General features: G+C 49.7%; 4 protein-coding genes across 16 annotated transcripts; 2 read left to right on the top strand and 2 right to left on the bottom strand.

Annotated features, from left to right (window-relative positions):
- Positions 1–280: 280 nt before the first annotated feature.
- AMBRA1 (autophagy and beclin 1 regulator 1) lies at positions 281–141,778 on the top strand. 10 transcript variants are annotated; one of them, XM_082316821.1, is made up of 20 exons: positions 281–388; positions 2,939–3,097; positions 11,093–11,348; positions 11,604–11,662; positions 12,398–12,581; positions 13,254–13,426; positions 14,257–14,323; positions 14,911–15,057; positions 16,216–16,370; positions 33,680–33,766; positions 41,483–41,665; positions 54,936–55,019; positions 55,875–55,975; positions 84,481–84,591; positions 93,161–93,349; positions 96,734–96,888; positions 113,709–113,848; positions 129,818–129,910; positions 131,529–131,722; positions 140,210–141,778. In XM_082316821.1, exons 3-20 carry the CDS (start codon positions 11,214–11,216, stop codon positions 140,698–140,700), a joined length of 2,748 nt encoding a protein of 915 aa, XP_082172947.1. In that variant the 5' UTR covers positions 281–388; positions 2,939–3,097; positions 11,093–11,213; the 3' UTR covers positions 140,701–141,778. The 10 variants fall into 10 exon arrangements, with proteins under 10 accessions (XP_082172947.1, XP_082172951.1, XP_082172946.1 ...); XM_082316825.1 differs by having other exon boundaries at positions 14,911–16,370; positions 54,939–55,019; positions 140,210–141,777; XM_082316820.1 differs by having other exon boundaries at positions 14,911–16,370; positions 140,210–141,777.
- An 18,115-nt stretch (positions 141,779–159,893) lies between these two features.
- Positions 159,894–174,821, top strand: CHRM4 (cholinergic receptor muscarinic 4; the record flags this gene model as incomplete). The annotated part of the gene is made up of 3 exons (XM_082318320.1): positions 159,894–159,951; positions 172,734–172,775; positions 173,344–174,821. 3 exons carry the CDS (start codon positions 159,894–159,896, stop codon positions 174,819–174,821), a joined length of 1,578 nt encoding a protein of 525 aa, XP_082174446.1.
- A 2,575-nt stretch (positions 174,822–177,396) lies between these two features.
- On the bottom strand, positions 177,397–178,467 carry MDK (midkine; the record flags this gene model as incomplete). The annotated part of the gene is made up of 4 exons (XM_082318884.1): positions 177,397–177,422; positions 177,859–178,020; positions 178,129–178,290; positions 178,389–178,467. 4 exons carry the CDS (start codon positions 178,465–178,467, stop codon positions 177,397–177,399), a joined length of 429 nt encoding a protein of 142 aa, XP_082175010.1.
- A 7,098-nt stretch (positions 178,468–185,565) lies between these two features.
- On the bottom strand, positions 185,566–231,729 carry DGKZ (diacylglycerol kinase zeta; the record flags this gene model as incomplete). 4 transcript variants are annotated; one of them, XM_082318797.1, is made up of 33 exons in its annotated part: positions 185,566–188,000; positions 190,411–190,510; positions 190,802–190,838; positions 191,377–191,497; positions 191,881–191,924; positions 192,697–192,728; positions 193,299–193,489; positions 194,082–194,122; positions 196,041–196,110; positions 196,400–196,444; positions 197,572–197,651; positions 197,787–197,887; positions 198,179–198,378; positions 198,656–198,767; positions 198,867–198,940; positions 199,184–199,246; positions 200,310–200,365; positions 200,664–200,742; positions 201,250–201,390; positions 201,796–201,909; positions 202,299–202,359; positions 202,890–202,972; positions 203,239–203,334; positions 203,626–203,697; positions 203,790–203,906; positions 204,223–204,294; positions 204,734–204,802; positions 207,028–207,084; positions 207,428–207,505; positions 208,324–208,419; positions 209,130–209,238; positions 210,062–210,868; positions 218,329–218,404. In XM_082318797.1, the coding sequence occupies 32 exons, from the start codon at positions 210,850–210,852 to the stop codon at positions 187,884–187,886; spliced, it is 3,519 nt and encodes a 1,172-aa protein (XP_082174923.1). In that variant the 3' UTR covers positions 185,566–187,883. The 4 variants fall into 4 exon arrangements, with proteins under 4 accessions (XP_082174923.1, XP_082174926.1, XP_082174924.1 ...); XM_082318800.1 differs by lacking the exons at positions 196,400–196,444; positions 210,062–210,868; positions 218,329–218,404 and adding exons at positions 222,730–222,828; positions 231,549–231,729; XM_082318798.1 differs by lacking the exon at positions 196,400–196,444.
- Between the last annotated feature and the right edge of the window lie 12,064 nt (positions 231,730–243,793).

Below are 243,793 nucleotides of genomic sequence, written 5' to 3'. Positions count from 1 at the left end.
CGCCCCGTCCGGCGGGGAGCCCCGGCCGCAGGGAGGCGGCCGGGCCGGGCCGGGCCGGCGGCAGCACCCGCCCCGCTCCGCCCTCCGGGCTCGACTCGTCTCGCCTGCCCTCCGTCGCCCCCGGGCGGCCGCGCGCAGCGCCGCACGGCGGTGGAACAGCTCTTCGCTCGGCTGGCGCGGCCTGGCGGCGTTCTAGCTTCGGCTGCTCGCGCCTTGGTACCGCTCTCGGCGCCGCTCTTCGGGTCCGGCTCGGCGCTCGGCTGGCTCGCCTGGCCGGAGCTCGGAGCGGCGGCGACGACCGAGCAGCGGGGGCCGCTCCTTCCGGGCCCGGCCCTGGCCCCGGCCCCGGCCCCGCTCCGCCTGCCCGGCCCCGGCCCTTCCACACCAGGTAGGTTCCGGGCCTACGCGCTCGGCCCGGCTCGAGGCCAGGGCCGCGCCGCCGCCGCCGCCGCTTCCCGGGCGGGCGCGGCCGTCCCCGCGGCGGCGCCCCGGAAGGTGGCGGGCACCTGCCCGCGCGGGGCCGCCGGGCCGCGGCGGGCGGAGCGGAGCGGGGCCGGGGAGGGGGCCGGGGCTCGCTGCCGGGGCCTTTGTTCGGGAGCTGCGGGACCGCGGCCTGCGGGAGCGGGGAGGCTGCCGCGGCGACGGCGGGCCGCGCTGCCCCGGGCCGGCCGCGGCCGGCGGAGGGGGAGCCCGCGGCGCTCGCCTCCCGCCGGCCGGCCGAGGGAGCCGGGAGGGCGGGGAGGCCTCTGAGGAGAGCGGCTCCCGCCTCCTAAACACCGGATTTTTAAGTCCCATCTCGGGCGCCCGGGGCTTCCCGCTCCGCCGCCCCCTTCCCGCCCGCTGCTCCCGCAGACCAGGCCCGGGCCTCCACGCACCCGCCGTCTGGGTAAGGTCGGGCTGCGTTTTGGGGCTGCTGTTTTGAAGGAATAAATGTTTTTGTTGTGGTTGTTTTCCGGCCTTAGCCAAATAAAACGTGAAGTAAGTGTTGTCTTCTCTATCTCTCCTTCTGCTTTTCATCGCGTGTTGCAGAACACTTGCTTGCGTAAGTAGTATTTTGCATAAAATGCATTCATGTGTGCTTCTGGTAGGATGACACTTGATTACCTCTTTCCTTGTGAGGGAGCCTACCCAGTTAATTCACTCGCTATAGAAGCGGTTTTGTTTTCACCTACAATATTCCTCCAGACAACACGTAAATCTCTCTGGTGTTCATGGAGTTTTTTGAGATTATTTTTGATCATGTCAGTACCATGCTTTCCACAGACAGAATTTGCAACACAATTCCTGCACTAAAACAGCATTTCATTTTCAAGAGATGTTTTAGTTGGTTATGCATAATTTTTCCCAATACACACTTTTACAGTGTCGTTCTGTTGTGAGAGACTGATTCAAACATAGCTGTTCTCTAGGTGCAAGCTAGTCCTCGGGAAGATTAGCTGTATGAATGTACAGTCCATATAAATATGTTCAGGACGAGTGCTCAGTGCTGCTCCATTTTCTTCTCTGTATGAAATGTTCTTAGATCTTTACATAAAAACCCAATCTGTTTTTCTATGTTTGTCCTTGTTTACGGCTCCACCCAGTTTGGTGTCCTCTGCAATTGTCATCTGGCTTCTTTGCCTTTGCCACTCCCATCCTCCTTCAAATTGCTAATGGGAATGTTAAAATGGGACCTAAGAATGACCTGCTGGTAATGTGCGCTTACTGCCAATCCATTACCGGACTGTTTCATTTCGTTGTTGGGTCAGTTTTCAGAATGTGGTATGGGGTTAAATCCAGGCAGATTTGAATGCCTTAGGGGTGACTAGGCAACAGTACCTGAAATTTTCTGCTAAATTTAAAATCCTTGTTTGTATTGTGGAAGGCTGCTGTAATGCAATTTCTAACATTCATAACTCTTCAGTATAGCTTGCTTACTAGTTCTGTAGTCTGCAATTGGTGTTGCTGTAGATAAGTATTTTTTGTAAAATTGCTCCATTTGTGTTGCTACAGTAACAAGTAAGCGTCTTGTACTCATCTGTTGATTTGTGGCAGCGTGGATGTTAATCAGTATGGCAGTCCATTAACATTTACATTTTTTCTAATACTTGGAGTGAAGAATATATTTGGATCCAAATAACTGGACTTGCCTTTTTGGATGTAGTTGCTGGGGAGTTTATGCAGAATGTTTTCTTTGCTGACAGCTTCTTCTTAGTTTTCTTTCTTTTGCCCTTCTCTGAGTCATAACTGACCCTCTGGATTCTTGTTTGGTTGTTTCCTACTTTTCCATTTTCTGTGCAGCACTTTTAACTTCTACGCAGCTGTAACAACTAGTTATAAAGAAGGCAAGCAACGATACCATCTGCCAGTATCCCTTTGCCATAAGTTAGGGATTTGAATGCTTACTCCTTTTTTTTTTTTTTGTGTCATAATTCTTTATGAAACTTCTGGAAAGTAACTTTAGTATCTTTTATGCCTTGGTTAGCAAGCTAACTAGATTCAAGGCTCGTACAAAGTTATTGTTGATGTTAATACTTATTAGTATTATTAATAGAAATAGCATTAAGGTACTCTCCTCGCCTCCCCCAATTGAGTTTGTATTATTGGAGACCTGATAAAGGGCATCGTGCGTGTTAATAGCTACCTTGTGTGTTTTGTGTTAGCAGCCTGGCACTATCCTAGCAAGAAGGGTGATAGAAGCAAAATATTAATGAGGTGCGGACAAAAGAATTGTGGTTTTCAAAAGCGAGTAACAAGGTGATGTGCAGTGGAAGAGGGTTAATATTAGAAATATTTTAATGGAAAGTTGTCAAATGATACAGTAGTCGCTTAATGAAAGACGCGTTGATCGGGTTGCTTAAAACAAGAGGAGACCTACTTGTCTGCCTCTCGGGATTTAAGGTTGGTTGTTAAGAACTCTGAATAGGATTGTTGTCTAGTAACTGTTTGTTGTCTCCAGTTTTTGTAAACTGTTGAAGGCGCGCAGGATGATGAGGTGCCAGGCCTGAGCATGGAGAGAGTCATCTTAATCTGTGTGCTCGCACAGCTCCACTTCGAATGTTCTCAGTGAGGTCTTTTGGGCTGCCCCGGCAGAGCGATTCCTGCTGCCCTCTTCCTGGTATGTAACGCTAATTCTCCACCTCGAGCAGTGCAGAATTGCCGAGAGGAGTCTCTGACCCATGTTTCGGACACTTTTCCCTCCTGCCTTTATATTTCTCCCACAGTCTCAGTCCGAGGCCAGGAAGGGAAAGGGCGTCAAGAATTGGCTGTGGTCTTGTTCAGAGTCTAAAATATTCTTTGTCTCCCACCTCTTCTTTAGTTCTGATACATCTGTGCGTGAAGACTTCAGCTTCTGTGTAGATCTTTTTTGCTTTTTGGCATGTTACCTTATTTGATTATTTCCATGTGAGCAGGAAATTATATGAACTGTGTTTTTCAAAATATGTTCTCGCTTCCAGTTGCTTTTTCTTTATTACTTGGAGAAGGTGCACCTGCCTTAAGTGCAGCCTTGAATGCATAAAATACTTTGTCTTCATCTTGTGGATACCCGATGTTGCTTCTGCTACTCTGTAATGTTGGTGCTCCCAAATTTCTCTTGCGTGTATGGTGTCACTAGAGGGCACTTGGCTGTGGCTCTTGAGCTTGAGGAACCTTCATGTGACTTTTAATGTAAATACTGGGATTTTGAATTGAAAATTCCTTTGCTTTCCTACCTAGGTGAGAATAATTCTCTCAAGGGGTTAATCTGAATTCTATGTCGCTCTATTTGTCTCTCTATATGTTGCTCTAGTTTGCTCTTTTCTCTCTGTCCCTCATTTCCTGCTGTGTACAGTACTTAGCAAAAGATGCTATGGTCTGAGTATGGAATTGAGGAAACCAACTCTTAATCTTCTGGATCTCAGTTATGCTGTTTGACTTATCTTACAGCTTTGTGAAATTGTATTTATTCTCTTCCTGTCTTCCGGATTGGAACTAATATCTCTCTTCTCAAGAATTCATTACGTTTATGTGGAAATAGTAATAATCGTCATGAAAGTACTCCATACTCTCATTGGTAAATGAAACTGTCAGACTCCAGACACGGCTGATGACTTACTTTTATTTTTATTACTTCCCTTCCTATATTTACCATTAGTTTTCTGACCTTTAGAAGTTGATATCTGGAAGTTTCTCTTCCACTTCCTCATTATTTTGCTGTAAATAACTAGCAATTTAATGTACTTCTTTTGACTGAAAAGTTCTCTTAAGAGTATTATAGCTCATTTAATCCAGACCGGGAAGACAAATTAAGATTCTAATGGCAATCGGCTCGTTGTTGCAGTCATATAGGATCTTGAAATGACAATGTACTATTGACATCTTTGTAATGTAATTGAATTTCCTGAGCTGTTTGTAGTTTCAATTTAAAACATGGCATTGAATTTTTTAATCATGAAGCACTAATACAAGTTATTTTTCTTTAGGAATCCTGTTCTGATTTATGTGGAAGCACTTAGAGCTGTGGATACAACTTAGAGCAGTGTATCTAGTGCATCTGCAGAAGATGTGCTTTGGAATTACTTTCCAAATCTCTCTGGCCTTAATCAAGGGAAAACTTCAGCTTACAGAATAAATAGTTTGAGGAATATCTTAAAAACTTTGAAGACTAATACCAGGGCCATATAATGAAAGTGCCTTCATGGTATTAGTTTTGGACTCCGTTGCATAGTTGCATCATAATCTTACTTTCTCTCCTAAGGCTTCTTTTAGTGTTTTTTGTTTGGTTGGTTTTGGGGTTTTGTTTTGGTTTTTTTGGTTGGTTGTGGGTTGGTTCCCCCCCCCCCTTCTTATTTAGGGGCACTTAGTTGAAGACTGACTCTGTGCTGTAATGTCAGGAATCTACATGATTCTAGTGTCTTAAATTAAGCTGCTTTTTTTTTTTTAAAAGCATAACCAAGGACACAGAAGTAGAAACAGAGTGACAGAATGGATTCTAGTTTTGCTTTTTTCATTGTTTTGATTAATCATGCTTAAGATAATTGTTTGTTATACCTCTGTGGACTGTTTTTGTTTGTGGGTTAGCCTTGTTTAAAGATGCCAGTGCAATGTAACTTTATTTCCAACTTAGCTTTATTTCCAATTTTCTGTTCATTTAGATATTGCTGCAAGATAACCTGAAGTTGTCTCTCTGCAAAACGTTTTCTGGGCTTTTTTTGTTTGTTTGTTTTTAACCCAAGAAGAGCTAGAACCTCTGAGAACGGTTGTACAGCTCATATGAAAGTACCACAAATAGAGTTAAGGGAAGACAAATCATGTTGTTTGAGGAAAACTTAAATATGTAGCTGATCAGGTACATTGTCAGAAATTCATGTGGCTTAATACTGAACATAGTCCTGTTCCTCCAACGCTTGTCTTAAGCTTTGATCCGTGGAACTATTCTGGATATGAGTCACGTCACCCTTTTTTTACTGATTTTGTTGTTGTTATAGCATTGTTCAAATTCCAGTGCTACATAGTTCGATTACTTACCAAACTAGGACTCTCTGAGTTGTCTCGTTTGTTTAGCTCAGTTGATGCAGTGCAAAGAGGGCAAATCAGCTTTTATTTGTTTTGGTTTTGCATAAACTTTTTTTTTTTATTTTGCTCAGTCTTTGAAGTGGAGACATGAAAAGGATTAGTGGGAATGGCACGACACTTGGTATGAACTGAATCGATATTTTTAATAAAACTGCTAGTAGAATTCAGATCTTCTATCCGGGATACCATTTCTGGGGCTTCTTACATGGTATTGTTTCTTGCAATTGAGGAGGATGTTGGCATCATAATCTCCGTATTGCAGAGAGGGGGGAAAAACTTGGAGTGTAAACAAGGAAGGGAACTAGAAAGTCCCTGGAGCTGCGTGATTGCTCACATATATTCCAAATGATGTTTTAGCCATCTGGTTCATTCTTCAATCTGTCTGTGGGTCTCAGAACCAGGTTTTATTGCTTTATCAATGAAGCTCCAGTAGAAGAAGGAGGGGCTGTGTAGTCTGCAGTCATGGCAAGATGGTCTCTGACTGTCTTCAGTATGCACAGTGTTGTTGTCTTTGTTCTTTTGAGCTTCTGAAAGACATAGGGGTCTTGATAAAGCAATTTGCCTCAAAATTAAACTGTGTAAAATACAAGGGAAACTGATTTGTTTTTAGAAAATACTTTGAGGAAATAGCATGTCTTGTGACTACAGCCTCCGTGAGGATCACCGGCAGTGGAGGTAAAGCGTTTGGGCTGTACTGCTGCATGCACTGTTTTCATGCCTGTCTGATGATCTTCTGATCGTTCTTGGAGAACCCACCCCCATGTACAATGGTGGGAATGCTAAATTATTACTAATGTTTATTAAATTGCTAAAATTTATTAAATACAGTAAAAAGTAACTCTTTAACTGTTTAATATCTTGCTGATATTCAAAGCCCGAGATGCTGCAGTTTAATTTGGAATGAATGAAATAACATGCTTTGTTGTTAGTGCTGGACACTTTGCTTAAGAACAGACATTTTGAAAACAGAAGTTACTGGCTTACAGGATAGGTAGGCCCATGGCCAGAGCTGGGATAGTTCAGAGTACTAACAGTCTGTTTCTCTTCTTTTGTAGAGACAAATTTCCTTGTGTTTTTGCAGGTCAGTGATATGCCTCATTGTTCACAACAGTTTTGTTTGTGTTTTGTTGTTTGGTTTGTGTTTTTGTTTTTTTTTTTCCCCATCTGTGTTCTTTTAATACAAAGTACACAGCTTGCACTGGCCCGTAACCTATGTGGATCATATCCACTTTACAGTCAATGCATTCTGGAAGTCTTAAAACTTGACAAAGAGACTTTGAGACAGAAACTACCAGTACATGCTTTTCTCCTCTCTGGTCTTTTCTAGGGAAGCTTATACGTGCATTCTCTTTGTGGATCCCAGATTGCAAAGCCAGAGACAGCTTTTATATTTCACTTGATGTTGTCTCTTTCTTCTTCAGTCACTTGAGACCTCTTTGGGCAGTAAAATAGTCTGAAATTATTTGGACGTTTGTATCTTTTGGATAGAACTCCTGTTATAAATAGCATTTACTGATTGCAGCTTTTTTCTTTTCTTTTTAAACACTGGTAGAGCTGTTTACAGTTTCTGTATGCACGCATCAGGAAAGGCTTTTAGTGTTGGGCTCAGCATGCAACCAAGAAGTCCTGTGGAGGGGTAATAGATTTGTAGTCTGAGAGCTGAAGGCCACATGAAATAACTTTTTTTTCCCCCAATGGAGAATTGAATAACATGAGGTAGTACTCTGATATTCTTCTGTTTATCAAAGCCAGCTGTGCTCCCAGAATGGTGGTACTGGAATCTCCACAGAATTAATAGTGCCGGGGCATGTTAAGAGATGGGACCATCATCTCTGTAAAGTACTGAAATTTCTAATCGGGATGATAAACCACTGCATAAAGCATAAAATATCTCGACATCCTTTCTTATATGGTGATTTGAATGTGCTTCTTTTTATTCCTCTTCTCTCCCTACCTTTTTGTCAGTGTTTTCATGGCATCCTGTACCACTATGAAGTATTACCAATGTGCTGCTTCACTTTGGTTTTCTAGAGGTTCGGTATCTGTAAAAGTGACAATTACAAGTGAGCTTGTATCGCTCTGAGGCTGGGAATTCTTAAGGCTCTTCGAAGACAGCTGGTACAGAGCAAGTAAAAGGCTCAGGGCTGGGCTGTATAATGCTCTTTCCAAAACCATAAGCAGCCCAGCATGCTGTCCTGAAATGCCCTGAAGGGAGAAAACTGTTAAGGAAACAAAGCTGCCAATCACAGAAAAAATTTTGACTCTTTACTTTCAGAATTTCTGTGGTGCCCTGGACCACATCCAGGGCATCAGCTCATCTTCCACTTGTTGGACTCCACTTTTGGTCATCCTGATTAAAAAACAAAACAAAACAAAACACCACCACCCCCCAAAACCAAAACAACAAGAAGAAGAAAACAGAAAAATACCAATCCCTGAGCAGTTCCTTGATTTGGTGGTCAGCTGTTTATCAGTTGTGATAGCATGGATGTTTGTAATAGGAGCTGTTACTGAATCAGTCCACCACTTGTCTGGACAGGTTTGATCCAGTGAGCTGCAAGTTTTCTTTATGCTGAGGCCCGAGAAGTATTTTCAAGCCCACTGCATTTCATTTAAACTTAGCTACTCAGTAGCCATCTGACTAGCAATAAACATTCTTGGTACTTCATGGTTTATCTGCTAATGGTATTTAATAACATGCTGTCGTTATTCAGCTTCTTATATTTGAGCAAAATGTTTGGCGTTGGTGGGTATCTTTGCTATGATCCATGTGATCATATCTTTACATATGATCCAGTAATAAGTTTAAAGGCTTCCTGCTAAAGTGAGCGAAGGTAATGCCCATGTCTACACTGCGTCTATATCTCCATTTGAAGCTCTGATTTTCTTTGCCAGTCTGAAGTGTTGCTGAATGTGTCACCAGGTACTGGAGAGCAGTTACTATATTCAGGCTAATTCCCAGCTTTTAAAAATGTTGAGCAGGTTAGCAGGGTACTGTGTAGGCATTCAAACCTGAGTTTCTTTTGTTTTCAGATGGGACAAAGAGGTGAGTCAGAAGCAGCTGAAAAAATGAGGGACAGTCCCTGAGGGAAAAACATCAAGTTTGGACAGGCTCAGGAGGCTCACCTATGAAGTGTTTGTTATAGCCAAATTAGTTCAAGAAATTAATACACATCTGCAAAGATGTAGATAAGCTGTCTTAAGGTAGGTACTTGATTTTATATAGTGAAGATGAATTGGCCTTTCTATAAGGTGAATACAAGAGGTTCACTAACTGCAGTTGTAGGTGTTATCTGTTTCTATATTTTACACTATGTAAACTTTCCCGTGGCATAAATAAACACAAAGCTGTTTGTTAAACCTCTTGATTTCCTTGTTGCTATTGTACTTCAGGGAACATTAATCCTCTGACAGGACTGAAATGTTCCCAAGTTCAGAGCTCATTCTTTCTCATGAGTAATTGGGTTATCCTGCTTGTAAATTATCAGGATCTCTTAAGTTAATTAGGTTGTTTGTCCTTTACAGCTATTGAAAGGCTATTCCAAAGCTTAATGTTTGAGATCTCTTCAAACTTCCAGCTTATTCCAGCTGCAAGTCTGGTCTTCCATTTGTGTCTGGTTTATATGTTTATTCTTGGGTTGCTGTAGTCCTTACTCCTTCAGTGCACCCATATGGAATATTCAGCTACTGTTTTCTGAACTTTACTAGATGAAACTAGACTTACAGTTTCCTCCTGTAAAATAGGCTTTCTATTGCCTGTATCATTCTTAGCTGTCCTTCCCCTCCATGCTGCTTACCATCTGAATCCAGTCATTTCTGAACATGGGTGACTGGTGCTATTTGCAGAATCCAGATGAGAATTTATTAGCATTTAGTGAAAAAAGATTTTTGGTTTAGTGATTCCTGTATTATACTGTGCTTTTGGCTGTATCTACTGCAGTTATCCTTGTTCTAGCTTTTTTGGGCCTGGGCTTTTTGAATCTGTACAGTTGCTTTTAAGTATCCGCTTGCAGCATGATATCTTTAGTTTTTGTGTTGCTTTCCAGTAAGGCTTTTATTTTGTAGAATAATTCCTACCTAATGTTTGGCTGACTTTCACAGGTTCTCGAAAGAAGGCTTATGTTACACTGCAGAGTTCAGCTTCTCTAAAATAGATGATCCCCATGCTGTTCACATTAAGCATCAGGGAATTTCCAGCTAGCTTGAATTTCTTTGTGGTGAATTTCTTTTCTAGGAAGATGGATGCCTTTACTTGTTCATCACTTCACTACCCTTTATTGTACTTTTACAAATGAAAACTGGTCTGCTTTATTAAAACTTATTTTCCTGGCTTATCTCTTCAGACAGCTCCTCCCTGTAAGCAGCAGCTGTCTTAAATCATCTGCTCAGGAATTTTTTTTTTTTTTAGGGAGAGTGGGAGGAAAGAAAGGTTTGCTAATGACCGTTCTGAGTTCTGTCATTTAACAATTCATCTTTTCTTGTGTGCATGGACCTTTTTTTCCTGTATGTGTGTGTTTTGCTTTTTTAAGTTGCCACTTCCTTCTCTGTTGAATATTGATGACTTTGTTCAGTGTAACATGAACTGAGGAGGATTTATCTTTAGATCTTTATGTTCTAAAGAGATGACAGAGTACTATGCGTGCTCTGCTGGGATCAAAATGTAGTAGCATTGCAGCAGTGCTTCTTGGTTTATGTATTCTGAGAAACTTCTTGTCTCTGGAGAGCTTTTGGTGGCAAACTCCAATGTATGAGACCATTCAAAAGCTGTGTGACTTGGTTACTATTCACTATATTTAGTTCTTTCAAAGAATTAACTTTTCTCTAGAAAACATGTATTAATGCTTTCCTTAGCAGCTCAAAGTGTACTAAAAGCATTAATCTTTGCCATTGTGTGAGTGAACTGTTGTTCTAAGAGCAATGTAGATGGAAGGATGATGTGCAGACAGGTGAAATGAATCATCTTGATGGAGTTGGCCAAGATGCCACTGCAGTGTAAGGTTTTGGTCCGATATATGGTTGTTTTCATACATTGTAAGCTATTGTAGTGGAGTTGGAAGTAATTTGGACTTGAGGTCTATCAATTGTCTGACCTTTGCAGTGATAATAATTACTGTTACTGAAATTTGAATAATTCTCTGGAGACTCTTCTGTTGTATTGTCAATTTTTTAATACTGTTCCTCTAGCTATCAGTCACCCTTCCCAGATAGGACCTAAATCTTCAAGGTGTAAAGACTGTCTCTTCATAAATCTTTTTTTCTTTATTATATACAGCAAGAGACGGAGGGAAGGGAGTTTCAAGGCCAATTTTTTATTCTCTTTAGGTGTGGTATGCCTAGGGCATGTGTACAAGGAAAGGGTTGGATACTTTCAAAAACCTTTCAAAGTAATCTTTGGCTGCAGAAATGTCAAAATTGGGCCTCGATAATGGAAGAAGGTAGCAAAGGCTGCAGGAGAGGATAGATTTTTCTCTTAAATCTAATCTTTTGGGATTTAAAGCTCTTCATCTAGGTGATCAAGGTAAAAGCTGCCTTCCTTATCATTCTCTTCTTTTTCTAGGTTTCCATGAAGATAAACAATTGAAATGTGGATAGCCTATTTGTAGCTTGGTGGTGGTTGTCATCTGGAACCTGCTGGTGTCTCCTCCCAGTAGTTGGTGTAACATTGGCTGCTGAGAGCCATGAAGGTTGTACCGGAGAAGAATGCTGTCCGCATCCTGTGGGGTAGGGAACGGGGTACCCAAGCCTTGGGTGCTCAGCGGCTCCTGCAGGAGTTGGTGGAGGATAAAACTCGATGGATGAAATGGGAGGGCAAGGTAAGGTTGTGGGATAGAGGTGCATAGCTTGATCTTGGAGTGGGGGAAGGGATGCAGGGATTTGAAATAAATTGTCTTGTGATTGTACACTTGATGTGTTACACTTGATATGCTCTCTGGCTCTGTTCAGTTCCTGCAGTGATGTGATACTAGATACGTTCCTGCAGCGGGTTCCCCTTGTTGTTTGTGTGGCTTACAGTTAAAAGTATGATCATATGACACTTGCAACACTTCCTGCTTTGTTGGCTTTTTCAGAAAGTTGAGTTACCAGACAGTCCACGCTCCACCTTCTTGCTGGCGTTTAGTCCAGACAGGTAATTAACTACTAGTTCATTCCCTGTTTCAGCAGTCTCCTTACACTTACCAAAGTGATGGAGGCTTGTGCTCGTTGAGTTGTCCAGTCCTGAACAGCCGAGTGAAACTTCTAGTTCCCGACATGCATGGATGGAACGTGCGCACCTTCCTAATCTCACAGCTTCGAGCATAGTTGGTGTTTAATTTCTGAGGTACCCAAGCAATGCATAGTTCTAAGGAAAAAGGATCTGTGCGGCCACCATGGGATTTCATAAGAAACTTGAGGGAGTAAAGGGTGTTTTAGTGCAATACGCCAAGTGATGTGGCACACCCACTGGGATATCTAGGACTAAAGAACAGAGCAGAATGATGCGTGTATTGGAAGCAGAAGCGGAGGTGGGATCTCTCTTAGTGTCACTTGATTTGACAGTGATTGAGATGGTGTGGAAAACTGGGAATATTTATTTGCCCCAAACTGTCACTCAGGAGTTCCTTCTGAGCTGCATGTTCACTCTGACTTCAAGGTCAAGTTTGTGCTTGCAGACCAGATAAGCTTGTGTTTGCATGGACCCTGAAATCTGGCTACAGGAAGCTTTGTGGCCATTGGTGAAACAGTAGCCTCTTACCCTTTGAGCTCTGTGTGGGAGAGCTGCTGGGTTAGGTGTGAACAGACCCTGTTGAGATGAAGCTAACCATGGTCTGGTTTTGCTGTACTCTTGTCACGCTAATGTTTATCCTGCCTTCTGCATTCCCAGGACCCTAATGGCTTCCACACATGTGAACCACAACATCTACATCACAGAGGTGAAAACGGGCAAGTGTGTTCATTCCTTGGTCGGACATCGCCGCACTCCCTGGTGCGTCACTTTCCATCCCACCATCCCAGGCCTCATTGCTTCAGGATGCCTAGATGGGGAGGTTAGAATTTGGGATTTACACGTAAGTCTTTCCTGAAACATATGTGCCTTTGGTATTTGGTGGGTGGTGACTTTTTTTGTCTGACTTTTTCCCAAATGTTGCCTGGTAAGAGAGCTGTTTGGAAGCTTTGCTGGGCCTGGTCTCTAACAGCACAGAACAGATCATAGCTATCCTCTTCTGTCTAGAGAGGAGGTGACAGATTCTTTGTTCAGTCCCGCCAGGTAGGTCGTGCTCCTTAGCCATGCCTGTTTATTTGATTAGAGTGGTACAGATAATGCTGGAGAACTTTGTGCAAGATACCTGTTTAGCTTATGTGAAAGACGTGACATTTTTCATTCCACTGAGCGTATCTGAACTCTTCATTAGGGAAGCTGCTGCTCTGCCAGTTCTACCTAGTCTGGTGATGGGCACAGAGACAAAACACGTATACTTACCTGGTCGCTTTGAAATGCAGCATTTTTACAGGCTGCTTGAGACACACTTACCTACAAAAATACATCTGTGGTCATTGTTGCAAATAGCATTATGTTCTAGACATGACACATGACCTCGTATGAGAGCAGCTGCTGTTGTTGCCAAGAAAGCATGTCACTTCCATGCTCTAGGCAGTCTTGGAGAGATGGCACATACATGGGAACCTAATGATCTCAATCTTTGTGATAAACTGCTTGTGATTCTTGACTCCTCACTCAGGGTGGAAGTGAGAGCTGGTTCACAGATAGCAACAATGCCATTGCATCGCTGGCTTTTCATCCTACGGCTCAGCTCTTGCTGATTGCAACTGCCAATGAGATACATTTCTGGGACTGGAGTCGTCGGGAGCCTTTTGCAGTGGTGAAAACAGCCAGTGAAATGGAGCGGGTCAGGTGAGTTCTTGCTTCTGGGGGAAGAGAACACTTGTATATGAAAAATGGTTAGATTTGGGGAATGTGGGGCATTCCTCTGGGGTGCTGCACCCTCTGCACCGAGGCAGCGGAGAGAAACATTGCTTGCAGCTCCTTGACCCAGCTGATAGAAAAACAGTTCTGTGCGGAGGAAGGAAAGCAATTGGAAATAATAAATCAGCTTGGTTGTTCATATTTGTAATCCCATGTGTGCCCAATAAATGCCCAGGATCTACTTCATGTTCATTTGTAAGCTTAGTAATTAAACTTGTCAGCAGCCATAAGGATGAGAGAACCCAGAAGTTGCTGGAAGAGAGTGCTGAGCTATTACTTTGGTACAGTTATAGAGGAAACTGCATTGCTGGAAACTTGATACCTTCTTTCGACCAATTTAAGGGAAGTTAATGTACCTTTGTACCAAACTCCAATTTATAATATATATGTACATATTATAACATTCAAGGGAAGTTAATGTACCTTTGTACCAAACTCCAATTTATAATATATATGTACATATTCCTTAAAATTTCCTGGCTATTTCAATTGATACAGAGTACTTGCTTCCAGCTTTTAACTTCTATATAGTGTTGCTGTGGACTATAAAATAGCTGCAGTCTTCAGCTAGGTAAGTGTGTTTTCCTTTTCTTAATGTGTAAACTTTTTGACGTCCTTCAGAAGAAGATGATGGTAATGTAGCAATATTCTCACTGCAAATATTTCACGTGGGGTTTTCTTCCCTGCTGTGTCCAGCTTCCTGTGTCAATGTGGAATGTGAACTGACGATTGATACTCTGGCTCTGCTTTTGTTTTAGGCTGGTACGGTTTGATCCCTTGGGACATTACTTGCTCACAGCAATTGTTAACCCTTCTAACCAGCAGGTAAGGGGAATGTCAGTACCTGTACTGACTGACTAATTACAAGATGCTCTACATACATTAACCCTAGTCTGTTCCTAAGCAGCCTCGTGCTTTTCTGAAAACCTGAAGTCCTTCTAAGCTGAGTTCTGTCTTGCCTTAACTGGTCACATGAATGTTCTTGTGTTATGTGCAGGGCTATTAAAGAGCTCTCCAAAGTCCGTTTGTTTTACCCTCACTGTCTCATTGGTGGTGGGACAGATGTCCCAATGGCCCTGCTCTTTCAGTTCTGTTGTGACGTTCTGCTGAATTTGAAGCTATGTGAGGTATTAACAATGCTCCCCACGGCTGCTGACCCTCAGATGCTGATGCTTCTGTTGGTATGAACAGTGTATTGTCAAAGCTCACTGGGCCGTAGGAAGAGGTTGTCTCGATCCATAAAATGAACTTTGAAATAAAGAGTCAGCTGGATTCCTGCAAGTCAAGGCCTCCAGGAAGGGACCTGTCACATCCTTTCATCTGTCTGGGATGGTAGCTGGCTTTCTGCTGTTTATTTGGAGGTATAGGATTTTGCTGTGAGGTGACTGAACTTTGATTGTTTCCTTCTGCAGAGTGATGAGGAAGTGGAAATCTCCGTGGACAGCACAGAGCTGCCGCATTATCGCCAGCGCGCTATCCTTCCTTCCCAGCCTGTGAGACGCACACCCCTCCTCCACAACTTCCTGCATATGTTGTCCTCCCGCTCCTCTGGCATACAGGTGGGAGAGCAAAACAGTGTTCAAGACTCTGCTACCCCGTCCCCTCCACCGCCTCCACCACCACCACCTCCGCCTCCAGCCAGTGAGAACACAAGGGCATCTGTCTATAACAGGCTCCGGGAGCGTGTCAGCTATCCCACAGCAGAGTGCTGCCAGCACCTGGGGATGTTGTGCCTTTGCAGCCGATGCTCTAGTGCAAGACTTCCTTCTTCTCTCTTCCCACACCAGGAAAACGCACCCTCCACGTCTTCTGGGGCCACTGGCACTTCCTTCTCCTCTGTGCAGACAGAGCCTTACCAACCCCCAGAGCAGGCATCCGTCGTGCAGGAGGAGCAGGGGATACTTAACAGGCCCTCTGCTTTCAGCACAGTTCAGAGCAGCACTGCTGGCAACACCCTGCGCAACCTTAGCCTGGGCCCCACACGGCGGTCCCTCAGCGGGCCCTTGGCAGGCCACCAGTCCCGGTACCAACAGTCTGCGAGAGAGATGGCTTCCGGCTTAGGCGGGTCTGACTGGTCCAGGACAGTGCTGAACATGAGCTCTCGGTCAGAGCTGGAAGCCATGCCTCCCCCTAGGACCAGTGCCTCCTCCGTGAGCTTGCTGTCGGTGCTGAGGCAGCAGGAGGGAGGTTCCCAGGCATCAGTCTATACCTCTGCAACAGAAGGGAGGGGCTTTCTGGCCCCAGGGGCTGAGGCGGACAGTGGTAGTAGCGCTGGCCCGAGCAATCCGGCCAGCATCCGTAATGAGCTCCAGTGTGATTTGAGGCGATTCTTCTTGGAATATGACCGGCTTCAGGAGTTAGATCAGGGGATTGGTGGGGAGCCCAGCCAGTCGCAACAGGCTCAAGAAATGCTCAACAATAACATTGAGCCTGATCGGCCGGGTCCCTCCCATCAGCAGACTCCACACAGCAGTGAAAACAATTCCAATTTGTCCCGGGGTCACCTGAACCGCTGTCGCGCTTGTCATAACCTGCTGACCTTTAACAATGACACGCTGCGCTGGGAAAGAAGCACACCTAGCTACACACCAGGGCAGGTCCAAAGCACGTTTGAGGGTGTGCCTCCAAATACCAGCCAGGTGCAGCCTGCAGAGAGAACCGAGGGCAGAGCTCCTGCCTCTAGCAGGCTGCAGCTGGGCAGCTCTTCCACCCCGCAGGAGGAGAGGACCGTGGGAGTGGTCTTTAACCAGGAGACGGGGCACTGGGAAAGAGTTTACAGCCAGTCGGCTTCAAGCAGACCTGGGAATGTATCACAGGAGGCCTTAAACCAGGAAATGCCTGAGGAAAGCTCAGAGGAGGATTCACTCAGGAGGTAAGATATATGCTTGGCCTTCCTCCTTATTTTTTCTTAAACCTTTCCCATCTAGTCTGAGTTTTTCAGTATCTTCAGTGTTAAAAACCTTTTCTCATGTGGTCATACGCTATTTATGTCGATGAAAATAGAGATGTTGCATTGATATCTTTTATAGCTACTATTGTCATGCTGCAGATAGGTTCTGAGCGTGTCTGTAAGAACAAACACCAAATCTCTCGATGGGAAAGGAGAATGGTAGCACAGACAGGTGAAAGTACGGGCTCTGGCAGCTGATCTTTGGGGTGAACTCTGTTCCTGGTGTTTCCCAGACACTGCAGAAGGGTAGGAACACAGGATGTGCTACGCTGTCCTTTGTGCCCCATACTACACACGTGCTACACATGGAGAATCTGCACAGGGTAGGCATGGAAAATTGGGCATGAGTAGTAAGAATTGCTTTCTTGAGTGCTGTGTCTTGTTGAGGTAGTAGTTACTAAGTTGGAAGGGTTAACAATCATTTCCTTGGTGTTGCCATATAGGGCAAAAAAATGTCAAAGCTCTGTGTCAGTGGTTTGGGCATCTACCTTAGTTGCAAGTGTTCGGTCAAACCTATGCAGTTTGCTTGCCTTTGATAAGGAGGTAAGTTTTGAAAGTGGTTCCCATTGACCCGAATCTAGGGTGAGCTGGTTGGGGGCATGCTGATCACTGAAAATTTTAGGCTCTACTGTATTCTTTTTCTACAAAGGTGATTCTTTTTTGGAAGGATTTTTTTTTTTTTTTTTTTAATATTTCAGATGTGTTACAGGAAACAGAACGAGCAAAGTCAGACTTGACCAGGAAGGACCTGTGCTTTGTGTGAAAGTGTCTCTACTGGCTTGTATGGACGATTCAGCTACATTGGTACTTTGGATAGGGCTTCCCTAGTGGGTTTTGAGTTTGACATCCTCTCTGTCAAGTGGTTTGTGCGCTTGTCAGAGGAAAGGTCCAGTCCTGCTGTTTCTCAGAAACGGATGCTTTGTGCTGTAGGAAAGCTAAGTTTCCAGGTTGGATGCACATGTAACCGACTGAGGAGGCTTTGTACACAGGAGTGCCTGAGGAAAGGGAATTCTTTCCTTCTTCCTGCAGATAAGCTGATTATACTCAGTCTGAAACAGTGGCTGCCTTTCTTGTTGCTGTAGTTGCATAGCAAATAAGTGGTGATGGTCATGAAAATATTCATCTGCTTCTAAATCCTTGCCCCAGTTTTTTTTTATAGCCTGCCATAATGAGAGTCTCAAGCTGATTACATGGTAGCTACTTCTTTCTTGGGCCTGGACTTACCTGCCATTAATTTAAATCAGATATCGTCTAGTCCCCTGTTAGAGGGCAGAAAGGTGAGAAGGAGCTGACAAATTTAGCTTTAAAATGGCACTTGAGTAAGTCTTGCATTATCTTTCTTTTGAAATAGCTGTACCTGCTCATAGTGTCTCTCCACTGTGTTGCTTGTTCTCTGGGCCGAGTCACTGTAGCATCAGAAATAATGGGGGCAAATAACCTTTTTCCTGATCAGGCAGTTGGCACATATTTGGACAGTGAGGTGTGGTGGGATCTGTAGATGTGATCTTTTCTGTGGGAGCTGTATAATTTAAAAATGCCCTGAGGCATATAACTCAGTCCACCGCAGCGTGCAGGAGCTGGATGGGTTGCTGCCTAACAGCTGGAGTCCTGTGACTGAATCTCTGGGTCGCTTTGCCTCTCGCCCATGGTGGTTGCTGCTGCCTGCTCAGTGGCTGTAGCATCTGTGCAGGGTTAGTTGCCTACCTGGTTGCCTGTGCAAAAAGGTGCTTTTTGCTGAGACATTAATTTGAAGTTTGTAGTTCGATGTGTGAGCTTCATTCCAGAGGAATTCCTGTAAGATGAAACCTTTAGTGAAACTCTTTTGGCAGAGGTTGCTGAGAAGCTCATAGGGACTCTTGTTTTCCCAGTCTCCTGCTTCTGTTATCAGGCTTTTCTCAAGAACAGGCATGGCAGGGGCTTCTGCTTCCCTTCTAACTGAAGTTAAGGTAACTGTAGAGTAGTGAGGTAAGGGAGCTGAGAGCAGTGAGCAGTCTGGTATTAAATGCTCATGGCAATTTCCTTGAAGTAAAACTTCATTTCCTTTCCTGTTGCACTCCATTGGGTGGTCTTGTGGGGAGCTTTATGAAATCTTTTGCCTTTAAAGGAACGCTGCATGTGGGATAGCTATATCCTGCAGGTGTCGTTTTTTTCCCTTCTCAAACTAGCTGTTATATTTTTCCTTATAGAGCAATGACAAATCAGCAAGCACCCACTTACATGATTTTTGTGTAGAATGAACATCCTCAGGTCCAGCATTCTCGTCTCCCAGACCTAGGGTGCGCTCCCACAATTGGAAGTGCTGGAACCACTCCTGCACAGCAGAGTCCAAAGCATCTATTAACCTTTGCAGCTGCAGAAGCGTGCAAAGATGGTGACTAAGGTTCATGAGATGTACGCTGTGTCATGCTGAAAGTGCTGGGGAAATAGAGGAGGGAAGGTAAGCCTTCAAGCCTGAGGGTGCGAGTGATAACTGCATACACACTTTAAATCGATGTAAGTTTGTGCCTATGGACCTCAGGTTAGTTGTTAGCATTGGGGGACATGCATGTATTTACCTGTAACCTGTTTTATATTCTGTTTTACTTTGTTTCTCCATTAGATGTCCTCATTGGGCAATTGAGCACTGTATTCAGAGGCCAGCTGAAAAACTTAAGATAAAAATTGTGTCTGGAAACTGTGTGTGTATGTTCTCATTCCCTCTCTGTGGGCAGGATCCATTCCTTGACCTGGCTTGCCCGGCTGAGAAGTAGCTTGCTGGGAAGATATTGCCATAGAGGGTCAATTAAGTTAATAGGTAGTTTAATGAAGGCTGTTCCTCTTTGAATTCTGTTGATGTAGCTATTGCAGCTGGGTAGGGAGAGAATTCTGCTCTTTCTGATGGTGCTGGACTAATTATCTTGGGCTAATCATGAAGGGATTAATAAGCATGTAATGAAGCTATTCCTGACTAACAGCTCTGGCACCTCTATTAGGAGGAACATGTCACTGAGAGCCTTGGCAGTACAGCAGCCATTCAGCTTGGCCTGAAAGCAGCACGGGCATTGAGCTGTGTGCTTCTTGAAGCTGTGTCAGTGAGGTATGAAATTGGGGAAGGTTTATGCTGAACCTTAAGCAGAAGATGGTGAAACTGAGCTTCAGCTTTTCTGAGGTTCTCCAAGCTGATCACATTAATTGAAATGTAGGGTTTTTTCCCCTGTGGATCTATCTTTGCCTCACTTCTAACATCAACGTGAGAAGAGCCTCAGAAATCCCCGAAGTTGTAACATGAAATGTGCTGCATAAAATTGGCGATAGAAACTTTTGGCGAGATGTAAATGAAGGAAAGATAATTGAGCAACAGATGATAGCTAGTTTAATTTTTCTATAACTTCCTGTTAATTAAAAAAATGTGTTGAGGAAGCATTGTGTTAATACTGTAATCTCAGCGAGGGAAAAGATCTTGTAAGGAAGCTATTGTAGCTGTGTGGGCCAATTCAGGTTGGTAATGAAAAGTTGAACAGGGAATGAAAGAGGATTCTTCTAGTCAGCTGCTTGTTTGAGAGGAGCTAGTGCCGCCTTCTTAAGAAAATGATATATAAAATCCTAGCAGTGGTCTCCACTGAAATATATTTCAGCTCATCAATTAATGACAGGTACTAATCCAGATCTTCAAATGCCACCTCTTTGGCTATTTTAATATGACACATTGATATCTATGGAACTAGTGTATTATTTCACAAAAAAAAAAAAAATCCTCTGGATATAAATCTAGTGGTGTTTCTTGGTTCTGGCCTGACACCCAAGGCCACAGTCTGAATGGATGCAAGGAGCAAGTAGTGCCATGTGTGTCCCTGTTGACATATTTCAAACCTTATTCTGTGAAACAATCCCTAGAAAGGGGGAAACGAAATACACAAAGGGAAACTTGTCCTCTACGCATTCAAGATTTAGCTGCTTGTAATATGCTGAGGGGGTAATTCTAATGTTGTTTACCTGTCTATTTTGACTAGAGATTCGAATGAATTACTGCAAATGAAAGATGAGGCCTGTCCTATTGCCAGGCAGGCTTGCATGAAACCTGTTGTTCATGAGGAAGCACTCATTATCCTTACTCTTCCATTAAGAAGCTTTGTCTGGCAATTATGTTGAATTTCTCTAACCACTCCATTGCACTCATTCCAGAGGTCAAATTCTCTAGGCTGTGGTACGAGTAACTCTGTGCCTGTGTCTTATGAATGCATAATGTTTTTGCCTTGCCTCGCCTCACATATTTAGTTTGGCAGACAAGATAGACTATTGAAGTTATCTGAAAATCTGAGAAGTCTTTTGAACTGTCCTGGGTGATGGTTTTGCCATGCACACAGGTAGGAAGGAGTGCAGGTGAGGTGAGAGGTTTGTATTGTCTGGGGACACTTGTATAAACTCCTTTATTTTGTTTGTGAGTGCATAAAAGTGCAGACTCCACAGTGCTGTGCAAATAATTGACCTGCTGAAGTCGCACAGCTGACCAAAGGCATTGCTTTTTGATGTGTTTTGGTCTGTTGGATGCAGTGTGCCCAAGTGACACGTGCAGACTGGCTTCTCTGGAACCATGTAACAGGGTCCAGGGTGAAATTCCTCTCTTTGATTTTGCCAGCTCTTGTCTGAGGATTGAGGTCCCTCCTACCTGCATTCTTACTACGCAGTGTGAACCCAGTCTTCTTTTCTGAGATAGGATTGCATGGTAATTAGCAATCTAGCATTTCTATCTAGGTGAGATGAGAAAGCTATAGGATTATGAATGTGATCCAGTCATCAGTGCTATACATTGCGAATGAGTTCGGCTGTGTTCCATTTCCCTTAGAAAGGTATAAATGCTCTACCTGTGGTTTCACCTGTTAGCCAAATGCAGACCTCTGTGCCTTGCTCTTGCCAGATATGTAAAGGCCTGGAGTAACACCAGGTGCAGCAGGGTGGGAGCGGTGGTACCGTTCTCGCCTCCCTGGGCAGTACATTGACTCCAGCACATATCATGTCTTTATTCAGTCTTGACGGCCTTTCTGGCAGCACGTAGCTCTCTATACATACAACGGGTATGAAAAGAAACGCGTAGTCTGTTCCCCTTTGAATTTCTCAGAATTTATTTCATTTCCATATTGCTTTGCTGCCACAAGGGGGTAATGTTGCTTCTGCTCCTTGCTTTCCCCGTCTCCTTGCGGAAAGAGAAAGTTTCTGAGTTCTTGTATAAAGAAAACTAGGTAGCTTGAGGACCCCCCCCAGTCCTAAATCGCAGCTTATCTCCTTAGTTACCATACATTTGCAATTCTTTAATGTTTGGGGAAAGGCATGAATGGGGATCCTGAGAGGAAATGGCTCTGATACAGAATGCAAGCAAGGGAGAAACTTATCCTCTTGTCTTTTGTAAGGGTTTGAAAGGGACAGATGTGGATCTCGGGGGGAAGCAGGTATTTTGTCTTTCTGACATGCAAATGCCCATGAGTTAGAGCTGTAAAAGACCAACTTTGCAGAATTCCTCTCGACTTCTTGCAGAATTCCTCTCGAATTCTTGCTCATTGCCTACCAAGCCTGGAGCAGACCTTTCTTTGCAGTCTGCCTTGTCAAAGGTTTTGTTTGCATTTAAATGGTTGCTCATCCATCCTCAGAAGACTTCCGTAATACGGGGTTTATTTTCTGGAGGAACACTTGGCAGATGTTGACTGGAGTCTGGGCTGTGTTTGTTTTCTTGTTCAAGTATGCTGTGAGCTGTTACCTAAATTTTTGGGCTTTTCCATAAGAAGGCCGTGAATACGTTTGGGGTTTTTTTTCTGATGCAAATAGGCTTGGCTTACTCCTGGCCTTGAGGGGATGCCCCTTCTGGTTCTAAATTGTAGGTATGGTGTTGACTTGCAGTCAAGCTGGGACCAGTCTGTGGTTAAAGTAGATTGACAGGGTTGGAACACTCCCATTCCTGCCCCGCAATGGTGAGTGCTGTATGTAAAATGGAAAAGAGTATAGTCACTTTTACAGTTTATTCTTGAGCTGCTGCTGGAGCCTGAGCTTCTGATGTGCTGCTCTGGTTTTTGATCTAAATGACCAGGCTGTTCAGATCTCTGCATATATTGGCTCGTGGTAGCTCTCTCACTGTGTAAAGCACTGAATGAAAAGGTGCATGTCACTCATATCCTAGCCTTAAAAACGAAATGACCAGAACATTTCCTTGCCTCGTGCTGTGGGTACCAAAGTTGTCTACTAGGAGACACTTCTGTGACTGAAATTAACCATCAAAATAAGAGAAGAGGGTATTGCTACTCCCTTTACATTTTTGGGGAGAGGGAACTAAAGCAGGAGGGAATTGCATTACCTAAAGCTACAAAATGCGTCCTGTGGTGAAAAGATAACACATACCTGGTGTGTTTAATCCTGTTTTGTTCCTTATTTCACAAACCCCTCATTGTTACTATTTTTTTCCTGATTGCTTACAGCAGTTGTGGCTTGCTTATTCAAGTATTTAATATCTGTCATGGCAGTGATGTGTTTCGTTCACTGAAAAAGGGAGACTTGAGCAGGAGGAGGGACACACCTCCGAGCTGTGGAGAGGAGAGGCAGCAGTACGATGCTGGCTGCTCAGACTGCACATCAGTGTGAATGTGGCCTGTGCCAAATCTAAATGGACCTACCCAATGTAATTTCTCCCAAGCCCTTATGTTCAGGCCCATTACTTGTGGAAACCTTGCTAGCCTGGTGTCTTGGCATTTGTAGCTTGGGCTCAGCATTTTGTTTAAACTTATGGTGTTATAGAGCTTACCTGTGCTGTGGAAAGAAGGATTTTCTGGCCATCTTGTAGCCTCCATTTGTAATGTGATAGTTTTGGAAGAGTTTATGCTGTACTGTTTTCAGGCTTGGTAAGAAATAATTCCGAAGATGCTTGTTACAATTCTTGAAAATTATGGTAATAGAGATAAGTAATATCTCAGTAGTTCGTGAGGAACAGTGGGGTAAATAAAAGTTGTGAAGGGGCTTGCAAGCAGAGACAAGAGGCTTGTTGTTGGGAAGAGGGGCTTGAGGGGAGAAGGCCAAAACTGTGGCGTGGGGGAATGATTTCTGGAAATGCTAGCCTGTACACACAGCAATGAATGAAGACCTAATTTGTCAGTGCCAAACATAAGGAGAAGTGATAATCTGAAGGTGATGTGAACATTTAGACGTGATAATTAGCTGTGGTGATGGGTGGGATGTGCAGGTAGTGGACAAACTTGGCAAGTATTGTTTGTTTGGCCTTTTCTAAAAATGTAAAATACTAATTAGTTTTATCATGAGAATGTAACCACAGCTTGAACTGTAGGAGAGGCTGCCATGTTATCTAAATGGCCAGTTGATGTCTGTGTGAGCTCTGAGGTTATTGCTGCCACCCTTCCAGCTTTGTGTTTTTTTCCGGAGCCTGCTGTCTCCATGTGGGCAGGAAAGACTTCATTTTACTGATGTGGTAGAAGTTTGAGCTCTTGAATGCGCTGGTAGGTGTTATGTAGAAGAGCAAGTGAAAGAGGTGCCTTTTTTCTTGCACAAAGGTTCCTCCCCCTGCCTTTGCTGGTTTCCTGATTTAAGAAGAGTGTAAGGTTGCTAGAGCCCTTTTACTTCATTACTGAGAGTTGGTGGGGGGAAAAAAATGATGCCTTGTGCTTTCTGTCTTGTAGTGACTAATAGAGGTCACTCCCTTCTGCCGAGCTTCCATGAGTGCTTTGGAAAGCTGAGTATGTGCAGTCTTCACCAAACTTGCAGAAAGGCTTAAGCTTTCTGTTCTTTTTCTTGGCCTGAATTTAAATATACAGCAGTGACTGTAGCACACACAGAGATTCTTTTCCCCATATTATTCTTGCAGCCGCTTGGCTTGCAAATTAAGCAGGTATAGAAATAACTCTGCTTTCTCAAATACCTTCATGGTGTTTCCCCAGTCAAACCACTCCCCTTCTCCCACCTCTCTTTTTGGTAGTCCAGGCCTAGCAATGAGGAGTTGACCTATAAAAGAAGTAGGTGAACTTTGTTTCTCTGCAGTCTCCAGGAAATGGAGACCTGTTTCCCTACAGGTGTCTGTCTGTGGGGTCGTTCTGGGACTTTGCTTTGTGTTTGACTGCTCCAGCATGGCAGCAAGGAAACCTGTTGAAATTGCATTCCAGTGATGTTTCTTAATCAGGATGGAAGAGGTACGTGCTTCTAAACGGGCTTACTTTTTTGCTTTTACTGAGGAGTAATGAGATCTAGAATTGGGTGTGTTGTTTTGGGGTGGGTTGTTTGGGTTTGTTTTGTTTTGTTTTTTTTGTTTTGTTTTGTTTGTTTGTTTGTTTTCTTTTGAGGAAGGCCTGTATGAGATGGCCATGCAACAAAGATATTAGATACAGACAGATTGCTTGGAAGTTGAAAGACAACTGACTTCAAACAGATAGCTATTTGAGGATACCATAAAACATATCAGTTCTCAGCTTTCCTACAGACAGGGAAGAAGTGCGAATAGCTTCCCTCTCTTGAAAGCCGTCCTTTGTTAGGTTGTCTGTCTCCTGTGCTGTCTGCACAGGGCTTCCCTGTGGCCTCCTGCAGGGTGGACAGCATGTCTGGACAAGCTGACTTGACCTGGAATAGTTGCTTCTGTTCCCATTTTTTACTTACGTGCATTCAGATCATATACTTGTAGTATTCTGTCTAGGGGATGATGCTCAACTTATGATTAATGGTGGTCTCTGACATGTTTAAACCATCTTGCTGTGATTCCTGGAGTTTGTTGTCTGGCTTCAGATAAGTAATGTTAAAACAACCTCTAAGTTTTGTTTTGGTTTTGTTTTCCTTTTGTCAAGAAACATTGTGGGCAGGCCCTCAGACCTTCTATTTCAGGCCTGCTTGCTCAGCTAACCTCTGCGTAGCTTGCTTGAGCGTGGGGAGGAGCTGGAGATGCTGGCAGTACAACGTGCCTCTTTTTTATGCTAATACAAGCCCTTATTCATTAGATGTGCACTTGCATATATTGCGTGCGTGCACTCATTCTTCACGCTCTTCATAAATGCACACAGCATGGTGTGCCTGGGGACAAAGTGCCCTCATCCAATTATTTGCTCCTTATTACAGAATCTGGGCTAGAGAACTTGCAGTAGAGCAGCACGCATCTACTCTCTGGGCCTGGAGCAAGAGGAGAGAAAGGGACCTGTGATCTGACTCAGTAATACAACTGTAACCAAAATAGTGATGACTCTAGATTTCTCCAGTTGAGCTGTTCTGGTCTGTTGAATAGCTAACATGCATTTTAAACATTTTCCATGTACATATTTAACTGATTGTACCAAATGGCTGTTCATGTGATGATGTAACTGACCCCCTCCCTTGCTCTTCTTGAGAAAGCACCTGCTGGAACTGAAGGCTGTGAATAAACAGGGTTCATTATCTGCCAGGAAACTGACTCATTTTTCTGCTTGAAATGCATTCGTATCAAATCCTTCCCCTGTCTTCATGAAGTGGAAGGGCTGGGGAAAGTGGCTGAACTGCCCTGACAGTCATCTGTTGACCTGACTCTCTTTCATTACTCCAGCCTGAACAAGAGCATTTTAAAGGAAATGATTGATGTGTGATAGGACCTCTGTTTTCATAGACTTAGAAGCCTATGGAGATAACGGTACGGCTTCTGCCCCCTCAGGAAAGACACCTCCTCTTCAGTTCCCTATGGAGAAGCAGGAGCCCTATGTAATTATCCCAGAAGCTGACGCAGATCTGTGTGCGTGGGTAAGCAGAGATTTCTGCTGTCCACACAATCTGTGGTGTCGGGAACTCCCAGAATAAGGAGAATTTGAAGCAGACATTGTACATACGAAGGTAGGTAGAAGAGCTCTCAGAAGAGTGAAGCTGTCTGCAGGCTGAGGGAGTTCGCTGTGTTGGCTATGTTCTGGCCATGCTTTCAAGCCTGTTATAACCATGATGACTAGGAACAGATTCCCTCTAGCTGAATTTCTGATATAATCACATGTTGTTAAGGGTCTAGGTGGAGGACTGCAATGTCTGTCTTCAGCTTGGCTGAGGTGCCTGCCCCATTCTGAGCAGTGGTATAAAACTGCCACTGTAGAGCAAAATAACACATGCAGTAGCTTGAGCTGATTTAAATTTCTTCTGCCCTCCCTGTCCCTCAAGTTTTGCCCCTGCAAAATGAAAGTGCGAGGTCTTGCATTGTTCTTTTCATATTGGAGTTACTGCCAAACTAATCAATGCTGCCATAGCTGTTCTTGACCCTTTTAATGTCTATCATGGATGTGTGCTTCCTCTCGCCTGTTGAAATAACGCATTAATCATTCCCCGGGTGCTGTGTGATGAGGACCTCTGCATAATGCTCGCTCATCTTTTGTTCTGATGCATGGCCTTTGTCAGCAGGAGAAGTAATAGATTAACAGTGCAAACTTGAGTCCGCTTAAAAAAAATGTGTCCTCTTCCTCAGAGCCACTGACTTTCCCTATGATGAGGTCCAAAGGTGCTGTGTAGCTCCTGCAACATCAGGTGGTAAATGGAAGTTGAAGTTCCCAGTCCAAGAGCAGGGGTGCAGTAATAGCGTAATTCATCACGTGGTATTACTTTCTAGTTAAACTGAAGCAGGGAAACTTTGAAGGGTTAACCATGTTCTTCTTGAAACTCTGCTCCCCGCCTTGTGATTAGGAGAACTCAAATCCCAGTGCTTGTTTCTGCTGTTCAAACTCTTTACCTACAGTTCTTTGTTTTGTGTAATTGTGCTCCTTTTCCCTGCACTCCTTCCCAAATGTATGCCTTCCCATCCTGGCTGAAGACCTGACGTGCTGTCTGTTTTCTGACTGAGAAATCCTTACAGCTTGTTTTCTACAGGATTCTTGCGCAGAATCAGTGAAGGGGGAAAAAAGTTTTTAGTGATAACTTCTGTCCTGTATCACACCTGCTTCTCTGACAACTCCACACCTCCAGCTGGGAAGGATGTCTTCTCTGTCCCTGGTTGCCCTTCAGAGTTAGCACAAGTTCTTTCTCACAAACAGGCCGAAGTGTTCTGCGAAGGCCATGTTTGGAACGTATCTGTGATCATATATAGCATCTTTGCTGTCACTGCTTTCCCTGAAGAAAGGGAATTTTCTTGCAAAGGGTGTTCATTATGTGGAATAACTTTAAAAAAAATGATGAAAAGAATGCCTATGAGGGCTTGGATACTCACAAAGAAAGGCAGCCACCAATTCTCGTTCCTCACTGAGGATGAGTTGTATGGCAAAGATGTGAACAAGGGGATGGAGGAGCTAACAGAGAACTGCAAAAGTGAGTGTTGAGGTTTTTGTCAGTAGTGAAATTCTCAGGGTATTTATCTCTTGAGGATGCTTACAACTGTCTTAAGAAAAGTTTGACTGTTCTGTTTGACGGTTTCTTCTCTTCTAGTCATCTGCTTCTGACCTGTCTTAGTTCAAATCTTGATGCCAGGCTAAATATCTGTAGCCATAACCATGTGAAAGCTGAAACAGTCTAGAAATGTTAGCTTAGAGGTATCGGAGTAGATTATGTTAAGGACTTAATTTTAGAAATCATCTTTTCAGGCAATCTTTAGAACTGCATTCTGATTGCTTTTTTATTTTAAGCTTGAATATGAAACTGGTGATAGCAAGTGTTTTTTTGTTTGACAAGAACTACAAAACTTTTATGGAAAATGAAGCTATGGAACAAAACACTTGTGATTTCAATTTGCTCTTTTAAAGTAGGCAACACAATACAGAGATGTCTGAAATAATTTTTCCCTATTTTTCTGAGAAAAGGGAAGCAAAAAAAAAAAAAAACCAAAGCCAGTGGATTGGGTTGGTTGAGATTTTTGTTTAGAATAGTTTTCTAGTGTTCTATTGAGGCTGTAATTGATCTCCAAGAATTAATTGCACTTGTTAAGAGTTAATAATTGGGCTTAGGATTTGAGGGAGGGTAGCAGTGCTATTGGGCAGCTGGAGAACATTCAGCTATCTTAATGCTTCAGCTTTCTTGTTATCTTTAGGTTAAACATTGCCTGGCCATAAGAGGAAGATGGCTGAAGGGAATCTAGTTTTAAACTGTTGCTATTCTTTACATTCCTTTGAGGAGCCACAGGAGCACGTCCACAGGGACGAGGGCTCAGGAGAACTGACTGCTGGCTGTAATTCGAAGGGCTGAAAAAGAGATGTAATATGAAGTAGTGCAGTAATTTCACCTCCAAATGGACAGTAGGGGATATAAAAGCCTTTCCAGGGAAGATATAAAACCAGAGGAGGAAACACAAAAGCTGCCAGAGTTGTCAATATACTTCTGCTTCAAAGGATAACGATGAATTGCTGTCTTAGGCCCTCTTCATAGCTGAAGGCTGGGACTGTGGGAGAGGCAGGAGTGCTTGCTTCATTTGACTGGTTTGCTCCGGTTGTCGATATGCAGCAGCAGCTTAGGAGGATGGCAGCTGACTGAACACCCCTTTGATTTTAAGGAAACTAAGCCTCAGTGCTGTTTGTTAGCGCCTCCCTTTTGGATGGGGAGGAAAGCCCTTCCCTGGGTGTCATGTGGAGTAGCGCTACCCAGTAATGCGCTGCTGTGACAGCAAATCTAAGATGTGGTGTAGGAATTGCATACCCTTAGAAACTGTTACTGAGAAGTTAAATTTGCTGCATTTAAGTATCTTCTCAAAGCCTGCTGAGATGAATCATTCTGTCCCAAGAGGCTTTTGGTGGTGATCCTCACCCCCGTGGGGAGAGTGTGGGTATAGTCCAATGGCTGATGTGCTGTGAGGAGGTTGTTTCATGACTTTTTTCCCCTCAAGCTGCAGCTTCTGGCATTGAGCTGCTTCATTCCTGAGAAATTTCCATTTTCTGCTTGTAGCATCGTGTGTGCGTGCACTCCCTTTCTGTCTCCGTTGTCTAAAGGTGTCCTGTAACTTGGACCTTGCTTCTTTTTTCCCCCCTCACTAGCTGTTGCTGCTGTTTGCAGACCTGAGGTAGCAGAGCAAGTGTAGAGTGGCGGTTCCATAGCTACTGATGTCTGACAGAAAAGGAGTCTGCTGAGATCTCAGTGCTGCTGAACAGAGGCAATTTATATCTTGTAGTAGTTTTAATAAAAAAAATAAACCAACAAAAAACTACAATCCCCCTCCTCCTATTTTAGCAAGCTGGGCCAGAAGCATCTCTCAGGGTGAGCAGAGTTAATCTTCATTATTGTGGCATTGACTGACAACCTGGAGGATGATAATGTGTGATTTTTTTTTTTTTTTTTTTTTTTCCTGGTGAGCGGGGGAGGAGAGTGGAAATTGCAGTTTCTCTGCTAATTGTACTTTAGATGTCACTTGTGACAATTTCATATTGTCTAGACAGAGATAGTGGAGCAATTGCTTCCACAGAGCCTAGTGTTAGCCTGTTATGTATCTGGGTAGCAAAAATGGGGGGTGTGGGAGAGTAAGAGGGTGCTGTAAGCTCCAGAAAGGATTCAGGAGTCAAGCATGATCTACTGACATGTTTCAAAAGGAGATGCAAGCAATATGCATTTCTGTTCTCTCTTTGCATGCTTCTCTGTTGGAAACTTAGATGTTTAGTAGCTAGCAGTTCCCTGTAACAGAGCTGCTTCTATTCATCTATGGATTATGTTTATCCTTCTTAACAGAATTGCTCCCAACCTCAGCATTTACCGTGGTAGGATATTGAGCTACCTTACACTTTGGGCTTACTGAAAACAAATAGCCTGTGTCTCTTTTGGGACTTTGGGTGGCAAAAGCTATGAATGTGGCGCCTAAGACTTGATAGAGTGCAGCATGACTTACTTTAAAAACATTTATCTGCGCCTTCCTGCAAGACAGTAGGTTACACTACCAGTGTCACAGATGGGACGCTCTATTGATGATTATAGCAGTGTATCTATTATTGAACCCATTTGTCAGTACCAAATGTACTTGGATCTGTAACTTGGGTGTGAAGGGCTCAGTCTAGAATGAGTTAGTTAAATAATAGATTTTATTTGTGTTTAGTACTCTGGTTTCAATACAGATATTGTTATTCTCTGGAGCCTTAAGCACAGAGATGGTCCATCTGGATCTCATGCAATTGCATGTTGCCTTGTTTTGTTTTTTTGCCTACTATGTGTATTTATATCCACCTGTTCATTGCTCTGTGATCTGAGAGGGCACAGTTGTAGGAAAATTAAGAACTACCAATCACGCTTAAAATCAGCTATAGCTTTTAGCACTTGCTGTTAAGTGAATTATCTTTGTCCACCTGATCTGAATGTGGCCTTAGTATGTGGCTTGTGTGCCTCAGTGTGAGATAGCCCAGGAGCTGAGTTTGGCCGTGGCAGGCTTGGAAGGCTCTGCTGGAGAGGCCATCTTAGCCGAGACTGTTCAACTCGGACAGTGCAGCCTCAGAGAGGGTCCTGGGGAGTGCATTTAACGGAGTGCGCTTGTCATCCCGCTCCCCACAACCCCATAACCACTGGTCTTCCTAGGGAGCCCTTCTGCTGAAGGAGGTGCTCCTCAAGCAGCAGCAGCTCCTGTTGCATCATGGTGTGGAGCTGCAGGCTGTTCAGGTAAAATCACAGGGCAGCGAGGCCTGTAGGAAGTCCGTTTACCCAGATACCTGGCCATCCTGTGGCTCAGGCAACTGCTGGTTTGTGTTTTGCTAACGTAACACATACCGGTTCTCATCTGAGGTGCCAGGTACCTGGTAGAGCAAGGCTCTTGAAGTATTTATTTCAAAGATCAGATGGGGTGTAGAGGTGAGGACTGTAGATTCCCCGAAGTGCTGTTCCGAAGCCAAGCAGAGGGACTCCTGGCAGACCTATAACAAATTACTGCAATGTGTGCCCTGCTCCTGCTTCCATACTGTTCTGGTGCTCTCTGGTTGGTATACATTTTAATTTCCTTCAGCGCAGCTGCTGGCTCCTTTCTGAAAGTGATCCCTCTAAGCCATTGCTCTTCTCAGGCAATTGCCAGCCTTTCCAAAGGTGAGAAGAGAAATATGGCTGGGGAATACCTGGAGACTCCTTTCTAACAGAGCCTGCTGGGCCATGCAGCATGTATTGGTCACCTTCCCTTGTGGCTCTGATTTTGCTGTGTCATTTACTGGATAGACTCTGAAAGGCTGGGAAAGAGGGAGGCATGTGTAGTGTATAGGCGCCAAGGCTTTTGACAGGGATGACGAGTTTGATGATTATTTGTGTGTGCACATTATCAGGACACGGTAGGCGTTGCAGCGAAATGGCACCAAACAGTCCACTTGCCTTGTGTGTAGGTTGCTCACACCTGTAAGGAGGCAGCTGCTGTTTCTAGGGTTGTGGCCCTGCCAGGCTCTGCGTGCTGTGGGACCTCTTTCTCCCCAGTTAAGTCCAGTGATAAGGCAGGACGGTCCAGTAGGGTGGCAGCCTCGGCACATCCAGGCTGCTTGCAATCTGCTGGTTTTGGAGTGCTCTGCAGAAGCAGCTCTGAAGAGCAGACTTCTAAAAAGCATGTTGGCGTTGCAGTCGCAGTAACCCAGTCTCTGAACTCCGAGCCAGTGGTTTATTAGAAAGGGGACAGATGACTGAATAGGTAGAATATCCCTTCTGCTAATTTTCATCTGTCTACCTTTCCTCACAGAAGGAATAAAAGCAGTTTATATATGATGCAGGTGATAGGTACACCTCATAAAGCTGTTGCACCATTTGTTCTGGAGTAGCTGCTTCTGCATATATTGACTTATATATTTGGAGCAGGAGAGAGGGTTTGGTAAGGCAGGAATGAAGTACGGTAACTTTCTGGGGAGCCAAGGGATTCCTAATATCTAGCAGAGTTGAAGGTTAGAGCTTTTGACTCAATAACCTGGGGAATTAATTAATCTCAAAGCTTAAGAGATTTAATAACTGTTCTTGAATAAGACAAATGGTTGCCAAGCAACTTCGTGGCAGAGAGGACAGGATTTCTTGCTTTCTGTAGAGTCCCAGTGCTTTGCAGCAAGTACTGAGTCTCTCAAGCTGACACATGCCTTTCCAAGTAACTAGAGCAATCTCTTGCTGTTTTCTCTATTCTAGATTTACAATGTAAGATTGAAGTAATTTTTTTTTAATTGCTGGAAGGCAGTGAAAAGTTGTCGTGAGATCCTGATGGGGGGGGGCTGCTGCTGGAAAAAACATGTCTCATTTGCATTTCTACTGTCTTTTATCTGTCTAGAAATGGGAAGTTGGGCATGGATTATATCTGGTCCTTCTTCCTGTGTTGACGCTTGCTGTCCTGCATTGCAAATGCTAACTGTGAATTAGGAGTGTGGGGCTAAGACTGATAGTTTCAAATCTCTCTCATCAATTATGTGCGTGGGTGAATAGAACAGATGTGGTGTTGGATCTCTTTGACTTTCAAACCACAACAGTTTTCATTTAAGTTACAAATACTGGAAAACAAAATTAGCAGGAGTTCCGAGGTAAAAAGACTTGAAAGGGAACTCAGCAGCCTTACAAACTTTGGCAGTTGATTTTTCCACTCTCCACACCCGCCCCAAATCATGTCTCTTGTTAATCTAATGGCTGCAACAGGCTTGAATGAGTCAGTCTTGAAACAATGCCATCCTCTGCTTTATGACAAGAAACTAGATAGAGGTGCATGTAGAAGCCAGGGTGGAGGACATGTTCCTGCTATATACTTTTGATTCTGCTGCCTTCATGACTCAGACTCGCTTCTTGCATATTCAGGCTGTCTGGCTGCATTTGCATGCCTTTACTTCTTGAGTGAATATTTGGTATCTCTCCCTGTGGCTGATTAAGATACAGAGGAAACGAACATTTTGCAGCTGAAAACCTCTCTTTCTGAGCCTTGAAACTAAGATTGAATATCTTGCTCTGAATAAACACCAGCAGTGCCCTTAGAGTCCACATGCTGAGCTGTGTTCTTTGTCCCGTGCTCCTTGGCCCGTTCCCTGTGTAGCCACCTTTGAGTAGGTAAGAATTTGACGGATGGCCAATGCAGCGTTAGTGTTTATGGACCTGACAAAGTGGGATGGCTTGTCTCCAAAGGAGAAGTAGCATCTGTATCTTTCTCTTGAAACTTGGAAGCGGGTTTGGGGCCACTCTTCTTTCTTACTGGAGGTGTTCTTTCTTCTGTGCAGTGAGAATATTACACTTTGAATAGCTACGTGGTGAAAACATGCCATCAGTGAGTGTTTCAGTATGTTACAGAATTCTCTGCACTGATAGAAATGGTCTTAAGAGGTTTCAGAAAGTAGGGCATAAATAGGGGTGATGTTCCTGAAGGGTCTTTGACTTCATAATTTGTTTTTCCTTTCTAGGAGGTTACTGGAGTCTTCCCTCATTTCATTATCTCGCTACGATGGAGCAGGGTCCCGGGAACATCCGATCTACCCGGATCCAGCCAGGTAAGAGCTAAATGCAGTCTAAGGCATTTAATGCAATCTAAAGGCATTTAAGTTTCATAGACAAAAGCATAACTTTGGTATAACTCACTGAATCCTTTGGGAATGGTTCTAATATTGGGCCCATCTCCTCCTCAATGACTTGCGATGGGGGCAGGGTGCAAACCAAATGAGAAGGTGCTGTTAAATCTGGGAGCAAATGAGGAGAAGAGGAAGAAATTGCTGTTGAAGTAAGCACGTAAGGATTCCTGAAATCATTTGGGATGGAGAACAGTGGGTGGCAAGCAGGCCCAACAGTAAATGAGATGATACCAATAAATTTCAAATCTCTATTGAAGAAAAATGAAGAAAAAACAAATAGTCTATTCAGGAGTAAGGGAGAACGCAGTAAAGGCAGTTAGGAGCTGGTGTGAGCAGACAGTGTGCTTGGAAGAATGGAATGTCTCCATAAATGTATCCGTATGAGAGAGCATAACCAGAATGTTAAGTATACTTGACTAAGAACAAAATACTGACAATTATTTCTGAAGAGTCATGAATCATTGACATTAGATATAAAAACATCTGTAGTGGTGCTTAATTTCCAGAAGAGGTGGGAGTGTTTCAGAGGACTAGAAAAAGCAAACATGGCAGAGTTATCAAAAATGGAAAGGAGTGATCTTTGCAGTTTCTCCTTAGTGTAATAAGAAAGCAACAGATGGGATAATGTGACCCGCAGACTCTGTCAGAAGAAATGATAGAATCGTGAACAGCAAGCAGCTTTGGAAGCTTTCAAAGAATGAATCGTGACAAATAAGCTTTCTTTAGATGGGTTTAACAAAGCTATGAATGAGGAAAATTCAGTAAGTGTAAAATATATCTGATTTAGCCTCTTAGGAAACCTCTGGCATAGCTGCAAGAACTGAAGGCGACTAGGATTTATCATAAAGGAGAGTACAGGAATACCAGTGTATCAAAATTAAATATCTAAGTTGCTGAAGGAGGTTTGGTTGTTTTATTTTTTGTTGGTTTTTTTGTTGTTGTTGTTTGTTTTTTTTAAATCTCATTCTTTTTTACATCATTAACAACAAAACTTGCATTTTTATACAGATGATGCCCTAAGTACAAGTTCTGAAACAAAAGGCTATGTTGCAAACTGGCCACATGGTATAATTATGCTGGTAAATAGCTCCTTGCTGACTATCTCTGTAGATAAAGCCTTGTAGAGGTAAAATCTCATATTAGGCTTTTTTTCCATTTATTGCAAGAAAGTTGCTTTGTAAAGATAATCCAAAGGCTCAGGAACGATGTAAATAAAACTGTTTGTAGTGAGGTAAAAGTAAGGTGGAGTGTGCTACCTATATGTAAGGTCATTGGGAAACCAACCTAGGTAGCTGCAGAAGGTCTTGGCAATTGCATGTCAGAGTGATGCTGATAAATATAAAAGCTTTATAAATGGCAGTTGATTAAAAGACAGATTTACCTGGAAAGATGAAAATTATATTTTACAGATGTTAATTAAAAGGTATTGCTACTTTCAGGTTAACTTATGAATGCCAAGAGCTGCTAAATGGCTGGAAGTACACCATTCCTTATTTCTGGAATGCATAATCCAAAGCAGGCAGATTTATTGAGCAGAGATTGTAAGAACTGATTCTGGCTCTCTGGGAGCTGCCTTTTGAAAAAGAAAACGAGGAGGGCCTGCCTAGGTTACTGAATTCTCCCCCCCCCCCCCTTCTGTGATGAAGCTCAATAAAATGTATGAAAAGGGATCACTGCCTGAGACATTTCCTAGCATAAGGAGCATAGTCAAAAATATTTTTGTACTTGAAGCCATTTTTGAACCGATATGATGCTCTTCATGTGACAGTTCAAGTGTTTTTAGGTTGTGGTAGAAGCTATAGTAGCTTGAGTTTATAAGGAGGTTTGGAAGAAAAGTCCAGTGTTGAAACTTCTTCTAAGCGGGTTAACTTGTTCCAGTAAGCGTCACTGTCCTTTTCAGAGGGTGAGATTCATAGATGCATAATCAGCATGAGCTGGAAGTTTGAGTGGGGTAAGATCAGAGTCTTCCTCCATAAACCTAACTGGTGTGCTAGGCTAGTAGGATCTTTTTAACTGTCCCTTTAACTTGTTAGAAATCAGGGATGTGATTCAATGGAGTGTTATTGCATTTTGATTTTTTTTTTTGTAGCATCGTAAGTTTGTAACAAAGTTATGACTTTGAGATGTTCTTAAATAGCAAAGTGGAAAAGTGAAACAAAGGTGAAATAAACATCTGTATATGTCTGTGTGTGTATGCGTGTTTAAATATATATATTAAAAATCATAGAATCATAGAATAGTTTGGGTTGGAAAGGACCTTAGAGATCATCTGGTTCCACCCCTGCTGCCATGGGCAGAGACACCTTCCACTAGACCAGGTTGCCCAAAGCCCCATCCAGCCTGGCCTTGAACACTTCCAGGGATGGGGCATCCACAGCTTCTCTGGGCCACCTATTCCAGTGCCTCACCACCCTCATAGTGAAGAATTTCTTCCTTATATCTAATAAAAATCTGCCCTCTTCCAGCCATTACCCTTTGTCCTATCACTTCATGCCCTTGTAAAAAGTCCCTCTCCAGCTTTCCTGTAGGCCCCCTTCAGGTACTGGAAGGCTGCTATAAGGTCTGCTTGGAGCCTTCTCTTCTCTAGGCTGAACAACCTCAACTCTCTCAGCCTGTCCTCATAGGAGAGGTGCTCCAGGCCACTGATCATCTTCATGGCCCTCCTCTGGACTCGCTCGAGCAGGTCCATGTCTTTCTTATGCTGGAGGCCCCAGAGCTGAACACAGTACTCCAGGTGGGGTCCCATGAGAGCGGAGCAGAGTGGGAGAATGACCTCCCTCGACCTGTTAGCCCTTGTTTTGACGCAGCCCAGGATACGACTGGCTTTCTGGGCTGCAAGTGCACATTGCTGGCTTATATTCAGTTTTTCATGCACCAACACCTCCAAGTCCTTCTCCACAGAGCTGCTCTGAATCCACTCATTGCGCAGCCTGCATTTGTGCTTGGGATTGCCCTGACCCAGGTGCAGGACCTTGCACTTGGCCTTGTTGAACTTCATGAGGTTTGCATGGGCCCACCTGTCCAGCCTGTCAGGGTCCCTCTGGATTGCATCCCTTCCCTCCAGCGTGTTGACTGCAGCACACAGCTTGGTGTTGTCAGCATACTTGCTGAGGGTGCACTCAATCCTACTGTCCCTGTTGCCGACAAAGATGTTAAACAGTACTGGTCCCAATACTGACCCTTGAGGAAAATAGATATACATCCTTAAGACCAAGCTGTCTCCAATGGAATCTTTTTTTAAACTGCATGATCTGAAGAATTTATTTTTAAGAGTATGTGTGTGTGTTTGTTTTGTTTCTCATCTACTGTCTGTAATGGTGCTATATTTGAATAACCTAGGTCAGGAGTGAGGCAGGAAGAACACTGTTTGAAGTTCCCTCACATTTAGAATGAATATTCTGATGTAGGCAGCAGCAGTCTTTCTCCGCGGCCTTGCTGAACTTCTCTAAGGTCAGCTTGGCTTTTCTGTCATTCTCCACAGTTTCCATATATACTGAGCTCAGAAAACAATCTGCAGAGGAATCAAATAAAGCTGTCATCAAAGAACACCTATATTATTATTTTTTTTTTAAATAGAAATAATCAAAAAGATGCTCTCAGGCTGTATACATAAAGCATCAGAAGGGTGTTTCGTAGATATCATCTCTAGAAAAATATTTAAGCTGCTAGAAAGTTACCAGGAAAGGGACTCTCAGGCTGAATGTTGCCTGTGAGTTGAAGGCTTAAGTGGAATGGAAGCAACCAAAAGTTGGTGTCCACTACCAGCATTGCCTTCAGCTCAAGGACTGGTGGTATGTATGCTACTGTAGATATCACCAAGGAAATTAATGACACCCGTCAGGTAACCCCTTTAAAACATGTCCGCTGGCTGAGAGGCATTTAGAGCTGTGAGCTGTAATAATGTCAGTGAACATCCTGGCCATCAGCATCAAGGCAGGGTTGGATGAGTGGTGTCAGTACTTCTGAAATGCTAGAAAGCGTGGAGATCTGCACAGCAGTATAGTGCTCTTGGATGCAGATAAACCAATTCTTGTGGCTGTCTTGGGGAACTGGGTCTAGACATTCTCCAGTTGATGTTCTTGTGATTTTTTTTTAAAAATTTACTTCCTTAGAAGATACTAAAATGGGGCAGAGTGAAGAGAAGCAGCCTTTGTGTAAAAAATTTTCATGCTGTCCATAAATACAGCCAGCTGGATTGGATATCTGGCTGTAGCTCAGGATACTGTGCTATGTAGTAGCTCGCTCTTTAGTACTCATAATGCCATTTAGAGCAAGATACTTGAACTTTAATGCTAGCAAAACATTTCCTTCCATCAGTTCCACTTCTCACTGGCCGGCCAGCAGCACTGGGTGCCTAGAGAATGCACTGCCTCTCGATGACATGGTTGTTGGATGAGACAGAAGCTGTTTGGTTCTGGTTTTTGCACTGCAGCATTTCTCCCACTCAGTGCCTTGTTCTATGGCAGTCATGTGTGGCAGCATAGCCTCTCCTCCTCTGAACCATCTGCTCCAGTAAATGGGGTCCAGTCACCTCAGAGACTAGGTTAATTTAGCTCATGGTATTGTCAAATACAGCGTACTGTCCTGTGGACACAAACTTGGTTTAAGAGTTACTGGATAACCTCTATCTGTGTTTTGCCACTGCTTTGTTAGAAGCACAGGTAAGAAATGAAGGGACTAGGTAGCCTGCTGTGACTGGCATGTGTTTAGCCAGCTGGTAGACTAACTTTGGTCAGGGGCTGATTTACAGTTGTGTTCAATAACTGAATGAACTACAGAGATATGTTTATTGTTAAGCGGAGTTTCTTATCCTGCTTTGCAGCCTTCTCCTCCCTCCAGGACAGCTAAATCTCCTATGCTGGCTCTCAGCTCTGGTTCTGATTTGTGTCATAACTGTATTCCAAAGACAGATACAGCCTGACAAATACAATTTTTCCCCCCCTGCATGCACTCATCTGCAAAGATTAGTTCCTTAGCCTATTGCTTTGAGTATGTTTCCTCCCTGCCCTTTTGTATTTAATCCCTTACACCTTTCTCTCTGTGTATCAGATGTAAGCTTTTTGTCTTCTCTTTGGAAATCTTTTTCACAGTCTATCCCGTCTACATACCATGTGCTGTCAGGAAGCTGAATCTGGCATCTCGTCAGCCATTATGGCCAGTCTTTATTGGGTACTCTTTCTTGTTCTTCTAACAAGCATCATTGTATTTTTTCTTGTGATGTGCTGCATAATTTAAGAAGACTAAATGTCTGCAAAACTCATTCTTCACATCCTTCTGTAAAACTCTCCCTTGGTGTGATATTAGCAAAGAAAAAATTTTCAGTGATTACAGTGCTGGACTGCTGAGACCACAGTTCTTGTTTTCCAGTGTTTCCTTGTTTCCATGTTCCGTTCTTTCTCTATGTGTACATATTATGCCATAGACTTATTTTTAGGCATACACAGAGGCTTTGGCTTATGGAGAAGGCCAAAGAGAACAGCTCCTCATTTATGAATGCCTTGCTTTTTTATACTTGGCCTATTATGTCTTCAGGGGAGTAGAGAGAAGTGCTGTGTTTGTACAGCGAAGCCTTTGACGTTATATAAGCATAAACAGCTTTAACTCATCAAACAGTGCATGAAAGATCCAGGAGGAATCCAAACCAAACTGAGTGTGTGGTTCCCCTTACCCTTTTGCTGCTCATTGACTAAGTTTTTAGACCCCTGAGCCTGTAGTCTGTCTGCTAAACTTGCCTCTTTACCAAGACGGCAGCCTAGTAGAGTACAGGGAGCTTACCTTGGGGAAGACGCTCTCTCTTTGTGTCTATGTGACTTCTAATTTGTTCTTTCTTACCACCTTCTCTTTTGCTTATGTGCCTTGAATGTATGGCAGAATGGGAGACTGAATGTCCTTGATGTGCGTCTGCAGCCAAAATACGTTAATACAGTCTATCCCTTGAAGAATTAGTACATTTCTTTCATGCTGCTCTAGGGAGCAGTGTCTAGAAATACTATTATATGTAGTTTTCCATTGAAATATGACTTAGGGATAGTAGCAAAGCATTTTATCAGACCTGGTCTGGTTGTTTGCTGCTCGTGCTATTGTGGATGTGAAACTTATCCATATATAAGCAAAATCTTATTCCCAGTACATTCCCATAAAATCAGCACAGCTCTGGAAGGGAGAAAAAATAATAAGTCTTCTAACAATAATATTATCAGAGATGATTATGGAGTTGCATTTTTGCCGCTGGTTGTAATGTAACACAGTGAAACTGTATGGTATTGGTCACTATAAAGTTAAATGTATACTTAAGAGTCTTCATGGCTGATGGTGAGGTCCACTGTAAAATGAATTTAGCTTGAAACTCTGTTCTAAGGTAAGTAGCATTCCTATAAGGCAGATCGGCCACCTCTCTTTGTGATTGCAAATGAGTATATTTTCGTCTCTAGACTATCCCCTGGAATTCACTGTTCATTTGAGGTTTCTTGTTTTATTTTTCTTTGTTTAAAGCTGTTCACACTTTCATTTGTAGACTAAAAATTAGGGCTGCTCTCTCCATTATCAGTCTCTTGCCCGTGGTGCCTTTGCAGGAAATGAGGTTGTATTTTCATGACCCTGGGAAGTTCCAGTCTGGTAACTTCAATTGAATAAGAAAGAACAAAATCAAACTCGTGTATGGAAAGGGGAGGGGATGAAGCTAGAAATGAGAGGAATAGACATCTTAATGTCTAATTACTTGGGGGGTGTTTGTGTCATCTCCCCTCCTCCCCCTAAATTACAGTTCAAGGCTACTCAAATAAGGCTAAGTAAATGATTATTCAATCATCTGAGGTGTCTGGACTTTAATACTGAGTAACTGTGTCACAGAAAGCATGTGTTAGGAGTTGTGGATATATGCAGGGTAGGAAAAGAGACTGTGTTTTTACCTGTCTAGCATCAAGGAAGGGGATAATACTGGCATGTGATAGCTGATGCAAACAAAGGCCAAGTTATGCATGAGAGAGAATTAAGAGCTAATTGCAGAGGAAGGTTTTCCTTCCAGGTGGGAAGCAAGGCTTTTAACACTCCTGTTAACATACATCTAGTGGATCTGATGAAATTGCCACTATATGAAATCCCTACCATTTGGATTACAAAGTAGTTGAAACAAAGCTGTTAAACCTTTTTTTCTCCTGCTTGATAACTTTATGGTGCTCCTGTTAAGTACCCTCGAAACAACAGCACCTTCCTTCAGTGTTTATTGGACCACTGCTGCTGTTTGGCATTGCAAGCAGAGTTCACATTGGGAGTGGGCTTGATTCTTACCAGGGATGCTTGCTGGGACTAGTTGTGTGAAATGGTAATAAATGAAACAATGGGCTCCAAAGAGTCCTGAGAAGCAAACTTCTCTGCTGCAGATGAGGTTTTTGTCTATAGGTAATGTGTAGTGCTTCTGTTTGCACAACAAGGGAACCACGTGGGAGTGCAGCGTATAAAGGGAAAATGACTTCTACTTACTTTCTTTATTTACTCTGTCTTACTCATGAATAAAATGCAAACAGCCAATTTGGTGATATGCTGTTACTGTCCTGGCACTTGGAGCTCAAAAGGAAAAATAGAACTGGCTGTCATTCTACACTTGTGTAACGAGTGTCTGTATGTCTCTCTCCTGCTCAGGTTGTCTCCTGCTGCATATTATGCTCAGAGGATGATCCAGTATCTTTCCCGGAGGGACAGTATTCGACAACGCTCTATGCGTTACCAACAAAACCGTCTCCGCTCTTCCTCCTCCTCCTCTTCCACTTCAGAGAACTCAAGCCCATCTGTAGAAGGAAACGATCTGGAATTTGAAGATTTTGAGTAAGTATGCATGCTGCCTTGCCCTCTTGCTTGAGTCTATTGTCAGCACAAGACTGCTTTGTGGCTTCCTGCTGTTTACCAATCAAAGACATCTTGGGCTTCCTGTAGGAGCAGGTTAAGTTGAGTCATTCAGTCAATAATTAGAGCAGTGATTGCTACAAATGGGCCTTGTAATTTCTGTTATGAAAATTAAGGATGCTTTAGGCTACCTTCAACACATCAGGCTATCTCAACCAGATTTAAAAGACTGGTTAAATAAAGAAAAGGAGAATCTTTTTCTCTCATGGAACAGGTGGGGAGCCAAAACTTTATTAGGGCCTTCAAATCTTGAGACAGAACAAGAACCACCAAGAGGCTTTGCAGGACTTAGTTCTTTGGGCTAAGGCTGTAGGAGACAGCCAGACATGTTCTATTACTTCTACTTGCTCTATCTGTACAACTTTGTCAAATTAGCTGAAGTTCCTGGGATGGTTTTTTTGGAAGACTTGGTGATTGTGAATCTGTGTTAAGTTAAAGCTTAGTTTCCTGTAAGGAGTGCAAATGGCCTCTTGTGTCAAAGTGAGGAATGACTCTGCATCCAAACCCTAGAAGAGCACTCCTGTAAGCCACTGTATTTTCTTCTGAGTGGTTCTCCTGACAAACTTTTAAAGTCTGCTCTCCAGCATCTGCTTTTGGACTTCTAGTGATACCCAGTGTAATCCCAGAAAACAAATTTATTGCAAACCCTTTCCAATAAATGGAAGTATAGTAATGGATTGTTTAGATGGCATGGAGACCAAAAGCTCAGGAATTTAGATTAAAATCCATTTAGCAGAAAAGAGAATATGACCTTTCTAGTCTGTCATCAGTCGTTTTCTTTTAAATATGTGATTTTCCCTGAGTACTTTAAGTATTTCACTGAATTTTTATCCCCTTTGTGTATATTGTGATTAAAACGTAGGATGACTCTGAGCATGGTCACAGAATTAGTCTACAGTGGTAGCGTAGTAGGGAGGTGTGTTTGATGGGAGCTGTGAACTCCTCAAAAACGTGGGCTTTTATGTTGCTGCTGCCAGCAGAGGATGCTGTCAACTTTGCTACTATCATAACTTTCACGTTCACTAGCTGCAGTGGTACATACTTGAGATCCATGTTGTTAAAGCTCCATGTCCTTTGTGTCAGGGTGAAGTCCCTTTATGAAGGACACTGGTAACACTAGCTATTCCCAGAAAAGCAAGATATTAATCCCTTTCTGACTTTTTAAGTGGTGGTAGACCTTTTTTTCCTTAGAATGTTGTTCTGTGAAGCTGTCATTTCATGCTCCGGCACTTAAATATTCAGAAGTACAGGGTGAGTGAATGTCTTCCCCTGTCGTTGTGGCCTTATTTTTGTAAGATGTAAATGAGGGGACATAATGCAGAAGAGTCACTGCCTAGTAGCTTTTCCCAAGCAGCTTTGTGGTCTGGAAGAGCAGAAATGTGGTGGCTGCTGGGCCCATTTGTGAGATGGGTGCATCGCAAGCATAGACCTTAATATTTCCATTATTCCATTTCATTTGTCTGAGGTGGCTTGTTCTGCTGGTAAAAGCAAAAATGGTAAGTTCTTCCATTCACAGAGCCAGGCAAATGCCTGCAGAGAAGTGTGTTACCCTGCAGATAATATTCACACAGTAAGAGCACCCAGTCAGGGAAGCAGTTCAATCAGCCATGCTAAGGTTGTCTTTCATTTCATACTGAGCAAAAAGAAGTGTTTATTCCTTACAGTGCAGTCGCTGAATTTGTTGGTTGAATATTTCATATTGAATTCTGGTCTGTGCATTCAAGACATGCTGTCTTTTTCCTTCTCTGCTTCATTATTTCTCCTGGCTGGTTAGAGGGAGCTGCTGTGCGGGGGTCCTTAGAGCTGGAACTTGTCTCGTGACTAATTTGATTTCTTCTGCTGACACTTCACAATGAAATCCCTTATACAGAGTTCTTGCTTCTCCTTTTAGCTCCGCTGTTCCTCCTTCTTTGCTTGCTCACCTGAGCCGTCATGTATTTCTTCGTGTATTTCTTTCTTGCCCTGATCTAGATGCTCTGGCTTCCCTGCTTCTCCAGATCGGATACAGGACAGGGAGTTGCTACTGTGTCTAGCTGTCTGCAGCTCATGCTTTTCTCCTGGAATCCAGTGAATTTTTTTTAATGTAAAAGCCATAGCAGGTTGCCTTGATGCTTTATCTTTCTGAACTGGTTAACGTAATTGGTAAATACTATCTCTTCTTTCGTTTTCCTAGAGATGAGGAGAAAGGTATAAGGGCGTTAAAACCAATTGATTTTACTATACATAGAGCTCTGGGCAAGAGTGACCCCTGTGCTTGTGCGGGGTGCCTGGGAGACAAGCCTTCCTCAGCTCTCATCTTCTGTGGGGTTCTGAGGTTTTTTTCTCCTCTAAGATTCATTATTGTAGCTTTTCAGCGTTGCTTAGCTAATGACTTGATAAGGGCCATGAAAAACTTGGCCTCTGCACTGTTTGTGTGCGTATGGCCTCTAAATTTGAGCTAAAGGTTCTCCTCCTGTGTGTCAGTCTAATGGTGTCATTTTCTCCATGCAGTTTCTCCAGAATCTCATTTGAATTCATTCATAAATACATTTAGTTTGTGATAGCAATAGCAGTAGTGTTGGTCTAAGAATGTGAATTTTAGAGTGTTTTTAATAGATACTAGTAATATCCTTCTATTACAGCAGCTTTTATGGACAGGGCAGGAGGAGGGAGACACAAGCTATAACTGTGTTACTTGGTCTAATAAGATGTTATCTCTCTACGTGCCTTGCCTGTGTTTAACCTGTCACTGTTGTCATCTTACTGCTTGTTGAATAAAACTGACAACTGTAAACTTAGTCACGTCTGCATGAAAGCATTTAATACAGTTTGTAATATATATACAGGTTGTAATATTAGGTTATTAACAGATAAATTGATATGAGTGGGTTTTAAGGTTAGCTTTAGCAGAATTCTAAACTAAAATGAAAAGGCTTCTTGTATTCTGAGATAAGAATCTCTGAATGGAGAATGACGTCACCTTAGCATTCCAGCATAACTGGTAAAAATAGATTCTTTATAGACAAGTCATAGATGTTGAACTTACTAATTTCAAGGACTTTTTTGAGTGACTTCTGTTTGGATCACATAGTAGATTTAGATTTTTAGAGCTAAACTATCTTTTCTTTTGACTTCTTCAACAAGTTTGACTGGGTCTCTTCTAGAGACTTCCTTTAGTCTAGAACAGCTCTGATGCTGGAGACTGTGGGTGATGCTTCTAGGACTCCTTGGATAGCGCAAGCTAATTTTTTCCGTGTGTAATTCTAAATCTGTCACCATAATCAGAATGTGAAGGTGTTTCTGCAGATGAATTCTGGCCATCTATGTCCCTTGTCTGCAGTAAGCGTGGGAACAAATACAGGTTCGTTTTATCTGTCAGACTGAAAAGCAGATATATAGGACAGTGCACCACCTCACTGTCTGAAAGCCTTGCTCAAATCCTTCGCTACAGTTCTATAAAGGCTTTCAAGCCAAGGCTAAAGGTGTGACTGTGGTTGACTCTTATGTCTGGTTTTGAGAGTGGGCTGCCTGGTAGAATATAGATATTAAGGAGCTTGGAGATTATACTCTTAATGTCTGCAGCTTTTCCCCTTTCTAGCCTCTCCTTTTTCCTTCCTTCCAGGAGGATCTGTGCTGGGGTGGATCCATTCAGTTGTGCCATTGTCACAGACTGGGAAGGTCTTTATTGTGTCTCTACAAGAAGGGCTTTACCTCATTGGCCTGAAATCTTGTTTTGATGCTTTATCTTTTTAATTTCTTTTGAGACACCACTGAGCACCCAGACAGAGAATATGAGCACCGTAGGCACTGTTTTACTGAGACCATAATGGGCATTCTGGTTTTGTTGAAGCAGGCTCTTGCCTTGCAGAGATGATGAATTGCTTATGGAAAGCTTACAAGATTAAATCTAAGTTCCTCCCATAGCCTCTTGCCTTAAAAGGTTCTAAGATCACAACCTACCAGCTGACTGCCACTGCATTAAAGCTGTAAGTCTCACTTCTGTTTTCTTGAATATGATTTTCATTTATTTCAGAGAATAGTATGGTAGATTCTTTTTGGCCTCTTCCATTGGTGAAGTGTTTGGTTTTGGGAGTCTGTTTTGTGTCATAGTCAGTTGTCCACTTCAAGCTGGCATTTTGGTTTAACTTTTTTATGTATTAAGAAGAAAACTGCACAGCTGATTAAACATTCATGCGAGATATCCAGGCAATCACCCTTCTTTTGGAATGTCTTCATTTAAAGCATCTTTTCTTGTTAGCTTCTTTAAGAACCTTGACTTGTGCATTGGTACCTGAAAATATTAATTAGGAGCTGCTTGGAAGCAATTGTGTCTAAACTAACATTATTATGAGAGAGAGAAGGGGAGACAGTGGCTGTGGCAGTGTGGTTACTCCATAGTGTGCACTCGGGTAGTACGTTTGGTTTGGGATTCTGTTCTCCCTACTACTTCTCAAGTGGAATGGTGGAAGTGGGTTTTGGGGAGGGAGTTGCATGTCATGGTGAGAATAAGCATGTGGTTTGCTTAATGGCTGAGGCAGAAAGGAAAGTTTGAGTGAGGGGAGAAAGAGGTTGGAGATTACCACTTACTGAAATAACTTATTCCCTACCCTTGTGAAGGAACTCCGTGCTCGTGTTTAAATCCAGCTTCTACCTTTTCAGTCTGACTCTATATCATTGTTTGCTAGAGACACAGCAATGGGACTGCTAATCTGCAGAAATGCAATCAATTCACAATGCACCTGCTGTTTTCCCTTAGCACACCAACTACTAAAAGCACATGGGTAGAACTCGAACTCTGTACAGCCAGTCTTGGTCTTTACGGCTCTCCTTCCCAGCTGTTCACTGTGCATTCGTGTATTTCAGAGTGTTTTTCCTTCCTGTGACAACCTTCAACTTCTGCAAAAGAAACTCCTTCAAATAGGAGCCAGGTTTTCTTGGCAGGAGAAAGGAGAGATTGGAATGGCTAAAGTTTTTTGTGAGACTTGAAATAGGTATGGAGCTTTTGATCTAGAGCTCCACAACAGCAAGACAAGTTCTGTCATTGTGGAGAGAGAAGCGTAGGGAATCCCACAGGTAAGGAAAGAGGTTTACTCTGTAGGATGACTGTAGCTTAAGCTGACACCTCAGGATGGATGGGATGCCAAGTGCTAAGCTCTGATAGGGCATAGTGGAGGTGGGTAAGAGAGATGATTGGATCAATGGTAGCCTTTTGGCGTAGTGGTAGAAGGGCAGCATATCTGAACCGCAAGGTTTCTAAAAGCAGTTAGGCTGGGTGTTGGTTTTTGGTTTGGTTTTTGTTTGTTTTTTTCATTTTTCTCCTTATCATCCTGATGTTTATGTTTGAGGTTAACAAAAGACAATGGTAGGAGGTGTGAGAATCTATACGGGCTCTTCTTGTCACTTTAATGCCAATGGAAGTGGATTTTTAGAATCTATGACACACCAGTATACTGCAGAAAAAGCAGCCATTTCTTTCTGGAAGTCTTAGGTGGGACAGTTTGTTGTCTATCTCTCTTACTTGAGCAACTACAAATAATATTCTTGTTAGTAATTTGTTATTTGAGTTCAGATAAAGGTATTAAAAGCAGGATTGCTATTTGTTGTGCATACCTGCCTTTGTTGTTTTCTTCCCAGAGCCCTTTTATCTGTGGTTTTGATGCTGTTTCCTCTGCCTCTGTTTCTTGGCACAGATGGCTCTGCCTCATTGTTTTTGATGAAGATGGACATTCTCAAAACTGGCTTTCAAGGCAGACGTGACTGTTGTGGAGCTTGGTGGTCGCTTTCTGTGTTGGTTTTTTCCTCTTTGTTATAGGTTTCTGGAACAGTTAGCACTGGGATGTTGCTTCCAGATACATAGAAATTTATGTTAATTATATTCATCATCTTAAACACAGTTGCAGGCTAAGAATGCTATCAAGTCCTGGATGAATGGGAATGATATTCAATCTACTCTTTGAACTTCATTTTTCAAGGATTAGTGAGAGTCTTAGCTTGGCTTGTGATCTACTCATAGTAGCCTGCAGCTTCATTTTCCCTGTTCTTTTTATCTTTATCTTTTGTGACAGTCTTTTATATTCCCCTTATCTTGGTCTTAATGTCTAATAATACTGCCTGGATGCAGTGACAGGCAATGACTATGTCCTTGCAGCAGTACTGCAGGATATTGCTAACCTCTCCAGCATAATGTTGGTTTACCATTAAGTCACATTCCAGCGAGGCAAGTGTCTTCATAGCAGGGCAGTGAAAGAATGAGTGCCTTTTGAAAGATGACAGTTGCCAGAAAAGCTCACATCATATTCCATACTGTTGGTTGCCTGGGCTTGTAGAAACAGTTTTGATGTCAGGATGGTACCCTTCATCCATCTGAGTTTTTCTGCTACTTATGAGCTGTGTTCATTGTTTTCCTCTTGCTTTTAATTTGTGTCTGTGAAACTCTTCAAGTCAAACTAGGTCACCTAGTAGGTGACGTCTGGTGTTAATGAGAGTGATTAGGAAGCAAGCTGTTGTTAGTTTGTTGCTGGCCACACAGAACAGGCAGTGGTTAGTGTTCTTCAAGCCTGTAGGTCTAGCAGATTCGGGTTGTTTGTGGAGTTATGTTTTCATTTCTGTTTCCCTTGGAAAAGCAGTAGCATAATAGAGCAATATATTAAAAAAAAAAAAAAAAAAAAGAAGAAAGAAAAAAGAAAAAGTTGGTCCTTACTTTTGACACTTTATTCCAGTATTGAAGCCTGACGGGGCAGCAGCTTGTATGTTTGCTCTATGAGCGGTGTTCAATGAGCACGAGTTGTGAAGTTTCCAAGTGATTAGAATTAGCCACAGTGATGTTTTCCCTAGTCATGCTTGTGTTTGGATGAATGTTTGAAAATGGCTAATGAAGGGGTCTCAGTGGAAGGGTGGTTGTAGTGCTGGATGCCCTGTTTTTTTATAAAACCCTGAATACAGTGGTTTCCTTAATACTCGTATACCAGGTCTAGACTGGGGAGTAGAGATTCTCTACCTTTGTCTGGCCTCTGGTGTTTCTGTTTTCTAATGACTCGCTGTAGCTATAGAGTGTATCAGTCTTATTCTAAAAGGTGTCATCAATTTGTGAGCCCACCACACGGTGAGGTGACTAAAATAGAGACAACTGGATTCTGCGCCTAGGTAAGAGTGCGTGCTTCATTCTGAGTCCAAATCAGTCTTTCTCTGAAGCAATTAATCCTTGGCATTTAACGGTCAAGTGCTGCTGTTTCTCTTGACCAGGTGATAAATCCTCTCTTATGTGGTGCTTCTCTGAAACTCTTCATCTTCTGAAGTGCCATTTTTAATCTTGTAAATACATTTTCCCCTGAACAGCCCTCTGAGAGGTAATCAAGGCTGGGGGGTTTGTTTCCCTCTGGTCAGGAAAGCCATTAATAACTCAGCAGTCTGCTGTTTTACAAGAAGTTTTAGCTGATAAATAGATATAAGTTTTCCCTGGTGTTCCCTTGAAAAAGCTGCTAGTGAAAGATTGGCATTTTAGCCTTCAAATGAACATAGGAAGATGGAAAGGCACCACGTCTTGGGTGACTTACCCAATTTCTTTATCAATTATTGTATTAAATAGCTATGTTAAAAGTCTCTTCTTCTAGTTCCTGTCTCTCCAGCTGGGCAGCGTTGCTCTTTGCAGTTTCTCTAATACTTTTATTCTTAAATTTTGTTTGCCTTCCATTGTTATACTTGGGAGTTTGCTCCACGGTCCTAATACATTTAGTGCCAGGAAAGGCTTTTCGTGTAGCAGGTGCTTTTTTTGCTTAAATTTTCTTGTTTCTTGTTGTCTCCTTCTGTTCTGCCGTAAGTACTTCTCCTTCAGTAATGGTCGTATCCTTCAAAGATGGGTAGATAAATTTACACCTTTCATTTTTACCAAGTTATGTGTATTCTTTTAAATCAGCATTTTTGTTATTTTAATGTCTGTGGATTTCAATACTTGTACCCTTTTTGATAGGACCAGTGCTCCTGACTTGCTTATTTGTATCTACTTGTGGAAAAAAAGTTGCTGCTCAGAGATAAGTCAGTTGTCTTGAATCTTTTCCCTTAAACATAATCCTGTTTTTAGGTGAGATATCGTTGTCCTCAGAATTGTAAGTAGGGTGGTCCCCTTGTCCTGGGTTGAGTTTACAACTTCTCCAAGACTTAAGGACTGTAAGTAAAGTAGCATATACTAGATGGAGCCTGTATTTTTGATTGAGACTGGTCCTACTGATCCAGGAGATGTTATTCCAGCTACTATGTCTCTCTGCAGAGTTACAACCAACTTGTAGTATGGCTTTTCCTTTTGTCTTCTGGGGTACCTGTATCTCACTGAAATAGTCAGAATGTCAAGGTTTTATTTATTTTGTGTTTACCCCTCTATTTTGAGAGGCTTATTTCCTAGAAGCGCTCCCAGCTTTCCCTGGCTTCATTTGTAGGAGATGCTCAGGATCTTGTAGGATCAGACAGAAGGAAAACTAAAGTTTTAACATCATCTTCTGGTGTTTGCTGCTCCTCTCAGTTGTAAAGCGATTAGTTATCTTTCTATCATAGTGTTCCCAACAGGAACAGGATGGTGCTGGAAAGTGATCAACACATTCTTAGAATCACCAGCAAACGTAATGTTCCCCTCACCACCTTTTTTCCTACTTCTATAACCTTTGTGAAACATAGTACACACTTTATCTTGTAGTCCTATGCAGCTCTTGTGAGTACGCCCTTCCCAGGATATGTCATCTGTTTCCATCTAAATCGACAGTGAATCCTGTGAAGTGAATTGCAAGATTTCAGGATCTGTTTCTTCTTTATTATGGTCAGTTTAATATCACATCCTCCAGGTACTCTTTAGAAGCAGACTTGACCAACCTCTAAAGCCATGTAAGTTTGCATTTTCTGGTAACCTCCTCTGAGCTCCTGATATGATCTTTGTGCTACTCCTGCCCTCTGTACTATCTCCTCTGAAGTAACCTCCTGCAGTCTTAAAAAATTGATAGCAGGTAAGTGGAGATACTTAATGTTTGAAGTACCAAGAAAATGTTACTGTTTTTCTTCTGTTACGTCAAGATGGTGCAACTGAATACAGTGCCAACCCTTATGGATATTAGTAGATGTCACTTAACCAATTATTTAGCATTTCTATTGTATTGTAAGTGTCTAACCTCTGCAATAGAAATTGATTTAGCATTTTAAATTGGATCACATGAAACATGATAAAATGCTGAAAATATGGAACAATTGGCTTGGTCTGATATAATTTGATTCTTATGAACTTGCATGGCTTACTGGTGCTGGCTCTGGTAATTAAATGGCTTTTCAAAGTGGTCATTGTTGACCTAATTCTGTTGGCAATGTAGTCAGTGGGAGTTTTAATTTTGACTACAATGGGAACGGTTAGACGAACAGATTGCATTAGAAATCTCATGCTGTGTGTTTAATTTCACTTCCTGATACAACAATCTCTAAATATTAAAGAGAATTCTTGCCAAGATAGAAAGGCAGAACATAGCTTTTTTCCTTTCTGACGGTCTTGATTATCTTCTGTATCCACTCAGTTATTAATGCAGTGGCCAAGTTACCAGATGAAAAAGAATGCCTTTTTCTCTGAACTTTAGGATGCAAAGTTTTGCATCTCCATCTCTGTTTTCAGACCCAGCGTTGCTGCTCCATTGTATTTACATTTGTCAACTTTTCTCTCAGCAAGCAAACAAAAAAATAAACGGAAAAACCCAAGGAGATTTGACTGTCTTATCCAGTTTAGGATAAACTTTCATCCTTCTTATGCCCTATTAAAGGTCCATAAATCTCCCGTATGTTTGGGAATTGCTTTCTTTTCCTGCTGCGTTCTGTGTTACTGTTAATGCTATTTTTCCCCTACCAACTCTTATTCTCCATATCGCTGTTTTGATTTGTCCCACACTGGTATGTGAACGAATTATGAATAACCTGAATTTTGAGCTAGACCCTTAAAGTTGTTTTGACCATTTGTTGGTTTTTGCGGTTTTCCTCCTGAGACAAATTACTCTGTTAATAATTTCAGTATTAAGTCTCCCTTGTCACCTTACATGCTGATTACTTCTGATTCTTTCCCTGCATCTTTCTCAATGGATTGCTTAGTTCCTTCAGTATTATTTTTTCACTGCAGAATTTTCCCTGTGCTGTTCGTATTTGTGGGTGCATTTAAAACAAAGGGCATTGCAGGACACCTTTTTAGCCCTGTTACAGCACTTGCTGTGGCACATTTTTGCTTCATTTACTTTTGCAAGGTTATTGGGTTGCTTTACAGAAGAGGCTTTTTTCATGTAGGCGCACACTCTGAGGGACCTGCTTTTGCAGGTTATGTTTATTAAACTATCCACTGCAAATCATTAGCTAATGAGCCTGTAGGTAGTTGACACTAAATAGAAAGTAGAGCATTAGATCTTCACCAGTACTTGAGAGAACTTTGGAAACTTTTCATTTCTTGCCGGAGTGCTTCACGCTGGCACTGCAGTCGTGCTAACATCTGCTCTCCTCCCTCTGTCAGCAGGCTGTATGTGGTACAGAAATAACACAAAGTGCCACCCATCTTCACTGATCTGTAGGGTTTTTTTTTATTTTCCTTTTTAGAAGGTGCAGAAATAATCTTCAGCTGGCACCAGGGTAATATCAGCTGTTCTAGCTTTTCAGCACTAGACGCTTAAAAACACTCTTGCATGGAGTTGAGCATAGGAGTTTAGATATAAATGACTCTGTAAATTAGTGATTCAGAGTAATGTTTAGTAATATTCCTCTTTAGCAGAGGGGAGTGTATCTTACACTTCCATTACAGTAAATAGGAATTCTGGCATTCTCAAAGGGTAGTCACTGTTTCTCATTCCCAGTTCTGCTGTTCAAGTTATAGGGCAGTGGCAGTTTGGGTGTGGTGGGTTTTATTTTTATTTTTTTTAAGGGTATGTTAAAACTACATTGCTGTCTCTTGAATCAGCAGAGGCTGAGTCTGTCATGGTGAAAACTGAAGAAAAGTCTAGTCTATAGCTTTTCCCTTTTAGGCTCTTTGTGTTGGGGGAGGATTGTATGCACAGTGAATGGGACAGTACAGGATGGAGTTCTGGCATCAGAAAGTCTCATTGATTAGAAAATTTGTGTCCTAAAATGTTTTCGTGGATGCTAAGAGCATTGGCTAGTGGCATTTTAAAAAACTTGAACAATGAGTTGCTTTAGGTCTCTTGATTCTGTAGGAGACTTTGCACCTTTATTTTCTTTTGTGTGCTGGAGCTAATTCCTCATTATTTTTGAAACCTGCTGGAGAGATTTTCTTCAGCTGGAGAGTTCTCCAGGGAGTAGTCCTGTTGTTGTTCCTCTTGCTGATATTTGTCCCTTTCAAAAGCATCTTCTAATTCTAGTAAATGTCCAAAGTAAATGCAAACCCTGAAAACTGTTTTGCTGCTTTTCTCCCAGGGATGCATATCAATGTCTGCTACATGGACTTTTAAAAAGTGTATTTCTTGTCTGACTTCCACTAGCTCTTACTGTGTGTGGCAAGATCTGGAACATGACACTTCTTTTTCCCTTCGGCCTTTTCTCTTTAGCAGGAAAAGTTGATATGTCAGCACTCGAGTTCCCAGGATTCCTTCTGTTATTGATCCACATCTTAATAGGCTGGAGGCCTCTGGTAAAAGAACAGCAGCAGCTTTTACATTGCTGATTTCAGGAACCTTGCTGGTTATACAGAAACCTCAGGGCGAGGTGCAGCTTTGGCTGTGAACTGCAAATGCTGCGTCTGCAGTGGGAGGAGAAATGGAAGCTTTGAGCTTGGACTTAGATTTGGTTTTGGTGAAATAGCTTGAAATGCTAACGAGCTTTGCAGAACAACCTCTGCTCTTGTGTTCCTGGTTCCTCAAGTGTGTGGGAAACAGCCACGTAATGGACTTTCTTCTCAGCCCACGTTTCTTGCTCACTGACTTTAAAAAAGCAAAACAAAAAAAAAAAATTATAAAATGCACAGCTTGCTGGAGTGGGTTAGGAATGTGCTGCTAGTGTGTTGCATAAGGAATATTTAGTTTCCTAGTGATTCCAAGGCTCTGCAAATAATATTCTCCCCACAACTGCCTGGGAAGGAGACAAGTAGGGCTGCAATTACAGATGGGGATCTGCAATCCAGGGAGAACAGACCTGCTACTTGCACAAGGTCATGCAGAGAATAAATTTCTGAACGGAGGAGAAAGCACTGCAGAGGTCTGTTTCAGAACTCCAGAGTCACTGATGGGAGTCTCATTATTTTCCTTGCAGTTTTAGTGCTGTATAATTACAGGGCCTCTTGTGACCTGTGAATGCAATATCAGGAAATTTGTTTGCTGGGGACTCTGCAGGTCCTCCAGTTTGGCCTCCTGCTTGTTGTAGGGTTGTTATTGCCAAAATCAGACTGGGTCAGCCATGGCTTTGTCTTGCTCCTTGAGACTTCCAAGAATGGCAGCCATGGCTTTTGTCTTGCTCCTTCAGACTTCCAAGGATGGCAGCTCCACAGCCTCTCTGGGTAACCCGTTCAGTGTTGCACTGCCCTCCTGGGGAAGATGACTTTCCTGTGTCTGCTGTAGGACACTAGATGCTAGACCCTTTCCCCTCATTCCCCAAGGCCCAGACATGTATTGTGAAACAGAATGAGAGGTTTTTGAGGAGGTACAGTTTTGTCTGATACCACCTAGCATTTCTGACTTCACTGGAAAAGCTTGTGAAAGGTGAGATTATCTTAAACTTTGACGGTACTTAAACTGGACCTTGAGGGAAGGAGTGCAAAAGAATAGTCTGCAGATTATGCTCTTTTGCCTGCACTTCTGGGAATGAAAAAGTGAAACTTAACAGATATCTTTGACTAACAGAAAGTTCTCATCAGGACTGTGGTATACTTGCTTTTGCTCTCCCAGTCCAAATTCTAAAGTTTCTCATTCATTTGCTCAAGTGCTGACATTGATTCATTAACTCTCTGTGGTTTTGTTGATACTTTTGAGACATTGTCAAACAATGAAGAAAGTGGGTATTAGGCTACCCATATGTAAAACTGTCAGGAGTCTTTAGTACAGTAAGTTGTATGAATTTGGAACATTAGAAGCATGTGACTTATGCAATAGAACCATTAAATCTCAGTGGCATACTCAGGATGACTAGGTGACATTGCTGATTTTTTCTTTTCTTGGAGAATACTTTCTTACGTAGTATTTTTAATGTACAATTTCTTTTTGTTTTGCTGAAGGGACAATGGAGACCGATCCAGGCACCGAGCTCCCCGGAATGCCCGCATGTCTGCACCATCACTGGGGCGCTTTGTCCCGAGGTAAGACTTGTACATGTAAGAGTAAAAGGGTGTGGAAACTCTGGAGGTACCAGTTGCAGTACAGCTCTCTGGTGCTTTCAGATGGATTCCTTTTCTTGCACAGGACTGCTGTATTCTTGGTTTGCAATTTCTGGGACCCCTGAGATGGTAGCAAGGTGGGGGTCAGTCTCTTCTCCCAAGTAACAAGTGATAGGACAAGAGGAAATGGCCTCAAGTTGCACCGGGGCAGGTTTAGGTTGGATATTAGGAAAAACTTCTTCACTGAAAGGGTAGTCAGGCACTGGAACAAGCTGCCCAGGGAAGTGGTTGAGTCCCCATCCCTGTAGGCATTTAAAAGACAGGTAGATGTGGTGCTGAGGGACATGGTTTAGTGGTGGACTTGGCAGTGATAGGTTAACACTTGGACTTGATGATCTTAAAGGTCTTTTCCAACCTAAACGATTCTATGATTCTATGATCAGCTCATCCTGTGATATTTGAAGGACAGCGTGGTCTCGGTGCTTCTTACCTGCAGGTTGGGGCTACAATGTGAAGGCAGAATAGGAGGAGAAAAGAATCTGGTCAGAGATTCTCAGCACAATGTGCTGGTTTGAGATTAGGACGCTATTGTGGGAGGTAAAGGATTTGCTTAATGCTAATCTTCACAACCACATTGATTAGAGGAGGATCTAATCTGTTACTTGCCTTTTGTTTGAAGCAGTGAAGTGGTTGGCTAAGCAAAGGAGTCCAGCCTTCCCTCTACTACAGTCTGCTGGAATATAGTCTCGTTTCCTCAAAGTAATTGCAGTTGCTGTCCGGGTCTGTAGTATACTGGGATGTCCTTCTCCGTGTAAGCTTACTCTCTTTGTTTTGCAGACGCTTCTTGCTGCCAGAGTACTTGCCTTATGCTGGGATTTTCCACGAACGGGGACAGCCTGGCTTGGCCACCCATTCCTCTGTCAACAGGGTTTTGGCAGGTAATGAGATTTCCTTGTTTGCAGTAGTTGTGTATATTAGCAGTATTTTTCTCATGAATCTGAGCAGAGGAGGATTGATGAGGAAAAGTCTAATTCCAACTTTTGAGGTTCTATTTAAGTTGCCTGAAACAAGAGAAAGGACTGTTGGAGTGATGTGGTGAGCTGTCATTCAAGTGCTTGGGCATCGCAGATTCCACACTTCAAGTATGTGTATGGGAGTCTGCTTGAATTGGGGAGGGGCGCTGTTAACAACTCTCCCTTTGTTTAACTTCCTCCCCTATTCCTAGACGTCTTTTTTTTAACAACTTGACAGACTAATGATCAGCTTGCTGCAGGTCCTTCTAATTGAATTATAGGGTGCCTTGTTCGTGTTCCGGCTGGCAAGACGCACACAAGGCAATGCGGGATTCAATTAGGATCTTAAGTGCATATTAAAAAACTCAGCTGCCACCACATACAGCACACAGGCATTTGGGAGCCTTAAAGGGCAGGCGGAGGTGGGAAGGGAGGTGGGGGGAAGAGGAGTATGGCACTCTGGCATTTCATGAATGAGATGGTTATAGATGACACATCTTGAGGGTGGGTCTTTTTTGGCTGGGTCTGAGTTGCTCTGTAATCAACCCCAGTGCCGGGGAGTCAACCTGGAGCTTGGGTGAGAACGAGGGATGATGTATGGCCAGGTAGGTTGGGATGTGGTTCTCTTCCTTCCTGTAGGTAGTCACAGGAACACCACTGAAAAGTTTCTCAAGAGGCTGTGTGACCTTTTCCCTTAGGCACGATCAACTATGCCTAAACCATTTTGGACAGGATTTATCTAACCTGTTCGTAAGAGTCGTCATTGGAGTTTTCCCAGCCATTTTAGGGTGGAACTGTTGTTGGTTTTGCATGGCTGATTTAGTATGGCAGTGGTCTTGTCTTTGATAACAGATTTCTGGCATCTCCCAGGCTTTTGTCTCCCTTGACATTTTGGTTTGAGTGCATGGTAAGAGCTCAGCCAAAGGCTAGCCTCCAAAGCACTTCTGCTTTTTTTCCTTAGGAAAGAGTGGAGCTAGCCTGTATCTTTAGCTGACGCACATACTTTCCCGTGCTTGCTGCCTGTGTGGGCTCTGGGTGTTGGCACGTGGCAACAGCACAGTGGCAGATAATTACTTGCTGCCAGGCAACACTGCAGAGCTCTTGTGTGGCCCCGTTTTGCTGGAGACACCTGCCTTCAACCCTCCTCCAGCCCTCCTCACAGTTTGCCTGTTCCTTAGTGGCTGGGAAACAGCCTGTCTTTTTCTCCTTGCATGTTTTAGGGAATTTGAGCCCCAAAATACAGGACTTCGCGGTTTGTTGTGTGTACGCCAAGATTAACAAAAGAAGGCAGAAATTGTAATCATGGGACTTTGAACAAACAAGATCAATCTTTTCTGTATGGTGCTGTGCTGAGCCTACTTAAGGCAAGGTTTGTTGGCTCCTACGGTGTTGTGGAACCTCACGCTGAAATGGCTGGGACTCCACAGTAAAAGATTTTATTGACTTAAATATAAAATTAATTCTCCTAATGCAGCGGCTGCTTGTGATACGTTATTTTAATATTCTGTTTATTTTAGTCTGTACCTACGCTTTCAGCTTTCAAAATGTTTTTTACATTTGTGCTCAAAAACATGTTAACGCGTTGCAGAAACCAGGAGGGTTGAAGTTGTAAATATTAGATGGAGACATGAAAGATGAGAACTAGAAAATGAGGTTGCAATTGTGGAATAGTCAGAGAATTTCTTGTGTGTGTTATGCTGGTCAGCAGCATTGTCATTTTCAATATTATATTTCAGAGCCATTGAAAGTTGCAGTGTTGACAGTTAGGCTTTCCTTTTTAGTTACCCTCTGCCAAAGCTTGTGGTAGTTCTTTCTTCACTATCATAGTGAAAAACCTCTACTCAAGCTCAAAAGTACTTTAACCCTGGCCTGGCAGCTATGGGTGAGGTTGCCAGCCTTGGCTGAGGGAAAAATCAATCATCTGTCTTCTGTTAACATAGGCTAATCTAAGCTTGAGTGCCTTCAATTGCTTCATCCTACCATGTATCCAGACTGTCATTTCTGAATTATGTTTAAATGCATAAATGCCAAAGGTATTTGTTACGTAACCTCTACAGCATTTGAGAAAAGATGCCAAAAACCCCCTGTATTCCTAACCTGACAGCTTTCTAAGAACTGACAATAGACTTCTGTGGTCAAGTATGAGTGAAATCTGTTGTGTGGGAAAATACACCCAATTACACTTCTGCTTCTGTCCCCTGCCCCACTTACTGCTGTATGCAGAGAAAAAATAAAAGCAGCAGACATAGATCTTATGGGTGTGTGAATTACTTTGGTGTGCTGACTAAATTTCTTAATGTCAAAGCTCTTGCTGTCAGGTTCTGTCCATATTTGCTTTCAGCTGTCTGCTTTATATGAACAGCTTTCCGTTGTTTAAGCATTGTTCTCATGCAATTGTTATAGACAATAGCTCTGTGCTAGGGAAGACTGCCTTGTTAATGAATTCTTAGAGCAATCTGGTTTAATGAACCTCTAAAAATTACAGGTTATCTAAGCAGACGGGCTAGTACAGCAACACAGTAGGTTTGGCAAAATGACTCTGATGTGCCAGGCAGGGCTTAGGTCAGGATTAGAGAGTCCTTTGTACGAGTCAGGGACTGGTGGCCATCCCTGCACAAGGGCACTTCCAGGCAAAGTATAGGAAAGGTGGCAACAGATGGGTAGAGTAGGTGGGAGTTCAGGGGGAGAACGAAGCGATACTAGTCGACATGACAGACCAAGATATCTCCATGCCAGCAGCCTAATTTGCATGTAGCGCTGGAACAACAACTAATTCCAGTAACACCTTCCTGCCTGACTCCTTATCTACTGGTGCAGTTTAGATCTATCAGCTGATACGATATGCTGCATCACTGTGGTTTCTGGCACCAAGTAAAACACCATGTGAAAATATATTACATCAACATTGTTACCTTTAGCGTTCAAACTTGTAATCACACCAAAAAGTGTTGGTAGTTTGACAAGTTATATTTTCCTGTGAAGTCTATGTTGATTGGCAGTAATTACACTGTCCTCCTTTAATCCTTTATTAACTGAGTCTTATATCAGCTTTTTCATTATTTTGTCTGGAATCAATGTCACGCTGACAAGACTGACATGCCTCATCCTATTTCAACCTTTTAAAATACTGGTATAACACTAGCATATTTTTCAGTCTTCCACATTCCCCTTTTATTTCAAGACTCATCAAAAAAACTGGGAGTTCATTTGGCAGCTCTTCTAAGGCTCTTGGTAGTGTGGGCTGTAAGCTACCCTCTGGACTCTCCTCTCCGTGGTGAACTGCCATAAGTGATGGGGTTGTGGTCTCCAAGGAAACATCCGTACAGTGAAAGCTATTTGAAGTGGTTGTTTGCTAAAGTAATGATGAAAGTGATAAATACATTTTGGCTTCTCACTCGATAGGACTGGCCAACTGTACATGGCAATACAAGTGGAATACCGCATCTTGGGGCCATTTCAGTCTTCTAGTCTCTTGGATTCTTGGCCATTTGCAGGCCAACAGAGTGGGGGTTTTTCTCTCTCTCTCTCTCTCTCTCTTTTTTTTCTTTGTTCTGTGCTTCCCAGGAGACACCTAAGAGCTGTTCTGTGGGATGAGGTTACACCTTTTGTAATGGGAGGTAGTACTGCTACAAAGTTCAGCAGTGTTAGCATGCCTGGCTCTGGATCCAAGGACACACAGCTCAGTATCATGTTTGCCACCTCCTACTGCTTTTTTTGGTTTTTTTTAAGCTGAATATTTCTGCCCACTGTTTTGTTTGGGTTTTTTTGTTTGCTTTGTTCATTGGTTTTTGTTTTCATTTTGTTTTTAATAAATTTCTCTTTATCCTAAGTCACATTGTGAGCAGGACACTCTTAAGTAATTTGAGGGCCAAGTAATGGATATTTTTTGGCGCCTGATAGTAAACAGATGTACATTTTAATATCTTTTTAAAAATCAGTACATACATTTAAAAAAAAAAGATCCACTTCATTGCCACTAAAGTGCTTATGACCTCTTGTTCGCCGATGTGAACTTTTCCTTTAGGCTTTACAGTAATTGACTACTTCGGGATGGACAGAGACATGCTAATGGTATAGTGGAACAAAGAAAGCTTTACTTTCAGTTCAGTGGAAGCTCAGAGGAAGAAGAAAATCAGTGTTTGCCAAGGAACTTTGCAGGAGGCTTTAAGAATTGACACAGATGCCAGTTTGTTGACGTTCCTGTTACTCAGCAGGAGACCTGCAGATGAAAGTTTACTGGTTTATGATAGAGTTAGCTAGCTTTGTGAAATGCTTCTCTCTCTCACCTCACTTTGTTTTAATAGGCATCTATTCAGTTATGTGCATCTCAACAAACAAAATATTTTGCCTTGTATGAACACAGATAGTGTTTGTTCTGGCTTTGCCACTAGACTTTATCTGTTTAAATAGAATCCAACACAGTTGCTCTGAGTCCTGCACCTCATGGAGAGATCCAGACTCAGCATGGCTTAAGGGCTGAGTGATACAACACTCTACATTTACAGTTTTTGAGCGATTTCATTGCTATTTCAGGCCAGATTCGGATAGATTCAGACCAGAGACTAAACACTTATATGTATTCAAAGAATGAGCTTGATATTGCAGAATTTTCCATAGCCCATGCCTATTCAGAGTATGACCTGCTGCAAGAGTAATAATGGTGCAGCTTTGGATATCTCTGTTGGGGCTGCCAAACAAAGCTGTCTGTGGCTGTGTTACACTGGGGTAGGACTGAGGCTATAGGTAAAGCTAAGACTCAGTTGATAACCTGCCTTTAATTGGGATCTAGGACTTCAAAGTGTAATGCTCAGCCGCTGTTTTCCCAAAATCACTGTTGTGGTTTAAGCCAGCAGGCAGCTAAACACCACACAGCTGTTCACTCCCTCTCCTGCACTGGGATGGGGGAGAGAATTGGAAAAAAGGTAAGACTTGTGGGCTGAGATAAAGACAATTTAATAGGACAGAGATGAAAGGGAAAATAATAATAATAATGATAAAAGAATATACAAAGCAAGTGATGCACAATGCAGTTGCGCACCACCCGCTGACCAATGCCCAGCCAGTTCCTGAGCAGCAGCTGTGCCCCTCACCCCAGTTTCTTTGTTCAGCATGGCGTCATATGGTATGGAGTACCCCTTTGGCCAGTTTGGGTCAGCTGTCCTGGCTGTGTCCCTTCCCAGCTTCTTGTGCACCTCCAGCCTCCTCACTGGCAGGGCAGTATGAGAAGCTGAAAAGTCCTTCACTTAGCATAAGCACTGCTCAGCAACAACTGAAACATCAGTGTGTTATCAACATTATTCTCACCCTAAATCCAAAACACGGTACTATACCAGCTACTAGGAAGAAAATTAACTCTATCCCAGCTGAAACAAGGACAATCACATAAGCTATCCCATTCCTCAAAGCTTGGCTCCCTGGGAGCATTCTAGATCACATGTCTTCAAGTCCATTTCTGTACTTAAGCCAGAAACTGCTAACGCACAATTGTTAGAGCATTTGAAGTTTCATCAGGATGAGAATTAGCTAAGATGGTGGATAAATGTTGTCTTTCCTCTGTGACAGGAAGGTTTATTTGAGCACATGATTAGTTCTCTTAATAAGAATTAGGGCAATGACCTCTCACCAGTCAAATTTTCAAACCAGACCCACTAGCTAAGGTGCCTCCTGGTGCATGTTCCCAATCTGTTGATCGCTTTAGCTGTGTTAAGGGCTAATGTTCAAATACAAGTGAATGGCTGTAACCTAAGGCCAGTTAAAATGGATGTTGATGAGCCTGTGATACAGACAATTGGATAGAGTATTGGTTGTTGCTGCAACTGGAATTAGCTCGGCAACCTTTCACTTCTGCTCTAATGGTGAAAGTGACCATGATAAGAGGCTGTTCTGGTTGCCTTGGAAACCATATTGCAGGCAGTTTCTCCAGTTTGTCTGGCGTCGCAGGTGTGATTGCCTCCCATGGCTCAAGTCTCCTTGACCTAATCCTGTTCTGTCACATACAGTGTCAGTGAGCTGTGAATTCTGTTCTGAGATGCCCTCGTCCTTCAAATGTGCTTGCAGTGATACACAACTGTACAGAGTAGGACTGAGATAGATGACTTGAGAGTGCCAGAAGGCCAGGAAGACTTGATGGAAAAACTCATCCCAGTTGTTTCTGATGTACCCTTGTTTTTCCCACTGTTAGCAGGTATGTCCTTCACTTCCTTTGGCAAGGCTTTCTCTATAGTTGCCTGAGACTGAGTGTTGTTTTGAGTCCGTACCTTCAGCTATCGGTCATTGGCTTTTTGCTGCTAGCTTGCTTCTGCCTTTTCCACTAAGACAACTACATGGATTTGGATTACTGTCCTGATCTAATCCTCCTTTTCACAGTAGGCAGATCTGTGGGGTAATACATCAATGAACATAGCCACGTGGCTTTCTATGCAGTGTGTTTCTGTTATAAGTGTGTTGAGTACTGCTTAATATGGAAAGACGTAAACCTTTGAGTAATCTCGTTCTCTGTGGTCTCTCTCTGATATACCTTGGTGGACACCAAATGACGTAAAAGGCTTAAAATGTGCCTCGAGTTCTTCTGTGACTGGAGAGCTATAGATATCTTACCTTCATCACAAACTTGAAAACTGTTTATAATTTCTGTGAAAGTGCAGCCTTTCATGCAGAAATGTAAAGAAAAGAGGCTGTAGTGCTGAACTGCAAATGCAGGAACTGATTACAGTAGGGAGCGGAAAGCGTGCCTTTGTGGAACTGGTGAGAGGTATCATCTGAGTTGTTGATTTCCTCAACATGGTACTTAAGCTTCTGAAGACAGTAGGATTTTGGAAGTGTGGAGATGACCTTAATTGTGCGACATCCGCTTATTTAACTGTTTGTTTATAAACTTGATTGATGTGTTCTAATAACACACTTGCAGCCTATGAGCTTTCATGAAGCTTAGCTGCTGGACCTCAGCTGTCATCAGTCTTTGCCTCTCCAAGAGCAGCTTTTGGCTATGAAAGTCCTTAACATTCTGCTTGATCATAGTGGAGTATCTCACAAATAAAATCTCCTGATAGTTTGGTGTCGTAGATGGATTGGATGAAGGCAGAATGAAGTCATATACTGTGAGTTAACTTTATCTTAGTATTAGATCCATTGTTGACTTCTACTTCATAGATTCTGTAGCCGTGGCTACAGAGGTATACCACATCATGACTGTGGTCAGAAGGTGACCAAACATTCTTCAGATGAAATCCCTCTCCCAGAAGGCAGAAATCAGTTTGTTAATGGTTAAAAAAAACAAGCCTAGAAACCAACTGGAAATATGTAACTTCTTGTGGCTACAAAGGGGTTGTATAGCTGATCCACAGATGCTACAATCTCCCTAGCAGGTCCATCTTTATAGCACTCTGTCATTTTTCACTGTATTGCAAGACACCAGTGAGTTTGTTTTCTCTGGCTCTGTGCTTTAATTGGCAGTCCAGTCTTGTGCTGCAATCTGTGTCATCCTGTAGCGTTGTACCTTGGCATAATGAAGGCTGAAAGGTAGTTGATGTTACTAGCATTTGCATAACCTACGGGCCATCTCTTCTGAAGTACTAGTCCTGTGCAAAGACCCCACAAAAGTTTCCAAGCTGGTGGCATTGGTTTTGATGCAGATAAATGCTGCTCAGAGCTAAAGAGTGTTTACTTCTCCTGTCTAGCTAGACGTCTCCTGAAAGCGTATCAGTGTATCATAGGTAGCGTTGAGAGAAAGCCATTAACATATGCGTTTATGTGATGGAAAAGGTTGTGTGTGTTGTTTCCAGTTAGCCTTTCCCTCCCATCCAAAATATCAAATTCTACAGTGAGAATCTGTGCGGTTACTCATCCTCATTTTGATGTCCACTCCTGCTGTACGCTGACGCGTACAAAAAACATAGACAGCTAGAAAGCGTCAGGGGACTTTGTGTGCTGGAATGGAAGAACGTTAATCTGGCTGTCTGCTTATGATGCTTTGCTTGCTCTATGCCTCTGTTCACTTGCTGCTTCCATTTAGCAGCAAAGGTGCTCTGTGGGCACAAACACTTCTCTGTCAGCTGTGAACAGATCCAGTTCGAATTCTTCGGTTGGGACACTAAGAGTGCAAAGCACTAGAGATTGAAGGGCAGAGGGAATGAACTTTCATCAGAACCCTTGTAAGATGCTATCCCCTATTAGATTCTAGAGACTAGGGTACTCTCAAGGCTTGAGTGACTCCAAAAACCAGTTTAATTTCAAAAGTAAATTTGTAATAATATTTTGTATATCAGTGTCCCCATGTGGAAAGAACTGCCTCATCACACCTGAGAGCTGGAGATGGTCCAAAAGTCTCTTAAATCTTGCACAATAAAGGTGAACTGAAAAGTCAAAATAGTGCTATTAGCACTTTAAAGCCTGGTCTTGCTCAGTCCTTTTTGTTCTTGTCTTTTCTTTATGCTTTTGCAGCTCAAGCCGTAGTTCATCTCAATCTGCTAAGTCTGGGAATGTGTTAATTGAGAGGGATGTGAGTCAACTGAAAATAAGAATCCACAGCTATGTGCACTATGGGGGGTATTTACACTGTAATTTTGGGGGCATCTGACTTGGGAGGCTAAGCTTCCTGTATAGTTAGTAGAGAAGGAGAAGCTTCTGCTCTGATTCATCAGCTGAAGTGAGCTGAACTTAGGTGCCCTGAATCTCCTGTGGAGCACTTACCATTGATTGTATAGGGAGCTCTGGAAGAGTACCTTTCTGCTGTGGATACCTTAGATGCCTAAAATTAGGCAGGTTGCATCCTGCTCTGATGGCTGAGTGTAGAAAGGATGCTATCTAGAAGAGAAGCCTGAGCAGAAGGGATGAAATTAAAGCAGCAAAGGTCTTATAAGAAACTAAGGAACTCTGAGAGGAGAAAAAGCAACAGCTGTTTGGTTTGTATGGAGGGTGTTCTTTCATGTGTACTTTGCTTTCAGAAGTAAACACTGCTTGGCAGAGTGGCAGTGCCAAGGCAGCATATAGCTTTACTGTTGATCAGTGCTGCTCACCTGCTTGCTTTATTTTCTGTGTTTACCCACTGAAAAGGTGGAGTTGCTCACCACCTCCCCCCCTCCCAGTACACAAACCCTACCACTGTCTGCAGTCAAGTTTTTTTAGGAAGGGCTGTACCCTTTCTCTGTTTCTGTAGCTTTTTGTTCTGTGGGGTTTTTTTGTGGTTTGTTGGTTTTGTTTTGTTTTGTTTTTTAATTTTTGTTTTTAAACTTATTCTGGACTGCAAGCATTAATGGATATTTCGAGACCAGTCAGACAGTGCATGCTTAACTCCCTGCTCAAGACAAATGAGCTTTGTGTGATAGGGATTTCTTTTTCTTGCTTCCACCTGCGCAATTTGAAGCTGGTACTGCCATTGTCACATGGTGTGCAGCACTGTTGGAAATGTAATTCTGCTAGCCAGGAGTATGGAACTTGGTTTTACAGTGTGAATGAGCCTGCCTGCTGCAGGAGCCCTTTCTCAGACCACCTCAGTCTCAGATACTCAATAAAGACTCACGTGACTTCCTGCTACGTTATGCTCCTCAATGTTTATGCTTCCTATGTAGCACAGTCCTGTGACCTGTTTGTTAATTTCTTCTGTTTCCCACTCCATGTCCCTTCCTGCTGTGTGTTGTGCATTGATACGACAGTCTGCGGACCTGTCAACAACCTGTATTTAATGGAGTAGGCAAGAAGCTCTGGTACTTGATCAGAAGCTGTGCTAGATGTGATACAAGGAGACTCATTGCAGGTACGCTCCTTGTTGCTACTGTGTCTTTTCCATGGTTTGTGCTCAAAACATGGCTACAGGACTCAGCAGGTAGGGTTTTGGTATTATGAGAAACAAAACTCTTGTTTTCCTGTATGTAGGAAGATAATGCAGCAGTTTTGTTGATGCAGCAGAGCTTTTTGCAATTGTCGTGCAGCTCCTGGATGCATTTAAAATATTGTTTCTTGTGCCCCACAAGCTAACATGTTAGGTAAGGGAATGCACACGTACAGTAATCAGGTTTTATTAGTAAGTGAATTAGCCTTATGTCTTGTAACTGGATGTTTTCTGGATCTTTCATCATGCCTTGCTCTTCTGGTTTCATGCACTCAAAATGGGTAAAAGAGGCCCACTTTGAGCATATGCAGATAAATAAGGAAGTATCTACAGGACAGCATTGTGTGAAAAGCTCTTCAGGAAAGCAGACTTTGGCCTGTTCAGGGATCTGCTTGGCGCCAGTACGTACTGTTTAACATCTTCATTCATCACCTGGATGATGGGTTGGAGTGCTCCTTCAGCAAAACTGGGAGGAGTAGGTGGTGAACCAGAAAGCTGTGCTGCTATTCAGAGGGACCTTCATAGGCTGGGAACTGGGCCAACAAATCTCATGAAGTTCAGTGAAGAGAAATGCCAAGTCCTGCACCTGGGGAGGAATGACCCCATACACCAGGACGGGCTGTGGACCTACTGTCTGGAAAGCAACTTTGCAGAAAAGGACCTGGGGGTCCTGGTGGGCAACAAGTTGAAATGGAAGTAGCAAATATGCCCATGCAGAAAAGAAGGCCAACAGTATACTGGGTTGAATTAGGAAGAGCGTTGCCAGCAGATTGAGGGAGGTGATTTTTCTCTTCAGCCCTGGTAAGGCCACATTTGGAGTGCTGTGTCCAGTTCTGGGCCTCTAGTGCAAGAAAAGCATGGACATATTGGAGTGAGTGCAGCAAAGGGCCACAAAGATGAGGAAGGGATTGGAGACACTGATTTGAGGGGAGAGGCTGAGAGAGCTGGCACTGTTCAGCCTGGAGAAGAGTGGGCTTGGGGATGGATCTTGTCAATGTGTATTAAATAACTGAGAGAATGAAGACAAGAGAGCCAGGCTCTTTCCAGTGGTGCCCAGTGAAAGGACAAAAGGCAATGGACACGAACTGAAATTCCATTTGAACTTAAGAAAACTTTTTTTTTTTAATTGTAAGAGTGGTCAAGTGCTGGAACAGGTTGCCCAGGGAGATTGTGGAGTCTTCATCTTTGGAGATATCCAAGTTTGACTGGAGATAGTCCCCAGTAGCCTGCTGTAATTCACCCTGCTCTGAGCAGGGGGGTGGACTAGAGCACCTCCAGAGGTCGCTTCCACCCCTGATTCTCTGAATCATGTGAGTGCACAGGAGCAGTACATGATGCTTGGGTTCAGTGTAGGTGAGAATGGAGTTTGTTTTAGCTGAAGCTGTGTTAAACACTGTGTTTCAGCAATAGGTACAGCTGCTTCTGGTTGCCTGTATTGGCATTGTCTGCTAAGCCTATTGTAAAACCTTGTGATGGCTGTTACTGCAGAGGACTTCTGGCTCTTTCAAGGTTTGTCTGAGAGAGCAGATGTTACTGAAGAATGCTTTGTTACTAGCTTTCCGTGAGGATACTTATTTTGTGCCAAGAGTCTCTCATTTTCAGTTCTTTTTGGTAAGCTGAACCAAAATCTGAAAACCCTTCAATCACCCACTTATGAAGCATAAGTGTCCATAGAAAGAGTTGGTGTGGATTAGCAGCTGTACCTTATAAGCATAATTTACAACTGTATTTGCAAGTGAGATTAGAATGAGCACAACTTTTCTGGTCAGAGTGAGTGCAGACCACTTTGTTTTACAGGATATGCTTGACGAGGTCTGAAGTGTCAGGGGATTTTTGGCTAGTACTTGGAGATGTGACTGCACTGAGATTAGCAGTAGTTGGAAAGATCTGCGTTTACTCAAGTGCACCAGACACTGCCTGTGACTGGCTGCATTTCAGGAGTTTTGGAGATGTTTGCGGTACATTGTCCTTGGTTATGCTGCCCCATGAGAGAAGTTAGAGAAATGTGTATGACTTTGTCCTCCACGTGAGAAAGTCCTGTTAAAGGGTTAAGAGGTCCAAAATACAGAGCCTTGAAGTGGTATTTACACTTTTACCTTTATGTTTCCCAGAAGAGATGATGGTGCAATTGCGGGGTTATTGTCACCAGCCCTGGTACATAGGCTTCTATATGCATTTGTGGTTCAGATGGGGACAGAGTGGTACTCAAAGCCTTGAATTAGGCTGAAACAATAAGGAAGATTTTTGGACAGTTAAGGGAAGCAGTTTTATGGAATTACTCTGGGGCAGAGGCAAGATGTATTTCAAACAAGCCAGCTGTTAAGCACTCTTAAGAGCCTAGAGTTCAGTGTTAGCAGTCTATTGCTGTTGGCCTTTCAAAGAACCAGGTGTTTGGGGTCTGGGGTCAATCCACTTCTGTCTGTAGACAGTAAAATATGGAGTGTGACAGTGGCAATCTCAATCTGTTTATTTTGAGGGCAGATCTTTCCTGCAGTCATTCCCAGTGATGATCCAAGCAACGATACGTTGTGGGTAAATCAACATTATTACAGTCCAGAGTGAGATTAGATACCTTGGGACAAGTAATGTGTATCCCATTTGCAGTTTGTGCAGGTTTGTTTTGGGCAAAGTAGTGACTCTGAAAATGTCTTTGGGGAATTGCACGTGAACCAAAGGAACATGACTTCTTGTCACGATGACATAGGTCTAAGACCTCATATAGGCAGGCAATATCAGGGAGTATGAAACTGCTGTTGTTTTTTTATATGGTCTTATTAACACTGTTCCAGATGGTGTGGAAATCCATGTGCAACTCCTGTGTCTGCACTTCAGAAGGGCTCAAAGTAGCTGAAGGAAGAATTAGCTGAGGAAAACTTCAGCTACAGAATGACATAAGCTTAATGAACTTAGCTAATCAAAGAAGTAGTAGGTAGTCGTTGTTACTTGATTGGTCTGGATATATCTATGTGAGGGAAAGACTTCTGATAGAGCATCCTTTAATTCAATAGACAAAAGATGCAGAAGCTGATGTCAGACCAATTTAGACTGGAAACAAATGGCAGATGCTTGAGTGGTAGTGGTGTTAGGGGTTTTTTTATTTCTTGAAGTCCTGCTGCATAAAGTTCACCACTCTACCTGATGGTAGCTAATTGCTCAAACAGATGTTTTTTTTCCAGTACATGGAGTGTTTAAACTAGCAAAATTGTTGCCTGGGCTCAAGGGGAAGTTTATGAGCACAGGACTGGTCCCACAGTTCCTGGTGTATGTACAGGAGTCTTGATGGGATGTCTTCAGTGGTCCCAGTGCAGGAGAGGTCCCACTAGCTGTTTGCATCATGTCAGCGAGCACTGAACCTGAGAAAGCTTGTATATTGTATTTGCTGATGCAGACTGTCCCAATAAGCCTTTCTTTGTATTGGTGGCTGGGAAGCTAAAGCTGGCTTTGAGATTCAGAAAAGCATTGGAGAGAGATGATGATGTTCTTAAAAGTGAAGGGTGCAGGCTGATTCCTTTTGTGTGCATTGTTAAAGCGATGAATTTCTAGATATCATTATATCAGAAGGGGTAAGGCTTTGCAGAAGTGCTCATCTTTTTGTGGGCGGTAAGGGCCCCTTGGGGACCTGTTTCTTTGTGGGTGGTAAAGCTCACTTAGCCATAAAAGTATTTTCCCACAGCTTGCTGCCTCCTCTTTAAAGGGGGAAGGAAAAAAAAAAAATTACCCACGCTCCAGAGCGCAGCGGGGACCCGTGTGATCTGCCATGCTGAGGGGTAGGAATTCTCAGTGGACTGCCGCGTTTGGCTGTCATCTTTGAAGAGAACAGTCATGATTTTTGCTTAAGTGTTTTACATGGGGGGGGGGGGGGGGGAAACAACCACCACAAAGCAAACCCTGAGCCAGATTTGCTACACCCAATATAGAATATCTTCATAGACATTTTTATAGCCACCCTGGCATAAAGATGGAGGAAGCTCTTGCTATGGCAACATAGTTGTATGATGTATAAGGGATCTGATAAGGATGCTGTGTACTGATCTCCAGCTCCCTTTCCCAGGTAGACAGGATTGTACCACTGGATCCTTCTGCTTGCTGCCCTGGAGTTTAGTTTTGTTTTTTGTTTTTTTGGATTTTTTTATACTTGAGCATTAATGTATCAGTCTGTTATCACTCAATGTATACAAATGGAAGGTTGTTGCTACCTATTAGATTCTGCAGTGATAGTTTTCTCTCCGCATAGTATCGTTACCTCAGCTTGCTCTGTTGGTTTTATGCTTCTGGCCTGCTGGCTTTCCTTGATTAGGGGGAAGATGTACGGGAAGGTATTGTAAGGTTAGTCACAACTTGCCTGCCTCTTTGGAGTTACTTTTGACTTGTGGATTTGTTCATCCCAGATGGGTTTACCTTACCTGTATGGTGTACCTTAACATGAGCCACACTTCAGAAATCGCCCTCTCTGCATGGAGGCTGGAGGAGTTTTAGAACATGCCCTCGGCAAGAGCAGAGCCTAGGGAAATAAATTTAGACTGTGGACTTTTCCCAAAACGTAAAAGCTGCATTTGTTGGTGGTTTTGGAGTATTAAACATGTGGAAGGTGCTAGGTGTCCTGCATGAGACGGAGAAATTCTTAAAGAAAACCAAGCAGAGGATCCAAACAGTATTTGTGCAATAGCAAACGCAAGCCTTAGTCAGGATGAGAGCACTACATAAACTCATACCAGCTTATTAACTGGTTGCCGTAGAACTCAATCAAAAGTAAATGCAGACAGCAGGAGATTTTGTACACTAACAAATCTAAACAAGAACCAAGGGTGGACATGAACTTCATATGTCTCCCCCTTCCCACCCCCTGTTTTTTAAAAATTAGTATACTACCACCTCTGGAGTGGGGCAGAAGAGGGAATGATCTCCAGTGTCTGCAGGAGCTCAGTGAGTTGGTTTTGAACTAAGCAGGAGCCGCAAGTCAGTGCTGCTAAAGGAAGCTGTATTTTGCTTTCTTGAGCAGTAGGTTGACACGCTCCTGCTGAGCTCAGTGTGGGCTGTAATCCAGCAGCCCTGGCATGCAGGAGTTATCATGTTCTGAGAGTTCAAAATCAGCGGGAGCTGTGAGCCAGCCTCTACGAATGTAATTGCTCTGGGCTCTCAAGTCCTGCTGAGTTCCCTGGTAGCCTGGCTTCTGAGTCCAGCTCTTGCTGGTGTGGGAACCAGGTTCACATTTCTTTCCCTTGCTTCACGCGCTGCCTGAAACTATGTACGATTTCATCTGTGTCAAGCTGCTTCAACCCACCTGTTTTTGCAGCAATGGGTGGGAAGGAGTACGTAGGTGTGGCTTATGACCCATTAGATAACTTCACAGCTGGCAGCAAGCACAGGGATCAGTGTGGAAGAAGTTGTGGTGATGTTCATAATTGCTCATTTGTCTCCTTCAGCATCTTTGGGGGTGGTGAGTGTGGTAGGACTGGAAGTCATTCACTGATGGCAAGGGAGGAGTAATCCAAGAATCAAAAATGTTACCACCTTTGCTAAGTAAGAGATAATGATCATGGTTAGACTGCTAGTCCTGAGCTTCGACTGGGAAGGGGGTTACTAGAAGTGGAGCAGCTTTAGTAGTATTTGAGAGATGGAAGGTAGGCTGGAGAGGATCCAAACTGGACTTGTCAGAAAAAGAAAAGTGACTGCTGGGAGTTCACATGGTGCAGTTTGAGAGCTAGACATGAGAAGAACACGGGGGTGAGTGCATTTCCCCTTCTCACCCTAGACATCCAAATGATGATCCAGAGTCTCTGAGGAGTTTAGAGATGCAAGAAGTTAATGCATGTTTGTATTGTGAGAGGAAAGAGAAGAGCATAGAAATGTGTACTGTCAAATGGCAGGGGATGGGGACTGGCACAAAATAGGAAGATGGGGATAAAATCATAGAGGCAGGTGGAGTGCTTAGAAGGGTTGGGAAGATGCATCTGTATGTGATGGGAGGAATTGCAGGAGGGGAAGGGAAGGTTGAAAGGATGGAGGAAGTAATGTCACTTTGTAATTTTCCTATAAGCAACTGATATTCTGCACGGAGAGAAATGGAGGCTGGAGGAGGGGAGGGTTTGAGGAATGAGTCAAAGGTGGTGATGAGGCAGCTGGGATTGCAGGCGTGGGTTTCAGTTAAGCTGGAGAAACACTTTGTCTTCTTTCAAACAATTGTTCATATTAGCATTCATGGTGTGGGCATGCATGCACCCATCCATGTGACGTCTCCTGGTGTGCTGCACACACAAGTTGTTTGAGGATCTGTCTTTTGGTTCATGACAGACCAACCCAGTCAGATCTCTGTCTTCCCTGAGGTGCCGAAGTAGAACAGTTGTGTAGTGGAGGGAATTGGTCTGGTGACAGTTTTCATTAGAGTTGTCTCGCAATAGATGGTGGAATGAGAACTGGTATCGGGGTGGGTCAGGCTCAAAATCTGGTGGGGAGCATGACTGGGGAAAGGAGGCAAACACCCAACACACACACACATGTACACACCCCCATACTCCATTATGAGGACACAGAAAAGCATGAAAACTAATTTGACAGAGTAGAAGGGAAAGAAGACACAGGAAAAAGAGGGCTGAGGGCAGACAAACAACTAACAGTGCGTATAGACTGGAAATCATAGCAAGATGGAGTGAGAGAGAGAAGGGCTGGTGGTAAACACTGGAAAACATTAAGTTGTGGTGAGGAGGGAGTCAGTAACAAAGTTTAGAGAAAGAGCTTATAGGCCACATGGAATGAACAGATTTGCAAAGATTTTGAAAGATGAGGTGAGAAAGCGTGTCACTAAGGATGTGGTTGGGTTCACTATGTGGAAGGCATGTGAGGGGAGTGTGTTTCTATCTTTTCCTGGCCCAGCTTGGTCGCTGAGGTTCCACAGAAGACCCCTCGTTTGCTAGGTATGTGAATGTCTGTTGATACAAGAAACAGCAAAAGCTGAAAGCAAAGCCCTGCCATAACGTCTCTGCTTGCAAAGACACTAGCTGTAACTGCATGTCAGTCTCCCCACTCTTGTGATTTTAATGAGCTACTGCCTAACTTCTGCTGTCCTCTGACTTGTGAGGCCTAATAAAATTGTCCTTTGGGACAATTTTACACTGAGTCCTACGACTGAGAGGCTGACCTGGAGTGCTCATCATCATCTAGGCTGTATCACTGCTGATTCTTTGATCTGGTAGGAGCTGGAGCTCTGGCTCTGCTGCTGTGAGAATGAGATCTTGGAGCCTCTCACCAAAGTTTCTTTTTAGTTTGTGAGCCCTGCCTCCAGTATAGCATGGCCTGCTCCAAATCTCAATGGTGTATAATCTAAAATCTTACCGCAAACCAGTAAATTGTGATTGCCCTGTTTTCATCGTCTGAATTTCCCTTCACTCTTGCTTATAACTGCTGTGTGGAGTAGCTGTGATGGTTATATTGTATAGCAGCTTCTTGGACAGGTCTGCTTACTATCCTCTGGAAGTACTGTGAGCTAATTCAAGCTGGATTAAGGTCAAGTCTGCACTAAAAGGAAATAAAACCCATCTGAAGTATCCATCCGTTGTGCAATGCAGGGCCTGCATGCTGAGTAGCTAAGATGTACTTCTGCTGCCTTGAGCTTAGGTCTTAGTTTTTCTGTGTGTGGCTTTGAGTTTGACTTGTAATACTCCTTAAAATAATGGGATAAAGTGTTAGTCTCTTTTCATCTTGTAGTCACTTTTGTAATTGTAGTGGATTGGACCTGTCTGGGTTGAACTCAGCTGTGGCACTGATTTACAGAAGTCACTGCAAGGTTATGAGCTTGGCTGAACTCCTTGGTGGAGCCCTGCTGCCCTCTGGGAGCTCTGACGCTGCGTCATGGTTCTGAGTGTCGCGCCGTTACTTTCGCGTTGTTACACAGTGGTCCATCAGGGTGTGGACCCGCGTGCTTCGTCAGTCCTGCTCCGCATCCTCTGGGATCTGGGTCACCCCTCGAGCCTGCATCTCTGCATTGGCTCTATGTGGAGATCCCTGTGGATTTGCTGAAGTGCTGGAACCTGCTTTGTGCATTAAAGCTAATGGCAATAAGGAATGAGTCTTGTTTCCATTGCTGTCATCTAGATCATGCCAAACCACCCGCAAAACTTCCTCCATCAGAAAGTACTCAAAACACTGTGAGAGCCGAATACTTTTTTTGCTGTAGGTTTCTTTTACTTTGTTCTTTTTCAGTTGGAACGATGTGGTCTCCCCATTGTGTTCTTCCAGCCTGGGCTTCCTCCTTTCCATCTCACCGTGCTTTAAATTTTAACTGCCTTCCCATTAGTTAAACTATTGATAGATTTTGTGTTTTCCCAGCTTGCTCATTTTCTGCTTTTTTTGGTTGTTTCCCTGTTCACCACTTTACCAAGAAAACAGCGAGCCCAGATGCTTACTTCACAGTTCCTGTCCTGCCTTGTCTTTTGCTCGTCAGATTGGGGATACCTCATAAATTTTTCCCTTTAGCGATGTCTTTCCAGTTTTGTATTCCCAAACAAGGTTAGTGCCTGTTTTCTTTGCAGGCCTGTTTTCTTTGCAGGACCCACCGGCCTGAGAAGAGGCTCTTAATGAGTACAGCACACCCTTAAAATACATTTTTAAATGCCACCTGTCAGCTCTTCATTTGCCCTAAGACACTTTGTTAGTTTATTATATGGAGTTTATTTAAGTTGTCAGGACCTGCAGTGTTATTAATGGAGGTGCATTTTTCTCTGAGAGCGTGTGACTTCATCTTAACCTCCCTAGACGAGTACAGATTCAGAACAGACAAGTATTTCCTCAGCAGACCTATCCCGCTCACAGGATATTATGGCTGTGAAATGTAATCAACCATTGAGCGTGTTTAGCTTAGTGCTCTGTGTTGTGGTGGTAGCTCAGTCCGTGTTGCTAAGCTGACACAGCATTTTCATTGCAAGTTTGGATGCACAGGGCTTGTGCTGGAATATAGCAGTCCTGAAATGTGTTTAAGGATAGTAAGAATTTTTGCAAGTCTCCCATTCACTGGCAAGTACAAGGCTTTGAATGTGTTTCTGCGCTTGGAGCTTTTATTAATACTGCGTACTGCCATTTCCACAATGAAAAGCGGCTGCAGTGTGGAAGCTTGGTGTTGTACTGATACACAGTTAAATCTCAGGAATTCAGACCCTTCTAGGGAACATACTGCTTCTTGGACTAGTGAAAGTTTGTATTATTGCAATGTGGTGGTTGATAAGACATGCATGTGCTCTACGAAGATACTCCTGAGGTTTTTTTCCACTGCAGATGAGTGTTTTGGCATAAGACGTGCACGTTTAAAGTTGTGCTAAGCACGCATTCTTACAGTAAGAGCTGCAAAGGCAGTAGCAGGCATTTGGCTTGCTGATTTGTTTGGATTAATAGGATTTCATGTAGTTAAAATGCACACTCACAATGAAAAAGGCTCTTCTGTGTAAAAGCAGTTTTACTCATTATTTTTGCATCTATTCTGTATCTGTCTGTTGGCATAGCTATATTGGTTAGATGGGAGTGCCGTTACAACACTATTTGAGCCTCTGCTCAGGAGAGGAATTACTCGGTGTGAACTGAAACTGTGGCCACACTAATTTATGTGCTATGGAGTTGATGATGAAGTATAACCTGTGTGTAATATGGGCTACAGTTGGCAAGTGTCTTGGCAAACGGTCCCGACAACGGTTTTGGCAGGGCTGGATTAGTCTGATACTGAGTTAGTGTCTATGTTAGACGAGTGAACTGCAGTAGAACTAGTAGACAGCGTGGGTGGTGTGACAGCTGTGGAGGACACGAGCATTAGCCTTGGGTGGTAAGGACATTCTGGTTAGGCAATGACAGCAACCCTGTGAAGGAGTTTTTTGTTGCTGCAGTGGGGATATTCCTCTGAATCCAGACAAACTCTGCTAGACCAAAAAGTTAACTTCTTTAATGATTGTTGGGTGCAAAAGTGTGTCTATACCATAACGATTCGGTTTCTCAGTGCCAGTGTTACTGGCCGAGGCACTGCTAATGGAAAGGCTAGCTGTGGATGTGCCAGCGGGACCTTGCAAACTTTTTCTTTGGTAAGAGAGCTGGTGCCAGGATGCAGGCAGGCAAATGACCCTTAAAAGTCAAATGTTTAGCTTTTTTGTTTTGACATACAGCAGCAATATTTGAGGACTCTTCCCAGCCTGAGTCACATCACACAATGAGCTCAGATGGGCCCTTGTGCTGGGAGGGCCATTTAAGCAGGAGAGGGGAAGCCTGGGCAGGCAAGTCCCTGTTCCTGGTATAGCTTCTTGGGGAAGTTTGTCCTTGTGGTCTTCAGAAATAGGGCAAAGTGAGATGGGAGCTCTGGAGACTTGAGAGCTTAGAGTCTGGTGCCTGCTCACAGCTCCTTGGTGGAAGGCTGCCCCCTTTGTCTAGTCTCTGCAAGACTCTCCGTCCAAGGCAATTAGGATTAGCAGGCACATTTCATGCTCTGAAAAGTCAGAAAGGGAAAGAAGAAGGAGTTTTACAAAAGGAAATGCCTGCCAGGCACAGATTTCACTCTGTTTTTGTGCAGAGAATAAACACAGACGTGAAGGTTAAAAAGCAGACTTCCAACAGCATTTAATGAACGGCTTGGAAATGATGCAAGGGACTTAGTGATGGGAGAGAGCGGAGGCATTGCAAGGGGCAGAGTTGGCAGAGGGAGGAGCCCACATGACAGACAGCACAGATTAGCTATTGAGACCTTCCTAGTTCACCTTCACAGGGATTTTGTGAAACTTAAACTCTGGCAGGAGAGATGTGGCATTTTGATCTGGAGAGTCACCTACTGCGTCTGGAAGCTTAGAAGGGAGGAGGGCTGTGAACATGCCCTCATGTGTGGGTTCAAACAGAGGTGAAGGAAGAGAATACCTGTTTCTTTAGAGACTGCAAAGTTCAGCGCTCTTCTGCCTTTTCATCTAGCAGTGTGTCCTGGCCTCATTCACTTCACCCCCAGTTTAATTCTGAAAAACACTTTTCTCTTGCAGTGTCAGTTGCTTGGGAGCTGATTTCAAATACATTATCTTACTGATTTTTTAGTAGGTTGATACGGACCTCCAGATGGAGAAACGACTGTAGTCCAGATTATTGTTTCTCCTTACACTGATGAGGTAAAGTTGTCTTTATCTCCCCAGTATTTTCCAATAAATAGGCTTCTGACTCCCATGCCAGCGCAGTAGCTGATGGCTCTTACAGCTGATTCTGTAAATATCAGAGGATTTTATGGTGTATGGAATAACAGATATTAGGAAGAAAGTGTAAACCCTTTTCTCCAATCCTTATTGTTTTTTCTTACGGCTTCTTTATGCATACAGACAAAATCATCTAAAAGGCTGAAAATATTCAGAAAAGGTCAAAACAAAACACTAGTTAAATAAAATGCAGATTGGAATGTATTTTTAGTGCTTGAATATTTTCCCTAAAAGGCTGTACTGTAGGAAACATGTTTTACTGCTTGAATCATATGGTAGTGTGAGGCATGCTTTTAACACATGCTGCTGTCACATGGAAATAAAGAAATGGTCTCAAAACAAGCAACAATGTCTGCAGAAACTTCCTCCAGCAGCTGCAGCAGTTAGCTGATTGGAAGACTCCAGCCTTGACTCCCCTTCCCAGCAAGGGGCCCAAATGAGAAAAGAGAAAGCTTGTTTGCCCACCCACTTCACAAACAACTTGTGAGCTGTTTCAGCCAACGGTAACAGACGGTTCTTTCTGTTTCCATAACCTTTTCCTGTCAAGCTCTTCTAATGATAGAGCATCTCTATTTGCAGGAAGATTTCTCTTGACTGTCTAGCCTGATAATGTTTATTTTCACCTGTGTGCTTCATGGAGCACCTCCATCTCTTTACATACCATTCCAGTACTGTACCTGGTATCAGAATTCCAGGAGTTTCACAGTGGTCCCTAAACAAGTGGTGTTTTGCTGTTTAAAATGTGTATGCATGCGTTCCGTTACATAGTGTAAAGCAACCAATGTAGTGGAGCCTTCCCACAGAACTTCCCATCCACTGCAGCTAAAAGCATCATAAATGACAAACGAGAAAAAAAAAAACAGCTGAGCCTAGGCAGTCCTTGTTCATAAAGGTTTTCTTATAAAGAAGAAAATGGCGCTTACCAGCTTCATTTGAGTTGTACAAATGTAAGAGCACCACTAAGACTTGCAGCTCTGCTTCTTTTGCAAGCAGGATTTGAGGCTTCAGTTCTCTGATGAATTGTATTTACTACCCTGCAAGAATAAACTTTTAAACTATGCAAATGAAGTGTCCTCTGAAGCATAAGCTAAATAATTATATATCAGTAACAAGATACAACTATTTGTGTTCAGTTGCCGAGGTCAGGCTCTTACTTATCTCATTCATCCCTTCTCCTTTCCAGCAGTTGTTGAGCAGTTATGTTGCTCTCCACTCGATCACTAAGGTGAGGCGTGTGTAAGGCACTCTAGTATGCCCACAGTTCAGATGGTATTTCTCTTTACCTTTTTTTTTTTTTGGATGGCGTAAGAGATTATGAATCTTAGAGATGAAAAATAGTGTGCAAAAATTGTTTTAAATCCTGTCAGACTTCCATTGTGTCAAGGCTGTACTTGAGGTGATGATTGGTAGTGATTTAGGAGGTAGAAAGAAGGAATTCCTTCCAATTTATTTGGTTGGGGTTTTTTTGTCTTCAGCAGTACACGTGTGATATCGGATGGTTGCAGAAAGTTCTTGGCAAGTTGGAGACTTGGACCATGATCTGTCACTAACAGTAGCTGACAGGGTTGAGGTGGCTGCAGCAAGGAAATGAAACTGGTTGTTCCTTAATGGTCACCCTGAGTATGATGAGGACTTCCTAAACAGTGACATATGCTTGCTCCAACGTGTATATGCAAAGGCTATGATAAGATACCTTATTTGTCACTGAGTACACGGTTTTCCTCGTCTAAGAGGTTCTATGTGAATATTGCTGGCTCAATTCTTGCTGGTTCTGGAAACTCACCATGCTGTTTCATATCTGATTTTCCAGCTTCCATGTATAGCAGGGTGACAGGAACAGGGGCATCTCTATGGGGTAAACAAAAACAGAGAAGCGGGAATTCTCTTTCATAAGGAGAAAAATTAGCAGCTTGGTGAAGTGCAAGCAATTCAGACAAGAGGGGAATGCATTTGAAAAGGACCTTAACCTCTTCTAATTTCCCTGAGGGAAAACTGGACCCTACCATCAAAGACAAATGCTTCCCAGATGCACTTCTGTATTAATTGTTATATGATCAGACAAAGGAAGATCTCTAACATCAGGAAGGTAAGATGTCAAGGAACCATCATGACTGTATTGGGGATAGAGGCTTTGAGCAGGGTATCTGTTCATTTATTGTTTGTGTTTCTTGCAAATAAACTGATTTCCTTTTGAAGTCTGAAACTTGTGGCTGGAAAATTCCCTTTCCTATATGATGCTTGCATTGTTAACAATGTGAGTGAAGCCCTTGGGCACTTGACTGAGCTCCTATTAGGATGGTCATCTTCACTACCTGCAGCTGAGGCCTGCTCAGATTCCCATAGCTGATAGGACTGTGGAACTCAGCATGCTAAGCATTGCCTCTTTTAAAAGGAAATTTTGCAAGAGGAATGAGCATGAATGGGAAATTGCATTTCTTCTTATTTTGTACATCTGGGTTAAAGGAAAAATAATAGCCTTTTGAAGGGTTCAGCCTTCAGAAAGCATAGACCTCTTTGCGGCTTTCTCAGTTAACATCAAATCTAAGATCCCTTCAGTGCTTAGCATATGCCAAACTACCCTTAGTAACATTTTGTGCATCCATTCATGAAAATTTTTTTGCCCGCTTCCTATTTACAGCTTGCTGGTACATTGAAAAACAAGCAAAATGAATCCTTGAAAATACCAGGTTGCTGTGCATACTGTTTCCTACAGCATTAGCACAATTTTAGATAGTTAGCTTGGCCACTTCAAAGGCAGTGTCTTCGTGGTAACCTGGAACAGAGATTTGCTGGGACTTGTCAAATTCATGTTCAGGATTTAATATATGTACTATGATCAAAGGTAGCCCCTGAAACCAGGCTGCCCCATAAAATACTTTAGGATTGGAGATGTACAAGAACCTGTTACATCTCCACTAGGCTTCAGAGACCAGTAGTCACATTTCAGCTGAATTCAAATTGCTTCAGAACTGGTTCAGAGAATCTGGTGTATTCTTGCAGCAGAGAGCTTTATCCTTGGTTTGTCAAATAGATTTGTCCTGTGTTTTGGGCTTCCTGGAACCTGGATTACAGTAAATATAGAGCCAGTAAATGTAAAACTCGTCAGCTGTGATAGATCCTTTCTGCAAGTGTAGGATAACCTCAGTATCATTATCTACAGTTACAAATGGGCTCATAAAGAGGTAATTACTTTTCAAAGGTACTTAAGCTTAAAGATGCAAGTACTAATCTAGGGGGAATTTTATACCAGGGCCTAATCACTGTCTCACATTGAGTCACAAATTAGCTCAGGGACTTCTCCAGCTTCCTCAAGCTTATCTGTAAGCATCTTAATAATTTTTTCTCTTACTATGAGGGCACCTGCCAGACACTAAAAACTTAAGAGTAAAGGATCTAGTCTAGAAAAAAAAATTGAGCTCTGGTTTCTGTTAAATACATGGGAAAGAAATTCCCATAATACGTAGATGTTCCATGTTCTTGAAACTTGTACCCCAAAGCTTGTGTAGCTCTAGAGTATTAGCTCTTCCTCTGAGAGTCTGATAGTAGTAGTCTGGAAGTATCCTGCTCTCCACTGAAGGAGTACTGGAGTGCCATGGAAAGTGGTTTTGCATTGCTTTTTTTCCCTTTCAGTCTAAACTCGGGCATTGGCTTGCATGGCTTGATTCATAAATGAGCAATAGCTGACTGGCAAAGGTTCATTTCTCCACATGCCAAGATGAGTTGGACCCTCTGAGGGGATTGAGACTGACGGATAAATATCTGTCACATGTAGGTGGCCTATAAGAAAAGATTTGAGGATTTCTTTTTAAGTCTTTGTTAAGACATTCCCCCCCCACTCTTTAAACTCTCTTGTCATGCGCTGAGTGGGGGTGGATGGAGATCGGGGCGGTGGGGGGAGAAGGGGGGGGGCTGCTGAAAGCATTTATCTTCATTTCTGCCATCACCCAGTGTTTATTACGCAGTGATAGACAGACGCAGGAAAGCTGCCAATCAAACCTACGTTCACTGCATTTCAATTGGCCTTCGCTTTGGATTTCAGCATTTTGAAATCTACATCATCTCTGCAGTAAAAGGTCGTTCTGTTCGTGGGGATGGCAAGCCTGAGACCCTCGGGTACCCACTGCAGTCACTTGTGATCCCATCAAACAGTGGAAGACCCAGGAATCAGGACAGACTCGAGCGCTTGGTGAGAACTGCTGCTTGTAAGAGCTGATCTGCTGCTGCCCACATTTAAGAAGCTGAAGTGCGTTGTTTGCCTCCAGGTTACACTAGAACTTAAGAGGCAACAGCACCTTCTTCTGCACTCACCCATGCTGAAACCCTGACTGGGCAAAGCCAGCTGAGAATGGGTTCTCACGCTGCGCGGTGAACAAAAGCTCTGTAGTGAGGATTTTAACTTTCTTAAGTTTTCCGCCCACGGTCTCAAATCTTCCCTATCAACCAATGGAAAAAGCGAACAACAAAGGTTAGGATAGCATAGTTGTGTATTGGGGGGTACTTTCCTCCCTAAATTGAACGTCTCAAATGTTTGCATGCTTTTAATCTTATTTAACTGTAGGACAGTGCATGCGTGCATGTGGGAGGCTTCTGGCAGGACTTGTGATACAAATGTTATTCCACTTTGTTATATGTAGCTGGATATAATTTAATAATTACACTTCTCAATTACATAATTAGTATAAGTAGAGGTAATTACTTAATAAAAACATGTAGATACTGGATTTGCCATTAGTGTTAGGCACACTGGTTTGGAGCCTTTGAGAAATGGACCAGATCCTTCTGAACATGCACCATTCACTCTACGAACCTCGTTCCCTGCGTCCTAATCTTTTTGATAAAGGTAGCTGTTTCCTGAAGCACTACCATTAGTTGATAGCTTTTACTGGCTCTGAAATTTGTGCAGGGCTGTCCTGTAGATGGGGAGGTACTGCTTTTTTCTGTTGTTAGTTTTTCTGTGTAGGATGTGACTGCCTTTAGAGGTGAAGGGGATGCGAGATTTCAATGAAAACCATAACTAACCTGAAGGTTCCAGGGAAAGAGATGAGAAGACCAGAATCTTTACAGAAAAAAAATTCAAAAACATTCGCCAACAGCATTTTTTATGGTACTTGTAGCAGTAGGTGCAACAGTTGTATGAGCCAGATGAACTTGCTGTTTGTGGAGCAGATAGTGATGTTGCTAGGCTTCTGTGATGCAGAGGGAACGCACGATTACTCTCCTAGGGTATGTTATTCTCCAGTTCATATATTACTTGTGATGCCTGCAAAGGTTGTTCTCATTGCAAAACAGGTGATGACTTTGTAATGTTCATCTGTAATAAGACCAATATTCTGGAATTATGTGCCTTGGGTAGTACTTCTGTTGCCTGTCTTTGCCGAGTGTTTCCTTGTCTGACTCAGTCCTGTAAAGCAGTTGCTACCTAGTTGGTGATGTTAGTCACTGTTTCTCTGCAGCAAGTCCCACTGCTTGAAATTCCTAAAGAAACTAGTTTTCTGTTCTCCACCTGGTGGCTGGAGGCAAGACAGCAGAAGAGCTGCCCTTTACCAAACTCGGGCTTGCAATGAGGAGACTTTTAAAGATGAAGCAACATAAAATTTAGTTGTCCTTCCACTTCTGGTTACAAAATGTAGTTTCATTAATGCGTTGAACCTGCTTTCTCCAGTGCATGTCTTTTCTTCAGAAGAGCCCTTTGTTTTGGGGGATATGGAGAACAAGGCCTTGAGCATATGTAAGAGCAATGGAAATGTTCTTAGTTCTGCTCTCCAGGTGATGTGTGTGCGTCTGACAGAGGCAGATACAGAGACTGAGGAGGTGCACGGTGGAGGTTTGTCAGTTGCTGGAGGCCTGGCACAGCTGAATACACAGTGTAAAGCTGGCTGCTCAGAAGTCTTGCTCTTGGCATATTTCTGAGCTTTCTCCAGAACCAAAAATCAGGACTCGAGACAGCTTATCGATGAAAAGAGGACTAGCAGCAGACTTCTTGGCACCAGTTTAGAATTTGCTTCCCTACTTTGCCCTGCCCCACTTTGTTCTTTACTTTGCAGAGAAAACATAAACCCTGTTAGCCTGTGTGTGTGTGTTTGTTTATTTGTTTGTTTGTTTTCAGGGCTTTTTTTTTTTTTTTACAAGCCTGAGTGTTCTGCTGGGATTTGATAAGAAAAGTAAAAATCTAGCCACCCTAGTCTCCTCATCTTCCTCCACACCACTTTCATTTCCTAGCCGTTAGCAAGCTTTTAGCTCTCTGCACAGGCAGCTGGCCTGCTGTGTACTGAATACAGAGTTGTCAAAGTGCTGTCGCTTCCACTATTGCTGCTGTGGCAGCAGAGTCCAGAGCCAGCCCTTCTGGGAGAGCAAAGCCACTGACTTTTCTGTGTGCTTCCCACTGGAGACAGCGTGGAGATGCTGAAATCCAGACTGCGTAGACTCTGGAGGCTGTGGTTTTCCTCATTTGTGCTTGGGGATGATCTTGTTTTGCTCTCCCTCATCAAATTATATTACCTTGAGTTTCTCTATGTGCCAGCATGTGTGTGTAGTACAAGGGCTGCATGTATATGAAGGCTTTAGAGGCTGCAAATAGCATGAGATTTTTGACTCTAGTAGTATTATGGGAGAACTATTTCTTCTCTCCACTTGTCTTCCTAGGAATTGCATTTAATGCCTCTGAGCTTTCTCAAATGTATGCTGACTGGAGTTACCAGTGGCAGTTCCTTTCTGCCTGAAAAAATTATGTTCTTTGTGCTAGTTTCTGAAGTCTTCTGCTTAGCCTTCTGCTTTGGGCTGTTGCACAAATCCTTGGGTGGTTAGCAAGGGTCATGTCATTTGCCTGGAGTCAGGGCAGCCTCTGCCTGCTGTAGGTTGGACCACCCAGAGCAGCAAAGGGCCAGCTTGTAGGTCCTCCTTGCTAATACTTTGTTACAGTCATTACTGTGTGGCAAATATTGTAGGCAACCTGTGTCTTCCAAGTGGAGTTTACGGTAGTAGGAGGGATTATGCCTGCAAATGTGTGTGATTTGCCATTTTCTTTAGTGTATATTCTGGTCTGCCTTCATAGCTGTACTAGAAAATTTTGGGTCTGTGAAAATACAGCTTTGCTAGTTCCAGTAAGTAGAATGCATTTGCACCAAATTGACTGGATTAGGGTTTCTGCCTTGTGAGTCTGGGCAAGTCTTATCTCTCATCAACTTTCTTTTCTTTTGGAAATGTGTTGCAGGGGGGTGCTTTCCTATTAATTTCCTGTGCTCTGTGGCTTATTTAGGAGGTGTTGCCATTTCTGTAAATAAGGTTTCTTTAAGAATCTGAAGTTTTGTGTATAGGATTTTGAAAGGTTTTCTATGGTTTTTGTCTCCCCAGCTGTTTTCTGGATAATCTTCTGGAGGTTAAATTGCTAATTATTTCCTCCTTTTCTGTAGGTGCTGTGATTGGGGATGGACAGTCAGCTGTGGCCAGCAACATTGCCAACACCACCTACCGGCTTCAGTGGTGGGACTTCACTAAATTTGATCTGCCTGAAATCAGCAATGGTAAGCTGGAAAGGTCACCAGTACTTTCTTATAAGTTTGTACCAACCAGAGCTACCACAAGCTCTAGGATCTTCCAAAGGTAGCTGTATGTTGCAGGCCTTGGATTATGTGATTGTCTTGTTGCATTGGGAACTGTAAAATGCTTAGCCTTTTGAAAAAGTTGACTAAAAGCATGCAGGCTGTTCCCGCTCTGTCTAGCTTGTGTATTCTTGCTATCAGCAAATCTATGCATAAATGGGGCTTTTTTGTGAGCATTCTCATGGGAAGATACAATCCTCTTAGAAGAATTCTGTATCCAATCTCCTCATTCTTTCACTGACAAGTTTCTAGAGCGATATTGTCTTTATACCTTTACATTAGAACGTACTAATAAATTGGGCCTGAATTCTCAAACTTATTGACATTAGTGTGGGTTAAAGTGCTGCAATACATTTTGGGAATCGGGGTCCTGGTCTGTTGCTTACCACAGTGTTGCAAGCCAGGGGAAGTAGATATAGCTTCTAGCCATTTGCAAAAGCAGTGGTTCGTCCCATATCTCAGGTGAAAGCTGCTTCTGGGTCAAGAATATGAGCAATATTTCTGATTTATTTATTTATTTATTCTCTCCTTTCCTTTGTGAAAATTAGACCATAGTTTTACATACGTTCTATGGCGTAAGCTAGCTCTCACACTGGAAGAGACTTCCTTATGCAGACACAAGAATATTTGATGCTTGTGGTCAGCTGATCAAGGAATGACTTTTTCAGGACTAAAACTACCTTGACTAGAAAGTCTATTTTTAACCCAGAATGGTATCCTGATATAGCTTGCTGTACAGCTGCAGAAATATTTGTGGCAGCCTGGATTGAAGATAGGAGGTAGATACTCATGAATGTTTCTTTGTACGGTGATTTTTAGCTTAGGCCATCTCTGTGCATAGGTGAAATTCATTGCTTGACTTCTCAGCAAAAACCGATTGGGTCCTGCTTTAAGGGAGTGACTTCTTTTTAGGGTTAACAGGGATTCTGGTTTTGGAAAGACTTCTGCTTTCACAGGTAGCCACCAAAACAAATTAAGAAAAAGTTTCTCCCAGTCCTAGCCCTGTCTGTTCTGCAATTCTAGAAATTACATATCTGACAAGAGAGGTCTCTGTGGGATACTGTCCTGTTGCTTAAAGAACCCACAAAAGGAGCACATGTAGTGATGCCATAGCAGTAGAGATGTGGGGAATTGAAATCATAGAATCACAGAATGGTTTGGGTTGGAAGCGACCTTTAAAGGTCATCTAGTCTACCCGCCCTGCCGTGCTCAGGGACGTCTTTCAGTAGATCAGGTTGCTCAAAGCTCTGTCCAATCTGACCTTGAACACTTCCAATGATGAGGCATCCACAACTTCTCTGGGCAGCCTGTATGGAGCCATTTACCTCCCAGTCCCTGGGAAATCGGAGGAGCTGGGGGAAAGCCACCAGTAGGCCATCCCATTACAAAAACTTCCTTACTGTGTCGTTGCTAGAGATAAAGTATCTGCTGTTTCTGTCTCATCTTCCTTCACACTGTATAGAATATTGTGGTGTGATGTTTATAGCCTGGTGGAAAGTAAGAGCCCTACTTCTAGATGGTAGCCCTCAACATTGTAAAGGGGGAAGATGTTTTATATTTTGTCCTGGAGAACCATTCTGTCTCTTGGGAAGGAGCACACAGTGTCATCTTGAAAGTAGAATACTGTGTTGAACTCATGTGCCAGTGCTTTGACGTGTCTTGTTAAGTGCCAAACTTTGAAGTACTAATGTAAAGTTGTAGGCTGAGGATCAGTGCTCAAGGCAAAGTTTTGCCACGTGGTGGCAATACTTCCGTGGTCCAGCCAGACTCTGGAACAGAATAAAGATGAAGTCAGAAGGGGGAAGCATCTTGCGGCTGATGTAAATGCTTTGGGACTTCTCTGCAAGCTTGTAAAGTATTTGAAGAGTGCTACAGCTGCTAATAGCTTTTTTTTTTTTTTGGCCTCATCTGGCTGCTGAGAAGGCTGCTGATTTAAAAAAAAAAAAAAAAAAGCATAAGATGTTTGTTTATAATTTATGGAATCCCATAGAAAATAAGAACCATCTGCTCCTCAAGACATCAATATTTCAATCTTCTCCCTCTTCCCTACCAGGACACTTCACTTCTGAAATAGCTTCCAATTAGCTGGAAATTGGGCTACAGTTTCTGTTGTCATTGGGCCCTTCTTGCAGGCAGGGTTCCTGCTACAAGCCCATGCCCAGCCCTTCTGACTCCCCACTTTGTGCTTCATAGTACTTGGCTTGTCCATCTTTATTACCATTTGGAAATGTTCAGTTTTACTCTGCTGCTTCCTTTTTACATGCTGAATCAAACTCTGGCATTTCTGGGTTGTTAGCCCTATCTCCCTCTGCTAAGGTCTAGTAGGGATGTATGAAGACATAGCAGCTGTGCTCATCCTACAACAGATATTTGCCAAGCTTGACTAGGCACAGAACAAAGGCAAGCTGCAAGTTCGCCAAGGTGCACAAATTTGTAGAGACGTTGTGAAGCGGAATGTGTAACGGTGGAGTGGTGGGTTGGAGGAGTTTTTTCTGACTCTTCGTGATCTTGGAAATAAACTATTTTCCCAGTAAAGCATGTGACCTCAATAGCTCTTTTTTTTCCATCATTTCCTATAAATCAGAGGTGGTCATGTGAGAGAGTCTGCTTACGCAGAGGGGGCTATTGCACTTCCTGGGACTGACTTGAGCCACAAGTGGTTTAGGAGTTCAGGCAGATGAAACGATGCAGCTGAAGTTTGGGACTGCCTGCCAGCTCCACTCTCCATCAAAGAAATTACTCTGTGGCCAACCTCCATCTCCGAGCAGCTCTTCTTCCTGTTAAAATTAAACAAAGAAAAGATAGTTTGGAAGTAGGATGTTTTCCACTGAAGCGGATGCATCTGAGCAAGTGACAGCAGCGTGATGAGCACAGTCCTGTGATCTCAGCGGCTGGGCCCCAGCACCCTTCAGAGCTCCGGGCTCGGCTCCACAGCAGCGACCTTGCTAACGCTCCGTCCAGCAAGAGCACGAAAGAGGACTCTGATGGGCTTGGGGAAATGGCTTTGCAGGGACTTGTGGGATTTTAGTCTCTGCCCTGTCTTTCTCTCTTAATTGCAAAATGGAAAAAGATGGCTTCAGATTTCTTCTCTCCTTTTGCCAGTTTTGTTTTTAATAACTCTGAAATGAACATGACACGGTCTTAAACTGTAATTGTCAGTTGTATCAGCTTTGGGGTGGGGAATTTATTTGGCAGCAGAGACAATGCTATCTCTGGCATTTATTTAATGTTCTTCTAGTAAGTGTTGTAGATCCTTAAAATTTCCCACAGCTAACAGGTAAGTATTGAATCGGTGAACAGTGTAGAATATAGCCTTTCCACAGATAAAACGTTTGAAGGTTTTGTCTCTTGTTTATATCTGTTGAATATAGTTTCTCTCATGCTAGTCTCTGCTTGTTATTTCATTTTCTAGCCATTGTAGCTGAACTGGTCTAGTTCTTCCACATTTAGTCACGCGACAGGAATTTGTCCTGTTCTAACACTGGCTGGGACTTGAGGAGGGTTATTTGATAGTTACCGATCCACAGTGGGATGCAGAAGAACTTAAAAGAAGAAAAGGGAAAAAAAAAAAAAAAAAAGCATGCTAAACAACATATAAATAGGAGCAGCTGTTAAGAAAGTGTCATCCGTATAGGGTGGCTAGGAGTGGATGGTGCACCCAGCACTGTTTTCCTTTGGCAAACAGTGCTGTTGCTGCCGGCGTTCCAGGCCTTGCCCAGCTTCAAGCGTAATTATGCTGTAGGTGTAAGCACTCCAAGTTGGCACAACAGCCTGATTAATTTGTTCTCTGATGTTTCTTTTGATCTGTTCTGTCAGCTTGGTGGCTGCATTAACAACAAAAGAAAACAAGACATGAAAGGGCAGCCTTGTTGTAAATGGTTTTCCAAAAATAGCATTTCTTTTTTCCGTAAAATCTTCCGTATTGGCTTCATTTTCATAGATCAGGCCTCAGGCTCAAAGAAATCAAATAGCCTGTGGCTTTGTCAAATGCACGAGTATCTTCGTCCCCCCCTTGTCTTGGAAATCTCTTGATGCTGTTCCTTAAAATGAAACCTTGTTGAGATCTCCACCTCTCACATTTAGACTTTTTCTGCTGGCGCAGTAGGCTCCCTTGGTTCGAGGTGTAAGTGCTACCTGAGTCCCTCATCCTTCGTAAATGAGGGAAGAGCAAAGAACCATAATGCCAGCGTGAATCAGATCTTGAAAGACTGAAATAAAGGGCACTCTTTCTTGTTCAGCGCAACTTGCATCTGTGATGTTTTATGTTCCAGGCACACATCAAGGGGGAAAGATAGTTCATTTCTGGCAGGGGAGCTCACAATCTGTTTTACTAAGAGGCATTCACCATATGCAACAAACTTTAAAAAGAACAAGACATGCAGTCATGTTGGCCATCATTGTGGACTGCTCACCACAAACCTCTGTGCTGTGCTGAAGGAGGGGTGCGTGGGGGAAAAAAAAAAGGAAAAACGGTGTAGATAGAAAATGAGTGAACATGTGCTATATGATAAATAGACTTGGTGACTGGTGATCCAAACCCAACATTGTTTTAAAAAGACATATAGTAAATGCTAGATGAGGAAGAGGATTAGAGACCTGGAAAGGAAAAAAAATAGCCGTGGAACTGTGAGGATATGCCCAAGACATGGCAATGTCCCTGAATCTGTAAATGGTACAGAAGAAATACAAGCATTTCTTACCTTACAAAAATAAAGATGTGGGATTCTTTTCTTATGAATGTCCAACGTTGTATTAGATTAAAAAAACCCCAAACTTTAAAAGCTGAGAAGAGCCATGGATTCTATAGATGATGATTTTCAATAGTTATAGGAACAAGGAGGAAACATCGCCTGTGCCCAGAGAAATCAGTATCTGTCCCCTCTAAAACTTCTTGCACTTCTTTGAAAAGCAGCAGGAGTTCATCAGTACAGAAGGGTCCCTGGGATAAATGGCACCCATACCTTTGGTCTGATGAAGCAAGTATACAGGTTCACTACTTCCAATATTGACCATCAAATGACAGTAGTTCACGTTGTAGAGAAACCATGGCTACCTCATGGGAACTGCATCCTGAACCCCGAGATGCAGGACAAAAACTTTGATATCTAGCAGAGTAGTATGAGAACAGTTCTTAGACCCCAAAGAAAGGGACTGGACTATATTTTCTCTTCTAATAATCAAAGTTTTTTGCAGGGGTGGTGATGGAGGCGTGTTTTATAGTTGTACCTCTGGCACATGCTCTCTCTGTGTAATGTGTAGTTTTGCTCTGTTGCTGGCCACCTTGCTTGTCTCTCTTTTAAGTAGTTAACTCAGGTTTGGCTGGGAGAGTCCCAATATTCACCTGTCCAATAAGTTCCCACCCATCCCCACCCCACCCCCTTTTTTTTTTTTTTTCTTCAATTTTTTAGATCACTGCTGATTAGATTACAACTACAAAGGAATTGGTGAGAAAGGACCCCCTTAGCGACTGAGTCTAGCTCCCTGCTGTCTTAGGCAAGCACTAGTTCCTCTTACTCTGTCTTAAAATTGGTTAAATTCTTTGCCCCTTTCACTTCTGTTGAAAGACTGTTCTAGAATCTAGCTATTCTGGTAGAAATCTTCTAATTTCCAAACTTAATGGCTGCTTTTACCCACTTACTCACCTGTCAACATTATTTGTGAAGAGAACTGATGTTTTTCTGGCACTTACTTTCCAGTATTTTTTGTAAATACATTCCCATTTCCTCACGATCTTTTTTTTTTTTTTTCCCCCTCCTTTTAAACATAAAATACATGTTTCATTTTCCCCAGTCATCTTCCTAGCTCTTTGCTGGACTTGGTACCATTTAGGGTTTAAACTTTCTTGAACATGGCTGACCAAAACTGTGCCCAGTAATCCTGCATGTGCTCTCGGCTCTGATATTTCTATTGTAAGTGTGCTCCCTAGTGTGGTATAGGATTGCCATCTCTTTCACTGTTATGCCAGGTGGATGGCTCAGTCTTTGCTATGATCACCAAAGTTGATTCTCTCTTGTTTCTAACTGAGAAGCTCCTAGGTAAAGCAGAAATTTATAAATGTTAACACACTCTAGAATTCTTTCATTTCACTTCTGTTATGTCTCTGTGTACTTCAGTTCACTGTGTGGTCTGATCATGCTCTGTTAATTAAATTACCCAACTTTATCGACAGAATTCATCAACCAGCTCCACTGTGTGCCTAGCTCATCGATAAAGCTAATAAATAGGACTGGTTTTGAAATGAGTCACTGGAATCCTCCCAGTTTGATGGGGATTACAATAGTGCAACCTGTTGTCATGCATCCTTTAGCTAGTTCACAGCATATACTGCAGTTCTTGTGGTGATGCCCATCTTCTCTTGTGATGACATAATGAGTACTTGAGTGAAGCCTAGATTAAAAAAAAAAAAGGGCAAATTTTAATTCTACCCTTTTTAAAATTAGGTGGTATAGTCTTTAATCTTTATTCTGTTGTCTTTCTGTTCAACTAGCTTCAGACTAAGCACTTGGGAATTCTGTCGTCTTCTGGACCGTCTGTTCTTTGAAGGGCCATGTGTATTTTAGGTTCTGTTATTACAGCACTGACAGTGACTACCATTATTTACCTTTTTTCTGTTCAGCAGCTTTCTGTTTATACTAGGCTGAAAATTACTGTTTTTAGCAGCTTTGTGACTGAAAAAAAATGGTTGAATAAATTTAGCGTATAGGTGTAGGTGGTTTGGTACAGAATGTAATTACATAGTCCACTTTTTATCCTCATCTTCTTTTTCATCGGAGTTTCTTAAATGGAACAGTAGAAGTTGATACCCAACAATGCAGGAAAGCAGTTCCAGGAAAAATGTCTTTGAGACCAGAAGAACTGAAGTTGAGGTTCATCCAGCACTTTAAATCAGTAATGTTGGAAGACGGAGCAGTCCTGTCTGCTTCCCTGTGATGACTTCCTTTTCTGCTGCTGCAAGTGTCTATGTGGCCGTATGGCATACCAGGTTGGGAAACTGTTCTGGCTGAAAAGTGACCTAGACAACAGTCAGTAATTTCTCAGCCATATCAGTTCCCTGATGTAGCTTTCTTTCCACAGAAGTGTTGGAAACAAAGGGCAGGGATTGTTTCTTCTGGCAGCAGCACCAGTTTGTTAAAGCATTGAGTTACAGCCTTAATTTGATTTGGAAGTTCAGACTTTCAGAAGTATGCACAAAGCATTCTTGGCACTGTTCTTTTATTAAACTAATAAGGAATCTAGCCGAAGAAGTGCTTTCATAAACTCATCTGCAATTTTAGCTGAACAAATCAAAGCCACTTCTAGGCTGGGCATGGTCTGAAGGTTTAGAAGAGAATTCCTGGACTGTAAAAGTCGACATAGTGCTCCACATGATGCTGTAGCTTCAAGCATGTGAGATGGGGTGTTCAGTCTTCTAGCATGCAAAGCTTCTATATTGCAAATGTGGGCTTTATTCTCTATTTTTTTGTATTTCTGTCCCCTGGAGTTTGAAAATACTAGAATCTGAAATTCCCCCATCCCCAAAATAGTGGATGCGGTTTCAGCTCCAAACTTCCTGGAATAATTGCAGTAGTTTTAGTGAAACACTAGACCACGTTTAGGTTAGGCTGAGGGAATGAACATAACTCCTGCCTTATCTTATCAAGCCACCATTGAACTGTTGGTGATAACAGCGCTAAAAGGCCTTGCGGAACCTCATCGCACTAGGAATGGCACAAGCGCGTAGTAAGATTCAGTAGCCTAAAGAGCTTATCAGCTGCGTGTGCAAGATGCGGAGGGGAAGAGATTTGTACAAGGTCACCCAGCAACTCACTGGCAGAGATTAAAATAAAACTCATATTTTCTGAATTGCTGCTCACTACCCTGTCTGCTAAACAGTTACTTCACTGATTGCATGAGTGTCTCAAATACTGGAGTAATTAAATGGAGGACTGGCTGGAGAAGTCTCTGCCCTTTCTAACTTGCTTTATCCAAGATTGGTGTAAAAATCAGCTGTCAGAAATGAATGTCTGTATCTGCAGGGAGGAATTTTTCTCTCATCTCCTGTTTACTGGTGATAAGAGGAGCTAGAACTAGGGGCTTAGCAAGAGAAGGGGAAGTGAACTAAGGTGTACTGTTTCCAATGATACCACTGCTGGAGTTTGTCAGAGAGTCACAATTTGGGACTTGTTTAAACAACTGTGCTGTCCTTTACAAAGGATGGTGTTTTGCTCAAAAAAGGAGCGGTTTGATAAAGTGCAATTGCCACTATTTCTTGGCTGAAGGCTCCAGGAGGTGAGTACGATTTCATTCCCTATGCTCATTGCAGTGTCTTATCTCAGTTCTGGAGCAAATTTTACATTAATCAGGGTATTAACGTTTCATAAACTTTTGGAGGAAGCTAAATGTCTGGAGTGTCTTTTGCATGTACTGTCCAGTCTCCAACATTAGGTTTAAATCTTGCTTTATTCTCTGTTGAACCTGAGTGCTTTAATAACTGTTCCTTTCTTCTTTGCAGCCTCTGTGAACGTGCTTGTGCAAAACTGCAAGATTTACAATGATGCTAGCTGCGATATCTCTGCCGATGGGCAGCTGCTGGCAGCCTTCATTCCCAGCAGTCAAAGAGGCTTCCCTGATGAGGGAATACTGGCTGTGTATTCTCTGGCACCCCACAACTTGGGCGAGATGCTTTACACAAAGCGATTTGGTAAGCATGCAGAGAGAATTCAGGGTGGGTGGGAGTGTGAGAAGTTACCTCAGAACTCAGCCTTCAGCAAGAAAGAAGCCTGGATAAAACCAGGCTTGCTAGGGATGAGCCTAGGGGTGGCATGCCTGTGTTGGAGATGAGATCAATAGCCCAACTGAAGTGCATTTACACCAATGCACGCAGCATGGGCAATAAACAGGAGGAGCTGGAAGCCATTGCATGGCAGGAAAACTATGATGTGGTCGCCATTACGGGAACATGGTGGGATGACTCACACAACTGGAGTGCTGCAGTGGATGGCTACAAGCTCTTTAGAAGGGACAGGCAAGGAAGGAGAGGTGGTGGGGTAGCCTTGTATGTTAGAGAGTGTTTTGATTGTCTAGAGCTCAACAAAGGTAATGATAAGGTTGAGTGCTTATGGGTAAAGATTGGAGGGAAGGTTAATAAGGCAGATATCGTGGTGGGAGTCTGTTATAGACCACCCAACCAGGATGAGGAAACAGATGAAGTATTCTACCAGCAGCTGGCTGAAGTCTCACAATCTCTAGCCCTTGTTCTCGTGGGAGACTTCAACTTACCAGATGTCTGCTGGAAATACAACACAGCACAGAGAAAACAGTCTCGGAGGTTCCTGCAGTGTGTGGAAGATAACTTCCTGACGCAGCAGGGAAGCAAGCCAACCAGGGGAGATGCCCCGCTGGACCTGCTGTTCACGAACAGAGAAGGCCTGGTGGGTGATGTGGTGGTCGGAGGCTGTCTTGGGCTCAGTGACCATGAAATGGTAGAGTTTTCAGTTCTTGGAGAAGTAAGGAAGGCGGTCAGCAAAACCGCTACCCTGAACTTCAGAAGGGCAGACTGTTTAGGAGTCTGGTTAACAGAGTCCCTTGGGAGGCAGTCCTGAAGGGCAAAGGAGTCCAGGAAGGCTGGATGTTATTCAAGAAGGAAGTCTTAAAGGCGCAGGAGCAGGCTGTCCCCATGTGCTGCAAGTCAAGCAGGTGGAGGAGAAGACCGGCCTGGCTGAGCAGAGAGCTTTGGCTGGAACTCAGGAAAAAAAGGAGAGCCTACCACCTTTGGAAGAAGGGGCAGGCAACTCAGGAGGGCTACAAGGATGTTGTGAGGTTATGCAGGGAGAAGATTAGAAAGGCAAAGGCCCAGCTAGAACTTAAACTGGCCACCGCCATTAAAGATAACAAAAAAAGTTTTTATAAATATATCAGTGACAAAAGGAGAGCCAGGGAGAATCTCCCTCCTTTGTTGGATGCGGAGGGAAACATTGCCACAAAGGATGAGGAGAAGGCTGAGGTACTTAATGCCTTCTTTGCCTCAGTCTTTAATAGTCAGACTGGTCATACTCAGAGTATTCAGGCCCCTGAGCTGGGAGATGGAGATAGGATGCAGAATGAAGCCTCAGTTGTTGAAGAGGTGGCAATCACCGACCTGCTCCTCCACCTGGATGCTCACAAGTCTATGGGGCCAGATGGGATCTACCCAAGGATACTGAGGGAGCTGGCAGAGGAGCTTGCCAAGACACTCTCCATCATTTATCAGCAGTCCTGGTCAACCGGGGAGGTCCCAGATGACTGGAAGTTAGCAAATGTGACGCCCCTCTACAGGAAGGGTCAGAAGGAGGATCCGGAGAACTACAGGCCTGTCAGCCTGACCTCGGTGCTGGGGAAGGTCATGGAACAGATCATCTTGAGTGCCATTACGCGGCACGTGCGGGACAACCTGGGGATCAGGCTCAGCCAGCATGGGTTTATGAAAGGGAGGTCCTGCTTCACTAACCTGGTCTCCTTCTATGACAAGGTGACCTGCTTAGTGGATGAGGGGAAGGCTGTGGATGTTGTCTACTTGGACTTTAGTAAGGCCTTTGACACTGTCTCCCACAGCATTCTCCTGGAGAAGCTGGCTGCTCACGGCTTGGATAAGTGCACCCGGTGCTGGGTTAAAAACTGGCTGGACGGCCGAGCCCAGAGGGTGGTGGTGAATGGAGTCAAATCCAGTTGGCAGCCAGTCATGAGTGGTGTTCCCCAGGGCTCAGTGTTGGGGGCCGGTCCTGTTCAATATCTTCATTGATGATCTGGACGAGGGGATTGAGTGCACCCTCAGTAAGTTTGCAGATGACACCAAGTTGGGTGGAAGTGTCGATCTGCTGGAGGGCAGGAAGGCCCTACAGAGGGACCTGGACAGGCTGGATCGTTGGGCTGGGGCCAACTGTATGAGATTCAACAAGGCTCAGTGCCGGGTCCTGCACTTGGGTCACAACAACCCCATGCAACGCTGCAGGCTGGGGGAGGAGTGGCTGGAGAGCTGCCTGGCAGAAAAGGACCTGGGGGTGTCAGTTGACAGCCGCCTGAACATGAGCCAGCAGTGTGCTCAGGTGGCCAAGAAGGCCAATGGCCTCCTGGCTTGTATCAGGAATAGTGTGGCCAGCAGGACCAGGGAGGTGATAGAGCCCCTGTACTCGGCACTGGTGAGGCTGCACCTCGAGTGCTGTGTTCAGTGTTGGGCCCCTCACTACAAGAAGGACATCGAGGTGCTGGAGCGTGTCCAAAGAAGGGCAATGAAGTTGGTGAAGGGTCTAGAGCACAAGTCTTATGAGGAGCGGCTGAGGGAGCTGGGGTGGTTTAGTCTGGAGAAGAGGAGGCGGAGGGGAGACCTTATTGCTCTCTACAGCTACCTGAAAGGAGGTTGTAGCGAGGTGTGGGTCGGTCTCTTCTCCCTAGTAACAAGCGATAGGACGAGAGAAAACGGCCTCAAGCTGCGCCAGGGGAAGTTTAGGTTGGATATTAGGAAAAACTTCTTCACCGAAAGGGTAGTCAGGCACTGAACAGGCTGCCCAGGGAAGTGCTTGAGTCTCCATCCCTGGAGGTATTTAAAAGACGGGTAGACGTGGTGCTTGAGGACGTGGTTTAGTGGTGGACTTGGCAGTGCTAGGTTAACGGTTGGACTCGATGATCTTAAAGGTCTTTTCCAACCTTAACGATTCTATGATTCTATGAAATGGAATAGTCTGAACATCAGTGATTGTAGTAACAGGAAGTATTTTATTGACCTTCCAACCAGCCACAAATATAGTACTGCTGGGGAGAAGCTTGTGGTATGGTCTGGACATGGAAGGTGCTGGTATGGGAGAGCTGCTAAGAGAGAGTTTTTTATTCCTTAAAGAACTTCATTGTCTTAGCGGGAGGACAGTTGCTGCAAGGACATGTCTTGCAGAATTTGTTCTTATGCAGGTCTCCTCATTCTTCTCCACCCCTTATGAGGATGAGCTTAGTATGCCATACATTATGTGAATGCTGGAAGGGAATGAAGAAGCTGTAAGGATGAGGCACGGGGAGGGATGTCAACCTGTGAGAGAAATAACGCCTCTTCTCTTCATAGGCCCTAATGCCATTTCTGTGAGCCTGTCTCCAATGGGCAGATACGTAATGGTGGGACTGGCTTCCCGACGTATCCTGTTGCACCCCTCCACAGAACACATGGTTGCTCAAGTCTTCAGGCTGCAACAGCCCCACGGTGGAGAAACCTCTATGAGGGTGAGTTTATGTGTATTCTGTTTCTGTGTGTTTTCATCAGTGATTTTGTGTCATTTTGGCTCTAGCATAGTAGGTGGTTGCTGTGTTATGATAGCAAAGAGGTAGCATGCTCCAGGCCTACTTGAATAATAAACATGTGAAGGAATTTATTACAGAGGTATGCAAACATGGCAGGAGAACATAACAGAATTGTGAAACTTTACTCTGGTTTCAAATACAATGACAAGCAAATATATTCCATGTCGTGTGTGGTATCCTAAGTCAAGATATCACTCATAGTACCTAGTAGGTCTTCAGTACTTCTTAGGCTAATATGCATATTGCTTGTGGTACTACAGCTGGCTTTGCTGAGGGATTTTTTTCAGCTGAGGTTTTAGGATCATTTCCTAGTATTCCTAAAAGTGGCTAACCTCTAGGAGAGAGGCCACCAGCGGTTTCAGGACGGGTAGGAGCCAACCTTCACATCATACTTGCAGGCTGAAGGTGAGGCTTACCATACTTTTGCCAAACAGGCTTTTGTTGGCTATTTATTAATGACCTTTCTATATATATGTAGGCCTATTTTGGCAATGGAATTATCTTTCTGTACTTCTGCTTTGTGGGAGAACTGACCTATGACCCATACTGACTCATTTAGTATATGAGGAAAAACCTTCATCTCTTTGAAAACTGGCAAATAAAGTTAAAAGAACATGTGTGTCTTGCTTTGTTTATCAGTGGAGCACAACAGCTATTCAGTGATAGTGTGGGATGGAAAAAGCTGTGTCACAGAATCATATCATAGAATCATAGAATGGTTTGGGCTGAAAGGGACCTTAAAGATCATTTGGTTCCACCCCTGCTGCCATGGGCAGAGACACCTTCCACTAGACCAGGTTGCCCAAAGCCCCATCCAGCCTGGCCTTGAACACTTCCAGGGATGGGGCATCCACAGCTTCTCTGGGCTACCTATTCCAGTGCCTCACCACCCTCATAGTGAAGAATTTCTTCCTTATATCTAATAAAAATCTGCCCTCTTCCAGCCATTACCCTTTGTCCTATCACTTCATGCCCTTGTAAAAAGTCCCTCTCCAGCTTTCCTGTAGGCCCCCTTCAGGTACTGGAAGGCTGCTATAAGGTCTGCTTGGAGCCTTCTCTTCTCTAGGCTGAACAACCTCAACTCTCTCAGCCTGTCCTCATAGGAGAGGTGCTCCAGGCCACTGATCATCTTCATGGCCCTCCTCTGGACTCGCTCGAGCAGGTCCATGTCTTTCTTATGCTGGAGGCCCCAGAGCTGAACACAGTACTCCAGGTGGGGTCCCATGAGAGCGGAGCAGAGTGGGAGAATGACCTCCCTCGACCTGTTAGCCCTTGTTTTGACGCAGCCCAGGATACGACTGGCTTTCTGGGCTGCAAGTGCACATTGCTGGCTTATATTCAGTTTTTCATGCACCAACACCTCCAAGTCCTTCTCCACAGAGCTGCTCTGAATCCACTCATTGCGCAGCCTGCATTTGTGCCTGGGATTGCCCTGACCCAGGTGCAGGACCTTGCACTTGGCCTTGTTGAACTTCATGAGGTTTGCATGGGCCCACCTGTCCAGCCTGTCAGGGTCCCTCTGGATTGCACCCCTTCCCTCCAGCGTGTTGACTGCAGCACACAGCTTGGTGTTGTCAGCATACTTGCTTCCCACTGTCCCTGTTGCCGACAAAGATGTTAAATGGTGCTGGTCCCAGTACTGACCCCTGAGGAACGCCACTCATCACTGATCTCCACTTGGACATCGAGCTGTTGAACACAACTGTTTGAGTGCAACCATCCAGCCAATTCCTTATCCACCGAGTGGTCCATCTGTCACGCAAACAGGGCATTGCTCGTCAGCTAGGGCGTTGCGTGGCAGTTTGCACAGCAGTTTGCGTGGGAGGGCGCACAGGGAGGCCGCCTCTTCAAAGGAGGGGAGACCTGAAGTACACATAACCCAGCAACTGGGCACCGTTCTGTGACCATCTGCACAGGTCAAGGGCACTCATCCTGCCTGATCCTCAAGAATGGTGGGCACTCGTCTGAGAGCAGAGGCTATGGCTCCAGGTGGGGGGTCTGAACCATCTACCTCAGCAGTGGCTGATGTCTCCATGCAGATGGAGCTGCTGAAGGGAGAGGCCACAGTGCAGACCTCAGACTGCAGGAAGTGCCTAGACCTTTCTCCTGGGGCAGGGACAGGAGGCAGACCTGCCTGCAAAAGGTGTGCCCAGGTGGAGGATCTCCTGCAGTAGGTGGCTGAGCTGCAGGAGATTGTGAGAAGGCTGTGTAACATCAGGGAGGCTGAGAAGGAGTTAGATAGCTGGTTCCAAGCGCAGTCTGTAGTGCACCCACAGCCAAACAGCCAAAAACTCCTCCACCAGGACACGCAGAAGGGAGCAAGGCTTATAATGCAGAAGAACGGAAGCTTGCAACGGCAAGGACCAGCAGCAGGAAGAAACTTCCCCCGAAGCCTGAGGTGCCCTTGCAGAACTGTTTCACCCCTCTGCAGACTGAGGAGGAAAGACCCAACACATCAGGAGAGACACTGGAGCTGAGTAAGGAAGCCCCATCTGCTCCTCGTATAACCAGTGCAACTAAGAAAAGGCAGTGGGTGATAGTAGTAGGCAACTTCTCTTCTGAGAGGTACAGAGGCACCCATTTGCCGACCTGCACTCTCTAGAGAGGTGTGCTGCTTACCAGGGACTCTTACCAGGGATGTCACCAAGAGACTACCGACTGTCCAGTTGATAATGCACAAAGAGTTGAGGAGGCAGAATTAGATAATTTCTAAAGCTAAAATTTGGGCTGGATTTAGTTTTAGGCCATGTATTCAGGTGACTTTTGTTGCAGGAGATGAAAAATAGCTATTCAAACCTTTTCATTTGGGGAGATAACTTGATCATAGTGGAATTAATTCCATGCGCAGCTTTTTTCCCTCTACCTCCCCCCCCCCCCCCTTTTTCTTTTTCAAAAGGCCCCTCTGATTATGATTACTTTTGGCAGAGCTTTCCCAGTGTACAAGGGTTGCATTGAGCCATTCATCTAGTGGCCCAGCACTGGGGAGAGACTTGTCTCTGGGAGAAATTGCTTGATTCACCTTCAGACTCTATAGTTGCTCTTCAGACTGCTCATGATTCAGAGAGGGTCATCTCAGCTGCGTCATTACATGAGCTGCTCTATCAGCTGATATAAAACTCTTGTTTGTCATCATCATCTGCTCCATGTTATAATGCAAGGGAGAATCAATGATGAGGATATTGTTTGGTGTACCAATCAGCACTTTGTCAGCCCGGGTTCAGAGCTACCATTCTGGTATGAGCCTCTTAAGGTAAGAGGCAGAAATTAGAAAGTATTTATGAGAAAAGCACAATTTGGTTAGCAGGTATGGTTGGTGAAAGCTGTGTGGATATGATAAGATCACTAATTACATGGGTTCAGTATCCTATTAGATCCTTTTAAAAGTCTAGTTTGCCCCGGTACTGTTTCTTTTTTCAGTTATTTTAAGATCCTAGTGAAATACATAGCTTTTACTGCCAGATACAGGAGTATCCCTTCCCACAGTTTTTACTATATCGTAAGAAGTTAAGATCAAGAAGTCCTATTAGCTAAAATCATGTCTCTTCCCATAAAGAGCTACGGTAGGATTCTTTCCTCTCATCCATTCTTTACATTTGCTCTAAACTCCAGTTGCTATGGCTTCTATCTAGCCCTTCCTTTTGGAGACTTTTTTTGTAGCCAGCTAAATCAGTAAGCTTCTGTCTAAATCTTCCATTTATATTTCTTCATCTCCATTTCAAACCTATCTTCTTTCCCTATGGTGTGTTACACTCTTCAAATGCTCGTACCCTTGCTCTTAGTCACCATTTAGTGAAGTAATGCTTTGTATTCCCTTAATCTTTTCTTGTAATTCAATCTTCCAGCTTTCGTCTTTTTCTCTTCTGAATTCTCTCCAAAATACCCTTCTTTTTTTTCCCTCATTCTGGGATATGTTTAAATGTACATAATGTGATAAGCATAGTCTTACCAGAAGCCCACAGAGGGTATTTTTTTCTGCTTTTTTGGGACTACAGGGCTTTACTTACGCAGTTAAAAACTGTTGGTTTTTTTTCTTTTTTTGCTGTTATGGTGCATTGAAAATTTTGTACAGTTTTTCCCACCCTTGCTTTTCAGACTTGCTCCATATCACTGCACTCCTGTCTTTCTCGTCTGCTGTAGCTCTGGATTATTTTCCTCCAGATGGATTGCATGTATTCTAAAGGTTGCTTTTTTCATCTTTCTTGCACATGTATTTTTAGCTTCCAAAAACCTTTCCCCCACGTTTTCAAATCTATCCAGTCTAGCAGGATTTGCTAACTAATTTGCTGTTTTCCCCTTCCCTACATCATGTTTAAAGATGTTAAAAATGTCTCATTTTTGACTGCTTTGGACTTTCAGCTTTCTGCCTATGTGACAGGGTCACAAGTAGACCAGTTTGAATTAATTTGGTTAAAGAGCCTTCCTGTGGGATGATGTTGAGTATTGTTTCAACATTCTGGTGTGTTGTTGGTCATCTTTGTGCAGTCTGTAGGACCAAGCTTGGAAAACATAAAACTGTTAATCTTGTAAATATTATTCCTTCATCTAGTTCTAAAAATTAGTAGATCAACTACAGGTATTTCTTCTGTTTTGAATTTTGCAATAAGAGTGCTCCCTAAGTTTGTAATACTTTTCAGGACATGCAAAATGAAAATGGAGCTTGCAGTAGGAAACTTTATAATATTCTTAGCACGCTTTCTTTACAGTGGCTGCTGTATTCATATTCAGTTGAGTAAAAACCTGTTTGCAGCTTGGCCAGCATGGAGTAGAAAAAGGTTTAGGAAACCTGGTGAAACTGTATTCTTCAATCTCTAATGTGCACATTACAGAGAATCAGAAAACATCCTTGTTGCTTCTGTGCCAACAGGTTGTAATACAAAGCAATTGTTACTCAACTTCTTAATTAAAAATAAGTTGTAGCCATGTTCTGAAGCAATGCTTTGTGGATATTTTAATTTTACATTAGTTGCAAAACTCCCAAGAGAGAAATTCAAGAGAAATGCTACATCAGATTCTATGAAAATTCTTGTAAGTTGTCTCACAATTGTTCCTTCGTTCCCTGATGCCTTTTGATTTGCAGTCGATGAACCGGAAGAGTAGGGCTTGGCAATGTGGCCTGTAACTCACTCCAAAAGCATGGCAACCTGCTGAGGAGTGAAATACAGTGATTACTTCTGCTTCCAATTAAAATGGAAAGCCCCTTCCTCCACATCCTTGACTAGCAGCCAGTGGAATGCAGGTTTCTGTTCCTCAGAGAAATTCCTCCATCTTGCTGTTGAAATAGAGGTTTTGAAGATGCAATTAATTAGTTTTGTTACGTGAAACTCTAATACATTTAATTACACCTAGAAATCCACTGGCTGCTGATGTAATTTTCAGAGTTGGAGAGAAACGTTCTCTCCGAGAACTAGAGCACTTTTGGATTGTACTAAGGAGCATCTTGGTTATACAACTGTGCATTGTCTGTATACATCTTGCTCCTAATATTTCAGGGAGGTTGGGTAGAGTTCTACGGGCCAGGGCTGATGTGATTTGACAGTTATGAATTGTGCTCAGAAATGGAGTAAAAGTATTGAATTGTCATCAAATATGGTAGAGTCATGAGCTAGAGGTTCATGCTCTTTCTATTCACTTCCTTAAGACTGATCTGCTTAGCATTTCAGATGTAAACCTGGCTTTGCTAAAGAACAAGTTTGGTTTTCAGACTGAGGTGTAAAAACCTCTCTACTAGCATTGACTTTTAACAAGAGTGGTGTGCATAAGCTTCATTTTTTATTGTTTGTGTTCGTGTTTTGTGGGGGGGAGGGGTGTTTTGTTTTGGTTTGGTTTTTTTGCAAACCTAGCTAGCATCTATGGAATTTATCTGTAGCTGGAGAGTACAGGGGAGGAATTGCTTTTAGTGTATCTCTAGCTTGGAGTGGTACAGGTAGCAGTGGTACTGGGAATTGTCTGGAAATATTTTAGTTTCAGAGATGGGAAGTTTGGAGAAAGGACTCCAAATATGGAGTAAGAATAGGTTTTGCAGCCTATTTTGAAAGCATAGGGGGAGCTGGTCTCCAAATAAAGAGGATCTGTTTTCAAGCTGCTTGGGTCTAGGGTGATTTCTGAATTCCGTATGATTCCAAGAGTATACGGAGGTTAAAGAACTTAGAAGAACATGAAATTAGAAACTTCGTTGGAGCTGAAGTTCCTTAGAAATGTAGAAGAGTAACGATCATGTTGCCCTGGATCTGTTAGCAGTAGATATTAGTGAGAAAGAAGGCCAGAAGGTAGTTTTATTTCTAGCATTCACAAATTCTGATGCCCTTGCAATGTTTAATGTTTTTCATTTTACCCAGAGGAAGCTAACTCTAAATATCAGAAAAAAACATAATTACTGTAATCCAAATTAAAATAAGACTTGGAAATGGGCTTTTAAGCTGAGGATACAAAAAGTGAGTTAGGTGATAGAAAAATTTGATTGACATGAAGCTGAAGAGCAAATCATGCAATTTGTGGGGATAAGGTGACTTAAACCAAGCCCCATCCTAAAGGCTGCATTGTGCTTTGAATCTGGAAGGAAATTCAGGCTGTGGAGATCTGGAATTACCTCTTGACAAGACTACTGGTATTTGGGAGACATCCCACTGAAGTGGTCAGTCAGTAGCCTGGATGGAACAGAATACGTGTACACTCCCATTGTAAACAGACGGAGAATTCCAAATACTGGAGGAAGAAGGGCCTGAAGCAGAAAGGCACACGGAGTTTTAGCACAGAGCCAAGCTTTTTTCCAGCGTATTAACTCTTAACGACAATGCACAGAATATGTGAGAAAATGCACAATTTTATTCAGTGCTGTTGTCTTCTGAGCTTCTTGTAAGTGTCAGTAGAACGTATGCAGTGTGGTCTGCAAAGGTCACTGCCACACCTCGTTGACTCACTGGATGAGCTGTGAGTGCTCCTGCAGCCATGAGCGAAGGGGCTTTAAGCCTGAGAGCAAGTGGCTGGGCTCATGTGCTTCACTGGGGTGCAAGTTAGTTTTGTCAGAACCCTTGATATTGTGAAAAGAAGATTTATTAGGAGAATATCTGGAGATGGGTTACTGTAACATGTTACTTCCAGTGGAAGAGTTCATGTGAACTATCATACCTCTGAAAACAGGAGTAGTTTGCAAGAAAGAGTACCAACCTTTTGCTGTGTTATTGGAAAAGCATGCTTATTAGTGTGGTCCCTTGTGTCTCCTTTTGAGAGAGATTTTTGACATCTTTAGGTCGACAGGGGGAGCTTCTGACAACTCTGAGTAGAACTGCAAATAATACTTTCAATTACTGCCCAAAGAAATTTTTCACACTTGGCAGAAGCTGAACCAGGTAGGTGTTTCTTAGACTACCAAAAGTCCAAGCAGAGTCACAGACTACGTGTACTTGTTGATACTAGGAAGAGGGAATGGGGACAGAACCCTTTTCTGACTGATATGGGCAATCCCTCCTTTTAATATGAAGTAGAGCATAATATTCTGGTTGAGGCCAAGTAGTTTTGTATGTTATGTGTGTCAGCAGATTCTGGAAGGTATCTTTAGAGGAACAGAGCACATCCAAAACCCATGTTGGTAAGCACTGCTTATGTAGGGTGCTGTAAGAAAGAGCTGTCTGTATTCAGCACCATTGGAAAATGCAACGCCACCTTGGTCTTGCAGATGGCATGAAGATTTGCACAGATGTGCACATTTGACTATAGATGCACGAATGGTATGTTGTAGGTTAGTTGAATTGCTATCTTGACCAATTCACCCATGTCTGCATGAAGACTGCTGAGACAGAATTTACAAGAAACTGTAAAAACTTAAAACTCATTAGGATCCCTTCATAAAATATTGTGTTAATAACTCATGTGGTGGTTAAACATGGGAGCAGTGTCAGTTTTAGCAAACTGGTATGAAGAAAAGGCAAATGACATCCCTTCGGGATGTTTTTACTTCACGGGATGTGAAGCTGAGAGCCAAGATCTTTTGTTTAATATGGGGTCCAGTATTAGGAGCACTGAGCCCTTCCAGTTAAGGTAAGGCCTCGAGCCCATTTGCCCCACAGTAGCTACTGTTAACTTTGGTGCAGTTGGGTACATAGTTTTAACTAGACAGAAAAAACTATGTCAAAGATGGTTCTGCATCTGAGATTATTTATGTGTAGTCATCTTGCCCAAGTCAGGTAAGGGGAAGGAAGCCAAGGTGAATTATTACCAGATTTGCACTAAACTGACCATGGGCTGAGAAGAGGTTTGCAATTTCATGAGGATTTTTTTTTCGGTACTTCTTCCTACCATCTTTTTTGAATTAAATTTAAGCCAACTCTTTCCTCCAGTATTTATTCCTTCCAGACGTGTAGGCAGCTGGATGACAGCCTCTTTTCACCTAGATGAGGGTGCATGTAGCTCTGTCATCAACATATTGTTGACACTTGATCTTGTATGCCTTTCTATTGAGGCACAGCAGACGGAGAGTGGGGTGGAATGGCAGCTGTGCACGAATCCTTTGCTCTTGTCTTTAGATCTTTAACATATTGTAGATTTTGCTGTTACAGTCTCAGCATGACATGTAATGGGGAATTCACAGGTACTGCTTTTGGTTTGCAGTCTGAGTTAAGGGCAAAAATGAAGAAGCTTGTCATTCCTCTTGCCATAGAAGTGACCATGTTTTTATTAAATTGTTCCAGCATTGAGAGCTGTCAGTGACTTTTGCAAGAGATAGCAATAGCTGGGGGCACAGTCCTGTTTGCACAGTTCAGTTCACTTGTGCATCTGCACTGAATTTATACGTATCTATCTTCTGCCACGCTAACACCCCCTTTGGCATTCCTGTTTCTCTCCTTTCATCTGTTCCAACCACGTGCATGCACAATTGAAAGGACAATTCTTTTGTTTAGCAATTTCTTGCTTACTCAGCCCTAGGTTTCAGATCCAGGGTTGGACCAGTCCCCTAAAGGGCTTTTTGGAGGTATTACCCTAGTTTTGCAGCCTTTAGGAGATGGGTAGTAAATTAATGAGCCACTTCACTGCAAGTGTGTTATTTTCCTGAGTGAGAGCTTTGTTACCTGAGATGATCCATTTCTTCATAAGACCTAGTTCTTTTTAATGTTTTGAAGTTTCCCACTAGTTATTTTAAAGCTCTTTCTCATGTAGTAGTTGTGTGGCAGGCTTGTGAGATAAAGTACCAGCTGATAATGCCGAGAGCTAGCCTAAAGAAAGAAAGGGTTAGGTGTGCTGTAATGAGACTTCTCCTGATTTGGAAGATGAACAATAAATTATGTGATCAAGTATAGTCAGGAAAAACCAACAATGTCTTACCTTTGCATAAAGTTTCTCAGTCCATCCAACAGAAACTTCTGGTGCTGTCCTGTTTTAGGAATTAAATCAGGTATCCTCAGTTAAGGTTTCAGTTGATGCTGAAGAATTAAGGGTTAGTTCTCATTTACTTCACTGTGGCTCAGAAAGCAAAGCTAGGATTTTCTGCACTGACAACAGGTGAGCAGAGAGAGATTTGTTGTATTGGTAAAGACTGAAGAAGAATTTCATATATGGTCCTGTTGCATCTGGGGAAGATAAATGGAGTTGAAAGAAATTTTATTTGTGCAGAGTATTAGATGATAAGATCCATTTGAGGGTAAGACTGACAAATCCAAAAAGATAAGTGCATTATTTTTTGCTTCTTCCATTTTAACAGAGAAGATCTAATGGAAAGACGTGTATGTTGTTGGCAGGAATCAGCCATGGGGGAGGGGTTGAGAGCAGCATAGATCAACCTGCCTAATAAGAAGAGACTGGGAGTAAAAAAGCAATTATTTTCCCCTGTCTGATCATGGGAAATGCATCCCTTTTTCTTTGCATCTGCGTATACATACAGAAAGAAGACTCCTTCCAAACAAAGGGGAGACTTGCCTTGTTTCAAAATACTGATGTACATTGTCTTACGAATAAATGTGTTGAGCCATCGGTCAATTATCCCAAGGAGTGTTTGTTTTGCTTTGCAAGGCCCCCTGCTTTAGACAAGCTAGACTTGAATTCTGCTGCAGAGGGCTCTGGCGCTTGTGGCAGTGCAAGGCATAAGCCTGAATTTCAGTAGCTTTTGTGAAATTCGTAAATAGAAGTCAGAGGAAAGAATATAATCTAAGCAGAAAAGGGATAGTGTTATTTATTGAGGAGATCAGGTTAGGATGTCTTCTTATGCTTCTGGACCTTGAAAAGCCACAGACTTATTTAAAATAATTGGCAGCATTATAGAAGTCAGTGATGCAGGTGGCTTCCTGGCAGGTAAGCAAAGGACATATAGTGCTTTCAGTAGAGTGGTAGATGCTTCATAGCAACTTATCTGATATCCTGGTGTCAGAGGTGAACTAGTTAACACATTGACATAAAAAAAAAAAAAATAAGGTGAGATCTTTCAGTGGCAACACCCTATTTTGATGAGTAAGGCAAAAAAAAGATAATGAATTTATTTGGGAGCTGTTCAGTCTCAGTAAGGTGCTTGCAATCAAAAAAGATGAAGTGAAACTTCTGAAACTTCAAGTTCTTGTTCAACGTCAGATTGTGGAGCAGAAGATGAAGGGCAGATGGGGAAATGCAAAATGTGTGCACCTGTCGTTGGACTGCTGTTGGTTTTGCTCTGCTTATGCCTTTGTCCTGTTGCTGCACCTCATCTGCTGCTCTGCAAATACAAGTGCACTTTGTAGTTTTCTGCATTTTTTTGAATGCTCTTTGGGTAGTTTCATACTGTACGTGCTTTGCTTTGAGGTGTGCTTTCAGTGAACTTAATAATGTGGATTGGCTGTGCTTTTAGGGCTGCATCTGTATTACACAGTTCATGTAGCTTAGTTTGTTGAAGTGTATTACAAAGTGAGGTACCTGCAGTGGCCAGAAGCTCTAGTACAGTTGCAATTACATTGGGAAAGCTGTGCAGCCTCCACAATTACTTTGGTGGTACAACCTGTATCCATAGGAAGAGCACTTTGTTTACCACCATAAACTTCAGATCTGTGCCGGCACAAGATATAAATGTTGGCTGCCAGTACAGCTAAACCTATCCTGCAGAGCTCAGCACTCCTTTCTGAAGCACTTTTCTCTGCAATCCAGGTCAGAGTGGTCATGAAGCTGTGTATTTTACCAGTCCTCCCAGTAAGAGGGTTTAGCGCATTAGATGTTTCTCTTCCTTGTGTGTTTTCATGGTCAGTCAGCCTCTGGTGACAGCATTGATTCAGTTGAAAATTAATAATTAAATTTTAGGCTGGTGCCTGATAAACCCACCTGGTCTGCTTCAGCCTTTTCTCTCCCTTTACCTGTCAGGATGGAGCTTCACGGATGACAAGATTTCCCCATGTAAACAAGGGAACAGCTGTACCCCCTCCCCACACAGCCTTTATCAAGGCTGATCTAACAGCCTGGCTTACTGTTTGGGCTAAGCAAAGGTAATGACTTGAAATTTATTGGCATCTTGAAAGGCGATGCATCTAGTCAAGAGCAGGAATGTCTCCACTGAATTTAAAAAGATAAAAACAAGAGTTCCTGCTGAGTTTCCCTGCCCGCTTGTGCCAGCTTTCTCTTCTCCTCCAGCTTCAAAACATGTTTTTTCTTTCTTGAGTGCCAGAGAGGAGAAGAAAGGTCCCACTCTGCCAAACAAGTAGTGTTCAGCACTCCTCTGCCTTCCATTGCTCTCCTTAGAGGTGGGAAGGCCTTGAGCAAGGAGACGGCTGTGCAGGATGACGTGGTGCCTCCGCTTTGGCCAGGCATGGTGCTGCTCGGAGCGGGCAAGCGGTGCAGCACCGTTGCCAACTGGCAGCAGTAGCACAGGCTTGGGGCAGCCTGCTGCTGCCCTGATGACTGACAGGATCCTGGCGATTGCCCTGTCCAGCTTTTTAATGTTACCACACCCCAGAAATTCAGGGGAAAGGTGGAATTTGAAGAGCGTTATTAAATAGCAGCAGCTTCCCTGGGACAGAGCTGGAGGGGAAGAAACACTAGGTCAATAAATAGGGCTTTGCAGAGCAGAGGCTTTTATGAAAAAGTTTTCTTATCCCTTCAGGGCAGGTACAAATTAACTGTCTAGCTCTGTGCTTGTGTGTTGTGCCCCGGGCCCCCTTCTTCCCACTTAAGTACAGCAGCTTGACGGTGAGGAAGAGATCATCGGGAAAGATCCCTTGAGGCTGTTGATTGTCATGCAGCCTCTCCTGGCTCTCTGCCATAAGTAAATATTTAGTTTAATACCTAAGCGGTGGCTGTGACAGGTGCTACAGTACTGATGTGCAAGCACTGACAAGTTGGAGGGGGAGCAGCAGCAGTGGACTTGAGGTGGCCTTTGCACTCCACATGCAGCTTGTTTGCAGAACACTTTGGGGGCCTATTTTTTTCTTTTCCTCATGCCTTAACAGCCCTGCTTTCTCTGAGCCATCTTCTCCCCTGCTGAATTCAGTGTTGAAGAAGTGGCTGTGAAGTGATGAAATGATCTTTAGGGAGTTCAGTAGATGATGTACGTGCCCACCCCTGTTCAGAGAGGATGGAAAAAGCACACCAAAGAGATAAGTAGTCGCTTCTAGTGTGGTCTTTGAAAATAAAGAAGTGCAGACATAAATTACTCAACCAAATCTTTCCCTACACTTCATGGTTACAGGGATGTAGAATGGAAGCAACCAGCTGTTTCTTTACTGAGTATTGCTTTCCCTTTGTATGAGAGTCACCTTTTGTGTGGAGGCTTAGCTACCTAGACAGTTTTAGTATGTCTAGAGGAATACTTTTTATCTTGGTGACATCCCCTGAACTCAGAGGAGAGATGGAGTCCCTGAAATGACAGAATGCTTCTGGAATCTCCTGTGAAGTGTGGGGAGATCACCAGAGACAGCGTTTTCTACAAACTTAAGCACAGGTCCAGCAACTGTTCTGTGTGATCTCGGCTGGCTTGTGCGGCCCTAAAGGGAAGGGGTAGGACCTTTCTTGCCTACTGAAATGACATTTATATGCTTATGTTGTTGCCAAGAAGAGAACAGCTTGCTATACTTACGTTGCCTGTTTGGGCTTAAGCTTCCATAGGGATGTTCTGAAGCTCCCACTCCTCAGACTTCACAGTGTTTATAGTTAGATAAACATACCATTCAAAATTCTGTTTCAGAACAGCATCTGGAAACAAATGCAACTGCCAACTTCATAAAATGCTGAATCGCCACATCTAGTGGTGTGGCTATGTATTACTGAATTACTAGTGTAGTGATGCTAGGAGCAAGTTTGACATTGCTTATGGTGGAGAGCCTGGAAACTTTCTGTGACTGCTGACAGTGATTATGGGGCTGATAAAGTGTGATGCAATACGATATCTTTCCTAAATGAAAATGCCACCCTATTAAAAAACTCTCTGGAGGCTGTGATAGAGTGTGGTGGGCACCTTAAAGATTAGTGGACTTTTACAACAGTGATTCTAAACTGGTTCCTGAACCCTCGGCCATCAACATGGCTGTTACACATGGCCTGCAAGTAGTCTGTGGACCAGCCCTAATGAAAGGGAACTGGTGAATTATCAACTTCATGCATTTGTATTGCTAGTTTTAAAAGTGTTTGAGGATTGGCAGCAATCTCTTGACCTAGAAGCTGGAGAATCGTGTTAGTGTAGGTTTCCTGTAATAACTTGAATATTATTCCTAGAAGTTCAGAAGTGCAAAGCATGGACAATCCCACTGGCAAAGAGGGGTGGTCACTCTGTGGTATGTTTTCAGGCTGGCTGCTTTGGTTGAAATATCTCAATAACTTTTTATAAGATTTAGCAATGGAAACAAAAAGACCAAAAAAAAAAATAAATCTGAAAAGAATTAGCTGTGATCTATGGAGAATAATGCTGCCTGGCAGGTTTCTGACCTTCTTTGAAGAGAGGGACCTGCCGATGTTGAAGGAACTTCAGTTTTTTTCCCACTCTGTGGATAGAGTAGGGGGTCTTGCTAATGGATGCAATTGCAACAGCCAGTCTGTATGACTGCATCAGATTGATTAGCTGGGTTCTGGTTACTGCTGCGAGTGGTGATTATGCCAGTACAGCTGCTTTCTCTTTTTATGTACTAATTACCACACGCACAGATGTCATCACCCTTAACACTGCATGGAGTTGTCCCATTAGCGTGGGAGTGGGAAGCAGTAGGGGAGGGGAGCTCTTCGGCGTGACAAGCTGTTTAGAAGTGAATGGAGTGGAGTGGAGTGATGAAGCAACTATTCTTACGCAGAATTTTTAAGCCATCTTGTCTTTGAGATTCTGCCCTCAGCCAACATTTTTGCAGGTTGTCAGAACCAGACCCATGTCCTTGGCAGCACTTTCCATGGGGTGCTATTTACTGCAAAGCACCTGGATGCTGAGCTGTAGCTAGCAAGTCTCCCCCCTTGACATGGCTGGCTGCAGAGCCTGTGGGACAGCAGCTGTGCAAACTGACCTGCCGGTGGCGGAGAGCTTGCGGCTGTCCCAGGAAGGCAGCTTCTCTAGCTGTGATACCTTGCAAAGGCGTTCTCAGGAGAAGCCGTTTGTTTCTGACTTGCCAAGGAAGGATGTGATGGAAAACCCTTGCAGTTCTTGAGAGATTTGGAATGCTTATTTTATGAATTTATGCTCCCAGCTCTGGCAGACCCCCTCCCTTTCCTCTCCTTCCTCCTCCTCCTCCTCAAAATCCAGTCTCCCCATCTCAGAGTGCACCATAATCTCCATGGTAACAGGTGTTACCATCGTACATCTGATTTTTTTTCCCCTCTTCTTTTTCTCCTCCTGCCCCCCCACCCCCCAGCAAGCAAGGCGGGAAGGGAATGGGGCAGACAGGATAGAGATGGCTAAGAGCTAGATAAAACCCTAAGGACCTGTTCCTTCCATCCAAACACGGAGCTTCTCTGAATACACTAACTGCTGAGTGATAGCCAGGGTGAAGAGTGACCAGCTTTTATCATACAGAGAAGTCCTTAAGGATGTTTTCTCCTCTAATGTGGCCTCCTTAGAGGAGGGGTTAAATGTGTTACTGATGATGGGAAATAATGTAGCTATATTGTTTTGCTCTGACTTACTTTGTTTGCATTACGATGGTCAAGATGAAGGTCCTGGGTACTAGCTATTGGAGGGCATACAGTTAAGTGGTCTCTGCCTCAGACTTCTCAAGTTAAATTGTCAACCAGACAAGATGTGGGGTGGGCAGTAGAGCTACGAAGAAAAACAGGTGTGTAAGCTGTCATCCTGAGCCCCAGTTTGTTATGCTAGCTGATGAGTCCCACCCTAATGAATTTTAATTATTACTTCAGGCCACCTCAGCAGTGCAGCAGTGGTGGATCTGCATTCCCATCTACCTTTATCCTTTTGTTCCAGCACATCCTTATTCCCTTCCCTGCTTCCTGGTCCAGCACCATCCCTTTTCTGAGGAGTCTGGAAGAAAGGTTTTGTGATGGATGGATGGTTGCCCACCAGAAAATCTAATGAAAACATATCTTTCACCTGGGACTTACCCCATTGAAAATCTAGATTTGAAGTCTGTGTTACCTGCAGTGATTGCAGGTTTAAATCCTAGGTAAATTTCTGCAGAAATTCTGTTAATGGTTTGGACTTGGAAATGCAGTCTTCGGTCCTACCCTTCTGAAGCCGTGATGGAATGTGCTCTGATGGCCCAGTCCACTGAAGCAGCTTGTCTCTGTCTATTCCTGGTAGCCAAACCGGCTCACTACCCCTCTTTCCGCTTCCTATGCCTCTGTTTTTATGATCTACATGTGTCATATTTTCTGGCTAAATGGGGTGTTGTCAGTATACCCAATTCTGGTTGCTGGATGGCAGGGTGCAGGAAAGCATTGTGCTGTACAAAAGACGTTAGCTTCTTGGAGTAGAAGGAGAGTATCTGCATAGGTATAATCTGTTCTGCTTCATCGTTCTTGCTTTGCAAGCTCATACGCTTCAGAAACCAAGCTAGTGCGGACCAGAAAGCAGAGCTTGCTATTGGTCCTTCGTGTGGACTGGGTTTTCGTTCACCTGCATTAATGCAGTATTTGGGAAGCACTGGCTTGCAGCTGTGCTAACTACCTGCAGTCTTAGCAGCTCTTCAGCTTCTTACCTTACTGCAGGTAAAATGGATGGTGTTGGAAGGAGACCTGAACTGAGGGATTTGTTATTTGCGTACTTGTGTTATTCTCATATTCTCTGGATTTTGATTTTCCTTTGTGCACTGTTGGTGTGGGGGTTGGTCAAACTCTGAAACATTTTCAGGAGGCTGTTTAAATGTTTAAAAAAGGAAAGAGTTGTATATTATTTTTGCATAAAGTTTGGTTTGCTTATTAGAAACAATAAACTTCTGATGCTGAAAGCCCATGTACTTGCCAGTTTCCTGTTCCACCCTAGTGAGTTAAGAGGAGAGCTGAAGGCCAGAAGAGTCCTAGTTGTCCTGCTTTCTAATGACTATACCACTTGTCCCCATCACTTTGTTTAATTAGTTTGAATAGAAGGACTGTGCAGCCCAGTGAGTGACATGCAGATTCTCCTGGGGTCAGAATTTCTTCTGCTCCGCAGCTGTGTGCCCGTCAGTCTATTAAACACTTAGGGGCACGTGTATCTGCATCTCTAGCAGCTGCTTACTCTCACTGCTGGATTAGTGGTTTCTTGCAACATCCTGTGAAGTGACAAGTCTCCTTGGCCAGCTGCACTGCTGCAGGGAGACTGAACATTTGTTTGAGCCTCCTTGGCTCGCCTGCCTTTTATTGTCCTGTCAAGTAACCTCCTGTTATTTTTTCAGAGAGTTTTCAATGTTCTGTACCCAATGCCTGCCGACCAGAGAAGACACGTCAGCATAAACTCTGCTCGCTGGCTGCCTGAGCCCGGCCTGGGATTGGCATATGGCACCAATAAAGGGGACCTGGTGATTTGCCGACCAGAGTAAGTGATTGCTTTACATGGAGTTATAACTGCTTTGTCTATTCTGTTCTTAGGACAGTGGGGATAAAATGGCTTTTCGCTGCCTGGGGCATTGTGCTTGAGGGACCCAAAAAACCCAACTCCTAGTACTCCTTTTGGACTGCCACAGTGTTTACCCGAGTCTCTTACAATCAGTGTTTGTTTTGCTGATAATAAACTTCTAAGGCTGTTTGAAGTGCATCTCATTAGCTCATTTTATTTCCCTTATCTTTCTAGGCTTTCTGGATCCTTTATTTCATGTGTGTCTAGTGCAGTGTCTTTCAGTCTCTCTGGATTTATGGATTTCTACAACTTTCCAACGAGAACAGCAAATTTAAGCTATTAGTGATATGCTTGCTTTCCTTAGCTTTCAGGGACCCCTTGGAGTCCTCCAACCAGGTTGAAAGCTGCTGACCTAGACTTACCAAGTACTTGTTACAGTATTCAAGTGTGAGATTCTATGAACTGCCAAGATTTTTGTCATGATTATGAGCAAGCCAGTGAATTGTTTTGGTCCTTACTTGAAAGCCAAATGATGTGATGTGTAGACTTTAACTCTCTTATTTATACAGTGCTGTGAAGGGTGTAGCTGTCCTTTTGTAAACCTGCAATTAAACACAAGCTAATTTAGATGTCGTGTGACACAGATGATGACTGAGCATCTGAGTGGTGAAACATGTATTGCTTTCAGTGTTCTTGGGGAGCCTCTGCACCGTACTTTGTTGAGACCCTTTTCTCCATTGTGTTGTGCAAGTGCTTCTTGTGGAGCAGTGTTTCTTTTATGCTGCACAAACACTTCAGGGATTTCTCTGCTGCAGTTATTTCCTGGTACTAAACTACCTTGATATTCTTCTGGGTTGTGCTTCACATGTTGAAGCTCCTTGTAACTTAAAAGCTGGCAGCTAGAAATGTGCAGCACCGCTGGTGATGTTACCACATGCATGTGGACTCCATCTTCCGTGCATGAGATCAGGCACGTGGTGCTTGAGGAGTCATATGGTCAGTGTAGAACCGCTATCTTAAGTCAGAATAAATATATACAGTTGCAGTAGTGACTAATTCAGTACAGCATTCTGGTGAAATCTGTGGTTGGAATTCAGATTGGACCAATTTCAGTAGTACAGAATGCCAGCGCTCTTCAAACAGCCCTCTTGTTCTCTTGAACATAATCTTTCATCAAGGCCTTATTTATACATGAAGTTCTACAAGATATTATTATGGAATAAGCTATAATCACTCTCCTCGAGGATAAGTGGCTTTCTTCAAGAATAGTTGCTGTACTTTCTAAGCAGAAGAATTATTCAGGAATAATGGTTCTCTTCTCAAACTGTAGAGAGTTTTTGTAAGTTATTTTCAGTATAGAGAAGTGATAATATCTATTCTACTGATTATGGCTGATGAGATGGACTTAGACAAGAACCCAGGGAAATGAAGTCTCCCTGATGGTGGATGCTTTGATTGAATGCTGCAGAGTCAAGCTTGGTCTGGATGTCCTGGCTTGCCACACCCCACGTTAGGTATCTATTCTGGTGCTTGCAGTAGCCCCAAGCTAAGTAGCGTGTCTCTTCTTGGCACCTCACTAATTAAAGACACAACAGGAACACTTTCATGGTATGTTATGGAAGCACTGTCAGTCCTTCTGCAGCATCTCTGTGAAACCTTCTTAGCTCACCATGTTGCTAGGGCACTCTTCTATCTCCTTACTTCTATCCCAGCAACCATCATGCACAATTGCAACAAAAATAAACTTTTTGTATATGAACATGAAACACAGTGGCTGTAGAGGGGGGAGATTTATTGGTGGTTTGACAGAAATGCTTCAACAGGTTTCCTGCTGGTGGATTGGAGTGACTGATGCTTCTGGTGATTATTGCAGACCTCACATGGACTGGTGGGTGATTTTTGGAGCAGGACACCTGATATGTTCTGTTCTCAGCTGCACCATTTCGTAGACCAACAACAGCCAGAGTGACTTAAAAACCTCTGCATGAAGGTGTAGATATTCACCGAGCTGAATAATTTGCATTGAGGCTCTAGCATCAGAACAGATGAATGAGTGAGGCTCTGTCAGAGCAGAAGTGGCTTGCAGCTGTGGTGTCTGCCTCAGATCTACTTGGCAGATGTGCAGAGAAAGGAAGAATCCCAACATGTAGATGCCATCTCAGTAGTTCTTGGCTTAATGGGCTTGGTTTGAGGTTGGCATATCTATTGACTCTAACTTGAGAAGCGAGGGAGAAAGATGAAAAATATTTGTGTAGTTTCCATATGCAGTAATGCAGAGGAAGAGAAATATTAAAAAGAGGATTGGGCAATTGATAGAGTACTATATGGGGGATAGCCCAGCAAACAGCAGGGATCAAGAAAACACTGTGCTGCTGAAAACACCCCCACTGTTCTGATTTGGCAAAGAAAACTGGTCAGTAGCAAACAACTGAGATGGTTATAATTCCGAGTCTTTATTCCCATGTACAATGGAGGCATTTGAAGCCAAGTACTACAGGGATCACATAAACAGGTTGGAATAGCAACTGTGCCTCAAATACAGGATTTGAAAAGCACGTGCTTAGGGAAAATGAGATGAGTAGACTGTAAATACAATTTGACAAAAAAAAAAAAAAAGCATAACTTGAAGCTCCATGGGCTCATAAGGAGAGGCTATGCAAGTAGTTATTCCAGAGTTCTAAAGAAACAGTAATTAAAATCAAATGTTTTGGGCTATGTTGCTAAGTTGGGTAGCATTGATGGCAGTTTTTCTTGCAAATAGAAATGGGGAAGGTCAGGTTATGTTGGCAATCCATAACGTGAACTCAGTGCACAGATTTATGGGGTAAGTTTTGAAGGAAAGGAAAATTAAAACCATGGAAAGCAGGATTGAATGCGTTGTGATTTGACTAAGGTAGAGTATAGCAGGTTGGATACCTGTCCTTGAGAATTTTATGTATTTATTTTTAATTAAAGGGTCAACTAAGGACTTGCTCCAGGTCTAATACCTCTGCGTTTTAGTAAGGCAGTTCCCATGTTGGAACTACAATAAATCTAGTTAATTTGTAAAGAATTAGGATTAGAACAAGATCTGGTAAAGAGCAGGTGAAGGCCTGACTAAAGGAAAGAATACAACATGATTGAGAGCTGGACTCTGTTACAAAAGAGGTCATTGATGGACTTCTTCAAGAACCTGTTCTGAGGGTGGTTATTAATACTATTTACACTAATGCCTTGTAAGGGTGTGCTGAATAAATTTGCAGAGGATGTAACATAAGCCTTGTCATTGCAGACAAAGATCAGAGTATTGCACAAGAACTGGGTTGCCTTGAAAGTGACTGGAGCAATAGAAATGAGATAGAATTTAATAGTACAAAGTGCACTTAGTGACTAATAACACTGAGCTCGGTAGTTAAAATGGCAGAGGAGGAGAAAGACCCGAGGTTTTAGTTGATCGTAGGTGATTGAGCCATCAATACATGAGGCTGTAAAAACAACAAATTTAGTTGTAGGATGAGACACAAGATGCTTAACAGCAGAGATAGCAAAATGTTATTATCACTGTAGAAGAAACTAGATACATAAGCCAGAACAGTTTAAAATTTGCATATCCATATTCAGAACTGCCTTTGAACTGGTACGGTAGTTGAGAAGAGCTGCTAGTGGGGTCAGTGGAGCGTTTTTATCTAAGAAAACCTGCAGCTTCGGGTCTTCAGCAGGGCTAAAAAGGAGGGCTAAGAAGGGGGTTATATAGCCTTCTATAAATCTCCAGGAAAAGGGAAATGTTTAAATGTATATATTTTTTATTAGAGAACAAAGAGGCATAAATTGACTATGACTAGGTTGTGGCTGTGAACTAGAGAAAGGTGGCTAACCAGCTGATTTCTGCAATAGCCGGTACGTTGGTTGGGTCGATGCAAAAGGCTTGGCTGTTTGGAGATGCAGCTTGGCTGGCTTGCAGAGACAGGTGTATGACTTGAATACTTGTGACTGGGGGTGGGACTGGACTGCCGAGCCGTGAGGCACTTTTTCAATATTTTGAACCCAAGGTCCGTGTCTAAGCAGGTGTTGACAAGTTGGCTCTCAGAGCTGTTTTGCTGTGGAGAGGTGAGGTGGTGACAGCAGTGTTCATCCACACTTCGAAATGCACCTAATGGGCCTGAAAGCAGTGTGTAAGAGACTGTAATTCATGAGCCAGTACAGTAGCTATGAGGATAGAATAAATGTTTTTATTAGCCAAAGATATAACCCCTATCAGGGTTGCATTCGGGTGAGTAAAGGAAAGAAAGGACATTGTGTACCTTCTTCCTTAGATTTCAGGGTGGCACCCAGCTCACTAAACTGTGCTATTGAAAAGCATCAATTTGTTTGCTCTGCTTTTTATGTGATTAAATTGAAAGAAACTTTTAATGTAACATCAGGGAAGTTCCTCCTTTCCCAAACACTCAAAGGCTGACCAACTTATGTTGTTTACTAATATGTTAGTTTGAACATGCAGTATTAGATACAGACTTGTACTGAAAACCCAGAGATCCCAATTGTCAGTGAATAAATACTATTCCAAGTAAGGATTAACGAATAGCAAAGGTGGTGGAGCTTGTGTTCAGCAGTGTATGCTTGTCCTTCATATGTTCTTTTCTTTTGCTTGTTTAGCTGCTGGTTTCACTTGCTTGCAAATAAACTATCTATCTTAGAGCAGGTCTCTATGACCTGTTTAAAACTTTGTCTACTTTTGCTGCTGAATTACTGTCCTTTTGAGGAATGGTCTGTGTGAAAGAAACCAAGGGAATGGGTTCCTGTGGGACAGGAACCCAGCTTTTGGAAACAACTTCCTCTGCAAGTGACCAACAGGACAAGCAATTTACTTTCCACAAGTCTGATCGTTCATTTTTGTTTGAAAAAATCATCAGCCACCATGTAAGAGAAGGAGTCACTGGGAGAATGTTCATGGAAGTGACTGCTGGGGACAGAGCACAAAGTGCAGGAAGCTGATACGAAGAGAGACATCTGCAAGTCCTGATGATGCATAGAGTAATGAATGAAACTGAGTAGATCATAGGCAGTGCAAGTGTCTTCAGGGGATGCTTCATGCTTGTCTTGATGGTTTTTAACCAATTGCAGTGACTATAGGCTGGAGCAAGGGTACTCAGGTCTGTGGTTCACAGGCAAGTTCAAGAGAGTTTTGGCCCTCAGATGTAGATTGGAAACAGGTTGCAGTCTGTATGAGTTTGTGACAGCCTGTTCCTGTTGTGAGGGTCCTGTACTTCATTCTTGCATGGTTCAGTGTCTAGATGGTTGCCAACTGATAGACTTGCATACATCTTAGATGACAAGTCTGCTATCTGCTTGCACATGGCTTCACATTACCAGGTGGCAGTCTGCACTTTTTGGATGTAAGATGAGTGTGTGTTCAGTCCAGAAGCATGGTATTGAAAGGCTCTGAGGCTGCCACATTTTAAAGGGTGGGCTCCATTGAGCTAAATCAAAACAATAAATTTGTGACACTAATGTTCATTGGGAGAGCCGTGCCACATGAAAACAGGAATCCTTTTAGGCACACCACTTGAGGTAGCGTACTCCACTTAGCAAATGAAGTGAACTACCATGTACTCACTGTGGCCTGGAGGTCTGTCACAGGAGGTGGTACAGAGTGGTGTGAATTTCCCCCAGCCCTCTGCTATCCTGCTGCACACTGACTTTTCTGTGTGGCTGCTAGTGCTTTTTTAGCCTCCCCAAGGCTGTTTCTCCCCCACCGCATACTGCCTGACATCCTTTGTAACTGTGACCGGTGCTAATACTCACTAAAGTTTTATATATCTTTCTTGGCTCTGCATAGTTAAAGGTTCAATTCAGTTCCTGAATCTTTGGTTTTTGCAGCATGGAATGAAATCCACAGAGTCTTGTACAGTGGAAACACCTCTCCTGAATTAAAAAGGAATTTGTTTTTCAGTGCTCCTAACCTTTCCTATCCTGTCACATCCTAACAAGAGCTTTCCCATTCAGAAACACCCCTGGTGGGGCTTCTCAAACATTAATTGTCTTGTACACCATGAACAGGTGAGACTGAAAGTGAGAAGGAGCAGACTGCATGCTGCTTCTTGCCCTTTGCTGGCTTCTCTTGTGGAGGACTGCCGTGGGAGAAAGGCAGGGGGTCCAAATGTCAGTTCTTCCTCGTTTCATCTTGAGTGCTCCCCCCGCCCCCCATGCTCAGGAGCAGGTTCTGGAAGGGGTCAGTGCTCATGTGCTTCTGAAAATACTAATCCAAAAACCTCAGTGTTCTGAGAAAACTGTTTCAAAACCAAGCACTTAAAGCACCTTGTCTAGGGCTACCTATGTAATGCAGGCATGCACAAGAGAGGAAGGATTTCTTCAGCAGGCAGAGCCTCTGGTAATGGAATTAAAATACCCCCTGAAGATGTATCTGGTTCAGAGGCAGCATCCCTTGGAATTCTCTCATTGGGAAGTAGGTGTGGAGAGTCTCAAATTGATTCAGTGCTATGCAGTGTGCATATTTTAATTCTTTGTGGTGAGATCTGCCTCAAACGTGAAATTATTCTGGGAAAATTCTCTTCACGATAAATTCCTATGGTTTGCAAAGGATCATTGCAATTGTCTGTCCATGCCAATTCAGTTTTTTTTTTCCTCTAGAGAATTGCGTATCCTCTCATCTAGTAATGGGGACAATGTGTCTGCATCTAGTTATCAGCGCTGGTAAAGAGATGGTGATCTATCCAGCTGCCTGGCGCATCATGTCTCTGCTGGCTGGCTCCATTCGTCAGGCTCTTCAGCCTCGAGCAATGATGCCCCCAGCAGCATAAGCCCTGGTGCATTGTTTGCCTTTTAAGAACAGCTTCTGAAGGATGGAGTAAACAAAGAGACAGAAGGAGGAGCTGTCTTCCTTTGTGTGTAATGGAGGGATGTTAGCAACCCTGCACAGGCAATGTTTTCACAACTGTTAACTGGGGCGGCTAGAGATACTGGATATGTCTGAGTCCTCCCTGCAAATGGCCTTTTGAAAGGTAGCATTTGCACAGTGGCCTTTCACCACGGCCAAGTAAGCAAATGCGTGTCCTGGACTTTTGCTGCCTGTTAACCACAAGATACACTGAATTTTCCAAACGAGGGTAAAAGATTATTTTGATTGATAAAAGGACTGAAAAGGGGGGAAGATGGCCAATTTTGCACTAAAGATGCATCCTGAAAGCTTATATTTGGATTTTGTTATTCATGCATTTAAGAAAAAATTTAAATGAATTCTTTCCAAATTGTGCAGGGAAGCCTAGGTATCCTGAGTGCCAAGAGGCTCAGTCATTGCAGATGCAAAAGAAATACAGTGGTAATATGGAGGCTTCAAACAGTATCTCCATTCTGATATTGTTTTTTATTCCATTTCTATTTCCGTTTCTGTACGTGAATTTGATATCCAGGATGAATGATGGCATTAGGTGGAAGATGCCCTCATAAAATTCCATTTAATATGTCTATGAATCCTAGAGATAAATTTTTGAGAGCTGCTTTAAGTCTTCAGTTATTAGCAAGTTCATTTCCCTCACCCAATTCTTCAAGATATGCTGAAGCACTGAGTAGTTAGTGACACTTATTTTCCACCATGAGAAAGGGAACTTGGTACAGAGCTCAGTGTTAAAGAAACTTACCCTGCTACTTACCAGTTTGTGTACTGTGTCACTGGGCTTCTGCAGGTCCTTACTGGTTCTCAGATTGGGTAGCCATCTTTCTAAGAGCACAGTACTCTTAAGAACAGTTACCAAATGCTTTGCTTATATCTGTTGCCTTTTCTTCCGTTGCTTTTTTCTGATCCTATCTAATTCCAATTCTATCTATAAAAGCAATTAAATTTTAAGCAAGCAATTATTTGACTTACTGCCTACTGCATGTGGCTCACTCTTTCATTGTTTTCATGTATCTTCTTTTTTCTCTTTGTTATATTACTGTCTTTAAGGATAAAAGTTACGCTTAGGAGAGAGTAATTGTCAATTTAAGCATGGCTTTCTTTTTGAAGAATGCTGCTAAGTTGGCTTTTTTGGCCTTTTGTCACTTCCTCAGTTTTTTGTAATGTATTAAAAATCAGGTGTGAATGACTCAAAAAAGTTAACTTTTTTTTTTTTTTTCCCCTTTCCCCTCCCTTAATGAGTGCAACCAGCTGCTATGTCTGGCTTCTTTTCTTGCTCCCTAATTGCATAAGTACCTTTGGATATTTTTTAAGTGGAGACTTCAGAGAGAAAATTCAGTATCTGGTCCACTTTGAGTCATCATTGATTTTTGTCCTTAGCCTCACTGATGAATAGACCTTTTTTCATTCTAGTACTATTTTCCTCATGTTTATTTTTAGAATGTCTTTTCCCTCTTTGGCAGCACCAGTCCGTCCTGCTTTCTTATAACCTTTCTTTTCTGCCTAGGTCTATACTAGATCTTCCTTATTCGGTTGTTTACTCCATTGGCTTTCCAATAAGATCATATTTAATCTTCTGGTCTTTGATCCAGTTTATTTGTGGAGTTTTATTTGTTCTCCCTTATGCCTGTGTTTTCTAGCAGGACTGTAGTGAATCCAGCTAGCAAATAAAACAGCCAACTTTTTCCTTCATTTTCTTTCCCTTTTTTAAATCCTCCAGCTATCTGGTTCTGTAAATGGTCTCAACTCAGTGTCTACAAACTGTGAGTAATTGGAGTAATAATTGTGGATTTGGGTTTTTTTGTCGCTTTTTTTCCCTTTATTTTGAGGAGGTTTCCCCTGTGTGCTAAACAGAACACTTTTTAGTTGGCTAATTTCAAAGCTGATGAAGATTAAAAATACAAAACTTGGCTTGCCCTGTGGATCTCATTGAGATTAGACCAAGCCAAGATCTTGGTTCTGGAGCTTGGCAGCTTTGTGTGTGCATATTGCAATGTTCTATTAAAAAAAAGGCATTTGCTATGCTTGCTAATTTTAAACGTTTATTTTGAAGTTGATTTCTCCCATTCTAAATGCATTTTCCTGGTTTAGTTTGTTGGCATAAGATCTACAAAACAAACCTACTTCGAAGTCACCTTTGAATCAATGTAAACGTTAGTTTCTGCTAAAATGCTAGTGAAAGTTCAAAGATGACTAAAGAGTGACTTTGGCTCTGGAGACTTGTAGCAGTTTAAGATGTTTAAGGCCTTAGAAGGCTTAAGCAATTTGCGCTCCCCCAACGACTCCTAACATCCTAAATTGTCTAAGCCACTGGAAGAGCTGATAGATCATAAACAGCTTAAGATCTTCTGAGGGTTCAAAGCTTATTTGGAGTATAGTCTGCCTGTAATCACTTTAAGCAATTAACAAGCCTTTAGGTTTTTAGAGGACTTTAAGCAAGTTATCCATCTTTAGAGCTTGGTTTAAGGTGGTACCAAGCTAAACTGTCCTTATTTAAGGAACTTAAAGCTCTGCGTTCTGGAGTCTGTTATTTACCTTCCAGAGGATCCGTGCGTACTACTTGGTGTGGTTGGAGTCAGGTAAGTGAAGGATACCATGGAATACTGGCAATATTTTGAGTGAGAAGAAAATTAGTGAAAATTCAGGAAATTCTTATTTGGTCTATTTCTGCCATGTTTATTCCAGGCTATTTGGCCTGGGTGGTATGTTCTTATTCACATAAACATGCATTTTTTTTTAATAGTGCTAATACTACTGTGTAGTGTGCTGTATGATGCACAAAAATCTTACCAGTGTTGTAGGAGTAAATCTTAACTCTGGGTCTTCCTTGCACATGTTTTGTCCCTCTGCTTACAGCAGCACATGCATTCAAATATTTTGCATTTAATGATGGCGTCAGTATACACCCTCCAAATTGGGATATATCTCTTCTAAATGTCAAAGTAGGTGATGTCTAATTACAACATCAGTAGCGCAGGAGTCACGTTTGGGACTAGGAAGGTTCGTTCCCCGTGTTCTCTCAGGCACAAGTTAACAACTTCCTATGTCACGCTGAGAGTGGTGTAAAAAAGCTCTGGGAAAAGCTGCTTTAAAAAACTGTTGTGGCCTTTCGGTAGGAGAATTGATATTGGCATGAAGGCTGTCTGTGAGCGACTTTTCTTGTCCTTATTCTCAACACAGGTTTTGCTGTGTAGCTTCACATCCCTTAAGGGCAGCATTCTCAACTTCAGTATTTGTACTTGGGTCTCAAGATAATTGAACATCCAGACTTCCATACAAAATTCTCTCCTTCTGCTCTGTCATTGTCTTGGTGCTTAATTTCCATTTATCACTCCTGTTGAATTTGTTGGAAGACTGATTCTTAATTGAAGACTGATTCTTAATTTAAGACTTTCTCCCTTGGAATGTAAGACAAATTCCTCTTATGCTTTCTGTTGGTGTGTCCTCCATTTCAGCTCATTTTATGAGTCTGCTCATCTGCTACACGCAAACTGTAGGTAGGTTACAAATGCTGACTCCTGGGAGTCACTTGGGTTTTAGCTGTAGTGACCCTGTGAATCAGAAGAAACCATTCTGTTTGGGTTCTTCTTGCTGTGTTAATATCTCTTCTCTCTGTCTCTCTTTGAGGTATCTAGCAGCTTAGCTGACTGATGACGCTCTTCCTTAGCTGAGATATCACATTTTTGCCCAGGGAAGATGACTGTTAGAGGTGTGCCTTCTATCTAAATCTTATCCACTGGCCGCAAGACCATGGATTGCATCCAGCTTTAGTTGCCCAGTGTGGGCAGAACAAACTCATGCATATTCACGGTGTTGAGCCAGAAGAGTGTTACGAGCTACTGGTGCCTCCAAATTTATAAGGCTGAGCTCATTTAAATGGTGTGAGTTTGCATAGAGCCTCTTCAAAAATCCCAGTATTTAACCTAGCTGGCAGGACTGCACAATCAAATAAACGGGGCTAGTCATCTTGTGTAGTGTTCTGAGTTGAGTTGGCATCCTCCCTGAAGCAGGCACAGGGCTACCAGCTGCACCAAGCTGCTTGCTGTCCGGCTTCTGCAGCACCTTTGGCAATTCAAGTAGGTGTCAGGATGTGTTTCTGCATGATTGCTGGTTTCCAGGCAGGCAAAGCTCGCAGGATTCTGGAAAATTAGCGGGCTGTATCAGTATAGGGAGTAAAAATGCACCTGCTGCTAGCTGCGGAGAAGAGGTGATCTTTACATTGTTCCTCGGAATGTGATGAATAGGATAATTTCATACGTCACTTAAATGTCTGTGTGGTTGTTAATTGTAAACTGCAGATCTTGTGTTCTGTACGACTTACCTTGTTAGGAATTCCTATACTCAGTCTTCCTATAGAGTTAGGACTCCTATACAGTCCATACATGGACTGTACTCCAAGGGTGTGCTCTGAAATAGGCCGGTGCCAGTGAAGCTGCTACCTCTTCCTTGGTCAAAGGGAATTGCTGCCCAGCAGAGCTACTCCAGGAATCCCGTTTGCTGGTTCCATACAGTTTGCGCTGCAGCCAGTGTTCACTTGGATTAGTCTCTGCACGTGGTTCATTGCCTGCACAGAAGGCTAAATATTTATGAAGTAGGGTGTTAGAAATGATTGTTTTCCTATCCAGGCAGCTGCTGGGAGTGCCAAACTTTGCCTTGTACTGACAATACCGTTGCCTAGCTAATCACGGGAGCCAGGGATGGGCTTGCTGTGCTGATCATCACAAGCCGGCAGAAGAGATAATGAGCTGCTGACAAGGATGCATCTGGAATCCGGCCGAGCATTGTATTGTGTGAGATACTGTGTGCTGCTGCTTCCTTCCCAAACCAGGACAGTGGATTCCTGTTCCTTAGCATAGTGTCACCTTGCTCTCTGTAGCTCACTCTGTATTTCCTTGATACAGTTTGAATGGTTTAAAAATGACAAGTTTACACAAAGGGAAGAAAGCACATCTTGGGGAATTCAAGTCATTTGTAAACTAACCTAATTTTGTATGCTTGCTCTTAGTGATCTTGCATGGACAGTATATTTGAGAAATCAGCTTTAAAATGTAATTTCTTTTGTGGAGAAAGCAAACCTTGGCAGCATGAAAATCAGATATTCACCTAGCTGCATGCTGCATGGCATCACTTTGCAGCTAGTCTTCTCCATGTTGGGCTTGCCACGATCTTCATTCTAGTAATGGGGTTGTGCTGATATTTTTAGATGAGATTGCAGGCAGCAATGTCTTAATCAGAATTTAGTTCAGTGCTGTAGCAGACAAGTGTGCTGCTGTTGGGCCTTTCCATGTGGCAGGATTTGAAGAAGGAGAGCAGTGTATTTGCCCATTGCTGCAACCTTCTTCAGTATTGGGGATGGTTTAATTGAAAAGACAGTAAGTGCTATTTATGCCTTCCTGGACATGCATACCCTACTTGCAAATTATGGTTTTTTGTCTTGCCATCTTGCTTCTGAGCTGTATTGTTATGGTAGAGTTGGGGAACTTTTGTCCTAATCCCTCCTCCTCTTCAGCTCCCAGTTTTGGATATGCCAGCTGGGGAGTTACCCAGATGTCCAAGTCATTTTATGCTGACCTGTGCTTTGTCGTTTTACTTTTCAAATGCTGGTTAAGCCAATGCAGTAAATCGTATTTCAGCTTTCTTGTCACATATGAATAATTTTGTCATTAATTCCTAGAGCTTGGTCCTAGTTTCTTCAGGGGGACATACCTGAGCTGTGTGGGTAAGACCTCCATGCAGAGAGAGAAGCTGTGCTGCCTAAGTTGTTGGCTCTTGGTACTTAACAGGCTCCATTCTGAATCCTTATTCGACTTTCAGCAAAGCATGCAAGCCTGTGCCCTTCATCCTCTCCAAGCTTGTTAATAATGTGAGCTGGACACAGGCGCGAAGGAAGAGTCCATCTCGGAACAGATTCCTGCTGGGAACGCCAGGCTGTGAGCAGCTCTGCATTTAACAAACCTAATGGAAATTTCCAGGGAGGGCTTAGAGAGCTTAGTGACAGCCATAAAAAGGAAGAAAATAAGAACTTGACTAAGTGGACTTCACTGTCCATGACTGACGCAGTGTGGAGAATTGCAATTTTTCACCCTGAAGCCGTGGGCAACAAATGTCCTCCTGACTGCATCCACATCCAAGTGGCAACATGCTCTGTGCTACACAGAGCTTCTACCTTATGCCTTGGAAAACGTAAAGTGCTTCCAGCATTTCCATGTCTAGAGTTTGATGGAGCAAAAGTTAAATGCTTACATTACCTGAAAAATATTCATTTCTCCAGTGTAAGCTCTGCTTCTGTGAAATGAATAGTCAGGCCTTGATTTGCAAATCTCCTGGGAAACGTACTGTGAAAGGCTTGCTAATTTACAAAATTCAAGCAGTATTTTGCAATGGCAGTTAAAAAACCTTTAGGCTTTCTGAAAAAGGAGACTGCACTGTTTTAAATAGGTGTGGTTACACCAGTGCAAATCTTTAAGCTTAATTGAAAATCTGATTTAAACCAAGGTAATTGTGGTTGTCACACACATCTTGTTGTGTACTTAAGTTGGTTTAAGGTGCGATTATGTGATCAAGTTTCTAATGCAGGCATGGTTTTAAAACTGGCACTTAACCCATATAATAGCAGCATTTCTTTGATGAAATCTTTGCTTATTAACAAGGGAAGTGATGATCTTCGTATAAAAGATAGTACCAAACCAGTTCCCTCTGTTAAGTTCAGATATTTGCTTTCCTCACTGTACCTTGATGCAGTCTGAAATATCTCTTCTGTAGCCTCAATCAATCATCCAGGGCTGGAAGACCTAATGGGGAGCAAGCTGAATATTGGTCTTAGGGCTGTGGAGAGGCAGATGTGGGCTCCAGGTCAGAGAGATGCAGATGCATGCAAAAGAGAACAAAGATCGTGCTGAGGGCTTTATCGCTTGAAATCTTTTGCAAGGAGTGGAGTTGGGAGAGGGTAAGTTGGTTAGCTGGTCAAGGGAAGAGTCTGCTGAAAGGTAGCAGTGAGGACGCCGGCTGCTGCAGTAGCAAGTGCCAGCTGTTTATTCTGAGCCGCTTTTTTGGCCCTGCAGAGAGACTGGAATACCGATCGTGTAGGTGGCTGTGGGGAACATGCCTGTACTTTGGAAAGCATGAAGAAGTGTGGAAGGAGGGGGAGAGGAGCATGGGTCATTTTAGCTCTGTTGTGTAATAGCTGCAGATACCAAGTAAACTAGACATTTTATGGAAATATTGACTACCGGGTCAGAAAGTCTTGCCGAGGGAGTTTGCTACTTTGCAGAAAGCAAAGCGTGAAAGCTAAGTCTCAGTATATTAGGCAGGGGCTGGAACAGCCAGAGGGACTGGCACAGTTTTAGTGACAGGTTACCATCTGTCAATAAACTCTGAAGCCTTTGTAAATCAGCATCTCCCTGGCAGCTGCTTTCATGGGGTATAATGCAGCACAGGGCTAGCTCAGCACAAAAAAAAAAAAAAAAAAAAGAAGTGATGACTGATTACTTCCTGTAGACTCCATGCGTGGTTTTGTTGACCTGATTTTCTCCAGCTTTCGCCCTTGGTCCCAACCTGGGGTGCTGTCATGCCCAGCAGCCTAGCCCCAGGCCTCCAGCACACACAGCTCTCCCATTGCAGCATGTCTGACCTGCAGCACCCTCTAAGCTGGGGTTCTTGCCAGTTCTGCTGAGGCATCTCATTACAGGGACAACAGCTTTTATACATACGTAAAACACCATGTTTGTGCCTAAGCCATAACCAGCTACCAACTGCTTGCCCTGAATCCTTTCTTCAAATTATGTGAGTACCCTTAGTTCATGCTCTGAGACTGCATGCGGTGTGGTGCAAGTCCAGCTCTTCAGATGCAATTCCCTTCTGTCTGCACAGCACCTTTTTTGTTTTTCACTCGCCTTGTGTTGACCATTGCATAGCACTGTTAACTCTTCACCTAGCACCATCAGGTGTCTGCAGTCCAGCAGCCGTGTGGTGGTACACAGCACCATTTCGAAACCCCCAGGCCAGCTCACAGGGAGCTGGTGCGTCAGCGTGGCATGGCAAAACACTGTACAGAAAGTCTCTTTCATGGTAATGCAGACGATAGTGCTTCTGGACGTGGGACACAGCAGTAGGTGGGAGATCTCCATGCTGCCTTGGACTACACAGTGTGTACCTGTCCTCTGGCATTTCTGTATGGCACAGAGGAAGCTGGATTTGCTCTTATCCTCTTCCAGTCTAAGAGCTGTTGGGCCTTAGAAATAGTGGGAGACGCACTTACAGTGTTATGGTGGTTCAATTTCTGTGATTACCTGTAGTCTTCAGCAATGATGGGATGATTAGCTATACATTGTTAACCTTGCCTGTTCCTGTGAAGTGATTAGCCAGCCCTGGCTTCGTGTTTCTTTTTGGGAAATGCACTGTGAAAGATTGCCAGAGCGTTTGCTGTTCTGTTAAACTTAGTAGCATTAGCTGTAAAATTCAAGTTTTGGACTTTTTGAACACACACGTAATTGATTCACTACAAACTCTTTTGTGGAAACTTATTAAAATAGCCTCTGCATCTGCCCTTGCTCCACAGTGACTGTTAGTGAGAGGGCTGTATAGAGATTTATTTATAGGTAGAATGAGAACCATTTGCAAAGATACTAAATGTTGAATAAGAGCAGTGTTTTACTTAGCATTACCTAGTGCCGGAAATGCTGGCAGGCACCACAGAGAGAATTGGCCTTCCCATTCCAATTCTTTGTTTAGTCACTTGGAGTTAGGGTAACCTGATTTTGTACACACAGTTGTATGTCTTCATTTCCTGAAAATCTCTCTGCTCCTGTTGCTGTGCCTCAGTGCTAATACTGAATTGAAATGAATGGAATATTCCAGAGCAATCTGGGTAATACAGCACTCCATGTTTGCAAGGCTGTTTACAGTGATGAGTCCTTTTAACGAAAATGTGAACTGAGCTAGATCTGCAGTTTCTGTAGGGCAGGAATCAACACTGCCCTTTGTGTTGTGGGAACATAATGTGTGCTGGCTGGAATAATGTCCTGTCATGCTAATATTTTTTCCTTCTTTGGTGTTTCAAGGGCCTTAAACTCTGGAGTTGAGTACCACTGGGACCAGCTGAATGAGAATGTCTTCGCTGTGCATTCCAGCAGCAGGAGCACTGAGAGGCCTGGGTGAGTCTCCTGGGTGTGGGTTAGAGAGATCTGACCCTTTCTGCCGCTTTTGTTACATCTGACAGCACGACTTCTTTGTTCCCTTAGCACTGGCAGCTTTAAATATGCAATTTTTCCCCCCTTTGAGACTGCCTAGTTGAGTTACCTGGCCTGCTTCCAGCAAGTGACATTCAGTGCCCAAAAGCGCTGCCAGTGATAGCGAAGTACATGTGTCATCCATGGCCTCAGTAACATTCGTGAGCAAGCTGCGGGAGGAACGTGTGGGGCTTCGTGCATCAAAACCACTATGCAAAGTAAATGGCTTTTGGAGGATAACTGAAGAACACGGGGTTTCACAGAGATGAGTGCAAATCCATTGGATGGTCCTGATGACTGGTTTTCGTCCCGTTAGTTTCTGGTCATGGGACAGTTGTTTCTCAGCAATAAACTCTAAAAATAAAGCTAAATCCCTTGACAGCCCTAATGGCTGCTTCATCCATTCTGTTTGGTGATGCACACATTAGTTACTCTAAACACGAGGATGATGCTGCAGTCCCTTGCTTCTTGCCCCACAGGCGCGTACTTCTCCATAAGCCATCTGTTCACAGTAAGAGGGTGACAGTCTTGTTTCTGAATTGTGAGCTCCAGGATCCCAAGGAAGTTATGAGCTGGTGTGCAGGGCAATGTCTGTGCTGTCCCACAGCCTTGGACTGATTGACGGTGAAAAATAAGCAGTAGAGATTCTTTACTCTGCCATGTGAGTGGATATTGCCACTATTCATGTTTTTTGACAGCACATATCAGTCTTGCATGATGGGCTTAGGAGCAGCTTGAAGGCAGAAATGCAGCTCAAGAATGAACTAGCTCAAAGAGAGAGCAAGAAAAGTGTGGCAGGTTTCAAAACTGTATGAAAAAGGTTGTGAATGAGGCAATCTTTCCTAGAAATCTCTTTACCATTCCCAGCACTTACAGCCAGAGGTCAGTTTTGGAAAGAGCATCCAAGCATTGTCAAGATTCAGCTCTTGTAACATCGTACACTTCAATTGTTCAATCCTGAGAAGCTAATGAGCCTTGAGGTGGTTCCTGTTTGCTTTTGAGAACAGAGAAATTCTCTTGTCCGACTGGAACGGGCAGAAATGCCTGCTGGAGAGCATTCATGTGTGATGTTGACAAACTAGAAGGTCCAGAGGAGGGAAGGGATACAGGCTGCGTCCTTGGGAGTTAAAACCACCCTGCCAAAGTGCAGAGGGAGGTTTGTGTGTGTGTTTGTGGTCCTGCACTGCATGTTGTGTTGCCTACTCAGCTCGGTGACCCCAAGACAGAGTTTTTCTGCAGGCTTAGTGATGCTGCAGGGATATCTACCTATGCCTGTCAGACACGCCGCTTCTGTGGAAGGGTGAGTGGACTATTAGACTCTGTTGGGTTAAAACTCAAGACACCATCCAGCTGAGGCTGGAGAGCGGTGTCTGTGTGTGTGTAAATAAGTGCAGGTCACAATTCCCTCCAGCCCCATCTGCATAGTGGCTAGCAGGTGCCTGGTTGGAGAGGAGGCAAGAAGAGGCTCAGATGGATGCTTCAGTCTTGCTGGGGCACATTGCCTCCAATGCTCCTGGTCTTATTTGTTTTTCTCTCTTTTCAGAACCAGCAGAGCCACATGGAGGACAGACAGGGACATGGGCCTGATGAATGCCATAGGCCTGCAACCCCGAAACCCCCCCACCTCTGTGACTTCGCAGGGTACCCAGACCTTGGCGCCTCAGCTGCAGAATGCCGAGACTCAGACAGAGAGGGAGGTACAGGAGCAGGAATCCGCCTCTGCAGGGACTGGGGAAGGTAGGAGCTCAAGCAATGATTTACCTGGCAGAGCTTACCTGGTGAATGAGGAGTTTCCACATACACACACACACTCTCCTGTTATCTCCTCAGCAAAGATTTCTCTAGCCTAATTTGCCTGTAGCCAGGCCAAGATGATCAGGAGAGTGAATCTCTGTCCATATGAATAGAGAAGTTGTCTTTTTCACATGCTTTTAGAGGGCAAAATGAACTCTTCTCCAGATGATTGTGTCTTTGCAGAATCAGCTGTACTGGCATCACTCCTCACAAATCTCCTGAACTCTAACCATCAGTAAGGCTGCAAACTGTTAAGAATTATCCTTTCCGCCTCTGTGTTAGAGTTTAGCTTGGTCCTTCAATCTCTGCATCTAAAACCTGTGCAGGCTTCACAAGCTCAGCATCTGGATACAAAATAAAATATTGTCAATCACTTCTCACAAAGCAGGTATGAGTATTGTGTTTAGTCTGGTTGATGAAAACGGTGATGAGTGTCCAGCTCAGCTATTCAAAAATGCCTCTGGTGTTTTCCAGTCCAGGAAGACTTACAAACATGGAAAGAGCTGGAAGCTGATGTGCAATTCCTATATGATGATAAAGTCACTGATCTTTTGAAAGCATGATGATTTTGTCCAGGCTTCTTGTCTCTATACTGTAGCATTGTGCTTGAATCCAGCTCTGAAGGCTTGATTAGGAAGGAGTTGGGCAGTATATACATAGGAAAGACAGAGAAAATCAAGGAGACAGTTTTGAAGTTGTTGGTTTGTGATGAACCCACTTGGCTTTGGGAGGCAGCCCGTGACATGCCTGTTTGTGGCTGTATGCTTACTTGTGCTCTATCACTCTGGAAGATGCTTTTCGGCATGTGACTCTTCCACAGTTTCTGCTGTGCAGCATCCAGTGTGTGTGATAAGGCTTTGTGTTTCTCTGATCTCGGCTCTTCTGTTCAAAGTTAAGTGGCAAATTCCTGACCTGTGGGGTTTCCCATCTGCTTATCTCAGCAGAGCTGAGATTAACCTCTCTGGAAGGTTAGTACAGCTGAGGGCATGTGAATAAGGCTGGAACGTAGGATGTCTGGACAAATGTTGAACTTGTGGGAACTGGTTCTTCCACTGAATGTGGTATGCAGACTGAGAACAGGGTACAGTGTGGGACCTTCTTGCATCAAGGCCATGATGGCTGATGCTGCAGGATTGGGGGTCTTTCTCTGCTCTGATAAACCAGTCGAGTTCTCCAGTGCTGCTTCTCTCTGTTGCTGTTCTGCAGTCATCTGAAGGTTTCATTATCTTGTTCTTTCTAATTAACCTTTCAATTTTCAGATCTAGATCATGGTTTTTAACTAAACCATTAATGAGATGGCGAAGGGATGTCCTTTACCAATGCCTTGGGCAGGATCTCTCTACAAAGAAGCAAAACATGTAGCATTTGGAAGAAAAGGAGTGTAGATAACAAGCCTAGGACAGAGGCTTCTCTTTGTCTCCCTTTCTTGCTTGGAAGAAGATTGGCGGGTTCCATGTGGTGTGATTTCTGGCTCAGATGCTGACTTATCACATGTCCCTTTGCAAAATAGGCTGTCACACTCCTGTCTCCTATATAAGGATCTTTAGTAGTTATTCCAATATGGATGCATGCACTGGACGTAAGCCAAGTGGTCTTACCCTGTAGTTGATCAGTTCTTATGCCAGTTGCATCCTCAGTGGAAATTCCTGTGCAAAGGCTCAAGAGCAGCTCAAAACAGGGAGCTGTCAAGACATTAACTATGAGGAACGTCTAGCATCCGAAAAAACAACTGTAATCCATGACAGAGGAATAGTACAAGGACCTATCATGAAGCAGAAAGACAAATTTTCAGCTCTTCTTACCGACACCTCAACCAGATAGCCAGGGACTTGTGGCATCGGTGGTCTGGTTCATCCAAGAGTCTTTGTGCTTCACATTACACTTGAGCCCCATTGCGCTGCTTGTGACGTCAAGGTTACTGTTTTTCCAGCAGCATAAACTCTTGTGATGCTAGTCCAGTGTGTTCAGGCAGGCTAGATTCAGTGCTGTGCTGCTCTTCTGATGGTTAATTTGCCCACTGTATCTGCCATAACTCTTTGCCTGTTGAAAGGGAAACGGTCTTTCCTAATAGCAGGATCTAGATGTCAGGGACACAAAGGAGGAAAAAAAAGGAAAAAATGTGCTACCACTAACTTGGTGTTTGACCTAGGGCAAATTATTAATCATCTACCCAATGGGAATAAAGCTTCCCATAGTACAGTACCCAGGGGCTGTGAAGATTAATTAGTGTTTTGTATGGGGCTTTGAAGATGTAAATCACTACATAAAGGCTTAGCAGTATTATCAGCAGCAGAATGGATAAATCAGATGTGATTCTGAATAATGTAAAGGAAAGTGTTTTAGTTTTCACCTTGTCGTGAGGGGAAAAAAACACAAAACCAAAAAAACCCCTTGAATGTTTAAAAACAAAAAAGAAAAAAAGAAAGGCTAGTGCTACCCCAAGAGTGGGTTTCTGTCCTGCGTCCTGTCAGCACCGCTGTTGTGGGGAATTCTGGCTCAGGGCACTTCTTGCAGATATGTGCTTACTGTACAAAAAAAAAAAAAAGGTATGCAGAATTGCATCAGAAATCTAATTAAGCTCTGCGCGGGTATAAATAGTTTCCTTTTCTCATGCAAAGCTCTGCGGGGACTTTGCTGTTCTGATTATCTTTCTACCTCCTTTGGAGGAATGAGTATATGATGACTTTATTAGAATCCCTCTAATGTCTGTATCTTTTTGTTTTGCAGCAGTTGATAGCTGCCTTCTGAACTCTGCTCCCAAGCCACACATAAACCAAAGGAAGTTAGAGTTGAGAGGAAACTAGGAGAGGTACCAAGAAATGCCTAAAACAGTGTTTCAGCTGTCTCCTACTTTTCTTTTAAGCTGACAGACATAGTGGAAATAGTGATAGAGTTGTAACTTCGAGGCACTCTTAATTAGAAACAATCTGTTGGGAGTTACACTATGCCTTCCCTTGCAAATGGACAAGTATGATGGGGGAGGGATTTGTGTTCAACTGGCAAATTCAGTCTCACTTAAAAAAACAACAAAAATTCCTAATGAAATTTAATGGCCCAAAGCTTTAACCTTTAGAAATTGTAATTGCCAGTCCAGACTGGGTCAGGCTGTGGCTGCCACTCTTTAGGCTGCTGGATCTGTGGAGTAGGATGCAAGTGACAGTAACTGTCAGGGACTGCAACTGTGCAAAAGGTGCTGCAGGCTGAGGGAAAGGGACCTTTGCAGAGCTGCAGGACATTTGATTGTGCACCATGCTGTCCCCTGGCTATTGACAGTATATCAATATGTCTTTCAGGTAATCCAGTTGTTTAAAAAGAAAAAAATAACCCACACTCAGAAAAACCTTGATGGAAATAACTGAAAGGCAATTGTCACCTTAATTCCTATCATCTGCATTATCTTTGGGACTTAAAATTCAGATAGCTAGCTCAATGCTCATTGTGCAAGTAGGCACATGTTATGAACTACTGAAATTGTAGCCGTTGGAAGACTTGCTATCAGTAGATTGCTACTTTGCCTGTCTTTGGGGGAGCAACATATTGACTACTGTCATGCCATATACAGTTTTTAACCTATTTGGCTGAAGTGGTTCTCACCAGCCTGCACAAATTTCCATCACGTCCAACTGCTTTCAGAGGTTGCAGCAGATACTTTTGAGAGGGAAAAGGGTTGTAAAATGAAGGCTTTGTGGGATTCAGTCTGTTCAGACTGTTAGTAGTGAAAAGACAGCACATGCAAGTGAAACTTTCCTGGTATAAGCAAAGCATCCTGAGGATGCCTAAAGAGCACTTATAAGCAGAGTCAGTGTGCCTGCATGTGATGTAACTTCTTTATCTGAGACCTTAGGAACATGTGCTGGGGGCATGGGCAAGAATACCCTGTCCCCAGCCAAACCTCGTGAATGCTAAAAAGAAACATGTTGTTTTACGTTAGCTGAACATGTTCTTGCAATGCTGTTGTCAGATGTGATATGACTTCTGTGTGATAGGTGTGGAAATGGGAACCAGGACACCAGGGATCAGCTTCCAGATCTGCCTCCCATTCTCCCAAGTAGAAACATGGGTAGATCCCTTAACCTTTCATCTGCCCGTCCATCTGTAAAATGTGTGTCATATGTCCTATAGAACTGCAGATTTCGGTTTCTCTTTAAAGCTCTCTGAAAAGCACTACCTAAAAAATAGAATCAGGTTCTAGAAGCATGTACTACGCAAACTTTTAGAGTGTGAGCTACTCCAAGTACCCGGCTCTCTTGGGATTAAGTGACGGGGGCTACTTTTAAACTCGCATTACAAAAATAAATTTCATGCATACAAATCACCAAGGTGAGATATTGCTAAGAAATTTGTTACAAGTCAAAGCAGTTGTGTCACTGTTCTGTGGAGTTGTTTGGATTAGCTGCCTCAGAAAGGAAGGGTGAACATGCTTCTGAGCTCGGTCGGGGAGAAAAGTAACTGGTAGTATTTCTTCTGGCACTAAGGGAGATGTGATTATTCATAGCTGGTTATGCTGTGCTATGACCCTCCCTTTCCTATTCTTATGCAAGGAGTGAATTAATTTTAAAATGCTGATATTTTTATCTTTGAGCATCTGAATTAGTGGGTCAGCTCACACCTCAGAGCTATTATTCCATGTTCTCTGAAGACTTAGATATCTCTACAGTGCTTACTCTTAGTTCTAATTTTGCAGCTCTGTTTGCAAGCATGGCTACTAACTACTGCTGGTTTTAGAAAGAGGAAAGCTGAAAATAGGAAAAAATTCAAGAGCAAAGTCAGTATATCACACAGCCACAGAGGAGCGTGATCTCATCCTTGCTTCTGTGGCCTTTGGTCTTTATCGGGTGTGTGCTGTCCATGCCCAGAGATAAACAAGTTGTACTCCATGTAAGTACTTCAGAGACCACTTAATTTAAGAGTGGAAATGCTCCTGCCTTATGCCCAGCCCCATTGAAAGTTTGCCAGATGTTTCGCCTTTGTAGTCTTCTGTGCCAAACTCTTGTCTTGCTGGAGTAGCGTGGCAGAGAACTTCTAAACACAGCTGCATTAGCTAGGGAGTATTTTGTTAAATGTTGGAGCCAGTCAGCTAGACTGACAGAAATCCCCTGGTCTTTGGGATAATTATTCTCACGAGTAATGTTTTGTGTCTGTGTTTGGGATATATGGGATTTTGGACCTCTGGAAAGGTCACTTCAGTTAGAGTAGAAAAGGTTTGTAGGAACACAGCACTGTGGACACAACACATACTTAATTGTATTGCAGACAGGAACCACGGGTGATGCTTTTCTGTCCTGTCAGGCACAGAACTTGTGTCCCTGTCCAGAAAAAGGTGGAGGCTGTGTCTCAAGATTGCTTCCTGCTCTGTGATGGATTCTGATACAGGGACAGCCTAGGTGGAGAACGACTTGGCAGGTGTTAATCCTTAACACCGGTGCTTCACACACTGTAGCTGGAGCTGGTTAGCTCAGTTTTCTAGATTTTGTCTGTAGTGCTCTGTGAGGTTTTTCTAGTTTTCTGACCCTAGAAGGTAGGCTTAGAAAAATGAGAGCTTAAGATAAAGGGTTTTACAGAGCCTGGGAGAACGTAGTTTTGAGCATAAAATGAGAGAAGAGGAATTGCCTTCTCCGTATGGAGAATTAGATGTGCCTTGGCCGACTCCTGCACAAGCTCAGGTTCATGCTCTGGATATGCCTAGACTCTTTGGAGTCTGAAAAAAGTGTCATGAGTATGGGGTTTCTCTCTGTCCTGGTTTTGTTCAACTGGTGGTGAAGGGAATGGGGTTTGGCCACTGCAGCAAGTTGAAACTTCTAGCAATCTGAGGTGTGGGGTTTACGGCATTGCTGTTGTTTTGGGTAGGTGCCTGTGTGCACACTCAGAACCTCTACCAGATGGAAGTTAGCTTATTTCACTTGCACTGAGTACTAATGTAGCCTGGTGAAGGAACGTGTGTGGGAGTCACCAAGCAGTAGACACGGGCCGTATGCGAATCTGTGCTGTAGCTCAGCTCAAGGCAAATCGCGCAGGAAGCTTTGCTCTGAACCAGTCAGCCAAAGTCATTGTCGAAACCTGAAGGGGGAGGAGGGAGGACAACCCCCAAAGCAGAGGCGCTTTTTGGCTGCTTGAATTGTGAGGCTCACTTCTGGCCCTTGACAGGCTGTCTTTCTGGAATTTCCAACACTGCTGTATCTCTGTGCTCATAATCTGAAGGCTCATGACTTGCTGATTTCTGCTGTGGGATCAGCCCTTGCCTGTTTTCTGAGCAAGCAGCTGCCTCAACTGGAAATTCAGCCATGGCACATGGTAATTAAGGGGCAGGGAAGAGCAAGGAGTGCTGTGGTGTGCGCTGCCTGCATGGACTCCTCTGGTGAAGCACATTTGTAATGCTGAGGAGCACTGGTTGGGGATTCTTGCTGATTCGCTGTTCCAATGCTCCTGTATTGGGCTATTTTATAGTAAGTGATCTGTGAAGAGCACAGTACCTGCTGTTTCAGGACTTGTGTAGATGGGGCTGACTGGCATGTCTCTAAGCCAGGTTGCACATCTTGGCTTTCTCAGGTTTCCTCTCTGGCCTGGCCAGATGGTTGGTAACAAAGTGCTTACGACTGTGCCCTCAGAAGGAAGCAATGACTGAATCCAAAACTATGCTTCTCAAACCTTCCACTTACTTCTGCTCATGATTAATGCTTCAGTATCCCCTGGCATGCATGTTTTTCACACTGGAGTTTCCAGACTAATAGCTGCCTCTGTCTGTCTGCCTCAGCCTTTGTGCTGGTCAGCTAGGTTCCTAGTTCATGCATCAGCCACATCCTGAACAGGATTTCTCTGCTGGAGTTGTGGGTCAGGCTCTGCCCAGGGGGGTATTCTTGCTCACTCCTCTAGGCTCTGCTCCACGTTCTCATGTGGTTATCGGTGTCTCTGTGGTCTCACTGATGCTCTGACCAAGGAGCTATGTAATTGCTGTATGTGTAGTGGATATAGCAGGCTTACTACATTCCTAGCAGAAAGGGACTTAGTCGACTTGTGAGAATTAAACTTGCCCTTAATGTGTGTAGTATTTCTACAGCAGGGCAGTATGTCAGCAGGCTTGCTTGAAGATGAAATTAGCCGTACCCTGTGGTGGAGGAAGCTGGTGGTGTTTGATGCAAGTACCACTGAGCCCATGAGGAAAGGGAATAAGCTGCCACTGAGTGACTGCACAACATGTTAACAGCTTTAACTATCTTGCTTTTTTAAAAAATAACCTCTACGGTGGCGTGCTGTAGACTGTGCTGAATACCCCGGCTCTCACATTGGATACATGATCTCCACCCCACAGCCCCAAGCGGTTTTGTCTTCCTAGTCAGTGTGGCATTTGGTTTTTATTGTGTTTTAACTCCTGCCTTCATCTAGCCTTGTTGACGTTTGTGTTCATTTCCTTGGTGCCAGGAGAGCTCATGGCTTTCTCCTCTCCTCTAATCAGCACTGCGATGGCTTCATGGAGCTGGGAGTGAGATTTATCTCTTTAATAAAATCATCAGGATCCCACTGTGGAATGATTCTAGCAGTTTATGATTACAGATTGTTTTCCCCAAACAGTCTGGGTAGGGTTTGTAGCAAAAGGAGGATGCTGGGAAACAGAACTGGGCTGGACTTTCCTGCCATGGGGATTTAATCTCATACATGGACTATTTTTCTGACAGATTTTGTTCTTCAAAAGTAATCTCCAGCAACCAAGGCTTCTGACAATGGTTCCCTCAGAGCTCAGTACAGCCTGACTATGAAGGGAAGGCTCAGAGATAGAGTAGGCAAAGACTCTAGGTCTTAAGAGATGTTTTTTGTATTCCTCAAAAGATACCAGTCAAGGGGAACAGGAGCCTACATGCTTGATCTTTCCTTGATCATAGGTGATGTGGAAGCACAGATTGCATTCTATAGCTACTGTCTGCTCTTGACCAGCTGCCTGTGTCCTCCCTGATAACTGGGGAGATTGCCATCATGTCATCTGCCTGGGGTGTTCTCAAACAGGTGAAGTAGGAAAGGCCACAGGACTCTTTAATACCATGGTGAAATGTTTTGTTTATTGCAGTGCAAACAGGTTTTTCTTCCAGCCCCTGTGGGACTGGCTGGACTGTCTCTGCAGCTGTGAGAAAACACACTGCCTCTTTGACTCCTCTTTTCTCCCCACCTCTATGGGTAGATAAGAGCTGCTTCTCCAAGGCTTGGACATGCAGGTCTGTGAGGGATACCTGTGGGAGTGGCCAAGATTTTCTTGACAGAGTTCAGTGCCTTTGTTTGGCACTTCACCGAAAGTTATGGAAATAAAATGTTGGGCTCCCTCTGGAACAAAATCCGTCTTCTGTCCCAGCACATCTGCACTGTGTGATGCATCTACCCAGCATGCTTTCTCTTTGTCTTGTAGTTTGCCTTGTGCACCAAAGTTGCTTCTGCTTTCTCTTGCAGGTGAAGGTCCAGAATACGGGGCCAGCGGGGAGGATGCCCTGAGTAGGATCCAAAGGCTGATGGCAGAAGGTGGCATGACTGCCGTGGTCCAGCGGGAGCAGAGCACCACCATGGCATCCATGGGCGGCTTTGGCAACAACATCATTGTGAGCCACCGGATCCACCGCAGCTCTCAGACTGGTGCAGAGTCCACCGGAGCTGAGGGCACATCAGCACAGCAGTCCACCTCACAGCAGCTGGCAGCTGAGCTGGAGGGACGGATCCTTTCAGAGTCTATGCAGCTGTCAGAGCACGGCCTGAGCCCGCGGACAGCCCCTAGCGGGAGTGAAGGACAAAGCGCTGGTGATCTGGACCTGCCAGAGCAGGCCCAGTCCTCCATGGACACTGAGGGACCAATTGAATACAGTGACCTAACTAATAATAACCATCTTCCTGACAGTACCAACTTCTATAGTAATGACAGCACCAGTGGGGAGTCGCGGAACAGGTAGAGATTGAGTTGTGTGTTGGTGCTACCCTTGTACTGCTCAGCAGAGACCTGTACCTCACAGCTGGCCAGGAGCTGGAAGAGTAGGGACGTGTGGCTCTGACAGGATGCTGGTGGTTCAGAGGGCTTCTCTATCCTAGATGAGTGGGAAGGGTTAAGGACTGCAAGGGAAGCCACGGGGAAGAAAGTGTACTTAACTTCCAACATTCGCACTGCTGAAGAGTTAAGAGGCATATGAACCATACTGGCTGCACATCATGCAGATTTTGAAGCCCCATGGGATCCCCTGAGCTCAGCCCTAACTCTGCAATTCGGTCAGTGTCATCCTTTGTAAAGCTTCTTTCCTTTCCTCTTTCCTGCCCTTTTATGCCCAGGGGCTGATCAGTAGAATGAAGGGAAGGGGGCCTGCAGCATCCATCTGGAGACAAGCAGTCCTACTGGGCGTGATGCTCCAGCTCCGTTGCTGGAGTGGAGGAGTCTTCCAGGCCACAGTCCCGCTCCGTGGCACAGCACTGCTCCCCTCTCAGTGTGGTGTTCTGAGGCCCGTCCTGCCTGTGCTGTGGTCTTTTCTGGGAAGAACTGGGCTTTGCCAAAACCTGCATGGCTCAGGGTCGGCTCACAGGTGGGGATCTTTCCTTTTTAGAGAGTTAGTTTAGTACTTGGCGGGAACTTAAGCAGAGCTGCTGTATAGATGGGTAGAGGGACAGGGGCTACTGCTCTCTAGTCAGGATGAAGTTCACACAAGGATGTTCTAAGCTGTGCCAATATTAACATGAACGAGCCATCCCGGTGGTTTCACGGCACCAGGACTGAGCTGCACCTCCTTGGCAGGGGGCAGGAAATGTCTTTCAGCTCCAGGCCAGGGTGTGAGGTATGGGTCTGTGATGTAAGGTGTTGCATGTGAAATCTTGACCTTGTACATGTAGTTTCTAGTGGAGAAATCAAGGCTCTGATATTTTGTTTTTAGTCTCAAATGTGATTTTCCTTTTCGTTTGTAACTCTCCATCCCTAGCAGGCTTGTGGAGGAAGGACGGGGAGAGCGTGAGTGCTAACGAGGGAAACACCAAAGATCAATGTCATTAAAATATGACAAACCCTTGCTTGACCTGCTGTCTTCATTTGTGTGATGGTTGTCTCTGCGTTCAGCCTTGGGATAGGTATATCCAGCTCAGAAGCTCAAGGTAGCTTACACATGTCAGATGGTGATCACCCCCTTCCCAGGAGGAAAGCAGGCTCAGCCTTTGAGTTGGAAGCCCAAAACTGGGAAACAGGGAGGAGCATTTGGGAGTCTTGATTGCAAATTGCCTTTTAACCAGTCTGGAGATGAGCAGGCACTTCTGTGTTTCCCATCATTCAAGTACTGCAGTAGGAAGAAAGAGGGGCATTTCTCCTCTTCCACTTAAAAAGGTATGTAGAGATGCAGCACTGTCTATCTTAGGCAAGACCACTTAAGCAAGTGGCCTGTCTTGCTGACCTCTCAAAGCAGAAAAAGGGTGCAGTATCTGGCTGTTCTGGATAAAGGAATGCACGCCCCAGTGTTACCACTCTGCGGTAAGGGATGCTTCCCTTGCTGTCTGAGCACCTGCCGGCAGCTGCTGCGCTCCTGCCCGGCTCCTCTAGACTCTGCGCTGCAAAGACATTACAATAAATAAGGCTGTCATTAGGCAGCACTCAAGCTCCCAGTCAGAAGAGTCTGTTAGAGAACATTAAGCAAATCTTCTCTTAAATCACAGCCTGGAAATGAACTTTAAATCAAATCAGCTGCTGCCAGGCCTCATTGCAGAGTGTTAATGAGGCTCTAAAACCTGCCCTGAGCCAACCACATCCCTGATCTGACAGGAGAGCAGCCTGAAAAACGGGATTCCCATGTGTGGTGAGGAAGGCTTCATGCATCCCTGTATTGCCTCAGTGTGGGGTGGCCTGAGGATGTGCTGGCAGGTGGGAGCCGGAGGAGCTATGTCTCAGCTGAAGACTTGGGCAGACAGGGCGGTGCAGGTCTAGGCAGAGCTGTTTACTGCTCTGCTTGAAAACAAAGAAAAACAGAGCCTGGAAAAAAACCTGCTTCTGCTTCAGCTCAGCCTGGCATCTCCTCTTCCCTCTCCCTGCACGATTCCTGGAAGAGTCTTGAGGCCCATTCTTGGTAGATGTGTTGCAGAGCATTTACAGATGTCCATTTCCATAGCCAGAGCCAAACTACCTACGGAAAAATTTCCATCGCAGTTGGAGAAAGGTCTTCTGGGATTTCTCGCTCTAGTGTGGGCAGATTCTCAAAGACCTGGCACGCACCGTTGCTGGGCACTCTGGCCTGACTGCTGTGCAGAGGCCTGAAGACTGCTCTGCTGAGGACTTCCCTTTAGTCCAGACCTACCCCCCCCATTGGAGACGATGGCAGAGTGGGCAGTGAGCTTCAGTGGGAGCAGGAGCAAACCCCAGCTGCTGTCTTTGACATCGACTCGGGACATCTCTGAAGCTCCAAAGCAGCTTTTCATTAAGGCTTGTAGGGGAAACTCTTCCAGGTGAGGTAAGGATGGAGGCCTGATCAGAGCAGGCAGCTTTGATGTTTCTCCTAACCCACTTCGTAGCTCTGGGCCAAAGGCTGGTAACAGCTGTAGCCCAATTCCAGTGTTCCTACAGGCTTTAAGCAGGAACAGTGGGCGTGGGTGGGCTTGATCTTCTGATGCTGCCTTGGATGTGCTTTGTAGATGACGTGCTGTGGCCACACAACTAAGCAGGTGCTGTCAGTGGTGGTGGGCTTGTATGTAGAGAGTAATGCTTTTTTTTTCCCCCCCAGACCTAGAATCTGCCAGGCTCGGTTTCTGTCCTTGCCTGAGACCTGACAGAGGGAGGTGGGCAGGTGGGAAGAGAGGGGACAGGAGGGAAAACTGAGCACACTTATGCCATGGGCTCACTTTTTTCCCCTCCAATGCATTTTATTTCTTATGCCTTCCATGCTTCTTGTGGAACAAAACTCTCTCTCTGCCTTGGATGACCCTGTTGTGGCCTAGCAGTCTCCCTTGGTTGGTTTAGGCGGGGCTGAGCTGACCTGTAACCTCGAGCAACACCCCTGAATTGGCACGACGACCTGAGGCATGGAGCCCTGTGCAGAACAGGAGGCGGTGGGGTTGCCTGCGTCCAGGACAAGCGCAGCAGCGGCACAGGGCTCCTTCCCCCAGCCTCGCAGCTTACCTGCTCACTGCAGTGGGATAACGCAGCGCCAAGGCAAACGCCCTACCAGGAGCAACGTGGAAATTCAATGAGCTGCCTGAGGAAACCAAACCAGAGCTGTGCATGCTTGCTGGCCCAATTTAGGAGGCAAAATGAGAGCATTGCTGCTTAGGAGCAGGAAACAATCTTAAAAACCAAAAGCTTTTCTCAGCCTTAGCCTGTCAAGAGCCTTTAAATGTGCTAACAAAATCCTGGGGAAAGGAGAAATACAGTGCAGAGAATTTTATTTAGCTTTCAAAAGGCTTTTGATAAAGTCCCTCACAAGAGGCTATTAAAGAAACTTAGTCACCTCAAGGGTGAGGGGTAGAGCCCTCTTGGAGATGGAAGCTGTATGAGGTGGGAATTGGAGTAAAAAGTAACAGCCAATTCTTGGTGTGGAAAGAGGTTAATGGTGGGTTGGTCGGGTTCGGTGGGAGCCAGTGTTCTCTAAAAGCCCTAATGAGCTGGAAGAGGAGGGGAACAGCTGAAAATACAAGATTATTTAGGTTAGCTAGGAAAAGAGAAGGTGCCGGTAGCCAGGCAGCGGGAGGAGGTAATGGTTGGAGCTGCTGTGCTGGAAGGGGGCTTTTGTGTGAATCCTTCACAGTGCTAACCTGCACGGGCACCGCTGCAGCCAGTGGCTGCTCCGGCACCCCTGGGCCTGGGACCAAACCAGCCGATGAGCACTGCCTGGAGGGGAGACCTGGGATCCCATGGGGGTTTACCAAAGCCCTGCCAGGTGGTACAGCAAAGCGATGAGACCTGCTTATCCCTGAGCCCTGTGTTTTCTGCCCTCTCTCCTTTGCTGACCTGTTGCTCCATCTCCAGCACCTCCATTTGACTCTCCCTGGAAGTCCCACACCATACCCACATGTGGCCGGCATGAGGTATCTGTGGGGTGTCCCTATAGCTGGGTGGTGCTGGGACCCCAGCTCTACACGAGAGCCAGAGGCTGTGCTGGGCAGGAAGGAGAGGGCAGGGACCAGGTCACAGCTGGGCACGTGGGGAGTCTCTTGCCTCTGGTGTTACTGGTGCCGAAGCCAAGGCCCATAGCTGGCCCCTCTGCCCGCCGCTCAGGCTGCTGGCTGGGGAGCAGCTGCCCTCTACTCGGTCCCAATCTGTCAGAGAAGCTGTTTTCCAACAGGAAAAGGCAATTAATTAAAGCATGCGGCATGTGAGCCATCCACCTCTAATTGGGATCTCGGCATGCAGCACGTAAATGTCATGCCGCTGCTGCCTCTGTGTGGAGGGGGCCCTCGGCACAAGAGGGAGCCGGGGGGGGGGCACTGGCAGCCTTTCATTTCCAGCTGCCACCCTCTGCCAGCCAATTAATGTCAGTGCCCCTTTCTCCTCGCCCCCGGGAGCAGAGGCCTCTCTCCTCTGCCCTGCTGCTGCTGCATGGCTCCTGCCGTGGTAATAGGCGGGAGGCTCGTTACAGCCCGCTCGGTGCACTCCGGTGAGCACAGGGATTTGTTTCCCCACAGCATCTCGGACAGAAGCGCCTCTCATCTGTTCTCGGTTAGCTCCTTTGGCTCCTGTTTGTTTTGCCTTTCAAGCGGTTGTTGCTGGCGCGCTGCACGGGTAGGAGCTGTCGGGGACGTCCCTGGGATGCCAGCACCGGGCATCAGGTCCCTCCCAGCCAGGAGCTGGTATGCCAGAGAGGGCACCATGAGGCTTCCCCTCTGCCTCCCATCTGAAAATCAACATGCTGTTGCTTGGCCTCCAAGCATCCACCCTCTGTGCCAGGGTCTTGCCTGCCAATTCTGGCCAGACTCCTCCAGTTCAGTGGTGCCATGTGGGAGGGACTGGGGGGCCCAAGCGCTGCATGGGCAGGGCTGAAACGACTCAGTGGGACAGGCAAGGTGCAAGCGATGGGAGATGGGAGCCCAGCAGGGAGTAAATGCCACTGCTGGAAGAGGCAGCCAGACACCGAGGTCTCCAGGAGGACCCGTTGGTGAAAGCGGACCAACATGTGTGTGGAGAGCTGCAGCTGGGCTCTGCAGCCCCACTGAGCCTTCGCTTCAGCTGTGGCTGGCAGGACGATGAGCTCTGGGCTGGCATGTGGTTTTTGGCAGCCGCTGAGGTTTCTCTTTCTGTCCTTGTGTCCAGCCCTGCTCCAGCTTGGCTGGTGGAGTTGGACTCTGGAGTCCAACTCTTTCCAAGCTCAGGAAACACCCGAGGCTCCCTGTCCCTCCACCTTTACCCTCTGTGCTCCTAACTCCAGCTTTACAAAGTCTGGGGTAAATAGCAGACACTGTGCAAAAACATGAGATGTCATAGTAATTTAGGCTTGGTCCTTTCTATTTCTTAGGCTCAGCTACGCGTCCAGGCCAATATTCCCAACCACGTGGGTGCTACGGGTACACCACTGCTACGGCTTTCCCCAGACCTTTCTCTGTGCCACACGAATGGCAGACCAGCAGAGCTCCTGGTTAGGTGCCTGTCGCTTTGAGCATTGCTTGGCACACACAGCAAGTGCTGTCCTCGTGTCTGCACTGCTCTTTGCAGCTGCTGGGGAGAGTCTTGAACACCTGGGAGAAAACAGGAGACCAGGATGGATTATGGGGGGACCCTGTAGCTACTCTGTTGTGAGTAAATCAGGGGAAGGGAGAAGAGGGGAAAGGGAGCAATGGGGGTTCAGCTGACAGTTCCTAATGTGCAATGGGCCTGGCACAAGTGTGGCCGTGGGGCTTGTGTGCTCTCCAGCGCTCACTGCTGTGTGTTGAATGAGCTCCGGCATCCCTTACCAAAACACGTGAAGTATCTGTACTGAGCTCGTACCTTATATTGGCGCGTTCTTTTTCTTTGAGGCCAGATCAGGTTGCCCGGTGTTGGAGACATGCTGCAAAATGGCATCCTGCTGTCCTGCCTCTGCCCTGCCAGAAATGCCCCTGCCTGGAGCACCGGGGAGCAGAGCTGGGGCCCGGGTCTGGCCCCTTCCCATGTGTCCACGCAACTGTGTGTGGTGGTGGGCTCAGGGGCTGCTCTGGGCCAGCAGCCGCTGGGGTGATTTCCAGGAGGGGAGGAGGGTGCCCAGGCAGGGGCTCTCGCTGTGCTCCCCCGAGAGCAGCCCTGTGCTGCTGGGGCTCTCCCATGAACCTGCGTCTGTGAGCTGAGGGACAGGTGCCCAAGGGCAAGAGTGATCTCCTGGGCTGTTCGAAAGGCTGGTGCTCAGCAAACACAGGCTTATGCCCCCACTGACGGCTTTTGCGTATGAACCTGGGTTAATCTGGTGCAGAGATGAAAATATTTTTGTCCTCAAGAATTTTGTGGCATGCAATTGCTGCCTCAGAGCAGGGAAAGCATGCGAAGCCATGGTCCTTCCTGGAGTTTAATGCTGGACCCCTGATACCATCACAGCTATTAAAGCCCGTCCCTCAATCCCCAGTTCAATAATACAGTAATATCCTGATAGGATCAGGGGCTGGCTCTGATGGCAGATGGGCTCCAGTCCCTCCTCCAGTGCAGCGCGGGGCACTGCCACCCTATCGCAGGGAACTTTAATTTGCAGATTATTTGTTTTCACGGCAGGCTTTGGAGGGGGGGACGAGCGAGTTCCCGTTATCAGGGTGGTGGTTGCTGGCTGCTGACCAGGCACTGCTGAAAGCCAGAGCCCTTTGCTGGGCTCTGTCACGCTTTGCTGGCTGGTGTCCAAACCCAGCTTCTCTCCTTCCCCTGGGTCCTTGTCAAACCTCCCCAAGGTGCTGCAGCCGTGGCTCTGCCCTTTCCCTGGGGGTCATTACCCCTGGATTTGCTCGCTCCTGCCGGGCAGGGCCGTACCCCCACCAAGCTGGGCACCCAGCCGTGGGGTCCCCTTGCCTGTGCTCCGTGCCTGGGCTGGCCCTGCAAACTCCGTCCCACTGCTGCGAGCCCTGCTTTGGCCACAGGCAGAATTGGAAAAGGCTCAAAGGGGCTAATGAAGACTGACTGGCAGCGACCGGGGAGGCTGATATTAAAGCATTTAAGTGCTATGGCAGTACAGAGGGCTGCACTTATCTGTCTGCCCACTGTAAAAGTTCCCAAGGAAGCCCTGCCAGCAGCACCCTGCTAATCACCTACATCAAAGCAAACGCTAATTAAAACAATTATTTAGGGAGGGATTGAGGCTGGTCCTGCTGCATTGCTGAGGGGGGGCCAAGCACACCCACAAAACAGCAGCTTTTGGGCTGCGGGACCCAGTGGGACCAGCAATGACAAGTGGCGCTGGGAAGGACAAGGTGGTTTTGTAATGCACAAGGGAGTGCGTGGGCCATGGGGCCCAGCCTGGGAGGAGGAGGAGGAGGAGGAGGAGGAGGAGGAGGAGGAGAGCTGAGCATGCAGAGACAGCAGTAACCTCTTTTCCCGCTCCACTCTCACCCAGCACAAGGTGCTGCCCTGCACCCAGCCTTTCCCACCCTGCTCCATCTCCCGTGGCCACTCGCAGGGTGGGAGTGAGGATCCTGCACCGGGGACCCTGTACTTATTACAAAGTCACAGGAGCTCCTCTGCAGTGGTACCGGCTCTGCCGTGGCAGGCAAGTCCCACCCTTGGGGTAGGGGGGCTCGGGGCTGCTCCCCCCAGAGCTGCAGCCCCGGGCTGAGTGGTTGGCAGCACTTAGGGTGCAGTGACCCAGGAGAAGTCCCAGAGATGGCTTTGCTCTGGAGGCGCTGAGGATGGCTAAACCCAGCATTGTTTTTTTGATGAGACCTCAGATTTGGTTGACAAAGGTAGCTGCGTCGGCATAATATGCTTAGGCTCCTGTAAGGTATTTGACATAATACCTCCTGACAGCCTGATCGGAAATTAGCCCTGTACAGCACTCTGTGAGTTCAATGCAGCTAAGTGCAAGGCCGTATGGTTGGGGAGGCAGAATGTAGGCTGCAGCTGTGAGACGGGGCTGCATGCCGCAGGCGGCCAGGCGAAGGTCAGGGTGGCTGAGGTCCCAGGGGGACAAGTGGCACTGGTGTGTCCCCTCCTGCGGAGGGGCTGAGCTCATTGCATAGAAGGTACTTTGGAAATCAACTTGGGGAATAGCTTGGCTAAAACCCCACTGGGACTCCGAGGTCCCACAAAAGAGCCGGCTCGGGGACACCAGCAGTCAGTAAACCACCAGCGAGTGAAATTCCCATCCAGGTCCCGTGTGCTGCTCCCTGCTCAGTGCTGTCCTGGCTTGTGCTTTCTCCCTGCAGTGCCTTGCTGCGGGCTCAGCAGGACGGGGCATCTCCTCCCCACTGCGTTTCTCCAGGCTCCTGTCCCCTGCTCCCTTCCCTGCCCTTTGGCCCTTAACACCCCTAGGTGATTTTCTCTAGCAACCTCCTCCTGCTGTTTTTTTTTTTCCACTCTGGAGTGTTATTTATCTTATGCTCATCAGCGAGAATAGTCTTTCTTCCTAGGAGCGCTGCTTTCCATGCAGTTAATGGGACTGATGGAAGTGGGATGGTCTGGAGATGATGCTCACTAGAGCCAGGGCTTGGATCCATCCAGAGACACCCCAGGCTGGTGCAGATTCACGGGCTCTGCCAGCTGAGAGCAGAGACAGGCTGTGAGCGCCCACGTCCTGCCCACACCGTGGTGGGGGGGACACGTCAGCCATCCAAAGTGTTGCCCTCAGGCAGACCTGCTCTGCATGGACCCACCCTGATGCTGCCGGCCCCAGCCCCACTGCCTGCACAAATATTGGCTTAAGGGATGGTGAACAGTGCTGAAACCACCAAGATTCCTCCCGCCTTGAGCAGCCCTTCTTCTTCAAGGCTGTTGAAGGCCATCCAGATGGCCTAATGGACCTCGTCAAAGTACAATTTGTATCACAGTGCACAGCTATTTGAAGCATCCCAGCTCAAGGCTGGCAGTAATGCTTTGGCTGGGCCAGCAGTACGTCTGCCTCAATTCATTGGGGATGTGACGGATGGAGGGACTGTGCTGTGGAGCCTGGCACGGGGAGGCTGGCCCAGCACCTGGGGGATGAGGAGGGACCCGGGGGGCTTTTGCATGGAGGCTGTGGGCTGGTGCTGATTGGGTTCCCCCGAGGGGCGGGCAGCTGCTGCTGTAGGGATGGAGGTAGATGCAACAGGTCCTGTCCTTTAGGAAACAGCTGGAAAAGCCCTTTGAGCCCCTGCAGGAGCACAGGATCTCTCTTGCCGGCTTCCCTGTCCCCAGCTTACAGCTTCACATGTTTGGCGCCGCCCCTTTGCAGTCCCAAGGGGTTGCTCCTCCCTGCCAGCATCTTTAGCTCTTTGGGGGGATTTTATTAAGTACTGCTTTGCTTTGCTCTGCGCTCCCTGGACAGGCTCTACGTGCTGCAAGGGTGATGTGCTCCTGCCCCACGGCCAAGATGGGAGAGGCCTTGTCCCCTCTGCTGGGGCTGCTGCTGGGTTTCCAGGCAGGGTCTCGGGCCCTGAACAGGTGGAATAAGTAAATTTTCATAAAATAGTTTTACCCTTCGAACAAATAACACCACAGCTGCTTACTTTCCTCTTTTGAAATACTAACACTGAGATGATGTATTTTTTAATTTCAATGATAAAACCTATTTAGGGTCAGGTGCTCAACTGGGTATGGATTAATTCAGCTCATCAGAGCGCAGTCTCCCTCCATGTAAAACCTGCCCTCAGACTGTGTTGCTCTCACTCAGGTAGCTCCAAAAATCTATGAAAATAGATTTTCCCCACTTTACGGTAGCAAGAGGGGAACCTAATTGTTTTTTCGCTGTATTATGGGAGTGCCTGCCATCCCACTCCGCAGCAGAACCTGGGGGATGCTGGCATGCCGTGGGAGCTGGGGGGAGAGCAGCGCGGGCATGAGCGACTGCGGGGGCAGATGCCTGAAAGGAGACTGGAGGAGCTGGATGAGGGTGGCTCGGCCAAGTACATGCACGGAGCAGCAGCTGGCAAAGGTACAACCAGAGCGTGGGGAGCGGGGTGCTGTGAGCTGGGGTCTGAAGACCCCCTGCTCCTGCAGTGACCTCAGCGAGATCCCACCCAAGCAACGGTGGCTGTTAACACCCTGTCTCCAGCGAGGCAGCTGGAAGCACTTGCTCTCCAGAGGTGTTGGCAGTCCCTCTCCTGGCTCGCCAGGTTGCAAGGCTGTGTGCCCGCTCCCCCCTTGGAAGGGGCTCGTGGTCCCTTGCTGCCCCCGGCTGTGCCTGGCTGGGCCCTGGCTCTGCCCAGCCGTGTCCCTCGCTGCAGCTCCATCCTCCAGCCTGGTCACCCAGGGACTGGAAATTAAGTCCCATCACAGGCTCATTTTCATTAATACAAACACCAGGCTGGGCTGGGATTTTTATTTATTTTGCTGATGTGATTACCTGCCTCCCACTCGCAGCTCCCCCACCCCCTGCGCAGCAGGGATGGGGATGCTCCACGTGGGTTAATGGGCTCCCACGGCCGCCTTTGCTCTATGCCATGTCCCAAAAATTCCAAACCTCCATCACTGCAGTCCTGGGCAGCTCCTCAGCCAGACCCCGCTCCGGCTGCTGGGAAGGGAAGATGCAGCACTGTGCTGGGGCATCACCCCTGCCACAACCGAGGGTCTCAGAGCCGGGTCCCCGGGGAGAAGCACTTTGTCCCCCGCCCAGTTGGAGTTCACCAGCCGAATCGGTGGCTGGGGATGGCGTGGGGCTGGTGCCAGGGCAGAGCAGGGGCTGGCCTGGCTGCAGGGAGAAGAAGGAGGAGGAGGAGGAGGGCTGTGTGTGCATGTGTGTGTGCACACGTGTGTGTGTGTGCAAGGGAGTGCCCATGGAGGGGAGAGGGGCTGCAGTGTGGAAGGACAGAGGATGGAGCTGGGCTAGTAGCCTCCTGCCCTCCTCCTCCTCCTCCTCCTGTGCTCTCTGCCCTGAGAAGCCTTATTTAAATAAATGATGCAATTACTGGGAATTAAGGGGAGGTGAGGGATCGATGCCAAAACAGAGGCTGCTCATTTCCAACTTCCCCAGATCCTCCAGGCTTTTTTATGCACCCTCTCCCCCTCTCTAGAGGCTTCTCTTCCTCCCAGTGAAATCGTCGGAGGGACGGAGACCTGCCTGGCTGGAGGCTGGTTCCCTCCTCCCTCGGTGTCTTCTTCCCTGACCGCGCTGGCTCTTTCAGTGACTTTTTGACTTTTGAGTCCCCTTGCAGGGGCTTGTGCCCTCATACCTCCACCTTCCCCAGGGTCCCCAGCTCTGGGGTGAGTGGTCCCGGGGCTGCAGGGCTGCGCCTTGCAGGCAGCCTCGGCCCTGCTGCCCTCCCGCTCTGCAGCAGCCCCCTGCTCGCCTTCCAATTCCCTAGCAGACACAATAGTGAGATTATCGTAATGATGCCTGACAAGGCAGTATCAGGAATTATGCTGATAAATCTAAACAGACAGCTTATAAAAAAAAAAAAAAAAACCAACCACAACTGAACCCAGGCCTGTAATTTAATACAGGGTTATTAGCCTGGCCAGCAGAGAACAGAGCTCTTGCATCCTGCAGCCTCGAGTCTTCTCCGTCCCTGGCTTTGCCTTGAGAAATGGCCTCTTGCCATAACAAAAGACTTCAGACAGGCTTTTGTCTTGGCTTGGGGTGGTGGAGTCTCCTTGACGAGTGCTGGGACTGGGTGGGGGGTACAGACCTGGGGGTGACTGGGAGACCTCGATGGCAGCAGGCTGCCTTCATCCCCACGGCGCGCAGCAGCTCGGTACCAATCGCCAGCCCATGCCGGACCCTGACACGGGGTCTTCATCCCAGGGTAAACTTCAGTGGGAAGAGGCTGGGGAGCAGGGGTGAGGAGAGGGGCAGCGACGCGTGCGGGAGGTGCAGATGCTGGGGGACTGCCCGCCATCACGCTCGCTGCCTGCCGGATGAAGGCAAGTGGCTGGTGGCCGGGTCCCTGCCGGGTGCAGGGAGGTGCAGGGCAGGGGCAGCATCTTTCTTGGGAAAGAAAGGATCTGCTTCATTCTGGATGTGTTAAATCCCTTATTGGCACAGCAATTGCTGACTTTTTACCTGCTGTGGTTTTTGCAGACTCGCTGTGTTCCTCTTGGTTTTCTTCCCCATGAAGGGGACGGTAGGTAGCATTAACATTAATGGGGGCTCTAGGCGAGGTAAATATGTGCGTGGGGAGCACAAATCCTGTCCAAACGGGGGGCTGAGGTGAGATGCACACACATGGAGCTCTTTGTCCCCCAGCAGCACCGGCAATTACCTCAAACCAAGGGAAATGTACCTTTTTAATAGAGATGTTTAAAAGAGTGGGTGCATTAAAGCAAATATTTATTAGGCTGCGCGTGTATTAGAAGGCAGGCTCCGCCAAGCTGCTCAGTGAATTAAATCTGATGGCGGAGCGACTGAGCTGCAGGCAGGGCTGCCGGCTCTCTGCCCCGGGGGGGAGGAGAACTTTGGGGGGCTGCAGGGAAGCCCCCAGAGGGGCTTGGGTTTGCCTCTGTGCCCCCAGCACGGGGAGGCTGGCAAGCCCCGAGGCAGCTGTGCTGGGTGGTTCAGTGTCTGTGTGGGGCTGGGGCTTGTCTCCTCGCTGGGGACGAGCTCCTCCTCCAGCGAGTGGCTGCCTGTTTCAAGGGTGGGTTTGGCTCCATGAAGTTTGTCTGGTTCAGGGGCTCCATCCCCCCATAACCTGGGGCCTAGCGGACCTGTGTCTCCTGCAGCCGTCCTCTCCTGCAGCTCTGCAAGTCGCTGGCACCTTCTGCAGAACCCACCAGCCTGTAGAAATGGTATAGACTGAGCTCCGGAGCTGGGAGTCAACACGGCAGGTATCCCGAAAGCCTTTGGAGGGGAGCCAGCAGCAGCCAGACTGTCGTGCTGCCCGGTGGGCTGCGGGGGACCCCGCACCGTGGCGGGGAGGAAGGCTGAGCACTCTCACTGCCGGCAGGGGAACTGCTGTGCGCATAAGCACGCGGGTTAGTGAATTCATGGGTTAGTGAATTAATGAAGGAGTGAATTAGAAAATTAACAAGTTAGACTAATCTGTTAAAGGGGCTTGAGCCACTCTGTTTTTTCCCTGATGGTCAGGCAGCAAGCCGTGTGGGACAGTGCCTGGGAGAGGGGCCCGGGGAGCACGGCGGCCGGCTGCCAGCAGCAGGCAAGCGCAGGCAGGGACGGTGTTTCACCGCACACTGGCTGGCTCCGCAGGCCAGACCTGGCCCACGGGCACAGTGGTCACAGGGGAGTTGTGCCGTCCTCTGCGGCGGCGGGGAAAACGGCAGGGGAACAGCACAAGCCTACATTTCCACTTCCTTTTTTTTTTTTTTTTTTCTTCCCTTTTTTTTTTTGGATAATAGGTATAAAAGAAGTGATTCAGAAACACTTTCCCCCTTCCATTACCCAGAAAGCAAATAAGAGTTGCAAGAATGGGGACTGCAACAAAACAATTATATTGAAATATTCGAAGTCGTGCTTATATGGCAAATGTGACAAAATTGAGCACAACCTTAAAATAGCAGCAGCAGCAATCTTTTAAAACACAAAAAGCAGATGATTATTGACTGAAGAGATTGCAGCGCACCAGGCTGGGTGGCAGGCTGTTGTGTTTAACTCTCTCCAGAGGTGGGTGCTCCCTGTGCCTCCTCGAAAGCTGCAGCGGGCGTGGGCTGCAGCTGCCCTCCTGCTTTTGATGAGCTCGAGCAAGCAGCAATGCCCAGCTTTCCGAGGGCTAACATCAGGTGAGATGAAGTCTAACGTTTTGCCTGCCATGCCCCCTCACGTGAGTTAAGGCACCGATACTTGCGGTCAAGCCAAGAGCACGGGTGTCCAGCGGTCCCCTGGCATTTCAAGGATGCTCACGGGCCAGTGTGAATTGCACCAGCGTGCACTAGGCAGGCCTGAGAGGATGACTTTCTACATTAGTCACAAAAATCTTCTTCATGCTCACCCGGCTTCCCTGCATGGGCCAGAGTGGCCGTGCCCTGCTTTCCTGGCTGTGCCCTGCCGGGGACCCCAGGGCAAGTGGGGGCTGCTGGTGCCACCGTCACCCTGGCCGCTGGGGCCACACCTGCTGCATGGCTAAACATAGTCACCCGCTCCCTGGGGCTGTTGCTCTGGCATCCTTCACTGGTGCTAAAAATGACATTTTCCAAATAATAAAAGAATCTTTCATTATCCTGTCTCTCCAAGCAGCCCGGGAGGCTGGGAAACAGCTGAGCACTAAGTGATGTGTCTAATGCAGCTTCAGCGTCGGTATTTTTGTTCCTCTGTCTCTGGTCCGGGCATGCCATGAAGCATGAGAAGATGTGGCTGTGGATGACTCCTGGGGGCCTGGCTGAGCTAGCGGAGCACGGCCGGGTGCCTTCGGTCGCCTCCTCTCTCAGGAAGGCTGCAGCAGCCCTGCTCCTCCTCGGGCCCTGCAAGTCCTGCTCCCCTGCAGCATCATTTGCTACCTGCAGCGTGGTTTTGTCCCAGCATGTTTTGGGTCCTGGCTCAGCCTGCATCCGTGAGTAACTGTCCTCCGGCAGAGCTCACGTCCAGGGCACTCGTGAGGCTGTACGTGCCTGCTGCTGCCCCGGGGACAGACGGAACAAGGGGGAAAAGCTGTTTCCCTGGGGATGGTGCTTGATGGGGAAGAGGAGTACTTGTGCTCACACCATCCTGCATCTACTCAGCTGGGAGAGTAGCCACAGGAGGCTCCAAGCAAACGTGGCCTGGGAGCAATATTTAAGACCCTTTGAACTGTCCTAAGCCCCTTTATGAATGTGCCATCCTGTGCCCTTAGGCAAACTCTTAGGAGAGAGGCAGGTGACCACAAGGTGCTGTTCCCATCCCACAGAGACGACACTGGCCCGTGGGAACGACCCATGTCACCCGTGAGCTGTGTCTCACCCACCAGCGCACGCAGGGCAAGAGCCTTCCGGCGGGTGGCATCGCCCTGTTGCCTGCAGCCCTGGGCACGGGCAGGGAGACCAAGTTACTGCCCCAGCGTTTAGACAGCCGCCTCCTGCCAGGCAATGCTGGCTCCGCACCAGTGAGCAAAGGGGCTGCGTGCCTGGGGGCTCACCCTCCACCCCGGCGATCCCTCCAGGGTGCCTGGGGTGCCTCCTCGCTTGGCCAAGAGCAGGCAGAGCGGCTGCTCCTGCCCCCTGTGTCGATGTTTTAATGCTGTTACCGACTGCTGAGCGAAGCCTTCACGCCCGTCTCCCTTGGCGGGGTGATGCGCGGGAGGGCTGAGCCTTTCTCACTGTCACCGGCTGTTTTTTCTCTCTCTGCCTCTCCCCTTCTGACTTGGGTTTATTTTGTTGTTGGGCTGATAGACGGATTAGCATTTATCACCAGGCTGACTACTGGAGGGTTATTAAAAGTGATTTGCAATGTAAATACTTTCATCATCAACCACATTTTCTTTAGACTAGGTTGACTTTTATGAATATTAAAGCCGTGTGGATGGGTTCAGTGGGTTTGTGGGAGTATGTCTGTCGGAGGGAGGGGGGCCGGCTGCCTGCGCTGCGCTGGGAGAGGCAATCTGGATCCGCCTGAGGGCAAAGGGAGCTGCTGCCGGAAGGAGGGAAGCGGAGCGTGAAAGGGTGTGTGTGAGGCAGAGACAAAACCCGAGTGCCTCGGAGAGGGACAGAAGGAGAGGAGAGGGAGCATGTGAGCATATGCACGAGGGCATCTCTCCATAAGCGGGATGGGAGGACAACCTGGGGTCGAGGTATTTTTGCTGGAGACCAGCGGGGGCTGCCAAGCCGGGGGAGGGCGTGAGGAGGGAGGGGGAAGCCTGGCCAGAGCTGGCGGCGAGCAGGTTTGTCCCCCGCAGCACCCGGTGCCGGAGGCGTGTGTCTGAACCCGCACGTGCCCTGTGTGCTGCAGGGATGGGTGATAACTGCTTCTTCACCTGCAGAGTCCCTGCCATGAGTGTGGGGCTGCAGGACCGGGGGCAGATCCCCCAAATCTCCCAGCAGCCACAGGCCGGCATTAAGTTGTGTACCAGGAGCCGGTGCTGGCTGCTGTCAAGGCTGCTGCCTGCTCTGTGCTGTGTGTGTGAGTCCAGTTATTGGGAATCTCTCAGGGTGGATGTTCCCGGGCCTGTGGGGGAAGCCAGAGTAAATGACCCGTTACTGCCTTCCCTGCTCTTCAAATGTACCCATCTCCTGAGCACCCGCTCAGTGGCATTACTCCTCTGCCTCAGGATGGCTGTGGATGGGAGCTGTGACCATCCAAGAGGGAGCATCAAGGTGGCCCCTTGCCACTGGCCCCTGCATCTCCCACCTCAGGGGCAGAGGGGAGAGGAGTGGCTTTGCCTGTTTCTAGGTGTTTGTGTTGTTTTGGTGTGAGGGCAATTTTTGAGATGGAGGAGCCTGATGCGTCATTGCCAACTGATAATGGAAGAGCAGCAACTGCTGATTAGACATCAGGCACAGCAAAGCTCATAGGCATGGCTAAAAAGAAAAAAAAAAGACAAAGAAGCCATCCAAAAATAGAGAATGGAAGTACAGTGATGAAAAAAAGGGAGATGTGCGGTTACATGAAAAATGACCAGCTCCAGGAGTATCCCAGATCCCTACAAGGTGACGTGTGCTGGCTTTTACTCCCCAGGTACCTTCCAGACCAGGCTGTGTCAGTGAAGCAGGATGGCAGGAGACTCAGACTCTCACAGGTCCTAATCCCAAAAGAGAATAAGGAAGGCCCTTCCTTTGCCTGGGCCACTGAGCAGGAAGGCAGGTTAGCCTCTGGCTTCTGACGTGGGGCAACCGCAAGTCCCTCCTGTCCCACCCCACAGGCTGGCACAACGTATCTGGCCAGGGGAAGGGTTGGAGCTGGGGTCAGATTCTGGAGTGGAGTTATTGTTTTTCATGACCAGTGCCTACATGGCCTAAGAAGGAAGGTGATGTCACTCTGGTGACAGCAAGAGGGGCTGGTGAAACCCGCTGGCAGGCCATGAGCAGGGAATGTGTGAACATGTCAAGGCAAGAGAAGCAAGTGCTATCTTTAATCGGAATATGTATGGGGAGTCTGGGCTTTCAGAAACTGCTTCTTCTGACTAATGAGAGTGCATAAGGCTAGGCTAAGAGTTAGAAGTTGAAAAGTTTTGTATTCAGTTTGGTTACACATATTTATCTCCGTGACTGCTCAGCTTTGGAAGAAGACTTCTCGCTGTTCATTACAGTCTTTTGTCTATCCCTGGGGAGTTGTAGTTTGAAACAAGAGTCCAATCAAGTAACCCAACGCCAGTGCAATCAAATTGTCTTTGAAGCAAGTATTTCCTCAGTCTGATGACTTCGCCCAGAGCGTGGCAAAGGTTTTTTCACATTAATATTTTTAGGGGGGGAGAAGGAGGAGGAGAGGGTGGTATTTGTTTGAGGTCAGGTCTTTGGGGCAAGGCAAGAGACTCCAATTAACTGGCTGGAGTCTTTGACAGGTTTTGGTCAGTGACTGCGAAAATGGTGTGGGCAGATGTTAAACTGGCAAAAGTCAGCAAAGCCTCGCTGCACTCAGTGCAATCGCGTGGCTCCGCACCAGCTGACGCTGGGAAAGCTTTGTCTTCTTGCTCCTCAAAGACGGCAGGAAAGAAAATGAATACCAGTTGACTGAACACTCACTAAAGAAACGCCAGGATCTGGCCTAGGGTGACCAAAATAAAGATGGTGTGTCTGCCTCGCTGCTGTGGCAGAGGCCTCTTGGTGTGCAAAGGCAGCAGCCGAGCTGCGGATGCAGGTGCCGAAAGGCTTTAACCTTTTCAGGGTGCAGAGTGAAGCACTTGGAGCTGGAGATGTGTCATCAGAGAAAATTGTCTGAATTATCTTACAATGTTCTCTCTGCTGGGAATCAGAAATGTGTCTTCATCTCCAGGAATAAGACACCAGATTGCAGGATCTGGGAAAGAGAGAGGTCATATCTGTGAACTGGGCGCATCTGGCTAACATTTTAGATGAGACACTGACATCAAACACGGGCCTTTAGTTAAGTGCTACCTCCCAGAGCAAGAAATGTAAGAGAGGAGGGTGAGGAGGTGAAGGAGTGGATGGTGAGAACTTGTCTGAGACTGTAATCACTCAAAGGAGGGAGAAAGTGGGGCGGTTATTTGTTTATGTGTCTGTATGCATGTGTGAGAGCCGAGCAGATGGGGAAATGATACCCATGAGTATCTGTGAGACAGTACAAGTGAGAGGCAGAGGGTGGGTGAGAGGGTTGGTCTAGGTACAAGCAGAGAGAAGGGGAAAGGTGTAGAGGGAAGGAAAGACAGATTTTTTTTTTTTTTCTGTTTTGTTTCTTCTTGCTTGACACTTTCTCATAACCACGACGAAAGGAGAAAGCAGAACCTGTGGGGCAGTCAACTGATTGCAAAACTGCCCAGTGATATTTTTGTTCCTGGGGGAAATCCCCAGTATTAGTGACGACCCGGCAGAGGGTCCATCGTGCAGTTCAAGTTTGCAGATGTGCGCGCCGGGGAAGGATTTTAACTCTGTTTTGGGGGCCGTGGAGCGCGTCGAGGACTCTCTCCGCTCCGCCCGGGCTGCGCCGGACCCCGCTCCGCCGCTCCCGCCGCCTGGCTCCCTCCCGCCTTCGGGCCCCGCTGCCCCCGGCGCTGCCGGCTGCGGCGGAGCGGGGCTCATCCCCGCCGCCCTCCGGCCGGGGCTGGGGGGCGGGGGCGGCGGGGGCTCCCGGCGGCGGCCGCGGGCGGCGCCGGGGCGGGCGGGGAGCGCTGTCCGCGGTGCTGCAGGCGATCGCTCCGCCGGCCCCGCGGCGCTCCCCGCACCCCCCGCACGACATCTGGCCGGCGGGGGCGAGGAGCCACATCTGGAAGGGGGGGGGACACGACGACAGCGGCACGGGGATTGGACGCGGATCCCTGACGTCGTAGTGCCCCCCCCCGCCCCGGTGCGTCTTTGCGACGGGGAGCGGGGAGCGCACATCTGGGGGCGGCACATCTGGGAGCGGGGGAGGGAGGGGGCGGGGGAAGGGGGGAGGACCGGGCCGAGCCGGCAGCGCCGGGCCCTCCCCTCCTCCCGCCCCTCCCCGCCCCTCCGCCGCGCACGACGGCGCCGGGAGCCGGGAGCCGGCCGGGGCCATGCGTGCCGGAGCCCCCGACGGCGCGGCGGCGTGCGCGGCGCTGCACCATGGCCGCTGAGAACCGCTCGGCGGCGGGCGGCGGCGGCGGGCCCTGGGGGCTGCCCGGTGAGTCGCTGCTCGGGGGCTCCCTGGGCACGGGGCGGCGGGCAGGGCGTCCCCGCGGGCCCCCCCGGAGCGTCCCCGCGGGGGGGGGGGGCGCAGCATGGCTTGAAGGTGCATGGGGAGGGGGGTGCGCACCCCCGGGGCGGGTAGCACCCGGTGACCCCAGGAATGGGTGGTGTCTCTCTGCCGACTTTCCCGCACTCCTGCGTCCCTCCGGGAAGCCCAGGGGTGCCCCGCGGGTCCGGACCCGCGAATTGATTCACCACCCCGGGATCGGGATGTGTGGAGTCGTGCAGGGCTGCAGCCCTGCCGGGGCACCGGGACGAGGTCTGGCAGACTCCTTCCCTGCTCCCGTCCAAACCAACACTGCTCCCCAGGATCTGTGGTCCAAGGCACCTCGGGTCCCTCTGATCGCCTGGGAACAGGCCCTCTCAGCACCCTGCCACGGGCACATGAGCAGCCTGTGCCCCTGGGGGTAGGCACCCCCACAGTGGGGACCCCAGGGCGGGGGTTACTTGCTCCCCTGGTACCTCCTCTTGGAAGGAGAGTTGTTTTCTGAGCAGGAAACTACCTGCATGCTTTCTTTGCTTCCCTCTGTATTCCAACAAGAGCAGCAGGGACAAGATCCCCTATCTTCTGGATACTTTGTCCCCATGCTGGACAAAACCCCTCTGGCCCTTGTGGGCACCTCCCAAGACATGACTAGGCAGAAGTCCCCCCATGTCCCCGCAGAGCCCTTTGCCAGGCTGGACATTGCAAGGGGACAGCTCTTGCCCCCTCTCTCCCTAGGTGTGGATCCCATCTGCCCTTTAGCCCTTGCTGGCCCTGCTGCGCCCTCCCTGCTGGTAATGGCAGAGCTGCCCCGTGCTCTCCGTTGGCCCATTGTGGGCAAAAGTCGGGCAGCCCCACCCTTCTTTTCTCCCAAAATAATTACATTGGCTTCAAATCAGGGAACAGTTCTTGTCATTTTTTTTTAAATGAAAGCAACACTGGCTTCTCTTCTGTCCTGCTTTCAACCCCTCTGACTGTGCTGTGGCTGCATTTTCTAGCTGGTCTTTGCAAAGCCCAAGGCTAGGGAGATACTTCCCAACCTGAGGAACAGCCAACGTTCCTCTGTGCCTTGCTGGCAGCTGGCAAAGCTGGTGGGCACCGCTTGGGTTTTTGGAGGCTCCCTGCTTTTTCACAGGTGCCTTGAGTGACCTCCGAGGGTGGCTCGGCTTCTCTTGCCACTACTTGCAGGATGAGCAGAGGGGCTAGGAGGGCTGGTACCCACCCAGTGGGGTGGCTTGTTGATGCTGGCACTGTCTATCAAAATACTGAGATGCCAGGGTCCTAGAGCCCAGGCTTTCGGTGAAACATCACCAGTGACAACACTCACATTGAAATCACAGGCGACAGCAAGATGCTGTTTGCTGTCACTACCGCTGGGCATCACCTCCTGCTTCCTACCGCCTTGACTTTTGTGATCGGAGCACCTGCCGCTGCTCTCCAGCCTGGACTAGGCCCCCGTGAGGCATCCCAACAAAGAGCAGGGCATCCGAGGGGGTGATTTCACCCGTACAGAGATCCTAAGAAATAACGACCCATCCCCAGTTCACCCCTCAGCCGGGCTGGTGGCCAGCAGGCAGAGCCCCTGAGTGGGGACGGTGGGGATGGGAGCAGGTATCTGGGAGGGGGTGGTGTCCCTGTGCACAGCAGCCCCCGGTTCCTGCGGGGGCCAAGCCAACGCGCCCTTGCTCAGAGCCAGCAGCAAGTTCCCAGCTCTGCCGGACGGAGCGGCAGCGGCCCCGGGAGTGACCCGGTGAGTGGGCAGTGGGAAGCTGGTGGGAGAAGGAGGAGGCGGGCTACCAGTAAAAGCTGTTTGTTTATTCACATGAGGGGCATACCCATCTAGGCGGGTCAGTCTGTTTTCTTTCATAGAAGAGAAATGAACCGAAATGATTAATTAATGCTGTGATCCAATTACTCTTGAGTTTGCAGAAGCGGCAAGGTTTTTCTCTTTAAACTATCCCCCACGAGGATCCTATTGATATCAGGTTTTGTCATGGCTGGTTTTTTTTTTTTTTTTTTAATTAAAAAGACAAACATCTCCCCCTCCCCCCCTCCCCCCCCCAAAAAAAAAGACAAAAACAGGGGATAAAAATAGTGAGGCCAGGACGAGCGGCTGATGCAGAGCAGTCCCTAGCACACCTTTGCTGTGGAGCCCTTCTCTGCCTGCCCTGATAAGCCCCAGCCAGCAGCACCCACAGAGGTGAAGAGGGTTGGTGAGTGCCCAGCTGAGGTGGCAGACGCAGGTCTGCAAAGACGGCAGGGAGAGCAATAGGGAGAGGAGAGGGAAATGGAGGCTGTTTGCAAGGGGCTGCTGCTTTCTGCACAAACGCAGCTCCTCTTTCTGCATGCATGGACACGCAGCAAGAGTTTCATGTGCGCAGGCTGACCCCCCTCTCCTTGGCACGCTAAATCAGGGCTTTGATGGGCATCTTCTGGAGAAGCAGGTGTTGTCCTTGAGCAGTCTCTGCTCAGTCTGACACGGGGCTATGCCCTTGTTGTTCTCCAGTAAGCCAAGGGAGGAGGTTTGCTTTGCATTTCAGCATCCATTCTGGGCTGGCTCTAAAACTGTGTAGTTAAAGGACGTGTATTTCAGGGCGATGCAAGGGTGCGGGACCTGGTGCAGTCAAGAAGTGGAAGCTTGGACCAGATCGTTCCCACCTGCTTCCCCTCCTCTCTTCATCACTCTCCCAGCATCCCCCGCTGACTGCTCCTTAGCCCACCTTAGCACCAGCGCCCACCATGAGTGTGCCAGGGGCTGGTGGGGACACTCAGCACCCGGGCCATGTTGAAGCCTCTTCAAGCTGTCATTTGGAGCCATGCTAAAGCCAAACCTCTTCTGAGGGATTTGGGCAACCAGTTAGAAAACAGCCACCAGTTTCTAGGAAGACTCACATGCGCTTCTGCCCAGGGCCCCAGCAGGCTGGGCGGTGAGGGTCTTAACTCATAGCCAAGCGGAGGAGGGTGCCAGCTCCGTCCTCCATGAGAGCACTGCCCACCATGACATCCCTTTAACCCCCTAGGCACGGGAAAGGCTCACTGCATCCAGACCCTTGAATGTACTGAGGTTGGCCCTTGCGCTATATTCAGATAAATTTATTTGCTGAAGCTTCAAGGGGGAGTTAGGCATTTCCTGGCCCAATGAATCTGGGGCGAGCGCTCCTTGGGCAGGCTTGCCTGCTACGCCAGTATTTTGTTGGTGCAGGAGCACAGGGCAGGGTGTTTTGCCTACAGGTTCCCCCCTTGATGTTTAGCAGTGGACACACAACCAGCCCCCGTCCCATCCCCAGCAGACACCTGGGTGTCCCTACCCTGTGTGCATGTTGGCATCCATCCCACCTTCCCTGCAGATGGATGCACCGGTCCTGCTGGGCCTTGACTCTGGGCCAGGATGCCATCGTCTGACCTGGCTTCAGACCTTGAGTCCCGGCACAGCGAGCATGGGCAAGTGAGGCTCTGCTGGAGACATTCCCCATTTCGACCCGTTGCATGCTGGGCATGGCTGCTCATGCCTTTGCCCTGGGGCTGCTCCCAGGACACTCCAGAGATGCCTTCAGCCTCAAGGCTGCGCTGCATAGAGGAGGAACTCAAACAAAGACTCAGTTTATACATTGTAAGATGTAAGTTTGCAGAGAAAATTAACTTTACCAGCCTGTCCAAGCCTCCAAACGCAGTGGCTGCAGGCACAGAGCCTTGTCTTCCTGACAATCCCTGAAACCATTGCTGGAGGTCCTGTAAATCCGAGCCACGGGAGTGCCACTGACCCTCCTGTCTTGCTGTGACCCTGTCCCCATTGCCCTTGGCGTCCCGTGCCCCACTCAGTGCACGAGGCAGCGGCCGAGGTGCCCAAGTCCCCTTCTCATCACCCTCACCCCAGCGTTAGGCAGGCTGAGATGTGCTGGTGCAGAGGACCCGCACCCACCCAGGGCGCTGTTTCCATGACTCAGAGAGGGCTGGAGAGGGACACGGGGAGCCACAGGGCTGTTTGCTTGTCTTCAAGAGCCTCACAGAGGAGTTTCGTCCTAGGTCAGCTGGCACAGGAAGAGCAGCAGCTGGGAAGTTTGTCCTTTAAAGGCAGGACTCAGTGTAAACCATGGCATTCCCCAGACGCAGCGGGCTCAGCCAGAGCTATCGACGTGGTACCGAGCTATCGAGGCGAGCTGCGCTCCTCTAGCCAAGAATGCCAGGCAGAGAAGCAGCACCTCTGCTGCCACAACTGCTGTTAAATGTAACGTGTTTTATGGCACCTTGCAGCTTGCAGGTCGTCGCAGCAGCATGTCTTGGCACTGCTGAAGCTGGACAGGAGGCAGCAGGGGCTGGCACCAAGTGCCTCAGCTGGAGGCATCTGGAGGACGGGGTGGAAGCATCATCCGCAGGTTTAAGGCTTGCGGCAGAGTTGGTTTGTGTTGGCCGGTTAAGGCGTTAATGTCTTTAGGCTCTTTAAGCAGAATTAGATTGATTCGTCTGTGGGAAACTCAAAGCTCCAGTTGTGCGACACCGAGGTCTGAAAACATCATTCTGCAAACACAATGTCTGCTGGCGTCTGCTCCAGGTCACGGGGCGGCTCTCTAGAGGCACGCATGGCGCCTCGCTTCGGTGACCCCTCGCTCGCAAACCCTCACAATGTTGAAGTCAGCTGGGACCCCCCACGGGCAGCGTGGTGGGCTGGCTCTGCCGCGGAGGGACAGGCGTCCTTGTGGGATCTTTGCATGACTGAGATGAGAAGGAGCGTATCCTGCATCTCACTGTCTCTAGTGCCTTCGGGGGTAGTTTGGATCCCAGCTCCGCCAGCAGTTTCATCATGTGCAGTTCCAATTAAAGCCAAAAAAAAAGCATGCCTCTTTGCAGAGAAGAGTAGAGAGCAATGAAACCCTACTGGCATCGGCCTTTGCCTGACAACAGGCATGAGTCGCCTGGGCTTGGGTCTGCCTTTCTGCAACACTTAGGAGCAGCATATAGCACGGTTGTCTCTAGGCTGTTTGCAGAGCTCAGGTCACCCACTATGGCCCATAAATGATGCCCGAATCATGAAATTTTCTGCTACCATGTGCAGCTGCAGGCAATGAGGTGGTTAAAGCCCCTGTGCTGCGGAGTGCTGCCCGCGGCGTTAGTGTAGGGCCATGACAGGCTGGGGACCACCATCCTGTGGTGAGAGAGGTGACTCCTAGGCGGAGCTGGGCTGCAAGAGTGGAAGAGCTGCAGCCCTCGAAGGTTTCCAGCCGCCCCAGCATGGCTCCTGCTCCACTGGTGGGAGCCTCCAGGGAAGGCAACAGGGGGAAATTTGCAGGCAGTGTCTCTGTGTGAGATCTCTCCCTCTCAGAAGAGTTTCTTAGGGCTCTTCTGCGGGGGAGATGTGTAATCCCACCCTGGCAGCCTGAAGCTATTCCCACCTCCTTCCTCTCCATTCCTCCCCTCCTCTGTTGTTGCCAGGGACAGGAGTTTCCTACCTGCTCTCCTCCCCTGGCCCCCAGTCGTCCTGTGCTGCCTGCCCATGCCGTGGGCTCCCCTGCCCACCGTCTGCTCCCGCTCCTCTCCTTCACTCTGTCCCCTTGCTCAGGCATCACCTCCAATGCTAAACCCCTGGCAGGTCTTGTGGCCAAGTAGGGGTCTAATGTTTTCAGTTTCCTTTTTCATTAGCAGCCCAAAGATTCCCCTCTGCTGCCCATCCCCCAGGACTAGGGCTCTCCTCTGTCACATCCACACCCACCTGGCAGGGCCCTTGCTCTTCCCCAATTTTCTGCCCTTGGCTCAAGGCATCAGCTCTCTTTTCTCTTACTCGTTGCTTAGCTGGCTTATCCGTCCTTTTAAAGCCCCGCAGAGCCTCTCCCTGCTCCATGGGGCTCTTGCCCACTCTTTAAAATTTCACCTTGGTGTTTTCCTTCTGCAGCCCTCGGCTCTGGGATGAGTTGCTTACAGAGAAATATGCCCCCGCCCCCCAGCTCTGCTCTGCCCAGGGCAAACACCGCATCCCTGATGCACAGAGCCCAGTGTCCATCCATGCCCCTGCCTGCCCTGGGCTCCTCCGCCACCACCTGTAGCCACCCAGAGCTCCTGGAGCTTTTTCCCTCTGTGCAGGGCTCAGGAGAAAGGCATCTGACTAAAATCCTTTAGTACCATTGGGAAGGGAAGGATTGCCCAGGGCTGCCAAGTCCTCCCTGGTAGTAGGTGGGGAAGGAGAGAGGGTCTTTCCTGGCTGGTCTGACTGAAGGGCATCTCCTGGCTGGAGCCCTCCACAAGAGCCCAGCACCCAGCAGGCGGTCGCACCTCCCTCCTGGCGAGCCCCTTACCTCCGATGAGAGGCAATCTCATGGAAGCAGCCGCCCCTCCCAGCTTGCACTTGGCTGAGCTGCGTCCCCACCCCACGGCCCGTGGGGACCCAGGGGGGCAAGGAGGGCAGGCACAGGGTGCTGTGGCTCTCTGCATGGGGGTCAGCTCCCCCCTTGCCCAGTGCCGGCCCTGGCTCCTGTGTGGGGCTGGGGTGGGCTGGCACCCTGGGTGGGTGGCTGGCATGAGCAACTGTGTAGGCCAGTGGCAGGGTGAGGGGGCTTCCCTGCAGCGGGCTCCCCCCTTGCTGTCCCCAGGCAAGGCCTGTCCTTGTCCCTGGGGCAGGGAGAGCTGCTCTTCTAAGCAAGCAGATCTGGGGTCTTGCAACTCCCTGCCCTCTTCTCCCTGGTCCGTCCAGCGCTGTCTCTCCTGCAGGTGTCTGATCTCAGCCTCTAACCTCTCCCCAGGGAGAGCCCAGCTAATCCAGGCAGACACTTGTTGCTGTAATCTACCGTCGCCCTCCTTCCCCTCTCTGCCGGCTGAGCCCAAAGCCCTTCCCAGCAGCAGGACCTGTAGCTGCAGCGGGGTTATTTCTGTTGCACTGCTTTGAAACAGCTGGGTCCTATTAAAGCTTCAGCCCAGGGATATAAAAGAACGTGAGCATCTCTCTGAGGCAGAGAGCATTAATGCAGTAGATGGAAGAAGTGTGGCTCTAGCCCAGGCTCAACTGAAAGCTGAGCACCTTCCCTGCTCATTGGCATGGGCTGAGCTCTGCCGCCAGCACAGAGCTGCAGCCCTGGAGGGGCCAAGGCAGAGGGCCCAGGAGGCAAGGGATGGTGGCCCCCCAGCCCCGCTGTGGGATGCCCCCGTGGTGAGCCTTCTCCTCCCGTGACGTTACCCACTGGAGCTGCTGCGGGCACACGAGCTGCTGGGGAGCTGCCAGTGCCCAGGAGCATTGGGCACAGTGGGGTAAGGCTGGAGTTGGCTTGCATGGCGTTTGCTGGGTGCACTCACTATCAGCTTCCACTGATGATAGGTTATTTATTGGGCCTAATAATTGGGTGACAGATGGTTAATTAATTGTGAGGGTGGCCAGCGTCCTGGAAGGTTATTTATAGGAATGACTTTTAACCACTTAAACCCACTTTCTTGCCAATTTTCTTCTTGCCTGGTAGCGATGGGGGTAGATGGTGTGTGGCCCCTTACAAGCTGCGTATGACACAGGGCACTTTAGGGATACAGGTGAGCTGGGGGGGCCAGCTCGGGCAGGGGGGGTGCAGCCGTGCCAGCTGTAGGATGCTGATGAGTGTGCTGGGCTGAATGCTACTTAGGCGGGTGGCTCATAAGCCAGGGCTCTGACCCGCAAGCACCTCTCGCGACTGGGTGCATACCACCTTGGATGGGGTGCGTCAGTTTTGCTTTGAAACCCAGCGTCACCTCCCTAGTTATGAGCAGCAGCGAAGGCCGGGAGGCTCCTGGCTTGCTCGGGGCGGGTGGTCAGGTTAGGTGACTGCAATGCTCCCTTCTGGCCCCAGACACAGGGAATTTTCACAACCTGATGCATGAACACGTGCTGAGTGCAGGGGGGTTCTCCAGCCCCCTTGCCTCCCCCCGAAAGCTGGCAGCTCCTGTGCCGCTGAGCTCACTGCTTCTCCGGTGGCTCCAGGAAAAGCTGTCAGAGACTCCCAGCTTGTGGGGATGGAGGAATTTGCTTTGCTTCATCAGAACCAGTTGAATAGCAGAGGAAGAAAGAGGATTAAATTATTTACTGGAAAAATAAAATGCCCAGATCTACCCCATCCATTACTGCCAGGAGCAATTCCTCTGGCACAATGGCTCAGATCTCCTCCGGAGCAGGATGAGGACTCAAGGGGCCCATCGACCCTCGACATGCCGGAGGGGTGCCAGCACAGCCGCCAACTGGAGCCGGGAGGGCAGAGGGAGCCCTGCCATCTTAATGCAGCAAATCCCGCTGGCCCCTCATCTCCTTTCTGTTTTCCTGGTTGGTTTATTGCCTTCATCGCTGTGGAGGCAGAGGCACAGGAGCAGCCAGACACCAGCCTGGCAGAGCCCTCCCAGATGGGACAAACCCAGGCTAATCCCCCCGCCAGGCACAGGGCCCCCCTTTATCCTTTCCCCACATATTGTATTTAAGGTGCCTGTTCCCAGTATCTAGGAGCTCCATTTTCACACTCTTGGAGGGGTGTGAATCTGTCAACCAGAACAATCCCTCACTAGCTGTAAACTGGTGCCATGACTCAGGAACTAATTAACGGCTATTAGATAACATAATTAGCACCACAAACTGTCACCCCTCAGCAGAGTGTCGCCCCATCCCTTTGTGTCACAGACGTGCACAAGCCATAAATACAAGTATCCCTTTAGCATCTTTTATCCCTCCCCTCTTTTTTCTCCCTCCCTCTTCTCCCAAGGCTGGTTGTGGCTGCGCTAACTGCCCAGCCCCGCATCACGTCAGCGGTTTGACATGAGAGAACTAATCCCATTAAGATTTTCACCCTCTCGGTGCTTTTAGGAAGGCCAGGACAAGCAGGGGGCCGCTAGCGGGGCTAGGAGGGCTGGCCCCGCTCTTTCCAATGGCAACACCAGAGCTGATGTGCCCTGGCCCCAGCCCTCTGCACCCAGCTGGAGCAGGGGGTGACATGTGCCTTCCCCCGGGGTTGTCCCTGCGGTGGAGGGGGCCAGCTTCCCTCCCTCCTGGAGTCAGGCAGCACCCGGAGCCCAGCACGGTGCTGGCAGCCACGACCACCCCATCCCAGCTCGGGCGGGAGCCCTGGGCTTGGTGTCTCTTCAGCTTTGCTGTTCCTCCAAAGGTCTGATTGCACCCATGCAGAGCAAAAGCTTGTCCCCTCTGGGAGCAGCTCACACTCAGAAGCCTCTGGGAAAGTAATGGTTTCTCTAATTCCTCTCCTTCCCCTGCGAACGCCTTCTTCCCCTGACTGGCATGTGAGCATGGGACTTGGTTTCTGGTGGCAATGCTTGCTGAGTGCGCTGGGTGCACCTGGGGCTTTCTTCTCTCCCACCTGGTAATGGGCTGCAAGGCACTTTGCAGGGGCCGACAGGCTGGGAAGGCTTGCCGGAGTGGCACACGAAGTGTGCGGCAAGGAAATAACAGGAGCTTTCTGCTGTGCCCTCGGATGTCACCCTGTGACCAAGGAGGCGTGGGCAGGACTGGCTTTGCTCTCTTGCTCTGGGGCTCTCTCCTCACCCGACAGTGGTGGGACCCATGATCTCAGGCAGCGATGGGGACCCTGCTGTGCCAAGCGCTGCCCAAAATAGATGGACCCCACCCAAATTACAACCTTCTCTGCTTCAGTCTGTGTCTGCCTGTGCCTCGTGTCTTCATCCATAACATGCAAGATGTTGGGTGGGAAGGGAAAGGCGTTTCCCTGCTTTGAGGACATGCTTGCTGAGTGCTGCAGGGGCCACAGAAACCCTTAGACCAAAAGATGCTATCAGTGTGGAGCTGGAGGCTCCTAATGGCTTTGGTGGAGAGGAGAAAACCAACCATAAATCACTGCCAGAAGTCCTCGGGAGGGAGGAGGTTGGTGATGGATTTTGCTGTAGCTGGCTGGCAAGAGCAGGTCTGGGAGAGCACCTGCTGAGCGCCGCAGACAAGGGACGACGTGTGCAGGGAGAAAAGCCAACTGCAGGTAGGGCCCTCAGCCCCAGGAGCCCTTCTGAAGTGGTCTCTGGGCTTTGCTAAGCCTACGTCTCTTCCCTGGCTGCGGTGCCGGCCTGGAGGCGGGGGGCAGAGGGGGATGGAGACAGGAGGCTGATGAGGGGCGTGAGGGGAGAGAGAGGAGAAATGCGCTCTTGGAGGTGCGGGAGGACAGAGATGGGCACATCCTGGGGTGCAGGCAGAGCTGGGGCTGCCTGAGGGCTGTGTCCCCACTCAGGCCCTCCCCGCACAGCCTGGGTGCCCTCCATCCCCATGGGCAATGGGGGAAACCAGCCTCAACAGGCTGGAGCTGCTGCTAAAGGGATGCCTCCCGGGACAGAACAAGGCAAATTTATCCCAAGGTGGGGTGGCAAAGCAGCCCAAAGGCAAATGGCAGGATCTACCCCCAGTGCCTGTGCAGGCATGATGCATGGCTTGGTCAGCCGCTCCGAGACCTGGCGAATTCATAGCATCCTTGGCCTGCTCCCAGCTCCAGACTGAGCTGCCTGCCCTGCTCAGGGAGGCAAAGGCAGCACCGGGCTGTCCCAGCAAGCTCAGAGAGGGTGTCTGAGGCAGAAGAGAGAGGTAGTGGGATGGAGAGAGCAGAAGATGGGGAAAGAAAAGATGCCTGACAGGCTGGGGCATGGCAGAAAATAGTCAGGGTGTTTAAGGCAAGGATGAGTGGCGTACACACCTTCTGGCTTGTACATGTTGTTGTATGTCTATGTTGTACATATCTTCACACTCTTAACCACTTTCAGTCTCCCTCCTACCCTCCAAGGGGGGAATTGCTTTATTTTTGCCCTTCAGTGAAGGCTCATTTTCAAAACACCCGTTTTAGTCCTTTGCCCTGAGGCTGCAGTTGCCTCTGCCTCAGCACACCAGTTTCCAGCATGACCTCTGGGTGGCATCCAAAGACACGCGAGTGGGGCCGCGCCAGCCTTTTCCTCCTCCATTTCTTGTGACCTCTACGAACGGTTTTATGGAGTGGGACCAGCTGGACTTTTCTTACTTCGGGCAACTGAGAACACAAGCCTCTGTCAAGGCTGATAATTAATTAAACGCACTTAGAAGAGGATGCCAGTTCACAAACTAAAGTGAAAAACTGAAACCCTCATTTAGCGGAGATGAAGGAAAGGTTTCTTTTCAAGATTTTCAAATTCTTCCTGGAAGAGCTGGGGTAGATGTCTGGTTGATTGCTAGCTTGCCTGATCGGTTTGATTAGCTGTTACAAGAATGACAGGTAGATCTCCCCATCTCATCAAAGCGAAGAATTTAAAACTCATTTCAATTGTACTGAAACCAACCCCCAAACTGCCACGATTATATATCGCTAAGTCATTTTATACACTTATCACCTCTTCTCGCGTCCCTGGCTGGGTGCCCAGGAAGGATGGCAGCAGAAACCACTTTTCTTCTCCTTTGATGCATCCCTTGCACTTGGAGCTCCGTGCAAAGCTGGGCTTCCTCGACCCGTCAGTATTTAGCATTTAGTATCTACTGAAGGGTGTTGCTTTCTTTTCAAAGTGCTTTGTCTTCATGGACCACGTGTAACAGGCTCAGAGAATAACAGCAGAGAGGTATTTCTCTGGCCCTCACCCACTTCTTTCCCCCGCGCATGTAAGACAACCCCAGCCGCTGTCGCAGCTGTAGCCTTGCTAATGCAGAAGCTGCCTTAATGGCTACCTTGGTACCCCAGCTTTAGCATCTCAGCAGCCATGCTTCGATTTTCTCACACCTGCATCTCTTTAAAAAGAGATATATATTAAAGAGATATATATTAAAGAGATATATATTAAAACCTTGGCTGTTTGCTGATGGTAGAAATCTCCTACCCTCACCACAAACGAAAGGCAAGGGCATTTCTTTTAAAAGACTTTAAACATATGAACCGATACCAAAGCCTGCCAAACCCTGTTTTGGAGAGGAGCATTTAGCAAAATCACCTTCAGGAGTCCCAGGCGTTTGGAACCAGCGCTGTTACCCAAGGCAGCTTGCAGAGACACGCTGTGCCAAGCGCTGCTGTTGCATGTGCCGGCGTGGACGCCTGCTTGATGTGCCGGTCCTCGCAGCAGCACCCATGGGGCTGGGTGGGCAGCCCGGCAGGACCCCCGTGCTGGGTGGAGCTGCTGGAGCTGGCGGGGTTGGGATGCCCCCAGCACCCAGGGTGATGGCCCAGCAGGTTTTGGGAGCCTGGGTGGTGCAGGAGAGGCAGGTTGGATGAGAAGTTCCTCTGTCCAGCCCACCTCCCCAGCACCTTTGCTTCTCCTTCCCCTTCCAGGAAACTCCCCTTCATTCCAGCACATCAATTTTGGTCCATTGATTTTTTTTTTAAGGTCCATTCTCCTCTTACCTTGGGATGTTAGCCACAGGCATCTCTGTTTGGATGAAGCCAGTCTTTCTGTCCATAATTCTTGCTGCCTTTCATAAATAATTCCATGTAGCAGGCTGAGCTGGCTGGGTTCACCCCGCACGTCTCCACGGCCGATGTGGCTGCAGCGGCAGTGTGATGTGGGGCTGGGGGAAGGGGCCAGCATTTCCCAGCATTGCTGTCTGATGGCACTCGTGCGACTCCTTCCCTCTCCCATGGCTGGCAGGGCTGGGCTGTTAACCAGGCCAAGCCAAATTGTCTGGTTTCAGCCTTGTTTTCAGCATCTGTCTCCGAGCAGTGTCACCCCTTTGTCAAGGCCACCTCTGTTGGAAAGGTTGGTGTCCCCCACTAAGACATTGTGGGACTTGCACAAATTCCTTGGGGCTGAAGCTGTAGTGTAACTTGCTGTTTTCCCTGTCACAGATTATATCTTCCAGAAGGAGCTGTTTGCTGCCAGAGACACAGGTGAGCTGAGCGGATCATGGCACGGGCTTTGTGGGGTAGCCTCCTCTTGGGGAGGTGCTTTGGAGAGGCCAGCAGGACATGCCTGGGGCATACCATAAACCTGCTCTCATCCCTGGGGCAGGGCACCGGCTCCGTGCAGTGCTGTCCTTGCAGTGAGCGCTGTGCATCACCACTTGGCTCCACAGCCCCCTTCCTTCTGCAGCCCCTCAGCCTTTCTGTGTGCCTCCCCGGGGCACGCCGGGGCTGTGCTCCTGCTGGGAGGTGGTTCCTGGCCCTGCAGAGAAGGGACCATCACACCCTGGCAAAAGGGCTGTCCCCCAGCTCTGTCCCTGCTCCTCTCCCTGCAGCCTCGTGTGTCTCCTCCATTGCTAAATGGGGACACAAGAAGTGCCTTCAAAGAGCTCCTGGGGGAAGGCTGCAATGGCAGAGAGAAACCCAGTAATGGTGGGAGATTTTCAAGCACTAGCCAAGAGCAGTGCTGGCCTGGGAAACCAAGGAGGCAGCAAACACTGCCAGCACAGGCCGGCAGGTATCATATTCTCCCTTTCTGTCCCTGCTCCCCTTGCAGATCCCATGCACAACCTCTCTGCTCAGCCCTGGCAGGCAAAGATGGCCAACCTGACCTATGACAACTTCACCCTGGGCAACCGCTCCGAGGTGGCCATCCAGCCTCCCACCAACTACAAGACAGTGGAGCTGGTTTTCATCGCCACGGTCACCGGCTCACTCAGCCTCGTCACTGTGGTGGGGAACATCCTGGTGATGCTGTCCATCAAGGTGAACCGCCAGCTCCAGACTGTCAACAACTACTTCCTCTTCAGCCTAGCCTGCGCGGACCTCATCATCGGGGTCTTCTCCATGAACCTCTACACAGTCTACATCATCAAAGGCTACTGGCCGCTGGGGGCCGTGGTGTGCGACCTGTGGCTGGCCCTGGACTATGTGGTGAGCAATGCCTCTGTCATGAACTTGCTCATCATCAGCTTTGACCGGTACTTCTGTGTCACCAAGCCCCTGACGTACCCAGCCAGGAGGACCACCAAGATGGCAGGGCTAATGATCGCGGCTGCGTGGATATTGTCCTTCATTCTCTGGGCCCCTGCCATCTTGTTCTGGCAGTTCATTGTGGGCAAGAGGACAGTCCCTGAGAGGGAATGCTACATCCAGTTCCTCTCCAACCCGGCGGTGACCTTCGGCACGGCCATCGCTGCTTTCTACCTGCCTGTGGTCATCATGACGGTGCTGTACATCCACATCTCCCTGGCCAGCAGGAGCAGAGTGAGGAGGCACAAGCCTGAAAGCAGGAAGGAGAGGAAAGGCAAGTCCATCAGCTTCTTCAAGGGCCCCGTGATCAAACAGAACAACAACAACTCCCCCAAGAGGGCTGTGGAGGTGAAGGAGGAGGTGAGGAATGGGAAAGTGGATGACCAGCCCTCAGCACAGACAGAGGCCACTGGCCATCAGGAGGAGAAGGAGACTTCCAACGAGTCCAGCACGGTCAGCATGACCCAGACCACAAAAGACAAGCCCACAGCAGAAATCTTGCCAGTGGCGCAGGGACAGAGCCCATCCCACCCCCGGGTCAACCCGTCTTCCAAGTGGTCCAAGATTAAAATCGTCACCAAGCAGACTGGGACTGAATGTGTCACCGCCATTGAGATCGTCCCAGCTAAGGCAGGAGCCTCTGACCACAACTCCCTGTCCAACAGCCGCCCTGCCAATGTTGCCAGGAAGTTTGCCAGCATCGCCAGGAGCCAAGTACGGAAGAAGCGCCAGATGGCAGCCCGGGAGAAGAAAGTCACTCGGACCATATTTGCTATCCTGCTAGCCTTCATACTCACATGGACTCCATACAACGTGATGGTCCTCATTAACACCTTCTGTGAGACCTGCGTACCCGAAACAGTGTGGTCCATTGGCTACTGGCTCTGCTACGTCAACAGCACCATCAACCCAGCCTGCTACGCCCTCTGCAATGCCACTTTCAAGAAAACCTTCAAGCACCTTCTCATGTGCCAGTACAGGAACATTGGCACAGCCAGATAAACTGGCACTCAGGGACCACTTCAGCAACGTTATGGAAGCCCTTCCCTTTGCCTCCTTTGCCGGGGGGGTCCTCTGCTCCCCACTCACAACAGTGCAGACTGTGCAGTGATTGCAGATGATGCCCTTCATCCAATGCTGACAAAGGTCCAAGGCACCTCTGAGCTGCAGCTCCTTCCAGTCACCCTGGGCCTGGAGACTAGCTTGGGGAGCCAACGGGAAAGCCGAAGGCGAGAGGAGGAGGTGTGGTCACCAGGAGCCCTCCTCAGCTCTTGAGAGTGTTTGTCCCAAGACTGAATGCCTCTTCTCCCCCTGGCTGACTGTCTCCAGGGCATCAGAGCTTGTCTGCATGCAGACAGCCTAATGCTGGATGCTTTCAATAGGCTTTTAAACCATTTATTACCCAAGAAATGAAAAGAAACCGGAGCCAAACGTTTGCCAGCCATTTGGGACCAGGATGGCTCGGGCGTGCTCACGGGACATCCTGCTGGCCCAGCCAGGCCCCCTCCCAAGGCAGTCAAGATTATGCCCTAACAAACAGATGTGGCGAGCTCCTTCCTTTCCCTTGAGAGATGCCATCGTACATCCTCACCCAGGGACCTGGGGGGGAATTTTTCCCTGGTTTTCGGCTCCGCTCTCCCCTTCGTGCCCTTTCTGCCCTCAGCCAGCAATTGGCCGGACAGACAAACCAAGCATCTCACTCCTGGGTGAGGAGCGTGAAACCCAGTCGCCTCCTACAACGATGGAAACTAAAACTGCAAAGAAAAGCAGTGGTATGGTGCAGGACTTCTCTTCATGGCCCTGGGGGAACGTGGCCCCTGAGAAACGGGCAGCAGCGACAGTGAAAATAACTGTCCTTGGGAGGGACGGGGGGAGCTGGGGGGTCTCAAAGGGGGTTGGGAAGAGGGTCTGCAATGTGGCAGAGGTGCCCTGTGTCGCATCTGGGCCATGAGCAGGTCCCCACTCTCCCCATGGTGGGTGTGGGAGGCCTGATGCACGGCTCTGGGGGGCAGGAGAGGACGATGGTGCCCCCCAGCCCCACTCCTGCCTCAGGTGCAGGGCCTGAGGGAGGCCGAAGGAGCCAGCTGCTGAGCTTTGTAAATGGATGTAACCCTGTCGTCGGTGTTGTGGCGGAGCCCTCAGCATGCAGGCTTCAGCCAGCATCTCCAGCCCCCTCCCAGCCCACCTGTGTGCACAGCCCAGACCACTCCGGGGCTGCTCAGCTTCTCCCAAGGCCAGGTCTCTGCAAGCCTTGGTGGGCATGGCCAGGCACAGCCCAGAGACAGGATGGGGCCACACTGGCACTGGTAAACTCTGCGTCCATATGTCCTTCCCATCCCCACGCTGGGGCAATACTGTGCAACCTGGAGAAAGGCTGCCCCAGCCCAGCTGGGGACCACCCACCCCGCCACTGCCTTTAGGATAATTCACATAGCAGTGCCCAAAATGCCTGGTGGGCGTTTGGGTTTTTTTAATCTGCTACAACCATGGCCCAACCCACCCTGAGACAAATAAAGACCTCAGACCAGAAACCGACAGCCATGGCGTGAGGCATGAATGAGTCGTCACCCGGTCACTCCTCCCCAGCTTCCCAGTGTCACCCACCAGTGCCATCTCCTGCAGTGTGCGGGTGGCAGCCCCATCCTTCCTTTCCAGAGCGAGGGGGGTAGCTTGAAGCACTGACAAGAGGCCATGAGGTCTGACCCACGCCCCTTCTCCAGGACCGTGTGCGGTGGCACCCAGGCCACTGCCTCCAGTCACACGGCGAGTTCACTGCTGGTCCCGGTGCAGTCGGCAAAGCTGGGGTGTGCTGGGGTTTCCAGCATAGCAGCACCTTGTGGGGACAACAGGTGGGTTCTGATATTTTTTTTTAAAAGATTTTTATTGGAAAAGAAAACAAACCCCATTTTCCAAAAGAAGTGAGAGCTCCCACCCAGCACTGGTGTTGGTGCATTGAAGGCAGAGGGGCTGCAGCTCCGGCATGGACACACACGGTTAGAAGTGATGGAGGAGAGGGGCTGCGGTGGTTCTTGGGGGAGGTGGCTTTGTTTTCCCTGGCTGCGGCAGGGAAGTTGTGCCCCAGCCGAAGGGATGCTGGAAGAAGCCCCTCAAGCTGAGAGCAGTCCTCATATGAGTAAGGTGCATGAGTGATGGGGTTACTCGGGCATTCAACACCCAGCCCTTCCCTCTGGCACCGGTACCTGGCGGAGGAGCGAGGAGGCTCGCAGGCTTGCCAACGGATGTGCTAACGGCAACTCACTTGTGCCGGAGGGTGGAAAAAAAGTGTGTTTCCATCCCGGCTCTCCAGGCGCATCCCAGTGAACCCCAACACCAGCTGAGAGGAGGCAAGCGGGATGCACCGGCAGTGGGGCAGCAGGGAGGGGGGCAACCCCTCCTGTGGGGCAGGTGGGGCTCTCTACAACACTAGCAATTAAAACAAGGCATCTCAGTGAAAGAGGAGGTCATGGAAAGGAGGAAGGAGAGGAGGAGGAAGACTGGAGCATGGGCCAGCTGCAGCTGGGCATCCAGCCCCATGGGCACCGTGTCAAGGGGCTGACGAGGATGCTGGCTTCCCGCTCTAGTCCTTCCCCTTGCTCTTCTTTGCTGCATCCGAGAAGCACAGGAGACAAGAGTTAGTGCGTCCGCTGGCAGCTCACTGATCCCCCAGGCGCTGCCATGGCAGAAATGTAGGCAGCACGGCTGGCTCAGCACAGTGCAGGGGCCACATCCCTGCAGGCAGCCTCCCCCCACCATGCAAAGCCACGTTTTGCACCAGCTCCACTGAGGAGAGTGGGAAATCCCCATCCCACCAAAGCTCGTGGTGACCTGGGCGGGACCAGGGGTTTTCCTAGCAGCACCTGCATCCCAGCCAGCAGCTGGACTTCGGGGATGTCATGTGCTGTTGCAGAGGGAAGGGCATCCTACGTGATCCCCCGGACTGCCAGCAAAGCCCAACCCCAATGGGTCAAACTACTCCTGGAGAGCCCCTGCCTGGGGTCCCAGCAGGACCCTTCTGGGGACAGGAGCGGTGGGGACTGACCTTTGGACTTTGACTTGATCTTGGAAGAGCAGGGCTTGGTCACATAGACGATCTCCTCGCACTGGGCATTGTACAGGGCTTTCTTCAGGATGCCGGAGCGTGTCTTCACACCCGTCTGAGCACTACATGCCCCCCAGCTCTCAAATTTGTACTTGCAGTCAGCTGGAAGAGAGGGGAGCGGCATCAGAGCCGGCCAGGACCCGGCGTGGGCACCAGCCCTGGCCACCCAGCCCAGGGTAGTCCCCAGCCACCCCGCCACCATGTACTCACCTCCAAACTTCTTCTTCCAGTTGCAGGGGATCTTGCACTTGAGCTTCTTACTCTCATCTTTGCAAGTCCCCTCACGGTAGCCCAGGCCACAGTCCTTGCTGTTGGGGACACAAGGTCCCCAGCGCCAGTCCTCGCACTCAGAGCCATCCTTCTTCGCCTTCTCTGCAAGGGAAGGGGGAGCAGGTGCTCACTGTGGGGGCACAGGAGCACACCCCGGGCTGCTGCCGGCCCCCAGCCCCCTGTCCCGGGCTGCCCCTCACCTTTCTTATTCTTGCCAGCCTCGGCGGTGGCGGCCAGCAGGATCAGCGCCAGGAGGAGGAGGAGGCCCCGGACCTGCATCCTGCCTGGGGAGGAGGGAGAGGGTGAGGCAAGCGAGGGGACAGGGCGCGATGCGGCAGCGAGGACAGGGCACGGTGGGCTGCAAGCAGCCTGCCTGGGAGCGAGATGGCAGCTGCCTCCATTGCACACATGCACGTGCCTGTGTGCGCGTGTGTGTGTGTGTGTGCGCACATGTGTACACCCCCCATACCCTGCTCGTTGCCACCCATTAGACCGTGTGTATTAATTGCAACAGGAAGGTTAATTGTGCATCTCGGCAACTGCCTCCAGCCAGGGAGCTGTTGGGCTGGGGGCTTGTTCCCATCCCTGCAGCCCCTCATTGCCCTGTGTGCAGCCAAAATGCTCTCTGTGGGGACACCCGCACCCTACACAGCAACCAGGGAAGGCCCTTTGGTTGGGTGCACCCAGCACCAGGGTGCACCAGGGCCCATGCTGTTCCTGCCCCCCCCCAAAAGCAAAGCAGTCCCCACCTGCGTGCTGGCAGTGGGGTCCTGCTCTCCAGTGCCATTCCCCAGCCCCTACCCTCCTGTATTTCTCTGTGGCTCCTTTAGCCAGCACCCAGCAGGCTGCCGCCCCACACTGAAGAGCCCTGGGGCCGGGGGAGTGCAGCTGCCATTGTACTGAAAAAAGGCCAGCAAAAACAAACCTGCTGCCATGAGGGGTCTGAGAGCTAAACCAGCGGATTAAACTCCAAAAAAAAAGTCCCCACAGCGTGAGAGCTCATTGGAGAGATGGAGCAGGAGAGCTGCGCCCACTGCTGGCGCTGCAGCCGCCAGCACAGCACTCGTGCATGCGGGGTGGGGGTGTGTGTGTGTGGGGGGGGGGGGGGTGTGGGGGGGGGGGGGGGGGGGTGTGTGTGTGCATGCGTGTGCATGCACCTGGGAGCAGATCGGGGATGAGGGTGCACGCAAACAAGGGTGCAGCCCCTGGGGCCCTGCCCACCCCACCACAGTGGCCTTGGGCCAGGTGATGGCTCCCCTCCGGCTGCCACCACGAGCCTCCGTGGGACACTGCTGCCAACACGTCTCAAGTCTGGTGGCCCCTTCCCTGCTCCTCCAATGCCCTGCTCTTTAGGATGACACCCATATCTGTGTGGCAGCAGCCAGCCAGCAAATACATCGCACCTGCCCTGGCTCCGTGATGGGCTTGGCAGGACTGGGATGGAGAGGTCAGAACACACCATGTGTCCCAGGGAAAGCAGTGCAAGGAAGAGCCTGGGGTCAGCATTTGCTCCCTGCCCCCAGGCTCCCCGGGCAGTGTGCCGGAGAGAGAAGCTCCCTGCATTATTCAGGCTCCAGCACACTCACCTTTCATGCGTCTGCTGCCACGAAGCTGCTGGCTTCGCTCTGCATTGAACTGTCACAGGGAATTACACAGCCCGGCTGGCTGAAGGCACAGCCAAGGGGGTGAGAGCTGCCTGCCCCCTCGCCCAGCCCGGCTGGGAGCCATCCTGCTGAGTACGGCATGGCTCAGCCCCGTTCCCACCCAGCTGCCTTCAAAGGGCGCAAGAGCTCAGCCCAGAGGGCCCAGTTATGGAGATCAAGGTTGCGGCTAAGCTGAGTTGCTGGCACTCCTGCCCCGCTTGCTGTCGGGGCAACACCTCTGACACCCGTACTATTCACAGCATCCCCCTGATTTCAGGTGCTCTGTAAACTTCTTCCATCCTTTGCCACAGAGCATTTCCCTCTGCTCCTGAACCGCCTCCCAGCCCAGCACCTTCCAGCTCAGGTCCTGCGGACGCAGCCTTTGAGCACCCAGGGCAGACAGCCCCAGCTGCCGTGCCTCCGGGCATGGACGCCCTCCACTCCCCATGGCATGGGTACCATGGGGCCCTGCCCGTGTGTACACAGGGATGTGGGAGGGGGGCTCCGAGGGGCAGCCCAGCTACAGCCCCAGGGACTCCTGGATCTGCTCCCAGGCTCTGCCTGGCACATCACGTCCCCCCAGGCAAAGTTCTGCAGGGACCCTCAGCCATGGCTCATCCTAAAGCATTCATAAGGGAAAGGGAGTGCAGTTTTCCAGCTGGTTTTCCAAAGTATGATCCTTTTGCCAGTCAAACAAGAGCTGTTCCTGGTCAGGCTGCCAGTGCCTTCAGGCGTGTTCACACAGCCCAGCTCCTCCTGCATCCCTGCGGGACCCTGGCTCCTCTCCTGCTTAGATCCTGGCTGGCTCTCACACTGCGTTGGTCGAGACCAACGAGCCCAGGAATGGGCTGCATGAGCGGAGCAGCCTGGAGCCTGGCCACGCCATGGCAGTCCCCGTTTCGCCTTCCCGTCCCTCCTCTAGCTGCCCTGGGTTTGAATAATCTAGGATCAGTGCTGTAAAAAAAAAAAAAAAAATCTCCAGGTGATGCTGGAGCAGAGCCCAAATACCGACCACTGCAATGGGAGAGCCTGGACCCCTCTCCAGGCACGGCAGTGTCACCAGCAAGCGCTTCTGTTAGCGTGGGCCGTGCCATCCTCCCCCAGCTCCTGTCCCCTCGCTGCCACCCGACGCTCTCCTGGGAGCAGGGTGGCTGTTGGGCTGGCAGCCCCCTGGCACCCCCTCTTCCAGCGGCAGGACCTCTCGGCTCGGCTCAAATTGCAGCTGGCTCTGGCAGAGGTGGGCGCAGGACTGCCGCCCTCCCTCTGCGGGCTGAGCTGCTCCCCAGTCTCCGGGCAAGGAGCCCAGCGCCTGGGGAGCCCGTGGCTTGGGGTACCCAGCACCCCACCAGCAGGAATTTCCCTGCTGCCAGGAGACGGGGAACTGAGCTTTCCCCGTGAGCCAAGGCGTTAGCATGACCAGGAGGCTCTGCTGGAGGTACTGGAGAGGAGCAGAGCCGCGGGGGCTGTGGGGCTTTCCAGCAGACGGCCCCACCTTCCCCTCGAAGTGAGGAAAAGGTGCTACCGGAGCAAAGGGTTTGCTCTGCCTCCTGCCTGTGCGCTGCGGCGCAGAGAGGGGAGCAGGCAGCGCCCTTCCGCGCTCCTACCCTCTGCGCCCTCCCCAGGGCAGATGCTGTGCCGTGACCCCGGCACAGCCCCTGCCCCTCCGGCCGGGCTCCCCCCGCTCCGGGGCAGCTCCCCGGGCTCCGGCCGGAGCGGAGCATCTCCCGCCACCTGAGCGCGCCTCCCCGGCCCGCTGTGGGGTGCCCCCAAAGGTGGTGGTGGGGGGCTAAGGTCCCGGGCCCCTGCCTCAACCCCTGCCTGGTGCATGCTCTCCAGGAGCCCTGGCTCCCTCCAAAGCCCCTTCCTTCTGCACCTCCAGCACTTCCCTGGCTCCTCGCAGGCGAGCCGGCACCCGGGGGGCTGCCGCCCGCGGGACCCCTGCCCCAGTCGCCCTTCCCGCAGCTCCCCCCCAGCCAGGGCCATGTCCCCCACCCCGGCACAGCCCCTTCCCCGCCGGGGAGCCCTCAGCCCGGATGACTGCCTCCTCCCCGGGGAGGCGAGGGGGAAATCGCGGGGGCCTGGGGGGCCCGGCCCCGAGCGCCGGGGCCGCACTCACCTGCGGGGCGGCGCGGCGCGGAGCTGCTGCCTTTGTGTGGCGGCCGCGTGCGGAGCCCCCGCGCAGCGCACAGCGGCCCCTGACGTCGGGCTCGGCTGGCAGCAAAAAGGTGGTTTTTTAGCCCAAAACTTTTCGCAAGCTCCTCCTCTGCTTCCCCCCCCCCCCCCCGCGGCCAGGCACAAAGGCAGGCCGGCCGGCCGGCGGAGGGGCGGCCCCGGGGGGCAGGCGGGGGCAGGCTGGCCCCCGCCCCGGCCGGCGGGGAGGGGGGAGCGGCGGGCCGGCGGCGGGCCCTGCTCAGCCGGAGAGTGCTGGGGGCACGTCCCCGCCTGCCTCACCTTCCTCCGGGCTCCGCAGCGTGGTGCCGACGAAGCCGTGAGGGTTCCGCTGAAGGGCTGCAAGCTGAAGGGCCGGGCAGGGGCAGGGCTCCCCGGGGGCCCGCCGCTCTGAGCCCCACTGGAAGATGGCCTCTGGGGCACCCCTGGGGCTAGATGGGGTGAAGGGAACCACCCCGTGTCTCCACCAGCCCCGTGGATGCCTCCTTCCCCATCAAGGCCGCTGGCATTGCTGGACCAACTCTTCGTGGTCTCTGCCCTTCTCACCCTTCTCTGCTTGCTCTGCACCTCGTGGGAGGGTGTGGGGAGGGGGTGCCTGAAGCAGCACGTCACTTTCATGCTGACCCAGGCCTCTCCCCAGCCCTGTCCTTTGCGACCTGCCTGTCCCTGGCTCAGACACGCTGCAGCCCTTCCCTTTGGACCAAGCAGCGATGTGAGATTGGACTGCTGGTTGGGGATGAAAGGACCTTGCAGACCTGACTGCTCCCTTCCCCCCGCTCCTGTCCACCCCCTTTTCTCAGGAGGTGAGGAGGGCCAGGGGCCAAGCCAACTCTCTTCTGGAGTTACCAGCCAGAAAGGCGAGTGTCATGCCAAAAGAATGGCGCTGTGGTGGGGAACGGAGCCATTTTTCTACCCTTACCCTGGAAGAAGGCTGCCAAGAGCAGGGCCACCACAGGTGGGGGCGGGGGCGGGGGGGCTGGTTTTTATGAGCTGCTTCACAACCAGAAATCGCTTTCCAAGAGATTCCCGCATTTAACTCACACCCTGCCGGCAGTTTCCTGAACATCTGCAGAGGTTCTGAGGAGGGCTGGCAACCGTGGAAGCATGTCATCTCCCCTGTCCGCTGCATGCACAGCAACGGGTGCTGCTCTGGGTGGCGAGGGGTCTGGACATGCCAGGCTGTACCTTTGAGCACAGGGTGCAGAAATGGGTCCTGACAGCTGGACGGGTAGCGAAGTCAATAGTCCCCTCCAGCCCCCCATTGCTGGGCCTTTAAACCAAAGACGAAGAAAGCTGCAGGGACAAACTTCACGGTCAAAAAGAAGGGGAAGGGCCTAGGTGTGCTGCCTTTGGCTGGGGTTCAGTGGCATCGGGTTTGCAAGTCTGAGTTATGGGACTGTGATGAGCAAACCAGGGCCTGGTGCAGCTGTGAAAGGGCTGGGTGTGGGGCAAGTGTTGCTGCTTTTCTTCAGCCATCTCTGGGCAGGAGCCAGAGACCCCGCTGATGTCCCCAGGGCAGAGCAGCCCAAGGTGTGGCAAAGCCGTGTGCAGATTTTCACTCCTTCCTCCATTTCCAGCCGTTCCCATTCCCCTCCTGTTGCCTCCTCGGGCTGGGGACCAGGAGGCAGGTGCTGGCTGTGTGGGAGAGCAGAGATGCGCTGGTGCACATCACTCAGCAGCGGCTGTGCTTGGTCCCTTTGGGCCCTTTCTGAGGGATGCAGGGAGAGGAATGGCTCCTTCCCCAGCTCAAACAAGCAGCAGAAGGCTGTGTTTGCAGAAAGGGGCCTCATACCGAGGGAAGGAGGAAAAAGAGGGAGTGTGACCAACCCAGGTGTGTTTCCCTGCAATTGCTTAACTCGAGCTTTTTACCTCTAAAAACATCACAAGATAATTCATGGCATGTCGGCTCCACATTTTCCACCTCCAGCCGAAGCCTGGTCCTTGGGGCACTGTTGCTGCACGGTGCGGCGGTGCCAGCACAGGGACACAGCTGCACACAGGGGGCACATTTCCCTTGATCAGACTTGTGGAGGCGGGCGTGTGGCAGGTAATCATTAACACAGCCAACTGCTGTCACCCCAGCTCCGCTGCGCTGGGGCTGCGTTTGCACAGCCTTCCCCAGCCTGCACGCGTGCCCCCCATGCATACACCCCCAGGTGTGTTTCCATCCCATGGCAGGCCAGACAGACCTACAGACCTCCGACACGCAGCTGCAAGGGAGAAATGGGGGATGCCGAGGCCCTTCGGAGAGAAGGGCAGGGCTCTCCCCTGAAGGTAGACTGCCCCTTTCCTAACACCCCTCATCACAGCTATCGCATTTGGGAATGCTTCTCTCCCCCACCATAAATTTGACACCGGGGCGGCTGGAAAACTCTCATTGCCATGGTTACTGACGGTCCTCACTGCTGAGACATGGGCCAAGAGCCAACGCACGCCAGGGTCTGGGCACTGAAGCCTCCTTCCAGTCGCACGTCCGCCTGGTCCCTGGGCAGCGGCCCAGGGAGGCCGGGACAATTTGGTGTGCCTTACACCCGCTACAGACCCCCACTGTTAGCTCTGGGCAGGAGCTGAAAGGCTGAAGGCGATGAAAGGGAGGCGCAGGGGGTGGAAGGGACAACGCAGCCAGGGAAGGAGGCTGCTTCTCCAGGCAGAGAGGGGCGGCAGGAGCGACAGGCAGGCTGCCAAGCTGCCCTCAGGAATCCGAGTTTAAGGTAGGAGTATAGCTCCCCCTCACCCACCGTGTCCATCCCTGGCTCCCTCAGCAGCACGCTGTCGGCCATAGCGATTACCTGCCTTTTGCAAAGGAAACTCTGCAGGAGAGATGGTGTTGACCACAGTCATCCTTATGAGTCCGGGGCTGGAAGCAGAAGCGTCCCTAATCCCCTGCTTTTGTAATTGGAGAGCGGTCCTCCCGCCGGAGATAATCCCAGCCCTCCACACTTGCAGCCCCAGTGCTCAGCACTGGAAGCAGGACGCTCCCCTCTGGAGCTGGGAACAAATGGGAAGAGCCCCTGAGCAGGCTTGTCCCCCGCAGAGCAGTGCGGCTGGGTACAGCTCACCACAAAAAAGGGACAACAGAAACGTTTTGAAATCTGGCAGCTGGCTGCTGCTGTAGCACCCCCTGACAGCTGTGCAAAGGGCAGGGCAGGCCTGCCGCCGGGGCTGCCGCCTCCCGCCCCAGGGAGGAACCGGAGCAGGGCACGAACAGCAGGCTGCCAGCTCCTGACTCACGCTTCCAAGCCCTTCTGGATCACTTGGGTTGGCGGTGCGCCTTCTCCCTGTTCCACGTTACACTGAATATTGATGTATGCCACAGAGTGGGGCAGAAGGTCCCTCAGGGCAAAGTCACTGTATCCAGCAACTGTCCCAAAGGGATGCTGTGCAGGAAAGCGGGCAAGGACCTGGCCCAGCAGGGAACTCCCCAGAGTACCCCCAGTTAGGACTGGGGCAGAATCCTCAGGGTACAGCCTCGAGGGGTGTCACCCGTGCAGCTCCTGCCCCATTCTCACAGATGCAGCTGGAGACAGGAACTAAAACATCCATCTCTTTATTTCAATGGCAAGAAACAACAACATCCAAACGGTCCAAGTTGAAAAGCGATGGGAACGCAGGCTCACGCCAGGCCCTTGGCCTGCTGGAGCCAGCACCCTCACAGAGTTACAAAAATACAGTCCTACAACAGCATCTAGGAAACACAGACCCAGGTATTGCACAGAACCCCTGCCCTCTGCAGGCAGGGCGACCAACACCCCCTCCGCCTTTGCCAAAATACAAGCCAGGCTTGGAATTGCACAGCAACTCAGCTCACGCGCGCACGGAGGGGCCAGGCGGGGAGGGCGACAGTGTGTCTCTCAACTACCTGTACAAAAACTATAAGGAAAGATACAAAACCAGGGAGAAAGAGGGAAGCCGGGGCTGTAAACGCCTGTGGGCCGGGATGGGCGTCCCGGCTGGGGGGCAGCACTTTGCACCTTTGAGAAGACGACAGTGCCTTGTGTGTTGGTGGCCAGCAAGCAGCGCTGATGGGAACTCTGGGTGCTGCTGGAGCATCCCAGTTCTGAGCGTGCCAGGACGCTATTGTTCTTAATTGCCAGTACTACTGCTGGCCCCTGGCACTCTGCACTGCTCTGCACCTCTGCTCCTCGCCACAGCGTCCCCCATCCTCCAAAGCAACTCTGCCCCCCAGCCAAAAAGCCTGAAGGGTATTCTGGTTCTCTGCGGTATCCTCATACCCTTTTTTTGGTATTGGTATTAAGAGAGATTTGAACGGTGCCATGCAGCACTACCTAGCGGGCGCAGCTGGGTGTGAATGCAGGTGGGACTGCACAGACCCCAGGCAGCAGCAGCATCCCCTCCCGAGACCCAAGCTGCAAGCAGCAACCCACTTTGCAACCACTGCCCACCCAAAGGTGCCAAGCAGGTCCGCAAGGCCCCGAGCAATCAGCTCGCCTCCTCTGCCAGCACCTCCTGGTCCCAGAGACTGTCAGTGCTGCAAAAGCCTTGCTGAAGGGCTGGCTTGATGCCTCTGCAGATGCTCAGCACCCACAGCATCTGCAGGGCAGACGGGTCATGGTGCCTCGTGCCCCATGGCAGGTGGTAGGTGAAATGCCATCCCATTGCAGGTGTGACTCGAGGCTGGGAGCCCTGATATTTCCTATGCATCCAAATCCCTCTTTCTGCGAAAACTGGAGAGGGTGATCTGGTGGCCTGCCCAGGGAGCTTGTGTCTGGGCTGGGCGAGCTCCCAAGTTTTCCCTGCAAAGCCTTGCACCCAGTTTGGGGGATAGCAGGAGTTGGACTCAGAGGATGCGTGTTGACAGGTTGGGGGGCATGGGGGGAATCCCTGAGAGCTAGCACTGACCCCAGCACTGCCCCTCCAGCCCAGTGCAATGTCTAGCATCGGCTAGCTGAAGCAGGGAGGGCAGCCAGATCCAAGTCAGCATTTGTGAAATATAACGGGCTCCACCGCTGCCACTGCCCAGGCCAAGTGCAGCTCTCCACCACGGCTATGTGCTGCAGCAGGCTCACAAAGAGATGCCCAGCAGACACTGGGTGTGCAGGCTGCCCCACCCGGCCCTGCGGAGGGAAGGACGATGGGAGGGCTTGGTAGCCTTCCTCCATGCCATCCCAGCCCTAGGCCAGACTGCCGACTGGCTGGGCACTAAAGGCAACTGGGAGGGCAGCAGTTGCCCTGCTTCCAGCTGCGCCAGCCCCAGATGCTCCGAGGAAAGGCTGGGTGCGCCAGGGACTTCCCTCCTGCTGCAGAAGGCCCTGGTAGGGCAACACAGAGACCTGGGGCAGCCCTAAAACCGATAGGAGGGAGGAGGAGGCAGGGGCAGTAACTCATGGTGCTTCCCTTGGGGCAAAGTCTGAGGCTCATGGCCTCTGCTGTCTGCCCACACAGCCTGTGCCTCCTCGGCTGTGCCAGACAGGAGAGGAGGAACAGGACATGAGCCTAGCCAAGCATCTAAAGGAGGGGCACTGCCGGCAGGGAGAGGGGGTGAGCAACGATATCCCACAAGGATCATAGATAGGAGCCTGCGGAGCGGGCACTGGCATCACTCCTGTGCACAAGGGTGAGCCGGGGCTTCAGCCTGGCCTGCCCCAACAGGGATGCAGGATGGAGCCCATCCAGGGCAGGGAACGTGGCAGAAGAGGGGTGACGGGGTGGGGACATAGAAAGGGCCAGGCTTCAAGTCCCAAATACCCACTGTTCTGATAAACAGAGTCCCAGCCCAGCCTGGGGCAGAGCTCTGCTGGCTCCATCTCCTCCGGGGACCAGGCTGACATCTAGGGTGGGCTGGGCCAGACTCACAGCTCTGCCAGTTGCCATCGTCCTCTTTTCGTCCTGCCCAAGCTGGCTTGGGCTAAGGCACGCCGAGCACTACACAGCTGTCTCCTGGTCCTCCCGCTGGATCATCTGGTAGTGCTGTCGGTTCTCGAGGTAGGCAGCTAAGTCGGGGTCATTGGCTTTCTCAGCCCGGTGCTTGGGGGTGTCTCCCTGTGTAGGGGAGGAAAAAGATGTCAGAGCGCTGAGCACTGCCTAAACACTGCCTCGGCACCCGAAGGTGCCCCCATTCCCCCACTTAAAAGGTGGTTGCAGCTGGGTCCAGCAGAGCCTACAGCCAAGCCCCAAGGTGGGCGGTAGCCAAATGGCCAGGTGCTCGCTATGGAGCAAAAGCGTGTTCCCGAGGAGCCCGACTTTGCTGCGGGGCTGGAAGCTGTCCCCTGAAGGGCCATTGGCCTCATGTGTGGGCCATGACAGAGAGCATCCCTGACCGTCACCAGCCCCCTGAGAGGAGACAAAGGTTGCTCCCTGTGACCTGCTCTTCCCTGGCGCTGGGGAGGCAGGCAGGAGAGGGTGAGGAATGAGGGGTATGTCTGGGGAATGCCCGGGAATACCAACCCCCCTTCCCTCTCGCAGCCTGGCTAGCGCTCCCGCTCCCGGAGGAGGATCACATTTCACCAGCTTATTGCAGCCATCTGGACTGTGTCCACTAATGAACTCCCGCACTCCATAAAAAGCAAATCTGTTAACAGCTCCCAGCTCCGTCTCCTCTCCCCCTTCCCTCCCCCTGCTCCTCGCTCCTCCTCGCCAAGCACCCGGGCTCTGCCTTGCCGCTGAGAAAGGCCGCGGAAACCTGGCGCTCTGCCGCTGCCATTGAAAACCGGCCCCGGAAGGGATGCCTGGCCTGCCTGGCTCGTCCCCTGGTGCACAGTGGGGCACGGGCGGCTGCGGCAGGGTCTGGGGCCTCCAGGGCGACCCACAGTCATATTTCTCCAGCAGGAACAATGTTCAGACACGTGGAGCCTCCACCAGGCCTGGATGCAGCTGTGGACAAAAGCCCACCTGCACGCGGCTGCAGAGAGGTGCGATGCACCAAGAAACCCCCTCTTTTGCATATACACCTCAAGACCCATGCACGCCCCACGGTCCCGCACACATCCTCCCGCACACACAGGCAGGGGTAGACAGACCGCTCCATGCTGCAGTGCCAGCTCTCCTCGGGGGCCTCCTCTCCGCAGCCCCTGAACGCAAGCGCTCATTTAACAAAGTGGGGGAAAGACCAGAGGAGGAATTGAGTTTCTCTCCCGTCCCCCTGCAGAAGCCCCACTGCAACGCTGCCTGCCTGCAGCCTGAAACCGGAGCTGCCAGGGCCCCTCTGCCCAGCCGGGCTGAGGCACGCCAACCGATAAGGCTTGGCCCCCTGCACCGCTGCAGGGTGCAGGATCAGCCCGCTCCAAACCCGTGCCACAGGTCTGACACTGGGGCTGCTAATGAGGTGGGTTCATGTCTGTGCAGGCAGGCTGTGACCCGGGGCGCACGCGAGGTCAGTGCAGCAGCACAGAAGGGTCCCCAGGCAGCTACAAACCCGGACACGTGTTTGCACAGGCATGTGCAAGCCCCCTTCCCCGGGGCAGCCGTCATACCTGAGCGCGGCTCCCTTTTGTGCTGGCAGGTTGGGGGCTGCTCCCCTCCTTCAGGCAGATGAGGGGGCTGGGGGCAGAGAGAGGCCATGCCCCCAGAGCTGCCCTCTCCCCTTGCCTCTGCTGACTAAGTCTCCAGCCAGGCCAGCCCCACTCTGGGCACCGCGCAAGGCCCAAGCCTTGGCCAGGACCAAGGAGGAGTGATGGGGAGCCAGAGATTGTCTGTACAGCTGGCAACGGCGCTGTGCATTGTCTGAGGCAGCCCCCAAGCTCCACCGGCCCCAGCAAGTTTGCACCCCCTGGCTGGGCTCCTACCCTGTGTCCCAGACCCACAGATTGCACCTTCTCAGCTTGTTACTACATCTCCTCTGCTACAGCCCATCGCTACGAGCCTCCACCAGGCAGATGCAACCACGTTCTCTCTGTCGCCTGCCAGCCCCAGGAACCTCCTGTACCAAAACACGGCCTCAAGCCCCCTTCCTGCAACTCCTCTGCTGGGGCTGGCACAACTCCCTGGCACCAAGGCATGTCTCAGTTAACTCAGCATGCAAGGGAAAGGGCCGCCACTGCCCGCTCCCACTCCCCGTGGGCCAGCTTCACCCGCTGAGAGGAGCTCCCAGTGCCCCCATCACGGCCGCCCGCAGGGGAGAGCGGGGGGAGCCCTGCAGCTGGGAGGGAGCTTGCAGCGAGGATGTCCTTGCTCTGACCCCGGAGGGTGGGAAGGGGGAGACAGGGATGAGACATTCCAGCCCCTCGCTTCTAATTTAATAAAACAACAGGGAGAGAAGTACAGGGAGGAGAGGGATTTAACCCCTCTGCAGCCGGGCTCTGCTGGGCAAGCATGGGTGCTTCATGTCAGCTTCATGTCTCTGGCTGGCAAAGACCCCAGCCAAACCAGCCTTGCTCTGCTCTCCTGCTGGCCCCACTCCTGACAGCCCTCTGGTCCCCCCAGAAAGCCCCACTGCCAGCCCTCCCGCCATCACCTGCAGGTCTGTCTTCATGAGCGAAGCCCCGGCCTCCACGATGTAGTGGCAGATAGTGCGCTGGCGTAAGGCTGCAGCCTGGTGCAAGCTGGTTTCACCGCTGGGGACAAGAAAGCGGGAGATGTGAGATGTCCCCCCCGAACGGGGACAAGCAGCACGTGCGGGTGGCAGCAAGGGACAGCAATTTGACTGCAGCAGGAGCTTGCGGTGGGTTGTGTGCTTGTCCAGGCAGCCCTGGCAGAAGAGAGGGTGCTGCTTGGGGATGGTCAGTCCAGAGTGGACTCGAACCATGGCTGGTGATTAGAGTGAGGGCAGCTGGCAAGCGCCCAGAAAACTGGCCACCTCGCAGAGGGTCTGGCCAATAGGTAACGCAAGTCAGTCAGCAACTTACTTCTCCTCCTCTGTGGCATCAAGGATTTCTGACGGGGCTGTGGAGAGAAAGACAGAGCAGGGCAAGTGAGACTGGGCTGCGGAGCAGAGACAGACCCACCTACTCCCCAGTCGCACTCTGCATCTTTCCATAGGGCCTGCTATTTCTTTCCATGCTGCCTGCAAAGGTCCTGGCTCCAAAGCGCTCAGGCCACCAACGGCATCTGAGCCCAGCTGAGATCAGGGAGGAAGAGTTGTTGTGGACTCATTACAGAGAAAGATCTAAATAAAAATAAAGCAGCCTCTACTTCAGTGGAAGCTGCCAAAAACAACAGGTCAGCTGCCCTGAAGGCAGAAGCAGGACACTGAGAAATGTTTCCCAGAGACATGCTGGTCCCTGCCAGGATGCGGCAATGGCCATGGGGGCACCCCAGTACTGGCAGACAGATGCCAGGGAAAGCCCATACACCAGAAGGAGGATGTAGCAAACGTGGAGGGAAAGGATCTAAGCCCGGGTCCACCCCCTCCCAGCAGAGGTTTGGGCTTTTTCGGCTGCCAGGCTCCTTTGCTAAGGGTGGCACTCTGGCCCCAGCTCACCGTTCTCGATGATGTATTTGACGATGTCCTTGCTCCCTGATTTGACAGCATGGTGGAGGACGGTCTGGCCCGAGGAGTCTCTCACCATCAGGTCTCTTCCAGCCTGGTGCAGCTCTTGGAACTACAGGATTGCCAGATTGCTCGAGATGAATTGCCTTTCCCAGCTCTAAGCCCCAAGCCCTGGCATCATGTCCCCAGGGTGCTCAGCAGGTTGTATGGATATTTGGGACCTGGCGGGGAGCTTTGTCCAGCTCAGCCACACTGCTAAGTCCCTTCCCTCCAAGTCCCCCAGGCAAGGAACAGGGCTTCTTGCCAGGAGCCTGCCTGGTTTCCAGCCACTGCTCTTGGAGGAAGGCCCTCGACAGGAGTTGCTCCAGGGCAGTCGCGGAGTGTGGCTGGCAGGGCTTCCCACAGCCCGAGGGGGACGCCAGCTGAGCAGGCTGCGGGGCGAGCACCCAGAGCCAGCCCTGGCTGCACATCGCAGCAGGCAGCGGGAGCGCCTACCTTGCTGAAGTTGCCACTCTTGGCAGCTTCTATCAGAAGGTCGTCTGCAAAGAAGGAAGATGGGTCAGGGTCAGAAAAGCCAAGCTGTAATGCCGTTTATCTAACCAGGGATCCAAGGGTTGGGCACTGGAGGCTCAGCAGTCAGCTGGAGCTCCTCCAGGTGCTAACCCCTTGGTCAGACTGGTTTTACACAGCTCCCCCACCTTCAGGCACGTAAGGGACAAGCCAGGGGAAGGAGGGAGACCCTGCATAGCTGGGGACACAGCCAGACCTCAGCCCCAGAGAGGTGCGCATGCAGGGGGAGCAGTCTCTGCCCATGGGCAGGATGACTTGCGATGGAAGTGGGGAGCAGATCTCCTGGGTGTCAGCCAGCGGCTGAGACGCCTCTCACCTATGACTCACTCACACTTCCAGGCACTGGGCTCCGCTCAAGCTCCAGGAAACTCTTTCCATTTGCTCAGCTCAGTGAGGCCCCTGACCTTGTGCTCCCACCTCCAGAGCTGCCTGGCAGGGACAGCCCCCCAACCCAGCCCACAGCACTCGGCTCTGCAGGTGGGGGATTAACCCCTCCACCATGCCATTTCCCGCACAGCAGAGTTGGGAAGGCGCCTGGCCTGGCCACTCCACAAATCACTGTCAGATCTCTCCTGCCCACCTCCGGGGTCACCCGCCTGCGGCACTCTGTGCTCCAACCTAGCACACAGACAATGGGGCTCCTGCCTGCACGCAAGGGCAAGGATAGGCCAAAAAAACCACGGTGGGGACCCAAAACAGCGCCATCAGAGAGGGTGCGACAGCGGGTGGGACAGTACTCACCTTTGTGCGGGAGGCAGCGCTCAGGCTCAGTGCTGGAAGGGAAGAAGAAGAGGCGTAACTAACTCTGCCAGTCCTGGCAGCAGATCGCCCAAAAGAGCACATGGTGGGTGGAGGGATGGCTGTGGAGAAGCCTGCCCATGGCACTCCTCCAGCAGGCAGGAGCAGAGGCAGGCCAAGGGACTTTGCTGCTGTTTGGTCATGCCTTCTGCTTCTTCCCCAGTCTGCGTTCTTCCCCATCCCCACTCCCATTTCTACTGCTGATCTCAGGTCTGTTGCTCATCCGTACCCGAGGCTGGCCTGACTTGGGCCAATAGACACCCCACCCATGCCCTTTGCCGCACAGGCCAGGCACTGGAGCTTGACCTCACGGCTGAGCCGCCTGTTGATGTGCCACCACCTCCAGCAGCACCGGCTGGGGAGCAGGGAGGATGGGACAGCATCTCATCGCTTGGTCTAACTCAGCACTGAATTCCTGCTTGCTCCCTGGGAGCCCCCCTGTAATCTGGCCCAGAGATCAATGTGGTGAAGCCAACCCTGGCTCTCCCACCGCTGCCCGTCCTTCCTGAGGTCCAGCACCCTGTTCTCTCCCACCCCAGACTCACCTGGGGGCAGGAGAGGAGGGTGGAGAGGAGGAAGAGGAAGGGAATGCAAAATGGTGCCCAGCGGGTGTGGCAGATGAGTCGACAAGGTCAGGCATGGCAGGAGAGGTGCCCACAGTCTGGGTAATCACCAGCTCTGGGTCCAGCACATAGAGCTCATCCTGAGAGATCTCTGTCACATAGTTGAGGTGCTCCTGAAACACACAAATCAGCCTCCTCATAAGCAAGACCTACTTCTGCATAGCTCCATCTCCCATCCCCTCGCATGCCATGCTTTGTAGCCCACCCACTCGCTCAGCAGAGTGATGGTGGCTCGAAGAGTCCTGGGACCTATGCCTGGGAAGCCTCTGCATCTACTTGTCCTTTTCAGGCTTCCCATCTCCTCCCAACCTAGCAGCTGACCCACACACCTCATCTCCATGTCCCCCTCTCCAGTTCATTACGGAAAGTATTTAATGCTGGGTAAGACGACCCCAGTTGGTGGGTGCCTGGCCAGCCTTGCTACATTGCTATTCCTTATCTGCTCCACTGTAGGGTCCAACCCAAGTCTCTGTGCTCCCACCCACATTTCCTCCCTTTCCACAGGAACCTGGAGGTGCTGGGGCTGGTCCTGGGCCAGGCCAGTCACACCACTCCTCGAGGGATGCCACAGGGCAGGGCAGCAGTGCGAGACCTGTGTGTCCCTGAGGCTGAGCCTGCCTGTTGGCCCACGTGAATGCAGGACACTCGAGCACCTTGCCAGCAGATGCCAGGGGGAACGATGGCAGAGGACAGGGTCGCACTCACCTGTGCACGGTCTATTCTGTAGAACCGATCAGCCGTGGTTGCTGTAAGACAGGGACAGAGCGAGACAGTCATTCTTGATGTGAGACGAGGGAGATGGCCACTTTCTGCCACTGAGAGGTAGGGAACTACCCAGCCACTTTGTGGCCTGCATGGAGGGCACAGCAAAGCAAACAGCACCCCCTGACCAGCAGCAGCCCCCTTCCCTTTGGGACCCTGCTGTTCTTTTTACCTGAGAGGCAGCCCCTTGGGCTTACAGACCACCATGCCCCTGTGCAACATGCCTTTGCTTGCTACCTCCTCCTCGATGACTCCTGGCAGGGAGCCACAGGGAAGGCAAGAACACACCTGGCTGACGCCGTGGCCTTTCTGGGGGCTTTCAGCTGCTCCAGCATTAGCCTTAGCAGATGAAGCTCAGGGCTGTGCAGCGCATATCTCAGCATTCACTTGCACCAGGTGAGGAACTACTCCAATTTAACATGGTGCATCTTGTTGCAGAGCACCAAGACATGGGGGCACTAAGCGGGGCTGGGAGAAGAGGGAGCTCAGCCTTCTGCTGACTTGACTGATTATGGTCCCATGGACCACGAGGCCATGTCAGAGCTTGGGACTGCCAGGTACAACGGAGCACGCCACCACCAGCTGTAGATCCAAGCCCCTGTCTCCTAGGACAGCAGGAGAGAGTTTCAAACCAGCCTCCAGCCTGTTGCTGGCAGCAGCCTGTCCGAGTGCATCCCTCTGCTCATCCCTCTTCCTTACAGGAGAGATCCCCACAGCAGGAGAGGAGCTCCTACAACACCAATGGAGCAAGTGGCTGTACTGGAGCCAGACCCATGCAGCCACCACCCCCGGGGGAGCAGGGAGGGGCTGGGGACTTATGGCATCACTAGGGGAGAGAAGGACAAGCCAGAGCAGAGCGCCAGGACCACTGGGTCCCCACACAGGGTGGCACCTCCCCTGCGTTCCGCCAGGCTGCTGGTGCCTGCCCAGGCAAGGCTGCTGCAGTGGGACCCTTAGGGACCCGGGGAATTCTCTCTGCAAACAGAGTGGGGATGGGCCAGACCAGATGAGAGGAGTGAAAGAGCCCCGTTTAGCCTGTCCTGGCTGGAGATTTACAGCCAGGGAGCAGCCGCTGAAGGCTTGTAATTCAGCTGCTTGAATGAGCCTGCACTGTCTTGAATGAGGCTCTGGCCTCTTTCCTGACACATTTTCCTGTGTCCAGAACCTGCTGCTGGGAGACTGGCAGGAAGAGGGAAAGCAGTCCTGGTACAGTAGCCCTGGTAGTGACACCTGGGAGCAGCAGCGCCAGCAGTCCCACATGCAGGGCTGGAGCCCTGAAGGGAGAAGCTGCACCCTCTCTGCCTGACACAAGGCTTCCCAGGCCCACTTTGCAACCCACAGCTGTGCTCTACGCCCTGCTACTGGGAAGTCAGAGGGATGAAGTGCCACCAGCAGTCATTTCTCTCGGCCAGCTTCCAGGTACAGAGGGAGAGATCTGGAGCTTCTTGGTCAGCAAGGGCAGAGGGAGAGGAGAAAGCTACTTTCAGGCAGGGGAGAAGCAGCAGCTGGAGCCCAGCGAGGAGCCTACTCCCATACCACTGGGATGCTCACGGTGAGCCTTGCTCCCAGTGTGCTGGAGCAGGGGGGCCCCCTGCCTGCACGGCACAGGAGAGCAACCCCAGCAGTCCCGCAGCGATGGGACACAGGCCGCCAAGCTCCCTTCAGCTCTGGGGGCAGGAGGCCAGCAGACACCCCTTGTTCGACTCGCCCCTTGCTCCACTGGTGGTCAGCGGCCAGAGGCACAGCCTGGGGCAAAAAACCTGCTGCACTCAGCTGCAAAGACCCCAACATCCATGAGTCTCAAGTCCCATTTGGCTCTCAGTGGCTTGTCACTAAGGGTCTGTCCCCTCATGCTCCCAAATTCAGACACAGTCAGCACTCCCAGGTGAAGATGATACTCACAGTCCAGGAAGCACCACTTGGGCGACAGCTTCTGGGATGACAGTGTCTTTGGTTTGGCTCCATCACCCTCCTGCATAAAAAAAGAGAGGATAAAGTTGTGTCTCTTGGCCTCCCCATCTCTTCCCAGAGCATCTCTCCAGCTTTGGGAGGTCCCCACAGACATAGAGGACCACAGGCGCTTGGATGGAAAGAGGAACTTGAAAACAAGCACAGCACACAGTGACGGGGAGCAGCACAGGACAGACTGGAGCTGACACACACCAGCTCACTGGAGAGAGAGGTGCCACAAGACAAGCCCACAAGACCAGCACAGTGCACATAACAGATGGGCCTGAGGGACAGAGCGAGGCCATACACACCTGAAAGAGCAGGCACTCTGAAGCAGAGGGCTGTGGAGGGAAATCCTGCAGAAAGGCAAGGTGTGCCGTTACAGCCTTTGTCTGGGCAGCCCCCCAGCCCCCCTCTCATCCCATTGGTGTTGGCATATCTGGCTTTACACACTGCCTGGCCAAGGTCCCTGGTCCCTGCCCTGCTTTGAGGCCAGAGCACAGTGGTTGCCCAAGGAGGGAGAAGAGGTAAACCACGAGGTGACTGAGGAACACCAGCCTCAATGCACAGCTTTAGAGGTGCAGGAGGTTGCAGAGGCATCAGTCTACCAGGCTGACGCCGCAGGAAGGCATTACCCTCCAAGCCCAGGAGCTGCTAGCCATGTGCCTGTCTGTGTGTCCTCACCAATGCCTGGGCACAAGGTGGGCAGGGGACAGGCATGCAGAGCAAGGAGCAGATGCCAGTGTGCCAGCCTGGGCAAGCAGCTCTGCAACTCAGCCCTGCAGGCCACTATGCACACGCTGGATGGGGTTCCCTCAGGCACAAGAGCCAGCTAACTGGGGACTGAGCAAGGTCCCTGCAATCTTCTGAGAGAAAAATCAGACTGAGCAGTGTGGCACCAGGAGGCACACTGTGAGCTCAGAAGGCATTGCTCACCAGGAGCAAGGGTTACACAGCCCATGTCCGGGTCATGGACACGCACTAGCACATTGGCAGGAGCACAGAAGTTAGTACTTGCACATGAAGAGAGTTGGAGGGGAGAGCAACCCTAATCCAGGCACCCTGGGAGGGGCAGAGCTGTGCCAGGAAACACGGAGCCCGCAGAGGGCTGAAGGAACATAGCACAGCAAACAAAGGGACAGAGGAAAGGCCTCCCCGAACACCCAGGGGGTGACAGGCCCCCACAGGATGTATGCTAGCTTTTTCCACTGCCCCATAATTTTTCTGGGCCACCGACACTCTGGGCCTGGAGAACAACGTCAGAAGAACAACGCTGAGAAAGAAGGTGCCAGAAAGCAGGGAGCAACAATCCATCCAGCTTGGGATCCTGCCTCCACCACGGGGTGAAGGCAAACTGTGACCTGCTATCAGAAGCAGGAGCATGCGTGTTGGTGCGTGCAGGTCAAGGAGGCTTAGAAATCCCTTCCCTGAGCCCCTCCATCCTCGGCATCCAGCCATGACCACTTCCCATGCAAAGCCTCACCTCCTGCAGCTTCTCAATTTGGGTCCGGCACAACTCCAGGTCGCTGTCTCCTGGAACCACAATGATCCCCAGTGGCACAGCTGCACGACAGGGCACAGACACAATTCAGGGAGCAGCCCGTATCCCATCCCCAACACCTCACACAGCCAAGCTGAGGGCACTGCCAGACTCAGGGACTGCAGCTCCCACCCCCGGTCGCTCAGCTGGTCACTCACAGGCTTCCTTGAGCTTTTCCTTGTCATAGTGCAGTGCCTCGTAGTCACGCATGCTGATTCGGCTCACCCGGATCCGCAGCCTCTCGGGCACTGGCTGCTGGCTGCGTGCAGGAGGGAAGGAAAAGGGAAAGGATCAGAAAGTGACAGCTCACTTTCTTCTTATCCCACCCACACCTCCAAAACATGCAAAAGCACAGACTGAGGTGGGGAGCTTGGCACCAGCAGCTTCTCCAGCATCAGGGCCTAGCCATACTTCTGTGACCTGATCCCTTCCCAGACCCTTCTTGAGAGAGGATCAAAATGCCTCTGAGAGTGACGGATCAGTCCCATGCCTTCCCCCTCCATCCCTTCTGCTTTGGAGAGGAGGTGGCGGATTGATCTGAGAAACCTACTCATTGAGCAGAGGCATGGAGTTGCGCCGCTTGGTCTTCTGCACCATGTTGGCTTGGTTGCGCAGGGAGATGTGGATGCAGGAAGCCGCCAGCTTGCAGGGCTCTCCATCTACCTGCATGGGGATGGCTTTGGACGTGGTGAGAACCACCTGCCGGCACTGGCACAGCCGTTCCCCATGGCCACCGACCTGCAAGGCAGCCTGTGAAAGGGTCCAGAGTGAGAGCAGAGCACGGACTGAGGGGTGGATGGGGGAGCACCCATTGTCAGCCAGATGCCACAAGCGAACCAAGTTCTGGAAGGGATCCACAGAGACCAGGGCATGACAGCACCTCGCCTAAATCTCAGAGAGCAGACACTGTCACACAGGCCAGCACCACAGCTCCTCAGAGGGAAGCTGGCAAGCTGGCTGACGCCTGGTCAACAAGACTGGTCACTCCCCTCATTGCTAGCTACAACTGGCAACAGCACCAACTCACCAGGGATGTCATGGTGAAGCCAATAACTTCAATGCAGCCATCATCGTGACGCTGTGGCTCGAAGTCATGGTGCTCCCCGGGGTTGCCCCAGGGCATGGTCCCTGCACAGTACCTGTGAAGGGATGGCAAGCAATGCATGGAACCCGGGCAGGGATCTGTGGCATGGGGGTGAGGAACCCAGCACATGAGGGCAGGTCCTGGGGCTGCTCACCTGGGGATGTTCAGGAAGACCAAGCACTGGGGCTTCAGGTCCTGGATCTTGGAGGTGAGGTCTGTCCCATCGCACTGGAGACAACACAGGGGCGTTCAGGCTGCTATAAGGGTGGGCTTGGCCCACGCTACCCACCTGGGAGGAAATGACCTCCCCCTCTGCTCCCCACAGTGACTGTCCTCCAAGCCAGGGGAAGCCAGTGTCCCCAGGAACACATCCTCTCCCCAACCCTGAGATACCCAGTGTGCCAAGGGACCGCTCCTTGCCCCTCGGCAGCTCAACCCCCTCCCCAGCCCAGAGCACCCCTGCACACTCACAACCAACTTGACGTGCTTCGCTAAGTCTTTGGAGCTCCCTGTGAGGAAGTCGGAGAAAGCCGTCTGCCAAGGCAAGAGACAGCATTAGCACCCACACATTTACCGAAATGGGCAGCCAGGAAGCCTGCCACCGACCTTCAGACCTCAGCTGCTGAGAGCAGCAAATCCCTTCCTTGCCCATTGGCAGAAGCCCTCTCTTCTCCCCTCCTGAAACAACCTGATCCATTCCTCTGGTAATTTTGCCTACCAAAAATCTCAGGGCACCTTTAGTAACACCCTCCAGTATTCCCTTGTCAGCCCAGTCCCAGCTTTAGGGACAATCGGGCAAGGTGGGTCTCCTCTTGTGAGAGACTCGAGACACAAGAGACAAATTCAGTCTCAAGCTGCAATGAAGCACCATAAAACAGAGCTGATGTGACGTCATCTAGAGATACGAGGAGAGACAGTATGGCCTCTGTTACACAGATCCTAGGGTCCTTTTTGGGTTTAACTGTACAGAGAGGAGGGGAGACACAAGCAGGAGAGATGTGAGATGGTACAGAGCAGCACTTGGCCTTTAGTACTGCTTAAATACCGGTCACCCAGCCACATAGGTAGGGAGGTATATTGAGGATGGGGGGATGGATGAACAAAGATGACACTAAGACACAAAGCTCTACAGGTGAGATACAGGAGGGTGGCATAATTAGCCAGGGGGCTGTAACTGGCCCAAGGTATAAAATAAAAGACCAAAGTAGTGTGGGGACTCTATGGAAAGGCTTCCCGTTCCTCTGCAGGGGGGACAGCCTGCCTCCCCACAGCTCCGGGGAGGTCCTGCCTGGGTGACCGTCTGTGAGCCGGAGAACAATAGTGGCAGGAGATCAAGACAGCAACTGTACCACAGGCCAGAGAGCAAGCTGTACTGCCAGCAGCGCTCACAGCCAAAGAGGAGCTGCGACTCCCAGGGCTGCAGCCTTTCTCCAGCACCCCTCCAGCTTCAGGGGGGGCTCAGCTTGGGTGCATGTGAAGGCCTGTGTAACTCACATGAGTGAGTTGATGGTGCAAACAGGAGCCGGGGCCATGCCTGTGCTGTAGCTGACGCTAAGGCTGCTATGAAGGCCTGCCCAGATATCCTCCACACACTCACCCCAGCATAGAACATTTTATTCCGAAACCGGCTGTTGAACTTCTCTGGGTTGGCCTCTAGGGAAAGGAGAAAAAAGTCCAGGTCATTGGCCTGCACATGGAAATACTTCATTTGCCAGCTCTCCCCAGACATGGCTCTCCAGTCAGCCTCGGCCAGGAGGCAGTCCCCAGCTCTCTTCCCATGCAGGCACCCCTCTTCCCCCTCTGCAGCCTCCACTTGCTCCTCAGGTTTCATCTCCAGCCCTGTCCCTGGGGCAATCCTCTTGTTCACTTTCCCGAGGAGCGTTCTACGGGCCCACCCCTGGGGCACCCCACCACCACAGACCCTGCCCCAGCCCTGCCACCCCCCCCGTACCTCGGGATTCGTGGAACTCCAGTGTCACCCGCGCGTCAAAGCCAAGGCTGAAATAGTTATTAAAGACATCCAAGGGGAGCTGAAATAGAAAGGAGGAACAAAGATGAGGCTGCCAGCCTGTGGCCACGGCAAAGATGAGGTCAGGCTATAGCAGAGCCATGCACTGTGCTCACGAGGCTGAGGGAGCAGAGGCTTGCCTTCCCCCCAGGGAAATACAGAGGTCACCAGCCTGAGATGATGGACCCTGGCTCCTACAGGTAAGGGACATGGCCCAAGGGGACACACTCTGCTCTCCAAGATACCTGCAATCACCCATGTTTCTGCTAAAGAAACAGTCTCAGAGGGAACTGGGCTTATACCTGTTGCAAGCTGTGGTTGAAAACCTCTGGTGGACATTTAGTTCTGATCTCTACATGCCTTGCCATGAGTGCCATGGGTCAGAGCCACAAGGCAAGGAGTGGAATTGGAGCAGGGAGATGCCAGCCCAACACTGTAGCCCCAGGTGCTGGGGCTGCCTGAGCCAGTGGGAGAAGGAGAACGCAGACCCCCAGCACAGGGAACAAACGTGGAGAGGAACATGTCCCACCTTGTCAGCAGCTGCCTCATCCTTTTCCTCAGGGTTCGCGTCAGGGTTTGGCTCCACATGGAGGTTCCAGCGATCAAGCTGCACAATGTTCCCATCTTCCACATGTGACAGGATCTTGGACAGAGGCTCGTCTGTGTAACCCTGGTGAAGAGCAGGACTCAATGAGTCCCCCACCTGCCTCCTGCAGAGATGTCATCTTCTTTGGGAAGACATCCCAGAGCAAAGGATGTGGAAAAGACCAATTCTACTTGAATGCTCAACAAAGCGGGACTTTAAATTTAAAAACAACACATCTTCCTTCTAAAAATCTCCCAAAGTTTGAAATAGTGATTGCTTTTGTTAATGTCCCAATATATTATAACCTAATTCAGAATAATTCAAATGTCAAAAGAACAGTAACATCCAAACTGCACTTACTTGTTGGTCTGTAGTTAGGGAAAGTTAAAACAGCCAGCCAGTGCAAATCTCCACCCATGTGTCAGGAACCGGAGTCGAAGCACTCAGCCCCCCCTCTGTCAGCAGTGAGCTCTTCTGCCCATCACTTACCCCACCCCAGTTCAGCGTCCTGGCCAAGTCGTTCCCTGTCCCCAAAGGTAGGATGGCCACAGGAGGGGGCGGGTTGAGGCGTAACTGGTCCAGAATGGAGAGTATCCAGCCCACCTGCTCGAGCAAGAGAGTGCAAAGAAACAGTTGGTTATTTCAGGGACCGACAGCAGTAGTGATGGCAGAGAGGCAGAGACAGGGTCCCCTTAGCCACCACTGAGGCTATTCACAGTCTTTAATGCTCCAAACGGGTGCTGCGGGAGACACCAGTAACCCCAGTGAGGACACTGGCCCCCCAAAAGGGTGAAAAATCCAGACGTGCCACAGACTAGCGCTCCCTGGAGAGGTACACGAGGGGGCCCACAGTATCTGGTGCCACCAGCTGGATCACAGACACAGTGCACACATTTTGCCCTGTTCTGGATTACAGCGAGGAGGGCTGCTGCTGGCACTGGAAAGGCCTGGGGCGAAGGGTACCGCAGGCACGAAGGGGCTGGGGGACTCACCGTGCCGTCTCCCCCACACGCCAGGATCCGGAGGTTGTGGACCTTGCGGTACAGCTCCAGCCTGCAGGGAACAGAGGGTAAGGAGGGGAGGGAAGAGGCACCGAAGGTGTTATGCAGTGGCTCCTTGCCCTCGCAGAGCCCGTGGCATTCACAAAGCCACATGTGTGTCTCCCTTTCCATAGCCACAGCAGCTCACAGCAGTGAGCAAAGCCACAGTAACTTTGGCTTCACCGGCTCTTGTGGAGGAAGAGCAGGGTGTCCACAGTCCACGTACATGTAGATAAGCCGAAACACAGCAAGCAGACAAGACCCATGCGACATTAATGGAACAAAATGAACTAGATTTGGGAACGTCACCCTAAAGCTGGTCTCTTTGCCACTAGCCTTAAGATTAGACCAGCCCTCCAGCAGGAAACACTGCAAGGCCAGGACTGGCCAGGACTGAGAGGCCTCTCAAAGCATGAACTCGTTGGAGGTTTCCTCGCACAAGGGAGGTATGGAGCATCAGGCCTCCACCAGCCGAAGAGCTCTGGAGAGGAATCTCTGGGGCAGGAATGGGGGAGAGAGGGGTGCTTCCCCATCAGTACTCACGCCTCCTTGGGTCCACCCTGGCTGAGGTCGAAAACTTGCCGTGGGTTGAGATACCACATGAAGGACTGGATGATCTTGGCTCCCTGTGAAGACAAGAAAGACTTCAGCAGTGGACAGAGGGAAGAAGGCACCTGGTCTCGAGGACAGGCCAAGACAATGGCGTTCTGGGGGGACTCAGGCAAAGCCCGGCCTAGGTGGGAACTGCCAGGCAGCAAACTGGCATTGCGGAGGTTGCCTTGCCTCTTCTGCAGCTGAGACATTACCAAAACTAAATGCTGAGTCCTCAGAAGCCAAAATGCAATGCCCTCATAGAGCTGCCTTCTCAGGGAGATGTAGAACAAGGCCATACCTGATTCCCACCACTCTTGGGGTTCACAAACACCAGCAAGGGCTTCATGAGAGGAGCTGGCATAGGCTTGATGACAAAGGGTTTCCACCTCCCTTCCTGCAAGAAACACCACAGGTCCTTCAACAAACCCGGGGAAATGCAAACTCCCACCTCCAGCTGAGCCCTAACATCACATATGGTCAGAACTGGGAGGAAGAAAACATCCCAGCCACCCCGTAAGCCTTATAGCTGGGATTTACCCTGCCAGCAGGTACCCTCCCTCCACCTCAGTCTCCTTAACCTCAGCACAGACCTTGCAAAGCCCCCTTGTTTCCCAGTCCTGCTCCTCACTGCCCAGTCCCTCCGCCCTTCCAAGACAAGGTCATTCCATGTCCCCTCATCTCTTACCTCGGCCCCCTTTTTGCTGGATTTCCGCTTGAATGATGTCCTCTTCTTCTTCTTACTAGATTTCAGTGGATTCTAGAGAGAAAAGAAACAAACTCAAAAACTCCGCGAGGAGCTGCTGGGCAAGCAGGAGTTCTGAAAGAGCCACAAGAGCTGAGGTGAGTTACCTGGGGCCGTCGGACCCGCAGAATCCAGGTGGGAGGAACGACGACAGCAGCGTGAGCCCCCAGCGAGCAGGGCTCTTCGATGTGTTGCAGCATGAAACACGACACTTTGCTGTGATACTGGGGAAGGAGTAGAGGAGAGACAGAGAGAAAACTCAGCTACTCTGTTTGCTGGGGACAACCACCTTCCCCTCCTCCCAGCTCCCCCGTGACAGTGCAGGGAATGCTGGACAAAACCTTGCAGGAATTTTGTAATGGGAAGGCAATGAGGAGAAAGTTTCTTGTAGGAGCTTCCAGCTACTACAGTACAGCCTCTCCCAGTAAGAGGAGCTGTAAGGGCAGGCTGCAGTGAAGCAGCCTGGAGGGTCCCAGCAGAAAGCAGAGGTCATTAGATGCAGAACAGGCTGGCAAGACATTCAATGGGGGCTTTGCTCACCGCTTGCTTGCACCAGGAACAGCTGATGGCTACAATCTCTTTACTGTGGAAGGCAAACTTCTGCTGGAAACCCTGTAGAGGGAAGGATAAGAGGCTTAGGGAATTCCCTCGCAGTGCTCTATCATCCAACAGGACATTCCCGCCACCAAGAGAGATGTTAACAAAGAGAGCGTGCCTGCAGCTGGAGCCCTCTGGATCCCTGTCACATAGCCCCAACCACCACTACGGCACCAGGGAGGCCACTGCGCTCTGCAGGGGTGTCCCTATTGCCCAAGGAAAGCATGTCAAGAAGACAGTCCCCTCCAGGATTGATTGGGCCCAGGGGGAGAACAACTCCGTGTGGGAAGCACTTATGTAGTGCTTCACTGTGCAAAACAGGGCACAGTGTTGCTGTAGGCTACCGCCACCAAACAGGAATGCTGAGATGTCACTGATCCCCAGCCCTGTTCTTGTCTCTGGTTTGACCTTAGCTTTCCTTCAGGCTGAGAAAAGAACCAAGATGCCCTCTCACCTTGCCACACTGCCGGCATTTCCCTTCCTGCCGCCTCCGGTGTACCCAGTGATGCCGGACAACTATGGGCTAAAGGGGAAAGAAAAAAAAAACAGAAGAAAAAAAAAAGGGAGTGAGTGAAAGGTCCAGCATGTGAGGGAATGCAGGGACAGGCAGGAGGAACGGACCCAGGCCAGCCAGGATCTCTGCTCTTGCAGCAAACCCACTACTCACATGCACCAGCCCCAACCCTCTGGGAGAAGGCAAAGCCAAAGAGTCAGGGGGCAAGAGGCCAAATTAAGGTGCTCAGAGAAGAGGGAATTAAAACCAGAAAAACTAGGAAGGAAGCAAGGGAAACTGAAGACTGAGAATCACACAAAGCAAACCCAATGGAGAGTGGGCAAGCAGTAGCGTAGAGCACTGCTTTGGTCATAAATCATATCTTCGTCTCCTAACGTCTCTGACCAGATGTCCCCAGTGCCAGGTGAAAAACATGCCAGTGGAAGGAGTGAAAATCCCCACGGAGACACAGTTTGCGCACACAGCAAGAAGATGGAAGTGCTCGCAGCTAAGCAGTGAACTGCCTAGCTCCACGTTCCTTGAGGAGAGGCGCAGCCCCAAAGGCCCCCACACCCCCTTCACCCTGCTCTTCGCCCCAGGGCAAGTCCTGCCAGCCTGCCTCAGCCCCTGCCCGCAGCAAGGGGAGCAAGGCTGCTCACAGGCACCTCCTCTCTCTCTGCAGGCTCATGGTGGGTGAGGGCTGGGACGTGCAGGAGCAATTGTGGAGACAGGGAAACGTGACAGTGGGATCTCTGAGTGTTGTGGGGGGACAGAAGCTTTGCAATGAAGTACCACATTTCCTATATCCCTCCTTCCTCTTCCAGCTCTGGATTGGGAATAGCACTGTGAGGAGGGTAGCAAAGAGGGAAGAGGGAGCGCAAGCTCACAGCCCGTGAGTTAGGGCCCAACACCCTGCTCTTGTCAGCGTTTGGGATCATCATGATGATAGAGGCAGAACCTCGCAGGAGATTTGGGTCAGCTCCAGTGTCGTCTGCTCTGAGTGCAGCACATGGGAGAGGACAAAAAGTCCTGTTGGCTTTAGTGGACATTAATCCACTGGCAGCAGAAGGGGGGCTATGCCCTGAGCTCAGCTCTGGGTCCCACCAGGCACATGTAGGGAAAGGGCTGACCTGAAAGGGGATCCCTGGCAGCACAAAGGCCAGAAGAGCACCTTTCTAGGGCAACAGGAGGGAAGAGCCCTTGGAGGAACTGGGGAGTATTAGAAAGACAGGGTGGAGAAGCAGGGTTTGTGAGTAAAAGGAGGAAAACCAGGAAAGGGGAGGGAGAGAAAATTTGTAGACGTTGGAGAGGAGGAAAATAGAGACAGAAGAGCGAGCGGAGGCAGAGAGTTGTCAGCAGAGCCCAAAAAGTAAGCGAAGGACAAATAAGGGAGCTAGGCTAAGAGTGACGTGGGAAGGAGGCATGGCAGAAGAAGCAAAGGAAGAAATGAAGGTTTAAAGTGATGTTGAAATCTTTACCTTACCAGGTGACACTGGCATTTCTGAGCAGGCAGCCCTGTGTTGGAGTACCTCTCCCCTACTACATCTGCTGTGCTAGCACCAGCACAGTGTGGGGGCAGCAGCTGTGTTACCAAAATGGCCCATGACTGAGCCATCCACACCCGCTCCAGAGCACTGCATGGGCTATGCAGGCTCCACGGGCTGGAGGGTGAAGCATGAGGGCTGACAAGTGCTTCCACCAGTGCAGCTCACAGGCAGGTCCCACGCCAATGCTTACACTCAGGACATTAAAACATGGGCTAAAGGGGTCCAACAGCACCACTGTGGGCATCTTCCAATGTTACCTGGAGCACCTGTGGCACCCAAGTCAGGGCTGAGGGATAAAGCAAGAAGTGAGCCCATACTGCTCCCTTTCAAATTGTAGGAGACTTGGGGAACTGCTGGTTGCCACAGCCTCCTCTACTTGCTTGGGGACCAGCACAAGGGGGGGAAAAACTCTCCTAGGAAAGACTGTTTGCAGGTTCCCCCGCCATGCAGATGCAGGACCTTTAGAACACGCAAACCAGCAGATGTTCTGCATTTGCTGCCTGCAAGCTCCTCACTCCTCACACTCAGCCTGTGCTGTTGCCTCGCAAAGAAACATCCCTTTTACTGCGCCATCCCCTTGGAGCCAGGAGGCAGCACGATGCCTGCACTCTGATGGGTAACAGGCTGGCAGCATCTAATGCCTTTCCCACCAAACTGGGAAGGCAAGGAGGGATCAGACATGGGCAGCGTCCCAGGCACATCTCTCACCTCCCGTACGTTCCGGGATCCTGACTCCCTGAAGGAAGGTTTGCAGCGGAAATTTATCTGTAGATTGAACACACATGAGAGGAATCAGTAAAACCATCATACCCAAAGGAAACCTACTGGAGTTTATTTTACTACAGCAGGCCCAGAGCCTCTGGAGATGTTTGATGCTTGCCGTGAAACCCCTCACATATCTCTGTTACTGAACACAATGGAGCCTGGGGTCCCAATCTCGTCAGTAGGTGCTCCTTTTGGTATTGCCTCCTCAGAAGACCCCTCTTTGCAATGACACATTGCAGTTCCCCAGTCTTCTTGTGTTTCACTACCCAAGAGGAAGGGCTGCTCAGGAAAAGGCTGTTACAGCTTTGCAAGCCACAGAGAGGGCTTAACAGGCTCTACTCACTTTCTCCAGCTGTTCGATGCAGGGTGTATGCACTACAATCTTGCAGGCTGCACACTTACGCCTGGAGAGAGGTTTTTGCTGGATGATGAGAAAAGAGGAGGAAAAACATGCATGTGAATAGCAGTGTTCAGAGGCCAGCAAGCTCAGCCTCCCATTACACCTCCTTCATATATTTTAGGATGCAGAACAAGTCCTATAGAAAAGTTATATACACCTAGACTCCTTGCAAGTAAAGGGATCTAAGTGTGTGCCTAGAGCAGATGCTCTCAGGTCTGTGACAGAGCAGGGAGGTGCTCTGCCACTGTTTAATCAGTCCTTGGCCTCTTCTGACATTGCCTGAGAGCACCATGGAAGCTGATCTGGGAGGCACTCGCAGGGCTCCCATGGTAAGCCCTGTGGGCAAGCACAGGATGGCATCAGTGCTCCATGTTCCACACCACAAGCAGGATCAAGTCTGGAAGCCGGGAGGGAGAAAGGCAGCAACCCTGCAAGATCAGTGCTGCCTGCAGGGTCAGGAGGCAGCAGGCCTGGGTCTCCAGCACTCACTTTTCTCCTCTACTGAAAGGTCTTTCCAGAGAAGCTGTATTTGGATTCTCCCTCTAAGGGTGTGAGATCCCGACAGCCTCTCCTTGGAATATCATCATATCACCTCCGAGTGAGCGGCAACCCTGCGTTGGGTTCCCGTTGCAAACTGAGCACCAGCACCGGCAGAAATTTGGGACGCAGCCCTCCAGCACACAGAGGCAGGAGGGACACACTCCCCCCTTGGCAGCCCCCCAGACCCCTGCGCTTGCCCCGGCGGCAGCAGCAGGGCCTTTGCGGTGTCCCAGCCGGGTGGCAGCACAGCCCGCAGCTGCGGCCCTTGCCCGGGAGGCAGGTGACCCCTGGCGACTCACCAGCAGCTTCGCCATACAGTTCTGTTCCCCAACGTAGCAGAAGTCCCCAGAGACATTGGTCTCAAACCAGATGTGCTCCCCATAGACAGCAGTCTCCTGAAAGGCACAAGACAATGTGTTTCTCTGAGAGCACCTCCAGATGGGCACCCAAGCCCCTAAAATGCTTTGTGCGAGGGACAAGATACTGGGACAAGGCTGGGGGGTTGGAGCTAGGTGTAGGCTGGGAGACAAGATGCACAGAATAACCAGGGCCAACATCTAGACAGAGGAAACCTCACGAAGCTGCTGCCATGGCCCACCTGTTGGAAATGCGAGGGCCCCAGGAAACCCGCTCCAAGACCCACAGCCCAGTTGCAGTGTCCTGCACAGGGGGGCTGCTTCCATCACCCCCTGAGAGGAGACATCGGGGCAAATTCAATGCAGGGGACTATCCTGAAACAGCTTCTATTCTATGACCCGAGGATGCGGCTTAAAACCTGCCAGGCCTTGTCTGAGAAGGAGCAGGGGCTTGCTCCTGCTGCTTGGCCCCAGCCACCAGAAGACCTTGGCTGTCAGGAGCAGAAGAGCTGGCAGTGGAGTAGCTATGCCGTCCTCCCAGGAACCACCTGTGCCGGCACAGCCTCTCCTTGCAGCATCAAGGGGTGCTGCCAGCAGCACAGACGTCGGCACCAGCTGGTGGCAACGGTAGAGGCCATAAATGTGTCAAAGCTGAAGTCACCTGGGAAGCCTCAGCCTGGGAAGAGCCTGCTGCTTCTTGGCCAGGAGCCCATCCCATGCAACACCCAGCAAAACGTGCTACAACTTACGCTCCAGTCCACAGCGCTGCGTATCTGCCTCTCCGAGTCACTCCTCAGGGCTAGCGCAGGGTTTGGCTGGGCTACCATATGCTGGAGGCTGGACTTGGCAATAGCTTTCCTGGAAGACATGGGAGGGCTGGCTATTAGATCAGGGGAGGAGGAATGCAAATCACAGCCTGCTTCTGGGGTGGGTGGTGAGGCTGGAGCAGAAAAGTATCCTCAGGACCAAGCATCTGGAAATGAGGTGAATCCCCAGCACTGCCAGCCAAGGAGTAACTGCTCCTACGAGGCAGCCACAGGGGACAAGGAGGTGCTGGCCACATTGCTGACGGCTCAGCTAAAGACACCCTGCACCCGGCAAAAGGCACAGCCTGGGCCTGCTGGGTCAAAGCCCTTGGGGATGACAGGTCCATTGCGAAACAGCCTGGGACGCTCCACCGAGCTGCAGTGGTGGGGCTGCCTTTGCAGGGACAACCCAGAGTCCTTCTCCCAGCGAGGTGCCCTGCAGCTCTCCCATACCAAGGCACCCCAGAGCCTGGGGCATTTTCGGGGACCAGCACAACCATCCAGAAAAAAGAACAGCTGTTTGTTTGGGCTGGCGAGCTTCTCCCAGATGTGTTAGGGTGGAGGAAAGGAGCACCAGAGCTGGCCAGCTGGAGAAAGCGTGCATCTCCAGCCCACAACCAGTCCTGCCACCTCCCTCTGGTCCCAGGCTGGCAAAAGGGGATGCCCACAAGCCCCAGGGGCTGCGCCGAGAGCACCAGAGGCAGCGCTAGCCCGAGCGGGAGATGCTCAGGGGACGCGAGCAGCACTGCAAGACACTGATGGCAGCCAGGGCCGATGGCTGCGAACCCCTTCCCTCCTGCCCTGCCGAGCCTAGGTCTGCACCCAGCCTCCCCTCCCCGAGGCATCGCCCGTTTGCGTGCTGCTGCCATACATACAGCAGTCGGGGGCTCCAGCCATCCGGGGCGGCGTGGCAGGTGGGCTCCGGTCCCAAGCACTCAGGGAGGGTGGCAGAGGGGCACCCGGCTCCAGCCGCCCCCACGCAGCGCTGGGCCAGCAGCCGCAGGTGGCTGGAGGAGAGCAGCCTGGGCCGGGGGGCATCGCTGGAGCGGCGGCGCTGGCTGAGGCGGCGGTAGACGCCCGGCAAGCCGTGGGCGGCCCGGCTGTACATGAACTCGGTGGGCAGGCGGTGGGAAGAGGTGCGCCGCAGGCAGCGGGGGCCCTGCGACAGCAGCCCGGCCCGGAGCGGCGGCAGCTGGGGCAGCATGGCCAGCCACCTCTCCTCGGCCCACCGCTCGCGCCGGCCCCACTTGTCTCCCCCTGCCACGCCACCGCCGCCATCCTCCGGAGACTCGGATCCGGAGCTGTCGGTGCGGGGCGCCCCGTCCCCCTCCTCTCCGGTGGGGACGAGGCTGGCCAGGAGGATGGAGGGACCCACCAGGTGGGCGTCGATGGCTCGTGCCTGGCCCCCGCGCTTTGTCTGCACGGCGAACCTGGGGCTGAGGCAGGGTGGCGTGGTGCTGGAGCGGCGGCGGGGGCCAGGGCACTCGGGCTGGCCCAGGCAGGAGAGGACCGGCAGCGGGGCGCCCGAGCCGCGGCGGCGCTGGGCCAGCGAGGTGGAGGGCAGCCCCGTCTGGGAGCGTCGCCTGGCCTTGCCTGTGGGCACGGCCACCGCACTGGCGCGCCTCAGCCCCTTCCTCCCAAAGTGCCGCCTAAAAAAGGTCTCCATCGCACCCGGACAGTGGCTGTTAACACAGAGACCAGGAATTAAATAGGCTCCCCCTGTGAGCCCTCGTCAGGCTGCAGAGGTCAGGGCAGGGGGATGGGGGGGCAGTAGGGGTCAGAGGACAGGAGCAGGGAGAGGGGGACATGGCGATGCCACCTGGGGTGCGTGGCAGGGCTGGGACCCACTTGCTGGGTAGATGCACCGCTGGGGCTCCCGCTGGCCACAGCTCCCCCTCTCCTCGGATTTCACAGCTCGGCCCAGGGTGCTGTGACAGCAGGGCAGGTGTCAATGCCTGGCTGGGACCCTCGGCGCCCCACGCTCACTGCTGCGGGATCGGCATAGCCCCTGCATCCCGAGGTGTCGATCAGCCCTGGCGACTACCCCCACCACTCTCCTTCGTTCCCTTGGCACTGGTCTGCCTGATTTCCCTGCAGGAACCACGCTGCCTAAGCACCAGCCCCACTGAATTTGCAGCAAATTGAAACTAAACCCTTGCGAATCCTAAAGGAATAAAACAACCAGGCAAATAAAAGCAGGGCAGGAAGATTTGGTAGAAGCTGGCTAGGAGAGCTGGGGTACAGTAGAGAAGGGCTAGGAAAATCATCCCATCTGTCCTGCTCAAAACTTCCCTCTCCTGGTGGAAAGAGCTTTACCGGGGCTCTCGAGCTTTCCCTACCCAGCCCTCGAAGCCTGACAGGCTGCCCGGACGCTGCAGCAGTCCACGGAAAGCCCCACGCCACAGGTGGAAGTTGCTGCAGTGGTTTCAGCGCTGGCAGCTCAGCATGCAAAGGCTGGGGTGGAAGAGGCTGAATCTGCCTAGCTCCAGCGCTCCCCTCCTCCAGAGCTAGTGCTTTGCTTCCCACCCTCCAGCCACCGCCTCTCTTCAGCTGCTAAATAGAGAGGATTTATTCAAGGGCAATTAAAAAAAAAAACTATCAAGACCCACAGTTTGGTAGAAGCAAACTTCTGGCTCTTCAGTTGCTCCCAAGGCAGGAGACTCCGGATCATGGCAGCGTGTAGGCACACATAAGCCACCACCATCACTCTCAACAATTTCCGTGCTGTACGAGGCAGCTCCTCCACCCTTCACGAGGGTACAGGCACACCACTCACCACTGCACTAAGGCTGGCACCTGCCGCACTTGCTTCTATCTTCCTCCCTTCTCATGCTCTTTTATGCACTCGCTTGCAGGTCATCAATACCAGAGGACCTTCAGGAGAACACTCTGTCCCAAACCTCCACTGCCCTGAAGTCCATGTGAACAGGCAAATTTTTCAGAAGCTTCCCTTTTTGTTTGGGATATGCATGTACGATGGGACATACGTGTTACTTTCTGGACTGCAAACTGAAGCTTTTGCTTAGTGCTTGTACTACAAGCAACCCATTGGGCTGTACCTCTATTTCTTTTAGATGAGTACAAAGCTGAGTTTGTATTTTTGGAGAAGGCCAGGCTTGGCTTGGTCTGCTCCAGCCTGGTAGGCAAGGAAGCCAGCTCTTTAGTTTCTACAGTCTCATTGCCATGCCTGTACTCGGTAACGCAGCACAAGGAGGGCAGAAAGGACAGCAATGCCCTCCAGAGAGCAGCATCAGGGCAGCTAAAGCCCGGTTGAACTGAAAGCAAAAACAAAGTACCACCTCCTCGGAGGGATTTCTCACGTCCCACCACAGTGAGCAATGTCTGTGCTTGGTCACCAGCAGGTTAACCATCACACCACTGAGGCCCGTACAGCTTTGCAGAGGGCAAAAGCAGGTTTTGCTGATCACCCTGCTTCCAGCCTGTCCCTGATACTGCAGTGCTCCTTTGCTGTTCCTTCTCCCCATCGCCTGCAGGATGATGCACAGTAAATTGCATCATCACCAACAGGTGTTAAAAATTGTCTGAACAAATAAAACCTGTTAAAAACACAAGAGGGAACACTGCCTACACGTGGCACGCTGCAGCAGATCCCTTCTGGCTGGCTTTAGCTGCTGGGGGAGACATACTGTCCAAATACATCCCAAACGACCTGAATGGATGCTCCCTCTTGCCCCAGATATTCCACTAGCATGAAGCTGCTGTACTGCTTGCTGAGCTGCTGCTATGGGCAGGAAGATCTCTTAAGACAGCTTCCTTCCTTTTTGCACCACAGTCTCGTGAGGAAATCTGCTAGAACAACCTTGGCTTGACATTTACGTTTGAGTACTAGCTGATTACGGCCCTGTTTATCTTCAGGGCTGTCTGCAAGTGGCACATGGACCCATGCTCTGGCCACCAGTGGTGAAGGTTATTACCAGGCAACCATCTGACAGCCCACAACAGGAGCGCGTGGCAGCTCAGATATGATGGTGAAGATATCTCCATCTCTCGCAACTTACTTCCAATCTGAGCTCTAAATGGTGTATCGCAGGTGTTGAGAGCTGCTGCTGGTGGAGCAGACGGACTGACTGTTGGGGGTGCCCAGGATTGGCATGCACGAGCAGAGCTGCATGCAGAGCAGCCAGGGAACCACACACTGGGCAGAGAGGAGCCCGAGAGGAGCTAAGCCTTGGAAGCCCCTGGCCTAACACCAGCACATCACTGGGATCTCCACTGTTTGTTGCTGAGAAAAGACAGAGAAGAACTGGCACCTGTGGCTGCTCTGCAGACTGCATCGCTCAGCTCAGTTCGGTAAGGAGGCTGGATGGAGGCAGCCTGGCATTTGCAGGGTGGGAGGGAAAGGAAGTACTGCTGCACGCACTAGGATATCAATTCTACTCACAAGCAGCTTTGCACTATCATTTCAATCTCCCTCTGTGAATAAAGAAGGAGGCAGCAGCTCTGGTCTGCTCATGATCTGCAGTTGGAGCTCTTGGGAGGTTTTTTTTTTTCTAACCAGACCCTCAGAGCTCCTCAGCCTCCTATGCTCCCTGCCTGGCACTGGCGGGCAGAGATGCTGCTGAAGCAGGAACATGTCCCAGAGCGTGGGCGGGCAGCAGTGCTGCCCTCGAGAGCTGGGGGAGGACGGGGCTGCTGCAGGAAGCTCCCAGGGCAGGATCTAAATGCCCTTGGAAAGTCAAGCAAGGATTGAAGAGGAAAAACTTGCATCTTGTAACTTCAGTGGACACAGACCTTGTGGATTGGCTGATATGGAGGCCCTGCTCTTTGGACAGCCAGCAGCCATCCCTCCTGTGGTGGTGGCAGCTCCAAAACCAGACAGGCTGACTCCTAGGGCTAAACACGCAGTGTCCCTCAAGGCATAGGCTCTGTCCACATCAGGGAGAGCTTCTTGATATTCAGCTCTGTTATTCTGCTTTCCTCCACTAGCCTCAAGCAAACCCCCATGTACCGCACTGAACAGGCCCTCTGTGCCCTTAGACATGTAGAGGGATGCTGTGCCACACACCTGCTCGGCCCTTCCTCCGCGTTATTATTCCCTCTGTCCCTCCAGCAGCCTGGTCTCTTCTTGCCAGTGCCCAGAAGCAAGAGAGATCCCAGGCTACCTTCATACAGTGTCAAACCTGGCACCCCTCTCCTGGCACCAAGGGTGGCAAGACGACCCTACTGAAGGACACCACTAGCAGCACAACACACAAGCCTTAAGCCCTGCAGAAGTCTGGACTTGAAAAACACCGTCAGCTCCTCCCGACCTTTCAGCAAACCTCCAGTTAGTTGACTGGAAAGCATTTTTTCCAACCACAGGGCTACAGCAAGGAAAATGAGTCTGAGAGTTTCGCCCTGCTCCGTGACGAGTGCCTGTCCTGATCGCGGCTGGCTGTGTCCCGGCTTGCTGCGGGTGCCGGGGAGCTGCTGCAGCACCGGAGCTGGCAGCACGCAAGCAGGAGCCCGTTTCAGTTTACAAACTGTCTTCCCCTGGCAAGGGCGCTTGACTGGCACAGCTCAACCACAGGGAAAGTATAAGTGTTATTAATAGCCACCCCTGCGTGACACCAAGATCTCCTGGGCTTCTGCCTCTCTGACTCCTCCCTGCCAGGACACCAGAGGAACCAAGGGACAAGAGCCTGGGCGCCCATCCAGGGAGCTGCTGCTCATCCCCACCCTGCTGACATACCACCACTTGCCTTCAGCCTCGGTTTCCATCACAAGCTCGCACACCCCCCCTCCTCAAGATACTCAGTCTTCCCATGTACACTGCTGTCCCCACACCACCCCTGCTGAGATCCTGTCCCCACTCTCCTGTCCTGCTCCCCATGCATCAGTCACTGACCTCTCCTCTCCCTCAGGCCCCCCAGGCAGCGCTCTCTGAGGTGCCATAAAGGGCAACCAGCATGGATGAGGTCTGCTGAGGAAGGTGCCCTGTGCCAGATGGGGAAGGGAATACACTGGTCAAGATGTGGTGCCAGCCCTCAGGGCTTTGGTTGCAGTGAGGTGAGCAAAAATCAGCAAGTTCCCAAACTCCGCGTGATTTGTTTCTACCCAGAATTTCCATTCCAGCTGTAACCTCTCCTACATCACACAAATGAAACGGAGTCAGGAGCTCCCTATGCTGGAGACACACAGCACCCTCCAGCATGAGCAAGGAGATGCAGCTGCCCCCAGCACAGGAGTAAGGAGGCTCTGTCCAAACCATGAGCCTTTCAAAGCATCGCGAGGGGTGAGCTACGGGCCGTGCTCACCTATTTTAGGATTCATTCATTTGACCTACTGCAACAAGTGCCACTGCCTACACAGGCCATAGCACCTCACTCCCAGGCTCCCGAGCTGCAAGAGCATGACATTCCCAGGGCAAACCATGGCCAAGGACATCCTCGGTTGTACCGTCACCCTCATATATTGTGGAGGAGATTATTGCCACAACCTTAAGGTGTAAGGCAACCCTCCAGGCTGCAGAAGGTAGTTTCTGGCCCTTGCAGGACACTCAGAGGGGAACAGTGAGCCCTGGGGTTGATCCAGAGGATTCAGACCTCCCTCCTAGGCCTTAGAAACTGGCTGGTGGTCAGATGCATGCAGCTGCCAAGGACCTCCTCCCAGCCATGAGGTCTCTGCACGTGCAGCCCCAGCATGCCTCTCTGCAGGGAGCTGTGTAGAGGCCCCTGCCAGGGCTACTGGGCATGGACAGCGAGAGCAAAGCACCCCGGCAACATCTAAGGGCTTTGCTAACTTGCTCAGAAGCCTGTCAGTGCTACTGGGCGCTTCGGTTGACCAACCTGGATGCCCCAGGACTGCACTGCTTCACAAGGGATAGGCAGCAACATCAGTCTGACCTCTTTGTACCCATCTTGCACGTGGCCGAGCAAGAACACAACTCAGAGCCTCCTGCTCCCACACATACACAGTTCTGTTCCACAGCATTACAGCAATGGCAGCACTGTGGACCCGATGCAAATACCCTGACACACCCCAGACACAAAAGGGTAATGGGATCCTTGCACAAGATGGCCAGAAGCAAAACTCACCCACTGGCTTTATTTCAGGGGACAGGAATTTCATGACACACCCCAACTGGCCACGATGGCTCAGCATCACCTGAGCGCGGTCCCCACTGCCTGGCCGAGCCTCAATCAAGGCAAGGCAAAAGGGATCAGCCACCCCACCCTCCTGCCCAGCCCTTCACAAGAAAATGCTCTCAAGTTCAGCTGGCTGGGAAGAGCAGGGGCAGTGAGCAGAAGGGCCTGAGACTTTTTTACAGTTCCTAGCATAACCTCACACCCTTCTGGTGGCAGCTCCATCCCGCCTCTCCCCAAGCTCTGCACGACCCCCTGGTGCCACCTCCCCTTCACTGCCTTCTCAGGGCGAACCTGAGATGTGCTTTAAGGCACATCTGCCAGACTAGCTCAGACCCTCCACTTACGCTTCATAAAGTCAGGAGTTTCCCAGCCCTAAGGCTCTGAGTAATGTTCCCATTACAACAATGTGATTTCCTACCCAAAATCCATGGAAGACAGTGTTTTGTCTTAATTTAAACCAAAGCCATCTCCTTGGAGGCTCCTGGGCTGACTCTGGGTGTTCATATCCCTTGACAACTTTCCACCATCATAACATTATGAAGTTTATTTGCCACTACAGTAAATAGTCTGCCTCCTGGTTATCAAGAAACCTGACAGCCCTGATTTAAACAATCTGTCGCTGCATTTGGCTGGGGAGCCAAATGGCAAGACTGACAGCCTCGGGCAGCAAATTAACCCGGGATGAAATGCAGAGGGTGAGCCACCACCATCAGCATGCCATGGCTGAGGCAGAGCAGGGGTCTGGGGAGAGGCCGGCTATGCAGTTTCTATTTTGGTCGCCTCAGCAGGACCGGCGACACAGGCTGGGAAGGACTTTGAGAGTTTCTTCTCTCTCTCTGAGCTCCCTTTGCAGAAGAACATGCATGAAGCAAAGCGGTGGGGGGCTCAGCAGGGTGCCCCAGCGGTTTGCGTGCCCAGCCCATGGTTTCTTTAGCAGATTCCCACTGTCCTGCCCAGGGCTGGTCCCCTCCTTTGATAAGCACGGCTCCGTGCCTCCTACACAGGAGGGACGCGAGGGACATGCTATTTAAAGGGAGGCCGGTCCCACAGCCCAGCTGTCTGATCCAAACTCCCTGAGCAGCCCCAGAGTTTTCTCCCAGCTCGCGGGAACGGCATCCCGGCGTGGGGGTGACATCCTGGGCAAGGCAACGTGCAGCATCTGCCCAGGGCAGCAGCCCCAGGGAGGGGGCGGTGAACCCAGTGTAAAGATAAAGCTGCAGTGTGGCAGATGCAGAGCACAGGCAGCATTCCCAGGGCTAGGAAGTCTTTGGACCTCCCAAAGGCATGCAAAGACTCAAAGCAAAGCCAAGAGAGCCTCAGGCGCTCAGCTACAGGCACTGATAACAGAGAGATGGGAGCTGCATGCCTCCCTCCAGCCCACGGCAGGGATCGGAAGGGCATCCCTCCGCTTCCAGCAGAAGCACAGTGCCTCACTGCCACCAGGGGAGATGCCAGGAGTCCACAAGTCTGTCCTGCTTCCCTAAACTATCCCAGGGCAAAGCGGCTGGGGACCAGGGGTCCCAGTGAGGCATAGGCTAGCTCCCCACGCCACTCTCCTCTGCCACATGCAGATTTCCCACTGCCATCCTCATGCCACACGGGCTGGCAGGATGCAGCCAGTGCTGCAACAGGCAGTGGACTGGGCGGCGGGAAACGCACCTCTGGCAGGGAAAACCCCTGCCCTACTTCCAAAGGGGAAACAACAGCCAGGTGCCACCAAGTGCCACAGTGGCTGCGTTTCGCAGAGCCCCTGCCTCAGCCCCAGGGACTGCTCGTAGCCCCATGGGCTCACTCCAGCCTCCAGCAGCAAACACTGCTCAGCAGGAGCAAGGTTGAGGGTCTCGGGGATGACTCTGGGGACTGCTCCCCCCTGCCTTTCCCGAGCAGGATGGGACCCGGTACCTGCTCAGACCACACTCACGAACTAAGGGCTGGCTCCCCCGGCCCCCTCCCATCCCCCACCCAGCACAAACAAAAGCAGCAAAACGTGGGGGACGAGGAGGAAGAGGAGGAGGAGGAGAGAAGGGGTGAGTGTGGGGGAAAGCCCCTGTGACCTGATCCGGAGCGGCGCGGGGTCCCTGCAGGTGCCGAGCGGGTGGCGGTGGCCGCGCAGCAGCGGCGGGCCAACCCTCCCCGACCAAGTCCTAGTTTGGAGAGCGAGCGCTCGGCTTCTCCCTCCGCCTCCTCCCCACGCTGCAAACCCTGACAGCGCGTTAAAATAACCAACTGCACTTCCTCCGCCAGCAGCCCCGAGGCCGGCTCACCCCCGGCCCCAGGCGCATGCACCAGAGGGGGCCCAGAAAGAGAGGGGTCCCCCCCCACAGCACCCAGCCGCCCCCCAGCACCCAACTAAAACTAGGCGATGCCACCGCTTCCCTCGGAGCGGCAAGAGGAGGATAAGGGGAGGAACCCGCCGAGGAGGCGATTCTCTCCCGCCTCCTTGGGACCTCGATAAAGATAAAGGGGTTTGCACGGCTGATGAGAGCCAAGCTGCCTGCCACGGAGAGCCTGTGCCCACGCCCAGGGGTAACTTGCTCCCAAGTTACGGCCAGCGTCTGGTCCAGGCTGGCTACACAGACATCTCAGGAGCTTTTTACCCCCGCCTTGTTGCTGCAAACCCCCTGTGGGACCTCTCGCAGCCAGGCTGGGGACTTCCCCGTCACGCCTCACCGCTACCCCAGGTCCCCCAGCTGCCCCCAGGGAGCTGCTCCCAGCCAAACGCAACCCAGCTCCCTCCTGGGGCCATGAAACCCATCGCCACTTCGGCCTTCGCAGAGAGGGGGGACACGCCGAAGGCCAGCTGGCTCCACGATGAGCGAGCAAGGGGTGAGTCACCGGCTGCTGTTATTTTGGTCATTAACCCAGCCATGGGAGCCGATAGCCACACATGCGGCCGTAGTGAGTCAGCGTGAGCGGCTGCAGCTGGGACCTCGTCCTTTCACACCCTGCCTCCTCCTGCCTGTCCCTTCCCCTTGCCTACATGTCACGGCTAAAATTAGACAGGGAGCTCTTCTCCTCTGTGTGTAGGAGTGTGCGTGCGTGTGTGCATTTGGACTGTGCCCAGTGTCCTCGGGGCCTGAGAGAGACTACAGCAAAACGATCATAACAAAACATCAGGGGAGGCCGCTGCCAGCATGGCGAAGGCGGCCAGCTGCCTTCCCTGATGGGTATCTATCTTGAAAGCGGTTCACAGGAAACCATTAACCAGAGGGGAGCCAAGCCCGAAGGCTGAGCTACCACCACCGTTGCTGTCTCTGTCACAGCAGAAGGAGCGAGTGGCCTTTGCAAAGCAGCAGGAGCCGGGGGTGGGTGAGGACACGTGAGCAAACCTCTCCGCCACCAAAGCTGCTGTGGGGATTGCGTTCGGCCGTTTTCTCACAGTGCCAGCGAGAAGGGAAGCTGTAGATGCCCGGGGCAGGCAGGAGGAGATGCTCACCCCTGCTTAGCTCTCTCTCCTCTCAAACCTGGCAGCTGCTGAAGGATGGAGGGCTCTGCCCCTTTCCCTACACAGGGTACTTGTCTTTCAGACTTCCCTTCCCAGTGCCAGAAAAGGGCCAGCTGCCACTAGCAGCCGAGCAGGTCCCCGTGTCCTCGCAGACCCAGGACAGCAGCGGTGCCAGCTGTGAGCACGGGAGCAGGAGGCCTGCGGAGGAAAGGCTGCGGAAGGTCCCCCCGAACAGTCCCCGGTCCATCATTATTAAGACCCGCTTAGTGGGACCGGCAGGATGTTTTCCTGGTGTATTCATCAAAGAGGAAATTAAAATCGTGCAATAACTAGCTGCCCATCCAGAGCAAAGAAGCCCAGTAAGAGACATGTGCAGTTCCTCCCCAGTCCCTCCTCCAGCCAAGGGAGCCCCATGCCCTCCCTGCTCTCCCAGTCCCCCGTGGTCTAGGCACAGCAGAGACCCCGCTGACACCTCCTGCTGCTCCTCACCCCCCGCCACAGCAGGATGCAGACTTGCAAATGGAAACAGCCTGGAGGGGTGCCCAGGGCGAATTCTAGCTTGCCCCCAAATCCCTTCCGAGTCAAGCAGACCAGCAAGAGACCAAGTCACTGGTTGTCTAAGTCCCTTTCCCTGGAGGCAGCGGGAGCAGGAAGCCCAAGAGCCCTCTCCTCAAGCCAGGCAGGCAAACCTTCCTGCTGCCGTTCTCCTCCTTCCCCCCGTGACTTACTAAGCCCTCACCCTGCAAACACGCACACAGGCGAATGGGTGGCAAGGGAAGACATTTGGCTCCCCATGCTGATGTCACAGGTTTCAGTCTGCTGTGTTCAAGCAGAAACCACTGCTCCGAGCCGAGAGGCTCCCAGCCCCACGCAGCCCTAAGCAAGACTTTCCAAGAGAGGAGATCCTGGTCCCACGCACCTGAAACCACACCGCAAGTGGCAGCCCCTGCAGGTGTCTGCAAGGGGGGGACTGCTCAGCATCCCTGAGAAACCCAGTCCCCAGTGATCTCCCCCACCCCCCCCACCCCCCTGCAAACTCTGAGGCTAAGACAGGAAAGACACCTCCTACTTCTGCGTCCCAAGCCTTCATCGTGACCCCGTGACTAAGCAAAGCACATGCCAGCTTGCCACCCAAAAGGCATTTGTTGGTTTAACTGTGACCCTGATACTGATATCAAGTCTAATCTTTGGTTTCACTTCTTCACCTCATGGCAGCAAGCTACCAAGTCTTTTTCTCCCCCACCTCACGTCAAAATTAAAGTAACTCCTTTTAGCAATGTTAAACCTATCACTTCTTGGTTTTGCTAAATGTCAGCTTGTCCCTCTGCTACAAACGGGAAGGCAGGAGAAGTTGATTTTTTTTTTCTCCTCCACCCTTTTTGTTCTAAATGCCCTCAGCATGTCTGCTCTTACGTGCTTCCTTTTCTTCTCTCATCCCAACATCCCCACATCTGCCAGCCTCTGCAGCCTCACCGATGGGCTCTTTTCTCCTGCCTTCCTTTGGAGAGGAGATCCCAGGGGAAGAGGCACTGCCAGTGCAGAGAGTAGACCACTCTTCCCCTCCCCAGCGTGGGCTAGCACTTCACCACACACTGGTAGCCCAGGGCTGTCTCACTCTGCTCCCCCTCCCACAGGGTGACGCCGGGTGCTCCGGAGACCACTGGAGCTGGGGGAGCAAGCCAGGCTCCAGGTGCAGAGGTTGGGCGGTGCTGTTGCGCGGCTCCGAGTGCTACCAGGACACACAAGCCTGTGCAGCGGCGAGCTGGTTCGCAGCTGCCTTGGCTGGAGGTTTGCTTCTGAGCATCAGCCAGCCTGTGGCAGGGGCTGATCAGTTTAAGCCAGCAAGCTCACCAGCCACTTCGCCCACGGCAGCGCAAAAAAAGCTCCACGCAGACGCTTTGCAAAGCCCTCCCTTGCAGAGGAGAGGAAAGCAAAACCAGGAACAAGGAGGCAAGGCCAGCGACCCTGCAGAGGGGACATGCTGCAACACCCAGCTGAAGCAAGCCCCGGGGAAAGGGCCAGAGCTGCACAGCAGAGTGCCGAAGAGCTTCAAAGAGCGACCGTGCCCTCTGGTGTTCAACCCACGGCACTTTGGGCCTCTCCAAACCCCATCCACCTCCCCTCTGCGGAGCACTAACCAGCCACGCTGCCTCTTGCCCCTAACACCTCCAACCATGGGACTCCCAAACAGCACTGGGACACAAGACTTTCATGTCTACAAGGTCAGGCAAGCTGGAAACCGAGCGGGAAATTCAGAAAGGCCCGAGATGCCATGCAGACAGGGTGATACCCAGAGAAACCATTTAGCAGAAACCAGGAAGCAGCAGTCCTCAGTGGGGGTCTTCCACCGCGGCACTCCTGCGTGGCACTCACACAAGCAGAGCCAAATCCTGACCCGGCTGATGTGCTGCTCCACAAAGACCATGGCATAGGTAGCCCGGGAACGCGGCCTGGGACTTGTCCCTACCTCCACATCTCCTCGGGAGCACTCATGAGCCCCCAACACCATGGCCAGCCTAGATATTGGCTCCCACACAGCAACTACATCTCAGCAACGTGACTGCCTCCCAGGCTCTGGTTTCCCACCATGTCTGGCAGCCCCAGCCCTACTGAACTTCAGGCTGCTTTGGCCATTTGGCTAAACCACCCTCTCAGCATTGTCAGCTTAGGCCTTCAAAGCGCTCTGCATGCACAGGGTCTAGGTGCTACGGCCCTCATGCCCACAATGGCTAGGACATGGAGGAGGAAGACCTCAACATCCCAAACACCAGCAAAACGGGGGCTGCTGTGTTAGACGATGAAAGTCCAGCAGTGAGCTGCCCTCTAGAACAAGGTTAGTAACACAGGCAGCAGGCAGGCAGCCTGGCTTTTGGCGGCCTTGGTTAGTGCAGGCACAAGAGGGTGACGTGGGGTGAGACGTGGGTGGGAGGGAGGAGAGCTCTTGAGCAGAAATGTTGCGGCAGCTGCTGGGACTGCACAGCCTGTGCAAGCCAATAAAAATACCACATACTTATACACCGCCGGCCGGTGCTTTATCCTCCTGGATCCCCATCGGCCGGGCTGGCTGCCCTGGAGACAAGGGAAGACACCTTTGTGGGGCAGATGGAGTCTAGGGACACAAAGAGAGTGGTCAGCAAGTCCTCCCCATAAACGCACCTGGCCGCCCAGCACACAGCACCGTCCTTCCCCTCCATGGCTTTGCTGCCCCGGTGCCATCCCTCTACCCGGCATGCTCTCCCCACAGCCTTGGCGTTTGCAGACCCCAGGGGCCCCAATGGCACCTGCGCCACTGCCCCTGCTGTCAGCCGTGGAGGTCAACACAGGCAACATGCCCATGGAGCTGAGGTCAGCAAGGCCATTTCTCCCTTTGGAGCCAGTCAGCGAAGCATCACACTCTGGCTTCTGGGATACTAACCCAGCCCAGTCCAGAGTCATTTCCAGACCGACCCAGCCGGCTGCAGGAGCCTAAGGGTGCCCAGGCCCTGCACCTCCATGGTGTGCATGGCTCAGGGACCGGGGCCAGGCTGGCACAGAGAGGGAGCCCTGCTTCCCTCCCTCCTCCCCTGCACCAGCCTGGCTCCTGGCAGCCTTCACCTTGACCGCTGGGTCTGGGCATGGATTTGAATTTCAAACAAATCATGAAAGCACTCGCCAAGCCTTGCATGGAGGATCATTGTTTGGGCAGGGCAGGGCAGCTCGCCTGCTCCCAACCTGCCAGTCCCTGCGGACGGGCACCAAGCCCTGGGAGCCCCAACCCACCACCAGCCAAGGGCCAGGGAGCAAATCTCTCGGTGACCCAGTGCAGAGGGGGAGCACCTTTCTTTGGACCCCTCCAACACCCACCCCCACCACATCTGCTTCCTCCATCGTTCAAACGACAAGAAAACTCGTGGGCGGGTAACGCCGCTGTTCGAGCCCAGGAGGGGGGTCCTCGCCAGCAGCCTCTGCCGGAGCGTCTCCTGGCCCCAGACCAACCCATAGCCCAGCAGGGAGCCAGGCTGGGGAGGGGGGTGCCTCTGACTGTGCACCCTGGCAGCTTCCACAGGACAGGAGCCCCGCTGCCTCTTAATCCTGCCATCTGCCAGCCTCCAACGGGTGCAAAATCCCTGCAGAAAACATCCCCCACCACCACATGTCAGCAGCAGCAGCTGCTGGGTGCTTGCTGCCAGAGTGCCCCACGCCATGTCCCCTTGTGTGGTGACCTCGGGCTTGGGCGGTAAGAGGCTTAGCACTGGATCCAAGCAGCTCCTGGCCAGGGCGGCAAGGCAGGACGAGATACAGATAATCTGATTGAGGGAACTTTCACACGGAGGGGCCAGCACGTGGCCAACTGCACGGCCCCCTGCTCCCTCTCCGGGCTGGCTACAGGCTCTGCCTGGATGCCGGGAGCTGGGGAGGAGGCTCTGAGCTGTCTTAGGTACTTCTGCCCCATGACTCTCCATCCTCATCCCGCCGGTGAGCCCTGCCCCGGAGAGGAGGTGGGACCCCCCCAGCCAGGGGGGAGCAGGCAGGAAGGAGTCCCCCTGCTCCGGCTCCGCACCTGGGCTGCCAACGGTAAGCGAGGGACGGGCTGTTCCGGCACCCACGTTTCCTGTGGGAGCCGAGCTGCGCCAAAATGAGGGGAAAACCCTCTGCAACGAGCCTCTTCGTTAGCTCCCCTGACTTCCTGGGACAGCCAGCCAGCAGGGCCACGTGACTTTCTGCAAAGCCACAGCGTGTTTCGGAGCAAGGCTGCTCCCGCCCCGCATAGAGCCGAGCTGCAGCTGGCGAGGAGGGGAAGGGAGACGGGGTGAGTGGAGCCAGGGAAGGGGTGAACATTGAGCTTTTCCCTGCTGGTCCGGGGTGGGATGTTCACGCCTCTCTGGCTGGGAGCCCTGCCATGAGGCTGGGACCAGGCTGTGGTGCAGCCAGAGCCTGCCACGAGCCGGCATCCTGCGGTGATGTCAGGGGAGCGGCAGCAGCAGCTCAGCCATGCCCGCCGGCAGCAGCCCGCAAGGCACGCCGAAGGCATCTCCCACTGACTCGGGGCACACGGAGGACAAGAGCGGCAGCCGAAGGTGGGACTGCCTCTGGCCAGACCTCTGTCTGCCCCCAGAGAGGGGCTTCCCACACCAGTGCCACGTACGCACTGTCCTGCACCCGCATCTTGGGCGGCATCCCCCAGTCCCCCAGAGACAGGTCGCCAGCTCCCACCCAGCTCCTCTGAGACAGGGGATGCTTAGCTCATTTCCCCAGGCCCTGAACCACTGGGGCCGTAAGATGGGCAAAGCTTGGGCAGGCTGTTCCCAGGCGCAGGAGGAACAGCTGCAGGTAGAAACTGGAATTGGCAGCCTAACCCAGACAGCACAACCTGCCCGGCAGGCAGAGCTGAGGCAGGAGGCCCATTAACTCCTACTGTCTGGGACGGCAGGGACTGGGAAGAAGTCCTCTCAGTTAGTCCCTGGTGCCATGAGGACGTTTCCCCTGGGGGCAGAGCTCAGGCTTAACTACAAAGTTAACACCCCCAGGCATCAACCCCTAAACCACAGGCAGTAGGGGAACAGGGCTAGGTCCCTGTGCATGGACCGAAGGACTCCATCCCCCCAGGCACTGGCCGGGCCAGTGCAGTCTCATCGCTTGCCTTGGCAGAGCTTCACCCTCCACCCAACGTCCTGATGGGGAGGAGAAGAAAGCCTCCAAGCTCCCAAAGAAAGACTGCAGCTGCTGCCGGGCCTGCAAGTTGCAACAGAAACACGGGGTATTACTTTTGTAATACTGGAGAGCTGGCCCGGGGAAAGTTCCCGGCCTCGGGATCGCAAGGACAGAAGCACTTATTCCGTCAGAGCCTGGTGCCAGCTCAAGAACCAGCAGGACAGGTTTCCCCTATTTCCACGCCTTGTCCATGTCCCCGAGTACGTCCTGCACCAGAGTCCCTACCTCTAAAAGTCTCCGGCAGAAGCAATTCACCTCCTACCAGTCCCCGTCTCTTCCAGGAAGGATGGTTTATGGGCCCAAGGGTCAAGGAGCCCAAGCCTCAGCCTGCAGCCCTAGCTCTGCTCCTGAGCTCAGCATCTCAAAGTCAGTACCCGCTTACGGGAGCCAGCAAGCAAGTGAACATGTGGCTGAAAGCTAACTCAGGAGCTTCAGCTCAGGGAGTCACCTGGGAAAAAGAAACCAGAGCTCCACCGAGAGCAGAACTGGAAGTTATATTTAGAGGCTTTGCCAAGTCTCTGGGGAGACTGTCTGCTCCCCAGGCATGACACCACGATGAGAGAAGGAAATCCTACACTGCACCCCCCACCGCCTGCCGGAGCTCAGGTTGCCTTCCACGAGAGCATCCCCCCCATCCCAGAGGGCTGGCCGTGCCCTACGAGCATCTGCTCTTAGTCCCCAAGAGGACCCATGCAATCAAACAGTCCCCAAACTCTCCCCCCTTGCAACATCCGTGGCTCTGCCTCTCCCCTCTCAACACTGTCTCCTTTCAAAGACCTGTGCCCGCTCCCAGTGCCCCTCTACCCTCCGCTGCCCCGTCTCTTCCCATTGTTTTTGTTCAAAGGAGGGAAGAGGTCTGTTGTCCTCCCTCCTCTCAGCCCCTTGAGGAGATTACAGGGTTTCCTGGAAGGGATGCTCCAACTCCTAAGCAGATTAGAGGTCCTGCCACCTTCTCCAGCACGGGTGTACGGTGCCACGGCAGCCCCTGCTCTGATCTCAGGAGGGCAGCGGAGCCGTCGCGGCTGCCCGGGGTTGGAGTGACGAGGCAGGCGGCAGGCAGGGACCGTGTTAGGGAGGGCCCCAGCCTCCGGGAGCAGCTGGGACCCCCGCACTCTGATCCTTCCCTGCCTCATCCCAACAGCCCCACTGGGAAGCTGCATTGGCTGGCAACAGGCACAGCTGCTCAGCATGCCCAGTGTTTTTTTTTTTTTCCCCTGGCAAGATCAAAAGTCCCCGAACTGCCCCACGGGAGGTCAGGCCCGGAGCAGAGAGCACAGAGCAAACACGGCAGCGGGAACAGCTCTCCCGGCACATCCCACCTGCCCTGCAAACAAGCCCAGGTGTCGCTGCAGGGGACAGCTGGGGACGCCCACGGGTGTCGATGGCCCGGGCCCAGCTAATATCACTGTGAGCTGGATGGGGAGCAGGAGGTGGAAGGTTTCAGAGAGAGAGGCATGAAAAAGCTGCACGCATGGAGGAGGAGGAGTATTGCTCAACAGCTAGCTGGCAGCACGGCACATTGTGAAAAAGCCTGTCCCGAGGTAAGCGCTGCTCTCAGCCTGCCAGCATACAGATCGCAAACTTCAGGCTCCTCACCACTGTCTGCCAGGGCGCCTGGGGCTTACCCCACTGCACAGCCCCTCTACCGCACCCGTGCTAGGGGAAAGCAAACCCAAGGCCCCGTGCCCTGGCTGGACCCGCTCACTGGCCAAGGGCCAGCAGGTTTGAGGGGACACGGCGGTACCCCCCCGCACAGCAGGGATGAGGAAGGCTGGGCAACCGTCCCACCAGCACATCTCCCCCAGCTTTCGCATGGGCGTGAGCGTCAAGCTGCAAGAAAGATGGTGACAAGCAACATCCCAGAGAGACGTAGGCGGCTGCTCGGCTCAGTTTCTCGAGTGCCGTTTACCCACACACCATGCCACCCACAGACCTTCCCTGGGGCAATGGCAGGCGCCCCTGGGCTCACGTGCAGGCTCCAGCGCTGGGCCTGCCAAAGGACCACAGCCGAAAACTTGATCCCATGCTCTCTGCAGGGCAACTGCCCACCGACCGTCCTGATGGCAGCTACGCTCCCTGCTTATGCTGCCGCAGCAGACCCGGCTATCACATGTACCTCCTCTGAAGGGGGATGTGCTAAAGACCCTAAAGCCCACAGGGAAGACCCATTTCAGCACGCTGCCTCTCCAGCATGGAGGAAAGCAAGACAGGGGGCTTCGTCCCCAGCACTTGCACTCCCTTCCCAAGTCCCCCCTTGAAAGGGTAAACCATGCTGTTCACTCACAGCACAAGAAATGGGCCACCTAGGAAGGAAATTTAATCCTAACCACCTATTATCTGATCAGCCCCAATCTCTTTATCAGCCCAATTAGAAGAATTACCCATCCATGGCCCGGATGCACGTATTGTACACTTGTCTCCGTCAGCTCTGGAGCCAATTACTCCACCCTCCTGTAAGGCAATTACAAGACACAGAAATAAGCCCGCTTGCAAAACACAGGGGACTAACATACTGCCAGAGGCCAGAGCTCGGGGGCTTGCGCCTCTTTTTCTTCAAATCCCCTCGGGGCTCACCCGCCCTGGGGACAAGGTGAGCTCTCTTGACATTTTGTGGACCCATCACTTGCCTGGCCGTGGCCATGCCTGCCGGCATTGCTGCGGGCAGAGCCCAGCAGCACGTCCTCACCTCGGGAGACCTCTTTCCTCGAAGCCATGGCTCTCCACAGACTGCCAGCGGGCAAGCTCCTGCTCATTGCCTCAGTTTCCTCTAGACCCGCTTCACAGCCACATGAGCTCTGGCTAAAGCCCAGAATCGAAGGGAGTGCAAATTTCCTCAGCAATGACTGTTGGAAAGCATTTGGGGGGTAGGGGCTGGCTGTACTGCTTGCCAAAAGAAAGTGCAGAGAAGCCTTCCCCCGCAGTTCTCTTGGAGGAGGTGGAACTTCATGTCACCCTCAGCTCTGATGCTCAGGTGGGCACGAATTCAGCAGCATGCAGCCAATTATCCTGCACAGCTTCCCGCTGAGCCCATCTCCCACGGGCGTGTGTGGGAGTCCCTTCCTTCCTGGAGGCCTGTGGGAATCTCTCCTCACTCCCCTGCAGCTCCGGGTGCTGCACTCATCACCCCGAGCCAGAGGAAACCGGGTCCACCGTCAGCAGAAGAAGAGTGAGAAGCATCCATGCACCAAACAACCCAACGGGCATTTCCAGCCGTCCCAGTGAGCATGCTGGCCCCCCCCACCTCGTTGCCTCCTGCCCATCCCGCTTTGCCTCCCCCACAGGCGTCCACACTGAAGAAGGTTGTTCACACGTGGAGAACATCCCCTCGGTGTAGGCTCTGATATACTTTGCAGGAACAGCAGCCCGAACCCCTGGGAGCCAGACAGAGATTCCATGCGGTACTGGGGACAGGCCAGAGACTGCCAGGAGCTCCAGCCAGACACTGCCACCAGCTCTGAAACCAGAGCAGAGGAGAGCACTGCTCCATGGTGGGGTGACCTTGCAAGCCCTCCACTCCCAGCTCCAGCTTGGCTGTGGAGGTTGAAATTGGGGCCTTTCCCCCCCATCCAGCACCTGTGACACCACCCAGGAGCACTGCATCGTGCTTCGGCCCCCCCGTACACCAAAAATGCTGACGAGCCGTAGGAAGTTCAGCAGAGGGCTACCAAGATGGTTGGGGGTAGGAGCTATCAGATACAAGGAGAGGCTGAGATAACGGGGGTGGTTCAGCCTGCAGAAGAGAAGGTTAAGGGGGAATATTATTACCACTTTCAGCTACCTGATGGGAGGGTACAGAGAGGACTGAGCCAGAGGCTGCCCAGAGGTGCACAGCGACAACCTGAGAGACAACGGGCATAGGCTGCAACAAGGGAAACGCTGGATAGGTATCGGGGAAAAAAAATCCCCAGAGGCTGAAGCACGGGAGCAGGTGCCCAGGGAGGCTGTGCAGTCTTCACCCTGGTGACCCTCAAAACTCACCATCCGCAGCCTGATCAAATTGGGCCCTGCTTCGAGGCGGCAGGTGGACCCGGTGACCTCCAGAGGTCCCTTCAGACCTCAGTTAATCAATGTTTTTACACACCTCCGGATGGCAGGGGAACCTCTCTGCTTACGCAGGCCGAGAATCCCCCAAATCTCAGGAGGCCAACAGCGAGGCTGCGGGATGCGCAAGGAGCCCGGCTGACTCGGGGGAGGAAGCGAGCGAAGCTGGGATCCCAGCTTCCAGGCAGCACAGGGCCGGCACAGCCATCGCCCCGGCGCGGCAGGGCTGCCGGTCGCGCAGCCGAAGCACGGGATGGGTTTGCGGGGATGGAGGCAGGTGGAAACAAATCCTCCAGAGACGAGGCTCTGGCTTCTCCGGGGAGGAGAGTGGGTGCAGCGAGGGCGATGCTTCCCAACTTCCCACCGCTCGTGTCAAGAGCTCGAAAGGGGGAAAACGCCAACGCATCCCCCTCCATCCCCACACCACGTCCCGCATCCCTCGGCGGCTGCGCCCGGCCGGTTGCTGACTTTATGCGCGGGGTCAGCCCCCTCCGCGGGGCCCGGTGCGCCGGGGTCGGGATGCGGCGGCCGCCGCCCGGCGGCGGGGGGCTCCCCTCGGGCGGAGGCGAGGCAGCGGCCCCGCAGCCTCCCTTCAGGATGCTCCCGCCGCCCGTGGCCAGCCCCTGCCCCGCAGCACCGGCCTCCTCCGGCCACCCCCGCCGCTGCCCGGAGCCCGCCCGGCCGGCGGCGCCCGCCGTCCCGCTGCCGCCCGCCCGCTGCTCACCTGCGCCCGAAGAGCTTGAGGCCGGTGAAGCGCTTGTTGCTGTGCCGGCGGCCCAGCGGAGGCGGCGGCGGCCCCCGCTCGGGCTCGGCGCCGCCCGACGCCCCGGAGGAGGCGGCGGTGGCGGCGGAGGAGGAGGAGGAGGAGGCGGAGGGCGAGCCGCCGGCCGGCGGGGGCCGCGCCGCCTCCATGGCCGGGCTCGGGGCTCGGCGCCGCCGCTACCGCCGCCCCGCGCCAGGGGAGGGGACGGGGGGCGGGCGGGGGGCGGCGCGGCCGGGGCCGCCGCCCCGCCGGTGCCGGCGGGCGGGCAGGAAGTGCGGCCGCGCACCGGCGGCGCCGGAGGCCGCGCCGCGCCGCCAGCGCCCCCTGCCGCCGCCCGGGCTGCGCGGGGAGCGGGGCCGGGGGCGCCCCGCGGCGGCGGCGGCGGCGGCGGCGGCGGCGGCAGCGGGCCCGGCCCCGTGGCCCGGCGCCCGGCGCTGCCGGCTCAGGAAGCGGAGCGCCCGCCCCGCCGCCGCCCCGCGCTCGGGAAGAGGCTCGGCGGCAGAAGCGGAGCCTCCCCCCCGCCTTCTCCTCCTCCGCCTCCCATTGTTCACCGCCGGACGGGGGAGGACGGAGCCAACAGCCCCGCCGCCGCCGCCGCCCTCTCCGGGGACCGGGAGCCACCGCCGGCTTTGCTGCCGGGGCGGGCGCCGTGGCTGCCTGCCCGCCTTTTACCCAGCCCGGCGAGCCGCCCGCCCCGCTTCTCCTCCCTATCTCCCGGGGGACCCCCGGCAGGCTCGGAGGGCAGGGGCTGGCCTGCTCCGCATGGCTGGCACTGCTGGGGCTGCCTTCAGCAAGGAAGCGCTTTCCCCGCCTGGCAGGAGCCATGGGCAGCCCTCTTTTGCATGGGAAATGAGCTGGCCGTGATGGCTACTTTCCCCCGCTCCCCCAGGGGTGCCAAGCCAGGCTGAAAGCCAGGGCTGCAGGGGCTGCCCAGGCAGGGTCCCCGCTGCCAGCCCGGCGTGGCCGCAGGTGCTGACCCGTAACCCCCTCCCTCGGGGCAGGTCCCACTCATCACCTCTGGCACCAAGCGTTCCCAGGAGGGAACCAGCTGCAGGAGGAACTCTACAGCGCAGGCAAAGCCCCGCTGACCCCGTGCACTCGCAGGCTCGGCGTCGAGAGCGCCCGTGCGGCACTCCAACATCCCCGCCGGGGAGGTTGTGCTGCGCAACACCGGCACTGGCATGGGGAGAAGAGGAGGGGATTGCTGGTGAGGCACCGGGAAAGCACGGGAAGCCTTTCCCCCACCCCCCGAAGCGTGGGCTGTCAGCACCAGCCACAGCACCTCGGCCCACCGAGGGCAAGAGGAAGGCGGCAGAGCCCGGCTCGGCAGGTACCTTGTATCTACGTCCCCCGGAGGGCTCTGGGGAACATCCCAGGAGCGATGCCGCCACATCTGCCGCAGCACGAGCTGATGCGCTCAGCCGGCCCGGGGTTCACTCTCGCTCTTCCTCCCCCGGCGGCCGCTTTCCGGAGTCATCCTGAGGGCAGGTCCCTGGCAGTGCTCCGCCGCCCGGCCACCCGCCCAGGGCCCCGGCTTTGTTTGCACCCTCCACCTGGTTCCTCTCTGCACTTCCTGGAAGTGCGAGGGCGGCTGTCATCGCAGCGGGCTGCGCCGCACTCTTCCCCAGCAGCCCACGGCGTGGGGCCACCTCCCCTGCCAGGCCCTCTCCGGAGAAGCCTCGTGTGCGCCCTCGGCAAGCAGGAGCACGCCCTGGCGCGCTGGGCTGTGCGCCGAGGAGCCTCACCTCCCTTGCCAGGCGGCTCTTCAAAAGCCCCCCGGGCTCAAGACAGCCCCCTCTCCCAAAGCTGCCCCAGCACCACTGTGCACACGGGGCCATGGCAGCGGGGTTGTCCTCCTGTAGCCCACCCTGTGCCATATGCATCCTTACCCACATGGTACTGCAGCACTTGCAACCCCCCAGCTGTATGCGTCCCCCCTGTGCGGTGGGTCTCAAAACGCCCCCCAGCCACGAGTGTCTGCTCGCCCTGCACCACCGTTTGTCAAAAAAACACCTGGGTAATACAGATACGGGGGCTGTGGGAAGCGCAAGCATCTGGGAGGCTCTGGGCCAGCCTCCAAAGAACAGAGAGACAGACTGACATTCATCATCTGTCCCCCTGTGTGGGTCTGCAGGGCACAGCAAGAGCCTGCAGGCTCAGCCTGTCCCCAGCTCTTCACAACCAGGCGCTGCTTGGTCTGCTCTGGCTCCAGCAGACCTTCAGATCAGCGAGGGGCTCCGTGGATGGCTTCTGTGCCGCCAGAGAAAAACAAGCGAGCAGAGCCAGCCCCTGCAGCCCGCACGGATGGCATTTCTGAAGAGGCACATGGTCTTACTTTAGACTCCACCATCAAAAGGAAAAAAAAAAACCACATCGGCAGACCTTGATCTCATCAGGCGAGCTCTGAAACTGAACACAACCCACTGCACTAACTACTGTGTAGAGGGAGGAAAAGGCAGGTCCTGGATGCCTAACTCCAGCTCAGAGATGGGGAGGGGAGAGATTTTGTTATCACCGAAATGGTTTGTCATCCCCGCTGCTTTGCATGTCGTGATGGGTTGGTCGCATTTGCTCCTTGCCTGCAGACATTTCCCTTTCACGTTTCGTGCTGCCCCGTGGCCTTGATGTCAAATCCTCTTGCCTGGGAGCACCCGGGCTTGGTGAGGCTGCCGGAGAAGTAACATGCCCTGCCCTGGGACCTTCACCCTGCTCTCTGTGCTGTGTCCGTATGTCCTTCCACAGTCCTGTCCCTCGGGCTTGGTGGAACACCATGGGGATCCCATAGAAAGCCCAGATCTGTCTGTTCTTGGTCAGGAGACCAGAGGGGACGGCTCTGCTGGCGCCGACTTCTCTGCAGGCAGCACCGGAGAAGGATGGGGGTCACTGTGCTGGGTGGTTTTGTGATCCAGCACGCCCCTGTCTCTCTGTGCTAGTGAGTGCAGTGCAGGTAAGGAAAGGGTTAAACCGCCTGCTTTGCCTGTACCTGGCAGGATACCTGCCTGTGGGATTCATTGTGAGCTGGGATCAGATAAGGGAGGGGATGGCCAAGGCGGGGATGGCAATTTCTATTCAGGGATCCCAGCTCTCCCCACCCAGGAGTGTGCCAGTGCAGTTTCGCGTTGCCCCTGACACAGCCTCCCTGCTGGCCTGCTCTCGGGGGTCCCATCCCGCGCTCCCCCCCGCACATCCCCACGCACACAAGGCTGCGGCTGTGGCTGTGGGGACAACCAGGGAAGGCTAATAGTGTCTTTGGTGCCTTCGGCTGCCTCAGGGAGCAGGCCTGGCCCACCTGACATGGAAAAACATCAGCAGGAGGGAGGACAGGAGCATTCCCTCTGGCAGCAGCATGGTCTTGGACCGGCTTAAACCAGGGAGCGTGTCTGGTTTAAGATGGGGGCCTGGGGCTGCGTTATGCTGCCCTGCCCGGCACTGCTGCAGTCATGTCCCTGCACAGCCAGGCTGTACCCACAGCCTCCCAGTTTCTCCAAAACTGCTTCTTGGGATGTCTCCATCTCTTGTTACACACAGCCCAATCCCCAGTTTACCACTGCCTTGCACCTAGGAGCAACCAGGATGAGAGCCATGGAGTGAAAACACACCAGCACTGTGTGATGCTGACTCCAAACCCATCCCGCCCCTGTGCCTGCCCGAGCCTGTGCCTGGCGACGGGGCCAGCCACCAGCGGTGGGACTGCCACGGCGCCTGGGAGCTCTCACAAGCGCTATGCCCAGCAAGCAGAGCTTGTCTCTGGCTCTGGAGGGGGCCAGGGCAGCGGATGGTGAGACACCTGCTTGTCATCCCCCCACCAAAGTCTGTGAGGAGCCACCCGCTCATTAGGACTTTCCAGTGCTGTGAGCTTCCCTCCAGCCATGCCAGGGGGTACCAGCCATCTCCTTTCCCCAGCTACACAGAGGGACGCAGACAGATGCCACTGTCAGAGCGGAACGTGCTCGGCTTGCTGGGAATGAATGGGAATTTGATTATGCTGCTCTGCACAGCTGGGCTAACATGATTAAAAGGCTAGCAGGCAGGACTCAGAGGAAGGAGACCCCTCGCTGTCCCTCTCTCCCTGCAGCTGGAGGCTCTCCTTTCCTTCCTCCCCAGCCCCTGCCTTGCCCAGCTGGGACAGAGGGGCTGCACACCCTCTGCCCTGGGACTTCACAAAAACCCAGACCCCAGCCAGATCTGAAGGCAGAAGGAAGAGAAGACGGCAGAGAGCCGCAACCAGCTTCCCCCGGCCCCACAGGGTTCCCACCTCCCTCTCCCCAGCAGGCCCTGCCAGCTCTCCCCTCTGCCCTGCCTGTGCCTGTGACCAAGCTCCCTTGCTATTTACATTACAAAGCAGCCCCCTGCACTCGCTCTCTGGGTTATATTTAGCTTCCCGGCACAGAACAGCCTGTGAGATGCTTTAGCTCCATCCTATCTGCCAGCCGGGGACCGGGCCGAGCAGCCAAGGTGCCCTGCATCTTGCTAGCAGGGACGGGAGCTGGCAGGGGGACACCCCGCTTTGCTCCGTGGGGGCTAACACCAGGAGGGGGGGCACAGAGGGCCACAGGGACCCCTCTTCTGAGTGCCGCAAGATGCCTGTGAGGAGACCTATAGTGCGTGAGCTGTGCCGGGCACTGCCTCCGGAGGTGGCTGAGAGCAGAAGGGGACTGGTCTGACACCCAGCACGTCCCTCACCCCATAGATGTAGCCTGTGGGGAGCCCGTGCAGCGAGCTTTTGTGCAGTTGTGGTTTCCTCTCTGGGTAAACACCACCGTGGGCTGAGTTGCTGGGAACGGTGGCAAAGACAAAGGCCACCACTGCAAGCGTCACCCCGAAAGCAACTGAGACAGTGTCAAAGATGAGAGAGAGCCCAGAACTGCACAGGTCCCCAGCCCCGCCAGAGAGGCTGCAGGGTGCTGCTGCGGCCAGCCAGCACCTCTCCCAGGCCTCCCAGGCTCCAGGTCACGGGGTTTTTCCTAGAGCAAAGCTCCCCCAGCCTCTAGCTCACCTTATTGCCACTGGAGCTGCCCCACTCGGGGAGCTAGAGATGCTCCTGCCCCACCGCAAAACCTTGGAGACACCCAAAGCTAGCAGGAGCTGACTTCAGACTCCCTTTGGCCAAAGCCAGTCTCTGGGGAGAGAGGCACAAAGCCCTGGCACTCGCTCAGGGTTTGCTGTGGTGACAGAGAGCACAGGGTCCTTCTGGCATTGCAGAAGCACCTCCCTACTGGGAAAATTGTCCCAGAATGTGTAAATCTGGTGCATAAGCCAGCATCATTAATAAGCTTGGCACGAAACTGCTACTCAAAGCCCTAAATATAACCTGAGCGCTGAGCTCTCTTCCACCCGCCCAAGGCGCCTCCATACACCGTGGCAGCTATTTATGGAAGGAACTTTATTTCCATGGGCTTAATATCATTTCTGCTTATTTCAAAACCTTTATATAGCAGCTCATGCCACCTGCCCCTTGTGATGACTAATGGGTCCCAGCAGGAACAGGCAGGTTGGCAGCAGGAGGACTGGGGCCTCCAACCTTTGCTTGACATTGAGGACACCTGTGATACCCACAGCCCACAGAGGAGGTCCTCCAAACTCTGTACCGGGGTTCGGTAAGTGCCTCCAGAGCCAGGCAGCACGATGAGGGGATTTGTGTCAGCACACCCCCCCAGGGCTTGTCATGCTGCAGGAGGTGCATCTGATGAAAGGTTAGCCCAGCTCTGGGCAATAGCTCCATCACCGCCTGACCTGCTCCAGGGAGCAGCCAGACCCAACCCTGCCTGGGCATCACAGGACGGCACAAGCAGGTTTCCACTCCCAGACATCCTCCTCTCCCATTTCCCCTTCCCTTTGCTTGGCTGCCCAAAATGGAGGGTGGAGGAAGCAGCTCGTCCCAAACATCACCTCCTCCCTCACCACTGGCCTGCAGGTAGCTGTGTCATCCCCTCCTACCCCACCAGACTCCTCTCTTCTGCAAAGCCTGTGTTGGATGGAGCAAAGCCTCTTGCAAAGAGACCTCTCGTGAGGGCTGAGGAGGACAGAGGCGCTTTGCAGAAGGGCGGCATGGGCTGGAGCGCATCAGTGGAGCCGCCTGCCTGGGACGGCTGGGGTAGGACGGGCAGGATGTAAACAATCCCCAGCAACCTTAGACAATTCTGGAGCAAATTCAGGCTGATGAAATTAGGTTGCAGGATGGTCCCTTCCTCCCCTGGGGAGACTGGATAATTGCAGCTGGCTAATCCATTCGCAAAACGCGTCCTGCACATCTGCAGGAAGACAGCTAAGAGGAGAAAATCCTGCTCTGCCCCTCTGCTTGGCACAGTAATTCCTCATTCTCGGTGGTGTCAGGACAGAGGCCCTCCCAGCTCTGCCCGGTGCCTCGGTAAGCAGCCCCGGGTACTGACCCAGGGCCAGGAGGGCAGTGCGTTGCCCCAGCTCATGGCGAGGCTCAGGGGTGCAGGGCTGCCTCAGGGAGGACTCTGCCACCCCGGCTCCTGCTCGCCACCCACTGCAGGTATAACAAGTGCTCGAGATGAGTCAGTTCTGGGGCCCCTCCTGCTCTGCAGGCACTAATACGGTTTCCCATTAGTTCCCATTACCGCAGTATTAGAGAACAATTTGCTCACAGTTTGCACCACAGCCCTTGCAAGGGGGGAGAAGAGCTGCTGTACACGTGGGAGCGCAGCAGGGGGGTGACTGATAGCTCCTGCCTGAAATCTGCCCCCCAGCAGAGCTCTGCACCCCAGAGTCCCTGAGTCCCAGGCTGGCAGCAGGAGAGCCCATCCAGCCTCTGCCCGCTGCGGCAGCAGGCATGGCACCAAGATCCTCTGTGCCAGTTTTCCACCTGCTTGTAAACTACCTGGCGCTTGCTAAGCACGGCATGGCATGGTGACACTGAGCCCAGGAGGACACAGAGATGTCCCTGGGCCAAGCCAGCTCAGGAGAAGGGTAAGGAGGCGGCTCCTGCCTCCCCTCCTCCGCTCGGTCCTAGACTCTCGCAGCAGCCCAGGGTCAGTCCTGCAAGTGCTGACTTTTACTCCGGACAGGCACAGGCTCGAAGGATTTCTCCTCAGTTACACCTGAGAGCCATTCTGCAAAGTTTGGGGTACTAAATGGTAGACGGGCTTAAACAGTGAAAGAAAGGGTGAGACACCAGACCTTATTCTCTGTGAAAGAAAGAATAGAGCTGAGCTCCTGGAGGTGCTGACCAAGCAGGATTTCGGACAGTATGGCAGGAGTTGGGAATAGGAGCTGACCTGAGCATCACCAGGCAATGGCTCCCATAAAAGCTCCATAGGAGCTATGAAAACCACTCTTTGCCTCCACCGGTTCTGCTTGGCTATAGCAGGGGTAGGTGAGTCCCAAGAAGAGCAGTCCCGGCAGAAGAGTCACACCAAGAGCCAGGACAGATACTCCTCTTGCTGCAAGGAGCCCGCAGAGGGCACATTTCCAGCCTAAGCCCCAACCTCAGCCCCTTCATCTTTACATCACTTCTCAGTCTCCCCGGGTGGGATCAAGGTTTCTGGACCTGGGAGTCAAGCAAGGGAACATTTGCCTTGGGGCAGAGGAAGAAGAGGAGAATCAATGTTACCAGAAGTCCCTTGCATCCGATGTGCTGAACAGCTATAAGCCGCTGCTGCAGAGAAAGAGGGAATTGTCCAGCCCACGGCTCCCCGTGCCAGCCCCCCCCCCGCCCTGTGCCAGAGCTCATGGGAGGCTGTTGGGCATGGACCGCCTGGAGAGGGGCTTGGGAGGCATCACAACCCCGGGACGGGAAAGGGGAGTTGGGTAGAAGGAAAAATAAGGCGGCCTGTGAGGGTAACAAAGGGACAGCCACTGGGGAGGGGGCTGTTGCATGGGTGGGGAGGGAAGGGGCTAACGAGTCCCCTTGTCCCTGTGCTCAGATGGTTTCTGGTGGGAAGGCACCAGTGGCTGCCAGAAAGAGACAGCCCTGCCTCGTGGGAGGGAGATGCCCCTGGGACAGGGCACTCCTCCACCCCAGCCCAGCCCCAGTGCTCGGGTACCCAGGAGCTCCTACCTGTAGGAGACCTGCTTTCTGATGGCCAAGTGCAGGAACTGCTCCTCCACCTCCGCCACCACCACCGCCCCTCTCATTTCCTCCCAAGCTGGATCCACGCCACGGAGACCCGCGTGTTGCTCTCGCCTGGCGCTTTCTGCATCTGCCGTTCCCAGGAGGCTTGCCGCAGCCCCCCTGGCCACCTCGCCGTCGCCCCTGGCCGGGGTGAAGTCTGTCCAGGTCCCAGGACCTTCAGCCATGCTGGGGTGAAGTGCCTCTCCAGGCAGGGAGTCCTGCTCTGTCCCCACAAACCTCTTGGGCAGCTTGGTCCGGCCCCGCAGGGTCCCACAGTGCTGCGCTGCTTCACCTCCCCAGGGCCGTGGGACGATCTCAGCGAGGCTTAACTACCCAGAGGAGCACGAGCACGGAGAAAAAGCAGTGTCCAACTTTTTGCAGTGGTATTTATCGGCCTCTTGATAGCAGTTTGGGCAGCTCAGGCGCCGCAGCTCAGCCTCCCTCTGTCTCCGCTGCCCTGCCACAGCAAAGCAGAGGAACAGCTGACGGAAACCCGGAGACGTTGGTGCTGCTCCTTGGAGGAGCCGGCACTGCGAGGGCAGCAGGGAGGGAACGGGAAACGCAACACTCGCCGGAGAAGGGGTCTTAGGAGAGAGCGCATCCAGGGATGGCGATGCTCCCAGCAGGCGAAGGAGAGCCCGGGGTGCCTTCTGTGAGGTACCCCCGGGGCCAGGCACGTCCCTTGGCGTCTCCGGCAGCAGCAGCTGAGTGGGAGAGGCAGGCAGAGGTAGGCAGCGAGGAAGGTGCCTGTGCACCGATCCTGCAGCAGCCCTCAAAAAGACAAAGCAGAAAGAGCGTGAGTGTGTGCGTGGGGAGGGGGGCTGCGGAGAGCTGCACCGAGTGAGGCAGCCTGGTGTCACCTTAGAGACACTCGGAAACTGGCACTTAACCCTTCAGAGGCAGAGGAGGGTGACAACTCAGCTGCCCTCACTGCTCGCAGTTCTGCTGGCGTCTGCTTGCCTGCAAGGGCTGCTCAGGGCGCTGGGTCTCAGCCACTCATCTTAACCAGGTGCGCAGTAAGGTAAAGTCAGGCAGCCTGGAAAACTGCGTGACAGCAGCCCCAGCAGAGCAAAGTACCTGCTGCTCTGGCTGACTGTCCAACATGGATGAGATCTGTCTGGGGATGGAGTCCCCAGTTTTGGGCAGTGATACCCAAGGAGAGGTATGGCTGTAGCGTGGCTTCCCTCTTCCCAGCAGGCTCACTCAGATCCTTGCCGCTTCAGAGGCCACATTATGCCTGCTTTTTACTAATTCAAGGCAATTTTTCTTCAGTCCTGGCATCCAGAGGTAGAAAGGCCTTTCTGTCCTCCGCCCATGTCCATCAGGAGAGTTGCATCAGCTGTCTGTCCTGAGCTGAGACTGGACTTTGTGGCCTCAGTCCCAGCTCTGGCCTGCCTCAGCCTTGCCCACCCCGGTGCTGCGGATGCCAGCTGGGGTGAGAGATCCCCACAAAGCTCCCATATGTGCCTGGCTGCTTGTTTTGGATTTGTTCTGCCCCAGATTCACACGCTGAGGCTTTACCTGCTAGGCACTGAGAAATCCGAGCTTCGGGTCTGTAAGTGCCACCCCTTGCATCAGTTGCCCGTGGCAAGGTCCTACAGTCATGTACTACATCAAGGACACATTGCCGTCACCCCTAATCCCAGTGTCTTCCCATAAAGGGCTGGCACGACGGGAGCTGGAACGTGTCCGCAGCCTGTTCTGACTGTTTTATCACCTTGGGAGTCATCAGGAGCAGCTCATCCCTCTTGCCAGCAGTCCCCATCACTTCCATGCAGCCTGTGGCACCTCTGCTGCAGGGTGCCATGGCAGGACACATTCCCATGCCACTCCTGACCCCAGTCTGGGAAGCAGCAGGGGATGGAGAAGGGCTGTGCCTTTCCCTGGGAACCACAGCTCGCTGGCACCTCCAGTTCAAGTTACCGAACCTTTGTCTGCCCCTAAATGTCATGATGATATCTGCCCCCCGTCCTGCACTTGCTAGAGGATTTGTGCCTCCCAGGGGCACGGCAGCCACCGAGCCCACTCCTCCGCACAGTCGTGACTTGCAGGCAGCCCCGCACCCTCCTCGCCGCATGACTCAGCCCCTCCAGCCCCCACAGGAGTTTTGCTCCCCTTGAAAGCCGGAGTGCCACTGGGCCAGCCCTCCCTGACTGGCAGAGCTGGCCCGGGGGAAGTGGCTTCACCCTTGCTTGCTGGGACCGAGATGTGCCGGGGAGCTTGCCGGCACTCCCCACACCGATGCACGGCCCGGCTCTGTGTCCTCCTGCTGCCCACAGGCACCACAGAGGCTGGGAGCAGGCTGTGGGAAAGGAGAAGCAGTGGGTACCCCCGGCTAGTGCAGAGGGACCTGTGGCACCTTGCTGCTTCTCACCACCCACTGGGCGATGCCTCTGTGCCTGCCCCGGGGCTCACCCTGGCCTGGGGGTGCCCCCCCCGTTGGCCAGGTGCCACGAGAGCCACCTCCACATGCGCTGGCCAGCTGGGCTGCCAGGGCAGGGCAGAGCTGGGCTGCCCAGAGGAGCTACGGGGGATGCAGGATGCAGGTCCACTCGCACTCCCAGGAGGTTTTGGCAAACATCTGTCTTGTCCCTCAAGGTTGAAGGAGTCAGTGGCCCCCAGGAAGGGGATGGCCAGGCTGGGGTGGATGCGAGTTGGAGGCTGGGGAAGCACAGGGTCTGGGTGCGGGAGGAGGGAGGAGCCACCTGGGGGGGTTCTCACTGATGGCTGCGGTGCCATAGGAAAGGGGCTTCAGGGAGGGAAGCAGAGGTCCTTATTGCAGGAAACTTCCAAGAGCCAGGCACAGCAGAGCTCCGGGGTTGCAGTGTCTCTAGTTGAGGCAGAGAGAGGGGCAGGATGGTGGGTGCCTCCTCCCTTCTCACGGGGGCTGATCCTGTGCTACAGAAAGCCCCTCTGGGGCAAGAAGCAGCCAGCAGAGGATTTTGCGCCTTTCTACCCCTATGCCAAACTGTATGGCTGACACGCAGGCAGTGCATCCAGATTTCGTGAGTCTGGAGGAGACATCATGGGATATGCCTGCATGAGGGGAAGTAAAGGATTGCTCAGGCTTCTGCATCTCTCTCTGCAGGACGTTTCACGTGGCTGTCACTAATGGGGTCACCCTTCCCTCGGAGGATGCCATTAGAGCTCCCTGAGGACCTGGGAAGAGCGGGCAGACGCTGGCTGGGGACAGCGTGGCTGGGGACAGCGTGGCTGGGCGGTGGGGCTGGCTCAGTCCCCACCTGGGGCTCACCTGCTTACCTGGGGCACAGGCAGGAGAGGGCTTCTCCTGTCCTCTCCTGGGTAGGGATTTCCTTCTGCGTGGGCACGCGGGATGGTGCAAGGGCAGCTCAGCGTTGCCATACAGACCCCATCCTCCCTTTTGCAGTCACAGGCAGGACATGGGCTTTCTAGGAAGCGGCATTTCTAGTGAGTAAAGCTCTGGGAGGGTACAGTCTCCTTGCCTCGGCACAAGAAGAGGAACCTCCACCCTGCTCACCCATAAGCCCTGTTTCAGGCACCAGGTTAGAAGATCAACATGGATTTGTTGAGGCTGAGGTGGGCTGGGTGAGGGCTGGGCCAGGTGCCATCGCTGTTAACAAGCCCTCAGCACCTGGGGAGTGTCAGGAGGTGCAACTGCCCTGTTCTCCCCAGAAGGTGTCCAAAAGCCTGGGTCCCTTGCCAGGCAGCAGGACCGAAGCCTGCCGATCCCATGATGGCTCCATGTGAGAACTGCTAGCACAGTCTCAAACGGTGCCAGCAAGAGGGACCACGCCAGACTTGGAGAGCGGGGATGCTCTTCTGAGAGCCCTAATAGCACAAGTACTCCTGTAACAAACCCGATGTACCCGCCAGGCTGCTGCCACGCGCCGCCAGCGGCCTGCTCGGCAGCGGCGAGCTGCAAAAGCCAATTCTTTTCCCTTTTTTTTCAAGTTGGCCTGGTAACAGAGAACAGTTGGGAATAATTTGTCTCTGAAAAACGAAGCCTGTGTTCTGTTAGCGTTCTTTTGTTCAGGGCTTGTACGTATTGACAGCGCAGAGGTTTGTTAGAAATGTAACCCTAAATGGGCAAAAGCCCGGCTTGGCGTGGCGGAGCTCGGCTGGGGGCATTTGGAGCAGACCAGCGTAACTGAGTGAGGCTGAAGGTGACTTGTAAAGAAGGTGCCCTCTCGCTTTGCTAATTCTCTCGTTCTGCTCTAATTAGTCACTGTAGCCGAATTGGTAGGTGTGATTGGCTGGCTGAGTTTCGGGAGGCATAGCGGGGATCAAAAGATCCTAATGTGCCTGTTTTGAGCAGCTCAGAGTTATCCGGTAGACTGCAGAATTAGGAGGATTTGTCAAGATGAAGGGAAATTTGCTCTTGATGGATGGGGGTTCTGGTTCCTCCAGTTGTGTCGGTGTTAAAGGAGCCAAAGCCTGAGAAATCGTCCTTTTAAGAGCTCCTCTCTTGCACCCGTTTCCCTTGATGTTTTGGAGTGTGCATGAAGGGCAGAGGCCAGAATCTCCCTGGCAGGCGATGCCCGAAGAGCCGAGTGGTGTTGCACGGGGGCAAGGGAGGCAGGAGCCCTTCCCCTAGATGAAATCTGGTGGGAGCGGGGAGAAGCCTGGTCACACGGTGGGGGAAGGTGCAGCACGCTGACGCAGGAGTAGGAGGCTGCTTTAGGACAAGGTGCCGCAGGGAAAATGTCAGACCCTCAACTTAAAACTAGTTCTGGCCCAGGACACGACCTGCAGGGCAGGGGTAGGCATTTCCTCGCATCCGTGGGTGCGTGCAGGGGAAGGGGGCTCTGCAAAGCCCCCGTCAGACTATAACCCGCCGCGGATCCCACGTCAAACCCCCCCTTGGCAGTACAACCCAGCCAAGAAAAGAGAGCTCCTCTCTCTGCCAGCCACTGTTCAATGGCCGGCCCTGTCACAACAGGGTGGCAACAGCTCAGTGCTTTACTCCTCTCCACAAAGAAATCATAATCCGCAGAAAGAGACCTTTGCAGGCCCCGAGCCGCATATCCTCCTCCTGTGGCAAAGACGGAGCCCTGCTGTACCAGCCTGGCCAGAGGCAGGAGACGGAGCCACCTCTCTGCGCCTCTGAGAGGGCCTCCTGCTGCCTTCCAGCTGTGGAGGGCCTGGTCGCAAGGAGGAGTTGTTTCAATGGCCAAATTCTAACGAATCCACTTGGAGCTTTCTACAAAATGAAGACTCATTTTCTAGACCCCCTGTTGTCTTGTATTTCACACAAAACCAGGACAAAACCTGCCAGTTTTTGCGGATGTAAATGGACTATTAGGGGTACAGGCTGACAGCCAGCCAGGTCCCAAGTTGTTACCGATCTGAGCGCGGCTGCTCTGCTTTTACAGTTAACCGACGGATTTAAGTATTTATTCAGACCAGATGGGACCAGAGCCACGGTGCTACCAGCAATGCCTTTGTTGTACGGACCCCCGCACAGCCCCTTCATCAGAGGACCTCGTTGCACCTCATAAACTTTCTTCCATGATCTTCCTC

This window comes from Platalea leucorodia (genome assembly GCF_965183815.1).
Source record: "Platalea leucorodia genome assembly, chromosome: 7".
In the NCBI taxonomy this organism is placed as follows: domain Eukaryota; kingdom Metazoa; phylum Chordata; class Aves; order Pelecaniformes; family Threskiornithidae; genus Platalea; species Platalea leucorodia.
The sequence above is the reverse complement of the archived record's forward strand: the minus strand, read 5'-3'. Positions and strand labels throughout refer to the sequence as shown.

What these genes read in the sequence shown, in the direction of transcription:
- AMBRA1 (XM_082316823.1), top strand. Translation starts at nt 11,214, where the DNA reads ATGAAGGTTGTACCGGAGAAGAATGCTGTCCGCATCCTGTGGGGTAGG. An exon ending in GGATGAAATGGGAGGGCAAG is followed by an intron (nt 11,349 to 11,603) that starts GTAAGGTTGTGG and finishes TGGCTTTTTCAG; the next exon opens with AAAGTTGAGTTACCAGACAG. An exon ending in AGTGAAATGGAGCGGGTCAG is followed by an intron (nt 13,427 to 14,256) that starts GTGAGTTCTTGC and finishes CTTTTGTTTTAG; the next exon opens with GCTGGTACGGTTTGATCCCT.